General features: G+C 45.4%; 2 protein-coding genes across 2 annotated transcripts; one reads left to right on the top strand and one right to left on the bottom strand.

The window, feature by feature from the left end:
- Nucleotides 1-151,321: 151,321 nt before the first annotated feature.
- ENKUR (enkurin, TRPC channel interacting protein) lies at nucleotides 151,322-219,979 on the bottom strand. The gene is made up of 5 exons (XM_086941660.1): nucleotides 219,736-219,979; nucleotides 208,895-209,040; nucleotides 187,951-188,204; nucleotides 178,728-178,874; nucleotides 151,322-151,969 (listed from the first exon to the last, which is right to left on the bottom strand). Exons 1-5 carry the CDS (start codon nucleotides 219,810-219,812, stop codon nucleotides 151,799-151,801), a joined length of 795 nt encoding a protein of 264 aa, XP_086797786.1. The 5' UTR covers nucleotides 219,813-219,979; the 3' UTR covers nucleotides 151,322-151,798.
- Nucleotides 219,980-220,597: 618 nt separating this feature from the next.
- On the top strand, nucleotides 220,598-272,604 carry THNSL1 (threonine synthase like 1). Its single transcript, XM_086941659.1, has 2 exons — nucleotides 220,598-220,727; nucleotides 269,959-272,604. The coding sequence occupies exons 1-2, from the start codon at nucleotides 220,691-220,693 to the stop codon at nucleotides 272,205-272,207; spliced, it is 2,286 nt and encodes a 761-aa protein (XP_086797785.1). The 5' UTR covers nucleotides 220,598-220,690; the 3' UTR covers nucleotides 272,208-272,604.
- The last annotated feature ends 15,754 nt before the right edge of the window (nucleotides 272,605-288,358 follow it).

Here is a 288,358-nt window from a genome sequence, read left to right as displayed (position 1 = left end):
TCACAGCCAATCAGGAGAAGGACATTCCAAATAACTGTGAAAGCTAAAAAATAAAAGGAATAACAAAAAATGATAATGATCACTAGTGAACATATACAACTATACTTAGTTCTACCATTTGTGCACTCCTCCACACTTACTTATTGGATAGCACTGGCATGTCTTTGTAGGAATGGTCTCTTGAAAGTAAAAGTTGAAGAAATCCTCCTTCTGAATATCGAAAAAAGCAAAAATTAGAATGAGCGCTGGTAATTACAGTTCATACTCTGTAGAGACATAAAATGTCCAGGCAAACAAAGAAAGTTCTTGCGCTCCTGCGCTTGGTTTGTGGGAAGAGGAATGCGGGCCAGAAGAAAAACAAAACAGACTCGAAAACCCGAGCCTACGCGCAGACGCGCATTTGAAATGGCCAAAAATTAATGCCACAACCGGGCTTAGGGAAAAGATGACCTGGAATACTCCCAAAAAGCAGAGTTGGACCCAGGAAGGCGGGGCGTCCCCCGCTGATTGTAGGCTACCGTTACAGCAAAAAGTAGAGGAAGAACCGCTAACACAGCTGGCAGCCGCGTACAAAAAACAAACTCACACATACTCCAAATGCGTGACCTCGCTGCTGACAAACGGCGAGAAAATTGCCGAATATAGCCATGTGTCCCACACACGCTACGAGGGAGGCTGTCGGGGAAATGATTCAGAAAAGGGGGTGGTGATGGACAGAGTATCTGAATTAAACAGAATACTACTACCCAGCCAACAGATCAGGGCTTGATCCATCACCGTTTTTTAGCTCACTGCACCATCCCAGCTCAGAACCTGGTTACATGCAAATTAGTCTGTCCCTGGTCCAGTGCATCATGGGAACAGGGCAGACCAAACTACCAAGCCAATTCTTTTACTCAAAAGGAAACAAGCTTCCGTGGACCGGTTTCTGGCATTACAGCCGTCTTCGGCCCGGCTTGCTTGAATCCTGATGGTGCAGTGAGCAAGGGACTCACATCTGAGCATACCCTTCCACGCTTATGGTGGACAAAACGATTCAGAAAAGGGGGTGGTGATGGACAGAGTATCTGAATTAAACAGAATACTACTACCCAGTCAACAGATCAGGGCTTGATCCATCACCGTTTTTTAGCTCACTGCACCATCCCAGCTCAGAACCTGGCTACATGCAAATTAGTCTATCCCTGGCCCAGTGCATCATGGGAACAGGGCAGACCAAACTACCAAGCCAATTCTTTTACTGGAAAGGAAACAAGCTTCCGGGGACCGGTTTCTGGCATTACAGCCGTCTTCGGCCCGGCTTGCTTGAATCCTGATGGTGCAGTGAGCAAGGGACTCACATCTGAGCATACCCTTCCACTTCACTTTTTCGATGGCAGCTTGTGATGCAAGTGGTTTCAGCCCGCCGCACAAGCTCCAATCGAAAAATTATGTTTGCGACTGCACCATGTGTGGTTGCATCCTAATGGGGTTGTCGAAACCCCTGACCTAAGGTTGGGTGGTTCCTTCATTGAAACGGTGTCAGTTGGAGGCAACTCCGACTGACATTGTAATTAGGCCTAAAGTTACCAAGTTTATAGATTATAGATTATTCAAAACCTGCCATGTTTTGTTAACCAATTTGTTCAACAAGTATTCAAATGATATTGTATCCACTTGCTCGAAACACAGATCAGAACAAGACTTCAGCAGGCTGTCAGAATGGACCATAAAAGATGTATTGCAGGCCCTGAATGACGTGCTTGCTCAAGTTTGCCAAACTCAAGTTTGTTTGCCAATCATGACAAGCTGTTTGCTCTAATCTCCAGGGACGCGATTTAGAGGATAGACTAGAAATATGACCTACCAATTAGGCCGCCAGATCACAACAGGAGTTGAGATGGACAGACCTGAAAGCCAAAGAAACAGAAGCAGATCATACAGGAGAGATGATGAACTCTAATTAACAAGCATAAACCAAAAAAAGGTTTGGCTTATCTGCAGTAAGGCCAAGCCTTAGAATTTAAGAAACAACAACCGGATGCCAGTACTGCAAATTACTTCTGTCAAAATGTTATCATGAAGAGCAGACTTAAACTAGTTCTTCAAAAGAAATTGTTCATTTGAATCAATCCATTTATTTCCAATTATAAATCAAAAACACATTTCTTAAACATCAAATTCTTCTTTTTAGCAAAGATTCACATTAGATATACAGGAGAGAGAACAAAAGGGGTGAAGAATCCTACCTAAAACATTTGCGTTTTCTTGTGTCACACGTTCTTGCACTCATTTATTCATGTGCCCGCATTCATACTCATGTATTCAATTACCAAGCATCATAGAAAAAGTGTCTGGGAAGAGGAAAAAAGAGAGGGGGGAGAAAGAACAATCACAAAAAGTCAATAGCTTGATTCTGCTAATTAATATCAAGCAAATCATATCATTAGAATCATATTATCAGGAGAAACATTTACAGTTTTGAACAATAGGCCATCTAAATCACTACACACAATTCAAGATTTGTTTGTTTTGAATTTAAAATGATTGGCCTAACACAATGATGGTCGACACGTTTCGAGTTCCTTGTGTGAGGAACTCTCTTCAGGACCTCAGATGGTTCTCAGCACATTCTCATGTGTGTGGTATCCTCAATAGTGACATTCATTCACTAGAACATTTTTTGAATGGTCTCTCCTGTTTCACAGGGTTTTTTTTTTTGCTGTTCTATAGGCTGGTCCCAGGTAAAGCCTAGGAAGGCGTTCTTCCTCGAGTGCTTTTCCAATTTAGTGTTCAATTTTTGAAATTAATCATTCCTGGTACATAGAGTGTGTTTCTTCTCAAGAGCTCGAGAATGTTTTAACTTTCCTTGAAATAATCCTTTTTGTTGTGGTTCTATAAATTTAAACCTTCTTTTTTCTGTTCATGCTTCAATCACTTGGTGGCCCAGAACTTCAACAGGACCCAGGCACTGGAACACCTGACAGTCATATTATATTTTATTCTTCCGAGGGTGGCAGCCACGCTGCACAGCTTGGTCATCCCAGAATACCAGTGCCAGACGGTCAGTGGCCCCCTCTCCCGGGGGTGGCCTCTCAGTAGATGCGGGTCAGCGAATAGAAGCTGCTTCAAGGCGCTAGAGTGCAGAGCCCCCGGACACCACGGTGGTAAGACCGGAGTCAAGTGCACTGCTTCCCAAGCATTTTAGAACAACAACCCAATTTTTTGAATTACAAACTTTCACGACCCACCTAGCTTTAATGATAGTGAGGCTGGGACGATTGTTTAATGTAATAGCCGACATGCTTTCAAAATGCTGTGAATTACCAGCATAACATACTCTTTATCATTTGTGTGTTCCTCTCCAAAAGCAATTGTTTGTAAATGTCACAACCTTGACCGCGCCCTTCGAACTATCTTCTTCAACTGTGGCCAAGATATTGTTCTGCCTATAAAAGTGGCAGATGATGAACTAAACTGAAGCACATTTCAGAGTGGGATACTGGCCTGTGGCATCTGTTCACTAAAATCACACTGCTACTGAAAATTCATGGTTTTAATACCAAGGATTTCAGAAAGGAAGGCAAAAACCTGGAGCAGATTATGGGGTTAGTCTTCAAATGCATTTTTGTGTTGGTCAGATTAATTTTATTTTAAGCATGGGAGACTAAGTGGTTGTCCCAGAGCCAAAGCTATAAATCGAACCTGGTTCACCAGGTCCAAAATTGGCAGCTTAGCTGTTTAGCCACATCCATATTTCTTGATTTATGTGTCAAAGTCATACACCAGTGGAATGATTACGTATACTGAGCATATTCTTGGTTGAATTGGCTTAGTGAAGTAACAAAAGAGCAGCAAAACATTCTGGAAAGTTTGAATACTTGCAACAGTTTGTTGTAAAATTGGACTTAGGGACAAAGTTAAACACTTTTGCACAAATGGTGCTGGAACAATTTTCAGAGTGAGAGTCCTGACATCAATGTTATATCACTGACGTTATAGGGACGGTGAAAAATCCGAGCTTCACACAGAAGTGTTGCAAATGTATTCACCAGATGAGTGGTCAGGGTGTGGTATCTTGCTGGTGGTGCATTTTGGAGCACACTGCCCCATATATATTACTAAAGGATCGTGTGGTAGCGTACTGTCATTTACAGGCAGCACTTTTCCCAATGAAATGGCCTCTAAATTTGAACTAATATACAGTTTTGCTGTTAAAACTATAGCACACAAATGCTAATGTGGTGAAATAAGTTTTCTGTGGATAGTTATCATTGGATCATCCCAAAGTGTCTTGATTTGTTTTGATTCTATTACAATCTGTGTTTCCACAACAAACGGGTTTACAAAAAATGTGCTTCATTTTTGCTTTTGTAACAGCTAATATATTCTGAAACAAGTACAGGTCATTTACAGGTATTTAAATGTTGTTGTATGTTACAAAAAACATGACGTCTTGCAGCCTTTCCTTTCACTCTCCATGTAACTCAGCAAGATTGTCTGATGGTTCACTTTAAAAGGGATGACACTGTATTGCTTATATTCATGCTGAAGGAGGAATACGGAGTGGGGATTGGGTACCATATGGTATTTAGTCAGGCATCAAAAAATCATAAAAATGTTATCAGACCTGCAGGTCTAGTGACTTCAATGATCTACTCGACCTAACTGTAATGCTCTTGACCCATAAACTGATCTCAAATTGTGAGATCCTGAGCAAATATTTATTTCACTGAGCAGTCTTTTCCTTCATTATCACTTATGAGAGCACCTTCAAATATGTGAGTTCAGCATGTCTGTGTACAATTTCCATAAAAATAAAGAAGCAGGATAGGCTTAAAAGGAAGTTTATTCATATCCAAAGGATCCCATCCAACAGCTGTCAGAGCCAGTTACAAAAGGAACAGCATTCTTCAATCCTGCATGACCTCATCACACTCTAGACTACTGTCAGCATGGAACATGAGCATGGAACATGAATACATTACAGTCTAAGAGATGCAGAATACCACACATCTCCCTCCTATATAAACTATGTACAAAGCTAAAAAGCATTATTACAGATACCACATTAAATAACATTATGAATAATCTTTCAAATGGGATGGACGTTTTGGAACCCTCGATGATCGACGAAGAAGATCACCCTCCTTTCTGCCCAAACTACAGTCTTCCTTCCCATTCACCAAATTATCATGGTCACTAATTACCTTGTTGTTGTTGCAACTTGATCTTACTACAACCACTCTATTAAGATTCTATATTCTGTGATCCAGAGTTTTCACAGCATTGTTAAAAACGTTTGTAACCAGCATAGGTTTGAGGAACCTAGAATTCCCACCACCAAACAAACCAGGTTGTTTAATGGCCACCTAGTCTCCTACTTTAACTACAATCTTCTTCACTGATTTTTTGCTGTCAAAGTTACTTTCCTTTGCTGTGCTTTATGTTCTTCTCTGTCATCGAATTCCTTTCCATCAATGTACTCACTTTTACCTTTCATCCTACAATAATCATTAACCCAGAAAGGCTTCAAACACGTGTTGGCAAATCTACCACAAAATAGAAAGAAAGGAGACTTCCCAGTAGTAGAATGCGGAGTTAACCTGTATTCCTCAACTTTCTTACGAACTTCACTCTTCCAATCAAGATACATGGACTTAGCAAGAACAATAGTTTCTTTCAACACCCTGTTATACCTCTCAATCATGCTGTTTCCTTCAGGATGATATAACGCACACGTTTTATGTGCAATAGCCTTTTTCCCTAGAAAATCTTCCATTTCTCTGGAAATCAATTCCACTCCATTATCCGTCAAAATTGATTTAGGATTACCTTCTCTAGCAAATAATTCTTTTAGACACGTTATAACATTACATGACTCCACACAAGACAGAAAGAAAACCTCAGGCCACCTAGAAAACATGTCCATGATGACCAAAAGAAAAGTTTGAGAACCATTACCATGGATTGATCCTCAGATATCCAAAGCAATATCTTCCCAGGCACCTTTGGGCCGTCTTCTCACCACCTTAGGTTGGACATGAGGATTTTTAGATTTGTCACTAAGACTACAAGGAATGCAATCTCGAATTTCTCTCTCAATGAATTTATTCATTGCTGGCCACCAATACGAACTTCGTAATCTTTCTTTAGTTGTAGTAATACCAGAATGTGAAACATGAGCCATGTCAAGTAACTCTTTTCTAATGCTGACAGGAGGAACTAACCTCGCACCACGAAACAGAATCCCTCTACTGACTGACAATTCATGTCTCACATACCAAAATGGACTAGTGCCAACTGAACCAACCTTCGCACTACACCAATTGCAACCCAGAAATGATAATACCTCCATCAAAGTACTGTCCTGAGACACTTCTCTAACCCATCTATCTTCGGATATACTTGTTATATCTGATGCACAAACAAATTCTTCCTCAAACTCCTTCTCTTCATCCCCCAAACCATCATCATCACAATAAACCAATCAGGAGAGAACATCAACAATTTTATTTTCCGCTCCTGGAATATATCTAATACGAAATGAATATTCCTGCAAACCCATTATCCATTTGGTGATGCGGCCTGAAAACAAATCCAACCATTTATTCTCAGAAATCTCCTCTAAGGGCTTGTGATCAGCCCTGACCTCAAATTCCGTACCCCAAAGAAACTTTTTCAACTTCTTGATCGCCCAAAATACCCCCAAAGCTTCTCTTTCTACCACAGAGTACCTAGACTCCCGATCATGTAAACTTTTAGACAAGAACATTATAGTTTTCAAACCTGATAGACTATACTGCTGTAAAACCGCTCCCAACCCCTTCTCACTAGCATCAGTTGTGAGAATTGGTTTGAGAGAAGTATCATAACTTTGTAATGAAGGAGCATTTCTTATACTCTCTTTAGCTCTTGCAAATTCTGCATCACATTCAGACGACCAATTGTAACTAACTCCTTTCCTCAATAAACATCTCATGTTAGCAGTTGCATCTGTGAAGTAGTGTGGCTCACTGGTTAGAGGCGGCAGACCCGAGAGCAGAGGACGGCCCGGGACCAGGGTTCGATTCCCGGCGCGGCAGGTTTCTGGACCAGGGTCAGCGGACTCGATAATTCTCTCGCCTCGGTGCCCACTCTGATCAGTGATCACACTCGGCAACTCTGGGCATTAGCTTGCCTCATCTTCACTAACGGCCCCACCAGACCGCCGGGGATGCCTGGTCTCACCCTGGAGATACCCATTAAGGGACCATCTCTCAGGGAAGCCAGGAAGGGTTTCGCAGCGGTCGAAGCGCCTTGGGACCCTACGGGTAAGTAGTGCGCTATATAAATGCCTATACATTTACATTTACATGCCTATACATTACATCTGCAAAGTTCTTAACAAACTTCGCATAATATTCCACCATGCCTAATAACTTCATCAATTCTTCCTTGTTATTGGGAGGACTCATTTTTTGTATGGTACACACCATGTCTTCCTTAGGCCTCACCCCATGTGCATCAATCATGTGACCAAGATAATTTATAGAGTTTGCTCGAAATTTATATTTCTCTTTCTTCACAGTAAGATTATGTTCACTCAACCTACTCAAAACAGCTTTCAATCTCACATCATGTTCATCCATATTATCCGCAAAAGTTAAGATGTCATCTTGATTGATGCATACCGCAGGTAACCCTTTTAATACATTTTCCATGACTCTTTGGAATACGGAAGAGGCAGAGACAAGGCCAAATGGCATCCTCTTAAACCTAAAAGTACCAAAAGGCGTAATGAACGCAGTTAGATCTCTGATACTCTGCTCCAGCTCAATCTGATGGTACGCAGATGTTAAATTGATGGTACTAAAATTTTTGCACCACCCAACAGGACCAGCATTTCATTTATTTTGGGTAAGGGATATTTGTCAATAATCACATTCTTATTAAGCTGGCGTAAATCAATGCATAAGCGAAGATCGCCATTGCGTTTTCTTGCGGCCACCACCAGAGCCAACCACTCCGTCCCTTCAACCTCTTCAATTATTCCACCTTCTTTCAATTTCTCCAACTCCATTTGCATATCTTCCCGCACCGCCAATGGAACATTTCTGACTTTACAACACACTGGTATGGATTTATTCTTCAACTTAATGTTATGTTGATACCCCTTTAAGCATCCTAGTTCATGCTTGAACACACTGGGAAATTCTCTAATGAGAGATTTCAAATATTCATTCCCATCACACTTCATCTCATCAGGGCCAACATCCTTCTTCTTGTCTAAGACCAACACATTACAATTCTTACATCTAGAAGGAGAATTAGTTTCCTGAATAGTGCAAACCCTCTCTTTGATTTGAATGGGGGGATCAGCATTAGGATCTAAATACAGTCCTAAGTCCCCTTTGTGTAACCAACTAATCAAACTGTCACCCTTCTTGGATATGTATATTTTCCCTGCTACCATTCTACTCTTGTACTCAATAACGCCCTTAAAGTAACCAAGATGTTTTATGGGTTTACCCCATAGGCTAATGGTATAATATCTGGCTTAAAAAGTTTAATTTTATTCTTGAGCTTTAGATTATAAAACTCATTCGACACAATTGTGATGGTAATGGTTCTCAAACTTTTCTTTTGGTCATCATGGACATGTTTTCTAGGTGGCCTGAGGTTTTCTTTCTGTCTAGTGTGGAGTCATGTAATGTTATAAGGTGTCTAAAATAATTATTTGCTAGAGAAGGTAATCCTAAATCAATTTTGACGGATAACGGAGTGCAATTGATTTCCAGAGAAATGGAAGATTTTCTTGGGAAAAAGGCTATTGCACTCAAAAATAGTACATATGAAGCGTGCAAATCGCTATAGATGTCTTTAAAACGATCTGCAACCCTCAAAGAACATTGAAAAAGCTATACACAATTTCAAGCTTAATGTTGCAAATGTTTTGAAATTCACTGAATGTTACAGTGACTTGGAGGTGAACTCGTAATAAACATTTTAGTCCCAGCAGGAAAGAAACACCAGGAGGTTGCACTCACTGAATGTTGTTGTCATAGGCAGATGAACTTGAAATTAAGAGTATGCCCATGCACGAAGAGAAAACACCAGGATATAGCACAGACGATCTCCTTAAAATTCAGTAACTAAGCAACCAATAAACAAAATGGCCGCTGAGACGTCATCACGTATAACGCGTCATTGCGTAATACGTGAACGTGTGTATTGACGTTGCCGCTCCACGGAAGTTAACGTGCGTACTGACTTTGCCACTTCACAGACATCCACGGATGAATGACAAGAAATGGCCTCCAACGACGTATGCACTCTCGTGAATGCAGTGCATCTTTCAAATGCTGCACGCGAAAGACAGTTTTCCTAAGGACGCGGTGAGCAATTGTTTATTTTTAAAAGTATACAGAGATGCGATGTAAATCCAGCAGATTCCACAATGAAAAGAGAATTTCAAAGCAACTTGAAGAGCAAAAATGGCACAATCCCATAAATAACTTCAAAAACACATATTCAAAATTTTTGAAAGCTGCAATTTTCAGAATTTTGAGTGTGAATAACGCTGGAGAGTCAAGTACCTTGCACCAAAGGTGAAATCCAGGTTCAAAAAGTAAATATCATACAGGTTAGATTAAATTCCCAAAGGGTAATTGTAGACGATGTATAGATCTAGGATGAGCCCACATCGATTTGCTACATATATTATACATTTATATATGACTAGCAGTATGTGGCGAAGCTCTAATCCCACTAGACCCTCATATCTTGAACTCCAAAGCACAGCATGTAGAAGAATAAAGTTATATATATGGTGAAACCTAACCTCAAGTGAATCCACAAATTTGAAGATGGTGAGAATAAAATAAAAATTAAGACAGAATCTGAGTTGAGATCCTTTGAAGCTGCCGACTACGGCAGTGTAGAATTTCCATAAAAATGAAGAAGCAGGATAGGCTTGAAAGGAAGTTTATTCATATCCAAAGGATCCCATCCAACAGCTGTCAGAGCCAGTTACAAAATGAACAGCATTCTTCAATCCCGCATGACCTCATCACACTCTAGACTACTGTCAGCATGGAACATGAGCATGGAACATGAATACATTACAGTCTAAGAGATGCAGAATACCACAGTATGCTAACAAAACACTCCATTGTTTATTAGACTAAACCCCTGCTCCATGTATGATGAATTCAGCCCACATATAAAGATGCACCCAACCTCTGACTTGCTTCCTAATTCACTAACACCCTTGTCATCTGGGTGAGGGTAGAAATATTTCTCAGTTCATGTTTAAAAAACCTCACTTTTAATAACTATATTACTAAAGCATATTGTGGTAGCACACTGTCATTTATAGACAGCACATTTTCCATTGAAATGGCCACACAATTTCCCATTGACATGCAGATTTACTGATGAAACTAAATAGCATACAATTGATAAATCGGATTGCAGCAAACATTTATCAATTGCACATCATCAAGTTTCTGATTTGTTTTGGTTCTATTTAAAAACTCCTCGTACTTTGCAGTCAGAGAAAGAAAAGTAAACACCAGGCCTCCTGTTAAAAGAATAAGCAGCAACTTGTCAGAAGACATAGCCTGACATTTGAATTCTGTCTGTGAAGCACAGTAAATGTGACTATATAAATACAAAATGTAATTACATCTTTATTTATTGGTCTTTTGAGAAACACAGTTTGGGAAACGCTAGTGGTATTCTAGGCCTATGACATCCAGAAGTCAACTATTCTATTAAGATTGAACTCGTCTAGTGTTATTGAATTACAGAGCAATAGATTCAGAACCGTACCTACCAGACTTTCCACTTCTTCACTTAACAGAAGACCAGGTGGTGGCGTTGGGGGTGCCGTTAGAGGAAGACAAAATCAAATTAGCAACTAAAAGCCTAAAAGCTAACATAGAACCAGGTCCAGGCAGCTTCACTGCCAAATTTCGGGATACAGGGTCACCCCTTTCATAGAAGAAGCCTCTATTGTGGTCATATCAAAACTGCGTAAACAGCACACCAGCCATACAGCATACAGGGTAATAACACTCCTCAGTCTTGATGTCAAAATTTATATGAAGGAACTGGAGATGTGATAGACACTACTGCTCCTAATCTTGATACACGAAGATCATCCATAGAGTAGACAAGCTTGTCGAAAAGGTGATAAAAAAATGTTGAAACCATGCTGGTGGCTAGGGATGCAGAAAAAGCCTGTGACAGGGTGGACTTGGATGTTTATGAATGCGTGATGACAAGATTCGGACTGGAGTATATCTGGATAGTGATGGCGAGTTGCTAGGGGCCTTGAGCACAGGTGACAATAGATGATGCGAGGTCGGGTTCTCTGAATTTGTCTAATCTTACGAGGCAGTGAAGCCTACTGTTGTCTCTGTTATCTGCGATGTTAATAGAGCCACTACCAACAAAAATGCAATGTGAAAAGCCTAGAGGGGTATTCAGTCAGAGCGGTGGAACACAACATATTGTTTTTTGCTGATGGTGCACTTTTGTCATTGTGCTTCCTGAAAAATTGCTCCAGACACTAACAGAGGTACTGAATGAGTACAGCAGGGTATCTGGATATAAAATCAATAGCAACAAAACTGAAATACTACCCTCAGGGCTGCAAGGAGGAGATGTGCAGGAGATACTGCAACAAACTGTCCAGTGAGATCCGGAGAGACTTGTGTCAATTGCCGAACCACTATATTCCTGGTTGGGCCAAATTGCCCCAATAAAAACAATTGTGATACCATGACTTCTGTACTCCTTACAAGCATTCCCTCTCCAAATAGCGAAAGAGTTGTTCAGGGATATGCCTGCATCCCTGTTGAAATTTGTGTCGCAGGGGAGGCACCCTCAAGTTTCAACAAAAATTCTAATGGTCTTGAGAAACAGAGAATGATTTGGCGTTTCTTGTGCCATGACATACTCTAGGGCAGACCAGCTACAGATACTGGGGAATGGTCAAGGTGTCAATCAGATAAATATTGGGTCCACATGGACAGAGCAGTAGTGGGGAAGACCTTATGGGACCTAGTATGGATACCTAGAAACCTTAGACCCCATAATGTGTATTGCAGCCACATCACATACTTATTGGTAATATGAGCACCCACCCCTCTTTCACAACCCCACGTTTACGCCAGTGAGAGAGCATATTAACTTTTCCAAGTAGAGGAACAATGAATGTCAGATGATATCAGATATGTTTACCCTAATGCAGATAATGATGTTCTTTGACTATTGAAAGAAAACCTATGGCGTACCAGAGGCAGAAAGGTTCCACTACAACCAAATCACAAACTGGGTGCTACAGCCTGGAGTAAATGAGTAAGCAACAAGACAGTGACTAAAGGGGAGGAAACCTCTCACATTATATCAAGAAAGTAGAGTGGGTGTCCACCCTCTACACATTTCTGAGCTGCCCAAGATTAGATGACAAGTGTCGATATGTCTAATTGGGACATATACCTCCAGTGTGAGGTCACGCAACACAGGTGGAACACACTCTGAAGGCACATTTGTATGAATAGCATGCATGTCAACACCGAGAACCTGTGCTGAATATAAGAACAGGATGGTATAGGAGTCCAGGTAGGCTATACCAAATGTTCCCTGGGATGACTGATGGATGTTAGAGGGGATGCAGGGACTCCTTTAGATGTTTGATGCTCAAAGACAAATAGGTCCTGGAAGGAAGTGTTAGCTACTATTAGAGAAATGGTGGGGTAGCCAGTACCCGAGACCTTGTGGTTACAGTGTTGGACATGCACTGGTCTGGAAGGGAGTGGGAGAAGGACATTGGAAACTGATAACTGATATATCAACTCTTTTCGATAGCTGGTCTAACAATAGCCAGATTTTCAATGCAATTTACTGTCCAACACGGCCAACATGGTGCTGGAGGTTATGGGAATCTATGGCAGTGTAAAGATTATCATTGCACATCAGCACTTCCAAAGGGACTTATATATGGACATGGCAGACGGCGCAGGACTAAATGGGGAAGGAACATTGCGAGACAACATGTCTTCCCTGGCTCATGTCTCTCGAGTTATTTGACTGACAGGCTAAGGGGGGTGAAACCGATTTGGAAGTGGAAGCTTTGTAAGCGGTAGGAGACAAAATAGGTACAATCGTCAATCTAAGTTACCGTGGAGGGCAGAAAGAATTGCTTTAGAGCAATAGGTTTACTGTTTAGAGGGTAATGAAAGAGTTAAGTGAAATGTATAAAATGGGATTCAATAGAAGATAAACTAGTATCGGGAATGGACCTGCTGTGGGCTCAGGCCCAATTAACAATGTAATGTGTATTGCTAATAAAAAGTATTTTGAATAAAAAGCTGACCAACATGCTGACATCCCTCTAAAGGACCTACCAAGAACACCAACTTCCAAGGGCATCTCTTCATCTTGTATGATAAAGCAACAATCTGCTTCACCCATCTAGGCTTAGTTGAAATTGATGGTTTTATACCTTTCCCTAGGATACCAAATATCACAAATAAACATTGAAGCTTCCTGAATTCCACTGTCCAGAAAAAATAGATTGACAGTACCCTGCATAGATCAAAGAGGTACATTGTTTTTCGTCTTCTGAAGTAGGAGTAGGAACAATACCAGAAGGACCTTTTCTTCCTGCAAATGATATGATGACAACATGTTAGGAAAGAATGTCCAGTCCTGGGAACAGCCATTTCTGGAAAGAATTTAATAAAGGGATTGTGAACCGTTTGAGCCTCAATCTTTCCCTATCATTTGCTAGATGTTATAACCACTAAGGGCTAGATTTACGTAATCGTGAAATACTGATTCCTTAATACCGAATGTTACTAATTCGGTATTAAGGAATCGGAATCTCCGATGTACATAAAGATTAATTAAAAATTACCGAATCGGCATTAATCGGTAAAAAATTGCGATTCAGAATGGATCGGTAAAAAAAAAAAAAAAAACCCCAATCCCGAATCGTAAATACTGAATCGTAAATACCAATTCGGTAATTAAAAAATTCGGAAATTGTGGAATCAACCAATCCCGTGCATCCCAATTACCTCCCAAACAGGAAGTGGCCACACCCGGGCAGCTGCACTGAACCTGGATCTGACTGTGAGGAAGGTAGCTGAGCAGAGGAGCCAGGAGCAACACAGCCTCTTTTTGCAAAAAAAACCTAGCAAAATGGCAAACCAGGAGAGAGAGAAAGAGGGAGCAGAAAGGAAAAGAAATCAGAAGTTCAGCGAGAGGGAGCTGGAGGTCCTCATTTAACACATCATTAAGGACTATGAGAAGTTGTTCGGCAAGCAGTCCCTGCATGTGCCGGAATCGCAGAAGAAACAGATCTGGCTTACTATTCAGAGCAAGATCAATGCCATCGGAGTCACCCAGCGCTCCATAGAGGACATTAATAAAAGATGATATGACCTGAGGAAGACTGCGAAGGAGAGGATGGCGGAGAGGTAGAAGTAGGCCAGCAAAACTGGTGGAGGGAGGAGCAGAGCACCTGCACCAACAGCCCTGGAGCTCATGGTTGAATCCACCCTCCAGTCAGAGAGTGTGAGTGGCATTGGCGACGCAGACAGCTCAGCCAGGGCTGCCACCAAACAAGGTAAGATGCATGCACAGCATGCTGTGCACCCCCCTCCCCAACCCCAATCCCCAGAGAGGCATAGGGACTCCCACTCCAGTCCATGTTTTACTCATAACCTGCAATGCATTATGGGAGATGTAGTTAGAAGTAACACATGTTCAGAACAGTCAGTCTAGCAAACCCATAGGCATGTGACAGCAATTAGCAAGCAGAGGACAGTCAGTGTGATTGGCAGGCATAATGTTTATTACAATGCAAATGCTGCCAGATAAGTGAGCATATCTACATACAGTCTTTACAGGCGAGACATCTCGCAGTGCAGCAGAGGGGAGCAGAAGGAAGGCACCCATGCCAGAGGGTAGACAACAGGAGGAGGACCAGTCGCCTACAGGGCACACAACCCCACCAACGCCACCACCACCACCATCACCACAGCTCCAGACAACGCCACCACCATCACCACAGCTCCAGACAATTCCACCATCACCACCATCACCATCACCACTGCCACAATCAACGCCACCACCAATGTCACCCAGGAGGCATGCTGTGGCCACCCTCCAGCAGATGGAGGTGTCCTAGGAGGACAGCACAGGAGGCCAACAGTCGACAGTGGCTTAGGACGGCAACAGGGAGAGATCACAGTCCCCATCAGAGCGTGCCCACACAACCTCCAGATGCCGCAGGGCAGGGGCAAATTAATTAAACAACAGGGGGTGGTGATGGACAGAGTTTCTGAATTAAGCAGAATACTCTCACCCAGTCAAGAGATCAGGGCTTAATCCAACACCGTTTTTTAGCTCACTGCACCATCCCAGCTCAGAACCTTTTTTTTTAATCCTGATGGTGCAATGAGCAAGGGACTCACGTCTGAGTATACCCTTCCACGCTTATGGGGGACAAAATAATTAAACAACAGGGGGTGGTGATGGACAAGGGCAGCCAGTCCTCACATCCAGGGGCAAAGATGGCAGTGTGTTCGCTGGGCTTGAAGGCAACATGCTGAAGGTCCAGTGCCTGCAGGGGAGAGCGATTAGGTCAGTGCAGCGGGAGATGGCACACATGAATGCACAAATGCATCACATAGAAAAGGGCATCAGTGCCATTAATACCACCAAGGCTGAGGGCATGAGTGACGTGGCGTCAGCTGTGAGGCAGCTCTGAAGCAAGTCGGAGGAGGACCGCCTGTCTAGGCGCAGGGAGAGGCAGAGACTGGATGCTTACACCAACGCGGTGAACCACCTGTCCACTTCTACCTCCTACCGCAGACGCTCAAAAGCCATGCAGGAGGAGATGGCACACTGTTGTCGGGATGTGGCTAGGGGGATGGTCACAGTGACCTCAGCACTTGAACTGCTGCAAACAGACAAGGTGGCCACTACAGCAGATGGGGGGGAAAGTGAGGAAGCTACTAGCCGTAGTAGCATTATGCCCTCTCCCACCGAGACCAGGAGGCTCAGCAAATGCCACAGCGCTGGCCCAGGACAAACTGCCAGTGCAGACAGTGGGGCAAAGGAACGTGGCAGTGCAGCGCCTGGGCGCAAGAAATAGAGCCAGCCATGGTTGTACAGAAATGGGTGATGTAACCCATGGGTGTATGGACACTGCTTCTGATCTTGGTGGTGTGCACTGGTCATTAAACACCATCACTCAAATACAGTAACCGGCTATGTCTCCTTACTCACTCAGAAATAAGTTGCATGTTATCTCAGCCCGTCTGTGTCTCCCATCCGGTGTTGCTGCCACACCAGCTGCGCTGTGCTCTGGCTGTAGATTGTCCTCACCCTCGTCCTCAGAGTCAGTTAGTTCCACTGCTGTTCCTTTCTTTGTGGTAAGGTTATGCAGCATTGCACATGTTGCTATTATTTTGCAGCAGATGATGGGGCAGTACTGACGTGCACCTCCACTTTTGTGGAGGCAACGGAACCTGCTTTTTAGTAGTCCAAAGTTGCACTCCACAACGTTGCGTGTGCTTTTATGTGCCACATTGTATCTCCTCGCCCTTGGGGTGGATGGGTTGAGGTATGGAGTTAGTATTAATGACCGGACGGCATATGCGCTGTCACCTAAATGGGAAAGAAAGTGCCATTAATTTGGGTCACCAATACGTTCATCCAAGGTATACATCAGGGTGTGTCACATTGATTTACCTAGAAGGTATCCTTCTCCAAATTCATCAGCAGCCAGACATGTATAGATCCCACTGTTCCTGAATATGTAGGAGTCATGGGTACTCCCTGGGAATTTGGCCACAATGTCAGTAATGATGAAGTCTGCATCACATATCACCTGCACGTTGATGGAGTGAGTGGATTTGCGGTTGCGGTATATGTATTCTGTTGCAGCAGGTGGGCAGATTGGTATGTGGGTCCCATCGATGCAGCCTATTACATGTGGGAACTGTGCCTTTTGGTAGAAATCCAGCTTTGTCTTCTGCAGCTCCGCCTGTGTGCTGGGGAAGCATTTGTAGTGATGCATTCTCTGCATCATGGCGTCCAGAAAGGAGTTGAAGAAATGGGACAGGCAGCTCTGTGACACACCGCCTGCTGCAGCTATCATACTCTGGTAACTTCCTGATGCCAGGAGGTGCAGGCAACAGAGTACCTGTACATGGGTGGGTATTGCGTGCGCCCTTGGTTTTGATGCTCCAGGTATGGTTGCAGGTCCCGTATCAGGTCATGGATGGTGTGTGGGTGTAGCCTGTACCTGTCATGTATTTCTGGCTCAGTCATTTGCAACAGTGTGACATGCAGTCTGTACCCACGCTCTTCCCGTCTCCAAACCCTCAGTCTTTCTGCTTGCAAACGTAGCCGCCTTGCTATGACGTAGAGGGCCGCCATTGTGTTCACACTGTTGCATTTTGGGGCTGTTTTTATGTTCTGCACCTGGTTACCACCTGCTCTGGGTCAGTGGTAATTACCGATTCTTAAATACCGAATTTGGACATTACCGTTTTTTTACCGATTCCTTATTTACCGAATCAGTATTTTGGGGTTTCGGTGTCCACCGCTTGGTAAATAAGGACATTCGGTAATACCTAAATTGCACGCTGAAATGTACCAAATTTTGGCCTTACCGACCGGTATTTGGCCACATACATCTAGCCCCAAGAAAATTACCTTCAATGTTTGAAATGTAAGGAGGATCGAAACAAGGGGATCAAAAGGAGGACCCTGTAATGATCCTAAAACGTGGCAAATCCCAACCTCGAACCACCGAACGGACTGCGTTTTTTTTTTAAATGAAAGACTTTTCAGAAACATAGATGCTAAATGGTCTAAATCCTGAGATTTCCTGCCTCTAAAGGCCTTAATCGCAGCCCAGTGATTTTGAAGGGTAGAGATCAACAAACCTAACAATAAACGTACAAAAATCAAAGGTTAACATTGGAAGACAGAAATCAGGAAGCAAACCTTTAGATGAGGACCAATTGACATAATGGGCCTCATTACGATACCGGACGGATCAACTGTCTGCCCACCGTGGCCGCGATCCGAATCTGACCAACGAGGCCGCAAACTAATCGTCACTGCAGTACGTGCATGCATCCAACTGCGGCAAATGGAAAGTCATCTGCATTGGAGCATGGGGGTCTGCAAGCTATTGGTATTGAGTGTGGCTGTCGGAAATTACTGGGCATATATTACGGAGGTCAGAATGATGTGGGCATAGATTGTGGAGTTCTCAAATTTTCCGGCATTGTGAACGGCGGTCACCGAACACCTGGAAAGGAGTGCAGTGGTTGGTAAGCTCTGCCCATAGACCACGGCGGCTCTAAAGCATGCCCATTGACTGATTTTAAATAAAACACTGCTGATAGCTATTTTCGAAGTGGACACACAATTCAAAGTTCAAAGCACACCCCATCCCAGACCATGATGCTTTGCCACTACACTCCAGCACAGAAAGATACCATTTGTTGAGAAGGCATCCTTTAGCACAATTCCATCACACACTCCACACACGTTTCATACACATCACTTTGACATTCCTTGGTCTGATCACATTGTTTGTTTCCTTCACTGTCACACACCTTATTGATTGTTTTTTTTTGCACAATCTCACCAGTCAAAAATCCACGTTTTTCAGACAACGAGTTGACAGTGCTGGTGGATGAAATCATTATTGATAACAAGAAGATTCATCAATCAGCCACTTGAATAAATCATGGTCCATTTGAGTTATTTTGTTCATTTTTTTTTATTTATTGCTGTATAAAAATAATATCTGCTATTCTAATGTTCAGCCAAAATGCACTTTTGTAGATTGTATTTTCCTTTTCTGTCTTTTTTTGTGAAGTACGTTGTGATGTCTGGGTTTAGAATTGTATGTTTGTGGATTTATTTAATCACTCCCCATGATAATATTAAATACATTTGTATATTAAAATGAAGTTTTAATGAAATTAAGTGTACACTGAGTCTCTAATATCATGTCTGTGTCTTGATTAAGTCTCATATATGCTTAGACCAATTGTTGCCTTGGGGTTTTCTCTTCCATTAGAGCAGAGGCACAAATCTTTGGATTCCAATTCTAACACACTTCTCTCAATATAAGAAATTAAATGTGGGTCCGGCTAGTCAGTATGGTGAATGCTGTTGGTACCTCCATTCACACAAAGGAGGACATCAGGAAGAGGTGACACGACCTGAAGACGAAGGTCACGAGACTGGCCTCCAGGCACCACCTTGACCTCAAGACTGGCAGTGGTCCTCCGGGACCACCATTGTATCTAACAACCTGGGAGGAGAAGGTGCACACCATCCTGCATTCAGAGGGCTTGATCTGAATACCTGGAAGATTGGAGACTGATAAATAACATCTCAACAACTGTCACAACATATCTATGTTTAAATGCACACATCGTAGCTCTTGCCATAGTAATGTTCATCTGCCGTACAAGCATGGATCATTTCCTGTTGTTTGACCACTAAACAACCTGTGATAGTGCTGCTTGTCCATACCCACTTGTCAGCCATCCTGCAGCTGAAGTGTAGCTCACATGTAGGTTGCTTGTTGCTCAAGTCTGGGGAATAGGACTGAAGTCACTATATCTACCATGAGGCCTATTGTTTCAACACCAAACAAGTTGTGCTACTGCTGTTCGCCCGTACCCACTTGTCAGCCATCTTGCAGCTGAAGTGTTGGTCACATGCATATAGACATTACTCAAGTCTGGGGATGGGAGAGTGAAGTCACTATATCTACAATGAGGCCCTGTTTGACCCCTGAACAAGATGTCTATACCTACTTGTCAGCCATCTTTCCGCAAAAGTGTAGCTCACATGCAGGTAGCCATTGCTCTAGTATTGGGGATGGGAGACTGAAGTCATTACATCTTCCACAAGGCCCTGTTGTTTCACCACTAAACAAGATGTACTGCTGCTGTTTGTCCATAACCACTTGTCAGCTATGTCTCAATTGTTCACCAGGGGAGAGCTCACAATGTTAGCCTACACCCCTAATGTTCTTCACAGCTTCAAACCCAATGTGTCAATGATTATATGGATGTACAAAACACACCCACAACAATGACAATGTACTCTCTCTCTGAACAGGTGGATCGGCACAACATCTGCCCAGAGTCAAGACACTACCCAGACTCCATCTCCAACCCATGATCAAGCCTTCAGTGATGCTGGATTTCCTAGAGAAGTTGATGTGGAGCACCGCCTTAGCCCATATGGTGGGCCCGGGCAGACAGCTACAGTAAGTCTTGCCATGCCCATAACCACATCTCTCCCCCCAGCTGCAACATCTGTGCTGACCTCTGCCCCAACAACCAGTGCTCCTAGCACAGCCGCCAACATCTCCTGCCTCCAAATCCAACCTCAAGAGATGAGGAATAACAACCCTCCCACTGAGGACGTAGGAGGCAGTGGGAGGGTACAGGCGGTGTCAAGGACACAGACCCGTGGGGGCAGGGGTGGTGGGAGGGTAACAGTGGGTGACCTAAGTGAGGCCACTGTTGCTAATGAAGCAACGGCCAACCTTAAGAGACTCATGGGTGTCTATGAGGTCAACCAAGCAGTGATGGGCCAGATAGTAGAGGACCTTCGGGAGATGAAGCAGCAACAGAAGTCCATAGATCAGCGGCTCGAAACACACAATGAAAACACTGTCGAGCTGATCGGGGTGCTGAGGAAATAAGTATCTTGCGCTTCAACATCTGCGACTGCCACACGAAGGGAGGCCTTGTCCGAAGTTGAGTCCTCTGATGCCCCTGACCCTGTAGCAGCGGATCCACCCACCCATCGCAGGCCAGAGCATCAAAGGAAAACTCCAGGAGGTTTGGGTGGCGAGGAACCAACCACTGCCAGTAAGAGGCGTCACACCTAATGTCCCACTTTGTGTGCCACACCTTCACTTTGTTGACTCTCCATGCACACATTCCCATTTCTTGATTGGAGGATTTGATGGACTTTGGAATAGAGCCAATGTGGCTTCTACTATAATGTTTTCCTCTACCAACACTGACAACTACACTCATTTACCCTCACTATTTTAATGTTCCATCCTAATGTTTTGTTATATCACTATGTACACTGCAATAAATCCAGTGCTCACAATCTCTCTGATTCCTGTAGCAGCATTGACATCCATCAAGGTATCATGTACTTACTATGTGAAAAAAACTATTGTAACTAGAACCAATGTGTGTAAACATCAACATGCGGCTTTCCTACTAGGTATGAGATCAAACACTAGTAAATATGTGTTTCTCAAAAATCGTTTTTCAACTTGTGCTCATGCATTATACAATATGTGAACATCCATTCTAAGTAGTCATGCTATTACATTATCTCTTTATAACCAAGCGAACTAGCAATTCAAAAGTCAAATAGTTATTTATATAGTGATTGTGCCCTATACATGCCATCAAGTGTGGTATAGTGTATCCAACGTGTGTGTTACATTACATGTACCAATGCCAAAATAAACCAAAATGATGAAGAATAAACATACCCTCCAGACGGGTGTGTAGTCTGTTAATCAGACCTCTGACAAAAACGACTAAATCTGAAAGCAAGACAGGACTCATGTAAGTATGCACCTACACTGTCGCCATAATGTCTAAAACAACCCTTGCAAATACGTCACTTACTTCCTTATTACTCCGTTAGGCTCGATACATCCGTATGCACTGTTTGACCTGTAAAACAAATTAACCGCCCTTACTTCCTGCACTGTTTAGAATCTGCGATACCCAGTTCTCGCATCTGCACAAAAACCGAAAAGAAACAGTCCCAGATTCCTACCTTCAGCTTCCTACGGACCGCTGACACCGGCTCTCCGTTTCATTTCCGTGTACTGAAACACGCGATATCTCAAAGTTGCGTGCTGAAAAGTCTCATAGCGTCCAACATCAACAACGGACTAATGTCCCTAACCCCTATTATTTCTACTTCGACAAACTGGTAATGCCGAGCTGATTGTAATGAAAGCAACTGCGAAAATAAACGTATTGAAAAAATAAATAAAAAATGAAATCTGTACTACCACCAACCAATATTATCGACATCAATAGTGATTTCTAAATCATCAAAATCAACAACGGACTACCGCTTTTCAATGGTCACAGATTTAACCTCCTCTCAATAGTAATGGAAGACAGACTATCGCTTTTCTTGAGCATCTGTTGGTGTTAATTACGTATCTATTGAGCCTCATATCTGATGGTCAGAAGTCGCCACTAACTAAACTTCTAAGTGTGCTGGTGTTCAGCCAGGGGAATAACATAAGTAAAAATAAGTAAAAATAAAAATCAATAAAAAAGTGTTTTTCATCATACATGTATGTTTGCACAGAAGTTGGTAACACTTTATCAGAACTTGATCCTGTATTCACACCTCATTAAGCACCACAATCACATGAGTATAGATTCGTCATAAATAACAATTCATCATAAATAACACGCAAATCCAATTTTGTCATTCAGCCCTCCCGGTTTAACGGTATTCAAGTACCTCATCCAGAATGTCTCTCTTTGGGCTATCCGTATTTTGGGATCCACATGGGGCTCAACCAACACCTGCTCCAGTACAGTATATCTTAATTGAGGGATAGTATGTTGCCTCTCCTTCCAATGTTGCGCTAGACTTGATTTTTCATTCCCTAGTCTTATATTAGATTTATGCTCTGTGAGCCTGACCTTGATCTTCCTAGTTGTTCGACCTACATAAACTAGACCACATGGACACTTAATAGCGTATATCACTGAACTTATGTTACAATCCGAAGTGTGCCTAAGTTTTATCTGTTTCCCTGTGTGAGGATGCGTGAATGTGTCTCCTAATAGTACGTTGCCGCAGTGCCCGCAGTTGAAACACTTGCGCATACCTTTTGTCCTCTCCTGTGGGATCTTTGTTTCTTTTAGTTTCAAAAGTTCTTTTAAGTTTTTTGATCTTGACAGTGCAAAAATAGGTTTGTCTGTGAAGACTGATCTAAAGTCTTCTTCTTGTTCAATGAGTGCCCATCTTCGTAATATGCACTTCTTAATCTTGGGTGTCAACGTAGATTGTTTCAACACGCATATTTCCCTTCTTGTCGGATTTCTCTCTACTTTCTTCAATAGAACCTCCCGAGGTTTTGATAAAGCTTTCTGTTTTGCTTCAGTTAGTATCTTGTCTGGGTATCCTCTGCTACTGTATTGTTGCGCCATTTCTTCTATGTCCAGCAAAGCCTGTGTTTCATCGCTGCTAATCCTCTTGATTCTAATAAATTGCGAGAATGGCAAGTGGTTCTTCAGAGTCTGGGAATGAAAACCTGAGTAATGCAATGCATTGTTTCTATCCGTCGGTTTCTTGAATGTCTTGGTTGTGATCAAGTTGTCCTGTTTTGTTATGGTGATATCTAGAAAGTTTATGGTTTTCTGGTCAATGTGATTGGTAAATGTAATCATAGGATGACACTGATTTAGAATTTCAATGGCTTTTTCCAATTGTATCCTGGTTCCTTGCCAAATTACCAAAATGTCGTCTATATAACGAACAAAAAGTTTTAGATGTTCTGTCCAATGCAAATTTTCCAAAATGTGAGTGTGTTCGAACTTGGCCATGAAGATATTTGGGTACGCGGGCGCCCCCGTGAAACCCATGGAAGTTCCTGTCTTCTGTAAATAGAATTTAGATTGCCATGTGAAATATCCGTGATAGAGACAAAATTGTAAAATCTCTAACAGCAAGATGTTCAATGATTCCTCATATTCACTTCTTAACAGCATCCATTCCACTGCCTCTATACCCTCCCCGTGGGGGATTGACGTATACAGTGCGGTCACGTCGATTGTGGCCATTCATATTTCATTCTCACTGTGTATCGTTAGGTTTGCTAGTTTATTTATACAGTCCGTAGTGCCTTGGATATATGTTATCCACTTCTGCACCAGTGGTTGTAGGTAGTAATCAAGAAATTTTCCAATCGGTTCATGTAGAGAACCGCATCCTGCCACAATAGGACGGAAAGGAGGGTCTTGAGGATCTTTATGCACTTTGGTAGCATGTAAATATGAGGTCTTTTCGGATACTCAGTGATTAGAAACCTGAAAGTTTTGTCATTAATCCATCCTAGATCTTTTGCTTTCCTAAGAATCTCCAACAGAATCGTTTGAAACATAACAGTAGGATCTGCGTCTAGAGCAGAGGTCTTCAAACATTTGGATGCCGAGACCCCCCTGTCAAAATGTCCCCGTGTGAGGACCCCCTCCTGATTCGCACACTCAACAGATACTTAAATGGTCACCGAAAATAATTTTGATAGCAAACCTAATAGATCACCTCTCAGCTATCTTCTCTAACCCTTTAACAGTAGCCCTCCTCTCTGCCCTCACCCCTCCTCTTGTGTTTCCGCACTTCCTTCGCCACTTCACAATTCTCCTCATCCCTGACCCCTTAAATCGAATTTTCACCCTCCCTTGCTGCCCTCGCCACCTCTCTTGTCTGTCTCCTCTCACCCTCTCACTCTTTCACGTCTCTCACCTTGCGTCTGCTCACTTCACTCACATCATCCACCCCTTCTCTCTAGTCCCCTCTAATACCCGCATCCTGCCTCTCACTCCGCACCTCTATCCTTGCCTTCCAGTCGGTCTCGCATGGACCCATCTCCCATTCCCATTCATAACATATTTTGGTACGCGTTGTGCACCAATATTTCTTCTGTATGTATAGGCACAGTATGTTTGGTTTTCTATTTTAGCTGTCTGTTTATTCCCATTTCTTCGTTATACATCATCCTCCATGTATTTGCCCTTATTTTTCTCTTGCTCGTTATGCAAAGTTTGAGGGGCACTTCACAAGTTTGGGGTAAAGTAACCCTTTAATCCAGATTGTTCTCAAGCTTTTTTGTTGTTATGGTTCATAGGACACAATATATGCAAAAAAGCAGAATAGAAATTACAAAGTCTGGCTCCATGTTTACCTCTGTGTGTATCCTCGTGCAGCACTTTGACACTCTTTGGAGCCTTAACTGCACTTCAAAAACCATGCAAAATAATATGAGAGGCCTTAAAATTTAGCAACCAAAACAGACCCGCGGCTAATATACACATGCCTTATTAAAACAGCCCTTTTTTCCTGGCCCACTAAATATTCTACGGTATAAAAAAAAAAAGAGAGAATCTTCAAGGAGGAATAAGGTATTGTGGGTAACAGTTTCAGGCAGGAAAATTCTTATAGATAAATGTGTGTGCGGGGGGGGGAGTCAGGGCATGGTGGTTGAGGCTGCTTACCTAAAAGTTCTACGAAGCTTCGGTTGTCTTGGCAACATGGGAACAGCTTAGAGAGGATTGCAAAGGCAGCCACGAGGAAGAAGCACGAAAAGGACACCAGCTGAAAAAACAGCAGCAGCAATGAGATAGCCGGGAAAGGCAACAGGACGGAGTGAAATGAAGCTGGACAAAATAATATCGCACTCCAGAGCATTCCACAGCGGCATATTTATGGCCTCAGTTCCCGGGCCGGTGCTGGTACACCTGTATTTCCTGATGTTCATCCTGCAGTCTCTCGGATTGGAGGACAGTCGTGGATGACGTTGTATTCATTTACGATCTCCTCCAATCAGAGAGCACATTGAGAGACACTAGACTGAATCCAAAAACGAAGAGCAAACGTTTTGGATTCCGGATCCAGGCAGTTCCATGCAGGAGTGCGAGCGGGAATGCGCGACCCCCTTTGTATGTCTCCACGCCCCCCCTGGGGGTCGCGCCCCACAGATTGAAGACCCCTGGTCTAGAGCAATATAGGTGTTGGTGTCCTCCACATGTGATAAAACTTTCTGGTTGTAGTAGGTGGTGTCCATCACCACAAGAGCGCCCCCCTTGTCTGCAGCTTGAAATGTTAAGTCCGCATTGTTGCTCAGTGCCCTTAGAGTTATCCATTCTTTTTTGGTCAAATTTGTACTTCTACTTGTTTGTTTATGTGTGTTCACCAAATCTTTCTTTACCAATAGCTCAAATAAATCCAAAGTTTTATGAGATGTAGGAGGAATAAAAGTACTTTTATGGTTTGAACACCTTCTCTGATGTATCGATATCCGGCATTTGTGGTGTTTGATGAAAAAACCATCTTAAGCGTAGCTTCCTCATGAATTTGTATAGAGCTATTTCTGTCTCTAGTGGTTTGGTATTGTATGTGGGTACAAAAGACATTCCTTTATTAAGGACCCTTAGTTGGCTGTCCGTAAGTTCCGTGTTCGAGATATTCACCACCAGGTCTCCTAGCGGTTTCTCCCTTTCGCCTTGGGCTTTTTTTGTTGTTGAGCCTTGTCCCCTTCTGACCCGTTTTCCTTGTCCCCTTCTTGTGGAGGATGGTCGCTCCTCTGGCCTGCCTCTAAAAAAGGCTCCCTAGTGGTTCCACTGGTGGATGCTCCCTGTCCAGCAGTTGGTAATGTGCTCGTAGTTGATACGGGCAGTCTGTTCGGGAGAGTATCTTGTTCGGTAGCCACGCTTTCCTCTGACGAGGCCAGTGTTCTTTTGAATGGGCGTTTCTGGGCATAGACTTCAGCCCAAGTATAAACTTCATCCAGTTTATAATCTATCGTATCTCTACGAAACTTTCTCAACTTCCTCTCATGTACCTCCTTTTCATGTGCCTCTATTGTTTCGTTGATCTCTTTAAGTGCTAGATCCAACTCTTCTTTAGTCATACGCGATTCCAAGTTGGTTTTCCGATCCTGAATTTCCGTAGCTAATTCTTTGAGTATGTCTGATAACTCCTCAATAATTAGGAGTATAAGGTCGAGCGAGCACTTATTCAAGATCGAGTATCATTTGACCATGAAAGTTCCTGTCTTCTGTAAATAGAATTTAGATTGCCATGTGAAATATCCCTGATAGAGACAAAATTGTAAAATCTCTAAGAGCAAGATGTTCAATGATTCCTCATATTCACTTCTTAACAGCATCCATTCCACTGCCTCTATACCCTCCCCGTGGGGGATTGACGTATACAGTGCGGTCACGTCGATTGTGGCCAGCCATATTTCATTCTCACTGTGTATCGTTAGGTTTGCTAGTTTATTTAGACAGTCTGTAGTGTCTTGGATATATGTTATCCACTTCTGCACCAGTGGTTGTAGGTAGTAATCAAGAAATTTTCCAATCAGTTCATGTAGAGAACTGCATCCTGCCACAATAGGGCGGAAAGAAGGGTGTTGAGGATCTTTATGCAACTTTGGTAGCATGTAAATATGAGGTCTTTTCGGATACTCAGTGATTAGAAACCTGAAAGTTTTGTCATTAATCCATCCTAGATCTTTTGCTTTCCTAAGAATCTCCAACAGAATCGTTTGAAACATAACAGTAGGATCTGCGTCTAGGGCAATATAGGTGTTGGTGTCCTCCACATGTGATGAAACTTTCTGGTTGTAGTAGGTGGTGTCCATCACCACAAGAGCGCCCCCCTTGTCTGCAGCTTGAAATGTTAAGTCCGCATAGACTTCAGCCCAAGTATAAACTTCGTCCAGTTTATAATCTATCGTATCTCTACGAAACTTTCTCAACTTCCTCTCATGTACCTCCTTTTCATGTGCTTCTATTGTTTCGTTGATCTCCATGAACTTTGAGGATATATCACACTTAACGGCCAATCAAGCTGAAGTAAAAGGATACACAGATGAGGAAGCAACAAGCATATACTCTCTGATCAAAGAAACTAGGGCTTTTCAAGCGGCCCCAGGCACAACCAGCAAAACTCTGAAGCAACCACAATATACCTTAAGGAAAGAGGTGAATCAAAGGCTACACGCCTCAACGCTTATTCAGTACCACCGGGTGAAACGGATCCCACGAGGATTAAGAATTGCCTTGAAACCAATGCTTTTTAAATTTAATAAACCGTTCATGGTCAAATGGTACTCAATCTTGAATAAGTGCTCGCTCGACCTTATACTCCTAATTATTGAGGAGTTATCAGACATACTCAAAGAATTAGCTACGGAAATTCAGGATGTGAAAACCAACTTGGAATCGTGTATGACTAAGGAAGAGTTGGATCTATCACTTAAAGAGATCAACAAAACAATAGAGGCACATGAAAAGGAGGTACATGAGAGGAAGTTGAGAAAGTTTCGTAGAGATAAGATAGATTATAAACTGGACGAAGTTTATACTTGGGCTGAAGTCTATGCCCAGAAACGCCCATTCAAAAGAACACAGGCCTCGTCAGAGGAAAGCGTGGCAAGATACTCTCCCGAACAGACCGCCCGTATCAACCAGGAGCACATTACCAACTGCTGGAGAGGGAGCATCCACCAGTGGAACCACTAGGGAGCCTTTTTTAGAGGCAGGCCAGAGGAGGGACCATCCTCCACAAGAAGGGGACAAGGAAAACGGGTCAGAAGGGGACAAGGCTCAACAACAAAAAAAGCCCAAGGCGAAAGGGAGAAACCGCTAGGAGACCTGGTGGTGAATATCTTGAACAGGGAACTTACGGACAGCCAACTAAGGATCCTTAATAAAGGAATGTCTTTTGTACCCACATACAATACCAAACCACTAGAGACAGAAATAGCTCTATACAAATTCATGAGGAAGCTACGCTTAAGATGGTTTTTTCATCAAACACCACAAATGCCGGATATTGATACATCAGAGAAGGTGTTCAAACCAAAAAGTACTTTTATTCCTCCTACATCTCATAAAACTTTGGATTTATTTGAGCTATTGGTAAAGAAAGATTTGGTGAACACACAGAAAAAAACAAGTAGAAGTACAAATTTGACCAAAAAAGAATGGATAACTCTAAGGGCACTGAGCAACAATGCGGTCTTAACATTTCAAGCTGCAGACAAGTGGGGCGCTCTTGTGGTGATGGACAGCACCTACTACAACCAGAAAGTTTCATCACATGTGGAGGACACCAACACCGATATTGCTCTAGACGCAGATCCTACTGTTATGTTTCAAACGATTCTGTTGGAGATTCTTAGAAAAACAAAAGATCTAGGATGGATTAATGACAAAACTTTCAGGTTTCTAATCACTGAGTATCCGAAAAGACCTCATATTTACATGCTACCAAAGTTGCATAAAGATCCTCAAGACCCTCCTTTCCGCCCTATTGTGGCAGGATGCGGTTCTCTACATGAACCAATTGGAAAATTTCTTGATTACTACCTACAACCACTGGTGCAGAAGTGGATAACATATATCCAAGTCACTACGGACTGTCTAAATAAACTAGCAAACCTAAAGATACACAGTGAGAATGAAATATGGCTGGCCACAATCGACGTGACCGCACTGTATACGTCAATCCCCCACGGGGAGGGTATAGAGGCAGTGGAATGGATGCTGTTAAGAAGTGAATATGAGGAATCATTGAACATCTTGCTCTTAGAGATTTTACAATTTTGTCTCTATCACGAATATTTCACATGGCAATCTAAATTCTATTTACAGAAGACAGGAACTTCCATGGGTTTCACAGGGGCGCCCGCGTACGCAAATATCTTCATGGCCAAGTTCGAACACACTCACATTTTGGAAAATTTGCATTGGACAGAACATCTAAAACTTTTTGTTCCTTATATAGACGACATTTTGGTAATTTGGCAAGGAACCAGGATACAATTGGAAAAAGCCATTGAAATTCTAAATCAGTGTCATCCTATGATTAAATTTACCAATCACATTGACCAGAAAACCATAAACTTTCTAGATATCACCATAACCAAACAGGACAACTTGATCACAACCAAGACATTCAAGAAACCGACGGATAGAAACAATGCATTGCATTACTCAAGTTTTCATTCCCAGACTCTGAAGAACCACTTACCATTCTCGCAATTTATTAGAATCAAGAGGATTAGCAGCGATGAAACACAGGCTTTGGTGGACATAGAAGAAATGGCGCAACAATACATTAGCAGAGGATACCCAGACAAGATACTAACTGAAGCAAAATGGAAAGCTTTATCAAAACCTCAGGATGTTCTATTAAAGAAAGTAGAGAGAAATCCGACAAAAAGGGAAATATGCGTGTTGAAACAATCTACGTTGACACCCAAGATTAAGAAGTGCATATTACGAAGATGGGAACTCATTGAACAAGAAGAAGACTTTAGATCAGTCTTCACAGACAAACCTATGTTTGCACTGTCAAGATCAAAAAACTTAAAAGAACTTTTGAAACTAAAAGAAACAAAGATCCCACAGCAGAGGACAAAAGGTATGCGCAAGTGTTTCAACTGCGGGCACTGCGGCAACGTACTATTAGGAGACACATTCACGCATCCTAACACAGGGAAACAGATAAAACTTAGGCACACTTCGGATTGTAACACAAGTTCAGTGATATACGCTATTAAGTGTCCATGTGGCCTAGTTTATGTAGGTCAAACAACTAGGAAGATCAAGGTCAGGCTCACAGAGCATAAATCTAATATAAGACTAGGAAATGAAAAATCAAGTCTAGCGCAACATTGGAAGGAGAGGCAACATACTATCCCTCAATTAAGATATACTGTACTGGAGCAGGTGTTGGTTGAGCCCCATGTGGATCCCAATATACGGATAGCCCAAAGAGAGACATTCTGGATGAGGTACTTGAATACCGTTAAACCGGGAGGGCTGAATGATAAAATTGAATTTGCGTGTTATTTATGATGAATTGTTATTTATGATGAATCTATACTCATGTGATTGTGGTGCTTAATGAGGTGTGAATACAGGATCAAGTTCTGATAAAGTGTTACCAACTTCTGTGCAAACATACATGTATGATGAAAAACACTTTTTTATTGATTTTTATTTTTACTTATTTTTACTTATGTTATTCCCCTGGCTGAACACCAGCACACTTAGAAGTTTAGTTAGTGTCGACTTCTGACCTTCAGATATGAGGCTCAATAGATACGTAATTAACCCCAACAGATGCTCAAGAAAAGCGATAGTCTGTCTTCCATTACTATTGTGAGGAGGTTAAATCTGTGACCATTGAAAAGCGGTAGTCCGTTGTTGATTTTGATGATTTAGAAATCACTATTGATGTCGATAATATTGGTTGGTGGTAGTACAGATTTCATTTTTTATTTATTTTTTCAATACGTTTATTTTCGCAGTTGCTTTCATTACAATCAGCTCGGCATTACCAGTTTGTCGAAGTAGAAATAATAGGGGTTAGGGACATTAGTCCGTTGTTGATGTTGGACGCTATAAGACGTTTCAGCACGCAACTTTGAGATATATCGTGTTTCAGTACACGGAAATGAAACGGAGAGCCGGTGTCAGCGGTCCGTAGGAAGCTGAAGGTAGGAATCTGGGACTGTTTCTTTTCGGTTTTTGTGCAGATGCGAGAACTGGGTATCGCAGATTCTAAACAGTGCAGGAAGTAAGGGCGGTTAATTTGTTTTACAGGTCAAACAGTGCATACGGATGTATCGAGCCTAACGGAGTAATAAGGAAGTAAGTGAAGTATTTGCAAGGGTTGTTTTAGACATTATGGCGACAGTGTAGGTGCATACTTACATGAGTCCTGTCTTGCTTTCAGATTTAGTCGTTTTTGTCAGAGGTCTGATTAACAGACTGCACACCCGTCTGGAGGGTATGTTTATTATTCATCATTTTGGTTTATTTTGGCACTGGTACATGTAATGTAACACACACGTTGGATACACTATACCACACTTGATGGCATGTATAGGGCACAATCACTATATAAATAACTATTTGACTTTTGAATTGCTGGTTCGCTTGGTTATAAAGAGATAATGTAATAGCATGACTACTTAGAATGGATGTTCACATATTGTATAATGCATGAGCACAAGTTGAAAAACGATTTTTGAGAAACACATATTTACTAGTGTTTGATCTCATATGCTGATATTTTTTTATTTAGCATTTCCCCTGACGAAGATACTGAAGCATCGAAATGCATTGGGAGTCATTGCGAGTTCTGATGAAATTACTTTATTACACTAGTATGAGTTTGGCACTTGTTAGAAAAAGTAAATCATATTTTCAATGAAGATGAATTATGAATATGTTGATGAATAACTGAAAAAGTTGAAATATAAAGACATTTTTTGAAAACTAACAGTAAATAATCAATGAATTATAATTGAGTTGGTTACTTTCGTTTTGAAAAGGAGACATAATATTGATTAACGCATGCACTACATGTTACTTTGAAATGTTTAAAATAATGTTGAAATATTTTTTAAAAAATTAAGTAAATGAAGAAAAATTAATGTTGCACCTGTGCAATTTCGAACAGTGCATTCCTGCAATAGACATAGTTGTGTCTGCAAGTACAGTTCTTTGAAAGACCTGACTGGGGCTAGTCAGGTAGCGGGTCTGCACCGATTTGTTTAAAATCAAGTAACACTAAGGTTGAAAAACGAAGGGGTGTGCCGGTTAAACTCTTATCTTGTTTCCTACTAGGTACACATGAGTATCACAAACATTTTTGGTCACCAACACAGACAAAAACGTGTTTAGGCTCATCCCAAGTTCATTACAGAGTACCAACCTTAGGCTGGCATAATATCAGTAACAGAGCCAAAATTATACAACAGTGAAATGATCAGTCTCATGCACCTCAAAGGTCATGTCGCGAACAAAACAGAATGGTAGGAGGGAATGCAATTTGGTCATGTTTCAGCTGAGGCCATAGTTACTAATAGTTAGACCTGGTATTTTTAGCTTGCTTATCTATAGACCTTTTGCTTTTTGACCTCCTGTTGACCCATTTGTCATTGGCTTTAGGACTCTGGGCACTTTATCACTGTTAATCAGTGCTAAAGTGCATGTACTGTCTGTGTAAATTGAGATTCTGATTGGCTATCCATGATTGGCATATTTGATGTACTGGTAAGCCTTAGTAAAGGGCACTGATGTGCCAGGGCCTGTAAATCAAATGCTTGCAGTACTGGTTGTCCCATCCACATGTGTAGCCCTGTAACTGTGTCTCAGACCTGCCACTGGATTGTCTGCGCGCACAGATTTAAACTGCCCTGTCGACCTGGCCAGTGCACCCACTTGCCAGGCCGTAACATTCCCTTATCGTCCATGTAATTCACCCCTCAGGTAGGCCCGAGGTACCCCCAGGGACAGGGTGCATTGTATGTGAAAGGTAGGACATATGCTGATATATTTTGCCTGTCCTGATAGTGAAATACTGTGCATTTTGTTTTTTACTATTGAAAGGCTGTCTGTCCCATAGGTTAACATGGGAGCTGCTTTGTAACATCTTACAAGTGTAACTTCCATTGGTACAAAATTTCTAATCGCCGTAGAATCTAGTATAAAAAAACAAACTGATTGCCTGGGAGGCGTCATTGTAGCTGCAGCAGGGCTGAACTTGGTACCCTGACCCATTTCGCACAAGACTCAGACTGCATTTCCACTCTACTGAGAGCCTTAGTACAGGCAAGTCCTGGTACATCACACACTTTAAATGGAACAACAAACTCTGAACTGTCGAGGGGGCAGCCCACCCACAATCCTCCAAAACAGCAACCGGGCCAGGAGCTTTATGCTGTGGAACGCTAGCACTGAATTTTCAAATCAGTTGTTTGGACCCCATTGCTTCATAGAAGCCACTTCTATTTTGCACAATCAGTCTTTTCCATCCTTTTATTGGTTTTAAATGAGCGTACTTGTTTTACCCTAGTGAATGGGTTTTAGTCAACTATGCACTGAAATAAAGAAGATAGCTTAATGTACTCTCAAAGCTAACATTAGACACAAAAGTGGGTCAACCTTGGTCGCCCTGTACTCGGTCATTAAGTTGTTCTTACACTCTGCACTTTACCCTGCACACTTTTGCACCTGCATTGTGCTGCTCTACTCACTCTGCTGCTAAGTATCCTACTAAGGAGGTTAATTTGTCCTGCTTTGCTGCTAATCTTTCGTATATAAAAATTGTCTGTCTGCATTTTTGTCCATTGAGGTTTTAGGGGGCCTATTTTAATGTGTTTTTTTCAAAGGTGCCCACACTTTGTTTTAAATTGTTGTCCTGAAAATATGATATGAGATGTATGTTTGTAAAGGTTTTAATTAACTGTACAATAAAGAAATAATACTTACATTGGGACAAACAAGTTGGCAGGTCGGGTTGGACTGTTTCCATGGGGAGCAGGGTCAAGACTGATTTGCATATGGCTAGGTTCACACTGGGGTAATGTGGCGAGCAAAATAATGATGGATTAAACCAAGATCTGTGACTGGGGGTGAGTGTTTGAAAAGTTTCAACACTCCGTCCATCATTTTATTTTTTGAAGTTTTTTGTGCACACTAAGTGGCTAAAGGTATGCCCAGATGTGGGTCCCTTAATCGCTGCACCACTGGATTCAAGCTAGCCTGGCTGTCAAGCCAGAGTTTCCAGGCAGCCGTCAGCAAGATATATTACGCTTGCGGCCACTGACCTCACAAGGGAGATTTGCAACCCCAGTCCGCAGTGACTACTGTACCCGGACCTTGTTTATTCCACACCGTGGGAACCTGTACCCATGGACCCAGGATTGTGCAGAACGGCTTCGCTGACACCATAGGAGGGCCCAATCATAGAGCTTCCTACAAGTGCTCCTCAACACCTTCTGTCCTGATGAAGACCCCAACACGAGGATATACCAGCCCGTAACTATCAAGGGGTCGAAATGTAGACTGCTACAGATCATCAAACACGTGGGACCTAAATCAATGAACTATACTTGTCCTATGTACTATGATAATAAGGAGTATTTGTGGATCTTTCTGAGACCGTAAAGGTTTTATTGTAAATACTTGCTATTGTGCCTATCACAACACCTTTATCCTTTCCCTCACCGATCCAACCACTCCCATTCCTCCTACCAAACCTTCCTTTCTAATCACTGCGAGCACTGTTCAATATAACACAAAGAAAAAAGCCAAATGTTTTGAGTACAAAAGCATGTAACGAATACATTAATGACCAATGTGGAGTAAACACATGATTTCTCATTTATGTTTTCGATCAGAAAACTTCTGACGAATGTGTTACTTATTAAATATATTTTTTGTTGGACTCAACAAGTAATTCTATTGTGGTGGATTCTATATTATAATTGTTAAAAACGCGAACTACCTCAACCGTTTTCTTTAACGTAATGAATGACTAGAGCGGCTGATAAGGCTGGATTACTCAGGATTTGGCAGTGTGGAGACAGAGCCCGCTAAGAACGAGTCCTGTCCACCATCTCCGTTGCCCCCACTCACCCCCCCCCCCTCCCCCCGGCCGAGATAATTATTAGTAGTGGTAGCATACTGATGTTGTGTAAATCAGTTATACTTGGCCTTTTTTTCTCTGTTACGGAGAGCAGTGTCTTCAAACCTCTTTCATGTAATGTTCCACTGTTATGTGAATCCCCAGAACCTTGCCATAGCATTCTATGTGTGTGTTGAGTGCTTGTATGTGCAGTGACTGTGTAGTACAAGTATTGTAGTAAGACTCTGTATGTGGTATGAGGCTGAGTACCGGGACCAATTTGATCCCATAGGGGTGCCCCTTCATTAGCATGGCACAAAGTGAAGATGACAACAGCTTCCCCAGACAGTGGAAGTGTATTGCTTGAATTATTTCAGATGGAGACCCAGACACTGAAGTGAAGGAGGATAGAGACAGAGCTGTCTTTAGATATCCCATGAGGGCCATGTTAGCAAAATACTTCTTTCTTAGCCCTGCCATTTGGTAGATGGCAGGGGTGAGGGGAAGGACTTCAGTTTCTATTGTTCCAGGCAATGAAGTTTCTAGGCAGGGGCTGCCAATTTGTCTGTCTCTAATTGCTGCTCAGGAAGGCTAATGACAGCCAGGTGCAGACAACGTATACTTCATTGTGCCCTTGTTTTTGATACTCATGGTCACTGCTACCTTCTGTGAAAGCCATCACTTTGCACAAAGACTGTGCCTGAGGAATAGCCAGAAATGTACATTTGCAAGAGAACCAGGCTAAATTGAATCTGACGCCTTAAGCAGTGGATGGAAAAGAAACAACAAAAGTGACCACAAGATAAAACAGCATGCTAACTATTACAGTAAAACCATATTAGAAGAAAAAAATAATTTGTAAGGCTACCACTTTGACAAGGTTAATAGTCATTATGAAATGTTCAGACTAGTTTCCACTGTCACAGATCCATCTTACTGTTAACCTTTGAGTGGGATGTTCTATTGATATATGCAACAATTTCAATGCATTGTTCAGTGACAAAATTAATAGTATAAGACACATATGGACACAATTGCTAAATGGTCACCCTTGCCAGATACACTGTCCTCTGAGGGAAAATCCACTCACCATCTCTTAAGAAAACTTCAAACAGATGCTTTTGTTAAAATCTTGCTGAGCCTCAGACTGACAGATTCTTCATTGAATCAGCCCATGCCAAGATTCAGAAAGACTATAACAATCGTTTAAGTTCCACATTTCACAAATTAAGCAGTGCAATGCAGACATCTTAGAGGCTATGTTCCCAAGTGTTTTAAAAACTGTTTTGTGGTATCCTTCCTAAACAAATAAAATATACCTGTTTCTTCTGCCCAAGGATTAAATACAAGATTTTTAAATGCTTATCAGTGTCTCATTTGCATACTGTGGATTAAGGGCAAAAACATGCAACAAACTGCACCCTTTATTTAGGATGATGCTATACGATAGAGAGATGAGGGGGCAATTAAGCATCTGGATATGTTAAGACATCTCTGAAGCATTTAATATGGTGGACTACAAAATTCTGCTCTATAAGTAATTCATGGACACCCGTGCAACCCTGTCGACAATTAGGTCCTTCCAGCCTTTCTGGGCCCCTTGGAATCAACATGTTAGTGTGAGTTGTTTTCTTTCTGAGAAAGTCTCACCTTTGTTGCAATTTTTTGTTTGCCATGCTCAATTTAATGACTCTTGCCTCAGTTTTAAGTTTAACATACTTATACCTACTGTCATCATAATGAAAGGTAGCAATATAGTCAGAACTCAATCATTGTCCCTATTGTCTGTCCTCTGTTGCTATGCCAACCCATTCTCACTCACTGAATTATGACCAGCCACAGCAAGACATCACATAAAAAACAATGGACCTCTTTCCTTTTCTGTCTGTTAACATATATGGGTGCCCATGATATATCAAAGCTCACAGAAGCCATGTCTACATATACCTGAAGTAGGTTAAAATACACAAGAGGGGCGTTGACTACCTGCTTAAAGTGCAATTCTTCTTGCCCTATAATGCTGTAGGCCCGTCTACTCCTTGTTTCTCTTCATTTGTATATCATCTAAAAATGGCTTCCACATCCCCACAAAATGCTTCATCTGTATCTTGAATATGATAGGACACTTTTTAATGTATTAATATGTGCCACTGTGTGGGGAGGGAAAAGTCCCCTGCTTGTTGATGGATGTGCACTCCTATCCTGGATGTCCCATCTGCATGTATAGCTACACCCTGGTATTGTTTTTTAGTCATGGCCAAACACGTATCCTGTGTGTGTGCCATGGCCTAGGCCTGTGTCAAGGTAATGTGGTCTTTTTAAACCAAAAGGGTGCTCCAAGAGGTTTATTCACTGAATAATATTTGATAACATGTTGGTGATCACTGAAATAGATAAATTGTGTATTTTAAAGTTAATGAGAATGATAAACAGTGTATGTATACACATTTGTTTATTTAAAAGTCTGTTCGATTGTTGTTTACAGTTACCCATGACGAAGGACCCGTGGGGTCTGAAATGCATTGGGTTATAATAAACTGCACTCAATGAACTTTGCTTCAGTACGTGTTATTGGGAAAAGGTTCGGATGGCCCGCCTTAACATGAGAAACCCGGGAAATTGCACTACCTTGCAGGAGGAGTTGAATGTTTGAAAATAGAAAATGCAGGATGGATTACAAAAGGATTGCAAAAGAGGTTGAAAAGAAAAATGGTTTGAGAATAGACGCAAAAGCAGATAATTTTAAAAAAATGGCTGTCGCCACTGGTTTGGGGCTAAAAAGTAGCCCCAAGTTTTGATGTTGTTTGGTTCAACACGTGCTGTTTGGGCTTGGCACGTCAACAGTGAGCACGCAATGAGACTAAACTACAAGATTATCAGATAGATTCATCAAGCATTTTTGCGAGCGCAAACGGTGCGAATCGCAAAAATCGTCCGTTTGCGCCCGCAAAAATTGCATTTGGGATTCATCAATGGTTCATGCTCTCGCAATATAAGAATTCGCAAATAATTGCGAATTCTCAAATTGCGATAGCATATAAGGAATCGCAATTTGCGATTCCTTCCAACCCGGAGACCAACCCACCCAACCTTCCGCAGGACCTTCACCCCCCTTGAACATCCTTAACGACTGGAACCCAATCTCCACCGAGGACACCATCCGCCTGATGAACTCCATCCACTCAGGATCCCCAAATGAGACCCATGCCCTCACCATATCTTCAACAAAGCAGACTCCATCATAGCACCACACCTCCGAGATGTCATCAACTGCTCCCTCAACTCTGCCACCTTCCCGGAAAGCTGGAAACACGCAGAACTCAGCGCCCTTCTGAAAAAACCCACAGCTGACCCCACCGAACTCAAAAACTACCGCCCCATCTCGCTTCTTCCATTCCCGGCCAAAGTCATCGAGAAAGCTGTCAATATCCAGCTCGCCACCTTTCTCGAAACCAACAAATCCCTCGACCCCTCACAGTCCGGCTTCCGAGCCAAACACAGCACTGAGACCGCACTTATCGCAGCAACAGACGACATTCGAACTCTACTGGACAATGGAGACACAGTCGCCCTCATCCTCCTCGACCTCTCCGCTGCCTTCGACACAGTCTGTCATAGCACCCTTCTACAGCGCCTCAGAAACGTCGGAATCCAAGGAAAAGCATTGGAATGGATCACCTCGTTCCTCACCGGAAGAACCCAGAGAGTCCGCCTCCCACCATTCAAGTCAGAGGCCTCTGAAGTCATCTGCGGCGTGCCACAAGGATCGTCACTCAGCCCCACCCTCTTCAACGTATACATGAGCCCCCTTGCGGCCATCGCTCGCCAACACAATCTCAACATCATCTCCTACGCTGACGACACTCAACTGATCCTCTCACTCACCAAAGACCCTAACACCGCCAAAACCAACTTACACGAAGGAATGAAAGAAGTAGCTGAGTGGATGAAGCACAGCCGTCTGAAACTGAATTCAGACAAAACAGAAGTCCTCATCTTAGGCACCTCCCCCTCCGCCTGGGATGACTCTTGGTGGCCAGAGGCCCTCGGAAAAGCACCCATCCCGACGGACCACGCACGGAACCTGGGCGTCATCCTGGACTCCTCACTCTCGATGACCAAACAAGTCAACGCCGTTTCATCTTCTTGCTTCAACATTCTTCGCATGCTCAAAAAAACATTTCGCTGGATCCCCACTGAAACTAGAAAAACGGTCACCCACGCACTGGTCACGAGCCGCCTGGACTACGGAAACACCCTATACGCCGGTACCACCGCTAAACTCCAGAAAAAACTCCAACGCATCCAGAACGCCTCAGCCAGGCTCATACTAGACATCCCGCGTAAAGAACACATCTCTGGTCACCTGAAAAACCTCCACTGGCTCCCCGTAAATAAGAGGATAACGTTCCGCCTCCTCACCCACGCACACAAAGCACTCTACGAACTTGGACCCGAATGCCTCAACACACGACTGTCCTTCTACACCCCCACCCGTCAGCTACGATCCTCCAACCAAGCCCTGGCCACTGTACCTCACATCAACAAAACCACCATGGGAGGTAGATCCTTCTCCTACCTGGCAGCTAAAACCTGGAACTCACTTCCCACTCACCTTCGCCTTACTCAGAACCACCTAGCATTCAGAAAGCAACTCAAAACTTGGATATTCGACAAGTAATTCCCCACCCTTCCTCAAGCGCCTTGAGACCCTATGGGTATGTAGCGCGCTATATAAATCTCTTGACTTGACTTGACTTATATGCAATGCATGAACCATTTTAAAAATGCGATTTCGCAATCCGGGGCCGCTATTTACCGCGAAGTAAAACCTCGTGGTAAAAAGCGAAAACTTAGAAAAATGCACTTAAGTGCATTTTTCTAAGTTGTATGTTACACACACACACACGTGTTCTTGGGACATGTGTGTGCGTAACACCAGCATCCCATATCATTTCAGGGGTGCAACAGGGTGTCCTTTGGACACCCCTGCACCCTTGAAATCGCAAAATCAAAATGCGAATCGCTAATAGCGATTCGCACATTGATATGTCTTCCCATTTATTCCTATGGGCCTTTAGGCCCATAGGAATTAATGGGGAGTTATTCCTTATTTGAGATTAGCAATTAGCTAATCGCAAATAAGGAAGCTGTAGGAATCGCAATAAATATTTTGATTTCTACATGAATCCCGTTTTGCGAGTCTGTAATAGCAATTCCTTAATAATCGCTATTACAGACTCGCAAAACATGCCGATGATGAATCTACCTGTAAATTTGGAAGAATTTATGGAGAGAATCAGTGTGCAACCCGCCCAGAAATGATGATGTCGAAAGTTTGCCCTATCGGGTTAGCACCCACAGAGACTAAGAGTTTTGTGAAAATGGAAAAAAAAGATTTTGCTGTCTCCATGCAAGGCGTAAGATTCTGGTTCATTTAGCATGTTTATTTTCAAGAGAGTCAGATGGACATTAAACAGCAACGTGAAATTTCAGACATATCACTTGTTATAAATTTATGTTGAAATTATATTTACACAATGCACTTGTTAACAAAAACACAGGCGAATTAGTTGCACAGATTAACTCACAATATTATTAGGTATATTATAGTGCAGCATGGGAGTTGCAGTGTCCCAGGTATGCGTTAGGTGGCTTAGGCGGGATTGGTGGAGGAGGGAACAGGAAATGAAGGTGGAAGGTGCGGTTTAAAACACGGGTGGTAGCATAGAAGGAGAAGACCTTGGTTGTGTGAGAGGAGAATGAGGACGATGTTGCAGGTAGGCGGTGGGTTAACTGAGAGGGGGACTGAGGGAAGGGGAAGGAGTTTAACGAACAAAGAAGTATTCAGCTGGTTAGATGGGGGAGAGGGGGTGAGATAATTGAAAGGGAATCAAGTCAAGTGGTAGAACGGGGGTGCTGTGGGGGTGAACAGCATCGAAAAGAGGGAGACTGTGGTTAGAAATAAGAGGTTAGTAGGGAGGCCGTAGAGGAGGAGTTGATAAACAGTTGAAAAAGAAGGATGTAGTGACAGAGCAAGAGTGACAATAGAAAGTGAGGAGAGAGTGGGGTAAGATTGTAGCCACCTAAGAAAAGAGGTTTATTCACTGAAAATATTTGATAACATGTTGGTGATCACTGAAATAGATAAATTGTGTATTTTAAAGTTAATGAGAATGATAAACAGTGTATGTATACACATTTGTTTATTTGTAAGTCTGTTCGATTGTTGTTTAACCTCATAGATGCTAATAAACATCCCTCCCTAGTGCTGCGCTGTCCATTGGAACTAGTGCTGAATGGACGTCCAATGGTCGTGCGCAGCACTCTTGAGGTAGTGATGCCGTCGGCCAATGCACCGACGCAGCACTTAAGGGGTTACAGTTACCCCTGACGAAGGACCCGTGGGGTCTGAAATGCATTGGGTTATAATAAACTGCACTCAATGAACTTTGCTTCAGAACGTGTTAATGGGAAGAGGTTCGGATGGCCCGCCATAACATGAGAATCCAGGGAAATTGCACTACCTTGCAGGAGGAGTTGAATGTTTGAAAATAGAAAATGCAGGATGGATTACAAAAGGATTGCAAAAGAGGTTGAAAAGAAAAATGCTTTCAGAATAGACACAAAAGTAGATAATTTTTAAAAAATGGCTGTCGCCACTGGTTTGGGGCTAAAAAGTAGCCCCAAGTTATGATGTCGTTTGGTTCAACACGTGCTGTTTGGGCTTGGCACGTCAACAGTGAGCACGCAATGAGACTAAACTACAAGATTATATTTAGAAGAATTTATGGAGAGAATCGGTGTGCAACCCGCCCAGAAATGATGATGACCCGGGAAGAGTCATATTGGTGTGATGGAAATGACTACTGCTATAACATTTCTGTCTATGACATTCTATTGCTCTTTACTTTGGAACTTCCTTGTGGACTCTGCTGGCTGGCGCCTACGCTGTGGGTACTAGTCCTCGACTGCTTTCCCTATTCTGGGAGAGTGCCTTTGAACTCTCATGGTTCTTGTTCCATCCTGAGCTTTCCTGGGCTTTGGTAATGAATGACCAACCAGAAATCGATTTGCCTAATTGCACCTTTAGATCTTAAATGCTGATATTGATGTAATTACTTCTTTAATGATTATGATAAAACTAACCATCCTCAATCCTGTTTCAGTCTCTCCATGATTTGGCTCCAAATTTGATTGCGCATTCCCATTGGGTTATTAATGGTCGGAGGTAATTCTAATAGATGGATCTATGGACAGCAGATACTAATGTTATTGTTCTATAGCTTTACCTGAGTTATTGATTTGTATGATACTAGTTAGACTGCATTTCAACAGGTGATTTGTTTTAACAGTGATAATACTTTACTTATATAGCCTGGTTTAGAGGATTATATATATCAATCTAACTACGAGTTTGTAGGCAAGTTACAAAATACCTGGTCTTCATCCGTTAACTGGAGTTACATCCCCTATGTCCAACCCCTCTCGTCACGATTCAAGATCCATCGTGGGACCAAATGAATGAGACCAATGTGTGTGATACATGCTAAAAATGAGTGACGAATATGGCCTAGTAGCGCTACTGCAGAGGTGAGGACTGCAGGCCCAGACAGGGGTTGTGGAATGTTTACATCCCTCAGGGCTGGGTTGGGAACACATACACTGGAGGAAGGGAGCAGAGCATCTTCTGTGCACATCAAAGGTCTCTTTGACTCAGAACAAATTACTGGTCAGTGGGGCCTGAGCTTCTTATCAGGGTCAAGGGAGATGGTGGGTCTGATATGGTCAGCACTGTAGGATAAGGGAATCATAATAGATGGCAGAGCTTAGGGCTTTGCACCTCCTGCTCCAAGAAACCTTGGACTGCTTGAACTGTACTATCACTGAGAGTCACCTTCATCACCCACTGGAGTCTGCACTGTCCTTCGGAATGCTGCCACTATTTTCATAGGGGCCAAGAGCAGTATAGAGATGAGTTGTCTTCCATTATGTGGGAAATGGTCATCTTCCTTCAAGCCTATGGGGTCATATTTATATGGGTTTATCGCCACCATAACATCACAAGGCTTAGTTAAGCCACTTAATGTGGCATAACGTTGCCTTGGAAATAAGTCCCCTTTTCACGCAGCACTTAGCGGGAAAGGGGCGGGCAATGGGTGTTGCGATGGGAGTTCTGCGCTACACCCATTGCTTTTGACGCTGCACCCTGTTTATAAGGGTGGCATAAATATGGGGCAGTGCCATAAATAAGACGAGGGAAAACCTGGTCTTAACCTGGCGAAACAAAGTCAAATGATTGATTTCTCCTCTTTTTTGTTGTTTCTATGTATGCCTCATTGTGCTGCACACATAGAAACAGCAAATCGTCATGAATGATTGTTCATGTGCAGGAATGTTTCCCTCCTGCACATAAACAATCATTTAAAAATGACAAGTTGCAACTTCTATGTGTGCTGCATAAAGCAGCACATATAGAAGTTACTCATTGCCATTATGGTTTATGTTCAGGAAGGGACACCTTCCTGCACATGAACAATCCTTCCTTGCAACGCAGACACCCTTGCACTATGGTGCAAGAGTGCCTACGTTGCCGGTACGCAGCTAGATTCAACGCCAGCGCTAGGACAAACACTGGGGTGAGCCGCATTCTTGTGAATACTGCGCATTCCGTCGTTTTTAAACTGATGGAGCTCGGCGTTAGCAACTTTGGGGCTACACCGCGCTCTGCCACTTTATTGGAAATATGTCTGCCTGTTTTTATGCTAATCTAGAAACTCACTAGTTTCAGGCATGATCATCCTAGCATGTGCCAAAAAAGGAACCCTGGCTGTATTCACACTGATGACAAACACTTTTCTCCTAATGAGTAATTCACCTAACTTTCACTTCATCTACCATAATACAATGTGAGACCTGGTGTTGACTTGCTGGCATTGGGCTCCCTCCCCCTTGATTGTTGAGCTCCTCTGAGAGTCATTTGGCAAATGCACCAAGGGATGCACCTGCATAATTTGGAATGGTGCCCTTTACTTGATGTACCACAAGTGGCATTTCTGCACCTCCAAACCCACCCGCCGCTACTTTCTGCTGAAGGTGGGCAAGAACCCAAAAACACACAGTAGCAAGCACTGGCCCCGTCCACAGCAGTGGCAAACACTTTTCTACTTGCAATTCAAAAACAAAAAAGGCAAAGACGTGAATATGTGCAAGAATGAGAAGGAGAAACAATGAAAACCAGTGAGAAAGGGAGAAATCAGGGATGAAAAAGGCCATGCAATAGTGAGATTGAGGCGCAGGGAGTTTGTGGTGGTGTATAAAACAGCCATGAGGCCTGATACTCATTAACACTGGGCCCGGCACATATTCGTTGACAAATTAAGCAATGGTTAAATGAATTAGACAGAGCGTGCAGCCCGCCATTACCCTGTTCTCCCATTTGCAACAAAACACGTATTCACATTTGTTCCCTCTCTGGCCTTGCACGTGGCTGCATTGAAGAGGGGGCTTGTTATTGGCAGCCACTCATTTCCTGCGCACATATGTGCAGTTTGTTCAGCTTCCTGGAATACTTTGAAGGATATGAATGTTTCCCTTGTATTCTTGTTTTCGAATTCTTGAGTGGAATGTATCCTTTTAATAAACCTTGAGTTTTTTTTGCAAAAGATAATGAATTCCCAAAGCTGCGCGTCTTCCTCCAGCTCTGAATGTCGGTTAGAAAGGCCTGTCTGTGAGAGGCCTGCATTAGCCTGTCATGATGTGTCGAAATTCACCTTCCCAGGCTGAGGTGCCGACTGGTATCGAATGTTTCTTGCTCCCTCTGTTTTTATAAATTTAACTGGAAAGTACGTGCCCCCTTGGATTGATGAAAATGTTCTTTGCCTCAGAAGAATCGTGTTGTTTTAGGAGTAACTACTGGGTGTGTGATGATCATGAGATGTTTTTGGCAAAGAAAAATCTGTACTCATGACTCAAGCCAGAGAGCATGGGAACTTTGCTATGACCTAGTGTCAGGGTTGGGTCTGTGAAATACTTAAACCAGGGAAAGCAGGAGAAAGAAAGTGAGCAATGTTAACAAGCTAGAGGCATACCAGCACTCTAGAACAATTAAGGTTAGTATCCCAGCCCAAATGACCAACATTTTATGTTTCACTAAGATCCCTTATTAGTGTCCAGAGTTCAGGATGACCCAGAGATTGTATGAGGGATTTTCAGGAGAATCTACTGGTTAACATTGGAGAAGTGTAATCTTGATCCCACATGAAATACCATAGGAGTGCATCATAATCATACGTAGTCAGCACTCAAATATATTCTGTGTGATTAATGCAGTGCTTTATTTGTAAAATATGAAGTGCAGGGGCTCACAGTCTTTAACAAGGCCACACCTTCTTCCTGAGCTCGGCCCACTCCCTCCAGTGGCCCCACCCACTTCCCTTTATTGGCTCCACGCACATTCACTCAACACATCGGAGTCACCTTCTCCCTTATTGAGTTCCGTAAGAAGATCAAGGGCTGGATCTTCACAAAAGCAACTCAGGCACCTCACACATACACACCTGCCCAAATCCCTGGATATCCTCCTGGGTGATTAGTGCGCTATACAAATCAATATAACATATTGGAAGCCTATGACAAAAACTTAAAAGTGAACTCAAATTAGAGAAAGGTCATTTGAGGACTTGAGGCAGCTTTGCAAACAAAAGAAAATGTGCTTGCACTGCGCTGTTTAACCCCTTCCATGCTGATGCCGGCCCCGGTCCGTCATGCAACACGGTGGGCGTGTGCTGATGACGGCTGGGGGCCGTCATGATCCCGCCCACTCTTCAGAAGTGCCGTACAGGCGCAGAATCGTGGCCGCGCCCAAGGGGTTAAAAGAATGAAGGAAGGAATACATTAAAGAAGGCAGTAACAAATGCAGGCAAGAAGAGGAGCACTGGAGTAAGGAAATAAATAAGTAATGGATGAAAGAAGGAGGAAATAAGAAAATAATGTGAAAGGAAGAAATTAAGGGCTAGAGGGAGAAACATACCATGTATGTTTGTAAAGCACATATTCACTAGAGGGGGCCTTGACACCAAATTAAAATTGTTGTTATCCAGCTCAATTGCAATAATTTTATCTAAAGATGAAAGATTGAGTGGCCACACCAAGATTTCGATTTATGACCCTGAGATAGGACACAGATTCATGGAGTAGATATAAACTTATGTGCAAGAAGGAAACAATTAAAAGGGAGAATTCAAAAGGCAAAGATAGATGCAGTAGACAATGTGAAGAGAAATGTGGAAAGCAGAGTTTGGAATTGCAAGATTGGAGTGGAACGTGATGAAAAAAAAAATTGAAAAGAGGAGAACGGCAAAGGAAGAAAAGCGAACAGTGGGGAGTGTATGAGAGTAGAGTGAAAGGGAAAGATGGAAAGGTGAACAATGAAAAGGATGTAATGAGGGGGTTGGCGATTAAGAGAAAACGCAGATGTAGGGCAGAAAGTGAAGTAAGATTGGAGAGAAGTGAAGGTGTGGGGTGAGAAGGGGAGGAAGAAAAGCAGATACTGAGATAGAGAAAGCAAAGAGTACACCTCTGCTTTATTAAATATACAGTCATTAATTATCTAAAGTTGAGAGGTGACAGGAGTGTATCATTCTTGGCCTATCTCATCAATGCACAGCAGTGTTGTCCAAGACACACAATAGCGATTCTTTAACTGTGTTAAGTTTTATGCCATAAAAAGATGTTTTGTTATGTCACAATAGGTATTCCTGATAAAACATAATAAAGTGTCAGTTATACCATTGGGATTACGCCTTGATGGAGAACCACACTCTCATGCTTCAAACAAATAGTTCTATTACATGATCAGACTATAAGTCGCGAAATCCCACTGTGACCTATTTTCAAATGAAGTCAGACATTCAACTCCATTCAGACAAGCTTCCACACATACATTTTAACTAATAAAGCACAAAATTCAACTGAGTCTGCCACGTGTGCTATATTAGGATTGTAATTCATGATCAGCGAGTAACAAAAGGACGTCTGTGACAAAAAACAGAAATCCACTAAGCTATCCACATAATATAGCTCTGTCATCTGCATGGTACATGTTCTACATTACCCCTCTGTGCTACAGTCGAAACTTCAACTAGACAAAACTCTGATCTCTCTCCAACAGGGACATAAGGCTGTAAGTATGCAACAGGGTTTTACGGGACATGGGTCTTTGGAGGTGAAGAGAAGGTGCGGGGCGATAGATCTCAACAGGCTTGTGGGGTTGGGGGTAGGTACAGAGCGCCCAACATAGCCTAGCCCCTCTGATAGCATGTTTTGAATCAATGCTATTTTTCTCCAGGTCAAAGCTGAGAAATTCCCTGTGTATCCTCTCTCTGGTTAGGGGGTAATTGGGAAAACCTCCTGGTTTGAGTTGGCAAGACTGAGAAGGGCTTCGCGGTCTCACTTGCGAACTCAAAGAATGGGTACTCAGGGCCCAGTGCATGCTTTAATACAAAGCGATGGTGGGGTGGGGTGCTCTGAGAGTGAGGGAGGGAGCCAAGGGGTACTGTAACAGGAGTGAGAGAGTGTTGTTGCAGGGAGGGGCATTGTGATACAGAGGGGAAGGAGACTGTAAGCAGAGGGGCACTGAGATACAGGTGAGAAAGGCACTGTGAAGAGAGGGGCACTGTCGAAGGTAGCGGTGGGGCACAGTCACTGTGGCAGGGATGGGAGGTGTTCTTTAAGGTGCTTGTGGCTGCAACAGTGCCCATTGCAGAAGGGAGAGGACGGGTCTGATAGAGATGAGATGGTACTGGGACAGGTAGGAGCGTGGTACTAATGCACTGACTGGCAGGAAGAAATGTTTTCACTTTCGGACCAACCTCAGCTGCTTCCCGTATTTTGTTATTACGCTGCAAGGCCTTGTCTGGGCTCCTGAGGCAGGCAGCTACTAGGCAGTTTCCTGTGGGTGCCACTGTGCAGGAATTCATTGATGGTGTCCCATGGCCAAGCACTTTTCTGTCACCTGTAGGATAACAGTTGTGTGTAAAATAACGCACACACAACTCACCTAACCTTTGAGCTTTGGCTACACTGGAAAGTGCAGACTGCTTGGTAGCGCAGCTGAAATTATGCTCCCAGTTCATAGTTTGTGCAGTTTATACTGCGCATTACACAACACACCTGCCCTTCCCCCACCCTGAGGACCAGGCACTGGTGCGCACCAAAGCAAGCACACTAGCAGCATGCACCAAATCTGAACGTACAGCTGCACAAGCCTCCCTCGAGGCTGGGACTTTTTAATGGCCTGTGCACAGTGCTGGCTGTGCATGGGAGAAAAATTCAATAGACCAGGCCCTGAGAAATAGGTGCCGGTGCTCAGCACCTGCACAAATTAAGCACTGGATTAATGTTACAAAGGAGAGTGGAGTATTTCAAATTTAAAGTGCTCTATATGTAAAGTTTGTATATAGAATGTGATTCATTCAGGTCTATGTAACATTTATATATTAAGGTGACAGGAGACGTTAACAAAATGTGTTCCATTGTGAGCTTAATAAATTAGAATGTGAATGTGTAAACAAACCTTTTACATGTATATGTGTAACAAGAATTATTTTCAAGCAGGTGCTTTTAGAATCAAATCTTCATAATTCTTTACAATTTATAAATGTATTAAGAAGCTTCATTTATTGTATTTGTAGAAATGTGCATGTATTCTGTAGTCTGGCGCACTGTTAAAATTAACTAGAGTGGACCTCGAGAACAGTGTAGTCTATGCTCATGTTTAAATCATGTAGTTCGGATTTAACCTTCAATGCAAAATGAATTTTCTTGAATATTGTTTCCACTGCAGGTATGGATAAGATCTCATCAGCATAGAAGGGTTTTGTTTTCATTAGACAGCAAGGTATGAGAAGAAGAAGTTGGCATAGAGAAGCGCGGTAACGAGCAAGGATGAGAGTTCTCATGGGAGAAGAGAGGAATGACAAAGAATGAGCAACATTGCAGCTTATCGATGTGGGAAACATGGTGGAAGTCTCCAGTTGTGCTGGAGCCATGGAAATTCACTAGCAAGGATCACGTGGGATTATCTACCATGAATGCAACTGATATTTTATGCTAAATGTAGCGAAGGACAGAGGAGTCATTTTATGATTTTACAGAGAGCAGATCTATGTTTCTGTTTGTGTGGCTTTATGGTTACCTACCCATTGTTGGAGACCTTCTACTGGAGACTCCGACAGGTGGCACCTTTCTGATTTCACCTTTACTAAATGTTTCTTTGCTTAGGGTTTCTCCATTTAAGGTAGTGTAGGAGAGAGATAGCTTGCTCATGCTTACTTTGGAAAATCATCTGATGCAGTTTACATTTTTTCCTGACCATCTGTATCGTCATAGATTTATAATTAGTGTGGTGAACCGTTTTGCTCAGAAGGGGAGCTATATTAAGTGATTCCTTGCTGGTCGAGGTTTCATTTGTGAATGTGAATTCTTTGGGTGATTGATTCTTTTGATTTAGTTTAGTTTAGCTTAGCAGACAATTGTTAGTTGTTCTTTTAGTATACACAAAAGTGAACGAGAGAGAGAGAGAGTATGGGAAAGATTGTCAAGGAGGTTGAACTGGGAGGTGTGAGAGTGACATCAGAGTGTGCCATGCTGGGATAGGTCGGTTGGTGTACCCCGTGCTGGGATTGATTGAAATTGTCCTTTGGATGCTGACCTGTCATTGGTCATCGTATTGCAGTGGAACTTTAAACTTGTTTAATTTGGCTTTGAATTGAAAGTATTGATATAAAAGATTGAAAATTAGATATTTTAAAGCAATAAGAGATATGATACGAGGAGATGTCGGTGTGCATACTAGAATTTGCGAGGAAGTGCCACTGGAGGATACGGTAGCTCATTATATGCCAACAGAAGTAGGGTGCCATACTTTTATTTGGCTTAAGAATTGGCAAAAGGTCACCGAGAAAGGAGGTGCATTAATATTTCCATGCTACGGTACTTTCTATTTGAGAATAGTTGACAATTTGAGAGGGATATTGTTCTCAATGAAACAATTACCTAGACCTACACAGTTCAAAGCGTTTAATGCATGGGAACATGCAGCACATGTAAAACAAAGAGACCAATATCAAGGGAGGATGAAGAAAACAATGAGGGCATAATCACATGTGATATTGGGTGACCAACAGAAGAGGTGGAGATTAGGCATGATTGAGGGAGCAATATTATACCCTTGAGCATCCCCTTATTATTTCTTCTAATTCCATCTTCTATCGGGATACATTTAAAGGTTTCTCCTTTTCCATATCTTGTTTTCTACCATCTCAGTGCTGTCTGTCTCTAATCCCTGATGCTTCCTCTAACTATATTGGTATATTCCCCTCTGCAGAAGCATTTATGTTGCTGAGGCAACAGAGCTGTGTGAGCTAAGGTCCCTCCATCTATCAGTGCTTGTACTGTCTATGGGGGTCTCCACATGCCGATCTGAGAATGTTGTAAGGTTGGAACCTACCCTATGATAGGCAAACCTCCAACGGCTTGAGGAGCGTCTGTCCTTAAATCTACATTTGGATGAGCAGTCACAATAAATCTGGGCATATCAGGCCATTCACAGCCCTTATTTGGGCTGTAGTATGTGTCCCATTCATATTGGTCACAGTCGGAGCTGCAACCTGTGTTCGAGCCAGAGCTGGTGGGATAATTTGGAGTATCTGTACTGGTCTTTCAATCTGGGCTAAACTTGGATCTATAGGAGAGGTTGCCTTTGGGACACATGCATCAGCACTAGAGTCGTCTATGTTGGAGGTCTTGAAGCTAACATTTGTTCTAAAATTCTGTCCCATGAATCTGTATCTGACTCATTCCTGTTTTTCTTTTGGTGATCTTTCTCACTTCCCTGTTTAGCTGGTTGGGTAGTAATAGCTGGATATAATCTGGTTCCCTCTATGATAGCCTTTCTCCATCTACGCTGTTCTTCACCCCATTGAGCATTCGCATCATTTTGCATAATTTCGCAACACTTGCTTTGTCCATCTCTGGTATTTTTCTCTCTCCCTTTCCCTCACAACCTTCTCCCAGGCATGAAATGCTTTATGTTGAGTAGGTCTAGGTGGTGGCTTCATCTCATGCAATTTTCCTTTCAAATTGTCAAGGATATTAGTATTAAATGTCCCATATCTAGGAAAGCTCAATGCACCTTATTTTTCAGTGACTCTGCTCCATTGGCAAAGCCAAGAAAAAGTGTGTAACCCATGATCAATTAACATAAAATGTGTATGCATACCCTGAGGAGGTGCCTCTTCACCTTTCAAAACTGGAATTGTAACATCCCCTCTTACTAAACACTTAAATTATCTAAAACATTTACATTTTGCAATACGAAAGACAAGAAATTTCTATCCAAATCTTATCATTTTGTTCCATATAGGTCAATTCTCAATAAACCAATCCAATTTAGGCTTATAGTTTACCAAACTTCATTGTGGAAACCAAATACGTTATTCATTTCTAGCAATCCAATCCCAGTGTAACACTCTCACGTTACCATCAAAGGCCCAGCGTGAAAGCACATCAACTGACCGATCTAAGTGCAAAACAATATGACATACTATATCTCTCCTTACAGCAGTTCACCTTGCTTTACAATTTTAGCGCCATGAAACCGCTGGTGTACGTGCGCTCTATAAATATTTTTAAATGGAAATGGAATTTTCCTCACATTCACACAGCTTCGACAATACACATCTAGGGCCAGATGTAGGTAGGCATTTACCGGTCGGTAACGGCCGAATTCGGCCGTTACCGACCGGTAAATGCAATTTGAGATGTAGGGCCCTGTATTTTACAGAATCGGTAAATTTACCGATCGGTAAATTTACCGATTCTGTAAAATACTGAATCGGTATTTTTTCCGAATCGGTAAAATTGATATGTAGGTGGGACTCTTCTGAGTCCCACAAGCATTACAGAATCGGTATTTTACCATCAAATACTATTTGATGGTAAAATACCGATTCTGGTGTGCATGCACATGTGTGCATGCACACCTGTGCCATATGACAGGCAGACCTGCCCCTAGGGCTTGTATGCCTGCCACATGGCACCCAATCCTGTTTAGGGGGAGCCAGGGGGTGTCAAAGTGACACCCCCTGCACCCTTGTGAAATTCGGTATTTACCGATTCGGTAAATACCGAATCGGTAAAGCCTATTGATTTCTATGGGCTTTGAAGCCCATAGGAATCAATAGGCTTTACCGATTCGGTATTTACCGAATCGGTAAATACCGAATTTTACCGATTCGGTAAAAGGGAACATCTGGATTCCCTACATACCAACCCCTCACATTTACCGAATCTTAATTACCGAATCGGTCAAATTCGGTAATTTTCGGTAATTAAGATTCGGTAAATGTTACTTACCTACATCTGGCCCCTAAACTCCTACTTGTTTGCTTCTACTGTAGAAATAACAGTTTCTCATTCACTCAAGAATATTTTCCACAACCACAAGTAAAATCTCAATCAGTGCGAAATCACCCAAATCAATGCAGCTTCACCCGTTGTTAATAAATCACAATAATACTTAGTCTCCCTGTGTCAATGGTATAGATCATGGTAACTCACACGCTACACCTTATCCTGCAAATAAGTCTTCTTATTTAATTTATGTATGTCTTTCTACTTCAATTGAGCCTGAATTCTTCAACCACTTATCTTCAACAGCTTCTTATTTTCATTCATGTTTGACAATGACAATGACAATGACAGATCTTCAAGTTCTGGACACTGTATTTGGGAATCAGGAAATTTATTCTGACTTTGAAAATTATTTTATAGCTCCATTCAGGGTGTGAACTATATATCTGCTTCCAAAAACTGCTGGTGCGGAAATACTTTCTTAATAAAATCAGTTCAACCTGTAACTTACAAACGTGGCCTCCAACTCTATCCTTGTTCTTCTTCAGGTTGACTGGATCTTTGCCACCATTTTAGAATGGAGTATAAGTCAATATCATCTTAATAAACACTATCTTTATTCAAAATTAAATGAATCCTTTTACAGAAATATAAAGAAAAATGAATGGTTAGAGACAAGCAATGATATTACAGTGTCATCTGTTAAAGGAAATAATTAAATAAGTCCCTATTCTACTCCAGCGGATCCTAACATACCAGAAACCAATAAAGAGTCCTTTCAAAAAAGAGTGAGGATTTCAAGAAATGGAATCAGATTTTAGTTGAACTCCTCATAAAGAGTAGTTCTGGAAACTCATCCGAGTCTCAAAATCACCGTCAGCTGTGAGGTCACAGAACAAATAGCCTGGACTTGTCTGGGCAGCATGAAGGTCTCAGAGCATACTCTAAAGAAAAGGCGATGGAAGAGCTCTCTCCAGAATCTAACCAGGAACATGTATATTAAACACAAAAACACATGTATCCATCCACGCTTGTGTTAGGTCATCTGAAACCAAAAGAAAATGGTAGTCCGATGGTGTGCTGCTTTTTTCATTTCCATGGTAAACATAGGAAGTCAGAAAGGTATTTATCTACAGAATGTCTACTTAGTTGCTAACATTCATGTGTGTTAAATTCACTCTGGGTTCCCACGAGAAACCCTGCAGTCTAAATTACTTTTACAGAAATTAAGTAATGCGCATCACATTCGCCTGCATACACCATTGTTTTAATATACTATTTAGTATTCATTACTGTTGATCTGTGGCAGCTAAAATCTTAACTAAGTAGAATGAGAACATGTAGCTTAGGAAGAAAGAAATACATTTTTAAAGTCGGCCCATTCTTCACAGTTGACTTGTTTAATGAAGCAAAACATTAATTATTTATTTGAGACAGCACTGTGCAGCGTCTGCTAAAGGCATTTATTTATTTGAGATAGAAGTTAAAAGAATGGCAAGACAAAGGTAGAAAAAATAAATGAGGCCTAGTCTGCCTAGAGAACATAATTACGATCTAAATGAGCGCTTACTACACAAACAATCATGCTAAACGTTAATATGCACTATTGAGAAAAGGCACGTTTTCTATTATTTCATTCTTTAGGCATTCTCAGATTAATATTTGCACAAATTAAGGCACTTATTTTAAGCAAATTGTTCCTGCTCTATCAACGCTATGTCGGGGATGTGCCACAGTAGAAGATAACTGAGTGTAGACACGCAGTTGGGCCCTACTAGATTCCATAGGGGATGACTGTTCTCGGCCACCGAAGCCCCAGCTGGCCTCCATATTGCTGCTGATCTATCCCTCTGGAGGGACCAGAACCATGGGCATTAGACCAAAACTTTCAGGGCTGACTTGTGGCACAACGCCGGTGAGGACCCTCATTGGCTGTGACCCCCTTTCCTTCCATAGATGCCAGACCACTCTGCAAATACGTGGGTCTGATGTGTACCTCTCTTAGCGTGGTTTTTAAGCCTACTCCACAGTAACTCGGGAGACCATCCCAACAAGCCCAATACTCACCTGCGTTGCTGCTATGCTGCAGCCTCTGTAGCGATATTGGCAATAATGGGAAAAACTGATCATAAACAGAGCAAGCTCCACTTTGAACAACTGTGACATAGAGGCGCACGTTCCAGGCTTCCCTTCCCAGTGCCTGATTCCCCGACAGAATTGCCAGCACAGCCAGATTCGGACATAAAATCAATCCTCCTGAAAATGAAATCCAGCCTTAAAGAGATCAGAGTTAATATTGACTCTCTGAATACACGCAGGGATCTTATGAAAGGCAGACTAGACAAGCAGGGAGACCACCTGGGGGACGCTGAGGCCAGGATTTCAGCACTGGAAGATGTTGTCTCGGACACTAAGGCCAAGCTAAGTCACCTTGAGTATGATCTATTCAAAGTGATGGCTAAGACCTAGCTTGGCAGTTTGGACTGGACTGTTCTCATGAAGAACAAGGTCATGACTGATTTGCATATGGCTGGGTCTGAACTGGGGAGGCGAAGAGAGCTGGAAAGCAATGATGGTATCAATCCAGATCTGTGACTGGGGGTGAGTGTCTGAAAAGTTTCAGCGCTCCATCCCTCATCTTCTTGTGTCAGCTATGTTCGCCCTAAATTGGCAGGATATGCCCAGATGGGGTCTTTTGCTCACTTTGCCACTGGATTCAAGCTAGGCTGGCTGATGAGGGGGTGTTACCCCAAAACCGGTCCCAGGATGCTTGTTTCCAGTCCAGGGACAACCTGGCTTGGCTGTTCGGGCTGGACTGTTCCCATGGATGGGAACAGAGTTAAGACTGATTTGCATATGGCTGGGTTTGAACTGAGGTGGTGAAGTGAGCTAGAGAACGATGGTGGATTCAACCGAGATCTGTGACTGCTGGTGAGTGTCTGAAAGGTTTCAGCGCTCCCTCCTTCATCTCCTTGTGTTGACTAAGAAGAAAGACCTGGAATCCCGCTCACACGGAAATAACATCAGCATATTAGGTCTCACAGAAGCCACTAATATGGGCAAGCCGTAGCTGTTTGTTAAGTCCCTGCTGGTGGAGCTCTTTGGCAGGAGAAATGTTTTAAAACTCCTCATGGTTGAGAGAGCCCATAGATCTTTAGGTTCTAGGCCCTCGGTCAAGGCCCCCTAGACCGATTGTTGCATGACTCCTGAACTACTAAGACAGAGACACTGCCCTGCAGCTGGCTAGAGAGCAGGGCTGCTTGGAATACCAAGGGTCAGATATTTCAATCTTTCCAGATTTCATCTTCGTGGTGCAGGAGGAATGAAGGGTATTCACAGAGGTGAGGAAAATCCTACATGCAAAATAGATCAAAACATAATGCTCTACCCAGCCCAACTCCACATACAGACGGACAACAACATGTAACAACATGTAAATCTATACCAATCCCAAGGAGGCACCAACATTTGCTAAAAAAGAGAGTAGACCTAAGCCAGATCGGTCGACGAGTTCAGGCACGAGTAGCCCACAGCAATCTGCCTTCACGCACTGTTGCCACTGAAGTGATACAGTGGACAGTGACTCACTTGAAGCACACTTAAACACTGACCCATAACACATGATCTGTTGCCAAAGGTGTCAGCTCCTGGAGGGTGAAGCACATCACTAACCTGACAGCTTCTGTGTCATGTCCTAGCAATATGACACCATAGTTAATGTCTGTCTCGGATGCTTACTAACAAAGTATATGTTTATCTAAGAAATGTGAGAACTGATTGTTGTAGAGCTAGGGAGGGTTGGCAGTAGCCCCTCTCTTGAGCACTGTGCATAATATTTTGTTATTGGGATGTTTGCAAAATCTATGGGGGTGTGCTGATAGTTGGGGTATTCAGTGTGGACGGGTGAGGATGGGAGGCTGGAGGTTGGTGTTATTGTTTTTGTTGAGATTAATCCACCACAACTGGCATAAACACTAAAGGTAGATTACATTATCAGAAACGTCATTTGCCCCATGCTCAGGATCTTAGAGTGGTAAATGTCAAAGAAATCACATGGCATATACATGGCCTAGGGAACCCCAAAAAGAAATACCAAATTTTGGCATAAATTGGAATGCACAATATTGAGATTGGATTCTCAATGGAAATAACATCTTGGGTCAACTGACCTTACAGTGTTTGCACTCACTTGGGGGTAACATAACTACTATGTTTCCTATAGTGCCTATGCTGGAGCATAGCTATACTCATCAAAACAATCCTAGTGATTCAACCTGTTATTTCAGCAAAGTGACCCAAAGGGGCAGTATATCTTTGTAAAAGTCATACTAAACAGAACACATCTCACCTCGATAAAACATAGATAGCCCTGAGGCTGTGATGTCATCGCTTTGACAGCACATGGCACACAATATAAGTGGGGAGACTTCAATTTACCCCTGTGCCCTGATATTAATAGCAGTAACTCCTCCCATACTAAGCACCCAAGAGCCACTGGACTGCTACGTCAAATGATTGCCATGGACGGGCTGATAGATGTATAGAGAGAGAAATATGGACAGGACAAAATGTTTTTGTGTTAGTTTGCAGTTCATGACAACACAAATTAAGGAGAGGAGAAGGGTATGACACCGTACGTCCATTCATTGTCTTAGCATAAGCACACAAATTAGTACAGTGGCGATTTTGGAGGAAACTGTGAAGTGTACTTCCTATATGTATTTGGTTAGTACAATACACGTTTACAAATTTTCCTTAAGTGTAAAATGAAACTTTCGTTTTAAAGCTAGGAAAGGTCATCCTTAACAGAAGAGGAAACTTCACACGCTTAATAGTGTCATGCTTCTTCATAGGGATCCTTTCCCCAACCCGGTAGGGCCATACCACCGAGATGGACTCGATCTCCTCGAAGACTGTAGCAGAAGGAGGGAGTTCTTAAATAAATCTTGCTAGACAACACCAACAGGGAACGGGATCCAGATTGAAATTGAAAATAATTATACCTTAGTGTTCCCACTACAATACCATTCTTTGACGGCACAATAGGTAACATTAAAACCTGAAATGAATGGGTATATGGAGATCAACGGCTCACACCCATGACCTATCTGCTAACATCTTTCTGCCCATCTATGTGAGCCCATGTGGTCTGAGGCAGTCAAGAGGGCATATGGATCCCTAGTGGTCATTTAAAAAAATACATTGTTTATGTGTTCCTTACTATCATTGGATGTTCTTGAATGGAAGTCTGATTTAGTAATACACTCAGGTGGGTCCTACCTGGTAATTGATGAGTAAGAACTTGATACCTAAATTGGAGAAATTATAAGACAAAAGAAGAAATAAAAAGGAAATTTAGAATACAAAGAGGACCTTTCCAAAAGTAAGATCCATCAAATTATATGGATCTATTTGTGGCACACCTAGGCTGTGAACATGCAAGTGGTGTTATTTGCCAGTCTCCTAACTAGGCAAAGCTGCATGTGAACACTAGTGGTAGGACCGATGGGCCTACTTTGGGCCTATATAATTGGCTATATCATTAAATATTTACAAGAGTTCACTGGAAGATAGTTCCATAGTTTCTTACCCTAGGTTTTAGTCACACACTATTGGGGGAGGGGTACTCAAACTTTGACGCCTTTGTATTATAATCGCGTTGTTAGACTTCTGAGTGTTTTTTTGGACTAAGCACATATTTGAGTTTCTGTGGTTCATGCCACGCACTCCCACTTTGACCTCTAGCTTAGCACTGTAGAGGTGCTTCCATGGATTAAAAGTGCCACTCACTTACCTTGTACACTCTCTGACCATTCCCAATTGTGCTTAAACTTGGGCCCCTGGAAGACGGCCCATCAGTCCGCCTCTAGTGATTTCCCAAATGGATCCTTAGAGATATGACCTTGTTAGACAACCAGTTGGGCCAGAGTGGAGCTCTCTATGAACAACATTGGCTTTGTAGTAAGCTTTGCCATGGTGTGGGAGGCATTCAATGTTTATATAAGGGGTGTTACACTGAGCAAATATGTTGGGGTCCTAAAGTTGTCCGGACCCATCTGAGGCTACCAGAGGTCCAATTGAAGCACTTAGAGGAAACATATGAGCTAGCACATAGTACACAAATGCTGTCGGACCTGAACAAGACTGCATTGAAGGTTGGGGCTTGATGGATAGCGAAATAAAATACCTAGCTAAAGTTGCTGATGGCTTTGGATACAGGGAAGGTGACTGCCTGAGAAAAACCCTTTCATGGCTACTGAACACAATACACTCCCTTAAACTGGGCACAGGGTAAATACTAGGGGATAGAACTGCTATAACCTGTTAGTTTCAGACATACTACTACACACTGTACACAAGCTGTCTAATGACAGCGGTGGTGATCTGCAGCGCTATCTAGATGACATTGCTCTAGCCTGGATCAACGGGGCATCCAGAGACTTTCTCCTTGAACCCATTGATGCACAGGGAATCATTTTTGCCATAAACAGGCTGGCAAGTGGGAAGTTTCCAGGCTCGGGCGGCCTCACGGCTGAGTTTTATAAAACTTTCAAACAAATATTAGCACCGCACCTGACTACTCTTTACCAGGAGGATGTAGATACTAGAGAACTGCCTCCTACCACAATATGGGAATACTCATCACAATCTTGAAATCCGGCAAGGATGGGGAACTCTGTCACACCTATATATCATTGTCGCTTTTGAATGCAGACACGAGGATTTAGTGTGGATAATTGAAAACAGATTGGCTCCTTTGATGACCAGCCTAGTCCTGCCTGAGCAATCAGGATTTAATCTGGTAATGGCCCACTATGCAATTTGTGCACCTTCTTTGTCGTTATGCCGCAGATCTATCCGGAGGTGAAGGCCTTAGCCATACTCCTGGATGCCGAAAAGGCATTTGATTCCCTTGAATAGCCTTTTCTATTTGCTGTGCTCTGCAAACTAGGTATCCCCTTCAAAATGCTGAACCTAGTCCAGCTGGTATACACCAACACCTTAGTCAAAATACGCATGAGTGGCTGCATTTCAGATCCATTCCCAATCAACAGTGGAATGGGGAAGGAATGCACCCTCTCACCACTGCAATTTGCTCTCGCCATGGAGCTAACATGCATCATGGGCTCACGTTCCCAAACAAGAACATACTATTGTCACCCTATGCTGAAGACATACTCCTGTTTGTAAAAAGCTCAAATAGGGTGGTTTGACATCATGTATGAGGTGTTCATAAATTAGTCTACATCTGAAATGTTCCAGCTAACTACTACAGCCCAAATGCCGGCATAGACTACCCCTTACAATGATGCGACAGCGTGGTCCAATATCTGGGGATTATACAGTGATAGACAGCAAATAATATTGGAACACTATGGCCCTGTGCATGCTATACTAACTGAAGTAAGCGTGAGATGGATCACTCTCCCACTATCAATGGCGGGTTGATTTGCATCAACAAAAATGTTGGTGCTCCTCAAGTTCTTATACTTTTTCTAGAACATTCCAATACCGTTCAACCAAGCCTTCTTTGCCAGATTAAGGACGGCTTTAACCCGGTTGGTGCAGTAGTGTCAGAATCCGTGGTTGCGATGGAAGACATTTACCCTACCATATAATCAAGGAGGATTGGCAGCGCCAGATCTGGAAAGATACTACCATGCTGCGCAATCACAGCAGGCATACTAGTATCGCCTAAAAAACATGATGCCCCTCATGCACCCATAGAACAAACTCAGGTGCTGCCAGAGACCCTATGGACTTGCGTGGCACCAAGAACTCCAAGACCAATCTGGGGCGATCCAAACAGATCAATGTGCCACCTGGTTTATCTGGCATATGGCGGAGAGGGCCCACGTCGAGCACCTCTATTCCCCACTCCCTGGATAAACCCTGCTTCCCTCTGCCCATGGATGGGGGGGGAGGATCAGACTGCCGGGGCTGGACTGCTGAGGGTGGGACAGTTATTTGTGGACAGTGCACACCTTGCTCTTGACCAGTTCCGGGTGGAAAGGGGCACTTCGCTTCTTGACGTTTTTGACTACAGGCGTTTACAAAATGCAGCATCTTCTGCCTGGCCAACCTTAGGTAAGGAGGCTCCCAAGTTCCTTCCACTTACTCAGTTCCTTTAGGACCCGGTCCGAAGAGGCGGGGTCTCCGGCTGTACACAATGTACACAGAGACGTGCACACATATCAACCTCAGAAAAATGGAAGACGGCTTGGTTCAAGATATAAGCTTAGAATTTTGGAAAAATTCATGCACTCAAATCAAATGTATCTCTATTAACTACAAACACCAACTGCTCCACCTCAAGTTCTCTAATAGATTATATGGCTCCCCACAGACTGTGCACAGTAGACTAGAACCAGAGAAACCTTCGCAATGTCCCCATTGCCCATGTGACCCGCTGGTTTTTTTCACCCGGCATGGGCGTTCCCACCTGCAGGACACTACCAGGAGGAGGTTTTTCACACTATTGCAGCCATAGCAGAGACCTCAGTTGACTGCACCCCACTTAGTTCCCTGCTATGGTACACCAAACACACCCTAAGCTCGGTCAGCAGTCTAGTGGGTTTGATGCCCCTACTGGCCAAGAAACAACTGGCCTATTGCTGGATGAGAACATCCCAACCCCCAAAAATATTCTAATTTGGCAAAAAGACGTGGCCATCTCCAGAGAACGAGCTGAAAACTACGCAGAGTTACAACATCCTCAAGCTCATCCATGAGGTACATGGGAACCCCTCAGGTCACACCGAGCTCTGAACACTGATCATGACAATGGCTGATAAGCCCTACTCACTACAACTACTGAGTCCAGTTTGCTGTAACTGTACCTTCCACTCTTTATTTGACCACTTGATCTGCTGTTTTATGCCCAAAGGACTCCAGTTCCATGACGTCCCCCTCTTTAGGGCGGAAACATACCATTGCTCACTTTCTGATGTCTTGTATAGAAAAGATATGGAATTCATAGAATATGGTTTAATGTGTACGGCTTCTTATGGCCAATGTTGAACGATGGAATCAATAAAGTTAATTTAAAAAAAAGATGGCTCCCGTAGGAAGGGTTGCAGGTGTAGCCATCCAATGTGCAGGTGCTGAATCTTGCAACAAGATAATTTGTTGTTGAAGGTAACCGTTCTACACGAGCCTCAAATGGAAGACTGTGTGATCTCGTGGATTTCCAGAGCCCTGGACCCAGGCTAGAGGTGTTGGGCCCAGTCAGGTTTGGCTCAGTTGCTAGGCCTGCAATTCAAATGTTTCACATTGGGATATCAATGATGGGAAACAGAGATTGTTTATTCCAGAATGTCAGTTGTTTGTTTCAGGCTGAATTTGGCTGCTTTTCACTGTTATTGGCCCAGCCCACAGAACGTTAGGCTTGCACGAGTCATGAGTGGGTAAGTCAGCCATCTTGCTCTCCATCGGTACTGATGTGGCATTGTAATCTTCTCAAGTCTACAACCATTCCACACAATTTGGAGAGGCAGAGATCAAATAGGCTCAAAAGCATGCCATCATGAATGGACTGCAGCGTGTTGACAGATGGCCTCTTTCTATGGAACTGACCACATGCGGGCGTAGAGGCAAAGAGATTCTCTCATTGCATGGGGGCACGCCACCATGCAAATTAGGAAGCACCCTTTCATGACAGTGCTGGCTCAATGTGTACATCAGTATTACAGAAGCGGATGCACAAGCGTCTACTGCCCATTCTGTTTTACCATTGTGCCCTGGGGGTGCACGAAGCGGGTGCAGACACCCTTTGCACTCCCAGGGCACAATTTATAATACGTCCCCTAGTAAATAAATAAGTGGGTGAAGTCTCTGAGCGGCAGTGGTTCCTTCTGCAGCAAAAGAATCTATGCAACCTAACATAAAAAACAAGTATTACTAAAAATCAGTATTCACAATATAAACAGGAGAATATGTAATTGTTTATGATGGCGGATGTTTTTCAGTCAAAACAGATGGAAGAGTTTTAATGCTGTTTCTTAAGAAAACACTTCTGGGAGTAGTTATCAATCAACAAGTGCTCAGACCTCGCAGAGGCTTGTAGCCTTAAAATCCCTGTCCAGGCCGTGAAGAGGTCTGGTTTGAGGAATGGCCCAGCCACATCTGAGCCGATGCTCCAGGCTGGGAATGCAATGTGTCTGCATGCGGCATATGGTGTGTGGAAGGACTGGCTGGAGGTCTGCCTGCACACTGAATTACATTTTGCAGAGAGTCAGCTCTGCAGTGTCCTCTGGCTCTGTTGTGAGAATAGGGAGCCATTTTAAATTAGGCTAAAGTCTATTGAATGGGGTATATATGGCAACGTGCTGTTCCCTCTCTCTATGCAGGGGCCTTACTGCTGTTCCTAGCCTCACACAACAGCTCCCGATAGCAAGTGCTGGTGGCTGAGGGTGGACTTTGTCTCTCTTCGGACTCAGATGTAATAGAGAACATCCTCATGATGTCTGACAACTGGAACACCAGGTGCTTCGCTTTTAGACTGAGCCAAATGTGAATGATACTACTAAGAAAGCCAGTGGCTTAAGAGGAGGTGGCCCATTGCCCACTTTATATATTCTAATTCTAGGTTCAAGCAAAAAGTGAATGCCACTTCAACTAAGCAATAACTCAAGGGCATGACAGCATTATGTATTCATATTGTTTTTGTGCTCCAATGCCTCTGTCGCTTAGTTGCATGCGCCGGGCGAGATGACACTGCTACTGCACAGGAGCCCTGATCTGTGGCTAAGGTGCAGCAGCTGGTCAACCCAGTGGCATGATCTGATCGGATCACTGAAATAATATCGAGGGACAAAATATCGACTTGCCAAAATATCGTGGACAAAATATCGACAGTCAAAATATCGAGTTTGTATCTACAAACAGGTAAGTACAAAAATATTGAGTACAAAATATCGTTAACAATAATATAGATGTAAAAAATATCGGCTTTATTAAAAACAGTGTTAAATTAAATTAATATTAAATTTTAATTACTAACATATACTTAAAAATACTTAAATTAAATTATAATAATTAAATAATAAATGAAAATAATAAAAATAATTTTTTACAATCTTATTTGTTGACCCTGAACCCTAAAATATACCCCTTTACCCAAAAACCCAAAACTGACCCTGAACCCTAAAAATACCCCTTTACCCAAAAACTAAAAACTGACCCTGAACCCTAAAAATGGCCCTTTACCCAAAAACTGAAAACTGACCCTGAACCCTAAAAATGCCCCTTTACCCAAAAACTGAAAACTGACCTTGAACCCTAAAAATGCCCCTTTACCCAAAAACTGAAAACTGACCCTGAACCCTAAAAATGCCCCTTTAACCAAAAACTAAAAACTGACCCTGAACCCTAAAAATGACCCTTTACCCAAAAACTGAAAACTGACCCTGAACCCTAAAAATGCCCCTTTACCCAAAAACTAAAAACTGACCCTGAACCCTAAAAATACCCCTTTACCCTAAAACTTAAAACTGACCCAAAACCCTAAAAATACCCCTTTACCCAAGAACTGAAAACTGACCCTGAACCCTAAACATACCCCTTTACCCAAAATTTATCAATATTATTTAATTACCAAATAATTATTAATTAACAATAACAATAAAGTAAATATATTAACACATTAGCTGTAATTATTTTAATAATTAATATTATTTTTTCCCAATTAATTACTTAACAATAACACAAAATTATATATATTAAAATGTACTCTAATTAATGTAATTAACTAATTACAATTAATTAATTACCAATTAATTACTAATACAAAATATGTACAAAATTATATTAATTAATTAACTAATTATTATTAATTAATTATCAATTAATTATTAATTATAAATATTTACAAACATATATTAATTAATTAATTATTATTAAATTACTTCCCACCCTATTCCCCTATAAACCCACAACCCGCTACAGAATTACATTACGCAATTATTAAAAAAACAAAATTCATTTAATAAAATATTTTATAACATTAATACACACTTTTCACACATATTGTTACATAAAAATACACTATAAAATATTATATATTATTAAAAATTCGATATTTTTGCTATCTATATTTTATACAGTCGATATTACTTCACTTACCTGAAAAACGATATTTTTGTAGTCGATATTATGTCCAGTCGATATTTTGTCCAGTCTATATTTAAAACTCGATATTATGTCCAGTCGATATTTTGGAGTCGATATTTTGTCTGTGCACCGATCTGATCATCTCCCTTCCCCCAATTGCTGTGAATCCCCTTTACATGTGATCAGTGGGCGCAGCGCCTCATTACCTCAACCCACCTGTAGGCTCCTGATGTCCCTTTACTTTCTCATCAGCAAGCTGCACATGACTTGGCATTCCTTAACCGCGCTAGGCCGACACCCTTGGTGACTTGTTCCACGAAGGGTCCCTGCTTGCATTTTAGGAGCTTCAAGACCAATACAATATGCCTCAGGAATTTATTAATGCTTGCATGTTGACACTTTGTTCCTTGATTTTGTTTAACTGTATTGTAGCTCGTTTTACATATATATAGTGTTTATTTATTATTATATTTGCATAAAAAACGAATAAAGAAAATTTGACTGAATGACCTCAGGGACATTTTCTGACTTACAATGCACTCATTTTTTAATTTGAATCAGTTTTTATTGATTTTCAGTAAAAATACAGACATACACAGTGTAAACCACATTCTGTATCGGCCATTCTTGGTGTTACTTTAGCAGACGGTATATATTAGTACAAATGCAACCAGGGCGCATCTGCGTCTCTGGCGACCACAATCACGTGTTCATACTAAAGTTATGTAAGCTTCACATTTTGACCTCTGGTGTGATCTGCAATCACTTAGTATCCAAGTGCATCCTATTTGCTATCTCAGTAAGTGCTGACTGTGTGGTAGTCTGCTAACAGGGGAGGCGGGTAATAATGCATTGGGACAAAGTAAACACATAACAGGTAGTTTTGTGTCTAACTGATGCGCTTCCTGGTCCCCCATGTCAATGTATCTCCTCTGCTTTAGTTTGTTAGAATATTGTATGCCCTGAACCCGCATCAGGCGATGCGTGAGCGTGCTCACCAGCCATGGACCCTCAACTACATGCTGTCAGGGCCTATATACCTCCCTAGTGCCCGCTTAGAGGTGTTATTGTTGTTTGTTGACTTACAATGCACTCATTCGCACATAGCGTCGAGAGAGCTGCCATGAATGAGGTTGTTCCAACGCTGTAGACCATGGGCACTGACCACCATCATATCAAATGGCTGAACAAGGCTTTAGATATACACACAAATTCCCCTTTGACGCCCTGCGGTCGAGGTGGGAGCGGAGGACGATCTGGGCAAACAGTACAATAACTCGTAGTGGGATGGCGCCCTCTACACTCCTTCACAATGTCCCAGAATGGCAGATTTAAACTCATTCAGTTTAATTTATATCATACCAGAGCATACCTGACTCCAGAAATCAATAATGCCTTTTTCCTGGCTGCTGACTCTCTGGTTTTCCAATGCCACTTACATGGGGAAGATATGCACCACATGTTCTGGGGGTACCCAGCACTGTGGTATTATTGGATAGCAATGATTGGTCATCGTTACTGTCTCTTGGAGTGCAATGACCTTCATAGATGGGAGGTAGGTCTGTGCCTTTAGCTGGTTTTCCAACTGTAAGTGAAGCAAGGCCCTATCCAGCTTTTTGGATATGGCCCTCCTGCTGGCATTGCTGTCCATAGCGCCTCTGGAAGGACTGAACTTCTCCAGCAGTGTTCTCTTGTAATCCAATGGTTCTTCTTTGGGCTTACTCAGAGAGGGTGCTACTTCGTTGAGAGGAGACTATAGGCTTCAGGAAATACCCCCCTTCATTGAGCTGGGATTAGTTCTCTCAACCTTTCGTGGCCAAGTCAAGGATGACACCCTTCCCCCATAAGAGCACTGTACCAGAGTTATCCCATCCAGTTATGTTATACTGATTTGTACAGTGCACTAATCACCCGAAAGGGTATCCAGGCACTTGGGCAGGTGTGTAGGTTTATGGGCCTCAGGTACTTATAGGAAGAGTCAGGTCTTCAGCTTCTTGCAGAACTCATGAAGTGAGGAAGAGGCTCTGATGTTAGGTGTGATGTAGGAGAATGAGAAACCCCCAGTTGTGATTTTGTGTAAGCGGAGAATGTGTACAAAACAGAGTGAGGCACAGCATAGGTGTCTGGTGGGTAGGTGAAAGTGTATGCGGCTGTTCAGATATTCCAGCCCTGTGTTGTGTAGGGCTTTGTATGTGTGTGTGAGAAGATTTGAATTGGCTGCGCTTGTGAATGGGGAGCCAGTAAACCTCTCTGAGGTGCGGTGTGATGCAGGTGCGGAGTGGGACGGCGAGTATTGCAGTGGTGTTCTGGGTATTCTGGAGTCTGTGTAGGAGCTGTTTGGAGATTCCAGCTCTGAGAGAATTGCCATAGTCTAGCCTGCTGGCGATGAGTGCTTGTGTGACCATACGTCCGGTGGGGGGATCTTGTTTCCGAAGACCTGTACTTCCTGGGGCGCATACCTTGCGCTGCCCCTGCCCTCCATCCCATCGGCCCTTGGGGTGGGGAGGCGGGCAGGATGCTCTGTTACATGAGGTGTGCTGTGGAATGGCTGATGCTCATTGTCTGGACTCTGCCCCATAGGCTGCCATTGTTCTTATCTGACGCCTCAGCTTCCAGACATACATGTGCTTCAGCCCCTTACGACTATCCTGTGTTTCGAAACATCTGCCTTTACACTGATGTAATTGCAGCCCATGCTTGCCTCAGTCAAATTTACCCTTCGTTAATTGTTTATTTTTATCATGTTCCCCTTCATACCATATATGCCTCTAGACTGGGAGACGGTGATGCAGATGGGGTCATGCATTCCCCCCACCTCCCTTTTTTCTGTATTGCAAAGTGTCTCACCATAATCCTTGTCAGGTGTTTTCTCCTGTGTCCAAATACGCTTTCTGTCAGGGAATTACATGCTTTGCATTCATTCTCTACCTATGTAAGTATTTCACGTGTTATTATATATCTCAGTACGAAAGTGCCGAATGAACACAGTTTGAAAAATCCAATATATTATTTGTGTGCATTTATTTTTGCATTTTCGGGAAGTCTTGCAGACAACAATTTAGCCCTTGAGCAAGACCTAAAACGTCTTCTTTTACTTTGACTGAATTGCCATACTGTACACATGACTATGTGCTTATGATTTCTCATGTGCATGACCATGTCTACCCTACATCAGATCTGGTAGCTGCATGGGAAGCTAATAGCCCCTCTCAGGTTACAGAGAGTGCATGCTCTCCCTACAACTTGAATCATTTTTTAGAGCTCCAACATTGCTGATGTCCTCTCCTCCTATTATGTTGCAGGGATTGCTCTCCAGCATCAGAAGCTGAGCATTTTATTATCTGTTTTCTCGATCAAGGTAATCACAACTGTCTGTGCTATGGGCCTCAATTTTCTTTATTACCTATGCACAAACCAATATACAATCAGATGCAATGAGCAAGTATCACCAATACAACAAATAGTAATAAACCATCAAGTTTACCCATCACAGTACCAGATGCGAATAGATAATGTCAAGATTACATCAGACAGATCTCTTCATGAACCACTAAGAAGAGGTGATGGTTAAGTATAATCGAGGATAGCTTGCTCACTGCAGATTTAGGACTGAGCTAGAAGGCCAATTGTCTTTCTGAAACTTGTTCCTGTTGCTGGAGCCCTGAAATACCTCCTCCTCAAAGCAAATAGCAACTCGGCGTTCCCACTACGGCCTACATCCTACTCACCCCACATCTTTATTCACCTTAATGCGTGCCACAAACGCACTGCTGCTTCATCTTGGGAGTACATGTAAATCTTTTTACCATTTTAAAGTCTGATCTTTGACGTCTATGGATCAAGGCCCAAACAACAACAATGCAATTTTCAAAACTCTTTTCTTGATTTGAGAATCTCTATACTCAGGTCCAGAAGTAGAAGGATTTTATAATCCACCTGGCACTTGAGAGCCTCTCAAACCCTGTGTAAAAGGCCATCCCTAATTTACTTGTTAAAGGCAAAATGTGGCGTCTCTAGTCCTCTGCATTTAAAACATGATAACCCAGCTGGTATACAGCGGTTAGCACGCATTTTTTACAACGCGGTGCTGTTACCACGCTACTTTTACCATGCAAGTCGTTACAACGAATTGCGCTGGAGGGCGCTCCAGGATAGTAAATAATTTAATTTACTATCCAACTCCTTCCCTAGAGTCCACGGGGACTGGAGTTGGAATAGTAAATTAAAAAATTTACTATCCAGTGCCCCTCCATGCAAGTCGTTGTAACGACTTGCGTGGTAAAAGTAGCGTTGTAACGGTACGCGTTGTAAAAGTACGCGTGGTACCGTCATATATCCGAAAGACAGCTCACAAAGCGTAATTACAGCTTCTGTTTAACTGGCAAAATGTGAACTCCCTTTTTCTTCTTCTGATATGTTTTTCTCAAATTAAAAGAATGCAGCAGAAAGGAGATATTTATGGCAACATGTGTATAAGTTGTTTCCAACCTGTAAGTCACTACAGGAAAGAAAAGCTCTCTGCACGTTTCATCACTGCATTTTTTAAATCTAACTTACATGAAACTGATCCCGATATCTCTTGGCAAGAATTACTAACTGCTTTTTGGTGTGTTCAATTTCTCAGGACAGATTCTGCTTTTATTCTTGGTATCTGCAATGAACATGAAAGAGCAAGACACTAAGGGCCTGATTTAGACTTTGGTGAATGGAATTTACTCCAAAGCGATGGCCAAGGACCAGCCGCGGTCCATGCAGGTAACAGCGGTGGGGCAATGGGGCCGTGTAAGGGGGGATTCCGAAGGACGATGCAAAGGGAAAATGTATTATTTATTTAATTTTCCCTCTGCATCTTCCCTCGAAATCTCCCCTTACATGGCCCCACCGCTCCACCACTGTTACCTGAACGGACCACGGCTGCTATGGACATTACCTCTAACATCGCGAGGGACCTCCTCCCATCAAATTTTAAGATGTTCACCAGCATCTTTCTACATTGACAGGAAGTGCTATCATGGCGGTGTAACCTATAGTACCATCAGACATGAAGGCTGGACGTCATACTTTTAAAAAAGAAAATTGATTTTCAGAAATGAAATCACTTGCAACTGGATAAGAAAATGGGGTATAAAATTCCTCCTCGAAATCCTCAAAATGTGTACCTGAAATCCGTGAGGGCATCTTTTAGCAAATCTTAGTGTACCCTATTCTTCCTTGGGTTTGTCACAGTTAACTTATTGCATCAATTTCCCAAAACGCATTTTTGGAAGAAGGTTGATATATCAGCTACTCAATCAATTTGCACAGTCAGTCCATCGATTGATCCAGTTAATCTATTTATTTATTTATTTTTAAGATTTGTAGAGCGCAGCGTATGCCCGTAGGCGTCTTGGCACTATGACTCAACTAGTGCCTCAGAGGGAGCAGTATGACATTTTTAAAAGGTGATGAGGAGGTGAGAAGATCTACTGGTCAATCAGCCAGATTTTCAACAGTTTCCTAAATTGAAACAGTGTGGGTGTAGATCTAATCACCAATGGAAGCGTGTTCCAAAGTCTGGCTGCGGTGTTGGTGACGCATCTGTCTCCCCAGTTGACTGTCTTGGTCCTTGGCACCACTAGTTGGTGTGAATTTATGAATCTTAATTGTCGGGTAGGGCGGTACAGAGTGAGTCTATTTACACCACTTGATCTCCAATTGATCTTTCGCACTACACAGTCCTTTACAGTACAGTTTTGATAATGATACAGTGTGAGGCATTGTAGGATATAGTTAAATAGATAAGAACGCTTCTTGGCTATAGGCCTTAGCAGTCCGGAAAAATTAAAATTACCTATCCACAATATCCACAATGCACCTCCTCCCCCCTATCACTTTCTTGGCCCTGTCATCTCCTGCCGCCTGTACTAACAGCACAGTCCCAGAGCAGATTTTCTCAATGTTTGTCAGTGTGTCTCCATCCATTTACTTCTTCTGTAAATCAAAATTAAAAAGACCCCAAAAAGTTCTCCAAAAAAAAGAGCAAAGTGGTTAACAAAGTTAACTAGCCCCCACAATCCAGGCACATGCTGACTTACATTTTGAGATTTACAATCAGAGGGATAACCAACTAACCAGCCAATCCCAATACGGCATCAACCCAACAGGTATCGGTCCCCCAAACCTGCAGCATTTTAAATCCACCAGCTCCCTGGCAGGGTGGGGAGGGTTCTTTGAAAAGGAACACAAGAAGCAGCCAGAGACAGCCACACTGGCCAAAAACAAAAACAGTGCAAATTAGTGGTTATCGATCAATCCGTCTATGTAGGTGAAACACAGGCCTCAGCTTTAGCCAGTTGGGGGCATGGTCTGCTGTTTCTGGGCAGGCACGAACATCCGCACCACTTGACGCAAGGTCAAGGGTGGAGTGCCTGTACACTGAATTCCTGGAAGTCACTATTTGCGAGGCAGATTTGCATCAGGTTTGGCCTTGCAAAACTCGGTGAGACAAAAAACCCCAGGGTACCCAATGTGCACCCGGGATATCATATCGAGTTTGCGGAAAACAACAGACTATGTACGATTTGGTATTTACCTCCATCAGAATTGAGGTTTTAGTAAATGAGCTTTTGAACTTTCAAAGTGTCCCCGCTTTGACTATTATGAAGACTGAAATAACCATATCACCCCCTCTGATACAGAGCCTATATTGCTCCCTTTCCTTGCCTGCATCTCTTGTTTCTCTAGTCACTCAACATGGTACCTATGTGCATAGACAGTGCCACACTCTGGATGTTAGAGCTTAAGTTGGAGATACAGAATACCAAAGAAAGAGAAAACAGAGCAACAAATGATGCAGAAGTAGAAAGGTCATCGATAGAAGAAATTGGTCTTGCTACTACCTCGAAGCTGAAGAAGCTTGAGTTAGAGACTGCAAAGGCAGTACCTCAGGAAATGTGGCCCACTGCTTCAAAACGTTTTAAAGTGCAAAGAAATCAGCAAATGTGAATTGGGACGCACTTATGCTTGGCATACCAAAGAACTTGAGTGGATAATTTACGCTGAAGACGGTGCTATTTAATCTGCTCTTCATGGAACAAATTTTAGGTGTTTGCCTATTGGTGGTCCTTCAGGATTTGGGAGATTTGCAGATCACTGATTCAAACCAGCTGGTGGCACATGATAAGAAGAGGATAGAGAACCTAGAAGGCCTGAAGGGTCAGGGAAAGTCAATGGAGAAAGGAACCCACTGCAGAAGGCCCAACATTAAAAGGATGGCCACTGGGATTCCAGAAACCCCATCGGGGTGGTGGCGAGGGTGGAGGTTCGCAGGACAACACACATTCTAAGTATCATAGCTTCTTCTTTGAGTGTTGCAATAATGTGAGTGGTGTAAGTAGAACAGAAGCTCCTGAGACCAAAACCACACGTGAAGTATGGCTCTGTGCCACCAGGGCACATCGAAATGTAACTTCCCAAGCAATCCTCCAGTCCCAATGATTTCCAGCCTTTTTCATTTAAATGAGGACTGCTCGTGAAAGGCTGAGCAGTAGTGCTAGTGTGTATTAATGACTGGCAAAGGAAGCACATTATCAAACCTCAAATTCTTCCCAACAGCTAGGATTACATGGAGCCCATCCATGTTCATGGCACCAAATTGACTGGGATACAGGATACTGATGTGAGTCAAATAATTGTGGAAACACAAGTATTAAACCCACCAAAGGATTTGTGGAATCTATTACTAAGTAGCTGCTGCAAGCTGAAACAGGTATGAATTTAGATAACCATCATGCATTTTGAGTTAAAGTTAGATGATGAGTCCAGGAAAGTTGTGGGTTGTCAAGGGATAGTCAGGGGTCTATGTGGTATCTCTGAACTGGATGATAACCCACACTCTGAACCATGCAGCGGAACCAACGTCTATGTGAGTCAGGTCAATAGTGACCCACTGGTAACGGGAACATTGGGAGTGCAGAGAGAGACAAGCCCAGATGTTAGCATTTGGAGATGGTACAGCAACCTGTCTCAAATGCTATATTCTGGAGTGATAGCACTAGAATATTTTAAAGTAGATTAGGTGTTATAGGGATGGTGCTTACTGCTGGCTTCATAGAGGACCATGTGACTAGCTTCCCCTACTACCTGGAAACTGCTAAAACGATGTGTGTCATCTTGCTGCTGACATCCAAACGCCAGGGTTTCAAGCCCAACCAATAGGAAACTGCAGAGAGGAAGAACAGAGAGGGGAGAGCCACTGCAGCTGTCCAATACTTGGGGAAATGTAGATAGGAGGACAATAAAGAAGGTCCAGGCACCCATTTGATACTACACTCAACTGGAGGGGAACCTTTCAATCACTGTTGGCAACCACAGCAGTGGTTATTGCAGCACCAGATGCAACACTTCTGAATAATGGTAAGGCAAGAAGACAGCCAGAGGTGAAAGGACCACCAGTTATAACTCCCTCACTCAAAGGACAGAGGATAATTAGTTTAGGACCACAGACTGTAAAGTAGAAGGAACAAGGCACGTATAATATACTTTGAGTGCAACAGATTTCTAAAAAAATGCTTTTCATTCAAAATACCATATGCATACATATGACAGGGGAGTTCACAAGCTGCAAAATGCAATAAAGCGACACACAAAACCATATATTGTTTTTAGAAGGGAAAAATACCACGGATACAGCACTGATAATAAGACCATCAATTAACTTAAATTAATTAGTCTTTAGCAGCATCTGCTTTATAATCTGTTCTTGTTGTAACAGTAAGAGAGGCTGAGTTGTGGTGCGGGGGGGGGGGGGTTGTCGTTCTACATTTTATTCAAAAGGATGTCTCTTTAATCGACTTGTAACTAATTAATTGCATAACACTTTAATAACAACATTCTTGACATTTCAAAGCACTGCTTATTGCGGCAGATATGGAAACCGAAGCAAGTGGGAATTAGACTTCCTGCCCAGAATAACAGAACGTCATCAGAGGGGAGGGCTGGGATGAGAAAGAGTTTCTCCTAGATCCAAAAACGAAAACCTAGTCACTAGGCAACAACTCCCCTTTATAATTCACCCTACTGTTCAGTGTAGAAGTGCGACCGTAATCCACTGAGGAAGAGGGAAATAAATAATTCATATTGGTCCACATAATCTTACTTCCATACATTACCCAGATCATTGTTTTTGTACCTTCTCCTTCCCGTGTAGGTGCCATCCACAACATTCCTAGCTCCTGTATTTTTAGGGAAATGAGTGCCATGGGTGGGCTATTCTGATTCTAATTTGATCCTCGTGCTCCAACGTCCACCCAACCCTTAAACGTTTAAGGGCCTTAATTTGAATTTGGCCGTCCGCGGACTTCCGTCCTGGCTATCCGATGGCGGTGGTCTGCCCTCCATATTACGAGTTGTATGCTTTGGCTTTGCGAAATCCACTGCCGAACCGCCGACTCCACCAGCAGACTGCCGAGCTCGCAGTCGGTGGAAGGCAGTAGAGAGGCCCAACACGCCGTCCATATTATGAGTTGGCTTTCCCACAAGCCGACCGCGGTGGTCGGACTGCCACCCATAGGTCCGCAGTGATGAAGGATTTGGGGTGAATACTGACCCCTTTCCTGTTCTTCACAGCAGATTTCGAGGTGGATCCCTCTCTCCAGGTCCTCCCTACGTAGCAGCATTCTTTACTGCAACGCAACAGCCATTAGCAGAGGGGGATTACGATTCAAAACAGGAATTAGTTCCCATAATACACATTCCTTGGTTCTCTTCCTCTCAGGCAGCCTATAGCATTATGTTAAGCACATTATACACTAAAACTCCCATAAATGTAGCAATGATAGAAGTTGATTTTCCATCCAATAAGCACACTTTTATTCTGTACAGCATTGCTTACACAAATAGTTCTATTGCTACTTAATAAACAATCTTGCTTTTGTATTTAATTTACTGCATGTCGATGGCTATCATGCCCAAGGTCCGCCATGTACTCTGGCGCACCCTGAAAATTACTTGGGGCAGCAAAATCTTTTTATATAAAGAAACTGCTTCACACCAGCTTAACTACTTTTTTGCCTGGTTGCCTGTTTCTCAAAGAAAATTTAGAAGTGATTAGCTTGAGAACAGCCGCTACTGAGAGAAATATCTGCGTATCAGCTTTAGTTGAGCAATGCTTGTATGTTTTGTAAAAAAGATGATGATTTTTGTACTATTCTTCACTCCTAACACACACTATTTCATTTATAACAAGCTTGTCAAAGCTTGTTTTGGTTTTACGATGATGTATGGCAAAAAACATTGTAATATGGCGAGCACATGCACACAGTCAGGCAACCATCTTGGAATGTTTTTCACAAAGCATTAAAAAAAGCATTGCAAGATGGCCACATGCATGTGGTCATGGCTGAAAAATCATTCAAAGAAGGCCACCTGACGCTGTTTTTGGAGAGAGTGATGTGGCTCTGGGCATCAGCGGGCACTTGGGGAGAGAGGAGTCTTTAATAAACAGGGTGGTGTTGAGAAAGGGGAGAGCAGGGAGCGAAATGAAACAGAGAGTAAAATAATCCTGAATGCAGTGTAATTTAAGGTATTGATACCAGCAATGGGAAGATACAATTCATCCAATGTAGGCACAGCAAGACTTAAATGCCCTGCAAGTTGAGACAAGCACAAGAAGAGGGAGGACAACTATTGAACACAGTACTTTGCAGATGGTAAACAGATAAGAGAAACACACACCGAAAAACAGGAAATAGAATGCCTACAACCATTAGAAATGAGGAAAAGTAAAGTAACAAGCACAAGGACCAATAAGAAGTGAAGGCGAGATGTAAGTCCCTTTTAAGATACATTTAATAAATAGATTTCACAATTCACAAATTTCTGATAATGAAGCTAGATTATGAATCTATTAAAGTACAAGTAATGAGGCTGTATATGATTAGTTAGCTCTACCATCTCAGACACCCACATTTTATGATAAGATTAAATTTATTGATGGCTTAAGGAAGGTAAACCGGTATCTGTGCACTTCCCTGGCTCTTCTAAGAAGGGCCCTTGACTTGACTTCCAAACTCGACAAATGTTTTTTAAAAATCATCACACTGGCAGATTCTCAAGAAACATTAGAGGCTGCCAGAGAAAGCTAGAATACACTTTAAATTAGCCTACAACACCATATGAATCCATCCCTTCCCAGTTTATTGACCATATACATTGGTGCCAGGAAAGTAAGAACGAAAGATTCTTTATAGTGAAGGTCCCCAGAGCAAAGAATCAAACATAAGGTCAGCCCTCTCAAGTTGCTATAATTTGGCCCTCTTTGCCCTTCAGACTTTGCTGTACTTTTTCTTTACACCGGCAAACCTAAAAATCCTTTCTTATTTATAAACACCACAATATCTGGTGCTACGGTTGCCCTATTTGCAGGTCGTTCTGCATTCCTTCAGCTTTTGTCTCTTACTTCTTTTCTTTATGTTTGCTTTTAAGATACTTCCCCTGGAATGTTGTCTATAAATGTTTGCTTATAAGGTAGTCTGCAATGCTATGTAAAACAACTACATGAAAATACTTTCACTTAGCAGGTTTTTTTAGAATTGTAAACTTAATTTGTCTTCTGCATTACATCTGATCTATCGGGCGCTTGTGCTGCAATTCATCAGTAGGCTCCCATATTAGTAATTTCTAATGTTCTAGACAACTTCCATCTGTTAATCAAAGGAAAAGTGAATCATGAAGTTAAGACCTGTGCATGTCTTAGATGAAAGACCGTACATAGATGGGCAAATCCATCCAAGCTCGGTTACATGTGTTACCACTTTCCGGACTTGTATAATTCAACATTGGAAAGGATTTGTGTAGCATCGTTTTGTGATGGTGATGACAGTTCTAAGAGAGCAATCATATATGATTATATCAAAATGTTTTCTTTGCAGAACAATAGTCCAACAGCAAGTGAATAAGCACAGCCCGCATCACTTTTTTTAGGTCTTGCTCTCGAGACCTATTGTCGTCGAGATGCCTCTCAAGGGAGACAGACCGGGGCACGCGCGACGATTCTGGTTTGTGGACGCGCACGTGAGACGCGCCTGCCACAAAGCGTGCACAGCTGACTCGAGTCAACAGTGTGAACGCGCAAAATTGCAGTGCAGCATGAAACCAAACAGGCCTTCGCGTTTAGAGCTTTGTGGCCTACCTGGTGCTGTGTTGTGTAACACGCCCCAGCCACACATCATGTGTCAGGCTGTGTGGTCAGTCTAGTCACATTATATAATCACACCACCCAGACCACCACCAAACCCATCCTTCACTCTCCCTTACAGCTACGCACATTTATATTGACAATAATAAACTATAAGCGAGCGAGCCTGCTGACAGGCCACGCCCACTTCATCAGGCCACGCCCACGTCACCAGGCCACGGCCCCCCCGACTACTTAAGGAGCTGACTCTCAGCTTTCCTCAGATCCTGTACTCCTGAGGCACAGCCGGGAGCTTTGTTCGAAAACTGTATTTTTTAAAAATTGTGTGTTTAATTGATTTTTATAATTGCGCACCTCTCCCTCACCTGCTAGTCCGGTTGGGGCACTTATTCCTTATTCCTACCTCTTACACCCGTGCAGCCGATCTGAACGCTGCAACGGGATAGGAAATCGCCATTACCGCCATCAGCGAGCGAGCCTGCTGACAGGCCACGCCCACTTCATCAGGCCACGCCCCTCTTCCTGCATAAAATCATGTGCAGCACTCGGACACGCAGCGGACGGGCGCCAGTGGGCGCGCCGTCAGCGCGCCGAAGGCGCGCCAAAGGCAAGCCCGTCTGGGCCCGTCCAGGCCCGGACGGTCCCAGGCCCAGCCACTATGCCCATTTCTCACAAGAAATACCCTGCCTATACCCGAGATATGCTTCTGGCCCTGAACACACAAAAACAACCCACCTGCAATTACACCCATATGGGCGATAACCCATTCACCGGATGCAGTCTCTGCAACCCACCCTGCGCAGAAACTGAACGCGGTGGCCTACAATTAGGCCTACTCAACTGCAGGTCGCTTGTTAAACACGCCCACGAAGTAAACCTCTTGATCTCAAACCACGCCATGGACATTCTGTTTCTCACGGAAACATGGCTCACTCCCAACAACGGCCCTGACATTGTCAACGCACTCCCTCAGGGCTACCAAATTTGCTCACTGAATAGACCGCGTGGCAGAGGAGGCGGTCTAGCCATAATATTCAAAGACTCCCCCACCTGCAGAATCTTGGATGGCAACATCAAAGACTGCGAAAGCTGCCTCTTCACCATTCAAATCTCTCCAGTAACATCTCTGTCAGGGCTGCTTGTATATTGCCCCCCCGGCCAACTCGCCGAGTTCCCCAGCAAGCTCATTGACCATGTCACTCTCGAGTCTACGACTTCCTCTAACTACCTCTTATTAGGGGATCTCAATCTTCACTTTCTGGACCCAGTCGAAACTCCTGCAGCCGAACTTCTACTGGACATCTCCTCCATTGGTCTCTGCTTAAAGAACCCACAGGCCACCCACGACAAAGGACAGTTACTAGATCCAATCTTTACAAACATTCAAGACCTTAATACCCGCGTGCACCTCCCTCTCCCCTGGACTGACCACTTCCTGATCCCCTTCGAATGGCACATCAATACTCCCCCACCCCAACCGCCCAAAATCAGAACCCTTATCAGGCGCTGGCACAAACTGGTCCCTGAAAAATGGGCAGCCAAACTTAGGGAAGACACCCCCCCCCACTCAAAACCCCATTCCTGCTGACACTGAATTTAATACATGGCTCACCCAATCACTGGATTGCCTCCTACCGAGATCCAGCACCCTTAAACGTACCAAGAGAGTTAACCCCTCCCCCTGGTACACCCCCGAACTGAATCTCTTACGGAAGGAATGCAAGAGAAATGAACGCACATGGAGGAAAGACAAGACAGCAGACAAGAAAGACATGTTTCGGGCTTCCATAAAAACTTACAAATGCGCACTCCATAAAACCAAGAGCTCATTCTACGAAGATAGAATTAAAAACTCGTCCTGCTCTGCTCAGGAAACCTTCTCCATTCTTTAAGAACTTCTTCATGCCCCAGATCCCTCTGCGAAACCCCTGGACCCCAAAGCCGCGGAAAGTAAATGTATTAAACTGGCCACTTTTTTCGACGAGAAAATTCAAAAAATTCTCGCATCCCTACCCCCCTTCGACGCCGGTCGCACAGACGGGGACCCTTCCAACTCTCCCCATAGCCACAGTCATTCCCCCGATGCCCCCACACCCCTTCTCGATACTTTCGGCTCAGCATCCACGGAAGAGGAAGCCGCAACGCTGGCCACAATTAAAAGTGGTTCCCCCAGCGACCCGGCTCCGCTACGCTTCCTGAAAAAAGTGTCCTCCACTATTATTCCTCCTCTCACGTCCCTCATCAATGCCTCTCTTACACAGGGAGTAGTACCTCCCAGCTAGAAAGCGGCGGTGGTCAAAGGTCCTTTGAAAAAACCTTCACTGGACCCTCAGGACCTAGCCAACTATAGGCCAATCTCCCTCCTCCCAGGAAACAGTAAAATCACGGAGAAGCTAGTGAATAAAAAACTATCACTATTCCTAGAAAGTAACAACCTACTTAGAAACTCCCAGACAGGCTTCCGCCCAGGCCAGGGCACTGACACCGCCCTCCTGGCGGCAGTGGAGAAGGCCAGAAGCATTCTGGACACAGGAGGATCAGTGGCAGTGATCCTCCTGGACCTCAGTGCGGCCTTCGACACTGTCAATCACCAGGTTTTAATCCAGCGCCTGAGAGACTTTGGAGTAAGGGGCACGGCCCTGAAGTGGCTCATGTCTTTTCTCTATGGCCGCTCCTTCCAAGTCTGGGAGAATGACAGCCACTCCCCCGCGATCCCCCTCCGCTGTGGAGTACCGCAGGGCTCATCTCTTAGCCCGACGTTATTCAACGTTTACATGTCTCCGTTGGAGGAATTGGTCACCCCATTCGGCGTGACGATCATCAATTACGCCGACGACACCCAGCTGGTGGTGACCCTCTCACACCCTCACCAAGATCCCTCCGATCTACACAGCTGTCTCACTGAAATCTACAGCTTGATGAACACCTCAGCGCTGAAACTGAATGGGTCCAAGATCGAAATCCTGCTGCTTGGACATAAAGGGCCCTCCTTGCCGCCTAACATCTGGCCCGACTGCTTAGGTGACCCCCCTGCCCCCAAGGAGGAGGTTAAGAGCCTGGGCGTATGGCTCGAAAAGGATCTGAGCTTTAGAACTCAGGCCAAAAAGACGGCAGGAATATGCTTCGGACTTCTCAGGGCATGCAGGAAGGTCTTTCCCCTGCTTCCCGCCACCTCCCGGAAACTACTGATCCAGGGCCTCATCTTGGCGAGGCTAGATTACAGCAATGCAATCTACCTGGGTGCCCCGGAAGCCACATTCAATACCCTGCAGAGAATCCAAAATGCCGCGGCCCGACTACTCACTCACACCCCGGCCAGAGCTTCGGCCAAGCCAGCTTTGAAGCTTCTTCACAGGCTCCCAGTCAGAGAGAGGGTTGCTTTCAAGGCCCTCTGTCTGGCTCATAAACTTCTCCATAACAAAGGCCCACCCATTCTCAATAATTTTATCATTCCCTACAAAGCTACAAGAGCTCTACGATCAAGCAACAAGAACGTTATTACTGTTCCCAGAGTAAAAAAAGCTCGGTCTGGAGGCCGCCGCTTTTCGGTACACACTGCTAAACGTTGGAACAGTCTCCCCTGGAGACTAAGAACCGAACCAAACCTCCTCCAGTTTAGGAAGGCACTGAAAACTCTTCTCTTCCCCTGATTCTTCGTCCCTCCCGCTGCTGTTCCCTCCTGAATTCAGGTCAAGCGCTGGGATGCTCAAGGGTTACTACGCGCTCTACAAAAACCTTAAATAAATAAAATAAATAAATAAATAAATATAACGCCCGTCTGACTGCCCCATCCTCACCCTTTAACTGGCTGGTACTGAAAAAATGACTGTACATACAAATTATATATTTTTAGATGATTGCATTTTTCTCTCCTTTTTAAGTTACTATGAATTATATATACTCGTCGCCTAACCCGTGAGATATACAAATGCTTTCCTGTGTAAAGCACTTAAACATGCCTTGGGATGATGTCCACTCTATGCAAGACAATTGACTAAATACTGCTCTGTTATTCTGTGCATGACACCTGTCATACGTGTCGTGTGTCCCTATACACTTTAACACAATTTCCGAATATTTACTCCAACCCCAGCAGCTTGATAATAGGCAGCCCTCCACCCCGGGTGCTTCTCACCTTCCACCCCTGCCCCAGTCCCCCCCCCAGCCATGGCCCTCCCCGGGCAGTGCTGCCTCTGCCCCAGGCATGCACTCAACTGCGTAGGTCTGCGCTGCGCCGTTGCCCCAGGGCGCAGCTGCACCTGCACCTGCTCTTGCACGCGGGCGTTCTTCAGCTGCTCGCGGTCCCGCTGGTCCAGCTGGTGGTCGGAGGGCAGCGCCAGGGAAGAGGTGTCCACGTTGGGCTGCAGAGCGGACATGAGGAAGGTACCGCCGAGCTGCGCAGCACCCACCGACCGGAGCACGGTAAAGCCTGCAGGCGCCGCCACGGGGCACGAGCCGGAGACCACGGCAATGTGCACGCCCACAATGCGTGCGCGTCTCTCCCACCCCTCCCCATTCAAGCAGCAAGCTGCCCATTGTATTTTTTTATTTATGCGTTTTAATAAAGCGTGGACTGTACCCGAAGGTGTCAGAGTGTTTTACTAAAGGAACAGAACTGATATAGGAGAACAATACAAGTTAACAAATTGCAAAAGTTACATTACATGAGGCAAAAGTGACAATCGTGAGTGAACAAAGTACAAGTGAGCGAACGGTGTATTACAGGAGGAAAAAGTGACATGTGTGCAGGTAACAAAAGTGTACAAAGTACAAGTAGAGGTATAATACTGCAATAAATGGAGGACACTCAAACACAAGAACAAACGTTACATAGGCAATGGTGGCACTTGTGCAAGTATCAAGAGCAAACAAAAAGTAAGAGGTAGCAAACTGTGTGAGCCGGTACGAACAAAAAGGCACACCACTTCACCTGCATGGAAGTGTGCACACAAATATGGCTTGTTGTGATACCTTCCAAGTAATGCAGACCATTGCGCAAGCAGACTTTGGTCTGTGAACGCGCTTCCCACGAGCAGGTCTGTGAACGTGCTTCACATGAACAGCTTTTGCGCGTTCATTCAATTTGAGTGCTCCTCTCCGGAAGACCTGCTGCGTTAATTATAGGTCCTTTCCGGGAGAGGTGCTATTATTTAGCAGCAAGGGGCGCCTGTCGGCATGCTGTTTTAATGACTTTCTTTTTATTGGAATGCAGCCTGTTTCTCTTGCTCTTTTTTAAGATAAATGGAATGCTCCGAAATAGTTCTTAAATTGTTCCTTTTCCTTTAAATGGCATCACAGAAAACCTTTCAGTTTCATCAACGCCAGGGTTTTTTGAAAAGGACAATGCTTTCTTTTTCACAGAAATGTCTTTGTTCTCACTGCATTAGGTGTCTACTACGTAAAGTCACATGGTGTAGCCATATGCTTCCTAAAATGTAGCTCAAATTGCCTCCAACCAACTTCCTGTTCTGATGTGCGTTTTTTTCGCCCCTTGCTGCGCTCGTCCGCTCGGTAAACTTCCTCCCTGCACCAACCAATGAACAGGACTGGCAAGCAACTACCTCAAAGGGTGCACCCACATCGGAACTTTTTATTTAAACAAAAACTTTATTGAAAATATCTTCAATGGTCAAAACCATGGAAGAAGGACTCATGCGTACACTAGTTTATCACAATAATAGACAAACATGAAGGTCCCTTGCAGTCTGCCAACTAGGGCTCAGCACTCACCATGGATGTGCTGTCAGAACTTCACCTGCCGCCGACTGATTCGTCGTCATTAGTTTTTTTTTGTTTTTCCTCTGGCTTGTTCCAGCATGTCAGCCATATAAGCCCCGCCATCTTGCTTGCCGTCGTCTCTTTTGATTTACTCAGTCGTCATCTCGATGCTTCTGGTGAGTCTATTTCCAACCTCGATTGCCCTTTTGATTTATGCATAGGCCTCAGTTAATTTTTCCTGCTAGGCCTCCATAGTGCTTATGGTTTTGGCAATCTGCTACGTCCCCTCACCTCCCAGTATTTTGCCAAGCTGTTCTCGAGCTCCGCACTCCCACCTTAATTTGCCTGGGGTCACACCGCGAGATTACAAACACAACACAGCATTAGTACTTACATTCACAAGGCCCATTGACTAAGTTTTGATTTTTTTAAACTGCTCTCTTCCCTGCTCTTTCTGCTATGCTTAATTGTGTCCTGCGTACCAATTGGTATTGGTCTTGGCCTTGAAGGCTCATTATTCCTGTAACCCCACATGCATTCAGTGCTTTTCTCTTTTCACTACACACAGACCCAACGTTGCATGGTCGTGGTACACGCCGTACTTACGTGGGCTTATGATGTTTTGTACCTCCTCACAAAATTAATGTCTCTTATTCACAGAAATCCACCTGTACACGGTTGTGCTTCACACAGTGTTTATACAGGATTCCTTTAAATTACCCTATTCACTAGCGTTTCTCTGGTATTTTATCACCTTCAGGGGGTCTGACATTCAGGGCGCATGGTTTTGATAACATTAATAATGCGTTTTCCAACCCAGTTACCAAAGCCTCCCCTTTCTTTTAAGGCTTCCGCCCATTCTGGTTATTTCTCCTCTCACTCACAAGGGCCTGTGTGTTTATTCAATCCTCCAAATAACACTCTGCACCCATCTGCTGTTTTCGTGTGCCTCTGTTGCCTGCTTGTGATCGGGTTTCCGTGCGCCTCTGTTGCCTGCTTGTGATCGGGTTTTCATGTGCCACTGTTGCCTGCTTGTGATCGGGTTTTCGTGTGCCTCTGTTGCCTGCTTGTGATCGGCTTTTCGTGTGCCTCTGTTGCCTGCTTGTCACCCGCTTTTCGTGTGCCTCTGTTGCCTGCTTGTGATCCGCTTTTCGTGTGCCTCTGTTGCTTGCTTGTGATCCGCTTTTGGTGTGCCTCTGTTGCCTGCTTGTGATCCGCTTTTGGTGTGCCTCTGTTGCCTGCTTGTGATCCGCTTTTGGTGTGCCTCAGTTGCCTGCTTGTGATCCGGTTTTGTGTGGCTCCAAATGCAATAGGTGTCGCATTTTCGATAGATTAGGCTATTGGCATTGTAAATGACAATGCCATTTATTTATCTGTTTTCAAACCCAACACATAAATAAAAATGGCGAGACCGTTGCATTGCAAATGCTTGTCTTTCACAGGTGCTGATATCTTGAAGAGTTGACTGCTGGCTCCTATTTGTCACTCACACTCAGGCCCTTATTATGGGTACGGTGGTCCAAAGGACCGCTGTACTCACAGTGGCGGTCTGACCACCGCCACACTGAGGCACCACCCGCAGTATTGCATATGTGCAAGTGTAGTGACCCCTCGATATGCACCCCCAGTTCCTTCACAGTAGATGTATGCCACACTGTGCAAGAAGGTGCAGTCAGCTGTGGTCTGCATGTTAGGCTCTTCTATGAGCTTAACGGATCGCCACTGTCAGGCCACGGCTGGAATGCCCATTTCCCCATTTCAACACATAGGCCACAATTATAAGTCAGATGGAGTAGTATCTCAGTAGCAGGAGTGGCCCGAGCAGATAGGAGCGGTGGGCCGGGTGGGGGGGTGGGGGGTGCCGATTCACCAGACGACGATGAGGGAAAGTTAATATTTATTTAATTTTCCCTCGTTGTCTGTCAAGTCCTCACCCCAACCCGACCCCACCACTCTTACCTGGGCGGGCCGCTCCTCCCCAGTAGTATCCCAGTGTCCTCGCACCCAGATCACTGGGGGACAATTTTATCATCCGGAAAATCCGGTCCGTGTAGTTGCAGGAGTATTAGGCAGTGTCTGGGGGCACAAGTGCAGGCTAACATGGAAGACTTCACCTTGCCTTGCTGCAGCCGTCTACCCTGCACTGAACCCCTTCCTCACCAACATACCCAACCCCAACATTATTCTGATTTAAACAGGAATTTGTATGCAAATATTTATCTTGTAAAAACTGATCGTGCATGGTATTTACTGGGTGGAACAGGTCACAATAGCTCGATTTAGATGTATGAATACCATCTGGAAATTTTATTACCAGGCACAATATTTCCCTGCACCTAAGTTAGGCTCACACGAAATCAAGACCAGATAATGCTTTGTCTTTGAGACATTCTATTTAAAGATACTTCATAAATGAACAATACTGTATACAGTGAAATTTCCATTTGAATTAGGCCTATATGTAACATGTAATTTTGTTTCAGGGAATTTCACTAAATTCACTGATAATTATGCATAACTATGGATAAAATCTTGAAATTTGTTGCTGGTACCACAGGTCAAAACATTGGATATGAGGATGCACTTTCTATTATGAACAATCTTCTGATATCAGTGCGATGTGTGATGTGCAATAGACAGTTATTTGACTAGGGAGTGGCATTAAACTCTAGAATTTACCCATTAAAGTCATTGTTTTGTGTGATTTCTTCCCATTTATTTTTATTTTTCCTCGTCCCTCACATCTTCTGTCTTCTTTGCTGAGTTGTCTAATTACGTTCTTTTTTTTATTTTCACTTTATGTCCGATTTATTTGTTGACATTGCAGGAGGACAGCTCGTTGGCTGTAGCAGCGCAATATTAATTGCAATTTGCTATGCATTTGCATGACAACGCAAAGGTGAGAAAGCAGTGTTTTGTATGGGACTTTCACTCGAGGGATATCATTTAGTTTACCATCTATTACATAATTGTCGAGGTCAAAAATATTGCAATACAAAAAAAGTGCAGAATATTGTGGACAAAAATATTGTGTTTATATACTTCAATGTGAAAGACAAAAATTGATAAGTACAAAAATATAGCTGACACAAATATTGACAAATAAAGGCAAGAATGGATATATTTTGAAGTATTTAATATTAAAATAACTTATAAAAATGACTAATGAAAACATATCTTATAAAACATATAAAATACATGTAATACTTTAAAAAAACTAAAAAAAAATATAATTTTAAAAAATACATTCAAACAAATACAAATTTAAACATAATCCATCCATAAAATTATTTCATGAATATATAATGAAATAAAATAAACAACAAAAATAAAGTTATAAGTAAATATAAAAAGAATATAAAAACACTATAAAATACAAGCTATAGAAATATCTAAAAAACAAAAAAGAAAAAGTTTCATTAAAATAAAAAATAACAAATATTCAAAAATATTAATATAAAAATTTCTACAAACATTAATTAAAATGGATGCAACTTAAAAACAGAAAAATATTTACAACTCTACCTTAAAACTAATAAACAAAAAATATTGAAATAAATAACATATAAACTGTACTAAAACAAAAATAAAATACAAAATTAACAATCAGACTTCAACACAAACTTTCTAAATAGTGTTAGAATTTGGAGGAGGGAGTAAGATGTATTATTCCTACTCCAACCTAAGCAAAAGTAGGGAAGCATTTGACTTTGAAAGGGTCAGATTTACTAGTTTTGCTTTAAACTAAGAAATAGTAGGAAAAGTGTTGGACTATAGAGAGGTCAGATTTGCTGTTCCCCATCCTGAATAAAAAATCTAACTACTTCAATATATGTAAAAAGAAAGTACATAAATATTGTTTCAACTAATATATTAAAAAAAAATATTTTAATAAAAAAACATATAAACATTAATACCATTTTGAAAAGTTAATTCACAACATAAAAATATTTAAAATATAAATTAACAATACGAGCAATATTAAAATCATATGAAAAAAAATATATCAACCACATGAAAATATTGAAACATAATATACAAAATCTCAATATTTATGAATTAAGCAATTAGTAAGTATTAAATTAAAAATTAATACAACTATACTTGAAGGAATTACCTTCATACCCCCCTACAAACCAAACAACCCAACAAAAATAAAGGTTTATATCATTAATAACATGTAATAAACATAGCAATACGCAATATTATTAAAAATATAGAAGAGCATTTTTTCTAAACAACCATATAGTAATAAAAAATGTAGTTATTGAAGAAACAAAATAACCAATTACAAAGTACATGTGTAAAACACTTCCCACCCTACTCCCCTACGAACCCAATAAACCACAACAAAAATTCAACATAGCTCTTTGGTCCTTCTTCTTTGTACTGATGCCTATAGATAATGTTTATTGATTGATTATTTAAAATCTTTACCAAAAGAGAATACACAATATAACAATTCAATTATAATAATACAGTAAAAGGGCGATGACTTTTTTTTTTAAAAAAAAGTACGCGATAATTTCATAAGATTAAACATTTGGAAATGTAAACAGTATAATAGTTTTATTTTTATTTTTTATAAAGACCTTTATTAGCAACAATACCAGCGTCGTTACAAATACAATAGCAAGCATACAGTTCGTGGCTACCGGATCCAAACAAGTCCTTAGGCAAAGATGTTACACAGCCATGATTGCCGGCATCCCGGGGGCCCGGCGGCGATATTTAGTGGACTCAACTCAGCTGTAGGGATAGTAGCTTCCCCATCAAGACAGCACTCATCGCAGCACGACTACTGATTATTCATTAACAACAACTCGAAGGGAAGGTCTCGCGTGTGCAAGGTCAATAGTAGAACTAGAATGCCCATAAACCTACCCTAACCCCAACCCCCAACTCTACCCACCCACCCCAGTGTGTTCCGTGGAACGCCCAGTCAGTCAGATTCAGAGTAAACTTGTCGTGTAAACGTGTCGTGTAAAAACCATGTCCCGTGCTACTTCCCAACCCATGCCTTCAATGGTCAAACCCTCTGGTGACCCCCCCTGTTAAGCCCTCCCACGTAGGTGACTACTTGTGTGTCCCAGCGCCCCCCCCCCGGCAACCTCCCCACTTTCCTACCCGTAGGGGAACCCCCCGTCCGCCCAGCCCATTATTCCGAAACTTGGTCCTGGAGATCCACCACCTCAGATGTGTCAGAATCACCTTCCTCCCCCTTCCGTAAGTACTCCTTGTAGAGGTCCCAGAAGTTTTTTGGCCTACTCCTAGGTGGCAACAGTTCACTGTACAGCTCAGTTTGGGTACAGCAAAAGCGCAGATCCCTCTTCCACCTCGCCACAGTGGGCAGCGGTCCGCGCATCCAGCAGGATGCAACTACTCTCCTGGCGAGCAACAACGCCATATCAGCTAGTCGGCGAAGTGATGGTGGGAGGGGCTTAGAAAAGCCCAGCAAAGCCAGCGCCGGTGTCTTGGGGAGCGTTTCTTCTAGCATTTGATCAAGTTCCGCAAACACCGCATTCCAGAATGCTTGCACACCGGGGCAGAGCCACGCCATGTGGAAGAAGTCGGCAACCTGGGTGCGACAGCGCTCACATTCCGCCGAGGGCCGTAGGCCATAGCGGTGCAGTCGCTCTGGGGTATAGTACACCCTTTGGAGGAACTTAAAGTGCACCAGCCTGTGCCTACCATTGAGTGAGATCTTGCGGGTGCTGGAGCAGCAATATCTCCACATGGCATCATCTATGGGTGATTGCAGATCCTCCTGCCATGCCTCTCTGGCTTTAGACTGCGTTAGTTTCTGGTGTGTTACGCCTAACTTGTTGACCGACGAGAGCAGTTTAGCCGGGGACTTAGTTTTAATAATATAGGACAACTCTGGGATCTCCTCAGGTTCTTCCATAGTCGGGCCCATCTCGTCTCGGTAAGCCGATCGCAGTCTGTGGAACTGAAACTGTTGAAGCAGTGTGGGGCTCGCAGTCCTCAGAGCTAGCTGACCCCAAGTTTTAAGTGTGCCCTCCTCGAACAGATCCTCCATCCTCTCCAGGCCCAAAGAGCGAAGGGACTCTACAACGCCCTTTTCTCTCAGGGGGCTCAACCACAGCGCCCATTCGAACGGCATCAGGGGTGAATACAATCGATCGCAATCACGGGCGCGCACCAGTGCATGCCATGCATGGTTAGTCGCCTTAAGGGAGTCAAGGCGCCCGACCGATCGATCAAGTGGAAGACTAATCGTTGCTGGCAGAGGGAGTGGGTCTGCGAACAGTCGCTCCAGGAGCAAGTGCGGTGTACGCGCCTCTCCGTGAACCCAGGAGTGCAAGTGGGCAGCCTGTGCCACGCGATAGTATCGTTCCATGTCAGGGGCCCCCAGGCCCCCCATTTCGCAGGGGAGAATGAGTGTCGCCCACCGTATCCTGGGCTGTTTGCCAGCCCATGCCAGCCGAATGAGAACCTGCATGAGTTGTTTAAAGAAGGCCCTCGAGAGCACCACTGGTAGATTCGTGAATAAGAACAGAAACCGGGGTAGGACAATCATCTTCATTATAGCTATTCTGCCCAATAAGGACAGTGGGAGCCTGCACCAAGCGTCCACATCCTCCACCAGTTTGGCGAAGGCCACGCCGTAGTTATCACGGACAAGAATTTCTGGGTCGGTGTGTAAGTGGATGCCCAGGTATCTCACCGAGTCCGTCGTCCACTTTAGTGGGTACTCCATAGGGAAGGGCTGCGTCACAGGTGTGAGGGGGAATGCGATAGACTTGTCCCAGTTCACACGTAGTCCTGAGAGCGAGCCGAAGCGGACCACCTCTCTGAGGACTGATGTCAGGTTAGCCTCTGGGTCACGGACGTATAGTAAGGTGTCGTCTGCGTACGTAGATATGCCTATCTTATAGCAGGGGAAGCTGATCCCCTCCAAGCTGTGGTACTCCCTGATGGCACAAGCAAGCGGTTCCGCCACCAGCGCATAAAGAAGAGGCGATAGGGGGCAGCCTTGCCGCGTCCCTCTGCCGATATGGATCGGTGCTGACACCCTGTCCCCCAGTTTCAGTCTGGCCGACGGTCGGTGATACAGCGCGCCAACCCTTTGCAGAAATGGCTCACCCAGACCTAGCTTCCGAAGCACCCGGACCATGAACGGCCATTCGATAGAGTCGAATGCCTTCTCCATATCCAGGAAAATTGCCAGTGCTCTATTCTCCTGTCGCACATGTTGCATGGTACCCAGGACTGTGCGTATATTGTACGTCAGATTTCTACACGGTACGAACCCAGACTGCTCAGGCGCAACCAGTTCCGGGACTAGGAGGGCTAGCCGATTGGCCAGTACCTTCGCGTATATTTTAGCATCCACATTTAGCAGACTGAGGGGCCTGTAGGAACTGCACATGTTCAGTGGCTTCCCCGGCTTCGGGATTGTGACAAGCAGTGCCTCTCGCATAGTGAGGGGCATTTCCCCATCCTCACAAATCTCATCGAAGAGAGTGATCAAATGAGGAAGTAAGATCCCAGCATAGGCTTTATAGAAGCCCACCGTGAGCCCGTCAGAACCCGGAGCACTGCCCGCCCTCATGCCCGCCAAGGCTTCCAGTATTTCGTCCTCATGAAAGGGGGCCATAAGGAACTCTCACTCAGAATTCCGCAAAAGTGGCATAGCTATATGCCCAAGGTAGTCGTCTATGGCATCCTCCACGCCCAGGGACCTGGATTGATAGAGGTCCGCATAATATCGACGGAAAGTGGTTAGGATTTGCTCCTCATCCGTGACCACGTCTCCCTCGGGGGTGGTCAGTTCTTCTACTACTAGCGGTTTGCGTGAATTCCGTACCATGCGGGCCAGAAGTGCACCTGGCCTGTCCCCTTCACCGTAGGCGCGAGCCGTAGCATATTTCCCCATAAAGAGGACCTCCCTATCCGCCAGCTCCTGGTATTCTGTTAACAGAGGAGCGAATCTCGAGTCAGCATCAGGGCCAGGGTCTCTGAGCAGTTTATCCTCCAAGTACTAGTGTGGCCTCCATCGCGGTCAACTCCCTTCTAATAGAGCGCAGTGTACTGGAGTGTTTGGACATAGCCATGCCTCTGGTGAAGACCTTAAACGACTCCCAGACCGTAGAGAAGTGATCTACTGAGCCCAGATTCGCAGCAAAGAACCCCTCAATATCCTCCGCCAGTTCACCCCTGAACGCCTCGTCTAGCAGGGCAAAGGGGGGGAACCTCCAGGTAAATGCTGGGATACCTTTCCTGGCAGTGGTGATATGTAACATCACTGGAGAGTGGTCAGAGAGGGTGCGTGGCAGCACCTCGCATTTGCCGATACTCCGCTGGACCGAAGACGACTCCAACCAGTAGTCTATATGTGTGTGGACATTATGGAAGGCCGAGTAGTGGGTGAAGCCACCGAGCGAGGGGTGCTTCTCCCTCCAGACATCGACCAAGTCTAGTTTGAGCAATTCGGCTTTCATATAGGCGGCTGAGGCCACCGGCCTTCGGGCTGGTCCTGAGGAACGGTCTTTCTCGGGGTCAAAGATAAAGTTAAAATCACCTCCCCATAACAACCCTGGTTGAGTGTGCTTCCTACATAGTGCAGACAGGGCTGCATAGAAGTCAGAGTTGTCATAGTTAGGGCCGTAAACATTAACAAGCATGAGATCAAGCCCTTTGCCTACACATCTGGCCAGGACATACCGCCCCTCAGTGTCTATCTCCACCGGTAACAGTTTCAGTTGTGAGGACGGGTTAACCCAGGTCAGCACCCCTCTAGAGTGTGTCGTAAAGCCAGACGCCACTATGTGTCCCGCCAACCCTTGTGTCTGTAGCATCCTGCTATGAATGGGTAGATGAGTTTCCTGCAACAGGGCTATGTCCACCTTATGACGATGTAGGTAACTAATGACCTTCCTCAGTTTGCGGTGATCATTTAGGCCCCGTACATTTCACGTCATCAGTTTGAGAGTGTGCGGGGCATGCGTGCGATCAATCAGGGCGGCATTCGACATTGCAAATTCAACTGTTCAATCATTAGACCACGGGCAGCATGGGTAGTCTTTCCCACCATAATGGTAACCACCAAAGGCATCCGATAAGCAGCAACACACAGCGTTACACATTGCGTCCCCCCGAACCATGTACACTCCTTGTCATGAGCGTTTCCACAACTCTGAACACACAAAAACCCTCCCCTAACACCACCCACATACGTCCCACACAACAGACCCAACAGGTGAACCAGAGAACAGCCACCCACCCACCCACAGCCGACCATCCCCAACCCGGTCAGACAGGACTCATCACCACCCGCCATCCCCCCCTACTCAACAATGAATTCTACTGAACCCCAAGTAGCCCCCAAAGGAGCTAAAAGCCAAAAGTGCAGGGGCAGAGGAGTCTAGCCAGCCAACGACTCAGCAGGGAGACCAGAGCTAGTAACCACAAGCGTGCTCCCGTCCCGCCCCCCGCCCGGTGGCTTTGAGCCCTGCCAGCTCCAGTCTTCGCAGTTTGTTAAGTCCAGACCCTTATGTGAAGCGGACTACCCCGCAGCTGACCCCCAGCCAGCCAGGCAGCCCCCCACCCAGACCACAGCGCAGATAAACCATCCCGGTAAGAACCAGGTAGATCTCACCCCAAAGTCACATCTCAACGGGACCGCAGTGACTGAGTGCCATTCCCAGCTCCGCACGGCGCCTTCAGTTCAGCAGCGACGCTCTCGTGTCCGGCTACTCCTGTTCATCCAAGTGGGATGTGGCTTCCAAGTCCTCTCGCTGACTCCTCTGGCTATTGCAGTTGTCCTTCTCCCATTCCTTTAAGGATTTCTTAAGTTCAGCGGGGTCGGTGAAGAAGTGGGAGTGACCCTGCCTGTTGATGCGAAGCCTCGCAGGATACAGCATGGCGTAGTCGAGGCCTAGGTCTTTCAGCTGCTTCTTGTAGGGGGCAAATCGCTTTCTTTCCTCCTGTACTCTCGCCGTGAAGTCTGGGAATAGTGAGATGTTCATGCCCTCGAACTGTAGCTTCCCCTTCTGTCTGGCCAGTCGCAGCGCCAAGTCCCTGTCCCGGTAATTTAATAGTTTCGCTATAATTGGTCGCGGGGGGAGGCCCGGTTGTGGTTTCGGCCCCAGAGTGCGGTGGGCCCTCTCAATAATGAACATAGGGGAGAAGACATCTTCCCCCAACAGGGTCTGAAGGAGCTTCTCCACAAACAGCTCCATTTTACCGGTGCTTGTGGATTCCGCTACTCCCGTAATGCGTAGATTGGAGCGCCTCGAGCGCGCCTCCAAATCCTCCGTCTTATCTTGTATTACCTGGAGCAGTCGGCCAAACTGTCTGCGGTCCTTATCCCACTCCGTTTGAGCCTCTTCCGCCTCTGTAAGTCGTCTCTCCGCCATGTCCAGCCTCTCCGCATGCTTGTCTACCCTCTCGGACATGCGGTCCATCCGGTACGTCAGCGCATCAATTTTGGTGCTGATCTCTGATATGCTGCCTTGCAGGCCTTTTTCCATGCTCCCCAGCATGTCCCGGATCTCCATGCACAGAGAGTTCTCAGATGCTGCCGGGCGTGGAGGGGTGGTTGATGCTGTCCCCTCGGCCCCCTTCGCCTTCCTCTGGTCGAAAGAGAGCTTGGGCTGCGATCTGTCCCCCTTCCCCATGGTATTTCTAGTGGACATAAAGACGTCTGGCCAGAGGTGTGAGGTCCACTACACGTGATTAGTGGTCAGCCTCTGCGGTGGGCGAAGCGTCGGGGGATCCCCACGACCAGGGTGGTATTCAGCAGGACCGGTGCCCAAGATGGCGGTCGCACGTACCGGAATGCAGATTTCAGCCGCTTCGTGGACCTCACCCCCGTGCAGCGCCCCTTGCGGACTGCTCCTCCAGAGGGTGGCCGAACTGCTCCGGTTCTTGGGAGTGAGCCACTCACCGTCCCTCCAATGGCCCTTTACAACGTGGTGTTAGCGAGCTGTGCGTCCCGCCTTCGGGGATGCCCGGCTCTTCAGGGTCTTTCCCACAGCCAACGTGCGCTCCGCACTCCGTGTGCCCCTTCACACCGTGGATACCGGGTCAGGCCGGTCCTCTTTGTTGCCTCTAGCACCGGCCGTGTGTGCGCCGACCAACCAGTTGTCTTTGCAGTCGGCCGGGACCGCCTCGATCACTCACGCCGCACGTACTGCGACGTAACCCGGGCAGCTCTGCAATGTAGGTCGGGGATCGCGGCCTGGGCTGTTGCTGCTCTGTCCGCTTCGGCGCCAAGTCTCACCGCACCCGTTCTCCGCTGGACAAAGGGGTCGCCGTCCTACCGGGGCTTTGAGCTGAGGTCCGCCACTGTTTTGAACGCCGGCAGGGTAGTTTAGGATGAATTTGCAGGAGTTTGGCGGGTTATCGGCGAGGAGCTCCGCGCTCGCGCGTCTTACATGGACGCCGGCTGTAAACAGTATAATAGTTAATGTTATAAAAATTCAAGTTTTTTTCATGCACTTATTAAGAATTTTGAGAGGGCAGAGTTAATATGTATATCTTCCAGGCAAAGACACTGGATTAGTGCTTGTCTACATGTCCTTATTGATCTTTTATTGAAGTGCCTTTTTAAAAGTGTTAATCTTTCATTTTTTAGTTCTGGGCAGAGGCACAGTAAATGTGTAATATTTTCCCTTCCTGTGTTACACAGCCGACATGATATATTATTTTCCAGCTTTTTCCATGGCAGTGCATGAGATTCTCCGGGCAGGATTCTGAATCGAGCTTTCATGAATATATTTGTATATTTCCAAGTACAAGCTGTATTCAAATATTGTTGCAGACTCTTTTTTTTGTAACCGTTTATTATAGACCAAGCATGTTTCCTTTTAACCAAGGACTCTTTGTCACTTATCACAGATAAGATATCAGTTGTCTTATTTACAATGTTTTAAAAAGATTCCTGAGGAATAGTGGTCATCCAAGTCTCCTTAAGCCCAAATTCGTCCAAAGCCTTTTCGAGGTACTTCCAAACAGAAAATGTATTATTGCCCTCTACTTCTTTCCATAAAAGCTCTGAGATTGAATTGTCCTTGTCATTTTTTACCCTGTACCATACTTTAATTGCGTTACCCATCCGTGCATGCAGTTGGTTGTTCAAGCCGAATTCTAGTCTAATTTGGGACTGTGAGGCATTTTTAGGTAAACAGAAAAGGGATCGAAAAGTTTTCGAGATTTCTTTGTTTATTGTTATTGCGTCCTTTCCGTTTAATGCCTCACTGCCATAGGTTAGGGAGGGTAACAGTTTTCCAGATATGACTTTGAGTAGTGGCTGGTAGGTTAAGTTGCTGGTGGACTTTTTTATCATACCAAATGCACCTGTTAGGGAGTTCGCCTTCCGGGCGATGTCCAATTTCTGGGCTTTAAAGCTACCGTTGTCATCCAAAACCAGTCCTAGGTATCTATAGGTTTTAGTTTGCTCCAGTTTTTCCTTACCTAAGAACCATTTCATGTTGTATTTCCTTTTTGGATTTTTTGAGACAACCATAACTTTAGATTTGGATTCATTTATTACCATTTTATTTTTTATTGCGTACTCCTGTGTACATGTAATTAACCTTTGCAGGCCTACCTTTGTTCTGCTTAAAAGAATAACATCATCTGCATATAGCAAATTAGATATGTGCTTATCTGCAAGTTTCGGTGGGTGGGCATTTATCTCGTTCAATTCTTCAGTTAGATCAGTTAAAAACAGATTAAATAATAAAGGTGCCAATACGCAGCCTTGCTTTACACCGCCAAGCGTTGGTATTTCTTCAGTTAATGATCTGCCATTCCCAATGCGAACTTTGGCCCAAGTTTTTGTATACAGTAGTCTGTAGGACATCGAACCTGAGGAATAAGGTTCAGGGGAGCCCTTAAAAACTAAATTTACGGGCATTACTGAGGTTGGGGGCAGTAGCCAATGGCTACTGTCCCCTAGGGTTACTAAACCCTTTGGGTGCCCCCTCCCATTGGGTAGAGGGGCACATCTCTATTCCTATTGGGCCTAATTCTCCAAACCAAGATGGACAATTCACAAGGGAGGGGTTCACCTCAGCTCCTGGCCACCCTAGAGGTGTGCCAAGCCAAGGTGGACACGCCTACTCTGCTTACTAATTTTCCACCAGTTGGAGCTGCCCAAATCATCAAACACAATGTGTGAGCCTTTGCATCTCACTGCTGAGTGCTGCTGTTTCTGCAAGGGGGAGGTGTGAAGCACCTCCACCCAGACCAAGCTATGTGTCTGACCTCCGAGAGCAGAAATTAGGTCAGAAACCTTTCTGGTGGTGACTGCTGGCAGGGACCGGTCCGCCAATACACTAGAAGTTGGTCGTTTTTCAGGGGGCATCCCTAAGATGCCCTCTGAGTGCATTTTATAATAAATGTATCACTGGCATCAGTGTGGATTTAATATGCTGAGAAGTTTGATACCAAAATTCTCAGTCTTCAGTATAGCCTTCATGGAGCTGTGGAGTTCATGTTGACAACCTCCCAGCCCATGTACTCAAAATGGCTTCACTGCACTTACAGTGTCCAAGAATGGACTAATACACTGTAGGGGCATAATGCTCATGCAGCTATGCCCTCACTTGGGATTGGTGTCAGTACAACGCGTTATTTTACAACGTATTCCGTTACAACGCGATTTTTACATCGCAAAAACCATTACAATGCATGCCATTACAACGCATGGCATTACATAGCAGATACTTTTACAACGCATGCCATTACATCGTAAGTATAGGTAAGTATATCTTTTTAAAAAAAAAATGTAATAAAGTTAATTAAATTAATTTAAATTAATAAAAATAATATAACATTTTTAAAACAGTAATTAATTTAATTATAGTAATTTAATTAATATTAAAATTGATATTAATTTAATATATTTAAAAAAATATAATTAATGAAATATAAAAAATTTATAAATAGTAAATAATATAATGTAATTAATTACAATAAATATAATTATAATTTAATTAAATTATAAATAATACATAATATAATTATATTTAATATATTTAAAAGAATTTAATTAATTAAACATTTTTAAATAATGTAATTTAAATATAATCGTTTATTAATACAATTAAATTAATAATTGTAAATATAGTTATTAATGTAATTAAATTAAATAAAATTAATTTAATTTATTTAATTTATATAAAGTCGTAATACCCCTGTACCCCAAAACCCAAACCCTACCCTAAAACCTAAAAACACCCCTGTACCCCAAAAGCCAAACCCTGCCCTAAAACCTAAAAACACCCCTGTACCCCAAAACCCAAACCCTGCCCTAAAACCTAAAAACACCCCTGTACCCCAAAACCCAAACCCTGCCCTAAAACCTAAAAACACCCCTGTACCCCAAAACCCAAACCCTGCCCTAAAACCTAAAAACACCCCTGTACCCCAAAACCCAACCCCTGCCCTAAAACATAAAAACACCCCTGTACCCCAAAACCCAAACCCTGCCCTAAAACCTAAAAACACCCCTGTACCCCAAAACCCAAACCCTGCCCTAAAACCTAAAAACACCCCTGTACCCCAAAACCCAAACCCTGCCCTAAAACCTAAAAACACCCCTGTACCCCAAAACCCAAACCCTGCCCTAAAACTTAAAAACACCCCTGTACCCCAAAACCCAAACCCTGCCCTAAAACCTAAAAACACCCCTGTACCCCAAAACCCAAACCCTGCCCTAAAACCTAAAAACACCCCTGTACCCCAAAACCCAAACCCTGCCCTAAAACCTAAAAACACCCCTGTACCCCAAAACCCAAACCCTGCCCTAAAACCTAAAAACACCCCTGTACCCCAAAACCCAAACCCTGCCCTAAAACCTAAAAACACCCCTGTACCCCAAAACCCAAACCCTGCCCTAAAACCTAAAAACACCCCTGTACCCCAAAACCCAAACCCTGCCCTAAAACCTAAAAACACCCCTGTACCCCAAAACCCAAACCCTGCCCTAAAACCTAAAAACACCCCTGTACCCCAAAACCCAAACCCTACCCTAAAACCTAAAAACACCCCTGTACCCCAAAACCCAAACCCTGCCCTAAAACCTAAAAACACCCCTGTACCCCAAAACCCAAACCCTGCCCTAAAACCTAAAAATACCCAAACACCCCAAAACCTATACATCAGTACCCCAAAACATATACTCCTATACTCATACTTATTTAAAAAATTACTTAAAATAATATATTTAATTTATAATATTTAAAAACGAAATAAATATTTTTTTATAATTAATAATAATTAAATCAATTATAAAATATTAAATAAAATTAAAAAAAAAATTAAATACTTACCAATACTTACGATGTAATGGTATGCGTTGTATTAGCATCTGCTATGTAATGCCATGCGTTGTAATGGCATGCATTGTAATGGTATTTGCGATGTAATAGCTGCGTTGTAACAGCATTACGTTGTAAAAGATGCGTTGTAGCAGTAACACACCCCTCACTTGTGGTATGGTGCACCCTGCCTTAGGGCTGTAAGGCTTGCCAGAGGAGTGACTTACCTATGCCACAGTCAGTGGTGTGTATGCATGTCACCCAGGATGGTGTGCCATGTCGACTCTTTTAGTTTAGCCACACCACAACACATAACCTGCAATGGCAGTGTGTATGTGTTAGGTGTGGGGTCCTTTAGGGTGGCACAATATATGCTACAGCCCTAAGGGACCATCATTGGTCACAAGGCCCTTGGTACTACTGGTACCTATTACAACAGACTTATAAGTAGGCCAGAGATGTGCCAATTTTGGGAGCAATGGCACAGTTTTGGTAAAGAACACAGGGCCTGGGAACCTGATTGGCAGGGACCCAGGGCACAATGAGTCAGAGTGCGTCAGATAGCAGCAAAAAAGTTAGGGGTTGACCAGGCAAAAAGGGGCCCTTTCCTACAACTATTAATAATCAGGGCTGCATGACTACCATGTGAGGTTAGATGCTGTTCCCTGCAAACACATATGCAATGTGCCTGGTTCAAAGCAAACGCCAACCAAGACAAACTTTGCCTATAGAAAATTAACAGATTATACAAGTCAGCAAAGAAAAATACTATTCAGACAAAATTCAAAATGGTAAATGTGGAAATAAAGAATGCTATAAAATTCTCAATGAATTTCGTAAACCAAATTGCCTAGAAGCAGCTCATCCCATCTCTCAAGAGTTCACACAGAAACTGGAAAAGCATTACACGGACAAAGCAGACATGTTGGACTCATACCTAAAACAGAGCCAAAGCATCAGCACTAACCCTTTTACAATGCTAAAATCCAAGAATACTCTAACCCAGCCTCTCCATTCCTTCCAAGACATTTCACACAATGAATTTATGGACCTGGTCAAAGTAAGCAGGCCTGCCGGCAGCCCTTCTAACTTGTATCAACCGCAAACCTTCAAGAAAATTATTTTAACAACCTCTGCTGCCACTCCAGTAAGGAGAATTATCAACAAATCCTTAACTACCGGAATATTTCCAGAAGAACTCAAAAAGTCATACATACGCCCATTATTGAAGAAAACAAACTTGTCCTGCTGAACTCTGACAACTACAGACTGATTTCAAATGGACCTTTCCTGGGCAAACTGATAGAAAGAGCAGCTTTCGCCCAGATGTCACAATTCATTAAAGGGAATGCCATACTTTCAGACTTACAAACGGGATACCGTCTTGGAAGAGGCACAGAGTCTGCCCTCCTTGCCATCTGGGATGACCTGAAGAACACAGTTGACTGCAGCGGGTTTGCTGTGCTACTTCTCTTGGACCTCTAAGCTGCCTTTGACATGGTTTGAACATGACACTCTGATACAGAGACTCTATGAAGCCGGCATAGAGGGGACTGCTCTAGACTTGATCACGTCCTACTTTTGCAACAGAAATAATGTCAAACATACCTCACTCTTCTCGTCCAAACCGTACTTCACAAAAGCAGGGGTCTCTCAGGGCTCTATTATCTCACCCATGCGTTTTAACATCTACATGAAGTCATATCCGCACTGATCAATCAGTTTCACCTCATGTGCTATAACTATGTAGATGACATGCAAATACTCCTTCAACTGCAATGTCCCAAAGACACTGGAAACTCATCAATTTTCAGTTGTCTAAGAGCTGTGGATTAATGGATGACGTGGAGCCATCTCAAAATGAATGCTTCCAAAGTGGAAATACTCACATTTGGCGATTGGAAACATTATGACCCGCTTGCCACGTCTGGGATCACTGCCTAAAATATCGAAGGAAGTAAGAAACCTCGGACTGACCATGGACTCCAAGCTATTGATGAATGCCCAAGTGGACAAACTAACAAGATCAAGCTTTAGTACTATAAAAACTTCCCCCATTTGGGATTTCCACACAAGGTCCAGGGTACCATCTCCCTTGTTTTGTCCAAACTCGATTACCCCAACAGCCTCTACCATGGATCACCTTTGACGACCATGAAAAGACTACAATGGATTCAGAACTCGGCTGTCAGACTACTCTTACCCATAAATCCGCCTTGAAAGCCCTGCATTGGTTACCGGTTGCCAGAAGATCCACGTTCAAGCTGCTTTGTATCACCCACAAAGCGATACATGGAATGGGACCACTGTTCATCAGGAATAAATCACCAAACACATTCATCAAAGGAACCTCCACCCTAGAGTGGCACCTCCCCTCAAAATGCCAAGATTCAAGAAATGAACAATGGGTGGCACATAATTCTCTGTTCAAGCAGCCAAACAATGGAACTCTTTACCCCCAACATAAGATCCACGGAAAACCACCTTATCCTCGGAAAACGACTCAAGAATTAGCTCTCTCCCACATACCCACCATACTCAAACAGATAGAAAAATACAGCATATCTCTCTGTATAAGCATTTATTTGTACTATGGATATGTACCTACATATGTGTACTGCTTTGTATAAATGTGTAGAACACCTATGTTTAAAAAAAACCCCATATATATATATACATATGTATGGCACGGGTCAAGACTGGCTCACCCGACGACATCTGCCCACCCCACATTTTCACAGAGATAGGGCACTCCATCCCTCATGGGATCCTTTCTCTGCTTAGTGACTCACTTGATCAGGGAAAGTACCTGCAGGGTTTAAACATGCTCTACTGATTCCCTTGATCAAAAAACCCGGTCTTGATCCTCACGATCCATCTAACTATCGCCCGATATCCCTGTTGCCATTCCTTTAAAAAATTCTGGAGGCACACGTCGCTAGCTGTCTCCCTAGCTTCGTTGAAACCACTGGATACCTGGAGCCCAATCAAGCAGGGTTTCAACCGGGGCATTCTACTGAGATGGTGACACTGGCGGTCCAGAATGTACTAAGATGCAATGCAGACAAGGACATTCACCAAGCACTGGTACTTCTTGACCTGTCGGCCGCATTCGACAAGGTCGACCATACCATCTTGGTCGACCGAGTCGAACAGGGAGGCCTGAGAGGCTCGGCACTTAGATGGCTGAAGTCATTTATCTCGGAACGCACCCAGGCAGTGAGATTAGGAACCTTTACAGCCCCCAAAATCAAAAACGAATGCGGAGTCCCTCAGGGCTCGTCCCTGTCCCCACTTTTATTTAATTTGTACTTACGACCCCTGCTATTTTCATTAAAAAAGTTTAGAGCCTTAATTTTCAATTATGCAGATGATCTGCAACTGATCTTCTGTTTGGACTCCCCTGGCGCGGCCACCGAATTTCGGGAGGCCATGGTCCACATTCAGAGATGGATGGGCCTAAATCACCTGAAACTCAACCCAGGCAAAACTGAATTGATTTTGCCTGGGAAGAGTGAACTGTACTGGGGGCCACACTTTTGGCCTCCAGAAATGGGAAACCCCCCAGCTAAGTCCCAAACAGTTAAAAGGAATCACTTTCAACCAAGATCTTTCGCTCAAAAGTCAGGTATGGACCGTGGTATCTGCAAGTTTCTTCCAACTTCGTAAGATTAAGAAGATCGCCCACCTTTTAACCCACCCTGCTCTGATTCAGGTCATCATTGCTCTTGTGCTATCCCGTCTGGACTATTCCAATAGCTTGCATTTGGGTCTTCCAGCGGGGCAGCTCAAGAGACTTCAACTGGTCCAGAACCAAGCAGCCAGGTTGATTTGTAAGATTCCTAAGTGGCAGTCCATCAGACCGGGACTGGCCAGTCTCCACTGGCTGCCAGTAGCGCAGAGAGCAGCATTTAAAGCGGGATGCATTATCTTCAGGGCTCTACAAGGCAAGGGCCCTGGATTCATTAGCAGCCTGCTTGTCAGTTACACTCCCTCTCGTGCTCTCCGCTCTGGTCAAAAGAACTTGTTAATGGTGCCTCGGATCAGGAAACAACGCCAAGGAGGCGGATCTTTCCACTTCTTGGCCTCCTCCCTGTGGAACTCTCTGCCACTGACGCTAAGGCTTCATGAAGATCTGTTAGCCTTTAGACAGGCTTTTAAAACTTGGCTCTTTAAGCAACCTTACCCTTAGTTAACTCCGTTTCTTTCTGTTACATGTTATGTTTTGCCAGTCTTCCACAGCGCCATGAAGCCTACGGGCGTACGTGCGCTTAATAAATTTAATTTAACATAACATAACATATAGATATTCATTAGTTCTGCTTAACAAATGTACATATTACTGATAGTTACATTATTCCATGTTTTTAACATGTATATAAGTGATTGCATAAAGAAGTAAATCTTTTTATCATAACTATTTATCTACAATTGCTTCACTATTGATCTACAAAAAATGTATATATCAATAAATAAAACTAATTTAAAGTACAACAACACTTGAAAGTTTATTTAATGCATCTTTAATCTACATATACTACCATCCTTTATGCATCTAGATACCTTCCATGTACTTATGGATCTATATCTTTATTACTTTTGGATGTATATATTTATTATGTTTACTTATTTATTACTTTTCTCCCAATTCAGTATATCTACTACCTTATTTTTCACCCTATACTGCTCTCAATATATCCTCTAGCTCAACTCTCTGACTCATCTCAAACCTCTTTCTACTACTCTTTCCAATGCACTAGCCTATTTCTCACCCTATATCTCTATCAATATAGCCATCACCTTCACTCTCATTCATCCCAAACCCATACCACTTCTATGATCCCCCAAATCACCCATTTGAGACTCTTCCCTGCTCCACCCCTCCTTGCATCATCTCCTACCTCTTTTTACTATTCCGAGTCCTGAAAACAAACCTTTCTACACCCTCCTTCTGACTCTTCCCCCTACACCTCCCTTTTACTCATCCACCTCCACCTCCCTTTTACTCATCCCAAAGCCTCCGCCTACTGCTATGAGCTCTAAAACAAACAAACAAATCTACATACTTCTCTTCTATCCCCCCATTATCCTATACAATCCATATAACAGACTAACATGTCCACCACTCAAATTAATTTCATATTTCACTATACTAATTCACCACTAATCCTTTATGGGTTCTGGAGTAGCGCGCTCCTCGCTGAAAAAGCACTTCAACACTCCATCAGGGGTAGCAAGCGCTACATAAACGCAAACCTTTTTCCCTTCTCTATCCCTCCACTATCCTTCTCAAACTAAATAACTGACTAACATAGCCACCACTCAAATTACTTTCATATTTCACTATACTAATTCACCACTAACACTGTATGGGTTTCAGGGTAGTGTGCTACTCGCCGAAAAAGCACTTCAAAACCCCATCAGGGGTAGCAATACTATATAAATGCAAACCTTTTTCTCTTCTCTATCCCTCCACTATCCTTCTCAATCAAAATAACTGACTCACATATCCACCACTCAAATGACTTTCATATTTTCACTATACTAATTCACCCCTAATCCTTTATGAGTTCCGAATTAGCATGCTACTCTCCGAAAAAGCGCTTCAACACCCCATCGAGGGTAGCAAGCCCTATATATAAATGCAAACCTTTTTCCCTCTTCTATCCCTCCACTGTCCTTCTCATTCCAAATAACTGACTAACATATCAACCACTCAAATTGCTTTTATATTTTCACTATACTAATTCACCACTAATCGTTTATGGGTTCCAGAGTAGCGTGCTACTCACCGAAAAGGCGCTTTGACGACTCGTCAGGGTTAGTAAGCGCTATATAAATGCAATTACAATTCAGGACAATACAATACTTTAAAAAAATCATAATAAATAACAAAATATAATAATAAACAAAATATTTAACAATAACAAAAACATGATGAATTCAAATGGATTAACAAATGAATCCAAACAATAATCCAATCAATAATCCAAACAATTAAATATATAAATTAAATAATGTAATAATCTAATTCACTAATTAGAATTTAAATGAAAACAAATTATTAAAACATGATTTTATATATATATATATATATATATATATATATATATATATATATATATATATATATATATATATATATATATATATATATATATATTACCTACTGGCGATAGCCAGTAGGTATATATAGTTAGGACCTAGCTACCATAGGAAATCCGCAACATTCTATTGGGAATAACTTTGGCGCCGGTTGAGGAATTTGCGTGTAATTTTCCAAAATTTAGGCCAGCTCCGCTCCGCTCCTTCCCTGGAAGTTTTGGGGGGATTCGTCAAGCGGGGGCCGAGAAAAAAGGGGGTCCCAAAACATGTTTTTTCCCTGTTAATTTCCTTAGGATGTATAGACAAGGCTACAGCCCGAACCGCTGAACGGAATTACACCAAACTTTGCAAAATTGTAGGGACTGGTACGCAGAAGCGCCTTTTCTATATTTGGTGAAAATTGCTCCAGTGGTTTTTACGAAAATTAGGTTCAAAAACACATATATATCTATATGCGCGCTTCCAGCGCTTACCGGTACGCGTACCGGGGAGCGCACCCGGCACGACACGGAAGTGAGCGAGCGGAAAGCTGATTGGCTCTTGGGTGTCTGTGAACATTCCAAACGGTCTGGAGAGTCCACCATCTTGTGTCTCGGTAGAACCGAGACACAAGAGGTGAAAAACAAAAGGGGAAAACTATAAAAGGGGGCAGGGTAGAGACCCCCTGACCCCCTAGGTTTTATCAGGAGGGCCTAGGAGGACCTCGAAGGTCAAAAAAACGAATATATATTTTTTTTTAAATTTCACGCAGTACGCGCTGGGTGCGATGCCATGTACGCGTACCCTGAGCGTACCATGGGGAAAAACAAAAAACATATTTATATTTTTTGCCCCCTGAGCAGGCCTAGGGGGTCAGGGTGCTTCTACCCTGCCCCCTTTGCGTGTTTTGCACCTTTGTTTCACTGCTTTCTTGTGCCTTGGTTCTACCGAGGCGCAAGATGGCTGCCAACACTTCCTGGTTTGGAGTGTTGACAGACAGTGGCAGCCAATCAGCATGCCTTTCGCAGGAAAGCAGCATGCTCATTGGCTGTCAACACTTCTAACCAGGAAGTGTTGGCATTCATCTTGTGCTAGGTAGACCGAGGCACAAAAGAAGCAGAAAAACAATCGTGTAGAATGCAAAAAGGGGGCAGGATAGAAACAACCTGACCACCTAGGGCTGCTCAGGTGGTCCCACAAGGATATTAACATATTTAAACGTTATCCGCTAATAGAATTAGAATTTAAAAAACCTTGCGAATTCACTGAAATTTTTTTAGGTTTCAGGCCTTATATAGTTAGGCATTAGCATTTAAAAAACCTTGGAAATTCACTTAAAAAACCATAAGTTTCAGGCCTTATATAGTTAGGAATTAGCATTTAAAAACCATGGAAATTCACTTAAAAAACCATAGATTTCAGGCCTTATATAGTTAGGAATTAGCATTAAAAAAACCTTGAAAATTCACAGAAAAAACCATAGGTTTCAGGCCTTATATAGTTAGGAATTAGCATTTAAAAAACCTTTGAAATTCACTGAAAAAACCATAGGTTTCAGGCCATTTCAGTGATGTCATTTGAGATGTCATCAGTGATGTCACTGACCATGTCATCAGTGATCTAATATGTGACATCATCAGCAGTGCATTGCGGGTGCGCGAAATATAGTTAGTACAACTAACTATATAGGAGCAATTTCAATGGTTTTGTATGAGTGAAATGTCCAGCTAACTGTAACACCCCTAAAACTTATAGGTTTTTGAGTGAATTTCAAAGGTTTTTTAAAAGCTAATTCCTAACTATATAAGGCCTGAATCCTATGTTTTTTTCAGTGAATTTCAAAGGTTTTTTAAATGCTAATTCCTAACTATATAAGGCCTGAAACCTATCTTTTTTTCAGTGAATTTGCAAGGTTTTTTTAATGCTAATTCCTAACTATATAAGGCCTGAACCCTATGGTTTTTTAAGTGAATATATATATATATATATATATATATATATATATATATATATATATATATATATATATATATATATATATAAACACTTCCCTCCCTCCTACTAACCCAACAACCAGCCAATAAAGAAAGAATATAATAGTATCAAAGTAATCATAAGCAAAAATAATAAACTCTACAAAAAAATCATTTAAAGTAATTAAGAACTAAATAATAACTTATAACCCACAAACTAATGAAACACTTCAAAATCCTATTAAGTTTTTGAAATTATATAAATGTTGTTCACCTCAGTTTCTACAGACAGATGTCCACCCATAGATGAACTGTATAATCTATTTAATTTTACACGTTTTTGGTAGGAAAATCACGCAGTTCTCCTTGTACCTTTTGTTTGCGCAAACTTTTATTTAGTGCTAGGATTTTACTTAAAGACAGGTTGTTTTATATTAGTAGATCTGGGTTAGTATGGAGTTCTGGTAGTGCATGCAATGGTCTTGCCTTCTTAACAACCCCTCTGCACTGATGTATGGGGTCTGGCCCACTATATACCACTGAAGGTGAGCCCTGCAGTAAACAAAAAAAGACTTAAATTCCTTCAGTCATTCATCAATTAAGGTATTCTTAAATAACTGAACACCTGGACTTTATTCTGGCGCTGGTTTAGTTCAGGCGTCAGACAAGACCTTTTGATTTCAATAAAATTCAATATATAATTTCCTTACTCAAAGGGACTTTCTGACAGCTCTCGTCATTTATTGGTCTGTCGCTGTGTTATTCACATTTTGTTCTGTTCGCCAAAGCATACAGTATGGAGCACAAGGTCAGCCAAATTCAGCCATTGTTTTGCCTCTCTGAGAGTGACGACATTTCTATTGCACAATGTGCACTTGCACCGAAAAAGGAGTCCCCTTGTACACTTTTACAAAAACATTTCATAAAAATTGGCAGGCATACCAGGCCTTTTGACTATGCGGATGCCTCTGTATTTGTTTGCATTAATTATTTCTTTCTTTGTTCTGTATAACAGTGTATTCCTAGTATTTATTTTTTGTGCTAATTTCATTTGCTACTATTTTTCATCTTTATTTACCGCCTCCACCCAAGTGACCATACACATGTATTTGAGAGAGACATATAGCACTATTTAGTAAAAAAACAAAAAATAAACAATTAAAGAATTAAAAAGAGCACATGACTTTACAACAATAATATGTCTTCCCTTCAAATGCTGATATGTAGTAATTCTGCGCTCCTATATATTACTTAAGGTAAATACTTAAGGTGTAATGAATAGAGTCCTTCTCAGGGTAAAGGATTAAACTCCCTCCTATTCGGGTAGGGTTATAGTTAGAATATTAGTCCTGTATATGTCAAAGTCCTTATTTTATTTTTTCTGCTGCTCATTATACTTATCGATGCTGTGTGTTTTAACATCCATGTCGGAACTAAGGGGCTCATAGCATGGCAGTCTGAAAACCACCCCAACCGCCAGGGTAGTGGAAAACAACCACCAGCCGGTACCGCAGAAAAACTGGCGGTACAATTAGGATCAATCGCCCAAAAAATACGAGCGCGGCGGAACAAGGCAAAGAAAAAAACGCCCATAGCAGGCGGAGAAGGCTAAAAACCATCCACGGTGGTCGGATTCATGGCGGAAAAACACCAAACGGCTGCCAGGACAGCGGAGACTCTGCACGGAAAATTAGGATATCCCCGATGTAACCGTGGTACGTTCTGCTGTTTCTGACCGCCGCGATCGCAAACAGTGATGAATGGGAGAGCCGGTGGAAGAGCTGCAGCATAGCCACCGCTGTGGAAGCTCTGTGACAAATATGGCGGTCGACAGAAAAAACTCACATCAAGGCCACAAAGTGCACACAACAAACTAGCCTTGCCCCCAAAAACACCTAACACACCCCAATGACACACCCACATGACAATTACAAAATTACAAATCCCAAGACAACCCACACAACACACCTGACAGCAATACTCCATCTTGACACACCCACATAGCTGAGAATAAAACTAGCCCCTTTGCGGACCAGAATCCTTTGCAATACCCCACAACTGGAGGGACAAACACCACAGCAGAAAGGAGAGGCAAATCAACACACCATCACTACTCGCACCACACGCAGCACCACCACCACTTCCACACCAGCACCTCCAACCCCTTTGCACATCATACCTCATACACATCACCACCACCCCCACCACTTACACCCCTGAACCTATAACCCCTTTGCACATCACACACCATGGCACCACAGAAAATTCCCAAATTCACAGAGAGTGAGCTGACAGTCATGGTAGATGAGATCATCAGAGTAGAACCACAACTGTTTGGGAACCTGGTCCAACAGACACCATTATCCACAAGAGCACAAATGTGGGCAAGGATAGTCGACAAGGTCAATGCAGTAGGAAGCACCCCGTGCAACAGACAGGAAATTATGAAGCAGTGGCATGACCTGAAGAGTGTTGTGAAAAAGAAGAGGAACAAGAACCGTGAGCTGGCTCAGGGGAAAGGCGGTGGCCCTTCCATTCCACCAAGAACATTCACTGCATGGGAGGAGAAGGTGCTTGCCATACTGCATCCAGAGAGTCTCACAGGAATAGCCGGGGGAGTGCAGGCTGGTAAGTACAAACAAATGTAGACCATTACACAGCTATGTACGGTCCAGCACAACTACAACGCTACATCTCAGAGGCACAAGTATATCCATATGCACCACAATATCCAACACATGTCCCACAGATGTAACATTCACTCCATCTGAATCAGCCCAAAGGTAGTCAACAATTTTCATGGTTGTATGTGTCCAGGCAAACAGTTCTACAACTCCTACCATACCCCTCTGTCCCACCCCGAGCAGGATGGAGCACTCCACACCAACCCTGAAGCAGTAGGCAGCCATGGTATGATACACCCTCACCTAACAGGTAGGTAGCCATCTTCCCTGGGAGGGCTGTTTGGGGTGGGAGGCGTACACTACTACTCCCAGCATGCCCCCTTGCTCACCAGCTCATCAAGATGGAGCACTCCCTCCCACCCAGATGCATGTGTCAGCCATTGCATTGTACACTCACAAATAACAGGTAGGTAGCCATCTTCAGAGGGAGGGGGTTTGGGGGTGGAAATACTGCACTACTACTCCCACCATTCCCCCTGTCCCACACCTGAGCAGGATGGAGCACTCCCCACCCAGAAGCAGTTGGAAGCCACTGTATGGTTCACCCTCACCTAACAGGTAGGTAGCCATCTTCCCTGGGAGGGCTGTTTGGGGGTGGGAGGCCTGCACAATAACTCCCACCAGGCCCCTTGACCCACCTATGAGAAGGATGTAGCACTCCCCCACCCAGAAGCATGTGGCATCCATTGTATGGTTCACCCTCACCTAACAGGTAGGTAGCCATCTTTCCTGGGAGGGCTGTTTGGGGGTGGGAAGACTGCACCACAACTCCCAACTTGCCCCCAGGTACACACCTGAGCAGGATATAGCACTCCAAACCCAAAAGCAGTTGGAAGCCATTGTCTCACTACAAATAAACTAACAGGTAGGTAGCCATCTTCACAGGGAAGGGTGTATGTGGGTGGGACACTGCACTACAACTTCTACAATGCCCCCCTTTTCCCCAGCTCATCAAGATGGAGCACTCCCTCCCACCCAGATGCATGTGTCAGCCATTGCATTGTTCACTTCAAAACTAATAGGTAGGGAGCCATTTACCAAGGTTGTTCTGTTCGTGGGTGGGAGGCCTGCACTACAACCCCCACCATTACATTACCCTCATCCAACCAACAGGTAGATAGACATATTATGCCCCCTTGTCCCACCCCTGAGCAGGATAGAAGACTCCACCATACACACACACAGATGTGTCACAAATCCAAGCCAAATGTGGAAACAGAACAGGTAAGTAGCCAGTGCATGCACCCAGCTATTCCTCTCAAAAAGCATGGTGCCATATGACAACACCAGCCCTCTCATCACACAAAAATACACACAGATCCTATTGTCACTCACAGTGTGCAGACAGCTAAGCAAATGTAACTGTCACAGCAAGCAAAGAGTGACACAACAAATCACATGTAGAAGAAAGCCTGGGCACAATCTTGCACAACACTGAATGCCATGTGTAAGTGCCATGTTGGTAGAGCAGCAAGGACCACATGAAAACAAAAAAAGCATGGTTGGTGGTACAAATTGAAATTTGCACATGACATGACAAAGATATGCATGATATGACAATGGCCAATTCATGCCCAGATGTAACGTCTGCCAGGGCAGAGTAATCAACAAAGAGGCATCACAGAAAAGCTTTGTTACGCTAGTCCCTAGATGGCAACATGTCCCTGTAACCACAAAACATGCAAGTGGCGCATGGTATGTTTTGACACCCCGCACCATGGACAAGTAATGGACTAGTAATGCATGCATGTACCTCAACATCATCTCAGGAGGCACAGTCGGACTCATATTAACAATGTGACGATTTATCAACTGTGAGGTGTACTAACAGTGAATAATACACAGCTAACACAAAGATTGCGGGGTGCACTACAATGACCATTTCCCATCTGTCCCACAGGTGACCAAGAACTGACTGCAGAGGACAACACCAGCATCATGCAGAGCCAGTCTCCCCTCCCCACCCCCCCCCCCCCCCCGGAAATTGGACTCTCAGATGTTGACTCCCGGGATTCTTTGGACAAGGAGCTCGAAGCCGGACCATCTGGTGGGCCGGGGCGCAACAGGTCCCAGGACCCCATCATCCCCCGCCACATCTGCTGCAACACCAACCTCTCTGCAGACCCCTGCTGTTACGGCATGTGCGTCCTCCACCATCAACACCACCACCACCAGTGCTGCCTGCAACACTCTCCCTGTCCCGGAGGATGACGACCCCACACCCCCAACTGAGGAGGGCCCACAGTGGTGAGGCAACAGGTCCGTGGCAGCAGGGCAGGTGGGAGGGGCAGGGTGGGGCACAGACAACCAGAGCCTGGGACCGAAGCCCTGGACAACATAAACAGAGCCCTGGGGGCATATGAATGGGCCCAGGGACGAACAGGCCGGGCAGAAGAAGATTCCCTTGAGCTCCTTCTGCTGAAGGGGTCCATGGACACCCGCATGGGACAAATTGTGGACCTCTTGGGCCAGCTAGTTGCGGTACTGAGGGACAGGCCTGCGCCACAACCCACATCACTGCCACCCCCCTGCTGGGCCGCAGTATGACAGTTCAACATCCTCCCCTGTGGCCACAGAGAGGGTTGAGTCCTCAGATCCCACTGGCCCTACAGCAGAGGACCCCCCTAACAAGCGACAAAGGGGCTGTCTCAAGAAATCCCTGGGAGTATCCCGTGGCAAAGCACCTGCCAAACGTCAGACACAGAGCCAGCCATGATGGCAACACTCTTCACCACTGCATTGACTGTCTGAGACTGTCCTTACCCACACTGTCTTGTGAATGGCATCTGTCTGTTGAACTGGGTCACCATCTCAATGTGGTGACTACTTGATTCTCTCATTTAACATAACTGGCAACTCACTGCTTCACTAATCACCCCAATGTAAATGTACCCCACCCCTCACATGTCACCATTGTAAATAAATACCCCTTACACACATGTTGTTGTTTCTGCTCCGTCTTTATTCCAGGATGTGCAGTCTTCACCATGATCACAATGTACAAGGAGTATTGAATGTATGTAGGCAAGGAGAGCCCGAAGGGACCTAGGAAAACACAACAGAAAAACATTCACTAATCTGGGTGTGACATCACAGACATCACACAACACTTACCATCAAGCTAATCGAATATGCACACATCACAGTGAGTCAAGTGCCAACATAGTCATATTGTAGAAGTTCCAAACTACCATGTCCCAGAAACATTGTCAGCCACCACTGAGTCAACAACCAGCTGCAGTCACAAAGCTCACATACACCTAAACAACAACAGCAATATCATCAGACAATGGGTCCGTTGTACATTGTCACTTACCTTCAAGTGAAGTAGCAGTTGATGAGCTGTTGACGCAGGTCAACACCTTCCTCCTCTCCACTGTCCTCATCACTGGACACAGGTTGGTTTGCAGCTGGGGGCCTTGGCTGCTCGTCAGCATCCAGGAGCAGGGGGATCTCCTTGTGAGTGGCTAGGTTGTGGAGCATGCAGCATGCCACTACAATCTGACACACCTTCCTGGGGGAGTACATCAGTGCACCTCCGGTCTTGTCCAGGCAGCAAAACTGTGACTTCAGGAGACCAAAGGTACGCTCCACCACACGATTTGTCCTCCCATGGGCCTCCTAGCTGGACTGCGATAATCAACGCCTCTCTCCGGCCGGGATCAATCCCTGATGCTCTGAAAGCGGGCCAAGTACTTCCCATTCTGAAAAAGCAGTCGCTGGATCCAGCCTCCCCAAGCAATTTCAGACCGATTTCCAACATTCCTCTCTTGGCTAAAGTGCTGGAGAAGTGTGTGCAACTGCAGCTAAGTCCCCACATCAACAACTTCTACCTACTCGATGTGGGTCAAGTGAATCAGGTAACTTCTGCCTGTTTCATGGTCCTCAGGATAATTAAAAAAATCAAGCTCTTCTTCTCAGATAGCAACCTTAGGACGGTTGTCACAGCTTTAATTCAGTCCCGCCTGGACTATTGCAACAGCCTTTGTCTTAATGTACAGAAACAACACTTGTACAAGTTGCAACTTGTCCAGAATGCGACAGTCAGACTACTGTCGGACACCGCCAGGTTTGCTTATGTTAGAGGAGAGCTGAGGAAATTACATTGGCTCCCAATCCCACTTAGATCACGGTTTAAGGCTCTCTGTGTGGTCTTTAAGGCAGTGAACGGGATTGGGCTGGAGTTTCTTAGACATAGGCTCAGCTGGTATGTCCCCTGCAGAACCCTGCGCTCCTCCGGATCTAGGCTAGTTCGAACTCCAATGTTTTAGATAACTAACTGGGGAGGCCGAAGTTTCTTTCACTGCGCCTCCAAAGCTTGGAACGAGCTCCCATTCCATCTCAGAGATGCATCAGATCTTACTTCCTTTTGGAAGGGTTTGAAAACCTGGCTTTTCTCCTAATAATCAGTTCACTCTCTTCCCCAGGCAACTAGGACTCAGCGCCAGGACACCCCAGGGTAGCAGTGCGCTTTATAAGTTCTAATAACATAACATAACATAACATAACATAACATAACATAACATAACATAACATAACATAACATGCTCCACATCGTCAATGATGCCCTACAAGCCCTTGACCAAGACAAAACCTGTCTCCTAATCCTCCTAGATCTATCCTCGGCCTTCGATACTGTCAATCACGGGATGCTACTTGAACGCCTCAAATTTAGGATGGGATTAAATGGCCCTTTCCTTGACTGGTTTAGGTCCTTCCCCCAAAACTGATCTCAGAGATTCCTAATCAAAGGTAACCTGGCACACCACTTGCACATTTATGGAGTGGAAATGTTTACGATTCATGTAGATGTCAGGCCAACATGGGTGCAGTCAATGGCTCCAACAACATGGGGGATGGGTCCAAGGGCATAAAAATCTCCCTTCACAGCCGTCAACTTAGGCCCCTGGGGAAATGAATATATCTGTCCTTGTAGAGCATCATAGCGGACAGGACATCACGCAGCACCATGCTGAACATGGGTTGCGACATCCCGCCTGCGCTGGACACCGTGTACCGGAATGATCCCGAAGCAAAAAAATGCAGGGCCGCCATTACCTTCGAAATTGGTGTGAAAGCACCCGGATATCTCCTGCGAGGCTGCAGATGGGGCTCCAAAATAGCACATAGGTCTTTGAGGGTGTCTCTATCCAGACGGAATTTCGGTATAACATCCCCATCCTCCATGCCTGCCAGCACTGTGAAGGCAGATGCACATTTGGTCTCCTCCTAGGTGAGATGAGAGAGGACACATGTCAATGCAATCCACCAGGAGATGTGTCTTACATCTTATGTTTTGACTGACACAATGGAAACAATGACTGGCATCATAGTTGAGCTTACAGCACACCTTGCATGTAGGGACACCTTCAGCTACACTACTCGTACACTTTTCCACCTTTCACACAGCAAGCACCTCAAAAACAGTATCAGACTATGAGAATGCCAAAAGGGATATGGCCACACCTTGCATGAGCAGCCCTGAGAGTACCTCACACAGCATATGTGTGAAACAGCAACACGGCTGTCACATACCTAGCTGCAGTGCCTGCCACACCCTCAGGCGCAAGTCAGACAGGGCACACATCAACAACACAATGAGCACAGTCTGTGTAAAATACACAGGTGTGTGCATGAGACAGGAAAAGTAGACACTCAAGTCAGCACATTGTTCAGTGAGGCAATCATCACTGTGAGTTGCTCAGCACTGACACACATTGCCATGTCTACTCACTGGAGGGTCCATCACAACACTGTTCTGCGGGCATGCCCAGCAAGATCACAAGTGACATGTGAGGGAGTACATGCCAATGTTCCAAAGCATAGACACAAACGTTGCATCTGTAGTCAGCAGTGAGGTAAATGTGACATTTGCATTGTGTGCACAATCACTTGCCATTGGTCATGTGGCCACTGTGCACTGTTGAGAACTGCGCATTGGCCTTTCACACGTGTCCATAGGTGCTGTCAAAGTGCTCTGCCACCCAAATCATGGTCAGACATAGCAATATATGGTACAAATATCGCAGTAGCCATCGCCTGGCCCCTGCGGTGTGTCACCGCCAATGTCCAAAACCCAATTGCGGTAGTGATAAGCATATACACATGGTCAAATGGCAGTTGGCATGCTCCGCCACCCAAATCACGGTCAGACATAGCAATATATGGCACACATATGGCGGTAGCCACCGCCTGGCCCCTGCGGTGTGTCACCACCAATGCCCGAAACCCAATTGCAGTAGTGATAGGCATATACACATGGTCAAATGGTGGTTGGCATGTTCAGCCACCCAAATCACGGTCAGACATAGCAATGTATGGCACCCAAATCATGGTAGCTACCGCTTGGCACCAGCTGTGTGTCACCGCCAATGCCCAAAACCCAATTGTGGTAGTGATAGGCATACATGTATTGCCAAATGGCGGTTGGCATGCTCCACCACCCAAATCTCGGTCACTTATGTCAATGTATGGCACCCAAGTCGCGGTAGCTACCACCTGGCACAAGCTGTGTGTCACCACCAATGCCCAAGACGCAATTGCGGTAGTAATAAGTATACATGTATTGCCAAATGGTGGCTGGCATGCTATGCCACCCAAACCCAGTCACTCATGTCAATGTATGGCACCCAAATTGCGGTAGCTACCGCCTGGCACCAGCGGTGTGTCACCACCAATGCCCAAGACACAATTGCGGTAGTGATAGGTATACATGTATTGCCAAATGGCAGTTGGCGTGCTCCGCCAGCCAAATCCCGGCAACTCATGTCATTGTATGGGACCCAAATCGCAGTAGCTACCGCCTGGCCCCTGCTGTGTGTCATCGTCATGGACCATGCCCTTACAGCCAATGGGAAACGCAATCGCGGTAGCATGATGCAATTTTGAAAATCGCGGTAGGCGTGCACCGCTACCGCGGGCCGGTCATTGGATGCAATAGAAAGATGCACCACCACGGTAGCGCCTGCCTGGCCCCTGCGGTGTGTCACCGCCATGGAACATGCCCTTACAGCCAATGGGAACCGCAATCGCGGTAGCATAATGCAATTTTGATAATAGCGGTAGGCGTGCTCCACCACCGCGTCATTGGATGCATTTGAAAAAGGCAGACATGGAACAACAATTGCTGCAGCTTAGAACCACTGAAACGGCCCCGGGGGCTATATATGTGTGGGGGAGAGCCTCACATTTCCACTACTCCCAGAGCCTGCTGCCTGAGACCCCTCATCTGCTGCTGCCTCCAGGGACTGCTGCCTGAGACCCCTCACCTGCTGCTGCCTCCAGGGACTGCTGCCTGAGACCCCTCACCATCTGCTGCCTCCAGGGACTGCTGTCTGGGACCCCTCACCTGCTAGTAACTCCAGGGACAGCTGCCTGAGACCCCTCACCTGCTGCTGCCTCCAGGGACTGCTGCCTGAGAACCCTCACCTGTTGCTGCCTCCAGGGACTGCTGCCTGAGACCCCTCACCACCCACTGCTGCAGTTGCTGCCTCCATGGACTGCTGCCTGAGACCCCTCACCACCCACTGCCGCTGCTGCTGTCACCTGGTCACAGTGATGGCGAGGACTGAGACGATCCAAGCCAGTCCCTTCACCAGCGAGGAGCTGGAGGTCCAGGTGGACGAGGTGCTCACACATTAACCGAGGTTATATGGTGCTCCAAATGTCATGGTAAGTCTTCCAGAGTGGGAGTGAGAATGCTGTGGGGGGTGTGGGCACACATGAAGTTGATCTGCTGCACTATGTGCCTGAGGGTGTGGAGTTGTGTCATGCACTGCCTAACATGCTGTCTCCAGGGGTAAGGGGTGTGTTGCCTATTTCCCACTTTTCCCTGCCTGCACATCATGATTTGAGGGACATGTATTGTCTTGTCAGCCATACAGTGACGCAGCAAGTTGGTAATGCAGGAGTCAGGACAGTGATTGCCTGTGTGAATGGCTGTGTGGGTCCCTGTTGTCCCTCTCAGTGTGAGCCCACCTGGCCTGCACAGTCACCGCTCAAAATGACAAGGACACATCACTGAATGTACAGAGTGTTGCTTGTGTCTTTTTCATTAATCTCCATCAATGAGCCCTGCAGATTGCACACAACAGGCCTTGTGAGAAGGGTGTGGGTATGTGAGATAATGTCCCTCAATGTGACATCCAAGACACAGTGAGCCATTCACAGACCAAGGACATTGAGGGCTGCGCAGTGTGGGACACAGTGAGCCTACCCCCAAACATATGTTGATAAGTAATGTATGTCTTGCTGTCCCTGAAATGGACAGTAGATGTGGGCAGACTACACATAGCTTTCTGTGCTGGCATCCTGCATGTGTATCAAGTCAAGTCAAGTTAAAATTTGTATAGCGCACTACTCACCCAGAGGGTCTCAAGGCGCTTGAGGGAGGGGGGGTACGTTATTTATCAAATATCCAAGTTTTGAGTTGTTTTCTGAAGGAGAGGTGGTTCTGTGTAAAGCGGAGGTGGGTGGGGAGAGTATTCCAGGTTTTGGCCGCTAAGTAGGAGAAAGATCTTCCTCCCATGGTGGATCTTTGGATGAGTGGAATCGCGGCGAGGGCTTGATTGGACGATCGTAATTGGCGGGTGGGGGTGTAAAAGGTCAGGCGCGTGTTGAGGTATTTGGGTCCTAGGTCGTAGAGGGCTTTGTGTGCATGGGTGAGGAGATGGAACGTTATTCTCTTGTTGACGGGGAGCCAGTGGAGGTCTCTTAGGTGACCGGATATGTGATTGTGGCGGGGGATGTCAAGGATGAGTCTGGCGGAGGCGTTCTGAATGCGTTGGAGTTTTTTCTGTAATTTGGCTGTGGTTCCGGCATAGAGGGTGTTCCGTAGTCCAGTCGGCTTGTGACAAGTGCTTGGGTGACCATCTTCCTTGTTTGGGTGGGGATCCAACGGAAGATCTTTTTGAGCATACGTAGGATGTTAAAGCATGATGATGAGATGGCGTTGACTTGTCTGGTCATCGAGAGGGAGGAGTCCAGGATGAAGCCCAGTTTGCGTGCTTGGTCCGTTGGTTTCGGTGCGCTACCCAGGGCCGGTGGCCACCATGAGTCGTCCCATGCAGAGGGGCATGATCCTAGGATGAGGACTTCCGTCTTGTCTGAATTTAGTTTTAAACGGCTGTTCTTCATCCACTCGGCTACGTCTTTCATCCCTTCGTGTATGTTGGTTTTGGCGGTGTTTGGGTCTTTGGTGAGGGAGAGGATCAGCTGTGTGTCGTCAGCGTAGGAGATGATGTTGTGTTGGTGCGCGATGGATGCAAGGGGGCTCATGTAGACGTTGAAGAGGGTTGGGCTGAGCGATGATCCTTGTGGTACGCCACAGATTACTTCAGTGGCCTCTGATCTGAAAGGGGGGAGGCGGACTCTCTGGGTTCTTCCGGTGAGGAACGAGATGATCCAGTCCAATGCTTTTCCTTGTATCCCGACGTTGCTGAGGCGTTTTATGAGGGTGCTATGACAGACCGTGTCGAACACTGCGGAAAGGTCCAGTAGGATGAGGGCAGCTGTTTCTCCATTGTCAAGTAGTGTTCGAATGTCGTCTGTGGCTGCGATGAGGGCGGTCTCGGTGCTGTGTTTGGCTCGGAAGTCGGACTGTGATGGGTCGAGGGAGCCCTTAGACTCGAGGAAGGCGGCGAGCTGACTGTTGACGGTTTTCTCAATGACTTTGGCAGGGAATGGGAGGAGCGAAATGGGGCGGTAGTTCTTAAGTTCGGTGGGGTCTGCTGGGGGTTTCTTCAGGAGGGCGCTGAGTTCGGCATGTTTCCAGCTTTCCGGGAAGGTGGCGGTGTTGAGGGAGCAGTTGATGATATCTCGGAGATGGGGTGCGATGATGGAGTCGGCTTTGTTGAAGATGTGGTGGGGGCATGGGTCGGTTGGCGATCCGGAGTGGATGGAGTGCATCAAGCCGATGGTGTCTTCAGTGCTGATTGGGTTCCAGGCGCAAAGGTTGGTGGTGGGGGGCTTCGGTTCGGAGGTAGGGGGGGTGGACTGGTCGCCGAAGCTGTTATGTATGTCAGTGATTTTGCTGTGGAAGAACGAGGCTAGAGAGTCGCAGAGGTCTTGAGAGGGAGTGATGTCGTTGGTGCCGGCGCTGGGATTGGTAAACTCTTTGACGATGTTGAAGAGTTCCTTGCTGTTGTGGGCGTTGTTGTCGAGTCGATCCTTAAATGCTGATTTCTTGGTGGATCTGATCAGCTGATGGTGTTTGCGGGTGGCGTTCTTGAGGGCGGTCATGTTGTCTGTGGTTGGGTTTTTTCGCCAGGCTTTCTCGAGGGTGCGGCAGATCTTTTTGGATTTCTTAAGGTCGTCATTGAACCAGGGGGCTTTTTTGCTACCTGGCTTGTTTTGATGGTTTTTCAAGGGTGCTAATTCGTCAGCGCCGTGGGTGATCGATTGTGTGAGGTTGATGGCTGCTTGATTTGGGTCCAATGATTTGGCGGGAGGGTTTTGGTATAGCGATGTGGTGAGCTGGTCGGTGGTAATTTTGTTCCAGTTTCTACGGGGGATCTGTTGTGGGTGGTGGTGGGTCGTGGTCTTTCTGTAGTTGAAGTGGACGCAGCAGTGGTCCGTCCAATGGAGTCCTGTGGCGTGATTGAAGGAGATGTGCTTGCTGGAGGAGAAGATTGGGTCGAGCGTGTGTCCGGCGTAGTGGGTGGGGGTGTTTACCAGTTGTTTGAGTCCGAGATTGGCGAGGTTGTCCAGAAGGGTGGTGGTGTTGCTGTTGTTGTTCTTTTCCAGGTGGAAGTTGAGGTCCCCTAGTAGAATGTAGTCCTCGGAGGGGAGGGCGTGTGGGCTGATGAAGTCGGTGATGTCTTCGCTGAATTGTGTGCGGGGTCCTGGTGGTCTGTAGATGAGGGTGCCTCTGAGTGTGGTCTTAGGGTCGGTGTGAATCTGGAAGTGAAGGTGTTCGGCGGCTGCGAGGTTGTCGTCGGAACTGGTTGGGATGCGGATGGTGTTCTTATGGACGATGGCTATGCCTCCTCCTGTTTGGTTGATGCGGTCCTTTCGAATGATCTTGTAACCGTCCGGGATGGCTATGGCGATGTCGGGTGCAGATGAGGCGTTCATCCAGGTTTCTGTAAGAAAGGCGACGTCCGGCGTTGTGGTGTCTAGCAGGTTCCATACTTCAGTGGCGTGTTTGTGGACCGAGCGGGTGTTGAGCAGGATGCAGTTCAGGTGGTTAGTGTCGGAGCTCTGTTTGGCGTTAGTGGATTTAGTGTGGGTCCTGATGCAGTCGAACTTGCAGGAGTGGCAGGTGAAGGGTCCATGGGTGTGTCCGGGGGCAGCTTGGTGGCAGGCTGGGAGACGGCCGGAGTTGAGTGCAGAGAGGGTTGCGGCGTCGTACGTTATGCGGGTGGAGTGGACTTTGCGGGGACCAGGGGGCCTGGCGCTGGGCGCAGTCCAGGGGCGGACGGGCGTAGACGAGCTTACCTTTGGCGCGCCTTCGGCGCGCATAGGGCGCGTATGCTGCGCGTGAATGCTGCGCGTATGTTGCTCGGACATAAGTGGATAGTGAAGGGGGCGGGGCGAGGGAGGAGCAGCTGGGAGGCGGGAGCGGGGTGGAGAGACGGGCTAGAAGGCACAACAACAAGATGGCAGCAAAAACAAAAGCGAAACAGGACGAGATTGGGGCACAATCTGGAATATCGCTATGATATGGGCAGTGGCACCGGCACAATCAGGCACAAATAATTTTTACAGGCAATGCACGCAATGCACACTTAATTATAAGCAGCAGTGAGCAGTATAGCGCTACGATACAAGCAGTGCGAGCAATGCACAATTAAATATTAGCAGCAGTGAGCAGTATAGCGCTACGATACAAGCAATGCGAGCAATGCACAATTAATTATTAGCAGCAGTGAGCAGTATAGCGCTACGATACCAAGTTGACCAGGGAGCGTGAGGAGCGACCGCTTCTGAACAAGTCAGGACGGTCACAGCGCTTAGCCAAACGGGTCGATCCTTAACTTTCAGTGGGAGGGAGGAGCAGCTGGGAGGCGGGAGCGGGGTGGAGAGACGGGCAAGGAGGCACGACAACAAGATGGCAGCAAAAACAAAAGCGAAACAGGACGAGATTGGGGCACAATCTGGAATATCGCTATGATATAGGCAGTGGCACCAGCACAATCAGGCACAAATAATTTTTACAGGCAATGCGAGCAATGCACAATTAAATATTAGCAGCAGTGAGCAGTATAGCGTTACGATCCAAGCAATGCGAGCAATGCACAATTAATTTTTAGCAGCAGTGAGCAGTATAGCGCTACGATACCAAGTTGACCAGGGAGCGTGAGGAGCGACCACTTCTGAACAAGTCAGGACGGTGGGTGGGCAGGTACTGTGTTCACCCTCACACCTGCATGCATTTACGTGTGGCTCTCCCATGATGATGTCCCATGTGAGATGCATTATTGTATATGTCAGACATATCTGTGGATTTTGGATGAGTCAGTCTCATGCTACTGTACTGAAAGATTTTGGTACATTACACTGTGTCACTGATGTTTGCCCCCTCTTGTATCCCATGCCTGCAGCTCAAAGTACACCAGCATAAGGCTGTTGGGAGAGCCATTGCATGCAAGGTGCGGGCTCTTGGTATCTCCAACCGACGGCGCGCCCACGGTCACAAGAGGTGGGATAACATCTGCTGGCTGAGCAACAACGTGGTGGAGATGACACTGGGGCTGCTCCCTCGCACTGGCAGGTTGGCATGGCACAGCATGACACCACTAGTTGCCCGCATCTTGGTGGTGACACAGCCTGAGTTGGATGCAGGATTGAAGGAGCATCAGCAGCAAACTAAGGGTGAGTATTCTGGGAAGGGTGACTTTGACTGTGAGTGGCTGCATGTGTTCACAGTGTGGGCCAGCGCTGGGCCATGTGATGTTGGTAATGTGATGCAGTGGCTTGTAAGTGGCCTCTGTGCTGGATGCAGCTATCATGCATTAGCTCTACCTGTACTTCCTAATTTAAGATGAGTACTAGGCATTTTTATAGCATTCTGAGTCGTGGTCTTCAGGTTTCGTCTGCTTTGGGGTAGTCTGGGAAATCACATGGGAGGGAACAGCAGTGTGCCCAATCTGGGTGTGTTTTCATCAATGCATGCATTACCTGACCTCAGATTCGTGAGGCTTAGACATCTGCCGCCAATGTGCAACAATAGTTGTGCCCCAAAGTACAACATGGTTGATGGTATGGGCTGATGGCCATTGTGGGATGTCATGTTGGAGTCTGTATCTGTGTTGTCCCCTTCTGCTCCATCCAGATCTGACAGTAGCAACATGTTGTAGGGTCCATCCTTGCCCCATCAGGGCCCTAGGTGTGCTCTGAGCTATTTGTGTATCAGTTTGAACTGAGCCACCGGCAGGATATTGTGTTGTGTGGTCATCACATGGCTCACTTATGCTTGGTTTTCCTGTTTACACACACACTGTTCGAGTTACAAATTGAGGTTGCACAATGTTACTGCACAGGGTGGTGTGCAACATGTAGATCTCTTCATCTTCAGTGATGCTTTGCTTGAATATGTTTGTCTTGTTGCTGCCACTGAACTGACCCTACATCTCTCTCTCTCATGCAGCATCTCCCGTGGGCACGGAGGAACAGGAGACGGACACCAGTGGTGAGGCATCAAGCACAACCGCTGCACAGGAGCCCAGTGACACAGATGTGTCAGCACCTCGGAGGGGGACAGGAGTTTGCTGGAGAAATCACAGCCAGAGACACAAAGCTCAACATCATCTGATGCCAGCTGTGACGCATCCATGTTAGCGGGCACAGGAAATGAGGACTCTGCCTCCTCATCCACCACACAGCGTCCAGTGCCTACCTTCCCATCTACTTCCACTGTTGCTGCCCGTGTTCGCACCAGTAAGAAGGGGAGACACCGCTGCCCCTGATCCTGTCCCCCCTGCTGCCATCAGTGCTGAGTCTGTGGACCTTTTGCGCCAGCTGTGTGGGGGCCAGACAGATCTCCTCAATGCCTTCATAGACCACGACAAAAAGTTGCCACAGGTGGTTGCTTTCATGGAGGGCATACATTCAGACGTGGGTGGGCTACACCGGACTGTCCAGTCTTTGTCCTCCGCAGTGACAGCAGCCCTTCAACTGGCACAATGTCGGAGTCCAGCTTCAGTCCCTTTGTCCACCCCCCTGCCAGTGGCCACATCTGATGATAGTGACCATGCACAACAGACCTCAAGGACAAGATACAGCACATGCAGCACACAGCAACAACAACCCAAGCGGTCCAGGGCACAGATACCATCCCAACAGAAAACCACCCCAGAGCCCAAAGACAAAAGCCCATCAGTTGACACCAAGGGCCACAAAGCCAAGAAGAATACCTCATGGTCACATGCCTCAGAGGCGTCCCCAGCCAAGGACTCTCCTGTCTGAAAAGCGTCTCTCAACGACAAGCAGACAGTTTCCGTGCCCACTGAGAAGGTTGTGTCTGCTGAGAGTACAGATAAGAACAACTCCACGACACATTCACCCACAACCTCGACTCCCATCCAATGCCCAGTGAAGCAGGGACAGGAGGGCACTGTAGGGGGTACACCTGGTAAACAGGGAATAAAGGGGCAAAGGCAAGGCCAGGCCAAGTGCACCTCTGGATCTAGCATGTCCCCAGAGGGAGGGCCACTGGCTGTACCTGATGCAGCTTTGGTGGAGAGTGTGCCTGTTGTGGCCAACCCACTTATCACTCCTCCCAAGACAGGGAAGCCATTTTGAATCCCAAAAAAGTGGAAAGGCACCCCTCCGCAATCTTCCAGCCACACTGTGTCTCAGGGCAGCATGATTCCATCTCCACGTGCCACTACATCACCTGGTCCAAGCAGCCCTCTGGCTTCCCAAGCCACTCATGCCTCTATCTCAGCTGGGCCTCTCTCTCCCCAGTTAAGTCCTCCAACTGTCCGCAACACACAGCCAGCTCCCAGTCCGACAGCTAGCCAATCCTGGCTGGTTGTCCCCCTCAAACACCTGTCTCTCCCACAGCGGTGCCTATACTGCCCACTGTTACCGCCCGACTGTGTTGCTGACCATGGCAGGCTACAGTCACACACATTCCCTGTGCAGCTTCTCGTGTACATACTCTGCACATTGGACTGGCCACTGCCCTTGTTGTTCCCTGATGTTTGCCCCTTGCCTGTGCAGCTTCTCATGGACTTACTCTGCACATTGGACTGGCCACTGGCCTTGTTGTTCCCTGATGTTTGCCCCTTGCCTGTGCAACTTCTCATGGACTTACTCTGCACATTGGACTGGCCACTTTCCTGTGCAGCTTCTTATGCACATACTCTGCAGTGTGTGCTGGCCACTGGCCTTGTTGTTCCCTGATGTTTGCCCCTTGCCTGTGCAGATTCTAATGGACTTACTCTGCACATTGGACTGGCCTCTGGCCTTGTTGTTCCCTGATGTTTGCCACTTGCCTGTGCAGCTTCTCATGTACATACTCTGCAGTTTCTGCTGGCCATTGGCCTTGCTCTTGTCTGATATTGTTACCTATCTGTGCAGTGTGTAAATAAAGACAGTTGCTCCTGTTGCCTGTTTTATCAGGGTCCTTACTGAATAACGTTTTTTCTGTGTGTATATGGTTTACTGTGTCACATTCTCTGTATGCCACTTCAACATTGCCAATGGCTTGTATAACCTTTTCTAGTTTTTACAGGGTTGAGAGGGACTTGACTCTGATACTTGTTGGTGCAATGATGCTGCTTTTAAATGAAATACTGTCGTCATTATCATTCTTTGTTCATGTTTGCTATATTGCACTGTTAGATTTGGGGGTCTCTAATTGGCAGAGGTAGGTACCTTAGACCAAGTAGGGACCCTTGCGTCTAGTCATGGTAAGGGGGTAATCAATCAATCAATCAATCAGGGCATTAATATAGTGCGCTACTCACCCGGAGGGTCTCAAGGCGCTAGGGGAGGGGGGTCAGCTACTGCTCGAACAGCCATGTCCTGAGCTGCTTCCTGAAGGCGAGGTGGTCCTAGGTCAGGCGGAGGTGGGTCGGGAGGGATTTTCAAGTCTTGTCGGTGAGGTAGGAGAAGGACCTTCCCCCTGTGGTGGCTCTTCGGATGCGGGGGACGGCGGCGAGGTCATGGCCGGTCGATCGAAGCTGTCGTTTGGGAGCGTAGAAGTTGAGGCGGCTGTTGAGGTATCCTGGGCCTTGGTTGTGTAGGGCTTTGTGTGCGTGGGTGAGGAGACGGAAGGTGATTCTCTTGTTGACCGGGAGCCAGTGCAGGTCTCTCAGGTGTCCGGAGATGTGGTTGCCATGGGGGATGTCCAGGATGAGTCGTGCTGAGGCGTTCTGGATCCGCTGGAGCCTCTTCTGGAGTTTGGCGGTGGTTCCGGCATAGAGGGAGTTGCCGTAGTCCAGGCGGCTGGTGATGAGGGCCTGGGTGACCGTCTTCCTGGTCTCGGTGGGGATCCACCGGAAGATCTTTCATAGCATGCGCAGGATGTTGAAGCACGTCGAGGAGACGGCGTTGACTTGTCTGGTCATAGAAAGGGAGGAGTCCAGGATGACGCCCAGGTTGCGTGCGTGGTCTGTCGGTTTGGGTGCGCTGCCTAGGGCGGGGGGCCACCAGGAGTCGTCCCAGGCGGAGGGTGAAGATCCCAGAATGAGGACTTCCGTCTTGTCCGAGTTCAGTTTCAGGCGGCTGTTCTTCATCCATTCGGCTACCTCTTTCATCCCTTCGTGTAGGTTGGCTCTGGCGGTGGCGGGGTCGTTGGTGAGGGAGAGGATCAGCTGGGTGTCGTCGGCGTAGGAGATGATGTTGAGGATGTGCTGGCGTGCGATGGCTGCGAGGGGGCTCATGTAGACGTTGAAGAGGGTAGGGCTGAGCGAGGAGCCTTGAGGAACGCCACAGATGACTTTGGTGGCTTCTGATCTGAACGGGGGGAGGTGGACTCTCTGTGTCCTTCCGGCGAGGAAGGAGATGATCCACTCCAGTGCCTTCTCCTGGATTCCGACGTAGCTGAGGCGCTGTACTAGGGTACGGTGGCAGACAGTGTCGAAGGCAGCAGAGAGGTCTAGGAGGATGAGGGCCGCTGTTTCTCCGTTGTCGAGCAGGGTTCGGATGTCATCGTACACTCCTAAATTAACCCCTGCTCACCCCCTTGGTAGCTTGGCACGAGCAGACAGGCTTATCTCAGAGGCAGTGTGTAAAGCATTTGTGAACACATACAGTAACCCAGTGACAACACTACAGAAGGACACCACACAAGTTGTAGTATAAAAGTAAGTATTTTTATATAGACTTAACAAAAGACCACAACTGACAAAAATCCACAATACTGTACTTCGAAAATGGTAGAAATAGCTTAGTTCTCTTTAGATGTAAAATGCGACACTTTAAGTTCAATGTACCTTTGAATGCAGAACGCTATACAACGAAAGTGTTGCAGGGAAGGTGATGCGCCGGTTCCTTACACGCAAGAACAGTGATACGTCGTGTCCCTACTGCTGCGTAGGGGATGCGTTGGTTCTTCTCAACGTGGGGAGGTGATGCGTCAGTTTCATACTGCGCTTCCGTGGCGATGCGGCCCACAACTCCGTTATGCGATGAAGATCAGGTGCAATGAAACAAAATGGCGTCTTCTTCTTGCTGCGACATGATGCGTGCACGCCCGATGGCCGCACAGCGACTCAACGATTCTTCTGAACTGTGACAGGCCCTGTGACACGCTTCTCCGGTGATGCGACAGTGTCTGCTGCGACGGCGACACTCTTCTACTGTGATGCGAGGCGCTTTGGGTGATGCGATGGCGGCAGCGGCGGCACGCTTCTCCAGTGATGCAACGGCATCTGCTGCAGTGGCGACACGCTTCTTCATCTTGAGTCGCACTTCCAGCTCCCAGCGACCTGCAGTCTATCAGAAGGCCCAGCTCAACAGCAGGCACTTGAATTCCCAAAAAGGAAAGGCAGGGAAGCTGGTTGGTTAAGTCTGTTGTCCCTGAGACTTCCTAAAGAACAACACAACTGCCAGTACTGGGCATCACTTGACTATTTTATGGCGACCTATATGAAGTAAACATAACGGTCCGTTTTTTGATTTGCGTCACTAGTATATTCATTCATTTTTGCACTAGTGGACCAAAGTTATTTTCATAAACAAACAAACAATTTTTATGTGCATGTACAAATATACAATATGACATTACATATGGATCTTAATATATAATACAATTTACAAATTTACAACACATCCACACTTTCACTCTGGCCAAAACTTTCATCCATCTACTGTCACTGAAAGAGCGACTGGACAACAACGCCCACGACAGCATCGTCAAGGAGTTCTCCAACCCCAGCACCGGCAACAACGACATCGCCCCCTCACAAGATCTCTGCAACTCCCTCGCCTCGTTCTTCCACCGCAAGATTGCCGACATCCACAACAGCTTCGGCACACCATCCTCGCACCCAACCGCCACCCTCCGCACCTGGACTGCTGTGACCACCGAAGACACAGCCCGCACGATGCACAGCATCCACTCCGGATCTCTGACTGACCCCTGCCCCCACCACGTCTTCAACAAGGCCGACTCCACCATCGCACCCCAACTCCGAGATGTCATCAACACCTCCTTCGACACCGCCACCTTCCCGGAGAGCTGGAAGCATGCCGAGCTCAGCGCCCTACTGAAGAAACCAACAGCGGACCCCACCGACCTCAAGAACTTCCGCCCCATCTCGCTCCTCCCTTTTCCTGCCAAAGTCATCGAGAAGATCGCCAACAGACAGCTTGCCGCCTTCCTCGAGACGAATGGATCCCTCGACCCCTCGCAGTCCGGTTTCAGAGCCAACCACAGCACTGAGACCGCCTTCATCGCAGCCACCGACGACATCCGAGCCCTTCTCGACAACGGGGAAACAGCGGCACTCATCCTCCTGGACCTCTCCGCCGCGTTCGACACTGTCTGCCACCGCACCCTAGTCCAACGCCTCAGCAACACCGGCATCCAAGAGAAGGCATTGAAGTGGATCATCTCGTTCCTCGCTGGAAGAACACAGAGAGTCCGTCTCCCCCCGTTTCGTTCCGAGGCCACCGAAGTCATCTGCGGCGTCCCGCAAGGATCATCACTCAGCCCCACCCTCTTCAACATCTACATGAGACCCCTCGCAGCCATCGCACGCCAACACAACCTCAACATCATCTCCTACGCTGACGACACCCAGCTGATCCTCTCCCTCAGAAGAGATCCCGACACCGCCAGAACCAGCCTCCACGAAGGGATGAAAGACGTTGCCGAGTGGATGAAGAACAGCCGCTTGAAACTGAACTCAGACAAGACGGAAGTCCTCATCCTTGGGCCATCACCCACCGCCTGGGACGACTCCTGGTGGCCCCCAGCCCTGGGCACCGCCCCCAAGCCGACAGACCACGCACGCAACCTGGGCTTCATCCTGGACTCCTCCCTCTCGATGACCAGACAAGTCAACGCCGTGTCCTCCTCATGCTTTCACACCCTCCCCATGCTCCGCAAGATCTTCCAATGGATCCCGATCGAAACCAGGAAGACGGTCACCCAGGCCCTTGTCACCAGCCGGCTGGACTACGGAAACACCCTCTACGCCGGAACCACAGTCAAGCTACAGAAAAGACTACAACGCATCCAGAACGCCTCAGCCCGACTCATCCTAGACATCCCTCGACACAGCCACATCTCAGGCGACCTGAGGAACCTGCACTGGCTCCCCGTCAACAAGAGGATCACGTTCAGGCTCCTCACCCACGCACACAAGTCTCTCCACAACCTGAGCCCCAAGTACCTCAATGACCGCCTGACCTTCCACACGCCAGCTACGATCCGCTAGCCTCTCCCTCGTCGCCATACCACGCATCCGAAAAGCCGCCGCCGGAGGCAGATCCTTCTCCTACCTGGCGGCCAAGACATGGAACTTCCTCCCCATCCACCTTCGGCTGACCCAGGACCACCTCGCCTTCAGGAGACAACTCAAGACCTGGCTGTTCGAGCAGTAGCGCCCCCCTTCCCCAAGCGCCTTGAGACCCTTCCGGGTGAGTAGCGCGCTACACAAGTGTTATGATTGATTGATTGATTGATCATACCACAAAGAAAAATACTTAGGACCTAATGTCAAAAAATAGGTTCTTTATACATATAAATGATTTCACATCCTAGGAATGAGCTCAGTGTGATGAACACAGTTTTAGAGGTATTAATCCTACTTAATGAACACTATTCATGATATAATTCAACTTTGACAGAAGGAACCGAAGACAGGTCGACGCGTTTTGAACTCCCAAGTGCGGAGTTCTCCTCAGGACCAACAATCTACATAACACAAACAAACACTCATTTAAATATTTGGTCCAAAAACCAAGTTTCCTTACTACCAGTAACACCGCCTGTCAACAACCTCTATCTATACCTTATTGTAGTGAACAAAGCAATCCTCGAGTAGATAGCGTTCAGATGATAGACAACTCTAAATAGAGAGGACATGACAGACATTTTAGAATTAGACACCGACATACCCAATTTTCACATTTAGTCTCCATTGTACATTCATTCCTCATTTCTAGGCACTTACCTATTTAAGTGCTGTTGTCTCCTTTTCTGGGGGAAAAAAAAGATATATATATATATGAGGTGTTGTGGACCTAACTTAAATGCAACGTAGTTTTTAATAAATAGAAACAGCGTGGCCGACGAACGACATTGCTGGCAGCTTACCGCGTATTTGCAGGTTTGATAATTTGAAACGTAATTAGGTGTTCCGGAGGCCGCGTGTTTGTTTTCGCTGGCGTCCTGTGAATGAAAGTAACCGCAAGTTTAGACAAGGGTACAACCGCGTTTAGATTGTGTTCATAGCAGCGCGGTTGAATTGGCCCCTTACCTTCAAGACCGTATTCTCTCATCTGTAACAAGCGTGAGGGAACCTCATTACCGCTCCGATGTGTAACGTGCTGTATTATTGGCAACGCGGTCTGTCACATGGTCTAGAGCCCCGTAGTGCGGCAAAAATTTTAAAGCAACAGTGTGACCATGCTTGATGTTTATCAAACTTTATTGCCCACGGACATTTGCACATGAAGATATTTATAACGGAAAACCAAACATCGTGACAAGATCTAAAGTCGAGTATTCCCAAGGACCAAATTCCACTATATTACATTCACGTGCTGTTAGATGTGTTTACTCGTAAGGTGCTAGGACATATAATCCTTTCCGGACAATACTGCACTTCTCAATATAGCACTCAGTGACGGAATGTTTGCGGGGCCAGAAATTGATGATGGTATTAGCATAACTGATTTGCAGATATTACTCAACATAATTAAACAGTTTTTTCAAATAAAAATAATTTGTTTTAAAAAAACTCGATGTTACTGCTGTCTACAATCGAATTGATTGGGCCAATTTGCAATCATGTTTGTTCAGGTCATGAAGGATAGAATGTGAGTTGCTAGAAAGCTTAGCCTGCTCAATGTACGTCAGAACAATGGGCATTCCCCTATGAAACTGAGAATGTAGAGTGTGTTTTAATCATATAACTTCACGTGTTCATCTTCAAGATCTCTGAAATTTCATTAAGCCCTGTGGTCGCAGTGTTAAATTTCATTATCAGTAGTGCCTCACACTGATTTAGTTTCCCTTCAAGGTCACCTCCCCGGGGGTACTTCTCAATTTTAGAAATGACGGTCCACCGTAGGTCATCTTCTTTATGTTGGTGTGAAATCCAGTGATGTACTAAGGGCGCGTTCGGTGTCTCTTTTCTGATTCTGGACTTATGTTGTGTAATCTGGTGTCGGGCCTCCTGAGTGGTTTTCCCTATATATAATTTCGGGCATGGACATGTGACCCCATAAACCACATTTTTGGTCAGGCAGTTTGTAAATGCGTCATGTTTCCAGTATATTCCATTGAATATAAAGACTGATCCTTCATTTGTCTGTGCACAACAAGAACAATTACCGCACTTATGTTGACCCAATATTGGAGGGAGACCCAACATGCATCTAAGGGATGTTTTGGCAACTTGAGGCAATGATGCTCTGACGATATGTTGCGCTACCCTTTTTCCTTTTTTAAAAGCGAAGAGCGGTGGTTCATTGAACTCACTGTGTAGATCTTTGACCAAATGCCAATTTTGAGTCACCATCTTCCGTAGTTGGTTGGCATGGGGACAAAATGTGGTAACACATACAATTCTTTTTTGTTCTGGGCGTACTTTCTTTTGAAGCAAAGTTTCACGTGGTATCCACCACACGCGCTTTAGTGTATGCTTCAAAAGTTTCTTTGGATAACCTCTTGCTGACAGTCTCTGGATTAGTTCATTGGCATGTAAAAAATATTCCTCCTTATTTGAACAATTTCTTCTAATTCGAAGAAACTGCCCAAAAGGGAGATTTTCTTTTAGGCTTCTGGGGTGATGGCTTGTGTAATGTAATGCCTTGTTCCGGTCCGTTGTTTTCCTGAATAATGTGGTCCCTAGCAAGCCTTCCGATGCATAAACTTTTACATCCAAAAAGGTGATAGTTTTATTGGATGCACAATGGCTGAACTTAATATCTTCCATCCTGTGATTAATCCAAATCATGAATTCTTCCAATTTCTCTTGCGTACTGGTCCAGATGATAAATACATCATCAATGTATCGAAGATACTTTGTGATGTATTCGGCGTATGGGTTATTATAGATGAATTTATTTTCGTACAAACCCATGAATAATACTGCTAGTTCCGGAGCAAAGGGGCAGCCCATAGCCACCCCTTTGATCTGGAAGTAGAAGTCCTTGTCAAACATAAAATAGTTTTTTTGTAGTGAAAATTTGGCTAGCTGCACAATGAACGATGTAGGGACTTGTGTTGGTTATTCCCTTTGGTCTAAAAAATAAGTAAGAGTTTCCAGAGCTTGTTCTTGAGGTATTTGAGTATATAATGAGGCCACATCCATAGTTACCAATAACTGCCTTGATTCCTCAAAAGGGATCGATGTTATCTGGTTTAAAAAATCTGTGGTATCCCTTAGATGTGCCGGAATACCTGCAACAAGGGGTTTCCGAAAGAAATCTATGTATTTCGAGACTGGCTCAATGAGCGACGCACATCCCGAAATTATCGGGCGGCCAGGTGGGTTGTTTTGGTCCTTATGTAGTTTAGGAAGGACATAGAACAACAGTGTTCTCGGATGTTTGTTTTGGAGAAATGAGAATTCCTTAGGTCCAAGGATACCCAAGTCAAAGCCTTCCTGGAGAATAGAAAAAAGTTCCTTTTGCAAGTCATCCGTAGGGTTTTTATTGATCACCTTGGTCCTGATCTCGGGCTGAGTGGTCGCTCCCAGTGTCCCTTGAAGACATTTGGTATCGTTGTGCTGCATTGCTAGCTAAAATTGCCAATTTGTATTGCCTGCTGTCTGCCTGGTTGCCGCTTTGCTTCATTTGCACTTTTATTATTTAATTCTGTTGTTTTAACTCTGTTTGCGCGTTTGCCCCTAGCGCTCCGCTGTGCTCCCCCCTCCGCCTCCATTTTGTTTGTTGTTGTCGTCGTCCTGGTGAGCCCGCCCCGCCTCCCAGCTGAGCCGCCCTCGCCCCTCCCCCTCCACTATCCATATATGACAGTTGCTCCCGCCCGCAGCGTTCACGCGCAGCGACCGCGCCCCATCCGCGCCGAAGGTGCGCCAAAGGTAAGCCCGTCTACGCCCGTCCGCGCCTGGACCGCGCCCAGCGCCAGACCCCCTGGCCCTCACATTGCCCATCCCTCCCGCATTACCTACGATGCCTCCACCCTCCTAGCCCTTAATCCCGGCCGCTCCACCAACTGCGTCCAAGCCGCTCCTGGACACACCCATGGACCTTTCTCATGCTACTCCTGCAAATTCATCGGTACCGTCATCAACTCCGCTACGATCACACCACAGAGTCCCGACCCCAACCACTTACAATGCATCCTGCTCAACACCCGATCGGTCCACAGGCACGCCATTGACCTATGGAATCTACTAGACACCATCTCTCCGGACGTCGCCTTCCTAACAGAAACATGGATGAACGCTTCCTCCGCCCCAGACATCACCATTGCCATCCCAGAAGATTATAAGATCATACGCAAGGACCGTACCGGCCACACAGGAGGAGGAATCGCTATCGTCCATAAAAAATCCATCCACATCTCAACCAGCTCTGACGTCAATCTCGCCAACTCTGAACACCTTCACTTCCAGATCCACATCGACCCCAAGACCACACTCAGAGGCACCCTCCTTTACAGGCCACCAGGACCCCGCGCACAATTCAGTGAAGACATCACGGACTTCATCACTCCACACGCGCTCCCCTCCAAAGATTACATCCTTCTGGGAGACCTCAATTTTCACCTTGAAAAGAACAACGACCGCAACTCCACCACCCTTTTGGACAACCTCGCCAACCTCGGACTTAAACAACTGGTCACTTCCCCCACCCACATCGCAGGTCACACTCTCGATCCTATCTTCACCTCCAGCAATCATGTCTCCTTCAGCCACACTACGGCTCTCCTCTGGACTGACCACAGCTGCGTTCACTTTACCTACAACAAGCCCAAACCCATCAACCACCCCCAACCAACTCTGCAAAGATACTGGAACAAAATAACCATCGACCAGATCTCCTCATCGCTCCTTCTAAACACCCCCAGCCCACTCTTTAAACCCCGACCAAGCAGCCACCAACCTCACCCTATGGTTATCCAACAGCGCCGACATCCTAGCACCACTGAAAAAACGACAAAACAAATTTGGCAGCAAGAAAGCCTCATGGTTCAACGATGATCTTAAGAAGTCCAAGAAACTCTGCCGCTCCCTTGAGAAAGCCTGGAAAAAAGACCCAACCACCAGCACCAAGGACGCCTTCAAAAACGCCACCCGCAGACACCACCAACTAATCCGAAAGGCCAAGAAAACCGCCTTCAAGGATCGACTAGATAACAACGCCCACAACAGCAAGGAACTTTTCAACATCGTCAAGGAATTTACCAATCCCTCAGCCAACTCCAACGACATCACCCCCTCGCAAGCCCTCTGCGACTCCCTAGCTTCATTCTTCCACAACAAAATTGCAGACATCCACAATAGCTTCGACAACTAACCCGGAGACCAACCCACCCAACCATCTGCTGAACCTTCACCCCCCTTGAACATCCTTAATGACTGGAACCCAATCTCCACTGAGGACACCATCCGCCTGATGAACTCCATCCACTCAGGATCCCCCACAGACCCATGCCCTCACCACATCTTCAACAAAGCAGACTCCATCATAGCACCGCACCTCCGAGACGTCATCAACTGCTCCTTCAACTCCGCCACCTTCCCGGAAAGCTGGAAACACGCTGAACTCAGCGCCCTTCTGAAAAAACCCACAGCGGACCCCACCGAACTCAAAAATTACCGCCCCATCTCGCTCCTTCCATTCCCGGCCAAAGTCATCGAGAAAGCTGTCAACAACCAGCTCGCCGCCTTCCTCGAAGCCAACAAATCCCTCGACTCCTCACAGTCCGGCTTCCGAGCAAAACACAGCACTGAGACCGCCCTCATCGCAGCAACAGACGACATTCGAACTCTACTGGACAAGGGAGACACAGTCGCCCTCATCCTCCTTGACCTCTCCGCAGCCTTCGACACAGTTTGCCATAGCACCCTTCTACAGCGCCTCAGAAACATCGGAATCCAAGGAAAAGCACTAGAATGGATCACCTCTTTCCTCACCGGAAGAACCCAGAGAGTCAGCCTTCCACCATTCAAGTCAGAGGCCACGGAAGTCATCTGCGGTGTACCACAAGGATCCTCACTCAGCCCCACCCTCTTCAACGTATACATGAGCCCCCTCGCGGCCATCGCCCGCCAACACAACCTCAACATCATCTCCTACGCGGATGACACTCAACTGATCCTATCTCTCACCAATGACCCTAGCACCGCCAAAACTAACCTACACGAAGGAATGAAAGAAGTTGCCGAATGGATGAAACACAGCCGTCGGAAACTGAACTCAGATAAAACAGAAGTCCTCATCTTAGGTACATCCCCCTCCGCATGGGACGACTCTTGGTGGCCTGAAGCCCTTGGAAAAGCACCCATCCCGACAGACCACGCACGGAACCTAGGCGTCATCCTGGATTCCTCACTTTCAATGAACAGACAAGTCAACGCCGTCTCCTCATCCTGCTTCAACATTCTGCGCATGCTCAAAAAAACATTTCGTTGGATCCCCACCGAAACTAGGAAAACGGTCACCCACGCTCTGGTCACGAGCCGTCTGGACTATGGAAACACCCTCTACGCCGGTACTACCGCTAAACTCCAGAAAAAACTCCAACGAATCCAAAACGCCTCAGCCAGGATCATATGAACATCCCGCGTAAAGAACACATCTCTGGTCACCTGAAAAACCTCCACTGGCTTCCCGTCAATAAAAGGATCACTTTCCGCCTCCTAACCCACGCACACAAAGCACTCTACGAAATCAGACCAGAATGCCTCAACACACGACTAGCCTTCTACACCCCCCCGTCAACTACGATCTTCCAACCAAGCCCTCGCCACTGTACCTCGCATCAACAAAACCACCATGGGAGGTAGATCCTTCTCCTACCTGGCAGCTAAAACCTGGAACTCACTTCCCACTTACCTTCGCCTCACCCAGAACCACCTAGCATTCAGAAAGCAACTTAAAACGTGGATATTTGGCAAGTAATCCCCCACCCCTCCCTAAGCGCCTTGAGACCCTCTGGGTATGTAGTGCGCTATATAAATTCTCTGACTTGACTTGACTTGACTAGCATCTCGGATCATTCAATTGACGTTTCACTTCCTCCTTGTATTTATTTATATCCCAGAGGACTATAGCTCCACCTTTATCCGCCTCTTTTATCACCAGTGAACTGTCATTTTTTTAATGAAAAAATTGCATTTTTTTCTTCTCTAGATATGTTGTAGTTGACATACTGTTTTTTGTTCTCTAAGGAAGCTATCCCTGATTGTAATGTCTTTTCAAACGTAATCACTTTCTTAGGGATTTTGAATCCAGGTGTATTGAAAGAAGATTTATTCCGGAGGCCGGTTACTTCTGTAGATGTTTGAACGGTAATGTCATTAAAAAATGTTTTTAACCAGATTTTTCTACAAAAGTCCAAGGCTTCTAGTTTCATTTTGACGAAGTCAGTAGGTCGCACCGGGACATAAGATAATTCTTTCTTTAGGATAGATATTTCGGATGTTGTGAGAATCCGATCTGATAAATTAAATACAGGTGATTGATCTAAGTCCTGTAGTACTGATGTCTCGTCCACATTTCCCATGGCTGGTAATTTGGGCGGGTCCGGCCTCTGCCTCTCCGCTGGCCTCTGGATAAAAAAGGTTGAGATGTTTGTGATTGATTCTGTTGATTTCCTCTGGAGTTTTGATTTTGGTTGCCCCTTGTATCGTTCGTATCCGACTCTCCTCCTGACGAGGATGATGATGTGTCGGAGAACGTCAAAAACTTATTCCGAGATCTACCCTGGTTTTCCTGAAAGAACCAGCAGTGGTTAGGTCTTGAGTAAAAGTCTGTTTGTAAATACGGGTAGACCGCTTCCAATGAAAAGTTTTTTTGATCTAGATCAAATTTACTTCCTTTTTGGGTCACTGTATAGTCTTTAAACTCCAATAGTTCTTTTTCTATTTTTTCTAACAGTCCTTTGGCATCAGTAATTAACTGGTTGGTTTGAATTGCCGCTTCTAAAGCTGAGATCTCAGCTAGCTCTTTTACAGAAAGCCTATGTGCAGTTTCGATGGTGAGAACCATCAAATCTCTGCTACATTTAGTCTCAATTCCACTGAATCCCTTCTTATACTCTGGGTCATCAGTGAAAACCATCGGGGTGTTCCTAATTTGTAAACCAGAGGGTATTGTCCCTGCTTGTAAATGTAAGAGTAGAAAATGACTATGAAGGTCTATCCTGATTTGTTTTTTTCTCAATCTGATCAATTTATCAGATTCATTCTGGGTTTTTGCTGTTACAATTAACGTAGTAGAGGAGAAGACAGGGGTGAACTAATTAGTTTTTGGATGTAATCCTCGCTATACGAGAATGTATCTCTTTCAGACATACCAGCCAAACAACAATGCAGAAACTAACTGACACAAAACTTAAGACAATGTTAGTGAACATACACAAGAACAGACAGAACAAACTATTAGAAGATAACTCCTAACATGGGAAAAGGTAACTTAAACCTCTTGCTACCTCGCGAACCAGTGTCCGCACCAAAACTAGGAAAAACGACACAGGGTCGTGACTCTGAACCAGTAAGGCTGAGCCCAAACTATCTAAAGAACAACACAACTGCCAGTACTTAATGAAATTTCAGAGATCATGAAGATGAACACGTGAAATTATATGATTAAAACACACTCTACATTCTCATTTTCATAGGGGAATGCCCATTGTTCTGACGTACAATGAGCAGGCTAAGCTTTCTAGCAACTCACATTCTATCCTTCATGACCTGAACAAACATGATTGCAAATGGGCCCAATCAATTAGATTGTAGACAGCAGTAACATCGAGTTTTTTTAAAACAAATTATTTTTATTTGAAAAAACTGTTTAATTATATTGAGTAATATCTGCAAATCAGTTATGCTAATACCATCATCAATTTCTGGCCCGCAAACATTCCGTCACTGAGTGCTATATCGAGAAGTACAGTATTGTCCGGAAATGATTATATGTCCTAGCGCCTCACGAGTAAACACATCTAACAGCACGTGAATGTAATATAGTGGAATTTGGTCCTTGGGAATACTCGACTTTAGATCTTGTCACGATGTTTGGTTTTCCGCTATAAATATCTTCATGTACAAATGTCCGTGGGCAATAAAGTTTGATAAACATCAAGCATGGTCACACTGTTGCTTTAAATTTCGTGCCGCACTACGGGGCTCTAGACCATGTGACAGACCGCGTTGCCAATAATACAGTACGTTACACATCGGAGCGGTAATGAGGTTCCCGCACGCTTGTTACAGATTTACAGATAAGAGAATACGGTCTTCAAGGTAAGGGGCCAATTCAACCGCGCTGCTATGAACACAATCTAAACGCGGTTTTACCCTTGTCTAAACTCGCGGTTACTTTCATTCACAGGACGCCAGCAAAAACAAACACGCGGCCTCCGGAACACCTAATTACGTTTCAAATGATCAAACCTGCAAATACGCAGTAAGCTGCCAGCAATGTCGTTCGTCGGCCACGCTGTTTCTTTTTATTAAAAACGGCGTTGCATTTAAGTTAGGTCCACAACACCTCATATCTCAAAGAAAACCCTGGCTGAGTCTATAAAATATTACAACTTAGAAGAGGTCCTTCGATCAGCCAGGTCTTCTAGTCTCACTGACAGCTTTCTGGATTTTAAAAATGTCTACAGCTTCGAGAAAGAATTAGACATTATAGAACCTGTCTTAGCAAAAAAACTGTATCTACAGTTTAGATATGGCACACTACCCCTCCACTCTTACACTGATAAATGGAAAGCGGGTCCAGTTCGCCCCTGCCCAGGTTGCAATGATCCAAATGAATCCCTAATCCATGTGATTTTGTTTTGTCCTGCTTATTCTGTTAGCAGGAAAAAATGGATTATACAGCTGTGTGTGAACCTAGGAGTCAGGAACCATGTAGAGTTTTTTAGAATTTTAAAAACTGATACTAATACACTAATAGTTACTGCTATTGCTAAATTCTTGTTTTCAATGTGGTTAATTAGACGGAGATTGATTCGGTAGTACTAAGCTACTCTATTCAGTAATACTATGCTTCCACTGTGTTCTGAATATTTAATCAATGTATTTTCTTGCTTTAGTGTTTTTTTCATCACCCTATAAACCACATGCTAACTGCTTTTATTGCAAAAATTCAAAATGAGATTCAACTGTGTATTATTTTACTATTGTTAATGTATTTTTCTACTTGATGTACTTTTATGGTTCTTAAACAAACCGAAATAAAGTTAAATTGATGATGATATATATATATATATATATATATATATATATATATATATATATATATTTTTTCCCCCCAGAAAAGGCGACAACTGCACTTAAATAGGTAAGTGCCTAGAAATGAGGAATGAATGTACAATGGAGACTAAATGTGAAAATTGGGTATGTCGGTGTCTAATTCTAAAATGTCTGTCATGTCCTCTCTATTTAGAGTTGTCTATCATCTGAACGCTATCTACTTGAGGATTGCTTTGTTCACTACAATAAGGTATGGATAGAAGTTGTTGACAGGCGGTGTTACTGGTAGTAAGGAAACTTGGTTTTTGGACCGAATATTTAAATGAGTGTTTGTTTGTGTTTTGTAGATTGTTGGTCCTGAGGAGAACTCCGCACCTGGGAGTTCGAAACGCGTCGACCTGTCTTTGGTTCCTTCTGTCAAAGTTGAATTATATCATGAATAGTGTTCATTAAGTAGGATTAATACCTCTAAAACTGTGTTCATCACACTGAGCACATTCCTAGGATGTGACATCATTTATATGTATAAAGAACCTATTTTTCGACATTAGGTCCTAAGTATTTTTCTTTGTGGTATGATAGTAGATGGATGAAAGTTTTGGCCAGAGTGAAAGTGTGGATGTGTTGTAAATTTGTAAATTGTATTATATATTAAGATCCATATGTAATGTCATATTGTATATTTGTACATGCACATAAAAATTGTTTGTTTGTTTATGAAAATAACATTGGTCCACTAGTGCAAAAATGAATGAATAAACTAGTGACGCAAATCAAAAAACGGATCGTTATGTTTACTTCATATAGGTCGCCAAAAAATAGTCAAGTGATGTCCAGTACTGGCAGTTGTGTTGTTCTTTAGATAGTTTGGGCTCAGCCTTACTGGTTCAGAGTCACGACCCTGTGTCGTTTTTCCTAGTCCCTGAGACTTCAGCAGGAGGCAAGCTCTATCTCAAGCCCTTGGAGATCCTATACAAGTTGATTTGAAAGTAGCACAAAGTCCTTTCTTCTTTCTTTGGCAGTCAGGCAACCACTGCAGGCCAATCCCCCAAACAGCACTCAGCTTACGGATATTCTCCACCTCAGATTCTTTGGTTCCTCTCCTTAGGAAAGGTTCTTTTGTTTCCCAAAAGTGATCTAAAGTTCTTGGGTCTGGGTTCCAATATTTATACTAGCAAATCCTTTGTCCTCTGAAGGCAGAGGGTCCTGTACCCAGTCCAAACCAGTTCTGTGCAGTCCTGGAGCACTTTGTTGACAAGACTCCTTTTTGCCTTTGACAGTGTGGTCCAGGGACATCAGGCGCACCACAGGAGGTGGAGCCAGCATTGTGGCAGGCAGGCACAGCCCTATTCAGGTCCCAGGTGCAACTCCTTCCACCCATCTACATGCAGATAGCTCTGTTCAGGCATGTGCTGACTCACCCTGTCTCCTGGAATCCCCAGCCCCTGTCACTCAAACTCCTGACAAGGAATACACAACCTAGCAGAGGCAGGCTTGGATAGTTAGGCAAGAAAATACCTTCTTTCGAAAAGTGGTATTTTCAAACACAGAATGTTAAAACCAACTTCACTAAAAGATGTATTTTATCCTTCTGAGTTCAGGCATACTAAACTTGAATTTCTACCTAGTTCCCTGAGTCAGTTAGGATTATAAAATGTTGTAACCAAAACTGCCCATTCTGGCCTATGGGGAACATGTTGCCTTGCAATAGTGAAAAACGAAAATGGCTGTAATTCACTATAAGGACATGCCACACACATCAGGGCATGTCTTACCTTTTACCTACAATGCACCCTGTCCTTCGGCCTACCGTAGGGGTGATTAATATGCAGAAAAGGGAAGCTTTAGGGACTGGCAAGTGGGTGCACTTGCCCAGTCAACATGGCAGTACCAGACTGCACACAGGCTCTGCAATGGCAGACCTGAGACATACTTTACAGGCTGCTTCTGTGGGTGGCACAACCAGTGCTGCAAGTTCACCAGCAGCATTTGATTTACAAGCCCTGAGCACACCCAGTGTACTGTACTAAGGTCTGAAAAGTAAACTAAACAAGCCAATCATGGAGTCACTAATCCATAAATCAATTTAACATAGAGAGGATATGCACTTTAGCACTGATCAGCAGTGGAAAAGTGCCCAGAGTACTAAAACAGCTAACAGGTCAGTAAAAATACAGGAGGAAGGCAAAAAGGTCAGGGATGACCCTGCAAAAAGGGCCAAGTCCAACATGCACACGTCAGGTTTAGGGGCACTGCAAGCACAGAGTGGGATTCTATCCACAGGATTAAAGGCAGGCTGGCCAGGGTCATCATGTATGAGTCTTTTTACTGTATGTGTGCCCAGCAGTGTAGGTGTACAGTCATCTTGTGGGGTCAGTCATCCTAGTCACTTGGCTTGCTTTCAATGTGTGCACTTGGGTGGTCAAGAAGTGTGCAGTATGAAAGGGGTTAATTAGTCGGGAGTGTAGATGTGTGTGTGCCACTGCAATGTCAATTACACACATGTGTTACCCTGGAGTGAAGTGCCTGTTTATATGATTGTTCAACCCTGTGATTGTGATTGTGTGCACGTGTGTGTGTGTTGTGCACTATGTTTGTGTGTCCTTGCAGTTCTGGCTGACTCCTACTTGTTGTTTGTGGCAATTGTGAGTACGCAGAGTATGAGACTGGCAAGGCAGTGTTGTGCTTTGTTGATCATCCATGTATCTTGATACTGTTTGTGGTGACTGTGCAGACCTGATCAGCCACACTGACATTGTGGGTGTTTTTTCTCATGCATTGCTGTCACATGGGGCTTTATTGCCTCCTGTATGGCATGTGGTGTCATGCCATCCCCTACCTGTGCTTCAGATGACTACCCATTGTGAGTCTGCACTTAATCTATTTGTGTATGGTACACTCTTGCCATGCTCACTACTGACGTACACATCACTTCACTTTCATGTCAGCTGTCCCCTTGTGTTGCCTGTGTGTGCACCTCCCCATCACTTCATTTGGGACACTGTGTTTTGTAGTGCAAATCTTTGCACATGAGCAATGTGCCACTCAGGACATTTTCCCAATTGGTTATATGGGATTTCCTTGAACTGTTCATCAGTCATGGTTGCTCATATGCAGTTCAACTGTTTGTGCTGCACAATCCTTCCTCTGTTCAGGTTGTTTCCACTTTGGTGTCCCAGACTTGTGCACCTGTGTGTGTTGGGTTAGGTGTATGCGTGTTCGCTGAGGTACTGCTTCACTTCCTGAGTGTGATGTTGTCAGTGAGTTGTTTTGATTGTTGTCGTGGGTGTTCATGGTGTGTCACTCATATCTGTGTGGAACTGGTATGTTTGGTGTGCACACATTGCTTGTTGTGCATGCAGTGATGTGGGTGTATGTTGCCTTGTCCTTGCCCTGTGTGCATCCCATGATGTCCTGCTGTGTTTGCTATGTGATTTATTGGCATGTGCATCTGTTGTGTGTTTGATGTGGCTGTGTGCAGTGTTTGGGCTGTGTGGTCTCTTGCAGCTGACAGGTGCTCTGTGTCGGTGTTCTATTTCCATGTCAGTGTGTGTGTTTTATTGTTGTGGTGTGGTTCATTCAGATGTGTGTTGCCAGTGTGTTGTGCCTTACTTTTGTGTCTTATACTTCAGGTTTGAATGAACAATCGCACTCCTTGGGTCGGTTTGTGTTGTAAATCCAGGTACTTATGTGGATAAGTGCGGCTGGGTAGCCCCTCCTGAGTTTGAGGGTGATGAGTAACTCTGTAAATGCGTTATCCCAACAGTGGGCAACGTCACCTAGCTGCACTCTAGGATACTTTTCAATGCTGTCAGTCTAATTCAAAAAAATAAATGAAGTAATAAAATAAGAACAAAATAAAAAAGCATATCTTGAACTTATTTTGAATTGGACTAACCTCATTGAAAAGTATCCTAGAGTGCAGCTAGGTGACGTTGCCCACTGTTGGGTTAACACATTTACAGGGTTACTTGTGTGTCTGTCACATGAACGTAGGTCTATTCTAGTTACTGTGCTTGTTGTTAGGTGTGTCATTGGTGTTTTCCCCTCTCATATTTGACCTGTCACTTGTCAGGATCGTGCATGTGCAAGCATGTGGTACACTATGACACCATGTTGGCTTGATGGGTGGTGTGGTATGTCTGTCTGTGTTTTCTTATCGGCCCATTGCTCCCAGTTTGTGTCCATGATTGTTTTGTGATGATGCACTTATTGTCTGTGTTGTGGTATGTTGTGTGTGCATTGTTCCTGACTGATGGTGTTGTGTACTCCTGTTCTGTCTGTGCTCCCATTGCCTTTCCACAGTTTTGCTGCACAGGTCATGCCTGGTCTTGTAGTTCTGTGTGTGTTTATCTTGCGTTATGTGTTTGGCTGTTGTTTTTGTGCGAACATTGGTTCAGGCATCCCTGAGTGTGTGTGATGTTTGTGGATACCCCCCAGGGAGTGTGATTGTTTGTCAGTGTTTTAACCGGAAATTATTGGCACCCTTCTGTGTGTTTGACATTGGTGTTGTGTGCTGCAGGTGTGAGGGGAGTGGGGTATGTGTAAAGGTTCCTACTTGTGGTTGAAAGTCATGGAGTGTGTCAATGTGCCCTGTGTGTAGTGCTGCTGACATACGCCTGTCAAGTAGTTGGATGCCGATGTATGGCTGTTCACTGACTTCAGAGCCTTCCTTTCATCCCTGTGCCTATACATGGGTTTCCTTGCTGTCTCCCTGAGTTGTTGCACTGAGGCGACTGTGGTTTGACTTCACTCACTGTGCCAGCCGTGTGTGATTTGATGGGCTGAGGGTGTTGTTATATGTTCCTTCTCATGCATGCGATGTACACATGCTTGGTGGCTATCTACTTGGCCTTCCATTTGTGTGCACCTCACTTTAGTTTTCCTATTTGTTGTCCTCCATTGCTTTTGGCATGTGGTCTGTGTATGTGGTTGTGTGTCATTGTGGGGTTTGTCTGTGTGACTTGGCAGGCTGTGTGTCCAGTGGAATGATTGTTCATTATCTGTACGTATGTTTATTTTGTGCTTGGACTCAGTTTTCGTGCCATGTGTGTGGTTTTGTGGTGGTGTGGGGTGCCCTGGGCCTGTGCTTCTGTGCTGTGTGTTCCTCTGCAGCCACTCCTGCTGTGGCTGCTTCCCTAGTTGTTTGGTGTGTGTTGCAGGGTGTGGATTCACCTGGCTTGTTGTTGTGCATGGGGGTGGGGACAGGAGGAGCACATGGCATGTCCCTTCATCTTGGGGGGGGGGGGGTGCCTAGTGTGTGGAGGGTGGAGGTGTGGCCCTTTCGTCTTTATGGCCTGCTCATGCCTGAAGCTGGCCCTGCCTTCTGCATTGTGCGCATGTTTTCCCTTATCTTCACCGCTGCGTGACGTGACCGGGACATTGCTTCAAGTTTGCGGAAATGGGTGAGCTGGATGCAGAGGTGTGACTTGGTGACAGGTAGGACATGTGTGGGTACACTTGTGGATGTGTTCCCATCCCCACCAGGGTGTCTGGTGTGGACAGGAACCGTATATCAGCCCTGGAATTGTGTGGTGTGATTGTGTGCGGAGATTTGTGTTTTCATACCTGCGGTGTCCGCGACGGTCCATGAGTTGCTGATAATGTATCAGGTACAGCACCGGGAAGACGTATAGAACTGGATCCATTGTGGTCGTGACCGGGAGGAGGGGACCGGGACTCTGGTTTGGCGCTCTGCGGTCGTGCTTCCGCCGTCTCTGGTTAGGCGGTTTCTCTGCTGCGCTGCGACTGGCTGTTTGGGCCATCCTGATTTGTACAGCGGACGGGATGTCATTCCGCACGGCAGTGAGTCTCCATTGGCTCCTACCGCCGCGGTGGCGGACGCACTTTGATGGCGGTTCGCGTTGCACTGCGGCAGACGGGAAATGGGATATGTTTGGCCATACTCATATGGCGGACGTGAGGACTGCTGCTGGCGTGCAGAAAAAAGCATTTTCCGCCAGCACCGCGGTGGTCCCTCCACCCGCCATACTAATAGACCACTAAGTTTTTGTGGAGGTCTTCTTCAGAGCAAGTAATCTAGGGAAAATTGGACCTTGAAGATAACAAATTATTAAGAGATTCGATTTTGGTAAATGTAAACTTGTGGGACTACATGTAAAAAAAGAATAAATAAGTTGGGAAACTTAACAGTTTATGTTTATCAAACTGTATCTCAGAAAAAAGAGAGAGAAAACATCTTCCTTTAGTTTTCGGTCCCGAATTGTAGTGAGGATACACACATATCTAACACCCTTTGTGGTCCCTATTGTTCTTACCTTCAGGGATCAAGTGATTAGTGATTATACCTAAAAAGAAAGTTAAAAATACACATTTTCATAACCTTCGCACTTGCACCCACCACCCTTCTTTGCATCCATACACCATCATACTGCGCTCCCTTCATGCCAACCCCATATTAACCACAGACACATATTCTCTTTTGTTGTGGTCATTTGTTGGCCGCAGTTTTATTTTTATGGGATACAAACAGTAAAAATTTTAGACATCATTTCGGTGTTTACTTGCATCAGTCTCTTTGACCCTTGGGGGTCGTTCATTTGCTTGCCTTTGGTTGGATTTGTGTTCCCCTTGAAAGGGGGAGAGGGGTAGCGTCAGTCCCCGGAGTTAGGCCCTAACTCGCTACCTTCTGGTTCCGATTGTGCCCTGCCATCCGGCAGGGGCTGGGCTGCGAGCGCCGTCTCCGTTTTGCTACCCCCCTTTTCCGGTAAGCCACCTCACCCAGCCGTGCGGCATCTGAAGGTGAGTGGTCTTACCCTCTGGCCCTTCTAGCCAGATCTCCTAGCCGTGAGGCATCCCAAGGTTAGTGTTCTTTTCCTGGCACACCGCCCTCCGGTGTGCATGATTACCAACCCTAATCCGCGTAGTTTTCCGCCACGCTTATCCCTATGCTACAGCCTGCAACAATGCTGTCCCTTTGGTGTGGGTGGGTGGGAATTTCCGGTCTGCTGCTGCTCCCCCGCTCAGCCGTGGACATGACGCTGACCTGGGGGAGCAGCCTTATATCTCCCTTTCGTCCCCATGTCCCTCAAGGTGCCACATCCTATTGGGGGATTCAAAACGCGCTACCCCCTCCTATTGGCCTGCTGACCCTCCTCTCCTACTGCTTGGCACAAGGGGGGGGGGAGGTGACTACCTGGGGGGTTCCAGCCCTGTGTTGGTAGCACGCCCAATTTTGGCGCGCTACTTGCCTTGCCTTTGTGGGGTGAGAGGGCATGGCGACCGTTATGGCGCCGGCTCTTGAGCCCACCCTTCGTGGGGACAGCCTCTGCTCTAACCTTCGCACTTGCCCCCACCACTCTTCTTTGAATCCATACACCATCATACTGCGCTCCCTTCATGCCAACCCCATATTAACCACAGACACATATTCTCTTTTGTTGTGGTCATTTGTTGGCCGCAGTTTTATTTTTATGGGATACAAACAGTAAAAATTTTAGACATCATTTCGGTGTTTACTTGTTTCAGTCTCTTCGACCCTTGGGGGCCGTTCAGTTGCTTGCCTTTGGTTGGATTTGTGTTCCCCTTGAAAGGGGGAGAGGGGTAGCGTCAGTCCCCGGAGTTAGGCCCTAACTCGCTACCTTCTGATTCCGATTGTGCCCTGCCATCCGGCAGGGGCTGGGCTGCGAGCGCCGTCTCCGTTTTGCTACCCCCCTTTTCCGGTAAGCCACCTCACCCAGCTGTGCGGCATCTGAAGGTGAGTGGTCTTACCCTCTGGCCCTTCTAGCCAGATCTCTCAGCCGTGAGGCATCCCAAGGTTAGTGTTCTTTTCCTGGCACACCGCCCTCCGGTGTGCATGATTACCAACCCTAATCCGCGTAGTTCTCCGCCACGCCGAATGGGAGGCTCCCGTCTCCCTTCGGCTCCACCTTCGACTACGCCGTGAACTCTCTACTTGCACCCGGCTAGCACCATCGCTCCGCAGAGATTACTCCAAACAGGCCCATTCCCTCGCCCGACAGGTGTACCCCGTCTTTGGTGAATAGCTCGGGGCGGCCGGTGTGAATGAGCCCATGCCTGACGAACGCCAGGCCGTTTATCCTGAAATATTTACTCACTGCCATGTTCAATTTCTTGCGGGAGTTGTCTACCGCTTTCTGTGACTCTGCCCCGCGCCAGACTTGCCGGCCGATCACTTCCAACCACACGATTGTTGATCCCCGGAATGCCCTGGCTACCTCTGTCAGGTCTCTCTGCACACTGTGGAGGAGTGCCCGCCTCCCTAGCTGTGCCAAGTCATTGCCTCCCAGGTGTATTATCAGGACGTCCGGGTGCCAGGCCGCGTCGGCCCTGAGCCCCTCGAGCGCCGCCATGAGCTGTTCACATCTCATTCCCGGCCTGCCGAACCACTGAATGCACGTGTCCGCCGGTGCCCCTTTCGCCTTGCATCCCCCGTCCCGCCACCAGTCCTGCATCCGGGAGATGAATGAGTGCCCCACCACCCATACCAGGCGCGGTCTCCGTCCTGCCAAAGGAAGGAAACAGTGTCACTCGTTTTGCGGCCCGGGCATGGTCGCTTGTTCCTGGTCATAGCAACTGTGGCCTCGCATATGTCCTGTAGGCCCGTGACCTCCATCGTCCTACTTCCTTGATGCCTGCTTCGGGCATCCCGAGCATTGCCGCCGTTGTGGCTGCCCCTATCCGGAATAAGTGGGACCCTAAGGCCGCCGGGCGCAGCCCTGCTTTGCCCAGTGCCTTGCGCATGACAGACGTGAATTGGAACCTACTTAGCTGCGTGCCGTCCCTGTGCCTGAATAAGGGGCCTCCCCCTGCCAGGCGTACTGCCATAAAAGCCATCAAGCAGCAAACTGCGCAGCAACCCTGGTCCTTGATGCACTGTAATTTAATCTTGGTACCTTTGCCCGTTTGGTCGGTCTTTGACCATCTTAGCACGATCTCCACCCCGTTATCTGTGGGCGTTACATCCCTTGCCTGTATGCATCTGTCTGCTGTCCCCCACTTCGTGGGGGCCACTACCTCGCTGATGCGGAAGGCCCCAAAGAAAGCAGTGGCGAAGGCCGCCCGAAACAGCACCAGCTCGAATTGGTCGTAGACTGCCCCCCCCAGGGCGCCGAACAGTACTCGCAATCATGTAAAGTCAATGGGGTGCCTCGCGTCCTTCCTCGGGCCTTCCTTCCTCTTCCACCCCTTCATAGCTGCCTTGATGTAATGGGACGCCACGGGGTTCTGGCCCGTCTCTATCCTTGCGAAATGTGCCACCGCCGCTAAGTGCGCCTGAGCCCATGACCTAGATTTTCCCACCCGGAATGCCCATTGGATGAAGTGTTCCGCTGCCTTGCGTGTTGCGCCCCCGTCCTCTAGGGATGTGATCTCACCCACGCGCATGACTGTTTCCAAGTACCTCTTGTATCTCTTGGCCGCTGTGGGAGTGAGTGCCTGCTGTACCAATTCCCTCAGGTCCGCCCTGCCAGTTTCCAAAGGTGCTCTGGAAACGGGGTCATGTGCTGCTCCGCCCCGGGTGCCAGCTTCCTTTCCCCCACGCCGAACCCCGCAGACAGGTGCTGCCGCCGAGCGCTGCAACCAGGCAGCTTCGTGCCCCATATAGTTTTAGCGCTGCGTGCGCGCCGTCCCACTGTTGATGGCCTGGGTGGTGGGGAGTGTGCCGGCTGACTGCGTTCGGTTGCAGCCCCGACCGGCACAAACTTTTTGGGCGCGTCGCCTCCACTTGCGCACCCGGGCCGTACTAGCCCCGCCTCCCGCTTCCTGCTCCTGTCCGGCGCTTCCAGTCGAGTTCCCCCGGCCACCTTAAGGATTTCGCGCCTCCTCAGACTCCTGGGCCCGCTTCCTGAAACCGAGGTCGCTCGGGGTGGGGGATGCTTCTGAGGCTTTGTCGCTGCCGGGTGGGCTCCGGCGCTGTCGTCCTTCGGTCGGCGGTCACGCTCTGCCCCGGCGCACCCTGGATGCTGGCCTCGTGCTTCTCGTCCCTCTGTCCCCAAGCCTGATCGGGGTGAGCCCTGCCGGTAGCCGGATGCCGGTTTCTTCTCTTGCCGTTCCTGGCTTGGACCGTGTAGTCCCGGTCGCCGCGCTTCTGGGCTTCTGCTCCGCTTCTTGCTCCGTAAGATAAGAGTTTCCGGTCAATTTCCGGTCTGCTGCTGCTCCCCCGCTCAGCCGTGGACATGACGCTGACCTGGGGGAGCAGCCTTATATCCCCCTTTCGTCCCCATGTCCCTAAGGTGCCTCATCCTATTGGGGGATTCAAAACGCGCTACCCCCTCCTATTGGCCTGCTGACCCTCCTCTCCTACTGCTTGGCACAAGGGGGGGAGGTGACTACCTGGGGGGTTCCCGCCCTGTGTTGGTAGCGCGCCCAAATTTGGCGCGCTACTTGCCTTGCCTTTGTGGGGTGAGAGGGCATGGCGACCGTTATGGCGCCGGCTCTTGAGCCCCCCCTTCGTGGGGACAGCCTCTGCTCAATCCCCTTTCTATTGTCAAATTGTGGTGAAAATGATGGACCCTACACTTGGGGCTTAACTTGTGGTGACGCAACAGCATTTTACATCACCGGGAACTTCTGGATTGTTTCTTTCAAAGGCTTGTCTGCCAGAGCACTTATTTGAAACATGCCACTCCGATTGCCTCCTCTGTGCTACTACAATTCAAAAAGGATTCTTCCTGGTGGAGTGTGATCGCTGTTCATCTACTTCCACTGACATTCACTGTTGGTGATGGCAGTCTGGTAAATGTAGTTTTGCGCACTTGCCACCTGTGGTTCACAACTACAATTATAATCCATACATTTAAAATATTGTTCTTGGTTATCGTCGGTTTCTTCAGACAATTTCTTATTTTTGGTATTGACAGTGCTTGTAGTGGTTCCGACAGAATTCTTAGGAATTTAATTTTTCACATTGGCTTTATTCAGTTCACACCCCTCATTGAATTGAATTTCTTTTCACAAATGTTTAGGTCGTTGTCTTCGATCCCACCTGTTTTCCGTTGTATCTTTCAAACTTGTACTGCTAATAATGGCTTCCAGTTTGTACGAAGACACCCTTCTCTGCATATATTTAGAGGGGTTTGCCATTGTGCGAGGCAACGCCCTTCTGTGGTTCACCTGTGTTCACATTTCAGCATAAAAATCTCATGTACACAAAAGTCATTCAGTGCTGCTGCTTGAGCTGCTTTGTGTTGTGTGAGCATCCCAAAAAGAATAGTAAATGTAGGCCCCTAGAGCCTTTTATTTTACCTGCATGTATCATGACTAAGGCTGCGAAAGAAACCTTGTTAGTTTCTTCGCTCAAAAATGTGTTTGGAGAGCTGATTTTAAGAAGCAATAGTAAGCAAATACTCGATTATAGTGTGCCAGCAGCAACAGCTAAACCCAGTCTTTTTTGAGGAAAAACATTCACATTTTCAGCCTCATCATTTTAATGAATTTCCATGTAGGCAGGCTGGCTTGAGGAGAACAAAAAGCATTAGTTGCAAAACGTGTTTACTTGTGAACTCGCTTAACTGGTTCTCTGTTTGTACTGGCGACCTGAACATTTATTGCTGCTATTCTAGGTTGAAGCCACCGTTTAGTTTGTCAAATACTAAGGCCTGGGAGAATTTAGAGGGAACTGAATATCCTTCAATTTCTGGAAAAAAATAATATTATAGAGCAGTGTTTCCCAAACTGTGGGTGGGTCGTGAGCCAGTTTTGGTGGGCTGCGAATGCCCAAACAATACATAAAGATGACTTTAAATTCTGTATGTATCTTGTCACAGCTGCTCCACTTCAGGATGAAGACAGAGGTCAAATGTCAGGCTATGTCTTCTGACAAACTGCTGCTTATCTTTTTTAACATGTGGATTGGTGTTCTACAAACTTCTCTCACTCTTCAGTCAGAGAAAAAAAAGTTAACTGAATTATGTGACAGTCTTGCTGGGGTACAGGGATTGTAAAAGGAATTCTAAAGTATGATGGAAACTAAGGTTTTAGTAGGAGCAATACAAATCAAGACACTTTACTTGGTGATGTACAAATGATAAATATTCACTGAAACCCAATTTACACACATTGTCATTCATGTGCAATATAGTTTTATCAGTAAAACTGTATATTTGTGCAAATGTTGTGGCCATTTCAATGGAAAATATGCTGTCTGTAAATGACTGTGTGCTACCACGATGCTTTAGTTACATAAAAAAAATCACCCCCCCCCCCCTCATTTCCACTAAAGTCGCAAACGATTATCTTTTTTTTAAAATGGATTGCGGTTCTAAAAGGTTTGGGAAGCACTGGTGTAGAAGAAATTCAGCCTGTGCCTCTACATTCTATTCAGAGTTTACTCCTGAAATTGGAGTTCCCCCTAAATTCTCAATGAAGTCCTTAATTCTTTCAACCCCTTCAATCTCAAATCATTGCAGTTCTTGTGTAGACTGACTTGCTAACTTAAAATTTGCTGCTGAGATATGCTGTGAATCATACGTCACAAGTTTGAAACCCAGCAAGGCCGACTCATCTTTCTGTCATTTCAAAGTCACTAAACTGAGTACCATAATATTGGGTTAACAGTATCACTTATTATTGACAGTGCTTAAGCAAAAACGAGTTAGGATCATTAGGTTCATTACAGTGCTACTCAACACTCTTTTTTTATTTATAATATATTTATTAGAATCATTCACTGTTACATGATGTTAATACAATTAATGTTCCTCATAAGGATCAGACACAGACTATATTTTGGAAATATACCATATGGCTTAATGCCCCTTTACCATGCTAAGCCCCAAATATTGAAAACGCTGACTTTTGTTGCTTATCCTAACTACCCCAACGTTTCTTTACATGGAGAGGTAAAAATGTAATTTAGTAGTATAGGAAATGTTTTTCCTTCATTCTAAGGCATACACAGAAATAAACCACTCACATTTTCCAGTGCCAAGGAAAGCCTCAGCAGTTTATGTCTGCCACTGTTACCGAGAAACTCTTTCTTTTTAAGGACAATATAAATATAGCGTTGCTTTTTATTAACTTGGCATGTCCTCCTGCCTCCCTCTTATATTACAACCACAGAAGAAAAGACATTTGAGCAGGACAGGCGTCAGTTTGCAATATAGATGATTCTGTGCCTCTCAATCAGTTCAATATCTCGCTCCAGTTGTCTCATCTGAGTTTCCAGCCTTTCTTTGTGAATCTTCTTCGGGGGAGTGTCAATCATCACAGACAGGCCTTGGTACTCATGATGCAGTTCATCCCAGTTCTTTTTCAGCCCCTACGATTGGAAAATCAAAAAGGAAATGGATCAGAAAACATGACATTTAATCCCACATTCGTTTGAATTAATTAGAAAAACATGTCATAACATAATTTTACATGATTCATCTCGAAATAAATTTCATTATGTGGCTAAGAACTGATGATTTTGTTTCTTGAAAATACATTTGTTCACAAAGTAAACACAAAAGGATGCTTATTTTTGAGTGGACCAATTGAAATAGTAAGACCATACAAATTATTCTGAATGCTGCTACAAAACGAATCACAGTTGCACAATTCCCTAAAGTGGAAAACTTTAATATCCAAATTACACCTGCCAGCAAGTTGTACCTAGGACTAACCGGCATGTTTTGTCATTCGTAACACTTAACGTATCCAACAACTGTTACGAACTCACCACAGATGATTTTACTACCATCAGCAACACGCAAATGGCTCATTTAATTGATCTTTTAGAAAAAAACTAATTTTTACTAGAAATCGTATTGGTGAGGCTGCATGTAGATGTAATAAAGAAGGCAAAACCCAGAAAATAATGACCATGGTGTATTTATGAATGAAAATATTTAAAATTTACAGAGCATGAGGCAGAGATGAGATTGAATATAAAAAGAAAGCGCAGTCCAAATTCTATGAGGAAAAAATCACTCAGGCTTTGAACTCCCCAAAATAACTATTCAGAGTGGTTAAACCCGTATCCACTCCACTTGATAGTAACACCATTCCCCAAGCCACAAACGAAAGATGCAATGATATAGCATCTTTCTTCCACAAAAAAGTGACTGCTATTTATGATCAGTTCCAGATCAATCCCGAACCTGAGCTAGGGGAGGTAACTAAGGGGAGGGATCTGCCACCACCCCCAATTGTAGCAAAATTCTCAACGCTTTACAGAGACAAACCCTGATCTTATAAAGGCAACCAAATCCGGATCTCCATTAGATCCTGCTACCCCACATACCTTATCCAAAGTGGCTGAGGTCATATTAATGTCACTTATGGAGCTTCTTAATCTCTCACTAGAGGCGGGCTTGGTCCCTAAGCTATGAAAGCATGCAGGAATTAGGGCACTATTGAAAAAAGTGCAGCTAGATCCAGAAATCCTTGCCAACTTATTATTCATTTCATTACTCCCTTTTCTAAGAAAAGTACTAGAGAAACATGTCAATCGGACATTAGCAAACTTTCTGGAAAATAACAATATTCTTCATCCAACCCAGATTGGCTTCTGTACCAAACATAGCACGGAAGCAGCACTTCTGGTGGTCACAAAGGAGCTCAAAGCTGTACTGGATAAAGGAGTCTCAGCCGCCATCATACTTCTGGATTTAAGTGCAGCATTAGACACTGGAACACAAGATCCTAAAAGATAGACTTTGCGAGGTGGGAATTCAGGGCAGAGCTTTAGATTGGTTCACCTCGTATATGGAAAACTGATCCTACCAAGTCATGGGCAAAGACTGCCTCTTTGACAGCTTTCCAACGATTTGCGATTTCCCTCAGGGATCATCTCTCAGCCCCACGTTGTTCAGTATATATGTGCGTCAGCTTGCCACCTTAGTGCAGGACTTTAATCTGTCAGCGGTCTCCTATGCGGATGACACCCACCTGGTTGTTTCTCTTACAGAAGGCCCTAACCCAGGAAATAAACATTTGGCACCCTGTTTGGATAAACTGTGCCGCTAAATGGTGATAAGAGGGAATTAATGATTCTTGGAAACCAGGCCATACACAGACCTCTGATCAGCTGGCCTGCTGACATGGGCCCACAACCCCTGTTCCATAAACCGGTGACAACAAATTTGGGAATCTGGTTGGACAATTTGCTAGCAATGGGCCACCAAACAAATAAATTGCCTGGCATCTATTTCTCTTTACTCCGAATGCTCAGGAAGATACTGGTATTTATCCCAGAGCATCTAAGGAAAACCGTCATTCAATCCCTCAGTTTCCCATCTGTATTATGGCAACTCACTTTATGTGGGTGCACCCAAATACATGATAAAGAGACTTCCGACTGTGCAAAATACGGAAACAAGGCTCCTTCTAAAGGTTCCTAGCTATGTCTCCACAAGAGAACCCCTCAAACAGCTGCATTGACTCCCAATTGAGGCAAAGATTAGGTTTAAATTCCTCTGTATTGCTCATAGGGCCATAAATAGCAAGGGTCTAGTAAAGCTCAGAGAGTTGGTAACCTTTCATGTTCCAACTAGATACCGAAGATCCTCGCATCTTCCTTTCCTCAGTACAACCAGGGTAAAAAGGATGAGATGGGGACGAAGATCATTTTCACACGTAGTACCAAAGTTGTGGAACGATCTTCCACCCAGTCTCAGAGCACTGGAAAATTAACTTTCCTTCAGGAAGAAACTTAAGACATGGCTGTTTCCCTGTTAATATACCAGAGGCCCTACTCTCAGCACAGTACTCACCAGCGCGGGGAAGCCTTCGGGTAGCCATGCGCTATCAAAACATAAACATAATACACTTCAGAGTGTTATAAACAATGCAATTTAAAGTAACTGTTGAGGCAAAAGACATCTCCACTACACACTTTTCTCTCAACCTGAGGGGTATAATCTATTTACCTTTTGATGTGCTCGGAAGAAGCAATCCCATCAATGTTGCAACATTAGCCCTCGTATGCAGAGTGACTTCCGAGCTCCAGGGGGCCCCCTCCGGCACTGTGCAGGGGCTGCGACCCTTGAACTGAGAGCTCCTGACTGGGTCTGGGGATCATGGGGGGCAGGGGCTGGCTCTATGTACATTGCAGGGCGGTCTCATCACGTTTCATTACGTCACTGCATCCCAGGACCTCTGACACCGACAGCAGGTCAGAACTACAATTACGGGCTTCATAAAGAGAACTGCAATCAGCTGCCTAGCGATGTCTTTGCAAAAAAAACACAAGTGGGCACCATAATGCAACAAAATGTATTAATAATTGCCCCGTTCCTAAGGATGGAGGGACACACACACACAAAATATATTACAATTTTGACTCCAGCTTTGAAAATCTCTGCGCTGGAGCTGTGTGGGGGAGGGAAATGAATGGTCCACTTTGTATATTTTGCATTAGTTCCCCATTATTTGGCTTTAGTCTACTGCTTTAAGCCTCCTTAGAAGCTCTTTATTGTGGTCTAAGTCCTTTAAAGTTCTTGTGCTAAAGGAGCGCAATTATATTTTAAAAATAGGTGAAATAAATGTCCCAATTTACTTGTCACAAAAATCAGCTCCAGAGCCCATCCATCCTAGTATGAACTAAAAAATTATTTGCTTTCTCTGGTTTTATTTTTTTCTCTATGCAGACCCTCAATCCCAGCCAGGCCAAACACTCTGTACAAGCGAAATTTTACCTTGATTAAGGTTCGTCTATCATGTGAACCCACAGCCCCTCCCAGCAATATGTTTCTTTTACAAGCAGGGACCAGGTTGTCTCTCCCTCCTTTACTTTGATTGCCTTTGTGTGGATCTCACACACCGGCAGTCCACACGAGTGACTCGATCCCCCATTGCTGATTCTGTTCACTGAGGTCTCATTTGCTGCCCGCGATCTACTCGTTATTGCTTATACAGGCTTGATATTCAAAATTCTTCACTGGCCTCGAGCCAATTGGTGCCCGAATGGAACCATACCTACTCTTCCCGACCTCAGATGGCCGTCGGAACGGGCACGCATCCCTTTTTATTACCAGCCGGCAGTTCGCCCCCAGGTACCTTTCCACCGTTGGATTCCCCGAGGGCTCACTCGACCAACCCCTCCAGCAACTTACCAGGCACTTGTTTATAACTTAGTCCTGATGAGATCCCTCTACACATATTGGGATCGAAACTTCGTCGACACATACATCTTCAACTCTATACTGTAATCTGTATCTAATTGTGGAGTATGAGATGTAACCCTGATTGTGACTTTTTGTTTATTTACATTTTTCACAAATTGAAAAGTCACTTTTTAAGTCACTTGCCTGTGGTAAGGAAATCAGCGGATTTCCCATTACCTCTTCACGGTTGGCTCACTCACCTTTTTGTATATTATCCTTGCGTTAAACTTAACTGTTTATTAAGCTCCTTGTTTTTCATTGATACATTCATAAACCCACTTTTGATTGCTTAATTGTGGTATTGTACTTATTTAAATTGTATGGGACCACTGTTTTCCTTAGCATTTGTGTGGATGGGAGCAGCTCCCTTTCCCTCTGCCAACATGGCTGTTGGTAGTCAATGTATATTAAAGCGGCGTACATGCACCTGCTTCTTTACTGTTCAGATACCACTGGGTTACAACTAGCTCTACAGCATTTGCTCTGCAAGCCAGCCATCTTTCTGCAAACAGGTCCCTTTCAACTGCCTGCTCAAGAACTGAACAAAGACCAACTTCAATTCTCTTGGTTGTGCCAGAGTTTCTGATGAGAACTATTTCTGTTGTGATAGGCACAAGTATTTCCCAAGCATCTAGGCTTTGTTCTGGACAAACAATATTTTTGATATTACCATATGTGTTTCTCTTAGAGAGATGATCTCCTTTCCTCTGGAATGCAATAAATAAATCTACTGAATCTACCATACATATGGAGAGTTCATGAGCTTTCCTTCCCTACTAAATATTTTAAAATCTTCATTAATAAGCACTGTTTGGTTCTAAAATATTATTGGTGGGGAGAAAGAAGGTATTTTGAGTTTGTGTCGTTGTAAACAAATTATTAAAACGTGACTAAAATAAGAATATTTTTGAGGTTGAACTTCACTGAGTTCCATGATGGAAGCTCGACTATGAATCTCCAGTACTATTCATTTCTGTGAATCATGTTTGGCAGCCTGCCTCAGGGCCTGAAGAGACCCATTTTTCTAGAGGATCCTAGAAGCATCACTGCACCACTATATCTGGTCTTGAATTTTCTCCTTGTTGTTTGGACACAGGAGCGCACCAAGTAGTGGACAGCCCGCTTGACCACAGTTTTTGCATCTTCTAGGATGGTGCTCCCATTCATGCCTGGTGCCTCAGTGGGACCTGGTGGTACTGTAGCATAGGTGCTACATAGTTCAGCTTTTGGTATTAATATAGAGGTTGTTATTTTCTAGGGCCCGGCAACAAATGCCTGCAACCACTTCGGACTACATCATTGAACTAGCAAATGGCTACAACATGTGATATTGGGCTTAGCGAAAATCTGCAACGATAATCGCCTCATTGTAAACAATGTCAATTCAAAGATGTTCGTTTTTGGCAGAGTGATAATGAAGAAAGGAAAATGAGTGGCGAAGAGAATACAAAGGCTTCATTGCAATTGTTGTGTGATTTTGGTACATAATAGCTTCCTATTACATCTAACGTCGCTGAAACCTATATCAAACTCATTAGTATATGCCTTGATACCCCTGGCAAAAAACTAAAAGGGCCTGCCATAAAACCCTTTTTAAATGTTATTCTAGCAAATGTCATGCTATTGTTAATGTATGGATGAACAGACTTTAATGGCATGGTCATATAATGTTTGGAGTTAGCACAATGTTATCTGTTTACAAGGTTGGTTAATCCCTAATCATCAATCTGGCATGCTCGCATTTATTCTTATTTAAACAAATACATAGTTCAAGTTCAAGTTCAGGAATTTGTATAGCGCACTACTCACCCAGAGGGTCTCAAGGCGCTTGTGGGATGGGGTGCATTATTTATCGAATAGCCAGGTTTTAAGTTCCTTTCTGAAGGAAATGTGGTTCTGTGTGAGGCGGAGGTGAGTGGGGAGAGAATTCCAGGTCTTGGCCGCCAGGTAGGAGAAAGATCTTCCTCCCATGGTGGATATGTGGATGCGCGGAACTGCGGCGAGGGCTTGATTGGAGGATCTTAGTTGGCGGGTGGGTGTGTAGAAGGACAGTCGTGTGTTGAGGCAATCGGGTCCTAGTTTGTAGAGGGCCTTGTGTGCGTGAGTGAGGAGACGGAACGTTATTCTCTTGTTGACGGGAAGCCAGTGGAGGTCTTTCAGGTGGCCGGTGATGTGAGCTTGGCGAGGGATGTCCAATATGAGTCTGGCTGATGCATTTTGGATGCGTTGGAGTTTTTTCTGTAATTTGGCTGTGGTTCCGGCGTAGAGGGTGTTACCATAGTCCAGTCGGCTAGTGACCAGTGCGTGGGTGACAGTCTTTCTTGTTTCTGTGGGGATCCAACTGAAGATTTTTTTGAGCATATGGAGTACGTTGAAGCAAGAGGATGAGACGGCGTTGACTTGTCTGGTCATCGAGAGGGAGGAGTCTAGGATGAAGCCTAGGTTACGTGCGTGGTCTGTGGGTATGGGTGCTGTGCCCAGGGCCGATGGCCAGCATGAGTCGTCCCAGGCAGAGGGGGATGACCCTAGGATGAGGACTTCCGTTTTGTCTGAGTTAGGTTTCAGGCGGCTGTTTTTCATCCATTCGGCTACTTCTTTCATGCCTTCATGAAGATTGGTTTTGGCGGTGTTTGGGTCTTTGGTGAGGGAGAGGATCAGCTGGGTGTCGTCAGCGTAGGAGATGATGTTGAGGTTGTGTTGTCGCGCGATGGATGCGAGGGGGCTCATGTAAACGTTGAAGAGGGTGGGACTGAGTGATGATCCTTGTGGTACTCCGCAGATGACTTTGGTGGCCTCTGATTTGAATGGGGGGAGTTGGACTCTCTGGGTTCTCCCGGCGAGGAATGAAATGATCCAGTCCAAGGCTTTTCCTTGTATTCCGACGTTGCTGAGGCGTTGTATGAGGGTGCTATGACAGACTGTGTCGAAGGCGGCGGAGAGGTCGAGTAGGATGAGGGCAACTGTTTCTCCGTTGTCCAGTAGCGATCGGATGTCGTCTGTCGCTGCAATGAGGGCGGTTTCGGTGCTGTGTTTGGCTCGAAATCCGGACTGTGAGGAGTCGAGGGAGTTGTTGGATTCGAGGAAGGCGGCGAGCTGGCTATTGACGGCTTTCTCAATGACTTTGGCAGGGAATGGGAGGAGGGAAATGGGGCGGTAGTTCTTAAGTTCAGAGGGGTCTGCTGTGGGTTTCTTCAGGAGGGCGCTGAGTTCGGCATGTTTCCAGCTTTCTGGGAAGGTAGCGGAGTTGAAGGAGCAGTTAATGACATCCCGGAGATGGGGTGCGATGATGGAGTCTGCTTTGTTGAAGATGTGGTGGGGACAGGGGTCGGTTGGCGAACCTGAATGGATGGAGTTCATTAGGCGGATGGTGTCTTCAGTGGTGATTCGGTTCCAGGCGCTAAGGTTGCTAGAGAGCGGTTTAGGTTCGGAGGTGGGTGGAGTGGGCTGTTCTTTGGAAATGTTCTTAAAGCTGTTATGTATGTCGGCGATTTTGTTGTAGAAGAAAGAGGATAACGAATCGCAGAGGTCTTGGGAGGGAGTAATGTCGTTTGCGTGTGGATCTGGAAGTGGAGGTGTTCGGCGGTTGCAAGGTTATCGTCGGTGCTGGTCGTGATCCTGATGGTGTTCTTATGGACGATGGCGATGCCTCCTCCTGTTTGGTTGGTGCGGTCTTTTCGGATGATCTTGTAAGCTTCCGGGATGGCTATGGCGATGTTGGGTGCTGATGATGCGTTCATCCAGGTTTCTGTAAGGAAGGCGATGTCCGGTGACGCAGTGTCGAGTAGGTCCCAGAGTTCTGTGGCGTGTCTGTGGACCGAGCGGGTGCTCAGCAGGATGCACTTCAGGTGGTTTAAGTCGGAGCTGTGTTTGGAGGTCATGAATTTGGTGTGGGTCTTGATGCAGGCGAACTTGCAGGAGTGGCAGGCGAAGGGACCGTGGGTACGTCCTGGGGCAGCTTCGTAGCATTGTGGTGTGCGTCCGGGGTTAAGGGCTAAGAGGGTGGCGGCGTCATACGTTATGCGGGAGGAGTGCGGTTTGCGGGGACCAGGGGGTCTGGCGCTGGGCGCGGTCCAGGCGTAGACGGGCTTACCTTTGGCGCACCTTCGGCGCGCATGGGGCGTGAATGCTGCGCGCGAATGCATCTGTCATATATGGATAGTGGAAGGGGAGGGGCGAGGGAGGAGCAGCTGGGAGGCGGGTGCGTGGTGGAGAGGGCGGGCTCCGGGCACAACAACAACAAGAATGGCGGCAGAAACGAAACCGGAAACCGGTTGGGGGAATTAAATAAATAAATTACGCTGTGGGCAGAGAGGCACTAACGAAATGGGGCACAAGTAATTAAGACAATCAGGTAATGCGAGCGCTATGATTTCCAGGCAATAAAGGCACTCTACACATTCAATGCGAGCAGGCACAGTGAAGCGTTATCAATTTCAGGGCAGCAGAGCAGCGCTACGCTACATCAATTACGTTGTAAAACTTTTGAATCTGGCTTTAAAACTTGTTCAACATTGAGACATGCTGGATTAGTTTTAAAGCCTTTCAAGCATAAGTACAGCAACTATATCTTCTTGAGCAAATGTCCATAAAAAAATAAGAGCGAATATAGTAAATTGTGCTTTAGTCTACTCGAGATTGGCGCAACTGAACGACAATGGAGTTGTAGTTGGACCAATAGTGGTTGCATGTTCTGTGGGTACAGGCCTGAAAGTCCAGCACATACTGTACTGCTGAATACGTTTCACCGTGGTAAAGCCTAAGGGCCAGATGTACTAAACACTGGTTGCAAAATACTGGTCACAATTTACAACCAGTATTTTTGAGACCAGTTTGAAATGTTGTGAACCAACCTCTGTATTAATAGGTCGGTTCACAAAATAAACACTTTGTAGTGGGTCACAATTCGACCTTCCTCGTGAATATAATTGAAGTAAGTCTCAAATGGCTACCCATTATGATTCATTGACGTTACCGCAATGGTGGCTGCTGGGGTCAGCAGAGCACCATGTCTGTGATTGCTTTTAAAGAAAGCAAACGTATATATATATATATATATATATATATATATATATATATATATATATATATATATATATATTGCATACCACTTCCTCCTCTGCTTAAGGAAAACGGAGTCGCACTTCACTGGGCTGAGGTAATTTGCTTTATTGATTTTGCAGGTTTGGCAGTCCTGACGCGTTTTGTCGAATCACTCGACTTTTTCAAAGGTGTGCCGCTCTGTTTGAATCCGGTTTCTGCAGTGACAGCCTTTTTAATTGGTGATGCTTAGCTGCATTTTTTTCATCCCTCAGGTGGGCATGCTGGTCACTGTAGTTCTCCCGTAATTTCTCAGTTCCTCCGGTGGTCAAATCGCCTAGTGCCCCGCTTCTGCCCCTCTTCAGGCGAAACAAGAGTCATGCTGGAGCCGGTCTCCAGCGGCAGCCAATTTCCCTTTTGTTCCGCTACCACGGAAGTTCAGCTTTGGTCCTTGTCAGGGAAATGGTTGGCGCTCTGGCTGACTGTGCGGCGCTCCCACGGCTGAACCACGCCGTATTAAATTGCATACCACTTCCTCCTCTGCTTAAGGAAAACGGAGTCGCACTTCACTGGGCTGAGGTAATTTGCTTTATTGATCTTGCAGGTTTGGCAGTCCTGACGCGTTTCGTCGAATCACTCGACTTTTTCAAAGGTGTGCCGCTCTGTTTGAATCCGGTTTCTGCAGTGACAGCCTTTTTAATTGGTGATGCTTAGCTGCATTTTTTTCATCCCTCAGGTGGGCATGCTGGTCACTGTAGTTCTCCCGTAATTTCTCAGTTCCTCCGGTGGTCAAATCGCCTAGTGCCCCGCTTCTGCCCCTCTTCAGGCGAAACAAGAGTCATGCTGGAGCCGGTCTCCAGCGGCAGCCAATTTCCCTTTTGTTCCGCTACCACGGAAGTTCAGCTTTGGTCCTTGTCAGGGAAATGGTTGGCGCTCTGGCTGACTGTGCGGCGCTCCCACGGCTGAACCACGCCGTATTAAATTGCATACCACTTCCTCCTCTGCTTAAGGAAAACGGAGTCGCACTTCACTGGGCTGAGGTAATTTGCTTTCTTGATTTTGCAGGTTTGGCAGTCCTGACGCGTTTCGTCGAATCACTCGACTTTTTCAAAGGTGTGCCGCTCTGTTTGAATCCGGTTTCTGCTGTGACAGCCTTTTTAATTGGTGATGCTTAGCTGCATTTTTTTCATCCCTCAGGCGGGCATGCTGGTCACTGTAGTTCTCCCGTAATTTCTCAGTTTCTCCGGTGGTCAAATCGCCTAGTGCCCCGCTTCTGCCTATATATATATATATATATATATATATATATATATATATATATATATATTATGCAGCCGTTTTTCTTACAGGAAACGGGTCTGTACTAAAAAAATTGCATTTTTCGTTTCTCTAAGAAAAGCAATTAACTGTTTTGTTACATTCATAAAGGGGGAGAGGTCCCAAATGGATTACAAAGGATTACAATCTCCTTTGAGGTGTCGGTAAAAATATCAAAGTTTTGGTACCAGATTACAATTTGCCGTTTCCAAATACTGAATCGGTATCCATTTCTAAACACATTTACGTTGTTTTATAAGAGTGGCAGCTGTTATTTGGAGCATATTTTGGTCATCAAAAGCATTGTGTTCTGGTTTGACAGCTGGTCAATAGTGCAAGTGCGGAACAAGCATTCTGTAAGAAGCTCACACATCCTGAGGTTGCTCAGTGTTTTGAATATTACATACATGGCAGGGTCGGTGGATGGAAACAAACCTGACATTGCTGGTTTTCTTTCTCACATAAATGTAAGGCTTTCATACCTGATTCTCTTTCTCACGTTAAAGGAAAAGTTTTCAGAAGACTGCAACCCAGTGCTTTAAATGGGCCGGTACTGTCCAGTACGGAGTACAAGCAATTTTTCATTTTGAGAGGGAGAGCACCGGCACTTCTCAAGAGAAATGCTATACTTTTAATTGGAGAGTACCGGCACTTCTCAGAAACAAGCAGGTACTCTTTTACAAAGTAGCTGCACATATATTTTTCCATTTCAAGCACGGCAGCAACCTAAGGAACAGGCAAGTGTCTGATACCTTTTCAGCAAGGTCCTTAGAGAGTTGGATACCGGCAGGGCACAAGTCGTAAAAAAAGTATTGGGGGGACGCGGTCACCGGAAGTGACGTCACGACAGGAAGTGATGTCATGAAAGGTGCCGAGCTCCTCGTCCCAGAGAGGCCAAAGCGTTAAGTTCAGCTGTTTGGCAGGGGGGACGGCGTCCCTCCGGTAAAATAAGTGGGGGGACGCCGTCCACCCGCGTGTTACCATGACTCGAGCCCTGGATACCGGGGTCAATATGCTAGTGTTGAGAACATTATCACAAGGGACACTTAAGTATCAGGTGGGCTCCAAGGTCATCAAGATGTTGTACAGAACCGTGTATAAAGGAATGGTGCATGGGCTGTCTAGCAGCCCATCTGTGGAATTTGTATTGTGACCAGGGCAGAAACGAAATTTGAAATCTTGGGTGGAATTAAGTGTGTATGCATTAGCATTTGCAGCGAAAATGACAGAAAAGAGAGTAGTTGTTGACTGGTTTCAAGATGAAGATATGAACGGGGGGAGTAGGTTAAAAGGAACACTAGGCTACTTTTCACGAGGAGGGTGAGGGTGAATCCGAATCCAGCTGAAGCAGCCACTAGAGACTAAAACAAGCATTTACAATGCAATGGTTTTGCCTTTGTTAAAGTTAGAGCTATTGGCATTTCTCTTGACATTATTTTTATTAATGTTTTTTTAACATAAATAAATGGCATTGTCATTTACAATGCCACTAGCTTTATCTCCCGCAAATGACACACACAGAGCCACCCCCCACACACACACAGAGCCCCCCACACACACAGCCACACAGAGCCCCCCCACACACACAGCCACACAAAGCCCCCCACACACACAGCCACACAAAGCTTCCTACACACAGAGCCACACAAAGCTTCCCACACACACAGCCACACAGAGCCCTCCACACACACCCACACAGCACAAGCAGGCAACAGGGGCACACGGAGGCACAAGCAGGCAACAGGGGCACACGGAGGCACAAGCAGGCAACAGGGGCACACGGAGGCACAAGCAGGCAACAGGGGCACACAGAGGCACAAGCAGGCAACAGGGGCACACAGAGGCACAAGCAGGCAACTGGGGCACACGGAGGCACAAGCAGAGTCCATACAAAAAACTGCTTTTATTTTGAATGTGGTAGTAGGCCTTATGGGTGTGCACTAATTTCGCTTCCAGCACTGACATTACCTCTTTCACCAGTTGTTACTGAGTCTATACGCCAAAATATTGTTGATTCTGTCTTATTAGCTCAAACCTGGAAATTCTCTATGCTGTCTTCCTAATTCTTTACCAATGGGTATTTACATTTTGTCTTCGCCTATTGCTTAACCACTGGAAATACAGACAACCCAATTACACAGAGACAACCACACTACACAGATGCACCCACCCCTGCACAGTACCACACAGCCCTCCCTACAGAGGCACATCACAGTGCAGACACACTAATGGCGAAACTATCATGCACAGACGTTCGCATGTACAGACACACAGATCCCCTTTAGACAGAAGTACATACTCCCAGTAGGCTGACACACACACACACTCACCTTGAAGACAAAGATACCCAGATTTCAAAGCACACACATACCCTGCTGCACATGCATACACGCACCCCTGAAGTATACTTTCAAATGTCAATACTGGGCATTTATACACATACCCTGCTAGAAAGCCAAGGCAGGATGTAGTAGCCAAAGATAGACGTTTTCACATTCTCAAATACAGTGCGACACTGGAGTGGTCCACATCGCTCTCCAGAGGTTTTAGCTGGCTACAAAGCCTTTATGGGGGACCGTGGCAATGCCAGCAGCTGAGACAGCCACATAATGCGAAGGACTGAGTTCAGCACCTTCCCTATAAGCGCAGCATGGGAGGAATGCAGAGGTGAAGGTAAAGAGGGTGGACAAGAAACGTCAAAGTCCTGGAAGGGGTGAGCCTCAATTCAGGCACGCACCGGAAATGTAAAAATGTGATCAGCGATTCTGCAGCAGCAAAAACAGCTTAACACGTTCTCTTTACTGAGGCGTGTGCTGAACTGCCACGGGACAGAAGAAAGCGAGTGGAGGGATAACGAATCGTTTTAATGACAATCTGTAAAATGAAGAAAAAAACAGACACACAAGGGCAAGTAGTATGAGGAGGGGCAAATTGGGGAGGATGATCGATTAATTAAATTGATAGTGTAGTAGCATTCGAACGAAGTGTAAATATGTACATGAAAGCACATATGTTACATAAACATACATACGAGAACAACCTAAAGAAACCACAGAGTTACGGGTAAATTAAACTTTATACTGAAAGAAGAGCACGGACTGAATTTTCGTGAGGGTCTATTTCCTATTCATCCTCCAACAGGAATTTCTAACCAAGCACCCAGCAAAACCTGTTAGATGGATTTACTCAAAGTGTGGAGCAGAAAATCGTTGTTTGCTTTAACTTAGTTTCCGAGTTCAGAAAATAGTGATATCTAGTTAGATTTGGAAACTAGCTTGCATGTTTAAATTCGAATTAAAATCAAATCTGATTTGTTGAGATGCCTTTTCCCACCTCAGCCATTTTGTGCTTCGTGAACTTTCATTTCCTGTTCGTGAACCTTACTAGGATTTAATCTCCAAATTTAGGGGGCCAAAGTTGCAAAGAATCACAAAAGAAGTGATGCAGCTTATGAGTAAGTAAGAGGAAAAAAAAAGTCGCAGAGGGGGAAAATCCATGTGGGCATGTCGATTCTGGGGACAGGTGCATGCTGAAAGTGTAATGGCCTCTGCACTACGCTCCATGTCTATGAGGACATGTACTGTTAATGAGTGCATTTGCAAAATCCTAAAGGATCCATGTACAAAGGTGACACTGAGGGTGACATCATCAATCACATGACCACCCACATCCCCCATTACATTATTAAAGGCCAAACAATTCTTCTTTTTCATGTTTACATGTTTATAGTGGACATGCTAACTTGTTCCTGGTGTTTCCTTTGCAAGGTCTCCTGTAGGTAAGCAGTGGCACTGCAGCCTTAAACTACAAGTATTGTGCTGGAAGGTATGCACTGACAGTGAGTGTGCCTCCAGTAGCTTTTGGTTTCTTCTCTTGTTTACAAGTTTATGACAGTACTAACTCCGCCCTTTCAAATACTGTGATGTCACTGGTGATAGGATCTGATGTCATTACTGATGTAATTTGTGTCGACTGGGATGTCTTTTGTGACGTGTGGGGTTACGAGCAGCATATTGAGAGGACTTAATTTGAGCAGGTGGTTTCCACACCGGCACTTAATTGTCAACACTAGCACTTATGACAGGCTGCCAAATGGTGGCGTTATTTGTCTAATTTAGAGCCAAACACAACAACAGTTGTTTATTAATTCAATATACATGAAAACTGACTAATTCCTGCTGCCAAAGCCATTCTTATAGCTTTGGGGGTCTAGAATCGTCAGAATGGTCAAACTTGTAGGAGTGTGAGGGTTAGTAGTTATGTCAAAACTGTAATTGGCAGCGCTGGCAGGGGCAATCAGTAATGCAAGTGGAAGTGGACTCCTGACAGGGCTGAGGCATTTTTTTTTTTTTTACAAAGTAAGCATTGGCTATGGTTGCATAGCTCACAATAAATAACTGGTCAATTTAAACAGCTTCCAGGTGTAGTATCATGGACTCTGCTGTCTCTCCGCAGAGCTAAGCACCTGTTTTTATGAGCCTTCAGTGCATAAAGTCAATTCATTTAACTCAATATCTCTCTGAGTTACAACTTCATTTTCAGACGACTGCTGGGAAACTGTAAGCAAGCATTGCCTCTTTCATTCTCTATTGTGTGCTGTCTAAAATAAGGCACTCACTCGGGGAAACATTGGTTTAAATTAATTGACTTTACGCCCCGCAGGTGCTTAAAACAGGGGTCCTGTTCTGCTCTGAGCCAGAGGAGCCCATCACGACACATCCTCAGGTTTTGAAATGTAATACTAAAACCCTTCCAAGAATTTTTTTTTAATTTTATTTTAAAGATGAGTTTATCTGTTTTTATAATACAATTACATGTGTGGTTTTACTACTTAACAATAAAGTTCATTATCATAGTTTGTTTTCACTGAAACACCTATAAACAAGGAAATAAATCATGGGGATCACTGAATACAATTTACATTTCCCTGGGTGTGTCAAGGCTACACCTTCAAACGCTTCCCACATTGAACACAATGTTTTGTTCTTTTTTTTATTATATCCCTGGTCCCTTTCCTAACAGGCGCACCCGTGACACGTAAAGGCACTAAACAAGCACTGGACCTTATTGTGCCTAATTTTGTCCCTGTCTGCACTCATTACTCGACGCCCGGTTGTGTGATGCAAACACTCGCCAGCTTCCAGAGTAACACAGGGGCCCGCAGTATCTGCCCGAGGCCTATTCCTCGGAGGCTCCGATGTCTCCGGTGTAGGAAGAGGCGGGGCCGTGTTAGGCACGGCAATTGGGCTGACATGTAAATGCGCGCGCCTTTCCGCAACACGCCTAATTGCCCATAAATGTCATTAGGCCTAGAAATGTTTTCCACCAAATTAGCTTTGACTCTTGGATGTCTAATTAGCAGGAGAAGCCGCGAGATAACAACTTATCAGTTAGCGGTTTAGAAAACAACATGTTTAAACAGTTGACTTTTTGTTCACAGCGGCGCTGAACCAGGAATTCAGTCTGTCACTTGCACGGTGATCACATCAATTAGGCCTAACGCCCTTTAAAAGCTCCCACATCAATTTACAGAAGCGCCGGCACTTGTGCGCTTACCGTTTAAGATTTTGCAAGGCGGGGTTTTAAATTAAGACTGCAGGTGTGCGTTGAATACACCTGTAATAGACAAGGATATGAGAAGCAGTGTCTAAAAGCCCTTAAATATTGCAAATTATTTTATTAGAATTTGCATGGTATTAGCATACTCCGTTATCTGAAAGGGTCTTTTCAAAATTGATCACGTGACTTTGAATCGCGACAGGTTCACTCAGCCATCTATCCCTCGGAGGTCGATGAAATAAATACCGGCGAACCTAAAAACGAAAGATTCATATTCATGAATACGAACTGCTGATTTAAACCAGTCCTTGCCGTGCTTGCAGGTGGTGAGCAGCACCACATCTCGTCCTCGTCCTTGTGCTCCGCTTCTGAGGGCGGTACTGCACAGTGCCGACAGTGAGCACGTTTGCCCCACTCACCTGGTCTGGCGGCTGCTGGAGAAGGAGAGCTCCCGCTCCTCTGGACTCTCCGGGGCCGCGGCGGGACTTGCTCTTTTCCCGGGGCTCCTCCTTCGCTCGGGAGCCTCGGGACAGACGCAGGCTGCTTCCTGCTCTCCACTCCTCCTCCGGATGACGTGGCGGAGGCTCGGCCGGCTGGGCCAATCCCAGCGCGGCCCTGGCTGGAGGCACACGGCTGCTTCCTTCGGGCCGGATCTCGCTGCGGGCAGCATCTCTGGTCTCCCTCACAACACGGGAGACCGGCAAGGCAGGAAATGGCTTCCCCAAGGAAGGGGGAAGCGGAAACCACGTCCTCCCGGCCCCGCCCACAACCAGGCGGCGGGCCGGACATCTTCTTCCGGTGTTTCCAATGCCGGCCCAGATTCGGGGGCGTTCCCGAGAACAGGCTTTCGGCTGACGTCGCCAAAAGCCAAAAATTCTCGGGAACGCCCCCGAATCTGGTCCTGCATTGACGGACAAACGTGTCTTCCAATGGCTAGCCTCCATTTATGGAGCTAGCCAATGGAAGACGGGGCGGATTCCAACCCCTATACTATACTCATTAGGTTTTTTCTAGCGCATGCGTACTTCGTACGCATTGGCTAGGCAAAACCTAAAAATGTCCTCGGGCAACCTTGTGGCAGACGCCTGGTGAATTTCAGACACCTTCAGATGTTATAACATGTAAATAATCAAATATAGGCTAGGCTACTCGCCGTTTAAATTTGAACAAAGGTTGCAGCCTTTGATTTTCTCCTGATTATAAAGATTTTATGTGATGATAAAATCATTGCTTAAAAAGAGGCATATAAATGAGTGGAGGCCTCAGGTAGCTGGCTGCCTGCCTCACAGCACAATTCAGGAAACAGGAGTTACTTGTTTGCTGGTCTCCATGATCCTGAATTCCTGCGAAGAGGGAAGCTGTCCAAGGGGCTCTGATTAATTTACCGAGATCTGTCAGGTTTGGTGAATCTCTCTTCACGCCTGTTCTTGTCTCCCCTGCACACTTTTTACCGGTTTTGACCTTATCTTGAAAATCCAGCCTGGTTAGCGACTGTGTTTGAAACTGTGGTAGATAACATTGTTTACACAAACAAGCACCTGAAATGCGATATCTTGTTCTAAGCGGCCAAGATTACTTTCTTTTTGATGAACATGTCTTATTAAAAAAAAAGTCACTTGCTTTTACTACAAACTCCAAGGTTTGTAATACCAGCATTAAAAAGATTTGAAACGCGTCTCTGCAAATGTTTCTATAACGCAATTGTCATAAAACATGTGCTGACACTAACATTCACTTTACTCAGAGAACATCTCAAATCGCCGATTTATTTTTGTAACATTTCGAAACCATATTGTCATGGCAATGAAAGGTGAACAATTGAAAGCTTGTGCAAAGAAACCGAGAAGGCGTCGCTCGAAGAGGATATTATGGCAGCGCTGCAAACACGAAGGCGACTCGAAAACCCTCTCAGATTTCTTTGCCTTTTCCCAAAATAAATACAGTTCTCTACATTCTGGGGCCATGTTGGGACAAGCCACCTAGCAACAAGAACGTGTAAGGTTGTATAAACCCCGCATACTATTTACATAATACGAGAGAATAGCTTGCACGGTTTGAAGTCCTTCAAAGCTATTAATGTTCTTCGCAGTTTACCAAGTTCTTTTTAAAAGTACGACACAGCGACATCTAGCGAGCAGGATTCAAAAGAACAGTTTTTCTGCCTGTGGTACACTTTTATTAGCAACTGAGGGGAAACAGCCACTGCCTGCATTCAATGTCACACCTGTGGACCTTGAACCCACTTTGAATTAACATAATGTAATTCTAAAAATAGGATTCAAAAGAACAGTTTTTCTGCCAGTGGTACACTTTTATTAGCAACTGAAGGGAAACAGCCACCGCCTGCATTCAATGTCACACCTGTGGACCTTGAACATACTTTGAAGTAACATAATACAATTCTAAAAATTACCAAGAGCTGAGTAATTTCTATTTAGAAAGTGCATCATAGTTGAGGACATGTTGGACACAAAATGGGAACGGAGGTTTGTGCAAAGATCTTGCTCTAACCCTATAAAAAAAATTTTTTGTATATCTTTTATTGCTTGTATCATTATTTTCACTGGCACATTGCATTTCTGAGAAACAATCTCAAAGAAAAATTTACAACATTACATCTCAGAGTCAATCATCAACATTCAATAGAAACAACAGGTTGCCATAATATCACGCATGGTCCATATTACCCAAGTTATAGACATGCTCGAGAGCGCGTTACAGGAGAAATTGACTGCTATGCAATGGCTAAGTCATATAGGGAAGGAGCGCGTGGCGGTGATCAATGCACCGCAACCACGACCAAGGCACAGTGGAAATGAAAGAGTACGTGGTGCAAGTAAAAAGTAATGAGCAGATAGTCTCTGAACCATAATAACCATGCGTTACGAACTTCAGTAATGTGTCATCAGGGATTTAGTCCAGTTCTCGTGTCTCCGGTGTTCTGCAACCTTAAATAGTCCCATAACAACTATTGGCTTGTGGAATTAAGCATGAAACAGTTCGCATATAAATCGATATTCTCAACATTATAACAACTGCTAAGAATTGAAATCAGACTGAAATACAAATGGGAAATCCGAAAAGAAAAGAAAAGAAAAACAAAAACAATATCCAATGGAAAAGTGAATAAACTAGACAGACAAGAAAATCATAAGTGCGTGTCTGCTGGTATCTGAGTGCGTTCGTTAGGGAAAGCATGTGTGGGGTCAGGGAGCATGCCTCTGCTACGTATCGGGTTCGTCGAGAGTGGGGATGTTCAGGAGCGCATGTATCATTTGCACCAGGCCACGGGCACCTCAAGAATAAAAGCGTCTGTGTCCAGGTTGGCTATACTGCAATGCAGTGCATCAGGCGTGCTACGTGAGGGGGGGGGGGGGGGGGGGGGGAATAGAAGAAGGCATTAGACAGCATTTGCCCCAAGCCTTGACGCCGACACTCCCCGTGCAAGGCCCAGTACAGTGCAACTATGGGGTCCCCACACGAAGACATGCTTGAAGAAAGGTCTTCAGGGTGGCGTCCCAGTATTGCGCGATCGTGTATTTGCGCAACCCTACCGTTTCCTCTCTATGTAGGGATGTGCTTTCCGCTCTAGCCCAGTTGTCAAATGAGTCGCGCCAGTGTGTCGCCTGTGGGGGTTCGCTGCTCTTCCAGCGTTTAGACTTTTTGCCGTAATGAGCCCTAGATCCCAAAACCTGGAGAGGACTTTAGTGTGTTTTGTCCGCTTATATATACCTAATATACATGTCTCCCATGTATGATGCATTTCCTTGCCTACCCCTTCCGCAAGGGAAGTCGTCACAAATTGCCAATATGTCTGTAGTGAGGGGCATGACCATAACGTGTAAGAGATCTGCGTTTACTAGTGCGCACCTTGGGCATGCAGATATCGCAGTTCGGAAATAGCGATTGAGTTTATCAGGCGACAGGTCTTCTCGATGAATAATGTAGAGTTGCATAAGTTTGAAGCGGGAGTTACGTGGAATAGTTGTGGCACCAGCAAGCACCCTCTCCCACTCTTTATCCGTCCAGTCTCGCCCCCTGTCTGCCGCCCATTTGTCTTGCAGTCTCTGGGTGGGGCCAAGCGTGTGGATGAGTAACGCCTGTGCCAGCCAGTGAACCGCATGGGAACCATTTCCCATTACGTGTAGGCATTGCATCAGCAAGTGTGTTGGCAATTCACTAGAAACGTCGCCCCAGGACCGTGTTAACGTACGTATTATTGATGCATGCAGAAGGAAATGGCCCGCCGGGAGCCCCGTGTCCATTGCCAGAGTCCCAAAAGGAACCAGCTCGCCCTCTGTGTACAGATCTCCCACAGTGTCTATCCCTGCTTGTATCCAGCGTTCCAACACCAACTCCGTAATGACGTTTCCATCCCGGGGCATCCCCAATAGTGGGAGCACTGAGGCATATGGTACTGTTGCACCAGTGAGTTTCAAGCTTCGTGCATAACATTTTCGAGTGACGGCTAAATGTATCTGTGGCGGGCAGGGAGTCCTGGTCAATGGATGGAACAGCATATGAACTTGCGTACATGTCCAGACCGTGGAGTTCGTCGCATTATCACCCAAGTTCTTCCCGCTCAGCCAGCCAGCCACCCATTGCAGTTGCGCTGCCAAATAATAGAGTTCTTGGTTAGGGACCGCCAAGCCTCCAGCGTCAGGAGGCGCATAGAGTTTTTTCAGCTCTACTCGGGGCCTTCCCGCTCACGGAATATGCGCTTTGGGACATACACCTGGGCAATACTATCATCTTTGTCAGCGTGACACGGCTGGGCACGTTGAGGGGGAGGGTCTTCCAAAAGGTCATTTGCGCTCGTAATGAGGAGATGGCTCGCACCAAATTTCCCTCCAACACGTCAATTGGGATTCTATATATATATATATATATGTGTATGTATCCCAAGATAGCGAAACCCAGTGGGGTACCAGGTGAGTCGTCCCCTGTTAATAGTAACCTCACACTCCTGCGTGTCCTCACTGAAAGGATACACCCCGGATTTGACCCAATTGACCTTAAGTCCCGACATAGCCTCAAAATTGCAGAAAATGACGGATAGGGTCGGCGGCAAGCAGGTCAGGTCTCTGACGTATAAAAGCAAGTCATCGGCGTATAGGGACACTACGTGTATTCCATCCGCCAGGGGGATACCCCAGTCCACACCTCGCGTTCTCAATCGCTCCGCCAATGGCTCCATCACTAATGAAAAGAGTAGCGGAGGCAGGGGGCATCCCTGCCTGGTGCCCCTTCTAATGAGAATGGCCTCAGACAGTAGCCCTCCGGTGCGAACCCGTACCGTGGGTGTTTGGTATAGGAGGCCCACTATCTGGATATAGTCATTGCCCAGGTCGTATTTCCTCAGCACCGCCACAAGGAAAGACCACTCCACCGAGTCAAATGCCTTCTCGAGATCCAGCACCAGGAACATTGATTGAGGCCATTGTGCCGTGGCATAGCTTTGCACACGGAACAGGCAACGGATGTTAAGTGAGGTGCTACGGTTGGGCACAAATCCATTCCGATCACCATGCAGAAGTGTAGGCACTAGTGGGGCTAGGCGTTGAGCCAATGTAGAGGCTAGGATTTTATAGTCGGTGTTTAGGAGGGCTAATGGGCAATAAGAGCCCAGGAGTGTGCTGTCTCTTCCTGGTTTTGGGAGTGAGGTTAAATTAGCCTCGTTCAAGGAGGGCGGAAGGGAGGAGTCAGAAATGGCCGCCGCATACATTCTAAGAAGTTCCGGGATCAAAATGTCAGAGTAGGCTTTATAGAACTCAGCAGGGATCCCATCAGGGCCCGGGGATTTGCCATTAGATAGTGAAAAAATGACAGTGCGCAGTTCGTCTGGTGTAAAAGGGGCTTTTAACTCGCCACGCTGCATGTCGTCTAAGGTAGGCAGCATTAAGTCTGAAAGGTAGTTGGTTATAGTATCTGCACTAACTTTCAGTCTGGAGCGGTATAGTTCTGAGTAGTGGTCTACAAAGGCTGTATCTATGGACAGGGAGCTCAGAACGTGCCTCGGTTGTCATCACCACTTCGCCCTCCGAACTGGTCATCTCCAGGTCTACAGATAGAGCAAGAGCTTCTGGTGGCAGTGAAATAAATCCCAGCAGTGGGCTAATGTAGTCATTGAAGCAAATCAGCTGTTTGTGGTGTGACAACTGGCTGTTCAGTTGACATTTAAGAGTCCGGCAGTCCATATATGTATTCATCGTCACTAGGTGCTTCCCGTGGGCTGGCATACGGGGCCGCACTTGTACTTGGGGAACCACTAAGCTCCGCCACTATACAGAGGGCATCTTGTTGCTCAGTGTAAATTAGCGCCGTGGGCGGGCCCACCTCCGTCACCTCTTGTGGTCTCCTCTCTGGGGGGGATCTATTCCTGCGCCTGCATCGGGGTCCTCTGGTTCGTGGCCTGTGTGTCGGCACCGATGTTTCCCGGGTCTCCGTGGCCATACCAGCGTCTAGACAGGCCTCCACCTCCTCCGGAGTGGCAAAGAAGTGTGTCTTATCTCGTGCCACCACTCTCAAGCGTGCCGGGAATAGTAGGGAATACTTTAGATCCAATTGCCGGAGCTGTTGTTTGACCACCAGAAATGAGTGTCTTTGAAGCTGGACTTGGATCGTATAATCAGGGAAAAACATTATTCGAGCGTTGTCAATTCGAATCTCCTGCATTTTCCTAGTTTCCCGCAGGATAGAGTCACGGTCTCGATAGTTCAGTACTCTGAGGAGCATAGGCCTTGGATTAGCCCCTGTTGGGAGTGGCCGGGTTGGTGCTCGGTGTGCTCGCTTTATGACGAAGTGCAGCGACAGCGCGACAGCCGGTAGCAGATTTTGCAGCCAGTCTTCCACATGTGTCTCCCTCCCAGCGCTCCGGCACACCCACTAGGCGCACGTTGTTTCTCCGCGCCCTTCCCTTCGCATCCTCAGCGCGATCCTCCAGGAACTCCACTCTATTGAGGAAGTCTTGCACTTGTTTGTCAGTCTGGGCGACCCTGGGCCCAAGATCCGTCATCGTACCCTCCAAGGTGGTGGTTCGGTCTACCAGTTTTTTGTGATCGGCCCTCAGACGCGTTAAGTCAATTGCCACCCCGTCTATCTTGGTCTCTAGGGAAGTGCGGGTCAGTTGGATCGATTCCTCCAGCCAGTCCTTGGCTGTAGTTTGGACGTTGTCTGGTCCGAGTCCGCTGGCTGGGTTTTCTTGTCCATTTTCACCTTAGTTTGCGTACTACCAGCTCCAGTCCTCATCCTAGTACCCCCAGACACGAGAAGCGCAGTAGGCAGCAGTTCCTTGGCCTGTGCTCCAGTAGTTAGTGGTCTACGAGGTGGGAGTCGGCACCTGTTTCAGTAGGGGGGGCCGCGGGCATAAAACTTGCATCCCCGAATCTGCATTTCCGCCAATTGGAGTATGCAAAGCACTTCTCGGTGGAAGGGGGGGCAGTCAGTGTTGCATTCCAGGTCGGCTTTAATTCCCAACAGGGGCTCCACAGTCCCAAAGCAACAGACGTAGATCAGCGTTGTAATGTAGTCGCCAGGCAAGGGGGGCATAGACAATGTCTCTTAAAGGTTAGCATTCCTGCGCCGGCTGTGCCGCCACTGTGCACAGTTCCGCGCGGCCACCACACCGCTCAGATCGCCACTGCAACTCGTAGTATGCCCCGTCTCTGCCCTCACTCAGGCACCTAGCTGCGCAGTCTGGGGGAACCACTCACCACCGGTTGTCCCGACAAGCTGAAGAGGGAGTAGGGCGTCCCAGGCAGCACCCCCAGGCGTCGTCGCAGCCGGTATCCCCTCTTGGCCCTGCAATCTTGTGGTTTATACCGCACTCCGGCCAACGAGTCTCAGCGTCAAGGCCTCACAGGTAGGGTCGATCCACAGCCTCTCATAGGCACAGGCGCGGCCGCAGGATAGTGAGCAGCAACACACAACACCTCCGGCCGTAGCTGTCCCGGTCTCATTGGGGCATTGGCCAACTTCTCCCCGTAGCGCCTCTGCCGCTCGCGGCCAATTTCAGCGATGTTCGGTAGGCCGCAACCTCGGGGCCTTATGGGCGGGGCCAGACCACGGCGTCGCGTGCGTGTCCCTGCCGAGCAGGGAGTAGTGCGGGCGGCAGTCTACCCCACGATCCCCCCTGTGCGGCCAGCAACGTCGCAGCCAGCCCAGACTTGGTGGGCGGCTACCGACCACCTCCCACAGCTCCGCCACTGGAAAGGCTGAATCTGGAGAATTGTACCGGAGCTATGGCCTGTGAGAGGGGAGCTCAGAGCGGAGCTCTACCCCAGCACGTCTGTCATCATTGCGTGCGTAGCCACGCCCCCCTTGCTCTAACCCAATCATATTGATATTTTAGAACCACAAGAACTGCACCGAACATAATTTGAGACCTATAAAGTTTAATGGGTGGCAGGGTGCATTCGATATTCGTAATTATTTTTTTATGATCATTGCATCATCAAAGATGGCCTGGTTACTAATACATTTTAGAGTTAAGAACGTTTTAAGATGACAGGCCCTGAGTAACACACCAGCTCGCTACGAATTCTTCTTTCTAACGTAGCAGACATCGCACTCAGATCAACCCTCATGCTTTGAGAAAGCCTTAAGACCGTCTTAATTCTGGAAAACACCTTACTAAATCGGGCCCAAGGTATTTGGTTGCTCCAAAGTAACAATTCTTGCCAGTCGATGCAGTTCACAGAAGTTGACTCTTTCTGAAGGCTTAATCTTATTAGCAAATTAATCAATATATACTATCCTATCGGACGTTTTGTCTGAACGGATGTATGACATGGCTCTGATAGCTGGTTAATGTGACCCTAGTATTCTCCGTGGCTCTCATGGGTCTGCCATGATCTTCTTAGCAAGCCATGTTTTCGATAATCATGGGAATTAATTTTGAAAGGTCACAATGGATGAGAGCATTCAGGCTCTTGCTAGGATGCAGAACCAGCTAATTAGGGTGTGCATTAAATAATCACTGAAGGTTTTCATATCTCGTTGAGAGGTTTTACAACCCAATAGGAAAGGCTGTAAAGTAGCCAGCTGTTCTCATACAGAGACGAGTTTGACAACTATCAAACCAGAATTTCACGTTTCCATTTTGTAAGTATTTAAGTATATATCGTCTGTCACCTTTTTTTGGTTTCTTCCCTTCCCATGTTTAATTGGGGTATTATGATCCCTGCCAGCATAGTTTTTGAGTACTACACATGTAATGTCAAGAAGGCTCTTGCTATCTTTCAGTTTGTTAACTTGCCATTTGCAAGTTTGTGTCTTTTGACCACTTTTTTACTGCAGAAATATACTTCTTTTAATATCACCCAGCAGTGCTTTTCGATTTAGAATTATTACAAACTCCGATAAATGGATTCTTAATCACTATAACCGAGACCATGCACCACCCATTTTGCACTTTTTCTGGCTTTATGATTTTGCATTTATGTAGGTTATTCACAAACAATTTCCACCATCCCATATGACTAGTATCTCTCTCTCCTGCGCTCAGAGTGTGTGAAGTATTTATTACTTATGAAATTATATCTATTGTCACTTCTGTAATACTTGCAGCTTTGATGAAGTCCCTGAACCAGTGACTGAACATGCGTCAGCTGTTTATACCTCAAGAAGATGAGTGCATCTTATTTCCCTATTTTAGGCCAGGGATTATAGATATGCTATTTCTCATGACTTGGATTTATTGATAACAAATTCATGGGCCACGTAGTATAGTGGTTTGATTTGATATGTTTGCTGGTATATTAGTGCAAGATTTAAATTGATTAGCTAATCACCACACCTATAAGCAGGTGTGAAGGGCTGTTCGTGGCTTATTTACACTCTTGGGTGGCAGGTTATGTGTTTAGGTTAAGCAGCTAAATGTGTTATTACACATAGCTCAATCACGTATATTAACTGGGACTGTTTTGGGTGTGTATCCCGGTCTGGTCAGCAGTGCAGGGATGAAACAACAGGTTTCTGCCCAGGACCATACCAAGACGTCTCCTTAGGTAGGGAGGACTATGATGTGATCGCACCTGGGGTGTGGGTTACTGGCTCTACTGTGGCAGTACTGGCAGGATGTGCTAGCACTGTCATACCTGCTCACGAGCTTTCTATGCTCTAGCAGCACGCTAAGCCAAGTAATATATAATCAGGTGGAATATGGCACCGCAGCGATGGTATTTGCCATTGTTTTTCTCTGCTGGCATCCTATCATGAAAACATATTTGTCTGGCAAGTAATAGAATAGTCTAATGTACTTTGTTTGCGTAGCAGAAACATGTTTTGGGTATATTATTACGATGTTCCCAGGAGCTAAATATGACATATCATGAGGATTTCGGCCCAATAGCCTATCAGGAATATTAAAAAAAAGGAAAATGTTAAATATGTTCCAAGTTCCCTAGGCACAGAATAACAGCTTTGTAATAACTCCCATGGGTACATGTTTGTTTATATAGATGCAAAGACCCTTGTCTCCATGGGGAAATTACCCTGCCCCTTTACTTTTCAAATCAGACTGCTGGGGGAAGGAGGGGTTTATGGTAGCAGGACCACAGGAAATCCAAGATGCATCATAAGTTTCAACTGGCTCTTTATAACCTGTGTGCCTACTCTCCAGGACCTGTGCAGGCCCTCTCCAGAACTTCACCAATTCTACAGGATGGCCCAAAATCCTTTGAAGGGGAATTCCCTTTTAAACCTCCATTTTAAAGCGGAAAGAGGGGTAGCTCGGTCAAGGCAAACAACAGGGTTGATTTTATTAAAAATACATATAAAAGCAAATAAAAGAAATGCCTAAAAACCTTAGAAAACAAAAATTCAAAACTGAAAATCAGCTGTCCAGTTGAAGACATATTTTCATGACCATTTGACAGACTAACCTACTGAGCAGCAGGGTTCCCAACAAGTTACCAAACAGCAAGAACCACATGAAAAATCAGGAATGTTATTCATTTGCAGGTTTACTTTCCCTTCTAAGATATTTATTAAATTCATCAAAATCAGTGAGTGTACCTCTAAGACGCTTGTTCTTTCTTCCTCTGAGAGCTGTTTCATAGCACCTTGCCTGAGGCGCTCCCGGACATAGTTATCGTACTCTTCTTGGGCCCTTATCACTTCCTCCTTACGCTTGCAAATGTATTCAGGAGTAACACCGTAGTCCTGGCAAAAAACAATGAAAAGTAACATGTAACATTTAAGCTATAGTATTCTGTTTTACAATACAAAAATCCTAGAATGGATAAAGCGCTTTAAAATGAATTCTCCAACAGTGTTCCATCACAGGTGAGCAAAATGAGAAGCACCACATTAATTTTCAGACACAAGGATATCCTGAAAGGGGACAACTCTAGTTGAATTAAGGCAAGTCATTACCTCTCCCTTACGGTTCTTCTAGTCTTGGCAGAGGTTGTGCTAATTCTCAGTCATCATTGACTTACAGATCTTTGCATATGTTGGTGCAGGCACTGATTTCTCCTATGCAGTGGTCTTATACATTTTTTCTGGTTAAACACACAGCTTAATTGGAATATCGTCCTCATTCTCCCAAAAGCTGGCCCATTTCCCAAATTAAATATGCCTGCAATTAGCTAAGGAGTAGATTGTTGTGTAAGGTAATGTTAGCAATCCTTGGATAGCAGCTGCCAAAACTGGCTATCCGCAAACAACGTATAGCTTACTAGATGGATCTCTGTATGGCGAGGAGCTCTGAGGGCATGTTAATGTCGACGACTTAGTGCTGATGGAAAATCGTTTCCACAGATTCCTCCCTAATCTTTCCCCTAGCACTCCACTAGCGCCACTTCGCTTAGACCTTGGCATTCGTCCACTTACCTACAAAATAAAACTCAGACCTTTGATGTACTTGAGGAGTATCTGGTCCTCAGCAGACTTACTATTCTATCGGCTGGCTTGGAAGAGATCACAAAACTTCCAGGGCCACCAGAATTCCATGGTTAGAGTACATTAAGAAATCACTCAAGAGATTGAGTGCTGTGAAGCACACGTTACTTACCTTCGGGAACTATATATCTGTAAGAAACATTAGTTAGTTAGATTCCTTACCTTAGAATAACCCCTAGGCGTCAGACTGGATCCAGAAAGTTTTCGTCAGCAGTACCCCTGCGCGTCGGTAGGTGTCGTCTGCGGCTCCGTGTCCGTTGTTGGCGTCGTGATCACCGGGATGACGTCGTCAGAGTACTTAGACACAGCCCTTGTGCGCTGATGTCAGTTCTGTACATAGCTTTCCCCACCCATGAACGCAGAGCCATGCAAGAAACCGACACTGGTGCCATAAAACTAGGGCCCTGAAAGGGATGACCGTAACCATAGATATCGGTTCGCAGAACGAGGAGGATGGGTGGGGCAGTAAGGAATCTAACTAACTAATGTTTCTTGCAGATATATCGTTACCGAAGGTAAGTAACTTGTGCATCTGAAAGAAACAAGTTAGTTAGATTCCTTACCTTAGAATAGATATCCCAGCAATACCAACCCCGGTGGTGGGTCTGCGAACCAAGATCACACCAGGAAGTCCTGGAGAAACGAACGGCCAAAGAAGCCATCCCTCCGGACTTGGCGGTCGAGACAGTAGTGCTTGGCAAATGTGTGCAGCAAGGCCCACGTAGCTGCCTGACAAATGTCCTGCAAAAGGACTCCGCGTCCCAGGGCGGGAGTAGCCGCCATGGCTCGAGTGGAATGGGCGTGCAGGAAGATCCTTTTTAGCCAAGGCATAACAGACCTTGATGCACAAAACGACCCACCGAGAGATGGTCCGTTTGTGCACCGCCAGTCCCTTCTTAGCGCACATGTAGCCAACAAAAAGTTGGCAGTCCACCCGGAACTGTTGTGTGCGGTTCAGGTAAAAAGAAAGCGCATGTTTTGGGACCAGACGGTGGAGCCTCTCTTCCTCCTTCGAAGGATGCGGAGGCGGATAGAAGGTGGGCAAGGTAATGGTCTGGCCGATGTGAAAGGCAGTAACCGCCTTGGGTAGAAAAGAAGGACTAGTCCTCAGAACAACTTTGTCCTGATGGATAGAGAGGAAAGGAGGCTTAGAGGAAAGAGCCTGGAGCTCACTCACTCTTCTGGCAGAGGTGATGGCAACCAGGAAAGCAGTTTTGAGAGTCAGAAGACGAAGAGGACAGTTGTGGAGTGGCCAAACGGAGCACACATCAGATAGGTTATTACCAGATTCAAGTCCCACTGAGGCATTAAGAAAGGAACAGGAGGGAACATGTGAGTAATGCCTTTCAAGAACCTCTTTACAACAGGAAACTTAAAGAGAGAAGGCTGATCAGGAAGCCTCAAGAAGGCTGAAACAGTTGAAAGATATCCCTTGATAGTGCCCAGAGCAGAGCCCTGCTGGGCCAGGGAAAGAAGGAAGAGGAGAACCTCAGAAAGAAAATCTTTTTGGAATTTAAAGACACTTATCTCTTGCAAAGGTATATGGACACAATTGAGCCTCCTGGTGCTAGGACACTCTACATTAAGTTCCGTATTGGGACTTTGCCACTTCGATCATTTACTGCGAAGTGGTGGCACACCCTTATTGATGTTGAACCTGACCTAAGCTGCTCATTTTGCCTATAGGTCATGAAAACTGTAGATCATGTCCTGTACTTTTGTCTGCCGTATCATGCACACAGGAGGACATTTATTCTTCTGTTATGTTGTATCTTGGGCATTAGGGACTACACATTTTCAGCTAGGGTATTCAGGGCAGACACAGCTCAATGAATTTTCTCCCAGTTTCTTGTGTATATGTGGAGACACAGACAGAACAAGCATTTGCAATGCAATAGGTCTCGCATTAATTACGTTTGAGCTATTGGCATTGCTAAATATTGCAACACCAAATGCAACAAAAGTCTATAAATTGAAGGCCATAAAAATGTGTATTTATTATCGTAGCAATGGTGGCATGCTGCACTTTAGATGAATATGTTTAAAAGTAAAGTAACAATTGATGTGTGTACTGATGGGTGGTGGTGTGTGTGCCTGTAGAAATTGTGCAGTGATGGCTGGTGGTGTGTATGGCTGGGGGAAGTGTGCACTGACGGCTGGTGGTGTGTGTGCCTGGTGAAAGCGTGCACTGACGGCTGGTGGTGTGCGTGTGTCTCTGGTGAAAGCGTGCACTGACTGCTGGTGGTGTGTGTGTGTTTCTGGTGAAAGCATGCACTGACTGCTGGTGGTGTGTGTGTGTGTCTGGTGAAAGCATGCACTGACTGCTGGTGGTGTGTGTGTGTGTGTCTGGTGAAAGCATGCACTGACTGCTGGTGGTGTGTGCGTGTCTGGTGAAAGCATGCACTGACTGCTGGTGGTGTGTGTGTGTCTGGTGAAAGCATGCACTGACTGCTGGTGGTGTGTGTGTGTGTGTGTGTGTGTGTGTGTGTGTGTGTGTGTGTCTGGTGAAAGCATGCACTGACTGCTGGTATATGTGTGCCTGGTGAAAGTGTGCACTGACGGCTGGTGGCGTTTGTGCCCGGTGAAAGCGTGCATTGACGACTGATGGTGTCTGTGCCTGGTGAAAGTGTGCACCGAGGGTGTGGTTGTGTGTGTGTGGTTGTATGGTTGTGTGTGTGGTTGTGTGTGTGGTTGTGTGTGAGGCAAAGTACAAAGGCTTCAGAAAGACTGCACGGACACGAGCCAGCTGGGTTTTAGGACTCAGTCTTTGCATTACTCATCACAGTCGTCCCTTCAGGGACCCATATGTCACTCCCCATTAGGGGTCGAGAAATGCAAATGTCCAGATGACGTTTTTATCTGCGTCCACTGCAATCTCCTAACTACATCGGGCATTGATAACAGAGTAATGGGCAATGCACAGATTAAGAACAAAAAAATTACAGAACTGCACCCTTGAACAACAAAATGCAACAAACCACTGGCAAACAGCATGAATGCCTGAGCACCAACAACGGATATCAAGTTAGAAGAGTTCATTAAGTAGTCACTTAACCAGATACTGATCAGAATGTTCTTCCAGCAACCAACTGCACTTGGCTATTGTCTGCATCAGCAATTAGATTGGGATTAATTCCACAACAAGGCAGCAATCACATACATCGCATGGTCATTGCTGACCTATTGCCTGTAAATTAACTCTAAGATAACACAGTAAACGAGCCATTGGGTGCCATGTTGTGCTGTCACTTCAGAAAGGAAGAACTATGAAGAATTCTCACTAGTCATTTTAAACAAATACTAAACATCCATTTCAATTCCTCTATGTTGTCCCTTGAGGACTTTGCACACACTGTGCAATTTTATAACAAATGCAGCCCATGAACAAACTCCAACAGATGCACACACACGTGACCCTGCACAAGCTCGGTCATTAATGCGATAAGTCCACACATCCCATTACACTCAACTAACAGGATAGCTGTCCTGACCACCATCAAGGTCCTTCATGCTCCATGCAATCAACAAAAAATGAGCGTACCCTTTTTATTCTGCAACTTCTACATGCAGATCATAGACATTCTAGGACATGGCCCTGCACTTACAGGACTGCATTCGGGTGGATTCCCTGCCCAACTATAAATGACTCATACCCTCTGCGTGGCAGTGCCGTCCTCTAGCTAACCTACACAAAAAGATCGCTATACTCTGTACTGTGCCTCTACTAATGAGCATCCTACTTACCTTTGCCTGCCGTGTCTTCGTTCTGTACTGGTCCTCTATTCCCTTGTCGGTCATGAATTCACTCTACACATTACCCACACAATGCTCCAGAAGCATCCAATGCGTACAGACCTGACCCACGTCTCTGCCTCCATAGGGTGGCCTCTCCATCGCTCTCAACATCCCTCCATAATCCACCCTCAGCATGCCCCGATCGCAGCCTCACCTTCTCCAGCTCATCAAGCTGAAACACAGCAGCTTCTAGCCCAGGTCGGCGGCAGTGTGCCGAAAGTGGTCGATGCGGGGCAAGGCATCAACGGTGTGGTGTCCGAAGGTACGTATACAGTAGGTGTTTGTGTGCGTGTCATAGTAGTAGTGATGCTGCCCGCCCAAGTGATGGATGCCGGCCTCGCTCCGCGCCGTGTCCCAGTTCTGAAAGCTTACCCCACCATGGCCTCATCGTCCCGGGCCTTCGGGGCTCCCCACTCCGTCACCGGGTCCACCTGGAAATGGCTCTGGCTGGGCGTGGGTCCGAGGGGCAGGTTGGGCCCGTCGCCGGCGCCTACGGCAAGCAGTTCCTCCTCGCCTGGGGCCAGCGGGGTCTGCGCGCAGCCCGGCTCCTCCATGCTGCTGGTGCGACAGCTGCTCCGGAGCTCTGAGGTGCTGTGTGCCTCTCCCCGTCCTACCCTTGCTGCAGGTATACAGCTACGCCTCCTGCTGCACACCTGAGCTGGCTCAGCGCGTTTCCTGAGGGAGCATCCCTGCGCTCAGAGCACAGGCGGGGAAGAGCAAGAGCTGTGCCGGTAGATGCTCAGACACAAAGACGCTCTCCGCACCTATAGACCGGGATGAGGGGCAGAAAGCGTATTTTGTTTGCTCTTGATACCTGCACAAGTGTCACCTTTGCCTCATATAATGTAACGTTTGCTTTTGTAACATGCCCACTTGTAATGTTCTCCTCATGTATCATTAACGTTCCTATTGTGAAGCCTCGGACACCTTCGGGTAAAGTCCGCGCGAGAGAAAAACGCATCAAATAAATTAATAAATAAATACAAAATGTGCTTCGTGCAGGTGGAGTGGCTCCTTTCAATTGGTTGTTGCTGCATTAAAGTACGAGAACGATACTACTGAGAAGGAACCTTTGTGAGTCGGAACTCCCGTTTATTTCTCTATTTTTATTCCCGTCTTGTTGCTGTCGTGAAATGTGCGCGATGATGACAAGCGTTGCCAGAGATCCAGGCCCATCATTCTTGTTTTCGCGGTAGAAGTGAATGAGCCGGTCAGGAGGGCGTGTCCACCCGTGGTCTTTGTTTGTCCCGGAAGCTGTGTGTCACGCGCACGAACCGCTGCTGTCCTAGCATTTGCACGACTACTGCGATTCTTCCCTCAAATGTGTGCGGTGCTCTGATTGGTCGCTCTCTCCACCCATCAGAAGGCGGATGTTGTATTGAATTCCGGTACAGCCACCGCCGCCATGGTACCTCCACTCCTCATCTCGCTTTTCCTCTGCCTCTCGGTGCTGCGCGGGGAGGCGCTAGGTGAGTCTCGCGGTCCCGGACCCTGGCTGGGGGATTCAGGGTGCGCAGCCCGGTCTGAAGGGAGGCGGGACGCTCCACAACCCGTGAACGCGGCTTCAAATGCATGGCTAGAGCCGGGGGGCGGGGCGCAGCTTCATAGGACAGGGCGGGTCAGAGGATGATACACATTGACTTCTATATCACGAACAGCAACTATGACAAACACATAAGAACTAGTGCTGTGTTCCGGCCTGCAGGGCGGCGTCCGACGGGGGACTCCGTGTGTGCATGTGTCTGCCTGCCTGCTTGCCTGCGCGCGTGTGTCTGTGGCAGGGGACGTGCACGGCGTCGGGCTGGGCGTGCGCGCTCACGAGGTAGAATCTCCGGCAGGAGACGCTCGTGACAGTCTGCTGTCCTCATTCCCCTGAAAGTGATTACATAAGTTGTCGACCTAGACAGCAAAGCTTTGCTTTGCTTTCGTCTAGGCTCGACCTAAAAAGATTGCCGCTCAGGATCTAACAACTAAGAATCTTGTGTGTCCGAGTTGTACTCCGCTGTCTTCTATGATGTGTTTCTTTGACACTTCACCTGACACTGGCTTTCTCTCTCCTCCTTACGTGGCTACGGAGGAGGGAGCTACTTATGCTGTGGTGCTGCGCAAGATAACCAGTATAGGAGTTGTTAGATGTAATTCACACTCATCATAAAATCGTTGTGATGTTCCCCCTTTATGCTTCTAGTCTTAATTGCTGACATGATAAATATTTTAACTATTTTATATTTTACACGTTATGTTCCCCCTATATGCTGCTAGCCTTAACTGTGGGTTTTATAAATATTTTAAGTATTTTTTACCTTATATGTTATGTTTTCATGCATGACTTTATAGTATTAAGTTATTGTGTTTGCTTTTATGGCAATTGCCGAAATACAGTTTTATGATGTTGATGATGGATAATACAAAATGTAAAAATACAAAAAAGGAGACATATTACAAACTTAAAGATAGAGTACAAACAATGTAGTTTGTGACCTATCGCTTTAGAAGTATCTCATGCTTTGTACATCCTGTCACTTTCTATCCCTGGAGAGGGATAGGATTCCTCTAGTGCTTACCTATTCATATTCACTTGTATCCAAGAAACCTAGGTTGTGTCCAGGTCTTCAAACCACCCACCTCTGGTATGGCCTAGTGGAATGATTTGGAGCTATTGTGTTCACTCTCTGGGCACACAAAGTATGAGAAAATGTTTGACCCTTTCAAACCAAGACATCAACATACTGAAACACAGTCAAATCAATTATTTATTTTCTTTGTTGGTGACTTTACACCAGAAACAAGGATTTCCTTTTTACACTGAAATAACATCCCTCTTTTGAGCACCAGGATAAAACATCAAATGACCATGCTTCAATTAATACCTGCCAGACGAGATGCGATTAAATACAATATTTCAAAGGAGTCTGCAGGTGCCAATTTTGAAGAAGAAGAAAGACAAGCGTGCATTAGCCCGAAAGGGATACGGCAGCCAATGGGGTACAGGGTCATGCGTTATATCACGTGACAATAACATCACACCAACTATGTTAGCCTAACCACAATATCACAGTGTAAGTGTAAATAATCAGATGTAGAGTAAGAATAATACAAATATACTAATCCTTCAATGCAGTGAGTAAGTCAATACACAGGATGCACTATTATTTTAGGTCGACTATCAAACCACCAGACAGCAATTTTCAACCCGCCTCACTTCAGGCTAGATCATGACAGTCATCAGCCCTCTAGGCAGGCTGGCTTGCAGCCTTCTGTGAAATAACAGAACTTCAGTTTGGCCAGTCCAGCTCTGTGTATTATCAGTGATATAATTCATCAGAAAAGGAGAGTAGAGATAATGGGTGCACTATGGATTTCCGGATGCTTTTTGTAAATAATAATGGAAAATCTACAACTGATAGGACCATATCTCTATAAATGATATTTAAAACACAATATTTATGCCAGATAATGTGCTGACAACACAGTCAGCTCAAATAAGTGCATTTAATGAGGGCAGGCTACTGATGTCAGCAGTAGTGGTTCTTCCACCAAGGCAGAGGAGCTTCACCCCACTAAACTAACTATTATCATTATCATGTCATTTTTCCTATAGCTGTCAGTGGCTCTCGGGTGGGGTGGGGCTGGCTAGAGCAGGAGAGGAGTGGTGTGCACTCTCAAAGTACGCATGAACTGTTTGGCCAGCCCTCTTGGGCCAACCAAACAGTTCATGCGCAATTTGCATGTTTCTACCAGGCTGCATTACACAGCCTGCTCAGGAACATGCACAGGCTGAGTGCAGATCCATGGTGCACAGACCAATCACAACGCTGCATTGTAGCATTGTGATTGGTTCAGGGGAGCCTGTGTGCCGGGTGCTTCCTGCTGCTGGCTTGGAGTCTGCAGGAAGATGACGGAGGAGGCAGGAGAGGCATCAGCCGCCGTTCCAGGTAACTGTTTTTTTTCCATTCTTCGCCCCTCCCCGGCCCCACCACCCAGGTCCGATAGCAGCCACTACTGGATGTCAGTGGTTCTCCTACTGTGCACTTGGGTCACTCATTGGAGCACACTGACATCGACAGGCACTAAGGGCCAGAACATATTATTGCACATTGGATCCCCTAAATTATGGCTGGCACTAGGCCACTCTGGGTTTTCATGAGCAGTAGAGAACTATGTGTGCAATGCAGACAAAGGACATTACAACTTCTTGCATTGGGCCCTTGTCTGTAACAATCGCGAGCTAGGGCAGGACTGGCGTAGAGAAATCTTAGTTGCATCTGATGCAGGATGTAGATTTCAGTGCATTCATGGGTGAATGAGAGACATGCAAAGGAATTTGCGCCTGCCAAACCTGTTGGCACAGCCCTGAGCTAAAACGGATAATTAGCAGAAAATTGGCACAAAAAATAATGTATTAATAAAAATGGACTAGTTAACAGCATTACATATGAAAAAGATAGCTACAACCTTAAAAGGGAAATGCACATGAACGTTTACACCCCAAAAGCATTATTGAATATAGATTGTTCAAGAACATTTTAGAATTATATACCTTTCGCTTGATGTACTTCGGAACAAGTCCAGAGCTTTCGAGGGGATGTTTGTCTCCTTTTTGACTATCAACAAAAATGTGCTCGGGTTTCTTTGGCACACCCATAATAGCTTCGGTTGCATTGGTGGTTATGAAGTTTTTTTTCGTTTGTACTCCCATGATTGGCTGTTCTGTCCTACGCGGAACGGGTGGCTTTCTTTTTCCATCAACTACGCATCTGTCCGTTTTTTCTGAAAAATCAAAGAGAGCACTTCCTTGGCGCCCCAAGAAAGTCATGCGGGGCATTTAGTGTCTTTGATCTGTGCACAAACACCCAACAACAAAGTAGTTATTTAGCAGTGCATTTTACGTTATGTGATTTGGGGTAACCTTTCGGGATTAGGTAGTTGTGTTACATTAACGTTAGATCACGAGAAAGGCTTCCAAATTCATAACTTCTAGCAGGGGCGGCTCGAGGCTCATGTCGGCCCTGGGCAGGGAGCGTAGTTAGGGGGCCCCTGAAGAGTGGGTCCGGGTGGGGCGGAGTGCGGAGGCCAGTGAAGAGGGGGGAGGTCAGGGTGTTTGGAAGTGGAACAGAGCCGGAGGCCGCCAAATTCCTGCCAGGGGCCGCCACGCTAATATGTATCCATCCTCAGAGGATTATTATATTAAGGATATACATTGGCATGGTGGCCCCTGGGGTTTGGTGGCCCTGTGCAGGTGCACAGCTTGCACATGCCTAAGGCCGCCCCTGCTTCTAGATAAGTGCCGCAGATAGTTTCTAAGTTAGTCAAAGAGGAAAGCAAACATGCTTATACATGGCTCAGTCCCATTGAAACCATGCCTTCAACCACCCGCATCCTCCACCACCTGCACAGAAGTATATATTTGTTTCCATCAAATGTCTAAACTGCCAACATCTTTTGTCTTTTTCTGATTCCCAAATGTAATTGTTCATCCATTAAACGTATAAGTGAAAAACGCAGTAAGCAACAGACGTGACATGAACACTGAATTAGTTAAATCTTTGTTTTCACTAATGAACTTTTTGGAAAACACTGCCTCCGAAAACTTACTGTTTGTATTACAGAGTTCAACGTTTTAATGTATCTGTTATTTCTACTAATAAACTAAGTTAAACAAGCAGGTATTATTTGTATGCAAGCTATGGTCGATCGTCCAGTCACACTTCAATGTGGGATAAACAGAGTAGCAAACCGAAAACACCCTGCTCTGCTACCCTGCTCCAGGTGCCTGCTCAATAGACACACAAAACTTCTCTGGGATCCTTGGCACACAACTACTACTGCCTGGCATTCCAAAGCAGCCTATTGAGGGAGAGGTGTGGTGCAGTGGCCAGAACGGCTGACTCCGGAGCATGGGGCTCACAATTCGATCCCTGGCAGCAGCTCAGCTCAGCATCATGTGACTCTGGGCGATAGCTCACTCAATCTCCCTAGCGCCTTGAGACCCCTAGGGGTGATTAGTTTGGGCTCACAAATACTGGATACATACATACATATTGATTGGGAAATACTGTGGTCGATAAAGTAGACTGAACTACCAGATGTCTTATAAGCACAGATGTGGTACGTGTCACCCGGAACCATCAGCAAAAATTAAGCACTGCATGCAGGTGTGGTAGCAATAAGGGGTGAAGCCAAAAGAATGAGACGTTCAAATGAAAGCTTTAGTCAGTTGGAAGAGGAAATGGGGAAGAAATGCCATTTTGGAAGTACAGCAAATTGTGAAGAAGTGGGTTTGAGGTCTTTGTTGAATTGCAACAATGATGAAGAATGGCTGTGGACTGGTATTTTATATGCGGCAGGCAAGGGTTTTAATTAGAAAGTAATGGAAGCTGAAACCAAACTGTCTGTGCTTGTTTCTTGATGTGGTCCTTGATGGTAGATTGTGCAAGACAGCAGGAGAAGTGTTAGACATGTCAGTCTTGGCGTGGCCTTCCCCCAAACTTTTTGCCTTCATCCCTCCTAGTTTTTTTCTGAATTCATTTTAGTTGGCATTAGGACAGTGCACGTTAACATTGCTAACCAGTGCTTTTGCTCACTCCCTAAACATGGTAAAATTGGCTTAAACCCAATTGGCACATTTACTTATAAGTCCCTAGTAAAGTGGTACTAAATATACCCAGGGCCAGTATATTAACTGTTGCTAGTAGTCCTGCAGCTCCTATTGTGCTACCCACTTAAGTAGCCTTTTTAAACATGTCTCATGTCTACCATTGCAGCTTTTGGCAGTTTTAAACTGTTCAATTCAACTTTGAAAAGTAACCCTCTTGCCAAGCCTTAAACTCCCTTTTTATTACATATATGTCACCACTAAGGAAGGTCCTACACCAGCCCTCTCCAAGGAGTAGCTTGTGAGCTACTGGTGGCACTCCAGATACCGATGAGCAGCTCACATCAGTCTCCTGTGTGCAGATCAGCCTACTAAACTTGAAGATTGTGTTTGGTTGAATTAATATATGTATACCAAAATTAAAAAGTCTGGATATGGGAAGAAAATGTCTGTATTTTCAGAGCACATTAGATGTTTGATATAAAATGGTTGAATTTCCAAAATGTATTTAAAGCTGATATTTAAATGTAAGTAATAAATCATGTGGGTATGGAGAGGCTTATTACTAACAGTATTAACTTGGTGCCAGGGTCATTGCAACAATGGCTTCGTGTTACCTACATAAGGGCATTCCAAATTGACAAACCTTTTTTTTACATTACTGCTGGCAACCCTGCTGATGCACGGAGGTGAACACTGCAAGAAATCTGCACATGGTGGCCACTAAGGTAATCTTGTCTGATATGGTCACTCTTACAACACTAATAGTAGCGAAGGATGATTTTCATTAAACAAAGGTAGCTCCGATTTCAGAAAAGGTTGGAGACCCCTACCCTATACAATCAGTAGGGCAGGGTTCATTGTAATTAAAAAGTTAGACATGCACTTATAAGTTTTAGATGTCCTGGTAGTGAAAAACTCACACATTGGTTTTTCACTCCTGTGAGGCCTACTTCGCCCAAAGGATAACATTGGGTTACCTTACTGCATTTAATCAGTGGTGTAACGAAACATGAGGGGGCCCCTCTGCAGGGTACGTGGATGGCCCCCCTCCGGACTCAATCTGGACCTCTGAGGCCGACCGAAGTGCGGTGCTGAGGGGACCCCCTGGAGGTTGGGGGCCCCCCTCCACCGTGGGGGCTGCGGGGGCCTGTGATACGCCCCTGCATTAAATAAGTGATAACTCTTGATTAAGAGCATGCTCGAAAGTCATGTTTGATGTCTGATGAATTGTAATTGAAACCCCTCTTTAATGGTAAATTCAGACTGTAAGTCACAATTCTGAAAATTACACTTTTAGAAAGCTGGCTTTTTCTTGTCCCTACCTTTGGTGCCTGCAGTCTGTTCATGTGTCACATGGCTAAGGGCCTTATTAAGTATTCGGTCCGAGCGTGGAGAGCTCGGCGTTCCAATGGCTGTATTCTAGTTGGGCAGATTGGCTTTAGGAAGATTGCTGCTGGACCGCCAAGACTACCAGCAAACCACTGACTGTCGGGCTTGCGATCGGGGAAAGGCAGCTACCATAGATGGTACGGGAAAGCTGCACTGTTGTGCGTATTAAGAGTTGCCTGATCCATGAGCGGACTACAGTAGTGGCGGTGACGAGGGATTGGGGTGCATACTCACCCCTTTCTTCTTCTTCCAGGTAGAGTCCAACGTGGATCCCTGTCTCCAGGTCCCCCTTCTCAGCAGGATCTTCACCTGAGGATTACGACCCTCTGTGCGGCGATATACAGGTGATTCTTTTCCATACCATATACCCATTGCCAGAACTGCCCAGATTTGGGCTGAACTTCGGTAACATGTATATGGTATTTATCCACATAATTCATGCATATGTGGCATTCCGACACATATGCAGTCGATATACAATGCACACAGATCCCTGCCTCCACACCGCTGGCCCCGTGGTCAACTCGTAACAAGGCGGTCTTTGAACCATCAAAGCTGTGGGCTGCTGACAGGAGCGGATGCGCTCTAATGGCGGTCAGACCGCCAAACTCCTAATAAGGCCCTAAATTAAGTTATCAGTTGGCCTTTATGTATTCCTCCCAGACAGTTTCACAATAGAGGGTCTCGGTGTTGCCAGGATGGGCCATTTCAGACTTGATGTGATGGCAGAGCTGTCACCTACCACATTTGCACTTTAAATGCACTGGCCCAGCACACACCAAGGAATTCACTTGAAACTATTGTGCCCTCAGAGAGACTGAGACCAGCACATAAATGCAGGAAAATCCAGACACCTCTTTAGGGGGAAACGACTGAAGCTTCTCCCATTTAAAAGTAGGCACCAGGTATAAAAAGGGGACCCTCAGATCCACTCTTCAGATCATTTCTGTACACAGTGGAAGACTCAGGATAACGACTGCTGTCCTGCCCTGCTGCTCTGCTGCAGGAAGAACTGCCCAGATGCTGTGCTCCTCTACTGCCCTGCTGCCCTTCCTGCAAGAAGTACTGCTCTGCGGCCTTGCAACCTGAGGAAGAAGGGTTGGACCTGCACCTTGAACCCAGAACAACCAAAGTAATTCCAAAGGCTAGTTGACTGGCCTCCTGTTCTGAGCCACAGGGACACAACCAGCTCCAAAACACTTGACCCCTAAACCTGGACTCTGCCTGCGGTGAGTCCTAACACCCCCAAGTGGTGCCTGCCAAGTCCTGGACCCTTGGAAGTGAGGATAAATGTGCTTTCCCCGCCCAGCAGTGGTCCCCATTGGAACCGATGCAACATGGAGCAACTCTATGCGGACTACGCATCACAGCTCCTCTCTATAATGGACTCCCGGTGACTCAACTCGACAGGGACCTGGCATGACAGCCCTGGCAGCTCCTTATCAGAATTGATGCAGCAACACAACTTGACGCAGGACCCCGCACCAGTCATCGGAACCAACATTGTTAGACGCATCTTGATGCAGTCCGCGCATGGCTCCTCGGAACCATCTCTGCGTGGCAAAACACCCCACATCGAGGAAATAAGGTACAATTCTCAGTGGGCCTAACCTGTTCCCTGTACCTGTCCTACACTCCATTGAGGAGGACCTGAACTTGTGACTTTGTCCCAGTCAGGCACAACCAGATAACCAGAGGGTTAAGCACAGGGTAGTTTAGTGACTTGTTGTGGTTCACCTTAGCAAGGATTGTGCTGTTGCTTGAGTAACATTTCATCCCCTCAACCAACAACCCAATTTCTCACAAGTAGCCATTGAAGCCCATAAAGTTAAGCCGTTGCTGGATGCAAAGCTCGATGATTTTTCTATTTATAGCGTTAAACTCAGACTTTATTGGGTTGTGCTTGAGCTAAACTGAAGGCATTCCGATTTAAAGGAGGTAAGGACGTTCAGGCAGCGTCTGAGTGTGATGAAGATTATTATTATTATTATTGAATTTTGTACCGCGCACGGTTACCCTGGGGCATCCCAGCGCTTATAGAAACCAAGAGCAGGCTACTAATAGAAAACAGAGGAGCTACAGTTATTCTGGAAAAAGATACGTTTTCAGATGTTTCCGGAATCTGAGAAGGTTTGGTTCGGACCGCAGCGAGAATGGGAGGGAGTTCCAGGCGCGCGCTGTATGGATGGAAAAACTCCTGCCCCCTGAGCGGGCTCTCCTGATTCTCTTAGTCTGAAGGAAATGTTTATTGTCCGAGCGTAAGGCTCTTGTGGGCTTATAGGGGCGAATCATGTCCTTCAGAATAGCTGGTCCTTTCCCCTGTATGCTCTTGTGGGCGATGCACAGGGCCTTGAAGGTAACTCTCTCTTTGACAGGGAGCCAATGGAGTGCTTTTAAAGCAGGCCTGGCTGACTGCCTGGCCGGAACATTCCGCAGCAGTCTTGCTGCTGCGTTCTGCACTTGTTGCAGGATTTTAAACGTTGACTCTGGCGCTCCAAGAAAGAGCGCGTTACTGTAGTCCAGGCGTGAGATGATTAAGCCTTGGACTAACAGCTTCCGGGAGAGTTCTGGTAACAGGGGGAGAACCTTACGGGCCGACCGGAGCATTCCATAACAAACGCCCGCTATCTTCTTGGCGTGTGTCCTAAAGGACAAGTCCGGTTCCAGCCAGACCCCCAGGCTCTTCATCTCCTTTTTTGGGTCGGGCGGGGTGCCCATGCAGTTGGGCCAGCTGCTTGGCGAGAGGGCAAAACTTGACTGGCCCAAGATCATCAGCTCAGTTTTTGATCCGTTCAGTTTGAGCGATGACCTGGACATCCAATCAAACACATCTCTCAAGCATGCATGGAGTGTCTCAGGCTGTTTCTTCAGCTGTGTAAGACTCACCACTAGCTGGGTGTCATCCGCATAGCTTATGGTCTTAAAGCCAAACGGAGACACCACACCCTCCAGGGGTGCCATATACACGTTAAATAACGTGGGGCTAAGGGATGAGCCCTGTGGCACCCCGCAGTGAAGTGGGAGGGGAGGGGATTTAGCATTTCCTTCCCAAACCTCGAAGGTACGCCCCTCCAAAAAGGAGGCCAACCATTCCAGGGTCACTCCTGTGACACCCGACTCCGCTAGACGTTGTATCAGCACCCCATGGTTGACGGTATCGAAGGCCGCACTGAGGTCCAGGAGGATCACTGCCACTGATCCCCCTGCATCCAAAGTGCTTCTGGCCTCCTCTACCACTGCTAGCAGAGCCGTGTCCGTTCCATGGCCTGGTCGAAATCCCGTCTGGGAGTCCCTCAACCGGCCATTTTCCTCAAGAAAGTTTGATAACCGATGGTTCGCCAGCCTCTCGGCAATCTTACTAACTCCTGGTAATAAGGAGATGGGCCTGAAATTGGCCAAGTTCTGCGGGTCCAAGCCCGGCTTCTTCAGAAGCGCTTTGACGACCGCACTTTTCCAGTCAGGCGGCACTGTCCCCTGAGTGAACGAGAGATTGATCAGATCGGTCAAGGGCTCTCCTATCGCCCGGGCGGCCTGCTTTAGGTACCGCATCGGGACTGGGTCCCGAGGTGAGCCACTTTTCATGCTCCCGAGGACCTTCAGTACTTCACCTGTGGATACAGGACCAAATGACGTCAGTCGATTTTCTGACATGCTGAAGTCCTCAGAAGGGGGCGATGTTCCCAAGACCGAGGGGAGGGAACTAATAATAATGTCAATTTTGTTATTGAAGTAGGTGGCTAATTCCAGACATTTTTCCTGTGGTCTATCGTAGACAGGAGTAGGCTCAGGTGGTTTAAGGAGCTCCTTCATCACTAGGAAGGCTTCCCTGGATGAGGACGCAGCGTGATTTACTCTCTCCCCATAGAAGGAGGCCTTAGCAGTACGTCTAGCACGTTTGTATATTCTAAGTTCCATGCGATATTTTTCCCTGCTATCTATCTCCGGGCACCTTCTCCATAATCTCTCCGCGCGTTTGCAGTTCTGTCTCAGGGTTCTGAGCTCTGGGGTATACCAAGGGGCAGACCCATTCTCTTGTCCCTAATAAGCATCTTCTTGAGGGGAAGCACATGGTCCACTGCATTGGTCAACCAGTTCCTCACTATAGCATCTGCAGTCACCGGGTCACAGCCCTTCTCAGGCTGAGTGTCCTCCAGACGGGCATTCCAAGTTTCTACCGGGAGCCCTGACCATGCCCTATCTATTCTAAATTCCCTGAGTGGGAGCGTGTCATCACACTTGACCTCCCAGTTAGCCATGATCAGTGAGTGGTCGGACCAAGGAAGAGCGAGGGGAGGCATAGCGGATATACCCGTCATGTTCGAAAAGATGGGGTCAAGAAGATGACCTTTGACATGAGTGGCCCCAGTATTTATCAGTTTCATCTGCAGGGCGCTCAGCTCGATCAACTAATTAGTAGCCCTAGGGTCAATTTCTTCATCGAAATGGCAATTGAGATCTCCTAGCAAGATGAAGTTGGATGCGGCCGCAGCCAACAGAGTAGTAGTTTCCATTAGTGACGATGTGAAATCACCCATGTTTCCAGGGGGCCGGTAGACTAGGAGGCCTGTCAACGTGTAGGTAGGGGAAAATTGAAGTGAGAATTGGCAGCTCTCACAGTCCTTGACCCCTGCCTCACGTGCCTTACAACTCAGTGACTCCCTGTATAAAATGGCCAAACCCCCCCCCCCTCTCCCTGTGCCTCTGTCAAGATGGTAGATCAGATATCCCGGCGCCAGCGCTATTACCGCATCCGGACCCGAGGTGTCAGATAGCCAAGTCTCAGTGAGAAACAAGGCATCAACCTTGTGGTCCAGTAGTAGGGAGTTAATCTCTGTAGCGTGGCAGGGGAGTGATCTGCAGTTAAGCAGGGCAAGCCGACACAAGGTAGTGGGGATGGCTTCTTCTACATCCAGTTGGCAAACTCTACATCCCCTAAAGCGCTTTCCATTTTTGGCAATATAGCAGCATTTATCGTATTTCGGTATTCGGTAGGATAGGAGCTCATCCTTCGTGTACCTGATCGTGATGGACTGCTGGGGACTCGCATCGGGCATAGCCACTGGCCCCGGACCCGGTTGGGCCCGGACGGGCACAGACGGGCTTAACTCTGGCGAAACTCTGGCGCTAGTCCGGCGCGTCCGCTGCGCGGAGCCATAAGGGACTATTTATATAGGGCGACTAGACCGCTCGGCGAATGTGCCCCCACCTAAGATGGCCGCCAAAACGGGATGCCAACTGACAACACTTTAACACATAAACAGGTGTATGAAAGTGAAAATAAAGCCTTATGGAGCTCCACATGGGATTGAACTTGGTGGAGATCTGGTGTAATATAACATCACAAATTGTATTCTGCCTGAGAGGTATAAAGTGAAATATTTTATTACAGTGTTAGTGATGCCCATGTGTGACTGGAGAGTGTCATCTAATTCCTGACAGTATCAACACTAAGCAGCACAAACAGAAATGAATCACCACTGTCTGTGATTGATAGCATGGCGTCTACTGCATGAGTAATGTTGGCCTCTGTACTACTGCATGGGCAAAATCCTGACTTGTGGGTTTGGAAGAGGAATTTCATCTGTTCTTGAAACTAGTTAGCTACCACTCTTCCAATGATATTTCCAATGAAGGAAAGGCATATAATTGGGTAGTAGTTGCAGAGTTATTTTCTGTCAATTTTGGGTAACAGAAGGATTTCATCAGTCTTTATGGGTGAAGGAAACAGACACACATGGCTCAATATAACCCATTAAAGACATTCCAAAGTTTTAACCTCCAGAGAGTGCTGTTTTTATTTTATCTAGGTCTGAACCTTTTTTCCTTTAAATCTATTGTCTTCTTAAGTATGGGCAAACAATAATATATAGCTATACACTTAAATTGTTTGTCCTGCCTCAAGCTCCCCCTTGTGGTGGTTAAATATTGTCATAATGCTACTTCAGCTTAAATTACCAGGCTTCCAGGGCAACTGGAAGAACTGTTGATTGAACAACTTGGTGATATTTATATCAAGCAATTGGGATCACTGATCCCACGGAATTCGACATTGAAATAAAAATATAAGACTGATATAAAAATGTATGTGTTTACTAGATGCAGATCAAAAGAATGCAATTGATAATGTGATAAAAGATTATCAATACAGATATACATTATTTTAAAGTAGTGTGGTATGTGATAACAAACATAAATAAAGGCATTCATTGATATAATGACAAAATGACCAGGGCTTGGCAGAAGTGAGGTTGCATTCTACTACTTTATTTATTATTTTATTTGTAACGTTTTATATAGCGTGAACTTGACCCAACAGGCTATCAGAGCGCTTTACATTTAGGATCGTAGCGTTACAAGTTACATCAGATACAAGAGCATAGTGAGGTATAGTACACATAAACAATAAATTCAATAATTTGAAGGAGGGAGAGGAGGAAGGAGAAGTAGCGGGGAGACGAGAAGGAACAATGCCCAATATCCGGCTGGGTAGGTGATGGACAAGGGGGAAAACCAGAGCCAATCTTCTCATTAGCTATCAAGCAGCTCCACCGGTCATCGGCCATGTTGCTCAGGTCTCAGGGTTCAGGAAAAAACAGTTTTTAGTTTATTTGATTTACGAAGGTTATATAGCGCTATCTCGACCCAGAGGTATCAGAGCGCATAACCAGGGGAACCTTGTATTAGAAGGTACATCAAAAGGATTATAGAGCGCTGGCTAGACCCGTACGTATCAGAGCGCTATAACAGAGGAACATTGCGTTACAAATTAGATCAGTTACAAAAGCGTAGTAAGGTACAGTAAACAAACAACGAGGTTGAGAGAATTTATAGGAAAGGAGGGGAGGAAGGAGCCATAGCAGAACGACGAGGAGGAACTGTGTCCAATGTCCGGAGAGACAAATAGAGAGGGAAAGGGGAAAGGAGGAATGAGAAGGGAGAGTACGAGGGGGAGGACGGAAAAGAGATAAAGGGAAAGTCAACCCAAGGACTGAGTGGGTAGGTGACGGCCAAGGAGATAATCCAAAGCCAGTCTCCTCTATAGCTCTCTAGGAAGTTCCAACGGGCATCAGACCAAAAGCTGGAAAGAAAGGCGACGAGGAGAAAGCAGAGCGCCAGAAATATGAGGAGGGGGTGGGCGAGACAGGCAGAAGGAGAGAAACTGTGCCCAAGGTCCGGCTTGGCGGGTAACGGTCAAGGGATGAGCCAAGCCGATCTCCTCATTAGCTGAACAAAGCAGCTCCACCGGGCATCGGACAAAATGATCAGACTCCGCTGTCAGAGCAGAGATCAGGTGTACTCCGGGCGAGACAAGTAGAGAGGGAAAAGAGGAGAGGGAGAGTGAGAAGGGAGTGGACGAGGGGGAAGATGGAATAAGAGATAAAGGGAAAGTCGGCCCAAAGACCGGAAGGGTAGGTGACGGCCAGGGAGAAAATCCAAAGCCAGTCTCCTCTATAGCTATCTGGTAAGCTCCCACAGGCATTGGTCAGAAAGATGGAAAGAAAGGAGACAAGGCAAAGGCAGACCTGCAGACATGTGCAGGGGGCAAAGGGCGAGATAGGGAGAAGGGGAGAAACTGTGTCCAGTGTCCGGCTGGGCAGGTGACGGTCAGACCGATCTCCTCAATTAGCTGAACAGAGCAGCTCCACCGGGCATCGGACAAAATGCTCGAACTCCGCTGTCTGGGTAGGGGTCAAGTGTACTCAGGGGAATGTCAGAATAGTACGGGCGGGGGGAGCCATGGTCTGAGAAAATTTGAGAAGTCCTCACGAGGTCAGGCACAGTCCTGGCCGGGTTTTGGAAGTAAGAGTAAAAGATCATCAAGGGGGAGAAAAAAATAAAAGTCAACACTGTTGGCCATGTTGGGGTCGGGTATCTGGGCTCCTTTTCCACACAGTGAGTGTGCCTAGAATGACAGAGGTCAACAGGGAAGGAAGGGCCAGACTCCCAATAGCTCTTAAAAAGGACACTAGATCTCACCATTGCCCTCCACGGGGGTGGAAGGGGGTCTGATGAGGTTTCCCTGCACCCATTTTAGTTGTGGCCTGATTTTGAAAACAACAGACAGTTGTCAGGAGAATGAGTGGCTTCTCGCTGTTGAATTTGAGGTAATATGTCACGAGGAGTCACCATTTTAGTGTCAGGCATCCAAGGTTACGTGACCGTGTCTCGGTAGTAAGTACAGTTGCTCGCTCAATTATGCACTAGCCAGACACATGATGCATTTTCAATTCAGTTTTTCAATATTCAAATTGAATTGCTATTTGCAAAACCACAGGGTTTGCGGACGCAAATCTCTTTTTCCAATGTACAAAAGCCCTGAAAAGTCTCATACATTGGCTTTTGAAAATAGGAAAATGTGTCTGAAGGATGCATCCCTCCTCTTTGCAAAGTCTGTATCAATGCTTTGAAACTGGAGCTGTGGCTGTCAACCAACCCTGAGTTGGGGGCGAGGGGTGGGTAACTGATTCATAAAGGGAATCACTGTGTGAAGCCTCAAAGGGAGCAGCCACTGGTCCCAAGGACCACTGCCTGCTTCCCCCCAAGTATCTTCCTTAAACACCATCAGCTTTTTAAAAAAAAGAAAAGTGTTGACATCCAGGGATGGAGAATGTGAAAAGGTCTGCTGTATCTTCCAGGTGTCAATTCCAGCGTTCACAGCCAATTGTATGGGGTTGCTAATTGCATCCTACTTCATTAATATAAATCACGCAGGAAGTTTTGAATATCCCTTTTGCGATGTGACTTATTAGTTCATTAATCACCTCACAATTTCCTCACCTCACCTGTCCAATAGTACACGATGACCTATATTTCTTGATGATTTGTATTCCTAACCGTAAAAATGGGCCAATCAAATGTTTAATTGATCAGTGTAGCATTTTTGTGACTGTAATTATGATTTAGAATGTAATTACATTTGATGTCTTCTTTTGGGTGTGATTCAATTGAATATAGTTATATGCCAATCGAACTGTGTAAAGTATGTTATAATAAAACAACATTACATTTGGGCTTTTAAGAGACCCTGGAACCCTTGCCTTTGCAGCAGAGCCTTATCTATTGCTCATTATTGCTCTCGTTTCCTTCCTGTTGAATTTTACATGCCACATTCTGCGGCTACCAAGGATCAGGCCCATAGGGATGTAGCATCTCTATCTGAGGAATCCACTATAATCTTCATGGGTTCAAAATCAGTCACGTTTAAAGTGAAATTGGGGTTGTGTTTAAGGGACAGGATGTAAATCCCAGAGTCAGCTCTGTGCATTGTTTGCGCCATTTCTATTACACTCAGTTGCCTCACACAATTTGTTAGTGTTGTTTGTGGTATGCAACTCCCTTTGGGGCACTTTATTTTATTCAGTCAAAGGTCCTTGAAGAGAATCCAGTTCCTACAGTCCTAAACCTACCACCCAAAACAGGCAGGTGACAGTGCCTAGATTAGAATAGAGCGGGGCATAATGAGGCAGGTCACAGACTGACACAATAGTTGGTGGTCTGTACTGACGTATCAACCCATCTCCACCGCAGGTCGACCATTATGGACAATATTTCAGAGTTTGCAATTAGTATAATTAAGATGACCACCTTTTTTTGGATATGAAACCTATTTTTTAAAACACCGCCGCTCGGTAAGCAACTTCTTCAAAATGTATCTGTGCATGTAACTAAGAAAAACAGAAAAACCTTTCGTTTATTTTCTATACTAACAGAAATAGTATAATTTCTTTTTGTAGCCGAAATACAATCATTACATTCCATGCTGCGCCTCCAAATCCATAAATTATGTTATGGATTTTATGGCACTGCATTGCATTCACTCCTTCCTTAATCGAACTACCGCCCAGCTGCAGTCGATGCGCATCACACAGGGGGATAGTTATGTGATGGATACAAAGCTGTTCATCTCCTCGGTAACAGCCTCCTTTGCTTTCTGCTCTTCAGACTGGAAAGAGCCTTTATCTTTTCATCCGAGAAGCTCTTAACTTAAACATTGGTAGCCTTATACATTCTTATGGTTCTGGAATTCGTTTTTTTTGGCTCATGTATTACTCATTATAATGTTCTTCTCATTTAGGGCTAGATGTATGTAATTCCCATTTACAGACTCTTAAATACCGAATTTTACCGAATCGGTATTTAAGAGTCTGTAAATGGGAAGGGGGCAGATTTAGGTAATTCCGAATTTAGGAATACCAAGGGCCAGATGTAGGTGAAATAGATTTACCGATTTTTAATTACCGAATTTTACCGATTCGGTAATTAAAAATCGGTAAATCTAAGGGGTGGATATGTAGGTATTCCAGATGTGCTGGAATACCGATTCGGAAGAATTCGGTATTTACCGATTCGGTAAATACCGAATCGGAAATGCCCATTCATTCCTATGGGCTTTGATGCCCATAGGAATGAATGGGCATTACCGAATCGGTATACCGAATTTCACAAGGGTGCAGGGGGTGTCACTTTGACATCCTCTGGCACCCCCAAAACAGGCTCTAAGGGCAGGTCTGCCTGTCACATGGCATAGGTGTGCATGCACACATGTGCATGCACACCGGAATCGGTATTTTACCATCAAATTGGATTTGATGGTAAAATACCGATTGGGTAAGGCCTCTGGGACTCTGAAGAGTCCCACCTACATCTGGGTGCCTCAGAATCGGTAAAATTACCGAATTTTTATTTTACCGAATCGGTAATTTTACCGATTCTGTAAAATAATGCCCCCTACATACCTGTCAACCATTTACCGATCGGTAACGGCCAAAATCGGCTGTTACCGCTTGGTAAATGGCCTCAAACGGCCACCTACATCTGGCCCCAAATCTGTAAGATTCGGTATTTACCGATTCGGTAAATACTGAATCGGTATTGCCCATTGATTCCTATGGGCCTTGAAGCCCATAGGAATCAATGGTAAATACCGAATCCTGCAAGGGTGCAGGGGGTGTCACTTTGACACCCTCTAGCACACCAAGTACAGGCTTGTGTGACATGTGGCACACATACATGCCCTAAGGGCATGTCTGTGTGTCACATGGCACAGGTGTGCATGCACAGATGTGCATGCACACCTGAATTCGGTATTTTACCACACAATAGGATTGTGTGGTAAAATACCGACTCTTAAGGGCCTGTGGCACTCTTAGGAGTGTCAGCTACATATGGATTTACCGATTCGGTAAATATACCGATTCGGTGTTTTACCGAAGCAGTATATTTACCGAATCGGTAAAATTACCGAATCGGTAAAATTACTCATTCGGTAGGCCCCCTACATCTGAAAAGCCTAATACCAGTCGAAAACGGACGAAATCGGCCGTTTACGACCGGTATTAGGGCTCCTACATCTGGCCCTTAGTGTAGTTTTTCTTTATTTGTTTTGTGCCATACTTATTATACTGTAATTGCTTGGCTTGGAGAATTAGTGGTGGCAGAGGAATTATAGATCAGGCATGCAGGTCTAACTTTTAGGGATAAAGGATAGACCTGCATGCTTGGGCTATGTTGGTAGAGTTCATAGAAGCTCTGTGTGAATAACTGCATAACATGGTGGTTCTCCTGAAGACTAACTCTGTACATGGTGGAAACTACAGCATGCACTTACATGTGCTAAGCAACATTTACCACACATAACTGAATTCGGGGGTGCTGGAGAAAGCAATAGGTGGGCTTCCGCAAGGAAGGAAGAAGGATATTGGCGAACAGCAAAAATAGATTTTGCCCGAAAACATGAGAGAACCAGTGCTTGCCAACTGCTTAGAAATATGTCTCATGTTAAGAGAGACAAACAGAAACCACTACATCTATTATAAACAATCTTACGGTGCACCCAAAAGAGGCAACTACCCAGTGTTTAATTTGAGACCGTGGTCTTCAGTGCTCCGCACCGGCACTTAATTGTCAACATCACCACATATGATGTTTGGCTAGCGCTAGCAGTGGCAATTGGTGGTGCAAGCTGTAGTGCCCTTCTGACGAGGGCCCCGGAACTTAACTGTAAACACATAAAGGGTTTATACCAGCTCCTATTCACAAAAAGTACCCTTCCTGCCACTGCGCCCGAAATGCGCCCCACCAGCTTCGCGTCCCGAGGAGAACTCATACACTATATTCTGTTTGATGCATTTCCACTGCTTCTAGGACTCAATCTGAGGATACTAACTTAATTTTAGCCTCTGGTTTCAAATTCCTTCATATTTCCAGAACGTTTTAAAAGTTTCAATTGTACATTGTGTTTCTCATTTATATACATTTTATTAATTTGTTGATATCATTTAATTTTTTTTCAAACAGTCTGGGACCCCCTTAGTATGCTTGGTAGACCTACGGGTGTCCCCTGACCACAGGTTGAGAACCACTGGCCTAGACAAAATTTTACGTTTCTTGAACAATCTGGCTTTATTTATCTGCAATAGCCATCTTTGATAATACACCTGTGATTAATACAGAATTGGATTTTATCAAATCAAAGTAAAAATGAAAACTCTTCATCTTGAGTTCCTCCTACACCAAGTGAAGTTTCATGAAGATGAATTGAAGTATTTGAAATTGGTTTTGCAGAAGTATGGATTTCAACCAAAGACAACTTTTATATTTTTGACAAATGTAATTAGTCCTTTTACCAAGGTTAAAGCTAGTGGATCACACTCATGGGCAATCACTTTAACATGAGAACCAACACAGAGTTTTGCTCTATTGTCCCTGGAGTAATCACATTCTAGCACACTTTGCCCAGAAAAAAATCTGGTGAATAAATGTCATAAAGGGATACAGCATTAAGCATGAACACAACGCCTGCACCGTAATGATATCAACAGTTTAGGACAATACACACAACTCTATTTGCAGTAAACCTTGAAGCTTTTTTAGCCAGGTGTGAGGCTTCTGGGTTAGTTTTGTAAATTGTAAGCTTGAACGTGCCACGGACAGTCTATTAAAAGGGACTTTTGAACGTAAAACTGGGTAAAAATATCAATGAATCATTACAAAACAGTGGTTTACACAGATTTGATCAGAATCATAAAAAGAACTGGAATTATGGGACTATTGGACGCATCATAGGCAGGGAAAAATAGGATTCTAATGATGAACTTTCTAGCAAGATACACATGTGGTCTGAGAGCGCTTTTAATTTCAGTTGCCAATGAATTTGTTAATCAAATTCAATCAAATATACTTCTCTTTGTGTGAGACAAATTAATGTCAAAGGACATTAGAAAGGTTTTTAATTCCCTTTACTCCTCTCCGGTAGAGAGAACCTATTCAGATCTCTGGAGTGTGACATTTCAGACTTCATATAAATAAGCAAATGACAGCCAGTGAGCTGATTAGCGTTGCACTGTGCACTGCTCGCTAGGACTGCATTCCTCCAGCAGGCTCTTCCTGCATTAAAGGTTGTTCTCGCTAGAGTGGGAGAGGTCAAAAGGTGCCCTAGGCAGCAATAAACCTGTCCACATGACAACATTTTACGGACTGCAATCACATGCTGGTTTACAAATCTTTTAAGCTGCAAAATCCATGTTAAACCTTAAAAAGATTCTTTACAAAAATCAGTACCTTGTTTCACATAAATCTTTATGAGCTTTATGTTAGCGGTTGCACCTCTGTGTTGAACTATTTGAAAGTCTACAGATCTGTCTTTTTTCTTAATAAAGATAGTTTAATGGCAGGATCTAACATCTTTTACTTTTTTAAATCACGGATGGTTGTATAATTGCACTAATAGAGCACTCTTCACTACTAATGAATATTGCTATTGTTGCATGCATTATGACGCGGATTTTGAACATAAATCCCCTTGGGTTCGGGAACATTAACCTGTATTGACACAATCATGTCTGCTGATTCTCAGTTTGCCTCATAGGTATATACTTTCTGCCTTCCAGGCATGTACAGATCTATTTTTCGAATGTTTATATTTTTAACACACGTGTGCTGGGTCTATATACGATTGTGAAATATGTTTATGAAGTTCTTGTATATAAGAAAAATCACATCTGCTCCCTTACCTAAAATTATGTAGGACTTACCTTGCATTAATTGACAATGCCCCAAATATTTATTAAGTCTTGCCTTTCTCTCACTAGATGGAGCGATTTCCGCACCTTTAGGCTACAATCATACGAGCCATGACATCTAAAGCTCACTCTTATAGGCATAACTGAAAACTGTGTTATGTAAAGTCCTGTAAACAACAATGTCAAAATGGCTAACTGGCCGAGCGTCTATGAGAGTTTTAAAAACTGACAGGGAAGTCTGAACCTTTCATCTTTCTTATGTTGCTAAACTGAATACGATTAAGTTGGTTAATAAAAGAACCTAATGTTCAAGTACCCATAGACAGCACAGTTTGTTTGCCTGCCCTACCTAAATCATTATTGCATTAAAATTAAATTCTATTCCAAATTAATTTAATGTTCAATAGAAATGGTCTTATCTTCACTTTATCTTTCTAGGGCCCAACAACCTCAAGGTCACGCACTGGGAGCTAGTTTGTGTAAAATAGGATGGTTTGCGTGCCTTTTCAGTGTAGCATTTTCTACGATATTTATTTATAAATGCTGGTTACTAACCTTTATGGTTGGCTAATACCTTAAAATATAACATATGCACTTTGCTGACTGGATCAGCCCTGAAGTGTTCCCAACGGGAAAGTCTAGTAGGACAGGTAACACTTGGTTAGAACTAGTTCAAACATAAATTGATGTTCCTTTAAAAAACACTTGCCATGCTTTGTAATAAGATGAGGTAACAACAAACAAGTGCAGAAGTAGCAATAGTAAGGTACAAGGAAAGAGCTAAAAAATATTTCAACATTGTTATTAATTTAGGAAAGTTATTCCATGCACCAAAACGAATTTGTAACATAGATATAAGCCTTGTTACGTCATTACACAATTTACCTCATCTTTTGCATACAGGTTGACCTCAGAATGTACAGTTAGGAGAAGTACATAACGAACTTCCCACATACCATTTTCAGCAATTTGTACGAAGTTTCCTTCATAATTTGCTCATCTGTGGCTTAGCTTTGATTTTCTGCCTCCCTGTTTTCTCTTTATCATGTGCGTGAAAGGGTGACCCGTGATCCTCTCTGTTATCCCTCAGAATTTTTCGTTCGGTACCTTGCTTCCCTGATAAGTTATGGGACACTTCCACTCTGCCTGCTTTGTAGGAAGACTTTAGTCCAGTCTAGGCAGGCAAGTACCACAATGCTTGGTTATGGTCCTCCAGCAGTTAGTTCTAAACCAAGACTTGACGTCTGAACGCAGAATATGAAGAGCCTGGGAGGAGAGAGGCTAGCCTGGGCTTCTGTAGCAGTCTCATACCAAGTCAGACCTTAGTGCTGGTGGGTTCACTTGTGTAGACAGTAATTGATCTTTGAGTTCTGATTCTTTGCCTCAGAGCAAACTTGATATATTTCTCCCATGGGGGCGGTGAAGTGCAAGGGGTGCCATACTCAGGGCATGCTTTTCCAGAGTGTCTTTTCTGCCCTGAGCCCACCTCCACCAAAGATGCTGCCATATCCCTCTGTACCTATGAACTGTCTCAGTGGATAGCATTAGTTTGCTTCTATAGGTTTTTGACAGAAGCTCTCAAGTGGCATCCGGCTGCCCAATAGCTTTCACCTGATCTCCTAAGTCAATTCTTCTTTCGAGCATTTTTCACTGTTGCTGGCTTCTGATAACTCAGCCTGAGCTCTGCAGCATTGGTGTCATTTACATCGTGTTTCCCCACACATGCCTACTCTGTCACTTGGATCCTCATTGCCGTCTTTGCCTGCAAGTCTCCAATGTTTCTGTTAACCCTTTTTGTCGCAGACAACTTTTACCACCTTTGCATGCTTCTGGGTGGGCTTGGTGTTCATTTAAAGGCAGTAGTCAGAAGATTTGCAGCAATTCACAGCAAGTTATCATGAATAAATATATATGGATATAATATTATACAGTGGCAGTTACCATTATGTAGTTATACTTGAGTCAGAGTTTTCATAGGAAGAGCGTTTTCTGTTTTGCTATTAACTTTTGTGCCATTTGACGAATCTTGACAACACTTTCCAAACAGGTCATCCACCTCAACTCCTTCCTGAGAAGTTTCAGGTGTTCCATAAATCAGGGGCAGAGAAAACGGGGAGGTGGCATCGCAAAACACTTTTCCCTATGCTTTTTTCCATTGGGAAACATTTGACAAGACTTCACCACTTTGGGATCCTGGCAAACAGCCTCAGATGGATCTCATCCTTCCTCAAAGGACAAACCCATAGAATCCGCCTACCACCTTTCACCTCAAAACCAAAGAGCACCATCAGCGGTTTTTCTCAAGGTTCATCGCTCATCCCCACCCTCTTCAACACGTACATAACGCCCCTGGCATACATCATCAGAACCCACAATTTCAACATCATATCCTATTCTGATAGCTCCCAGCTCATCCTCTCTCTCTCTCATCAGACCCCTCAATCACAAAACCAACTTCCACAACTGCACGACTAACATCGCCGACTGGATGAAGACCAACTGTCTGACGCGCAACAATGACAAGACCGAAATGCTGATCTTTGGAAACAACGCCTCTCTATGGAATAACACCTGGTGGCCCGCCCAACTTGAAACCACTCCCACTCCGACAGACCATGTCCGCAATCTTGGCATCATCCTGGAGAGAAAACTCACCATTAAATTACAGATCAGCGTAGTCTCTGTCGCCTGCTTCCACATCCTACGAATGCTCTGAAAGATCTCCAAATGGCTCCCCATTAGTATGAGAAAAAACGTAACCGAAGTCCTGGTTACCATCTGCCTGAACTACCGCGACACATTACGCAGGAACCACCACCCAACTCATGAAGACAGTCCAGACGATACAGAACATACAGAACTCAGCTGCCAGACTCATCCTCAACCTACCCAGACGGACCCACATCACCCCCTCACCTCAAGAACCTCCACCGGCTCCCCATCCAGGAAAAATGCCAATGCAAGATGCTAATACACGCCTACAAAGCCCTTCACAACCAAGGACCAGCATACATCAACCACCGCCTGAATTTCCTCCAACCCCTCAGAGTCTCAGGTTTTAGCAAGTTCTCGTGATAACAAAGGCAATTTCATGTGATATTCTGAAACTTTGTGGAGATGATTACACAACACTACAGTTTCTGGTGTGAGCTCAAACGCTCCTAGACCAGATCCATGCCAGAGTTTCAGGATAACAACTGTTCATGTAAATAGGTTCCAGTTAGACTATTTGAGTGTGGGTTTCTTTACGTGCATCTCCCTGGTATCTGGCATGGACTCGGGTCCCCAGGACCGGCGTTCCCCACTAAGGCGTTCACCAGTACTACGTTAAGATAATGCATGGGTTCCCATTCATAGCTTGTTAAAAAAATGAACAACAATGACAAAGCTCTGAAACAGGACGCATCTGTGCTGTACTCTCCTAAACAAACAGCCCCAAGAGCGACATATCTAGAAAAAAACTGTCCTGAACTTACTTTCTTGTAGTTTTATTTCTTTTGAATGTTTTTGAAGAAAGTCTTTAGGGCAGGGTGCTTCCACTTTCGGTGGTCCCATTGTTTTGTTTGGGCATTTGTTTTTCTGAGCCTCCTGCTTTACTTGTCCCCTGAACGTTGATGTATACCTTAAGAAATAGAAAATACAAACAAAATGGGAGTGCAAGACATAAATATGAACTTACATTTTTAAACCAGATTAATTATTAGCCTCATTCAGTATTTGGCAGAGCTTCAATCCAGCCAAACGTGCAGCCCCCCCCCCCCCCCCCCCCCCCATAACCCCACCCCTTCGTCTAGAGTCAGGTAAAAAGCTAGGGTTTCTAGTTGTAATGCCACAGGGCTTCCAGGTCACATTACAGATAGCTCTGGCCTATTCACTGTGGGGCAACTACCACTGTTTTTCTTGCCTTCTTCCACCATGCAAGGCATACTCGTAGAAAACTTTGTGTGTATATGGCCCAACCATTTTTGTCTTTTTGTTTTTAGGAAACAAACTTCTGCCTTGGGAGTTTGCATCCGAAAAACAAACAATGAATGTCTTTGGTAACAAAAATGGTGTCAGCTGAGCATTCCTCTGTGTTTTGAGTGCATTTGCCGCACCACCGAATCTAGTGAAGGCGTGGAGAACTCCCCCAGGCAGATGGGCTCTTTAAACATGGCGGACTGTCTACCAGGGCAGGAAGAAGCATTGGCCTTGGTTGTTGTTGCAAAATAGCAGGCCGCCTGCCAAACACCGAATAAGACTGCACATGACTTATTTTAGCTCTTTTACATTCTTGTGTGGTAGTGCAACAAATTCCTATCCTGGAATTAAGTGTTACTACATATATGTGCGTGTGTGTTTCAGTGAGGAAAAAACAATGCCAGCTTTGTACTTCTTGTTTCGATGGCTGTGCTCGGCCCAGTGCCCTTCTACCACTGATGCCTGAAAATAGAACTTTCCGTGCCAATAGGCTGCTGGAGGGCACTGTGCCCTCGTTTCAAGACAAACACAGCGCTTGCTAAGTACTGTGGCTCTAAGAAAAGCCCTGGGCTCTATTCAAAGAGGCCAAACGCCACTCCCAGCATAGGAGGTCTAGATGGAGTACAGCTCTGCTTCCAGCTTGCTGAATGTAATATGATTTCCTAATAAATAGCAGAATGGGTGACAACAGCCTATAGTGACCCATTCCAGTCTTTCTAGCTAGCATTGCCTCTCTAAATATAGGTCTTTTTTGTCACTATAGCCTTCCTTTTGCATGGGTCCTCTAAAACAATACAAAGCCTTCCCAAGAGACTATGCCTTATCCATTAGTGTCTTCAATAACCCGGTATCTTCCCTCACAGAAAATCCTCAGAAGACTCCAGACCATACAGAACGCTGCAGCCCGACTCATCCAGGACCTCCCCAAATGGCTTAGCTAAGTTACAGACAGGGTTATAGTTATTGGATATGTGACTCTGATGTTTAAGGTGGGCAGGCATACCCAACAGTGTTGTTCCCTGCCTCCATTACTGTTTGCCCTGGATATAGAACCCCAGGATTTCAGACTCTGCGAGAAGCACATACAAAGGTGACTGCATTTTCCTGACGCACAGGTTGCTATCATCTCTCTACACAGACAACATAATACTATTTGTGAGCGATCAGGGGGGGAAACGTGGCCTGATATTTCAGGATATTATTTATTTCTAAGAATACACAGGTCTGTGCCCTAATTGGTACAAATCTGACATCTTCCCTCTTACAGATGACACTTTGTGAATCACCTTAGATTTCCCACTAACATGCAGAAAAAACTCGGTACAATATCTAGGTATAAAAATCAATACAACTACTGATGCGATTCTTTGGGACAATAAAAGCAACTCGAGGCAAGTTGAACGTTGGACCAGTCGCTCCCTCACCCTTGCTGGCAGGCTCGCTCTAGGAGGATGAGTGTTCTCTCTACATTCTTATACCTCTTCATAGATAATTCTATTCCCCGGGAAAACAAATGTTTACTTGGCTTTGACCCCTTGTTATGGGATTCATCTGGGATGTGAGGCTTCCTTGAGTGAGCTGAGTGAGACTCGCACAGGCATATGGGGTTGCTTTCCCAGACCCTGTGCCAGTGGTGTAACACAGGCCCCCACAGCCCCTGCGGTGCCGGGGGCGGGCAGAGCTGCAAGGGGCTCCCTCAGCACAGTACTCTGGCCTGAGAGCTCCGGATTAAATCCAGAGAGGGGGCACCTCTGTGTACCCTGCCGGGGGACTCCCTCAACTTTCGTTACGCCACTGCCCTGAGCTCCACATTCTTGCAGCACAGAGACATTATACTATATACTGGATGAGCCTGAAATTCCTCTCACTACATCTCCCAATCGAGAGATACCCATTAGAGCTGGGCAGACTAGTTATGGCACTAGCCATTAAAAATCCAAGACCCGGTAATATAATAATAATAATCCACATTTGTAAAGCGCGAACAATCACCTGTAAGGGTCTCTAGGCGCTGGGGGCCGTCAGGAAGATTAAGTAAGCTATTGCTCAGAGTCACATGGTGCTGGGCTAACCTGCCGCCGGAGCCGAGGATCGAACAGTGATCCCCAGATTCCAGCGTCAGTCACCCTGGCCGCGGCGCCACACCTCTACCTACATATATGAAAACAGTTTGGTGTACTAATTGGGTGATGTGAACAATGGACATTCCTCAGCAAAGCCATTCTCTGTAAACCCTGCCCTACTCCCCACACTGGATAATTCAGCATGCACTACATGGTCACGATAGGTCGTTACAAGACAACTTTTGCTTATATAGACCAAGACTGCCTTTTCCTTACACTCGACCAATTTTGGACATTAGGCAACCTCAATTCACTTGACCCTTTTGCCTACCCTATGCTGCTGCAACATATTAGAGTGGTTTCCTTCTGAATCTACCGATGTTCACCCCACTCACACAGATGTATCGTTCCTCGACCACAAGGGGCTGGATCTAGGGACGATATACAATGACTGAGTGCCTTCTTCCTCCTGCCACCTCAAACACTGTTAGGGAGCGATGGGAGTCCGACCTGCGGCTGCCCCCATCTAAGAAGATATGTAGTTACTGTTGTCAGCAGATAAAACGGTTTTCTCTTAATTAAAGGCATAGATTAATCTATTTTAATGTTAATAATCATGTGCATTACACCCAGCTCTGATTACATCAGATGGACAAATCCTGGACTCCTGAAAGTCCATTGTGCTCCATTGACCCTATTGATTTCATGCACCTGACTTGGGCTTCTCCTCCAATTGCTTTTTGATCAGAGGTTGCTCGGGTGATTGGGGAAACAACTATTCCCACGCCCATGCTGTTGATAACTCTTGCCCAAAGAGGAAAGTGATTGCCCGGCTTCAAGTGCTTGCCATGTGCAGGGTTTACGGCGCATGGCTGAAGGGCCCTGTTCCCATGCTTGGTGACCGGTTGAAGGATACCACATTCTGTAATAAACAGGTTGCAACGTATACATCGTGTCAGTTCCAAGAGTGAGACCTAGAGCTACATGGGGTCCATACTGGGAATATATGCTACAAGCAATTGGTATTGGAGAGAGGCCTCAGGCTCCGTCTTGAGCTCAGCTTCCTCCCTTGAGCAGGGGCCCAGCTCGTGGCATGACGGGCCACTTCCTGGTTCCCTGACTGCAACTTGGGGCTGTGCCTTGGCCTGGTGTGTATTGCTGAGTTGGGGTTTACCCTAGCTAAAGTTTTTTGTATCCATCATTGCCATGTTTTTCCTTTTATAATTTTTAGGTCGAGCCTGGGCAGTGCATGTGCTGCTCTGTGAGCCATGCTGTATTAGAGCATGTACTTGAAGCCCCGCCCACTCTATGCCCACATTTGTCATGGGCTTGTGTCATAGTCCTTCTTAAATGCCGATTTCTGATTTGATATTAGACTTGTTACTCCCTCCTTAGTACCGCCTTGTCTTGATTTGTAACCTCACATGAGGACTGCCCCTTTTACTTTGGTTGTTACATGGTACGTCTTCTTTAGTTCGTAAGCAGACTCTTACTCTTACTGCAGGAGGGCAGAAGGGTTTCTTGTGAGCATTTGTTGGAACCGGCTTGTTTATTTAACTCGTAGCAAACGGGGAGCTCTAGAGGGGCCATGGGAGACAGAAGGGGCAGCTCATCGATACCTTCAAGCATTTGGAATGAAATAGGTCTCGTATATGCGAACGTTTAAGCTATTGGCCGTGTAAATGACAATGCCTTTAATGTATGTTTTAAAAACCGAATCATAAATAAAAGACATTGTCATTTACAATGTCAATGGCTCAAACTCACAAAAATGCGGGACCTATTGCATTGCAGATGCTTGTTTTTCCTAGGCTCAGTTCCATTAATAATCATGTCCTTCCTTTGTTTTTCCTTTTTTGTATATTATTATGCCGAAATCATATATTATCTTTATACCTTTTTTAAAACTCAATAAGAAGATTATAAATAAATCAAATCATCCAATGGACCAAGACAAGTGTGGACGATGCTAGGTAATGAGAACATGTATCATCAGATGTTCAAAACGGTCACTGGTTGATTGTAGTTTGCAGAATGCTCACAAGACTGTGTCAAGACAAATGGGGAGCTTCTACTGTTAATAAAGCTGATCTCCTTTAGTGAACTGAAAATGGTTCTAATGGTCTTGATGTATATGATCGTGTTTTGCTAGTCCATTGTACACAACTACTTGTTAACACAGACCAAAGTCAGCCAATGTTAGCATTTCAAACTTCTCAAGTGATTGAAACGATTGCAGGTCAAAGAGATCTAATGTTAGGTAGAATCCATTCACTTTTCTGATGACAATAACATTAATAGAAGTAAATGCTCCTCCTCTTCTTGAATGCAGCACATTTCCTAAGAGCATTAACAGAACATGTGTCTGCCATAGCTGTTGGAGATGCTAAATGAGGAGCATGATTTTAGACATCGGCAGTTGCCTCACTTGTAGTTAACTGTGGGCTTCTGCAAGTCTCCGGGTATTCTTAGTGCCATGTGACCAACAGTGGTAGTCAATAGAAAGCCTTCCACTGACTGATTTTGGGTTCACCTCCAGAAGTGAAAGACTGGACAGCGCCTAACCCCAAGTGAAGCCAGTGGGGTTATGGCCTCGGTCATGGCTAGAGTGGTAAGGCGTGATCTCCTTCTCATCGGTCTACTTGTCACAAACGAAGCAAAGGAAGAGTTGCCAAAGTAATGCTTGGGGCAAAAGAAAGAACCTGTCTGCAACAGAAACCTCGACTTGCCTATTATATTGTTGTATGTATAGTCAATTTATACATACGTTCTCAAATATGTTTATTTAGTGCAGCTATTAAAATGTGTGTCGAGTGAAGTGTGGTCACATCACAAAGACATTTGCAAGAATCTGGCTTACACGTAATCATTTTTTCACTCTTGGGGAGTCTGACTAGTGATTCTTTAATGTGTATTGCTCTCTGTAGGGCCTTTCTATTGTAGGATCTTTGAATGCCCCTCTGTGTATTACATACTTTTCATATTGCAAGACATAGCGGATATCCATCTGGTAATCCACATTATGTTATTCAATTGTGTACTAATTTAAATGAGATGGTCTTATTAAGTGTAATAATCTATGCAGGTATCTTGCAGCAAGCACCAGCTTGCTGACCGACGTCTCTTAGAACTTTCTCACACATCCTATTCCACTAGCATCATCACAGGGACATCATAATCAAGAACTCTGTGCAGGAAGAAATCTAAGTAGTATGCCATCCTTCAAGCTTCTAATTTAAATTCTAGAGAGCATAACGGAACAGGAGAGATTATAAATGTATAATGTCATTCAACTATATTACAGAATTTTAGAATATTCTTATAGAGTGCTCCATATTTGCATTACATGTGTGTTTTGGTAGTTTTTGTTATGTTTCAAAGAAAATTAACTGCCTCAGTGAGTCAGTTTTCAGTTTTAGCTATAAGGTTAGGAAGAGCCCACATCATGTATATGAATACTTGATGGTCTAAATGTAATTTCCTTTGTTCACATCTGTCTCCCTAATAATAATAACGCTATTTGGATTCATTGTTTTCATGCCAATGTATGTATGTATCTATTTAGAAGGTTTATAGGGTGAAACCCCTTGGTGCAAAAAAAAAAACCTGAATGCTAAAAAGGAATGGTTACAAAATTGGTTACCATTAGTACAGGGAAGAGGGTTATAAGGGATAGTTTAGAGCATGGGTACTCACAAACTTTCTCTCGGGGGCCAAATTTACAGTTTGGTTTGTGTCCGAGGGCCACATCGTTGGGGGGGCAGGGTCAGTGGGGGAGGGGGAGGGGCTAGAGCAACAACATAAAACTGACCATGAGGTTGATCATAGGTCCCTGCAGCGGACGCCTTCGTCCACTGAGCCGTCCCGGCATACACACATCTCTCTCGGTCTCCCTCCCTCTCTCTAGCTCTCTCTCCCTCTCACCCTCCCTCTCTCCTGTCTTCCTCTGTCTCACTCCGACTGTCTCACTCCCTCTCTCTCACTCCCTCTCTCTCACTCCCTCTCCGTCCCCCTCCCTTTCCCTCCCTCTCACTCACTCTCTGTCTCACCCCCTTTCCCTCCCTTTCCCTCCCTCTCCGTCTCCTTCCCTTTCCCTCCCTCTCACTCCCTCCCTCTCTGTCTCCTTCCCTTTCCCTCCCTCTCACTCCCTCCCTCTCTGTCTCCATCTCACTCCCTCTCCCTCCCTGTCCGTCTCACTCCCTCTCCGTCTCACTCACTCCCTCTCCCTCCCTCTCCCACTCATTCACTCTCACTCTCTCCCTCTCTCTCACTCGCTCACTCCCTCCCTCTCACTCCCTCTCCGTCCCCCTCCCTTTCCCTCCCTCTCACTCACTCTCTGTCTCACCCCCTTTCCCTCCCTCTCCTTCCCTTTCCCTCCCTCTCACTCCCTCCCTCCCTCTTACTCCCTCTCACTCACTCACTCCCTCTCATTCACTATCTCCCTCACTCCCTCTCTCTCTCTCCATCCCTCCCTCCCTCTCTCCCACTCCCTCCCTCTCACTCACTCCCTCCCTCCCTCTCACTCCCTCTCACTCACTCACTCCCTCTCATTCACTCCCTTTCCGTCTCACTCACTCACTCCCTCTCCCTCCCTCCCCCACTCATTCACTCTCACTCTCTCCCTCTCTCTCACTCGCTCACTCCCTCCCTCTCACTCCCTCCCATTATCTCTCTCCCTCTCACTCTCACTCACTCTCACTCACTCCCTCCCTCTCACTCACTCACTCACTCCCACTCACTCACTCACTCACTCCCACCATCCCTCCCACTCCCTCCCTCTCACTCACTCCCTCTCACTCACTGACTCCATCCCTCTCACTTACTCCATCCCTCTCACTTACTCCATCCCTCTCACTTACTCCATCCCTCTCACTCACATCCATCCCTCTCACTCACTCCCTCCCTCTCACTCACTCTCTCATTCACTCCCTCCATCTCACTCACTCCCTCCCACTCACTCCCTCTCACTCCCTCTCACTTACTCCCTCCCACTCACCCCCTCTCCCTCACTCACTCCCTCCCTCTCAACCCCTCTCTCTCTCCCTCTCACACTCTCCCTCTCACTCACTCCCACTCACTCACTCCCACTCACTCACTCCCACTCACTCACTCCCACTCATTTACTCATTCTTTCTCACTCCCTCTGTCACTCACTCCCTCTCAGTCACTCACTCCCTCTCAGTCACTCACTTCCTCTCCCTCACTCCCTCTCCCTCCCTCACTCACTCCCTCTCACTCTCACTCCCTCTCACTCCCTCTCTCTCACTCCTTCCCTCCTTCCCTCTCACTCACTCACTCCCTCTCACTCTCTCTCTCCCTCTCACTCTCTCTCTCCCTCTCCGTCTCCCTCCCCTTCCCTCCCACTCCCTCTTTCACCTCACCCTGCCTGTGCGCCAGCCGGGGCACACACACACAGCCGCACCCGAGCACTTCACAGGTCATTAAAAGACCATTTGCATGTTAATGATGCCTTTTTATTTCACCTCTCCTTAGGCTCCTGCAGCTTTACTCTGGCCATTACTAGGATCGCAGGCCGTCAGCTCCCACAGAGCAGCAGAGTCTCTCGCGCTGCTGCAGACACTTTAAAAAAAAAACTCGGGAAACACAGTTATGATGTCTCGGGGGTCCGCAGGCCGCCAGGAAAGGCTTGCCGGGCCGCCACTGGCCCGCGGGCCGTACTATGAGTACCCCTGGTTTAGAGGATTTCGGAGTGAAGGGGTGTTATATTGTGCTTTGCTTTCCTTTTTAGTTGCCCTATGAGGCCATCATAGACTGTCCTCTCAGTTTCTAATTCTGGCTTGCTGTGAAGACTATTGATGGAGAGTGCAGTGGTTGCTACACATCTGCTGTGCCTTACAAGGAGTGGCAGTGACTAGTCCGGTGCTGATAATCATTTGTTCAGATTTCTTCTAACTAGCTGTGGCAAGCGATTTTGCCATTTTAGCAGTGGGCATGTGGAATCTTACTACACCACAGGCATTCTTACCACTGACAGAGAACTGATAATGAAGTTGTAGTATGCATGTATTGTACTGTTTAAGTAATTACTAGGTTGCTTTAAGGAATGTCTCAGTTATGTTCTATCTGATGTTCTTAGAATTGTATGATGTGATGTTATTCTCATTCTGAGCCTGTACTCTCAAGTTACTGGTCGTGGGTTATTTACTCTTGGATTAAATTCTAAACTTAAACATATTTATTCTTGTCTACTTGGATTTATTCATATGAAGAACCTTACTACAGAAGTGGGAAGAATGAAGGGAGCATTAAAAACATTATATATCTACATTTGAGGATGTGGAGTTAAATCCGGAAAAGAAGAAAACATTTTTTTGCACTGCCTAGGTCCTAGTGAACTACAAGGGTTTAAGTGTATTGAAAAGGAGAAAAGACAACCAGGGCAGGGAATGTTTTTACAAACTTGGAGGCGTGTTCCTCCCCATATGTATTAGTAGCACCTAATCATCATAATGTTTCCATAGAAAACAGGGTAAAGAAGAGTGCTGAAGATTATGTGGCTGCCCCTAAGAAGTGGAGAAGTGGGCGGTGACATGCTTATTTGGTACCTTGCATGTCTGATAGGTCAGGGACCGGAGGCGTAAATCAGTGAGATTCAGAGGGTGTGAATCTCAAATTTATCAACTAAAAAAACAGTAAGCCACAAGGTGAATGGGTCAGATGACCGAGGTTCGGGATGAACTGTTCGTGAGGAGCAGGGTCAGTACTGGTTTGCATTAGTAGGGCTCTGGGCTGATTTAGAGTTTGGCTGACAGGAACTCCATTGCAACTGCAAAAAAGTACCCTGCCTGCAAAACTCAATTTTGAGTCGGAGGAATGCAAGTTTTCATTGGTGGAGTAAAATGTACTCCATCGGTGCAAAGGTTCTTCTGATGGTCAAATGAAGTAGGGTTGTCAGAGGTAAGCCATCTGACCATCTCCTCTATTTAGAAAGGATGGTCAGATGGCTTTTTTGTACTGTCTATCCTGGTGACGGGAGACGGTAAAAAAAGAAAAACTGACCACCATACACTGGGAGAAATTTCCCATTTTGTTGGGAGGCATTTGTTTTTTTATTTTTCAAAAACAAGCTCCCGCTTTGGTTTTTGCTTTTTCAAAAATATAAATCTTTGGAAAGGTTTGAAATCTGGCTACCATGTTTGAAGGAGCAGTCAGCCAAACTTTTGCTACATTGACAGGAATCATTCCCATTACAGTGTTTCCTGTCAATGTATAGAGATATTTGTGGGGAATGCAGAAATGTCTAAATTTGATGGGTGATGTAAAGGCAGGGTGGCAGATGTATAGTCCTCCGCCACCCGGGCTGTCTTTCCTCAGTCTGCCAAACCCTAAACCAGGCGCTCTCTCTAGTGTGACACTGTGGCTGAAAAATGATGGTTTGGAATGCCACCCTGACTGATTGCCTGTTGTTTGACAATATGAAAGCATTGGTCCTATTCCCTTTTGGGTGTTTGAGTGTTAATAGTATACTTAGAAATCTTAGAATGGAGCAGCTTTCAAACCTACTACTGAAATGATTGTGAATTCCAAAAAGTAGTAAATTTGTATACATTTAAGGAGTACTTGTATGAGTGAAGATTTGCTACTTTTTTGGTAAACCGGACACTATAAATATTCAAGTTCCTTATCCAAAGAATTAACAAGCTAAAACCTCTTAGTGAACTCATGACAACACGAAAACCCAACACTGACATAGCAGACACGACGCAGGGCCTCCAGACCAAACTACAAAGCCAAGAAAGCATTTATTTGGAGGATTTCACACCCCAAACTCACCCCCTGAAGCCATGCACCTGGGACCAAATCGTCATAAACACAGCTAATCCTAATATTCAGGACGAGTTATGGGCGAAAGCGGAGTCAATGGTGGAGGTGCGCCATGGCTGTTCTAGTAAAAATGAAAAAGGAAGATGTATTTCCGAAAGCCAGGAGCAATAGGAATGGTTATCGCGATCAGACCAACAATTGAAAATGAAACCGAGTTTTTGTTTAGGGTGCCATTTGTCGATATGTGCATTTTAAACATGGCCCTTTGCAAAATGTCATGCTTCAATGTGCAATTCTAAGAGAATTGTATCTTATACTTCCTTCAACATTTCTGAGAGGAAACTGTTGGTACGAGAGAATTAGACTAATGTTTGGCTGCTGTTCATTTTGGTTAGTAATACTTTCTGACGCGTTTAAGGAACATATCAGCTAAGAATCCAACATTACAACTATGCATAGAAAAGAAGACTGACTTTAATGATACATACACCTCACTTCTTAATACGTACCTAACCACCTTTGGTACTGCCCCCTCTTCTCGCGGTATGAGGTTATAGATATTCTCTGAGGGGCAAAAATCAGTCATTTTAGCGAGTCGATGAGTGTCAATGCTAGTGGAAATGATTCCCCTCTACTGTGCTTCTCTTTTCCTGCTTTCCTCTTAGGTGCCCTCGCTGGTCCCTAGGCTCATCAGTCCAGAGTACACGGGAAAGGAATGAGCACCACGCTAGTCCCATTTGTTACCTTCTCTATGGATACCGTTTCCGGGCAACGCTTTTGTTGCCTTGGTGAAGCGTTCCATATGCGGAAGTTCCACTGGAACGTCACTTCCTGAGCAGCTTCCATTGCACAGCACATAAAGTAAGATGATAATCATAAACAGCCCCCAAATACCTTGAGCCAATAATTCAAATTATGTTTGTTTTCAAATATGATTTCCCTAAGCGTGGATGAAATTGTGTAAAGCGTACAAGGCGGATTTGCTATTTCTATATCTGCTTTGTTACTTCACCAGATTATAAAACGTTATGAAACAACTTCCTCGTCTATATATACACAATATTGTTTAGTTAAGACAAACTTAAAAATGCCCCTGCCCGAGTTACGCGCGGTGTGGTCTGAATAATAGACATTGCAACTCAAACATGGCCGCTCTAGTTACATGATGGGATAGGTTGCTCTACTTTTCAGATCAGTGAACGTTATATGGGAATTTAAGGCCATATTCTATGTAACAACCACCCCCCGTCATTCTATCATTTCGTCGATTGCTGTTCCTCTTCAAGAGCCTGCGGCTTATTCGATGTGCGGTCTAGTGCTTAACGCGTCTAGCCGTACTGGCGACTTCAGTACGTGTTTTGACACGTTGTTATCGCATAATATTTTCGTCAGTCTGCCAGCTGGTGAAACCTCGAGGCAGTTCAGGTTCATGTGCAGGAGAGATCTGCAACCACGTCTAACGCTATGGCAAGTGCGGGAATGCTCGAGGTCGCCTCTTGCTGTAAGTTTGTGCAAATGGGAAGTGAATGCTCCCATTTTCAACATTTGTAGAGGATCCAAGTGAACAGGGCTAGTAATCTCTGCTGGGGGCTGCAATCCGAATTTTGCTGAAAGGGTAATCGTTAACGCCTTTCACCTATAAATTAGTAGCGTTACCCAGTACCCAAAATTACTCAAAATTTTGCTAAGGTGGGGATCAATGGACGAATGAGAAATACGGATGGCATAAAGTGATTTCGACCAATAGGCTTGGCGTCTTCTTCTTCACTATTGTTTCTAGTAGTTATTTATCTGAAACTTTTTTTCTATTTGACATTTGACATATATGACTGTAAGGGTGCAGGTTTCTCTTGTGGGGGTGACAGGCACTCTCGGTTCAGGGTTAGGGGTTGATAGGCGCAGATACGGCGGAATACAATTAGGGACACAGACTCGAGGTATGCTCTGTTGGACCGGAAGTCCTGTGCGACCTCCGTCCGTTTATTTATAGCCTTCTGGCCAGAAGGTGTTACAAAGTGTGGTAGTGCTTCCGGGGCTCTGCCTTGGGTTTGGCCTTAGGCTGTAGCGCCACTTTCCTCTCGAAGGAGTGCGTCCTTGATCGCCTATTTGTGGTGACGGAGGTGTTGCCACTGAGGTGCTTGTAGGAGATGGAGGGGCAACATCTTCGGATCTATCTTCTGCCTCCACTCTAACCATGGGTTCAACAGGGGGTTCCCTATGTTCTTGGACAGATGGTATGCGTTTGAACCACAAGACATTTCTGGTTACTTCTTCACCATTTCGGTGTACTGTTATCGCTGTGCCATTAGTCTCCTTAATCACCCATGGTTCAGGCTCATATGGCGTACGGAACTTGCCTCCTGGTCTTCGGGTTCGAATAAGCAATGAGTCTCCGGGAGTCAGTTCCCTCACTCAAGCTCGCCTTTTCTGACTTGCTCTGTCATTGGTTTTCCGTCTTCGCTCTTGGGTGGCTGCTGGCATGTACGGGGCAGGCACCCAGTTTTCCGCCATGGGAGTAGATCTCTTCTTAGTCCGGCCAGCATTAGAGACCAAGGAGGCCTTTGTGTGGTACTATGTGGGGTGCTCCTATACTCTCTGAAAAAGTGTTGGAGCGCTTCCTCCGGATCCTTTCCGTCCACCGCGGCTATTTGTAGAATCTTGTTAATGGTCCTCATAAACCTCTCCACCTATCCATTGGCCTGAGGCCACTGCGGCATGATCCGATGGTGCTTTACGCCTATGCTCTGCAAGAATTCTCTGAACTCACTCCCTTGTAAAGGAGGGCCGTTGTCTGTCTTGAGCACAAGTGGAATGCCGAACATGGCAAAGGATTTGTTGAGAATCGGTTGGATGTGTGCGAAGCTGGTTGATGACGCCAGATCCATAATCGGATACTTGGTGTAGCTGTCGATTAGCACCACCGTGACTCTTCCATCCGGGAAGCTACCAAAGTCTAAGCTGACCCACGACCACGGAGATGGAGCGGGGTCTTCTGTTATTACTGGAGCTGGGGCGTCAAGCGTGCTAGTTATCAGGCATGCTCTGCAGTTCCGCACTACGGTGTCGACGCAGTCTTCGAGGTTGGGGAACCATACTTTTTCCCGCATTCGGGGCTTCATTTTTCGAGTTCCTTGGTGTCCCTCATGCACCAAAATTGTTGCTTGCTCTTGCAGGGCAATAGGGATTCCCACTCAGGACCCTCTCAGTATGAGCCCATTGACCGCACTGCTGAGCTCATTATGAATCTTCCAGAACTGGGTTAATCGTAGGCGGTCCGCCTCATTCCATCCACTGACGTTTCACAGGAAGTTTTCCCAGGATCCTGTCTGTATCGCTTCCTTTACTCGTTGAATAACTGCATCATTGGTGTATTGAGCCATGATGACATCAGCTGTGAGCGCTCGGGGGCAGGCCCATTGAGACATCATGTTCACAAATTCTTCCGTCTGCGCCTCATGGTCTGTTTTGGGAACCTCGTCAGTTGATGGATGTCGCAACAGGAAATCCGCAGGGTTTTTCGCCCCTGGCCGGTACACAAGGTCCATTTGGTATTGTTGTACTTGGATTGCCCATTGTTCGATTCGAGGCGGAGGGTGAGGGGCGGTGCCCCTGAATAGTGGTATCAATGGCTGGTGGTCAGTTACCATCCGAAAGGGGTGCCCGGAGATGTATAGGTGAAAGTGATTACAGGCCCATTTCACAGCTAGGGCTTCTCTCTCTATTTGGGAATATCTGGACTCTGTCGCAGTGAGAGCTTTGCTTGTAAATGACAAAGGAGCCCATACTCCGGGTTCTGTTTCTTGTGTGAGTAGAGCTCCGAGGCCAACTGGGCTTGCGTCCACCAATATCTCTGTAGGTTTAGCCGTATCAAAATATGCCATGGTGGTTCCGTCTAATAGCGCGGCCTTAACTTAGTTGAATGCTTCTTCCTCGATGTTGGTCCATCTCCACGGGCTTTCCTTCTTTGTTAAGTTTCTAAGAGGTTCAGCAATCGTGGCTAGGTTTGGGATGAATCTGGTAGAGTACTGTGCCATGCCAAGGAAACTTCTCACCTCCGATGCCGTTGTGGGTGCCGGAGCATGTCTGATGGCTTGAGACTTTCTTGGGTCTACTTTGACTCCTTCGGAATCAAACATGTAACCAAAGAACTCTATGGATTTCTTGAAAAATTGGCACTTTTCTTTGTGTAATGTCACTCCATGCTCGGCTAGCCTCTGAAGCGTAGCTCTCAGCCTCTGATGATGTTCTTCGCTTGTCTTGGCATGTATTAGGATGTCATCACTGACATTTAGCACCCCTTGTAGCCCTGACAGAATCTCCTTGATGGTATTTTGAAATATTTCTGCAGCGGATGATATTCCAAAATTTAGTCTCTTATATCTCCTTAGGCCCAGATGCGTTGAAAACGTTGTTATGTATCAGCTTTCTTCTGCCAATCTTAGTTAATGGTACCCCGCGTTGAGGTCCAGTTTTGAAGACCACTGGGCTCCATTGAGGTCTGTCAGAAGTCATCTACCGTGGGTGTGAGGTGCCTTTCTCTTTTTATGGCCTTGTTAGGCATCCTCATGTCTATACAGATCCTTATTCTTCCTGGCTGCCGGGGTTAATCTGCTATCACCATGGGTTATACCCATGGGGTCGGGCCAGTCACCTTCTTTATGACTCCTTGGTCTTCTAGCTGGGCCAGTTCATGTTCTACAGCCGCTCGGAGGTGGAATGGAATTCTCCGGTGCCTCAACGCAACAGGCTGTATGGCGTTGTCGATATGGAGCTTTACTGGCTGTCTTTTAATTGTCCCAAGACCTTTGAACAGCGATGGGAACATCCGCAGGATGGCGTTGGCAAAGGCAATGAGTCGGAGGTCCTCTGCTGTGTTACTCCCAACAAGCAGGTCAGCTTCTTTGTCAATTACGTGAAATGTTGTCATCACTTCCTGGTCTTCCGCCTTGACCTGCTCTAGCATTTTTCCTCGCAGCAGAAGCGGCTCTTGGCTGCCATACATCAGGATTCGAGCTTTGGAGGGTACTAGTCGTGGTCTTGGTTTTAAAGACTCATAGTGCTGTATGCCCATCACATTTACAGTGGCTCCCGTATCAATGACTCCGGTCACTGGTGATCCATCGATCTGTATCTGACACTTGGGCTGTGGTCGTCACCTTCTCTTTAACTCACTGATGAATGGCACGTAGTAGTATTCGTCATCATCCTCGGTGGAGGAGTCATCACGCCGTGGTTAACAGTGTTGTTGTGTTCTGGGAGATCGCGATGGTGGGGTGTCATCTAGGGAAAGTTGCCTGACGGCGCCGGCGGTTGTCCTTCTTCCTGAGAAGTTTCGCCCGCGAAAACCACCTCTCTATACGCTCGCGAAATGGTTCTGCACCCCACATTTGGAGCCTCGTGCTGGGCAGCCATCTTGATTATGTTCGTCACGTCCAAATTATCCGCATGGTGCTCGGCGTTGTGTTCTGGTCGGCCATCTTCCTCGTCCCCCTCAACTGACATTACGGGCTGCATCTACTTTCTCGATCTTTACAACAGCTCCGGTGTCTGTCTGTGGATTGAAAGCGGCTTCCATCGCCGTGGCGCGGGCATCTGATAGCTCGTGCGACCGGGCAAGGATTAGTATTTCTTCGAGTGTGATACGGGGTTGACGCAGTATTAGGGTCCCTAAGTGTTTGTTACGACACCCTTGAATTAATTGCGCAGTTACTTCTTTCGTCTGGTCATCATCTGGGCAGGTGTTTATGAGATCTCTCAGGCGTGCATGAAACACATCCATCGTTTCTCCTTTTTGTTTTGACTGTCTAAATTTGAAGCGTTCGTAGTGTGGGTTTAATTGAGGATCGAAATGTGCATTTAGTGCTCGGACGGCAGCATCATAATCGGTGTCTGCTCCTGTGTTTGGCCGGTGTTTGAATAATTTGTATAACTCTGTTCCTCCAAAGTGCAGGAGCAATGATCTTTTGACCTCATTGTCTTTTTCTCTGGTGGCGGTGAAATATTTATTGAGCTGTCCCAACCAGACTGTCCATCTTGGCGCTGCTGTACCTGGATCAATTAACTCACTAAATGGCAGCAAGGCTTGAATTTGTGAGTGAGCTGAAAGAGCCGGGGGTTGTGCCGGGGGTCCTACTACCGGTGCTGGTGGCGCTGCTTGCTGTGCTCCTCCTGCTGCAGCATTTGGCTGGATGGACATTTCTGCATGATTTGCTCTCCTTGCTTCTTCCTATTGTATTTGCCACTGCTTGTTTATTTGGGGGCTGTTTTCTCTTTCCTTGCAATGTGTGGCCTGATTTGCTCTCCTTGCTTCTTCCTATTGTATTTGCCACTGCTTGTTTATTTGCGGGCTGTTTACTCTTTCCCCGCAATGTGTAGCCCCTCGTTGGTTAATTTTTGACTTCTGCTGGTCTGGGGTAGAGCTCTCCCTTCCTGTAAATTCCCTGGCTTTGCCGGTGCTTTTGTCTGTGATGGGGTGCTTAAACGCCGTCTCTGGGCCTCCTCGAGCGCTTCGCGCTTCTCTTGGTTGCTGCCTCGTTCTGGGCTGGGCCTGGCTTTTCCTGCGCATGCGTGCGCTTCTGGGCCTGCCGATCGGGCTGTTTCTGCTCGGCGCTGCAAATGCTGCTGTTCTCGCGGTCAGGCGCTTCTTCCTACCGGTGCCCCACGCAGCTCCTTGCATACGCTGCTTACCGGTGAGTGCTGGTTCTTCTGTGGCAGGTCCCGGCGTCACTGATTATAACGCCTGCGTCAGACCGGTTGTAGCATGGGGTAGCATGGGTTATCCTGCGATCAGGGCGAACGGTGTAATACCACCCTCGTCGCCAGTGTAAGGGTGCAGGTTTCTCTTGTGGGGGTGACAGGCACTCTCGGTTTAGGGTTATGGGTTGATAGGCCTTCGGCGCAGATACGGCGGAATACAATTAGGGACACAGACTCTGGGTATGCTCTGTTGGACTGGAAGTCCCGTGCGACCTCCGTCCGTTTATTTATAGCCTTTTGGCCACGCCTGGCCAGAAGGTGTTACAAAGTGTGATAGCGCTTCCAGGGCTCCGTGGAGACCCTCGGAGCACTAGAGCGCTACAATGACATAGTGTACGCAAGCGCTTCACCCCACCCAAATAGGGAATGTTAATGGTATATAAATGTTGCAATAGAATACAAAGCAGTGTTCACCTGTTTTCCTTTAAGGAGAATGGAGGCTAACGTTAACGCGACTCTGCACGCATACGCTCTTGGATGATTATATTCACCTAGTAGAATGATCGAGTGAAGGTTGATCCACTGCTAGGTTTGCTTTCAGTGTCATTAAGTGGAGTTCTTAAAAGGGGCATAGCCTAAGAAGCGTAATTAGGACTCCTGGTCACGAGGCGTGGCCTCTATAATTAAGGGAAGGGCTTAAAACATGTAAACTTAAGTTGAAAATGTTTCAAACTAGAAATATGACACTTGTAAATTAAACAAGACTTAGGTCTCTGGAACGGGCAGTTGTTTTCAGAGAGTCTCAGTCACTTCATTTATTCCCTTCACGCCACTTTGTTCTCCAGTTAGACACATACTCCTTTTCACCCCTCCTCTTTGATATTTTCCAGATGCACCTCGCACCTCATCTCTTCCTTGTTCAGCACCCTCTTTTCACTCTCTTGCACATGCTTCCTGCATCTCCTTCACTTCACCATCCTCCCCAAAACAGACAACACACCCACTCACCTATAAGCAATGCACTTTCTTTTACTTCCACCATGTCAATATTTTGGGATGTATGACGATACCACGCGTACTTGTACAACGCGTACCGTTACAACGCTACTTTTACCACGCAAGTCGTTACAACGACTTGCGTGGAGGGGCGCTGGATAGTAAATTATTTAATTTACTATTCCAACTCCAGTCCCCGTGGACTCTAGGGAAAGGAGTTGGATAGTAAATTAAAGTATTTACTATCCTGGAGCGCCCCCCAGCGCATTTCGTTGTAACGACCTGCGTGGTAAAAGTATCGTTGTAACGGTACTGCGTTGTAAAATATGCGTGGTAACCGTTGCATACCAATATTTTGAGAGCAGTTTACCTCTTTCACACTGTTCACACTAGAATTACAATTCTAATTAGCACAGATCTGTGTGTTTTGCAGAGGCCAAGTAATGGATGATCATGTATCATGAATGTCTTTATGACCTACTCGCAAGGCAATGTGATAAACTCAGATTGCTTTTAACTTCAACACCAGAGCTCTCAATTGTGGCTTATTATAAAAACCCACCCAGAACCTGAAGTCACACCCTAGAGGCAACTCTGTTCATAGTACACACTAAACAAGTTTTATATGCTGCAGAAAAAAAATAGAGAAACTGAATATTCTGAAAAAGCAGACACACCTAGGGAATGCAAGATAAGTAAAACATGTGCAATGTAAAGAGGGAGTACATCACTGACATCAATCAATCAATCAATCAATCAGGTGACTGTAAAGTGCTACTGCTCACCCGTATGGGTCTCAAGGCGTTGGGGCAGGGTTGGCGTGAGGGGTGGCTGCAGATCTTCTGAAGGCACTGTGGTTCAGTCGAAGAGCCAGGTCTTGAGGTCCTTCCTGTATTGAGGCAGTGACGGTGATTGCCTGAGATGGAGAGGCAGGGTGTGTCTGGTTTTTGCTGCGAGGTAGGAGAAGGACCTTCCTCCAGCCATGGTCATGCAGATATGTGGGACTGTAGCCTAGGCCAGATGGATGGAGCGGAGGTCTCTGGTGGGTGCGTGGAATGAGAGGCTGGTTATGGTACTTAAGTTCTGCGTCATGTATGGTTTTGTAGGCATGTGTGAGAAGCTTGAAGGTTATTCTTTTGTTTACTGGGAGCCAGTGGAGGTCTTTCAGGTGGCTGGTAATGTGGCAGGGAAGAGTGAGGCGGAGGTGTTCTGAATGTTCTGCAGTTTCTTGAGTAGTTTCTGGGTGATGTTTCTATTACTCACGGAGGAAAAACCGGATGTATTATACCTGACAGAAACCTGGTTAACCTAGGACTCCCTACCTGATATTCTGGCCATTCTCCCTGGCGACTACTATATTTTTGCTGTGAACCGCCCCTCAGGCAAGAGAGGTGGCGGAGTTGCCGCCATTTTTAAGAACTCCCTTAAACCCCTACTGTTACCCTCACTTGAATTGCCAGGCATTGAAAACCTTGTCACTTAAAGCACTGTGCTAGGTAACCAATTTTTTCTTATGAATTTTGTGTGTGTGACTTGGAGGTATTGCATTCAGCATATAGTCAACAAGAACAGAGTTACACAGGATTACTTGGTGTTGTACAGGATACATAAATGCCAGGTTAAACAGAAATCTAAGTTTCCACCAGCACGAAAAAGAAACTGTAAGAAAAAGTTTTCTTAGCTGAAAGGGAGCGGATGTGGCCTAACGGCTAGGGTGGTCGACCTCGTAACTGGGGAACTGGGTTTGAGTCGTGGGGAGACACTCAACATCTTGTGATTCTGGGCAAATCATATAATCTCCCCGTGCCTAAAAAAACCTGAATGTGTTCGTCTGTAAGGCAACTGGTGGTCATGTAAAGCGATCTGATCTTTGGGTATAGTTCGTGCTATAGACCCCCCCCAACCCTCACCCTCCCCCCAACCCAAAAAATGGGGTGGAAGCCTCATTCCGATAATAAACACAGTCCTTGTCAGGGTGAGCCACAAAAGTCACTACATTAACCTTTGCTTAAACCTCTGGTAGCTTGACACAAAAGCAGCCAGGCTTAACGTAAAGGCAATATGTGAAATACTTATGAAAGCAAAAAGAACAAATGATGGACGAAATGCTGATTAATGCAAACATTCAGCCCCAGTCACTTAGATCTGAGTGTAATCCATCATTTTTTTGCTCACCACAACACCCCAGTTTGGACCCAGCAATATGCAAATCAGTATTGACCCTGCGCCTCATGGCAACCTTCCAGCCCGAACTCCCAGGCCAGAAACAAGCATCCTGGGACCAGTTTCAGGCTATCACCCCTCACCTGCCATGCTAGCTTGACTCCAGGGACATGGTGAGCATGGGACCCACGTCTGGGCATATCCTTCCCACTTAGGACGACAAATGCAGTCCTGGAGGAATGGAATGAACATGGTGGCTGCTATGCCGTGATCCTGGGAGAATGGAAAGGGAAACGGATCGCGATTGCCTTGTGGTATTTCCCACCCGGCCTACCGGGGTAATGATGACGAGGGGGGAGGCTGGCTCAACTCCGATTCCACACACAACCACAATAGTGGTGGGAATACTTTAACCTGGTACTAGACACAGTAGATACGATTAAGCATGGTCAGAGACTGCTAGTCAAGGATGTACGGTTGAAGACATTTCCCGAGTTGATGGGGTTAATAGATTTGTGGCATGGCACAAGGCCTACTGATTTTTAATATTCGCATGCGAGTGGGACAGCGGATACCATGTCCCTGCTTGACCATCTCTCGGTCCCTCAGGCATGGGGGTGATATAAATGCACTAAATACTTACCCAGGGGCATTCCGATCCTCTCTACTATTCACAACTCTGGGTGACATCCTCGGATAGACTGGAAGACCTGGAGGCTAGATCTGTGGGTATTGAGAAACTGGGACATGAGGAAACTCCGGACTTCTGTTACAGAACTCTATTTCAAAGAGAATGTCATCTTGGTCCCCTCTGACATTATGATATGGGAGGTCTGCTAGACATTAATGAGGGGCGAGCTGATTGCTCACATAACTGTGAAAAAGAGAGAGGCTCAAAAACAGGTCACTGCACTAGAAAAACATCTAACAAAACAAGAGTCCGACTCGGAGGGTTCCCCTACACTTGATTAACTGCAGTAATCATCCCTAAAGATGGAAAAGTATCATAGTTGGTGGAAGGAGAAGCAAAGGCCCAATATCGATCCAAACAACATTAACTTTACAAAGTGGGTAATAAGGCAAGGAAACTTAATAGCATGGTTGGCGCGATGAGAGGAGGGGAGGAGATGGATGTGTGATGGTCTCCTTAGTCTCATACACTGATAATACTTCACTTATTGTTTCCTTCTTTGCGGATGCCTCTCAAGACCTCATTAAGTTTCAGTAATGTATACTGGTAGTGTCCAGCATATTGTTTCTTTCTCTGCTGATGCCTTTCAAGACATCATTAATTTCAGGAATGTATGCCAGAAGTGGCCGGCTGTATAGATGATAATTGCCTGAATCTTAACTGTAATAAAACTGAGTTCCTGTTGTTCGGAAAGCACACCCAGATTTGGGGAGATCACTCGTGGCCAGAGGGTTTAGGGGCCTGCTCCTTCACCCAAATCATCCATAAAAATGTAGGTATCTGGCTAGATGATTCCCTCTCCTTTGAGACACTAGTGAGAACTCTAGCAGGTACATGTTTTGGCCTCCTGACAACCCTCAAACCTATTGTCCGTCCCCACATTCGACAGTTGATCATTCAATCTCTCATCCAGTCACACATCGACTACTGCAACATCTTGTATCTGGGTTGCAAGAAATCAATTTTGAAGAGATCGCAATTAGTCCAAAGCGCTGCAGCCCTTCCTAATTCCTGCTCCTCCTCTGGGCTCCTTCAGAAGCTTCATTGGCTGCCCATTGAGAATCACATTCAATGTAAAGTTCTTAGAACTGTTCAGAAGATCATGTATGCTACAGGAGCCCCCATTCTCTCAGAACTCATGCAGCCCTATCTTCCTGCCACAACACTTCGCTTTGCAGAAATTAATCTAGCAGTAATCGCTCAGTTAAAAAGAATGCGACTGAGAGGTCTCTCTTTCTACGTTCTTGCTCCTGCCCTTTGGAACAGCATAGCCTCCGATCTAAAGAATACTCCGAGTAAACTCTGTGTCAGAAAAAAAACCTTAAACCTGGCTGGTGGCTACCTAGGCCTCTCTGTAGCCTCCCCACCTCTCTTGATTCATAATTCCAGACTACTGTGGTCAGCGCTGGGAAGCTCCATTTCTGGGGCAGCCATGCGCTTTACAAATCATATTAACATAGCATACACAATCTGGTGGACAGCCGAGGGGGAGGGAGGCTACACACAGCACACAACATTTCAGGGACTGTAGAGACACACCTGACCGATCTTTACAGCCCCGGAGTGAACGCCCTGCATCTGACCTCCTGGCCTTTGTTGAGGACATCCCCACCCTGATGTTGTCCCCAGCTGACTCGGAGGCCTTAGATAGGGAGATCAAGGTGGAAGAGATTAGTGAGGCCACACTGCAGCTCAAGGGAGGAAGGACCCCAGAATCTAATTAATTCTTTAAATCGGTAGATGGGACCACACAAATCCTACTGAGGGAAGGTGGGACCACCTCATTGCGCTGTCAACCCTGACTAGCCGTCCATATGATTGGGGTGGGGGTGAGGGGGTTGTGGGGGGGGAGAATGGGGGAGGGTCGGCCTACCGGATATTTGGCTATATTACTGTGCCGCAAAATTACAAATGGTCAATGACTGGACATTTGCCTCAAAGAACTGAGCCCTCTTTGAACACAGACCGGAGTTGGATGTCCCCAGGGATATCTATAGTACCTGTACGTTGACCACAGGCCCCTTTATACACCCCTTCCCCAGGCACACTTGGTGATCAAAATGTATTAAACAACAACAAGATTGAAGGGGTGGTGGCGGAAACTCTAGTTGGAGACACCTTTGTGGGTTTGGCTACCCTGGGGGTCCTTCAGGGGCTGGATTGGGGAAATCAGTGGGACTTGATACAAATCTAAAAATTAGGAGATATGTGGGGCCCAGGGCGTCCACTCCCCTTCTTGGAGCTGCAGACCCATTAGGAGCTGACCACTTCTCAACATTAGAACTATATACAGGTCCGACATGCACTCTGGGAACACCAAGATAAATGAAGTGACATCCCTGAAGAGTCGCCGAGAGAATACCATCTTTCACAGTCCTGCGATTGCTCTCATATACAGGCCATTGATAGCCAACCCATTCTTGACAAACTAAGGGGATGCTGGGAGGAGGACCTGGGTGTGCTAATGGATGAGGAATGGGGAGGTGTTGTGAAATGGTTATGAAAGCATGGTATCGGCTGATACAATTGAAAATCTTGCATTGTGTATAGATTACTAGTACCCGACTTATTCGAATGGGCAGGGTGGATCCCTGACAGGAATTTAATAAGTGGCGAAGTAGCATAGGGATCTTGTTTGTCTTGATGAATGCTGGTTAAAGAATCGGAACCCGGCAGAAACATGTGGACCTCTATGCAAAACGGAGGGGTGGTGAGTACATAAGTCACTCACACCACCACCCCCACCATCCAAGTGTATTTTCATACCCTTTTTATATCTGACTAGGGAATTGAGGAATTAAACTATTATGACGATATCTCTTAGTCAGTTTTAATCACTTTCTATCTGCACCTATGTAGGATCCTTTTCTTTACCTGTCTCTAATTGCTTGTATTGTCTACCCCTCCTTATTGCTCCACCTCTAGCGTTGGTATGCGCTGAGGCGTTCAGTAGCAGTCCTATGATGAAGCATGCCACAACTAGTTGTGGATGAGGGTGTTGCAGGGATTCTGCTCAGACACAGAACTGTGCAAAGAGACTCAGGACCTCTGTGAATTAGGGTGTGCCAAAAACTCACCTTAGTACCCAAAATTTATTTTAACGCTGTGATCTCAGGTGCAGCATCTTAGCTAATATAAGCAGACATATTACAAGAAATAAGATTGTCAGCATAGTTACTATTCAATAAAATACAAAGGGAGAAAGCATGTTATAATGCTAAATGCATAGGCAACCCCATACCTCAAAGGTTAGCAGGAGTGAATCACATTGAGTTCTGCACAAGCTCTCAGCATACAAATGTTCTCCAAGTGTGTTCAATCATGCCCACACTGTGCATTGTTAAAGGCGCCAGTATCGGAGTTCGCCACAGCTGCATACATGTTATGGCTAGAACCTGCGCTGATCAGTTCGAACAACAGCTACAGTGTTGAGATAACCTTGAAGGCCTCAGCACTCACTGTTCAGACTAAGCTTACAAAGCAAGTCTAGCAATGTAGAAAAACAAGTTATTCTCATTTGAAGCAAAACACTCAGCCTAACTCTAAACAATAGCTAACGTGTGTGCTCTATGCAAAAGAAAGCAAAAGGTAAAATGGCGTTCAAAATTCTAATACGCTCATGCTAACTTAACACTGTATGAATGCAAGGCTCAGCCCTGCTACAAGGGCAGTTTTTATAAAGTACTTGTGCTCCTTTCGCAACCACATATATTTGTTAAAAAAATATGCGACTGATATTCACTTTACCTACTTTTGTGTAGATCTATCGTCTATGAGGAGGATGAGGTAAGGTTCAGTCCTTCTCCCCCTTCCTCCAATGCACACTATATTTAGCACGGCCGCTGAGCCGTAGGGGATTTTAGTCCTCTGGTGTCCTGTTGGGCACCACACGTATTAGTGGAAAACATAGTGTGTGTGCTATTTTTGAACACTTCCGTAGCTTATCATGGCATTGGACCAAGGCCGCGCATTCGATGAGGCAGTTTTGGAGATCCTGGCAGGACCCTCATTGTTAGGAGAGACATCTATTAACCAAGTCCTCTCCCAAGGGGAAGGGTGGGACACTCTAATTGAACTTCGAAAAACACATGTTAAGGCCATCCTACATGGTACCATCTTACGGAATGCTGCCCGAGGGGTTTATAAAAACCAACGAACCCCTCGTCTTAAAGGAATAGCCCTCTTTTAGGAAAGACTGGTCATTGGTTGCATGGAAATGCACCAGAGATTGGTTAGTTTTAATTATAACCAAAGCATAGAAGATTGCAGACACCCTGCTTATCCAGAAACAGAGCAGTGAGCAGGGGCTGAAAGCAAGTTTGGTCTTGATCACATAAAAAAAGTAACTTGAGGACACTAATAAAGAGATCAGGTAGTATAAGGATTATCTTATGCAATCCAAGATCTTTAAGTTACAGAATGACTTGAAGAAGTTCTCAAAAGACCAGATTTATCCATATACCACAGACTAATTTGTAGAAAGAAAAATGGAAGAAGCAAAGAAAGGGCAACAGAGAGGACGTAGAAGTTCTGACTCTATTTGCTCAAACAGTGATGGAAGTGAGTTTAATAACAGACCAAGGAGAAGGGGGAGAGGCAGAGGACAGTATCAAGGCCCTGGATTCCACTATAACCCAGTGTACCAGAATTACCCAGGACAAGGATTTGGGTGGCCACTTATGTACCAACCACACCCACCCATGCAGGGTCCCAATAACAACCCACTTTTTCTGCAGACACCAAGTCCCCCCTTTTTTAGGCAGAGGCAGAGGCAGAGGCATGGAAAAGTAAAGGACACAGGGGGTGTCCAGTGGGAAGACCTGAACCATAGGGTGACCAGGAGCATGGCACAGGATCCCTCACCAGGGAGGAAATCTAGTGACAAATCACACGGAGACCAACTGACAACTCCTCAACAGACATTGCTAAATAAGGGACTGGGGTTTATCCCTACTAACACCTTGGACAATTTCAGATTGCGTCAGAGGCTTTCAGACTTCTTTAGGTCTGTGAGACGGAAAGTCTTTTTTGAGGGCTGTAAAGAAAGATTTGAGAATAGAGGTGACACCAATTTTCACCCGATATCAAACTTCACCCCAATGGGCTCCACACTCCCACTAGAAGTCATCCTGTTTGAGAAAGCAGTCATTCATGACATTGAATAGCTGGGTAAAACACAGACCCATCCCTTTAGGAACATCACAAAGCAGAGAAAGGGGCCCTGGATGAACTCAAAAAGAATCCTGAGTTGGTCATCAAGCCTGCTGATAAGGGTGGGGCAATAGTTATCCACACTAGAACAGCGTATGATCAGGAATGCCAGAGACTATTGGGGGATGAAAGGAACTATAAGGTCCGCCCGAGAGATCCTACACCTGATTTAAGAAGAGGAATTTCCACCTTAATAGAGGAAGCATTGAGCAATGACTGGATCGCGGAACATGAGGCCAGTTTTTTGCAGCAAAAAGATCCTATCACACCTGCATTCTACATATTAACCAAAGTACATAAGGCCACGCGACCAACTCCAGGTGGACCAATTGTTGCTGGCATTGGTTCTATCTTGAATCTTTGTCACAATTTTGTGACTTCTTTTTCAAACCTTTAGTTCAGAGTAGAATTGCTTACTTCAAAGACAGCACTGAGGTTCATAACCCTCTAAGTGATATGGACTTCAACCCTGATGAGGAATATTTGGTGGGATTAGACATAGAATCCCTGTATACCAATATTCCTTAACTAGAAACTTTATGGGTGGTAGAAGAGTTACTCTGTGAACAGGGCTGGAAATACCAGATCACCAGGCCCTTTATTTTACATCTGGTGGAGATAGCACTCATGAAAAACGTTTTTGAGTACATGGGAACACACTACTTACAAATCCATGGTACTTCAATGGGGAGTGCGTATGCGCCGTGCTTGGCGGGGCTGTATGTTGCTGCTTTTGAGCAGAAACGCATTTTTGATGCAGGGAACCCATGGACACACAACATCTGTGTCTAAAACGTTTTATAGATGATGTCCTCCTCATATGGAGAGGTAATGACGAGTCTATAACAGAGTTCATGCAATGGCTCAACAGTCGTAACACTTTATTGCATTTTACTACTGCTATCACCAAGGAGGGCTTTCCTTTTTTGGACGTAGTAATTTTCCTGCGTGGAGGGTAACTATCTAGAAAAGTCCACCACAAACCTACAGATAAAAATGGTCTGCTCCAGTTTGGGAGTTTCCACCCAAAATCCCTCAGGAAAAATCACCCAGTGGGCCTGTACCTGCGTCTTCGCAGAAACTGCTCAGAACCAGAGAATTTCAGGGAAGAAGCTGCCCTTCTCTCTGAAAAACTTAATAACAGAGGTTACCCTAGGCAAGTGGTACATAGGGCACAGAAGAGGGCATGGACCTGCCATAGAGATGCCCTGTTAGAGAAAGTAGAGGCCTGAGAAGAAAAACACCATCTGCGCCACAACATTTAACACAGCCTCTACTGCAATAACACGTATCATCTTGAAACATTGGCAGATACTGAACTCCAGTGGCCTCCACCTTGAGAAACCATTGTTCTCCTTCACGAGAGGTTTGAACATCAGGGATCATTTGGTCCACTCTAGAGTACAAAACAGCCCCCGGAGGGATCCTCTGGGAGCCTGGGATCTCCCACCAGTCACAGGTCACACAAGCTGTGGCTGATGTGACGTATGTAGGTTGACCACCAACAGTAAGAATGTTGATCTGGGCCTTAGTCATCTGTGGGAACAGCGAGTGCACACCAATCGCAACTCCACTAATGTCATCTATATAATCAGGTGTCCCTGTGGCCTGATTTATGTGGGTATGACGTGTAAAAAGGTCAAAGTGAGAATAATGGAGCACCGGAGCAGCATTCGCTGTGCTAGGACCACTACACGTCTCACATTACACTATGTGGAGAAGGGCCATACGGTTGAGGACATCTATTGGACGGTGTTGGATAAACCTTTTATCTCGCCCAACACGAGGGACCCCTCACGTACCCTGTTCATATGTGAACAGAAGTGGGTCTACAGAATTTGCAGTTTTGAAACAGGGCTCAATGATGACATCCCATGGACAACTCTGGGGAGGTCATAGGTCTTTCTTCACTACCCTGCAGCTCAACCTGCTAAATTGCTCTTCTATTACATCTTGAGGGCTCATGGTTCCACCATTTCCAACTTATTCTAAGTCTCCCAATACGTGTCCCCGGATAGTTGAATCATTCTGTATTCACGGAGGATTTGCGTTCTGGCATCGTAGTGCATCATTTAAACCCCACACTCACCTTGGGCCTTGCTGATACCACTAGGTCCGATTTGACATTGATGCCGGAGGCCTTGTCCACGCTGCCTCTTTGTAGACATGTCCCTGAAATAATGAAAACATTTTTTTTATTTCTTATCTTGCCCGTTTCGCCATTCTTAATCCTTATCCCATCGGGGTGTAGGATTTCTTTGGATTTACTTGGCTTGACGCTACTTTCTAGCACCTTGTGACACGTAGATCAGTGCTCTAGTTGTTTCTTCACTACATGCCATGGGGTGCATGACGTAACACAAAGCGCCCACGTGACGGAAAGTGGTTGTACTTCTATGGACACCGGTCCTCCACAAATCTGTGTATTTTCAGGGCACTTGGAGAGACCGACGAGGTGGAGGCTGACCACCCTTGATGTAGTCAGGAGAAATGGGGGGTGGTGGTCTTTTAAAACAGAGGCAGTTGGGTGCTTTTGTACCAGGATGGGGTACATGAGAAGTCTATCGCTCTTGCGCTGACGTGATGGCTGATACTTTGTACTACTTAGCCACAGCACCTCTGAATACTGACATCATTTTGGATAATAGTGTCCCAGAATATTATATATACTCTGTAGGTATGAACACTTACTCGACAACCATTTCACCTCACAGTGTGACTACAGTGGTTCGCCTTCTACTCCCATGCCAGTTCTAGCGCTGATCATAATAAACTCGGTAAGTTGTGCCGAGTGAAGGGACATGTATGACACAGGGAGACCACTTTTAATGATATGCCTAAAGCTAGGAGTACGATTTGGGGCACGGTGCCACCACATCTTGTTGTGTACGAATGTGTTCTTTTTCTAGCATGGATATTGAAGCACATTATATTTTGGACGTATGTCACTCACAATTTGTGATCTTGATATATATTCTAGAGAGACCCATTGTTGGCCCATTGTTAAGGGTGTGTTATTTGTGATTTATAAAACACCCCAGTCGCACCTAATGGATTCTTTTTATGTAGTTCAGCACTGTGAGCACAAACTTTGCACTTCATTTTTTATATATACTGATGTATCACTGTACAGATTGCTTTCACTGTTTTTATTCTTTCCATTTACAGTTACCATCTGATGATTAGTGTACTAGAATGCTCCAGACTTACAGGTGGAGTAATACTTAGTACAGTGTTTATACTAAAGGAGATTTTAATAGCAGGAGAAGTAGCATGGGGATCCTGTTTGTCCTGACGAAAGCCTGTTAAAGAATCGGAACCCGGCAGAAACATGTTGACCTCTATGCAGAACGGAGGGGTGGTGAGTACATAATTCACTCACACCAGCACCATCCGAGGGTATTTTCATACCCTTTTTTATATCTGACTAGGGAATCGAGGAATAAAACTATTATGACGCTATCTCTTAGTTTTAATCACTTTATATCTGCACATATGTAGGATCCTTTTTATTTCTTGTCTCTAACTGTTTGTATTGTCTACCCCTCCCTATTGCTCTGCCTCTAGCATTGGTATGCGCAGAGGCATTCAGTAGCAGCCATATGATGAAGCATGCCACAACTTGTTGTGGGTGAGGGCAGTTTTTATAAAGTGCTTGTGCTCCTTTCGCATACTACATATATTCGTAAAAAAACAAATTTGACAGATATTTACCTTACCTCGTTTTGTGTATATCCATGTCTGAGGCCAAAGTTCCACCTTTGTACAAACTTTCTGGGACCGCTCTGAAAACAGGTGGAGTGCTGGCTCCGGTTGTGGAGATCCCAGTGAAACTGACTAGACTCCTAGCCACCCTGGAAACATGAGGAGGACCAAACATTGCCAAGATACACACTACAGCACAAGAAACCATAGGTAATGGATCGTGGGAACCTAGCCATAAAAAGTCTTATAGGCTTATCCACTACTCTTCTGCAGTGCTGCACTGATCACAGCAAGACGAGACATTGCTCGGGCCTGGGTTGCGGAGACGCACCTTCCGTTTCTCAATGGGAGAAAGGTATGGACTGGTGTATGCAGGTGGAATGCATGGTATCTGATGGCAGAGGTTATTCCAGGAAATTTGCTAAAGGATGCAGTCCCTGGGAAGAATACAGGCGCCTTGGTGGCTGACCGACAGCAAATTGAAACAGGTGATTGTGCTAGAGAACCACACTGTATTTTAATATCGATACTGTATGATGTCACTGTCAGACGTTTCTTTTATGTTACTACAGAAAACAATAAAAAGATTTAAAAAACAGTAAAGGTTAGTTTGTTGTTATGGAGAGTCAATTATACCTTTTATTCAGAATTGATGATCTTTTTATTTATCTACCTACTATTTTATCTCCTGTCTAACCTGCTGTGCTTGATTTATTGATTTCTGTTTTAAGAACTTTTAAAGATATGGGTTAAAGCAAAGGATTAGTGACAAGTCGGGTTCAGTGACATAGCATGGATTTCACATCCCTTAATCTCAAAGTCATCACCTAATTCAGTGGTACAAGTATAATTCCTACTAATTACCATTCAGATCTTTTATATCATATGTGGTGATTAAATAGTTTTAATTGTTTGCAGTGATTCAAATGAAACACTGAAAGGACCCGATTCTCATTTAATGCTTGAACCTAAAGTTAAACTATGGGAGTATATTTCAATGTCAATTTCTGACTTAAGGGGCATTTATATTCTATTGATTTCCCAGTACTAGTTTCAGTTTCCCGAAGGACTACTTCTGAAATACTTTTGTGAATTATAAAGTCTTTCTGTGACAGAATATTTGTCTGTATAGTTGTGACAAATATATCATTTACACCTACTTTAGGTTAAGAAGGGAAATTATTGCAGATGTTTGAGACTAGCTGCATGTCAAAACAGAGACTGAAAAAAATCTAACATATTATCATAAACCTAAAATAGACTTAAAACCTCTATGACCAAACAACTACCTTCTGGGAAGTCTCCATACAGAAACTTCGACCAGTGTTAAACTCCAGCCATATTCACTCCCCATTTATTGTGTAGCCTAGTTAATTAACTATTTTAAATCCATAGAATATGTGGGGGGAATTGATTGTCTATGAGCTTAGATGTAGGTACATAGTTTTGTCAGGAGAGTTTTATGTATGTGTTGGACATGGGGTTTCCAAGTCACATAGGGTAGCTTGGCACAAGTAGGAAGGTCAAACTCGAGGGCAAAACAATGTTAAGGTTGCGTCACACCCTCACAGTAACGCAGCATCCATCCACTCAAAAAGGACATTACACCGTGATTTTATAAAAATAGAAAAGCTTTATATTCTCTCTTGTTGCTAGTTTCTTGTTTTGTGCTCAGATGCAAAACCAGTACCACATTTACAGTGAATTCAGTGCATTTACGTTTCTTGTTTCTGTAAACTTTCCTACTCCTTTTGTTCTAAGTTACTTCTGCATTTCCGGTTTTACATTAATTAATTCTCCAACAAACAATTCATAGTACACTTTTACTTAACTCCCTGGGAACACCCCGGCATCATAAATTGGCTTGGTACCTTAATACACAAAGAGTGACACTTTCCAACGAACAGGTGAGTAACTACAGGGTTTCAGGTGAAAGATTAAATACTTCAATCAGCTTAATTAGGTCTGACTCAGATGACTGATAAAAGCAAGGCCAGAGTTTTCTTCCCCTTCCACCACTGAAAGAAAAAGGTTAAGCCACAAACTCCATCTGTATCAACCTTAAGAGGGTTCAATTAACTCCTTCTATTCAGTCGCTCTCCTTTGCTTTACTTGTTCCTTTTATCCCTAATTCTGGCGACTTCCTAGTCTCAGTCTCCCCAATCCTGCCAGAACTGAGCTTCCGGTTATCAAAAATGGGGGTAAAGAAAGATCTCCCTTCTGGGATCTTGTTTTAGTATTTCTCAGTCACACAACAGCCCCCAGCTTCCACCTTACTTGAGGCCAGCAGAATACTGTGCAGTTGTAGCTAACCGGCACTCGCCACCAGACTTCCTCTTCCGGCAGCGCCTCCCTCGTGGGCTGGGCCAAGTGTTCTCCAAACCGGCACCGAGGGGAGGCCTGCCTGGGTTAGCGGCGTTGCGGGCTCCTCGAGTCGTCTCCTCCGACCCTCTGATGACAGCGTCGCTGGGCAGGCGCGGGAGAGCAGTGTCTCAGCTAGACGCCGCCTCCCCTTCTTTCTTCAGGCAGTCGGGAATTCACCTTTGGGCCTGCGCACTGGTTGACGCTTCTCCTCTTTCCTCAGGCAGTCGGGAATTCGCCTTTGGGCCTGCGCACTGGTTGACGCTTCTCTGTCAACACTCTGCCCCCTTCTCTGGAGGATGGATCACCACAACAGACCTGCACAGTGTCGCGGCACCTCTGCCGACGCTTCTCTCCCCACCAGAGTCTCTCCGGGCTGAGTAGGACACTTCACCCACACCAGACCCGCGCTTCCAGGTGCCGATAATAGTGATCGTAGAGGGCCTGTCACAAACAGCAGGCGGTGTCCTATAAAGCGGGGGCAAGGGGGGAAAGCAGGAAATTCAAGGTCACTTCCCTCAGGGATCACTTTAGGAGCTTTGGCAAATAATGACAATGAACCAACGTCCGGGCTCGGTCAAAGGCTAGGGGGGGGACGTCCTCAGGAAGAGGCTGCCGACTTTAGAGGTGAACTAACCACTGCTAGCGCGCCCACCTCCCCAGGCCACTGCCTCACTCCTCAAGCTCTCTGGTCATTACAAAATGGCTACCCTGTCCCTGGCCTTATATAGGCTTGGCTTAGATCTCTAGAACCAGCTGGAAGGTTCTAGAGTCCCACTATGATACCCTATGGGCCCCTTCCCCTGAAGTGTCAGTTATGGCAGTTACTGACCACCATTTTGTGGGTCTTGTGAATCCAGTCAGAAAGGCACCTGGGCCTCAGGAGAGAGACTATGAGGGCAAAGAGCACCTAACCCCTAGGTCAACACCTGAAAAATCCAGTGGACATCAAAAATAAAGAGATTGAGGGGCAAAAAGGGGACAAAAATCAATTAATAAATAGGAGGGACTACCCAAAGGGCTGACAGGTCTAACACGCGTCCCCCCTAGCTGAAAGTGGGGAGAGCTACCCAACCCCTTGGGAGTCCTCATCACTAAGGCGGAAATACCTAGAGAGACCGTCTGCATTGGCGTGGTGCACTCCAGGCCGATGTTCCACCCGGAAGTCCATTCCCTTTAGGGAGATGGACCATCTCAACAACTTGGAATTCTCCCCCTTCATTTGCATCAGCCAACGAAGGGGTCGGTGGTCAGTCTGAACCAGGAAGTGCGAGCTAAACAGGTATGGCCGCAACTTCTTCAGAGCCCATACCACCGCAAAGGCTTCTCGCTCTATTGCACTCCACTTCTGTTCCCGGGGAAGAAGTCTTCTTGATAGGAAGACAACTGGTTGATCCAGACCCTCTTCATTGAGTTGCGATAACACCGCCCGAATGCCATGCTCTGATGCATCTGTCTGGACAATGAACTCCTTGGAGAAATCCGGGGCCCTCAGGACCGGTGCTGCACACATGGCTTGTTTCAGCTTCTCAAAGGCTTGCTGACAAGCCTCTGTCCAGACTACCCGTCGAGGTTGTTTCTTGGAGGTGAGCTCAGTGAGGGGCGCAACAATAGTGCTATACCCCTTCACAAAGCGACGGTAGTAACCTGTGATGCCCAGGAAAGCTCGGACCTCAGTTTGGGTCATGGGGGGCTCCCAGGCCATGATTGCCTCAATCTTTGCCTGGAGGGGCTGCACTGTTCCCCTACCCACCAAGTGGCCTAGGTACACAACCGACCCCTGCCCAATCTGACATTTACTGGCCTTGATTGTCAAGCCAGCCTGTTTCAGGGCCTGGAGAACAGCTTGCAAGTGACCCAAATGGTCCTCCCAACTGCTGCTGAAGATGGCAATGTCATCCAGATGAGCAGCGGAGAAAGCCTCCATTCCAGAGAGGACCTGGTTCACCAGCCACTGAAAAGTGGCAGGGGCGTTCTTGAGCCCAAAGGGCATCACACAGAACTGGTAGTGGCCCTCAGGCGTGGAGAAGGCTGACCTTTCCTTTGCCCCATCTGTAAGGGAGATCTGCCAGTACCCTGAAGTGAGGTCAAAGGTACTCAGATATTGAACAGCTCCCAGCCGGTCAATAAGTTCATCCGCCTTAGGGATCGGATGTGCATCAGTCTTGGTCACTGAGTTCAGTCCCCGGTAATCCACACAGAACCTCAGTTCTGGAGTGGTGCCCGGTGGGGTAGCTTTTGGTACTAGAACCACCGGACTGGACCAGGGGCTACTGGAAGGTTCAATGACTCCTAGCTCCAGCATCTTGGTAACCTCACAGTGGATGCTGACCTTCACCTTGTTTGACAGCCGGTAGGTCTTAGACTTCACTGGTGGGCTTTCTCCTGTGTCCACATCATGGGTACACAGGTGGGTTCTTCCCGGGACAAGGGAGAACAACGAGGAGTACTACTCCAAGACCTGGCGGCAGTCCTCTCGTTGCTCAGGAGTTAGGGATGGGGAGAGAATCACTCCCTCCACCTACCCATCCTTTTCCTGAGACGAAAAAAGATCAGGGAGAGGCTCGCTTTCTGCTTCCTCTGCACCATCAGTCACCATCATCAGGATGACCTTGGGCCTCTCATGGTGGGGTTTGAGGCGATTGGCATGCAGCACCCGTAGGGGCTGTCGAGGGGTCTTAAGATCCACCAGGTAGGTGGCCTTACCCTTCTTCTCCAACACCTCACAGGGGCCTGTCCAGCGATCTTGGAGGGCACTTAGCTCTCCAGGTTCCATCACCCACACTTTCTGGCCAGGCTCCAACTCCACAGGGTGAGCGTTGTGGTCATACCACTCTTTCATTACTGCTTGGCTGTCTTCCAAGTTGTCAGAAGCTTGCTTCCACAACTTTGCCATTTGGCTCCGGAAAGCCAGCATGTAGCTCACCAAATCCTGGGGAAGCTTTCTGGGAGATTTTTCCCATCCGTCCTTCACCAGGCTGAGAGGTTCACGCACAGGGTGCCCATACAGAAGCTCGAAGGGGCTGAAGCCCACTCCTTTCTGTGGCACTTCCCTGTAGGAAAATAGCAAACAGGGTAGGAGGATGTCCCATTTCCTCTGCAGGCTCTCAGGCAGACTTCTTATCATGCTTTTCAATGTCTTGTTGAACCTTTCCACCAGACCATTGGTCTGTGGGTGTTAAAGAGTGGTAAACCGGTAGGTAACTCCACACTCCTTCCACATAGCCCGCATGTACGCTGACATAAAGTTGGTCCCCCTGTCGGACACAACTTCCTCGGGGAATCCCACTCAGGTAAAGATCCCCATCAGGGCCCTAGCCACTACAGGTGCAGTGACAGTCCTCAGAGGAATTGCCTCTGGGTACCGCGTGGCGTGATCCACCAGAACCAGGATAAACCTGTGACCAGCTGTAGTTGGTGGATCCAATGGCCCCACAATGTTGATGCCCACCCTTTCAAAGGGGGTGCTAACGACAGGAAGTGGTTCCAGGGGAGCCTTCAGCTTCACCCCTGTCTTCCCACTGGCTTGACAGGATACACACGTCCGACAGTATGTGTCGGATGCCACTTTCATCTGAGGCCAGTAAAAGTGGGGGACAAGCCTGGCAAAGGTTTTGTCCTGTCCTATGTGTCCTGCCAAAGGAATTTCATGAGCCAATTCTAGAAGAAAGGCTCGGTATCGTTGAGGGACTACCAAGACCTGTGATGAACCGGGCAAAGGTACCTTTGGTTCACTGTAGAGGAGTTCGTCCTCCCAGTAAATATGGTAGTGCCCTGCAACGTTCCCTGCTGCCTGGGCTTCGGCCTGTCGCCTCAGTCCCTCAAGGGTAGGGCACTCCTTCTGGCCCTTACACAACTCCTCCCTGGTAGGCCCTCCTTCCACATGCCACTCAGCAGGGATAAGTAAGTCCTCCAGGGAGACTACTTCCCCCTCCACGGACTCCTGGCCCACCACCGGAGGTGGCCGATCTGTCTCATGGGGCGTGGAAGCCGAAGCAGGCTTCTCCTGTCTTCGGGTCTTTCCCTTTTTGGCAGCGGGCTGGGCCATTGTTCCAGGCTCCAGCCCAGGCGAACTCCCTCTCCGGGTAGTCGCAGACCTTGTGCTTGCACAGGCCCAGTCAGGTGTACCCAGCATCTCCGAATGAGTCCGGTATTCCACCTCCTTCCAAGCATTGTGCTCCAAGTCATTTACCAACAGACAATCGACTGGCAAGGCAGGGCTTACGGCAACTCGAAGTGAACCTGCAACCCCTTCCCACTCAAAGGGAACCTCGGCCACAGGGTAGTGGCCTAATCTGCTGTCAGCCATCGCGGCGGGGTGGAGTACATGTTGAATCACCTGCTCTGGAGACAACAGTTGACTCCTTACCATAGTCATACTGGCTCCTGTGTCTCTCAGAGCCTCCCCTCTTTGGCCATTGATGGTGACCCATTGCTCATACTTTGTAGTATTTGAGGGCACCTGGATCTTAGGAACCATCTCCCGATCTCCCAGGGACACTAAGGTGACACCCACCCACTCACCCTCCTTATCTAAGGGCAACTCCTCCCCGAGCACTACACTAGCTACTCCCAGGGCTTTTCCTCCAGTGGGAGGGGGTGGTCTCTTTGGGCACTTGACATCTCCCTTATAATGTCCAACACCACCACACTCAAAGCAGTGGACAACCCTTGGCTGCTGACTTTGGCCAGGATGAGGGTTTCTGGGCGGGTTAGCCTTAGGGGTGAATCCTGTTCCCTTTCCCTGGAAACTGTTTTGGGGGCCTTTGGAGAACTCTCTCTTTTTATCCCCCCCCCCCTCTTTTTTCTGGGGGGCGCCCTGTCCGGTCCTTTGAGAGTCCCCTCCAGTCCCCTTTGAGGACACCCGGGTACGATGTTCGCCTCCTCTGCAAGCTTCCGGGGGTTGGTCAGCTTGCTGTCCACCAGATGTTGACGCAGCTCGGGAAAACATTTCTCGAGTAGGTGCTCCTTGAGTAGAAGGTCATACAACCCCTCATAGTCCCCCCACCTTGCTGCCTTGCACCCAGCCCTCTAATGCCTTCTTTGCGTAGTCCAGGAAATCCACCCAATTCTGTGTGCCTAGTTTGTGACTACCCCTAAACTTTTGACGGTATTTCTCTGGAGTCAGTCCAAACTTTCTGATTAGCGCCACTTCATGGTGGGGTAGTGTGTTTGCTCCCCCTGCTCCAGGGCTAAGAGTGTGTCCCTCCCTGCAGGAGGCATGTACTTATACAAGCCACCCCCCCATTGTTTCTCCAGAATCCCATGGGCTCTTAAGGAGACCTCATAGGCAGCTAGCTACTTAGCAATATCATCACCTGCGCTGTAGCTAGCGACTACATCCTTGGGTAAATAGGGTCTGGGTTCCCTGGTTATCTCTTTGGTTTCACTACCACCATTATTAGGATTGGGAGTCCCTATTTGCAGGGCCTTGAGATCCAGCTCCTTTTTTTTTGTGTTCAAAGTTTTTTATTAGGAGCTTCAGAGAAATACATCTGGACAAAAGTAATTATTTGCAGTGAAATTAAATAAAATAAAACAAACAAAATTTCACATGTATTAACCAGCATATAGTCAAAGGAGAGTTGCATCCAATGTTACATGACGGACTGTATACCAAGACCTGGAATGATAGTGTCACCACCTCAATAAAACAGAAGCATCGTAAGTCATACATTTGCGTGAAACATATATATAATACATAGGAGAGTTGGAATTGATAAACTTTGACGATGAGCGTACAGAGTCTTAGAATGGTAGCTGTACAGAGGCACAGAAAGGTAACACTACCCCCCCAACCGGCGATATAGGTAGGCAAAAATACGATATGGGCGCGAAGTGACCAAGTTTCAAGGAGGTTTGTATAAGTCAAAGTGATCGTCTAGCGAGGACCAGATTTTCTTGAGTGGCAGACGCCATGGGGTAGTAGCTAAGGCTATGTTGTCAGCTCCTCTTAAGTTGGTGACCAGTTCAACCAGTGGGGGAAAGAAGCTTTGTTCGTGCTTTTCCAGTTATTAAGTATGATTTTAACCGCAGCCGTCAGCAGTAGGTCGAGTAGGGCTTTGTCTTCATCATTGAGTGTGACGGCTTTGGCAAAACCTAGAACGAGCGTTGAAAATTCTCTTGGGAGGGTGATATGGAGGACTTTTGTTATAAAATCAAAGATTCTGCCCCAATAGGAGGTTACACAGGGGCATCTGAAAATTAGGTGTTCCAGGTCTTCTCCCTCACCTGTACAGTTCCAGCATGTGTCGTCGGTCTTGATTTTGTGGAGAAACAGCCTCCTAGGTGTCCAGAAGGCCTTATGTAGTAGCCAGAACTTGGTTTGTGAGAGTGTAGGGCATATTTTGTGGCGAGTGGTGGACTCCCAAGTACTGGCCCAGTCTATGTCTGAGGTAGGTGTGGATGAGAATGACTCCCAGTAGCGTTGGAGAGGTTCATTTAAGGAGGACGATTGTGGGCGCATAAGTTTATACATTCTAGAGACTTGGTGGCCCAATTTGTTAAGGGAGGTGAGCAAGCCGGGGATGGAGGGGGTGACATCCTTCAGGTTAGCTTTCGCTAGTGCTACTTTAATGTGTAAGAAGTTATAAAATTCAACATTGTGTAGAAGGAATCTATTCTGTATTTCCCTAAAGGTAAGTGGAAGCGAATTTTCGGTGAGTTGGTGGGGGAATAGTATACCTCTATCCAGAAGGAGTAATTTTGAGTTTTCCCTTTGTATGTCACGGCGGCATTGTGCCATAGCGACTCCCAATTTGAGTGTCGGAATTGTTGTGGCAGGTGTTTACTAACTTGGAGAAGAGCCATTTTAGTATTCTTGAAAATAGGGCCCGAGCCTAAGGTGGGACGGAGTTTAATGGTGAGTAGGGCACAGGGGTTGAGGCCATTCAATATTGACCTTTCTACAGAGAGCCACACAGGGGTATAATCAGTCTGTGAGGTTATCCAGTACGAACCCTGTTTTGCTAAAAAGGCTACTTGGTAAATTTTGAAATCTGCCAGGTTGACTCCTCCTAATTTTTTGTCTAAGCGTAATTTCTTTAAACTGATTCTGGCTTTCTTGCCCTGCCATAGAAAGGACGAGATGAGTTTATCCAATTTATTATGAAACTCTTTGGAGAGCATGAGTGGGAGCATAGTGATGAGGTAGTTAACCAGGGGGGATATCATAATTTTTATGGTTTCAATACGGCCCCACCAGGTGATGAAACGGGGTGACCAACCGTCTAGCAGTCTTTTGATTTTGTCCAGGGTTTTGTTTTCATTATGTCTAAGGGTACTTAGAAGGTCATTGGTAAAGTCTATCCCCAAATATTTAATCACGTCAGTTTGCCAGATTAGGCCGGAGTCGCCCAGTACTTCTCTAGGGGTGTGGACATTTAGAGGTTTTACTTCGGATTTATCTCTATTTAATTTGTAGCCGGATAGGGAGGAGTATTTGTCTATTGAGGTCATAAGCCCAGCGATGGAGTTAGCAGGGTCTTCCGTAGTGATTAGGATGTCGTCCCCATTCGCTGCTAACTTGACTCGCGTGTCCCCAACGGAGATACCCGCAATGTCTCCGTTATTTTTGATGTCTGTAAGGAGGGGCTCAAGGGCTAGTAGAAAGAGAGCTGGGGAGAGAGGTCAGCCTTATCTGGTTCCTTGGTATAGACGGAACGGGTCGGATAGGGTGCCGTTCATAGCTATCCTGGCAGATGGGGCAGAGTAGAGGGCCATCACCATCTTGGTAAAGGAGTCGCTAAGGTTGAAAGAATGCATGCACTGTCGTAGGAAGGACCACGAGACCTTGTCAAAGGCCTTTTCCGCGTCCAAGGTTATCGCTACCATTGGGGAGGAAGAGGTATTTGCTTTTTCTAGAAGGTGACATAATAGTCTCATGTTGTCATTTGACATCCGGTGTTTTAGGAAGCCAACCTGCGAGGGGCTAATTAATTTGTGGAGGATGGAATTTAGTCTGGTCGCCAAAATGTTTGCATAAATTTTGCAATCAAGATTTATCAAAGAGATGGGGCGGTAATTTTTAGTGAGTAGGGGGTCCTTCCCTTCCTTGGGTATTACTATAATCATGGCCTCACTCATCGATGGGGAAACACCGCCACTGGCCGCAGTAGAGTTATAAAGTTTAAGGAGCGGAGGGCTAAGTTGATCTGTAAAGGCCTTATAGAAGGGCGCAGTGAAGCCGTCCGGACCGGGGGCCTTATTAATCTTCAGGGTGTTGATTGCTGCTCTGATTTCTGTGCTAGAGATTGGGGAGCCCAGGTGAGACTTATCTGTTTCAGAAAGTTTGGGAAGGTGGAGTGAATTGAGGTAGTCCGAGCATGCTGATTCGTCTAGTAGTTTGTCATTTTTGTATAGGTCTTCGTAGAATGTTTTGAAAGTGTCAAGGATAGTAGATTGTTTAGTATGTGTGATGTTTCTGGAATCTTTAATGGACGATATGGTGGTCAGTTTCTGTTTATGTTTGAGGTAGGAGGCTAACCGCTTCCCAGCTTTGTTGCCCTCGCACAGTTTTAGGGCCTTGAAACAATTGATCCATACACCCGCCCGCTTGCTGGTGATGGTGTTGTATTCGTACTTTTTTTTGGTTAGTGTATCTAGCACTATATTATCTAACGGGTTGGATTTGTGTTGGGCTTCTAGTGCACCAATCTGATGTTCCAGAGTCTCTAGTTCTTTATTTAGCGCCTTGTTTGTCTTGGCCCTGATGGTGATGATGACCCCGCGAATTGTGGCTTTCAGAGCATCCAACAGGGTGTTGGGTGTAGTGTCGGGGTGTCATTTATGGTTAGGTATTCCTCAATGGCATTAGTTATTAGTAATTTGTTCGTGGGATCTGAAAGTGTCTCATCGTTAAAGCGCCATCTCTTGGGTGGGAGAATCGATTTAGAGCCAGCCAGCTTGGTGCGGATACAGGCGTGGTCGGAGACCAATTTAGGGGCTATTTCTGTCTCCTCTATAAGATGTGTAAAGGGGCTTGAGATCAAGATGAAGTCGATACGTGAATAAGAGTTGTGTGGTGCGGAGTAAAATGTATAATCCCTACCGTCCGGGTTTTGGAGGCGCCAGGAATCCTTCAGATTGTATCTATCACAGAGGCAAAGGAGGGCGTCATGCGAGCGGGAGGGGTGGAAGGCACATTTGGATTGCCTATCAAGAATCGGGTCAAGGGGGAGATTAAAGTCTCCTCCCACTATCATCAGGTCCTCTGAAGGGATGGGTTCTAATGAGCGGGAGACAGAGTCCCAAAATTCCGGGTCGTCAGCATTTGGGCCGTAGATATTGACTACATGAATGGGGTTGTCTTCCCTTAGAAGGTTTGTAATGGAACGTCTACCTACTTCGTCGTGCGAGTGCGAGACTAGTGTTAGGTTAGCTTTTTTCGCTAAAAGGGTGATTACCCCCCCCTTTTTTATGAATTGCTGGTGAAGTCAGAATGTGTGACGCCCAATGGATGTTCAGAAAGCGTAGATCATCCTCGGACAATTTGGTTTCTTGAAGTAATATAATGTCCCCCTTAGATTTGGTAAGATACTCGAGAACTTTCCTCCTTTTTACCGGATGGTTGAGGAACCTTAACATTAAGAGAGACTATCGTGAGATCATCGGCTAGTGATTTTGCATTAGCCATTGGAGATGGGGAACATCACTGGGAAATTGCGTTGTAATCTAAGGATATCAGTGAATAGCCCCGCGAGCTGCTCAGCACGGACAGCATGTGGGCCATTGTGTGGAGATACATTGGACTGCAACGAAATACACATGTCATATGTGAAATAGGTAAACATAAGTAAAATACAGTACAAAACAGAAAAAAAGACTAAGAATCTTTGAACTCTTTTAGCTCCATTTTCTCCCCCCCCCCTGTCCCCACCCTCCACCAACCCCCTCTCCCTCTCTCCCCTCCCCCCAATACGTACATCGGGAGTGGGACGGCAGTCCCGTGCAAGGCGGAGTCAAGGATACACAGATGATAGCTAGTAGCTTCCCTAGACCTTGAGATTTTAGTGGTAGTAATGAACTCGAAACCCTTTACACAGTTCAGACTGCAATGCGGCTGAAAAAAGACCTATTAAGTATAACAGTAAACATTGGGCGAGACTAGAGAGCGAAGGCATTTCGCGTTAAGGCGTAACGATTATAACGATAGCATTTGGAAACTACCAGTACCAACAGGCAATAAAGAGCAACAATAGTACAACACTATATTGAGGCACAAGGCCTGCTTACATTAAAGCTGCGGCAACTACATCCGCAGAGAGGCAAACTTTAAAGGAAAACAGTGACCTTAGAAAGTACCATATATCACGAGCAATAGAGAGCAACAATAGTACGATAATATATTGGGGCTCGAGGCCTACTTACAGTAAAGTTGTGGGTACCTGCATCCGTAGGAAAGCAAGCAGTAAAGGAAACACTGGCACCCTGTTAAGAACAAATAGGCTCACTATACAGGAAAGCGAACATTGAGGTGAAGGGCTTCAATTACAAAGCTAGGATATTAATGCTAGAATTAAAGCTAGAATGACAATGTCAGGATCATAACCGTAAACAGTGTGATGAGCTAATTGGAGGATGAGTTCACGTTTTCCTTTTGTTCGAGTGGCCGGACGCTAGGTCCATTTCTTGTTCGCGACGGTCTTCCAGAAGATCAGCAAGGGCTCTGGGGTCCGTGAAGTATCTCGGGTGGCCAATGAGCTACAACCCTGAATTTCGCCGGACCAGCAAAGGAGAAAGTAATGTTTTTGGATCTTAGCTTGTCTCTGAGCTCCAGGAAACCTTTGCGGATTGCCACCGTGTCTTTTGAGTAGTCTTGCGTGAAGATGATTCTATGACCTTCCCATGAGATGTTTCTTCTTGCGAATTGAAGGATCATCTCAACGTGCTGAAATCTGAGCGGTTTGCAGATCAATGGTCTGGGGCCATTGGAGCTCCTGGTAGCGAAAGTGGGGATCCTGTGCGCCCTATCCAGTTCTAGGCCATGTGGAAAGTCTAATATGGTGATCATGGGAATCCACGATTCAAGGAAGGCCACGCAGGAATCAGCATCTTTTTCGGAATTCTCCGGAACGCCAAAGATCCTGATGTTACCTCTTCTGTTCCTATCCTCCAACTCCGCGTTGTGGCGTTTAAGTTCTTCCGTGGATTTTTCTAGACGTTGGATCTTGGAAGCTGATTGTTTTGTAAGGTCCTCCACGTCGCTTATACGTTGTTCAGCCGCACCCAGGCCCGTGTTTATTACATTTATATCAGCTCTGATCGCAGTGAGTTCTAGTTGCATAGAGTCGGTATTCGATTTAGTGGATTTTGAGAGTTCGTGTAGGTCTGCCAGTTTCCTGAGAATCATTTCCATATTGGCTGCCATATCTGATTTACTTTTGATGGGTGAGTCCAAAAGTGAGTCCGATTTCACCTTTTTAGTATTGTTTCTGTCCTCCCTATTCGCCATTGCTGCCTGATGTGTGTTCGCTTTTGCTGGGAGCTGGGTAGACCTTAAAATGCTGTAGGAGGACACTGCTGGCTGGCGAGACTGGGCACCCACGCAAAAACAATCGGCTGCAGAACTACTGTTGCGCCTGGGGTCTCGTAAATGGTCAGGGCCAGGCTCCAAGGGTGGAAGGACACTGGCTACAGGCTTATGGAAGAGTAGGGAGCGCACAGAGAAGTGAGTAGGCGCTGTGACTGAGTGTTACTTAGCAGATGGGTTACGCTGCTCACTTAGGTTAGGGGTGAGTTTCTCCGCTTAAGGTGATACTTCGGCAATGAGGCAGGCCTTGATTACCGCTTGGTAGGCAGCACCGGCATATGGCACATGGCACGAGTAGTCACTTCCAAGGATGGTGTGGCAGGGTGGGGCTGCACAGATCCATAAGAAATTCACTTGGGTGGTGGACTTGGCAATAGATGGCAATGGATGGGCTTAAGAAGGGCATATAAGCTCACCATGAGTCGAGGCATTGAATCTTCGCGGGGATCGCCGCCGCCGCCATTTTGGGGTCAGGCACGTCGAGCCGGTCGATGTCTGTCGGGACGTCTAGATACCAATCTCCAACATCAGCGACACTTGAGGGGTGGTTTCTCGTTGATTGTGGCGCCTTTTCTGCCCGTGGTGGTCTTGTGTTGGCAGTAGGAGCGCTGTATGCGCTCGCGGGGTCAGGCATTGCAGCCGCGACCGGGTGCCGCCATTTTAGGCAAAGCCCGGGTCGGAGAATGCACGGCCGCCAAAGTCCAGAGAAGACCGTAAAAAATGGTTCCAGGCAGTTTTCAGGTCATCGGTGGGTGCAGCAAGGGTCTCAGTGCCGGCACCTTGATCCTGGGACGAGTTGCGGCTCTGGAAGCAGGGGGGGCTGAGAGCTCGCTCTCCCTTTCCGCGGAGCACTCGGTTCAGGCGGCCATTCCTCCTGCCGTCCAGCTCCTTAAGAGTTACGTCATGAACTAGTCTCCTTTCCTCCTTTTCCAACTCCAATCTAGCTAACTCCCACCTTAGCTTCCTCTCTTCCCTCCTGTCCGTCAGTTCAGCTTCGGTCAGACTCCTCCCCGAGACACTGCTGCCCTCCCTTGAAAGTGTCCTGGGAGCTGTCAGTAGGTTCCCCCCTTCAGTTTGGTACAACAGCTCTGCTCCAATGACAGTGTCTCTATCAACCTCTTCCTTTTCCAGTTCCTCCTCCAAATGAGCTTCCACCCATGCCCTCAAGCTTGTTTGCAGCTCACTTTTCTTGGCACCCTTTTTGTAGAATACCCCATTCCTTTGACAGAAATCCCTGAGTTGGGCCGCAGTATAGGTCTCCATCTCCTCAAGGTTTAATTCCATTATGTGATAGGGTATTAAATGGTACTCAGGAGAGAACAAGGAAGTATGTGATTTGAGGACAACCTCTACCCACCACCAGGAGTAAATTTGGAAACACAAAATGTTAATCAGGGAGTCCGCTTGGAGAAAACTCCAGGTGTAGGCCTATGGAGTACACTAGGCTACTATAGAGTGGACGCAAGCACAGTTCTCATCCCACCGCTAGACACCAATTATGTTGGACCTGGGGTTTCCAAGTCACATAGGGTAGCTTGGCACAAGTAGGAAGGTCAAACTCGAGGGCAAAACAATGTTAAGGTTGCGTCACACCCTCACAGTAACGCAGCATCCATCCACTCAAAAAGGACATTACACCGTGATTTTATAAAAATAGAAAAGCTTTATATTCTCTCTTATTGCTAGTTTCTTGTTTTGTGCTCAGATGCAAAACCAGTACCACATTTACAGTGAATTCAGTGCATTTACGTTTCTTGTTTCTGTAAACTTTCCTACTCCTTTTGTTCTAAGTTACTTCTGCATTTCCGGTTTTACATTAATTAATTCTCCATCAAACAATTCATAGTACACTTTTACTTAACTCCCTGGGAACACCCCGGCATCATAAATTGGCTTGGTACCTTAGTACACAAAGAGTGACACTTTCCCACGAACAGGTGAGTAACTACAGGGTTTCAAGTGAAAGATTAAATACTTCAATCAGCTTAATTAGGTCTGACTCAGATGACTGATAAAAGCAAGGCCAGAGTTTTCTTCCCCTTCCACCACTGAAAGAAAAAGGTTAAGCCACAAACTCCATCTGTATCAACCTTAAGAGGGTTCAATTAACTCCTTCTATTCAGTCGCTCTCCTTTGCTTTACTTGTTCCTTTTATCCCTAATTCTGGCGACTTCCTAGTCTCAGTCTCCCCAATCCTGCCAGAACTGAGCTTCTGGTTATCAAAAATGGGGGGAAAGAAAGATCTCCCTTCTGGGACCTTGTTTTAGCATTTCTCAGTCACACAACAGCCCCCAGCTTCCACCTTACTTGAAGCCAGCAGAATACTGTGCAGTTGTAGCTAACCGGCACTTGCCACCAGACTTCCTCTCCCGGCAGCGCCTCCCTCGTGGGCCGGGCCAAGTGATCTCCAAACCGGCACCGAGGGGAGGCCTGCCTGGGTTAGCGGCGTTGCGGGCTCCTCGAGTCGTCTCCTCCGACCCTCTGATGACCGCGTCGCTGGGCAGGCGCGGGAGAGCAGTGTCTCAGCTAGACGCCGCCTCCCCTTCTTTCTTCAGGCAGTCGGGAATTCACCTTTAGGCCTGCGCACTGGTTGACGCTTCTTCTCTTTCCTCAGGCAGTCGGGAATTCGCCTTTGGGCCTGAGCACTGGTTGACGATTCTCTGTCAACACTCCGCCCCCTTCTCTGGAGAATGGATCCCCACAACAGACCTGCACAGTGTTGCGGCACCTCCGCAGACGCTTCTCTCCCCACCAGAGTCTCTCCGGGCTGAGTAGGACACTTCGCCCACACCAGACCCGCGCTTCCAGGTGCCGGTAAGAGTGATCGTAGAGGGCCTGTCTCAAACAGCAGGTGGTGTCCTAGAAAGCGGGGGGAAGGGGGGAAAGCAGGAAATTCAAGGTCGCTTCCCTCAGGGATCACTTTAGGAGCTTTGGCAAATAATGACAATTAACCAACGTCAGGGCTCGGTCAAAGGCTAGGGGGGGACGTCCTCAGGAAGAGGCTGTTGACTTTAGAGGTGAACTAACCACTGCTAGCGCGCCCACCTCCCCAGGCCACTGCCTCACTCCTCAAGCTCTCTGGTCATTACAAAATGGCTACCCTGTCCCTGGCTTTATATAGGCTTGCCTTAGATCTCTAGAACCAGCTGGAAGGTTCTAGAGTCCCACTATGATACCCTATAGGCCTCTTCCCCTGAAGTGTCAGTTATGACAGTTACTGACCACCATTTTGTGGGTCTTGTAAATCCAGTCAGAAAGGCACCTAGGCCTCAGGAGAGAGACTATGAGGGCAAAGAGCACCTAACCCCTAGGTCAACACCTGAAAAATCCAGTGGACATCAAAAATAAAGAGATTGAGGGGCAAAAAGGGGACAAAAATCAATAAATAAATAGGAGGGACCACCCAAAGGGCTGACAGGTCTAACAGTATGATGATAAATACTCGTGATTCAGAAGATATAGTCTATTATTCAGCCATAGTCTTCAGAAGCTTTCTTTCAGAATAACCAAAGTGTTACAATGCTGTAAGTGTTCCCAATATTTGCAATGGCGTTTCTGCAAATTTTCCCCTGTTGTAACTGAAAAGAAATGACATTCAATCTCAATAATACAATGAACATTTGGTACTTGTTCAAAGGGTGGCAAAAGCTTTGTAAATCATTCTTTTAGTTAGAGACTGCAGGTTGCCTGGCTCCAATATGGCTGCGGGTCCCTAAATCTCCTTCGACCCAGCTTATTATCCTGCAAAATCCTTTGCCCATCGCTTAATTCCTGATCCCCTTTTTCCAGGGTTTATCCTTTGGAGCCCCGCTGGACCTAGTGAGGCTGTGGCGTTGGCTGAGAATGGACGGATTGGCTTGCTATTGAGGAAGCGGCCTGTAGAGTGTGAGCTGTGGCTGGCTCCCGGAAGACGTGACTGGGCTGAGGGCTGTGGCCAGCCAGTGGAGGCGAGCACAGCCAAAGAGCGAGTAGGAGGACCCAGCTGAGCAGGGTGGCGTGATGGTCAGTTTGAGAGACCATGACCCCGCCTGCCTGAGAGGCGTATAGTAGTGTTGGTCTCTCTTAGCCAGTCCACTGTCGTCCAGTCCGGACATGCAGAGGATGGGTGGCTGGGCCTGGCGTAGCCCTGTCGCGTGGACCGGTCGGCTGAAAGCGTGACCTGTAGGGCCTGGAGTGGCTTTCCCGAAGGGCTTGCTGGGAAGTGCCCTCTTGCGTGATGCTGCAGACATCTATTTGCTTTCGCCGGTCGTACCCATCCTTGCGGTAGAATGCGCCAGAAGAGATTGGGAGCTCCCGCAAAGCATTTCTTCAACCTTGGCCAGCACCGCTGGCAGCCCTACACCTTGGAAATTACTTTGCAAAAACACTGACTGATGACAGTTTGCCTGCAATCGGGTGAATCTTAGTAAGCCATAGAGCCTATATATTGCTACGCTGGGGCATTCCCATCATTGTTGGCGGGGAATTCTGATTTGTACTTGGAGCAGCACGCTGGTATATGACATACACCTTGTTTTATAGCTGTGCTAGATTTTGAGCATATGGTGTTATAGTCCACTGGTGCCAAGAACGTCGCAGAGGTGTTGGCAGAGCCTGACCTTGCTACTCATTATAGTGGAGCTTGATGGTGAGCAAGATGGACAAATCCCAACCAATGCTCCAGTTTGAGCCATGATAAACTCCTAGCACAGAGAAATGGACCCTAGTGCTTTCGAATCTGGTTCGGAGCCCAGTGACTCGACCCTGGTGCTTTCGAATCTGGTTCGGAGCCCAGTAACTCCACAGTGGACTCTGACCTGAAGCAAATATTGGCAGCGATGCAGTGGAGCTTGTCCAAGATTGACGGTAAAATTGATGCCCTCTCCTTCCGTATAGACAGAATGATGGACAGGCTCGATAAACACACTGCGTGACTTGATACCGTAGAAAAATAGAGTATTGGATGCAGAAGATGTATTACTTCTGAATCGAGTGCTTGCACCAAAATGGATAGGCTGCTCCACAATCTTCAGGTTAAATCGGAGGACTTGGAAGCCTTCTCCAGGCAAAATAATGTGAGGATCACAAGTATTGCAGAAAATACTACTATCAGTAGCATGGAGCAATACGTCGAGCAATTCTTGATCGTGCTACTGGGCAGATCAACCTTCTCTTTTATCTTCACTAGAGCCTAGGCCCATCCCGGGAGCCGTCCCACGACCAGTCATTGCTCGCCTTCTGAACAACAGGGACCGGGGCGCTGCACTGCAAAAGGCCGGAGAACGGAAATGGCTACGTTATGAGGACATGGAGCTGTCCCTTTACCCCGATTTTACTCTGGTGCAGGAAGCTTGCAGGCAATTCATCCCAATCAAGAGGAAACTTCAGGAGCTGCAACTAGATTATTTCATGATGTATCATGCCAAGCTGCATATCATATTCAAAGGAAAGTCAATTTTCTTCACTGACTCGAAAAGGGCTCTTCAGTTCATCAAACAGAAGGAGAATGCCTGCCCTCGTAAGGGATCTCCTGGATCATCTAACAGAGTGGAGGATGACATTTTGGACGCTGAGGAGGAATTGGCTTGTGCGTCTCCTTTCATCGGTGATTGAAGTAGGTTACTTACAGCTCACATGCAATGGGAACCCTGTGCCTTTGCTGTTGGGTTGAGGATCTCCAGGTTCCTGCTTCTATCCATGAGTATGGCCTGCTCTGGCATGGATGGCTTGGGGATGCTTTGAGTGAGCGCTTTAGTATGATTTATGCCATGTGACTTCGGTAAGACTGTATTTGTCTCGTGGTCTGTTGGACTTCAACCTGGGATCATTTCTTTACTACAGGGAATCCTGGTTTTGATTCAGCATGATATATTCTGTAATTTCACAAGTTGGCGTTTCATAACCGTGTATTGGGCATGTTAGTCATAAGGGGGAAAATGTGCAACTAACAATTCTTCAGAGCGATGGGTGCACTGTTGTAGTACACATGTTATTTTCCTAGCTGGGTGTAAGATGCAGTTGATAACCGGCAACATCCTCCCCAATGTGGTCTCCACACCTTGCAGAATCTATTGTTATTTTGTTCTATTTTCTTGGGTTTGGTAGTCTTAGGAGGGGGTGGGCTGGAAATCTACTATGACATTATTTTAATCACACTCGCCATCTGAACACTGGTTTGCACTCACCCTGCGTAGCGCTGCCTCCCCCAGATGGTCCAGCCGATTTCAGGGCTGTTCGACCTGGTGGCACGGGCGGAACTATTGCGGCGGCCATCTTGGGTAGGGCTATCCTCCCTTAGGGGCGAGAGTCACCGGTATAAAAATAGACAGTCATGACTCCGCGCAGCGGACGCGATCAGCGGACGCGCCGGACTCGCGCCGGATTCAAGCCAGAGTCCAGCCCGTCTGCGCCCGTCTGCGCACGGGCCGGGCATAGGGCTAAGAACATTGCTGGGACCACTAAAGGGAGTTACAGTAGGCAGGAAATACTGCGGATGTGACCTGCACAAATTAGATCCCTCGAACTGGACAGGCCCGGTGAGTTGCCATAACTGCCACTGCACATTCACGTGGTCTCAGGTCTCCGCCCTTATCACATCTAATTATACCCTAAAGGCTGGCTTAATCAATGCTAGATCTCTGCCAAAACTTGCCCAGCATATACAGGATCTTTTAATCGACGACAACTTAGACTGTCTCTTTATTACAGAGACTTGGCTTAAACCTTGGTGTACTCCTGATCTGGTGCATGCCCTACCTCCAGGGTATGGCATTCAAAGGGTTGACAGAGGCAATGAACAACGGGGGGGGGGTGGCCATCATACATAGAGATACATTTGGTTGTTCGGTGACAGAACTCCATGAATTAAAGGATGTGGAACGGATGGGTTTCTGTCTTAAAATTCACGACAACTTCTCTTTTGCCGGGGCACTGATTTATCGCCCTCCTGGATCATGTACAGGTTTTCTAGGGAGTATTGGAGAGGTGCTAAATCCATTGAAACTTAGATACCTCAATTTTACTATGTTGGGGGATATGAACATCTACCTAGAGTCCACAACGGAAGCATCCACTGCCTCCTTTAGGGAAACCATGGATGTACTGGGTCTCACAATTTGTGATACCCAAGCCACCCATGAGGCTGGACACACGATAGACTGCATTGCCACTAACTTAGATAAATTAACAACAGACCACCTGAAACCCCAAACATGGACGGATCACGTACTAATACCTTTTACGCTTACACTGGAGACTAATGCTAAAAATAAGCATGCAGTTGAACGCAACCAGGCCAGACAAGATGACTGGAAAGCTACTATGAACCATCCAGAATTAATTACAATAGCTAGAGAATGCAGATCTAAGCTAGCAGGATCTCCAAACCTAAATACTTTTAGGACTTGGATGATTGAACTAAAAAGTATGACGGGACAGGGAAGACTCAAATCTAGACCCGGGAAAAAGAAGAGATCCGCCCCTTGGTTTGACCGAGAGCTTAAAAACAAACAGGGGGAGCTACGACGTGCTGAACGCAGCTGGCGGAAAAATTACCACAGCATAGAACGTGGTAAATACAAAAAGATTAAGAGAGCGTATCACGCACTAATCAAACAGGCAAAAACGAAGTATTTCACGTCCGCAATAGTAACAGCCAATAGCAAACATAAAGCGATTTTTAAAATTGTGAACGATTTTAATAAACCTAAATGTCTAATGCAGGACATTCCGCCCTCACAAATGCTTTGTGACTCTATCGCAGATTTCTTTGAAGAAAAGGTTCAGGGTCTGACGAAAGATTTTGAGGTCCCTATTACTGGTTCAAGGTATGAGGACGATAGCACAAGGCAGGAGGCTACCCAGTTTACAGCCTTTCGTACAATCAGTCTGGAGGAGACAAAACGTGCCATCCTGGCAACTAAATCGGGATCACCATTTGACCCATGCCCTATAGGACTCCTGCATCTCATTGCAGATATTGTCAACCCAGACATAAATGACATCGTCAATAACTCACTGTCTACGGCCAACGTCCCCTTAGAGTGGAAACTGGCAGCAGTGAAACCTCTACAAAAAAACAGCTTCCTGACCCCACTACACTATCAAATCTACGTCCCATCTCACTACTCCCGGCACTGTGTAAAATCACGGAGTCGATAGTAAATAAACAGCTCACACGCTTTTTGGAAGATAATGAAGCATGGCACCCCAACCAAGCTGGTTTCAGGACTCAACATTCCACCAAATCAGCTCTCCTGTTCACTACTGAAACTATCCGCTCAGCTCTAGATCAAGGCAAGAAGGCCGTCCTGATATTATTAGATCTGTCGGCGGCCTTCGACACGGTCTCACATGTTATCTTAATAGACCGGCTAATAACATCTGGCATTAAAGGCACTTTCTCAGTGACAGGAGACAAGTGGTGACCTTGGGGGAATTCCGTTCCAGTGAGAAACCACTGTCGACAGGAGTACCTCAAGGTTCCAGCTTGAGTCCGACATTATTTAATGTCTATACCGCACCCCTGATAAAGTTGATATCGTCCTTTGGCATAAAGGTAATAGCATATGCCGACGATACACAACTGATCCTGGTAATGGACAAAGATAACCAGGTCTGGGAGGAAAAACTCAAATGTTGCCTAACGGCCACCTTTGATTGGATGCGGAGAAACCATCTAAAATGCAACACAGGCAAAACCGAGATCATGCCGATAGGCCCAAAAAATGAATTAATCCCCAGACTATGGTGGCCCGAGAAGGCAGAAATACCACCCCATATCACCTCCTCGGCCCGTAACCTTGGGGTACACTTCGACGCCGATTCATCTTTTAAACATCAGGCGTCAAAAGTGGCAGGCACTTGTTTTGGGGTGATAAAAGGGCTCAGGAAGTTCTTTGACTTGCTGCCCCTCGAAGCAAGGAAAACAGTCACGGTTGCATTAGTTACATCACGCATCGACTATTGTAACAGCTTGTATGCTGGTACCAATAAGGCGTTCACCCATAAACTCCAGATGGTACAGCACGCGGCAGCAAGGCTGGTTTTAAAATGGCCTAGAAAATCCTCAGCAACCAAAGCCCTTAATGTACTACACTGGCTGCCCATAACAAAAAGGGTCCTGTACAAAGTGCTGATAATTACCTTTCGAGCTGTCCACGATCTAGGCCCTCTATACCTAAGAAAAAAATATGTAAGATACTGTCCAACTCGAGCACTACAGTCCTCAAATGCCAACCTACTGACCGTCCCAGGGTTTAGACTTAAAACCCGTGGGGGTAAATCCCTGGCGGTGCTAGGTGCAAAAGCATGGAATGCCCTCCCCCCACACTTAAGAGCACTGGACAAGGAATCAGAATTCCGCAAACAATTAAAAACTTGGATTTACAATGTTCCAGATATAACCACCAGAGCACTAGTGTGATTCCGGTCCTGGTCTCTTCAAGCAGTAAGGCAACTTTAACATCAGGTTGACCATATATTGGCGCTGAGATGCTCCTTGGAGCGATTGTTAGCGCGGTATAAATGGGCCATTACATTTACATTTACATTTAGTTAGGGTCGGTGGATGGATTAATAGTTGAGGGTAATGTTTCCTTGTTTAGCTTACAAAAAGAATATATAGCTTGGTTAGTTCGTCTGCTTGCATTTCTGATTACAGGAAGAGTGTCCTGGGTGACGTAGAGCGAAATGGTGGAAAACTGGATGACTGCTCTCATACTAGGTTCCTCACATGGAATGTAAGTGTTTTAAATGATCATAGGAAAATCTGCAAGGTAGTGGCGTATCTCAGGCAATTTAAAGTGGATATCTCCATTTTGCAGGAAACCCACTTGGCGCCAAACAGTGGGCTGCTGTCAGCATGGGTTACACTGCAGAGGTCTTCAAACTTTTTTACCGTGAGCCCCCCTCCCAAAATATTGTCAAAATCGGGTCCCCTTCCAAAATTTTATGAAAAGACTGTAGAAAGCAGAAAGAGCTGAGCACGGGGGTGGTATGTATGATATCATTTCATGGGCAGTTTTTTAGTATCTCATAAGCCACACTAAATGTAAGACTTATGAGAAAATATACTACAAAACCTGAAATAGAAGAAAAAACTACTCCCTTATTTGGGGTTTTGTGAACCCCTCCCATTCCTGGGCCCCAATGGAACTGCACCTTCTGCACTAATCATAGCTGCAGCCCTGAGTAGCAGGGTATCTTCTCTGACTCTTTCACCCCCTTCAAGCCAAGCATGGCCCTCAGCCCAATTTTGAAACACTGTCTCTTTCAGAACAAATTAGTTCCCATGTGTTTCTCGCCTCTTTGCAGCAATGGTGCCCTCAGCCCTAATGCTATCCAGAATGCTTCTATTCTAAAGTAAGACTGTCATAATTGTGAACAGGGGGACCTTCACACTCTTGTGCAGGGCACCACAGCATCTGCCTCACTAAAAAGAGCTAATGCCTTGTGCAGCAGGACGTCTCCTCTGCCCCTTGTTAACCCACCACCCGCCTTTCTATCTCTGAGCCCTTAGCTAAGGTATCTCCTCTGCTTCAATGTTCTTCTCTCTGGTGCCATTAGTTCAATGCTCAAAGCAACATTGGCACAAGGGAGCATTGAGCCCTAATATAAGACAGGAATGATGTAGAACAGCCATAATAGGGGCTTAGTTGGCACCTCACACCCTTGGGACCTTGTGACACTGCACCTGCAGGAGCAATTGTACCTATTCCTCTGCCCACACTACTAGGCTATTTCTGCTAGACCTGAGGCCTAAAGCAGGCTGTCTGCTCTTTTCTGTAAAACAAAAAGGGAAAGTCCCACATTTCTTCCCCTCTGTTGCTTGGGACACGTTCTATGTGCAGCATGGGGGACTTGGGCCCCAATGCCAGCCAGGAAAATGGCTCCCTTCTCCCCCTTTTCTGCAAGTGACATAGCCTTAATTGGGGTGTAATGACTCCTCACACCAAAGCCCCAGTGCCAATGATGAGAAACATTTATAACTTTTTTGAAAGATAATGTAAGGATGCCGATTTTTGAAAAGTGTCTTTTAATGGACTTATAAAAATGTCTACACTAGGTTAGCTATTATGAAAATGTATTCTTGGGAACTATGTGTTTTCATAATATATACCAAATTATTGTGTGCCAGCCTATTTTATGCTGTTACAACTTAAAAAGAATTACTTAAATATTTTCAGTTACTTGTTAGGACCTCAGACCACTACAAATACATGTCAGTATTCTGCACTGTGGCAAGTTGAATTCAGTTCTCTGACTCTAATCTCACAAAAAGACATCTGCAGTGACAGCATTAACCAATAAATGTTTCATAACTGAAAGAGTGCATTTGCCAACAATTAATTTAATTTACACTGATTTTTTTTTATATAAGGAGTAATTCAAGAGCATGTGCAGTTTCTTTATGCAGTTGCCCTGAATTTAAAAAAAGTAACAAAATACTTCTCAATCACAGGACTCGGGAACACAATTGCTGGCAAGACTCATAATTTAATGTCATGCAAAAATTTGAAAAATCACAGACAACTGGTATTTCGTTCTGTTATTAACACATACTTTAAATAGAAAATGGTAAAAGGAAACACTTTTAAATGTGTTCTACTGTTGCCCTAATGACCTCTGAATTATAACGAAAGTAGCTAGACAGAAAAGCCATGTTAAGAATGAATGCCATGTCCAGGCCTTTGCAGAATCTTGACACGTGAACAGATGTCAGGCATTCACTGTGAACGATGGCAATTCCATCCTCAACCGCTTCATGTAAATGAAGACGGCCTGGAAACATGATAAACAAATAAAGCCGTGCTTTCAGGCCATCATCATCATTATTTACAAGTACTTTGTGAAGCATTTGCGCTCTCCTGGGAATGCCTCCATGGACCCCCAGGGGGGCGCGCCCCACAGTTTGAAGACCTCTGGGTTACAGGGTCACTTTTGTTCTGCAAGCTTCACTTCACATACCCGGGTTTTTACTTATATGGTTAAACAATAGACCAGGAATTACATTGCAAGAAGTGTGTATTGACCCACAGGGCAGGTTTGTTATCTCCCGCTGCCATCACAGTGGGTTGGCAATGCTGATGGTGGGTGTATATGATAATCCACAATTGCATCATTCCCTTGAATCTAGTCTCTTCCAGTGGGGTGGCTTGCCTCAGATCTGGTGGGTGCGGGGGGGATTTCAGTAGCGTTTTGGATCCAGAGCATGATTGTTCTAAAGGTTCACCTAACCGCTCCTCTGCCACCGCTAAGGCGATCTTGGGCATAATGGAGCAATTGGGCTTACTCCACATATGGAGGCATAGGTTCCCAGATGGTACAGGGTTTACATATTATTCAGCTACTTACACTCGCTAATAATCAGGTTAGCCTGGTCCGGTAAACAACCTAGGGTCAAGTGGGACATTCTTACTCTGCCTATAGATATGGGGGAGTTGAATGCCCCAGAGCTGGAGCTAATCTATAGAGCAGCCCAAAGTTTGCATGCACACTTTCCGCTTCACAGATCGCATAATTTGCTGCATCTGTACATAGAGAGGAACGTGACCTCCCCTTTCCCTCCCTTAAACTCTGTTCTGCGACCCTGTAAGACAGTGCCCCCGATACACTCAACAATTCATGCCTGGCACCTGTTGTACTCCCCTTATGTGCGGTTTGAATGGTGCTCGTAGTTCCTGGTCGGCAGGGAGGAAGGTGTGGTACGGGCATTACATGCTCTGGGAATGGATGCAAGGGTGATCTCTTTCATGATGGGGTGGCATGCTGCTGTGAAGCTGTCTTGGGGGGAACTCAGTCACCATCTCCCCTCACTTTTTTCCAATACCAAAGAGTCCCTCATGCACTGCGAGATGTATTGGGAGAGGACTTGCAGGAGCCCTTAGAAATGCTAGCACTCTCCTCTTTAATACAATCAACTACTCCTTTGAAATTGGTTTCTACATCTAAGCTTTCACGCAGGAGGCCTGCTCTGACTAACACATGACTCGAATGGCAGATGGATATTGGCAGGAAGATCGATGATAAGTGCTGGCAATACTGTTGCCTCGTCCACTTTAAATATGTTCGTGTATTTTACGCTCCTCAGCGACTATATTGATATGGCTTGCAAGACTCTTTGGAATGTCAGCGTTGTCGTGCACAGGATGCTGACTTTATATACACGGCATGGTACTGCTCAGCTTTCCTGACTTTTTGAGGAACTTTTTTCCATGAACTAGGGACCGTTACTGGCTTTTCCTTGGATCCTGACCCCTTGCTTGCATTTTTGGGATTTGATAAAGTCGTAAACAGAAGAGGAAGGAAACTGTGGCCATGGGCTACTCTTTGCTAAGCGCCGAGTGGCAATGTGCAGGGCACGGGGCCTGTCCCCACACTGCAAGATTGGCACGCAGGCATGGGCTACTGTAATCCTCAACAAATGTGTATGGGGATTTGTTAGCCCCGCAGACTCTCCCCAAGAGTTTTTGGGGCCCGTATCAAATGTACTTGGTGAGCAAGGAGATGGATGAAACAACAGTAGGGGCAAGCTAACAATCCCCCTCGAACCTGTATTTGTTGAGATATTTACTGATTCTAATCCAGGGTACAACCTGTGATTTAGGAAAGTATATGTGAGTGGTGACCGCTCAGTCCTTTATTATATGTACCTAGTGCATACCTTGCCCTCTATTGTGGGACCTAATGGATATTTGTGAATACCTCACCAGTCCTTGTCACTCTATAAATATGTATTATTAACACTGCTATAAATGATGTAAGCAGCCTTATGATGATGTTTGTATAATTCGACTCAATAAATAAAAAATAAAAAATACAAATCATTCTTTTAGTTCTTTAATCCTTTTGCATAGTTGGCAGAATTTGTTACCAGAAGAATTAATAAGATTGGAATCACAAGAATCTAGTGACAAGAAACCCACATTTCTCCACTTTCTTACACAGTAAGGAACTTCTTAACAATACAAATTGCAATACTATAATGGAGTAGATAGATATAGAGATTAACAGTCTTCTGCCATGTGTCGGCATGCCCTGAGGAGAATATGTAGCTATTCTTCTAGTCCAAGTGGGCATTGACATGAAGTAAATTCGGTACAAGGCACAAAATATACGTTTGTTGTGACAATTGTTCGTAAAACTTTCTAAAACTCTAAAGACAGTTACATAATAAAACTTCCTAAAAAACCTAAAGTACACACAAATGTAACCCCGACTTAATCTAAACCATCTTTAAAACACTGCCTAACAAAAAAACATGAATTGTGCAATTCCTACTACTAACATCCATAAAACGCATTTAAGACAGTAACCCCAGTGTGCCCAACCTGAAGTATGTTTGATATTTTAAAAATAGGGGTTTTAAAAACTTAATATGGGCAGACTTATAGAAAATGCAAACCTTAAGAACACGACACAAAGAAAATGTGTAAATTTTGGGGACACGTACAGAAACCATTTATCGTTCTATAAATCCTAGTACCCTTTGAAACTTGAGAAAATTGGCTTACACTCCAGTCTCATTCCATAGCCTGGGGCCAGGTACAGGAGCCCAATAGGGAAAAACCGTGTGGCAGCCAAGAAACTTTAGTATCAAGCTAATGGAAGGCTTCTTCCTCAAGTATGCTATACCCAATATACAACCAACCTTTTTCTCGACTGAACTGCAGAACCAACCCCACCCCCCACACAGCACCGTGAGACCCTAACAGGTGATTAGCCGCACTCTATAAGAATCTTGATTGATTGATTGATCCTGGGATAGTTTGGTGGCGAAAGGCATAGTCCTGCTGTCAGAAACCAGTGCAGGATAAGTTTTCTGTCCGCCAAGAGCAGGATATTAACCAGCTGAGTCAAATGTTGATATGCCAATTGTGAGGGATGGCTCTGGTGCCCTAGGCATGTGATGAATACCTTTGACTTTGTTGACTGTGGCAAGTGTAAGCTAGCTCTGCTGTGTCAATATCACTACTTCTTCATTATATCACTGTACCTGCTGCATACACTTTGTACCTGATGTAGGCATTACGCCCGTATCATGTACCCCTCGGCAGGCAGTACCAAACTTTTACCATTGCCTTTATATTTGTGGCAGCTAATATTGATTTCATAAGTAAGCAAAATAAGGCTGCTCACAGATGGCCACAAATTATGGAGTAATGTAACCCCAATTAGGACCAGTATGCAAATGAAAAAAGTAACATCCGGATCCATACTCTTATCAAGGCACACTGCCTTTCGCCCTGGCTTCTCTAACCTCTTCGCTGCTGATGACGAGCTCAGCTCGTCATCAGCTACGGTGGTCGTGTGCTGATGACGAGCTGAGCTCGTCATGTAACGCGGCTTTTTGAAATTTGCTGCACACAGCGGGAAAAGCCGTCACAGCGATGCGGCTATTGAATAGAACGCCTTGTTGACTTGCAATATTCTTGTGCGTAGGTCGTGGGCACATGATCTCATATTTAATAGGCTTGACTGAACCCAAAGAATATGTACGCTGCTCCCGGGCTGGTTTTAAACCAAGATTGACTAAAAGAACTGCATAGTGATAACTTGCTGCATAACGATAACAAAGGCCACCTGCTGCACTCACTCAGCTAGCTTTTGAGGTAGAAGGTGTACTTGATGTGACACTTCATCTGGAGTCGCATAAATCTGTTCCCTGCTTTTGTACTGTAGACCAGGTAGCTGAATACTGTGGAAAGTAAATTAGGCCTTACATTCTTCTTAAACTCCATTCAGTTTCCTGAGTAAAAAGTATTTGAAAAACAAACCACTGTATTTATAAAAATTGAAAACACTAAATTCAATGTGCAGTTTGAGTTACCATGAAATGTGTTTGCTTTTCCTTCAATATTTTGATTTTTTTTTTCTTTTACTTGTTTTAAACCATACTTTACAGGCAAACATGGGCAAAGCCGGTAGCTTTCACTTGCATTATAAAGGCGACATCTGTTGACTTTTGCAGCAATTTCTTTTTGGTTAGTGCTGTATCGTTAAGTTCATCTCACAGTTAAAATGCTTGTTTACATGTTCACTGGCTCGCTCTGTGTCCAGAGCACCTATCTTGTTGTTCATTGGCTTACACCTGCGTTCTAATTCTAGAACTTTGACTGTGGTTACAGTTGAAGCCTAGGACCAGTTTCCACAGAATGTCTGCAAGTGGGCTTATTTGTTAACCTGAAATAAATCACTGGTAATTTCAATTGGTGCCCCTGTTTAGTTATTTTCAGAGCACCACCGAACACAACAGTTTGGCCTTCAAGGCGAGTGCATGTGCTTTTCATTTCTCTCCCTCATTTGTTTCTCTCCAGCAAAATTACGGCTTCCTTCTCCTGTAATCGTGTTCCCCTCATGCTGCTTTTTTTGGTCGAGCCTAGAGTCAGCGTGCAAGCACTGCTCTGGTGAAGATCTGCTGTAGATCACTACGTGAGGGAAGGGTCTGCCCATTTTTTCATTGGCTTGTGTCTTTGCCCTTCGTAAATGCTGTCTTCTGATTGACTATGAGGCTTGTTAGTCCCTCCTTATTATGGCATTGTCGTCATCTGTACCCTCCCATGGCTACTGGCCCCTTTACTTCGAGTGTTACACTGTATGGTATGGTACACTGTATGGTACCTGTTATTTAGACTGTGAGCTCTCTCTTTTTATGTGTCTTCTCCCCTCCTCTCCAGCCTCCGCTCCTCTATCATCCCCCCCCCTCCGCCCTGCGATCATGCTTTACGTTTATTTTGGTCTTTTGCTGATTTTTTTTTTTTTAATCTACCGATCTAAGTGGCATCCACTATCTAGGATCGGTATATCACAATAATAATATTAAAAAGTAAAATGGCACCCACATCATGCATGACCATGCATGCGCACACCTACAGAATGATGCGACTGGCAACAGCAGTTGCATCATGGTGCCTTTTCTTATTCTTTTTGTTTATAACAATGTACAACATCAGCAAACTACACAGCAGTGGCTAGCTGCGTAGGCAAAGCCAATTGGATCGAAACCTTTTGACTTTGCCAAAGCTTATTTATTCCCGTGAATGTGTGCATGAGGTACACAGCCACACGCTTGATATGACTTACATGTGTGATTAGCCTTACGTAGCGCATGTGTAAAGTATTCTGTTTAACATGCATCAGCAAACCAAAATCCTTCACACCGGTTTACATTTCTTTTTTCCCTTTCTGTTAGAATAAAAAGTTCTTGTAAGTTTCTTACCTGAACTGCACAGTTATCTTGGCCATCCCGGGTTTTTCCAATCAGTTCCGAAATTATTATTTTGAAGAATTAAATTTCGTATAGCACGGTTGGACAAAAAAGGCACAATCTGTGGGTTTTTTTTGTACAACAATAAAATTATACACGTATTTTGTAGTAAAACCTCTTTCTCTTTTTTTCAGTGATCAAAAAGGGGCAGCATCAGTTACGTCATGTTGTCCAGGGTCCGCTTCTGAAGCAGACAGCATGGAATTCTCCTGCGGAGTCCAGGCTTTTCAAGTCGACCTTCCCGAGCCCCTCAGCACATCCTTCCATGATGAAGTCATGGCGCTCAATCCATCACTCTGTTATTGGAGACCGGAACCTCGTTCTTATGGGACCGCCTGGTGCAGGGAAAACAACAATAGGAAGACTCCTTGGCCAGAGACTGGGCCTTCCGGTGATAGACGTGGACGATGATGTCCTTGAAAAGGATTGGAATATGAGTGTTTCGAAAAAATTGCAGGATGTTGGTAATGAGCAATTTTTGGAGGAGGAAGGAAAAGCCCTTTTGAAATTGTCAGCATCTGGAAGTGTCATTTCTCTTTCTGGGTCGAATCCAATGCACTCTGCTAGCATGGAGCACTTGAAGAAAAACAGCATTGTTGTTTATCTCGATGTCCATGCTGGAGAGATAGTTGACCGACTGGAAGTCATGAAAGTCAATCGCATTATTGGACAGATTTCGGGGACTTCAATGGGAGACATCCTTCAGCGCCGGAAGCAGTTCTATAAAAAATGGCATGATTTCCGTGTCCTTTGCGAAGGTGGTGAAGCTCCAGATGCAATAGCAGAAAAGGTTCTCGATGGAATTAAGAGATACGAAAACTCAGCATCAGAAACATTCACTTCAACGCGGAGCATTTGTCGTGAAGAACGCAAGACAGATTCTGCCAAGACTTTCAGCGAGGTTATTGTGGATGGGTTAGCCTCTGATGGTGGGCTCTTTGTCCCCGATCGAGGAGTGCCAAAATTAACTAAGGGAGAGTGGATGCGGTTAAGGGGGGTAGATTACAGTGAAAGGGCACAAGTTATTTTTGAAAGGTGCATATCTCCTCTTGACATACCAGCAGTCAAGCTTGGAGAAATGATTGAGCAAGCATATGGGAAAAACTTTGCTTGTAGTCAAATTGCACCGGTTAGGCATTTGATGGGGAACCAATTTCTCCTTGAGCTATTCCATGGACCAACCGCGTCATTCAAGGATTTAGCACTGCAGATATTGCCACAGATGTTTGCTTATTGTGTCCCAAGAACATGTAACTCTCTGATCCTCACTGCAACCTCTGGAGACACAGGCAGTGCTGTCTTGGATGGCTTTAATCGTCTCAATGACATTGACAAGCAGAGGATTGCCGTGATTTCACTGTTTCCTGAAAATGGAGTCAGCCCGATTCAAAAGTCCCAGCTTATAGGCTGTCAGAGTGATAATGGGTTTTCAGTAGGTGTCAAATCAGATTTTGATTTTTGCCAGAAAACTCTAAAACACATGTTAACAAATTCAAATTACATTGGTTTCTTAGCAGCAGAATATGGAACTGCGTTAAGTACAGCAAATTCTATTAACTGGGCGCGGCTGATTCCCCAGGTGGTCTACCATGCATCTGCCTACCTTGATCTTGTTAACCAGGGATTCATTAATTTTGGAAATCCTATAGATGTTTGCATTCCAACAGGAAACTTTGGTAACATATTATCTGCTATGTACGCCAAACTGATGGGAATTCCTATCCGAAAATTTATTTGTGCTTCCAATCAGAACAATGTTCTGACGGAGTTCATTAAAACAGGGCATTATGATTTAAGGAACAGAAAACTAATACTTACATCTTCCCCTGCAATAGACATTCTCAAGTCTTCGAATCTTGAAAGATACGTGCACTTAATTTCCAACGGAGATGGACCACTTGTCAAGCAGTTATATAGTCAGCTTGATAGTCAAGGCCACTTTCAGTTACCAAATGATTTGCTTGCAAGGCTTCAGAAGGATATAGTAGCTGATTGGTGCTCCGAGGAGGACTGTTTGGCTGCTATCCGTTCTGTGTATGCCAGTTCAGGCTATATATTGGACACACACACTGCTGTGGCTAAAGCTGTTGCCGATCGACTGCAGGACAAGACGTGTCCTCTTGTTATAGCAAGCACAGCCCATTATTCTAAGTTTGCACCTACTATTTTGAAAGCACTGCGCATTTCGGAGATAAATCAAAATCCATTAAGCCAGCTTCACTTATTGCATTCTTTGAAAGCACTGCCTCCCGCACATGCCACCTTGTTAAACACATTGAAAAAGGCAGAGGACCATAAACATCAGGTATTCGCTGCTGATCAGAACATCCTGATGGATCACATTGAAACAACCATACACAATCTATTCTGTAGAGTTCGCTGAGTCCGGCGGAGGCAATTTGTGCTCTTGTGGTTTCCACTTGCAACTGTACCATTTCAGGATTGATATATTTTGCATAGTTCTGGTTTCTAAATGTTCCTTACTTTCAGCACTCTTTTCTCTTCCTTCATAGATTGAAATCAGCTTTTGAAAATGAACCATAATGAAGGGTAGAATGTTGGCCGTGGTTAATAACAGCCAGCATACCAGGGTAGCCTGATAGATATGTTTCTGTTGTAATGCAACATGTGTAGGAAGCTGCATAATTTGGATAATATCTGTGATGTTTGTTCAATGTTTATAAAGTGAAAACCATACATAATCAAGTCATAGATTTTATGATTCAAATATTCTTAACTCTTCTAATGCTTGTTAATATAGAAACCATTACCTTCGAAAAGGCCATTGTACCTTTTTAAGTTACTCTTCAAAGCAATGTCTCCTACTCTTTACTAGTGTTTGCCATTGTTGCCCAGTTCTTATTTATTCACAATTTGTTAATATAATTATACCTCGAGGTGAAGGTCACTTATTACCTTTGTAGTGTATACAATAGAGAGTCACTTGTGGATGGGACACACTAAACATGATGTGCATGCCGCATTGTATTCACTCATCCTCAGCATTTTAAGTGACCCAGCTGCCTCCTTACCATAGACAGCGCCTCCACACCATGCCTATTGATGTTGCCACATTGCCTATACTTTGTAGTATTTGAGTGCACATGGATCTTAGGAACCATCTCACTGTCACCCAGTGATACTAGGGTAACCCCACTTAACCCCCTTCCCCGATTAGCTGGGACAAATTCCTCCCCCAGCACTACACTACCCACCTCTGGAATCTTTCCTCTAGAGGAAGGTGGTGCTCTTTTTGGACACTTAGGAACCTCTCTGTAGTGTCCATACTCAAAGCACTCCTAGCTCAAAGCACTCATAGCTCCCGGGAGTCTTGAGTCAGAGTAATTTTTCTTCTGGTGGCCAGATTGGGAATGAGAACTAGAACCTTTCCCCTGCGCTTTTTTTGGGCCCCTTAGAGAACTCTGCCTTTTTACCCCCCTCCCCCCCTCATCTTATTGTAGGAACCCTGACCACCCTTTTGGTAGTCTTCCCGATACCTTCATGGACACTGACCCAGATGCCTGCCTCCTCAGCAAGTTTCATAGGTTCAGTTAACCTGCTATCAACCAGGTGTTGATGCTGCTCTAGAAAACAAGTATCAAGCATTTGCTCCTTTAAAATTAAGTTGTACAGCCCTAAATAATCAACAACCTTGCTGCACCTCACCCAGCCCTTCAGTGACCTGCTGGCATAATCCAGGAAATCCACCCATGTTTTTGATGAGATCTTGAGGCTGCCTTTTACTCTGAGGCTATACCTCTGAGGGGTCAGCCCAAACTTACTACCTAGGTTTGCCTTCATAGCAGTGTAGCATGTCTGGTCCTCTACCACTAGTATTCTGTGTGTGTCCCTTCCCACTGTTGGCATATTCCTTCATAAACTACCACACCCTCTGGGACCTTGTGCACTCGCAGAGCCTCTGCTTAGGCTGCAAACCATTTGTCGGTCATCCCTTACCACATAACTGGGCACCAAATACTTGGGTATCCGGAATTTGGACTCACCAGCGGACACTGCAGGTATGCTGCCACCATTGCTGTTGCTGGACTTCACTCGGTGTGCTCTGATATCCAGCTCTATGGGGTGTAGCTGCTGGATTAGTTTTCTCTCCCCCCAAATCCAACCTCCTCTCAATTTTCAGTTTGGCAAGTTACTCTGTCTGCTCTAACTTCAATATGGTAAGCTGCAGGTTTAATTTTCTTTCCTCACTCCTGTCTGCCAGCTCTTCTAGGAACATTATCCTAGAGTAGACACTGCTCCCTGCTCTGGGAATCACCACGGCCTTCAGTACATAGTTGGCCCCCTCCACAGAAAGTTCCAGAGCCACATCAGACTCTAGAATCAGGTCATCCTCCTCAACTGGAATTTCCTGCTTGTTCTCCTCTAGATTGTCATCCCCTGCAACCTGGGTCTCTGCCAGGCCATTAAGGCTTTCCGCAGCTCCACCTTCCTGGTGAAGCCTCTTGTAGAAGCTTGAAAATACTTGCAGAAATCTCTCAGCGGCGGCACAGTGTAGACCTCTAACATGGCCAGCTCAAAATCAATTCCTGCAGGTGCTGCTTCTCCAGAGTGAGACACAATTTAGCAGAAAAAAATCAAAATGCCAATCGGGGCGAGTTGAAACAAATTTTAAATGGTCTTAGTATAGAGTTGTAGCCAACAATTAGTTACTATATGGTATTACACAAACACAAGTCCTAGCCTCACTGCTGATCACCAGTTTTAGAAATTGAGTTTCTGGTTGTCGGAGTATGCAGAAAATGTTCCCTGTACAGGCAGGAACCACCACTGTAGTCCATGTAAGCTAGATAAACACTAAAAGATAACCTGTGCCCACCCAGCAGTCAGGCTCATCTAAAGGCAAAATCTGTAAAGTATTAGACAGACACACACACAGTTACACCCACAGGCACACACACTGACACACTTTTCTCTCTCTCTCTCTCTCTCTCTCTCTCTCTCTTTCTCTCTCTCTCTCTCTCTCTCTCTCTCCCTCTCCCTCTCTCCCCCTCTCTCACTGTCTCACTCTGAAGTGTGTAATTACTATTCTAACTCCACGTGCACTTTGATAGTAGGGTAGGTTATAAAGTGCACCAAAGCAAGTCTAACTGCACTTTTAGGCTTTTGATGCACTTGCTCGAAAGAACCTAAACACACTACCTGGACCGGTCCTCATAACTCCTTGGTGGTGGAAGCTTGCAAGCACTTTAATGAAAATGGTTCAGAAGCTGATCATTGAAGAACCTTACGATAAAAAGATGAGGTTTTTTGTTGTTGGTTAAGACCGCCTCCAAATTCAACCAGACTGTGGAACACAGAGTTGAGGTAACACTTTGAACAGTGTTGAAAATAATGTTTTTTAATATTCCTGGGGCCATGACCATGGATATATTGTGTAGTATGATAGTGGAATACTCATGCCGATTTACAAAAGTGGATGTCATTTATAAAGGCATTGTTAGGAAAGATCTGAGAGGCTCAATAGAACGGAGTATTTTATTTTTGTAAATAGGAGGTGGTTTGATTTCGGGCCTCTTGCAGTTACTGTACAGTTGGTATCCTCTGTGTTGCAGATAGCAATTTACCCCTACAAGTTTGGAGCCTGTCTTAATTTTTGTGACGCTGACACGTTCATTTTAGGACAGTGTGTACTATTAGAGGATAGTAGAAAGGTTCCAGAAGTATATTCGACTCCTTTTAGTTGGAGCATTTGTGAAGGCTGATCTTTAGAGGCTGCCATGTACAGACACCCAGCCGACCTTCACATGTGTATATATATATACTCATAGCCTAGAGAGCAAAACAATAAAACACAATTGAAAGATCACACAGGAGATTAACTAAGAGCATAGGAGCATGAATGTTATGTTCCAAGCACATGTTCTATTACACATATGCTTGAATCTGTAAATCGATGCCTGATGGGATTAAGGCAATGATGTGTGCTCGTTTCTTGAAACTAAACACAAGCTATAGAGAATTCCTTAAGCCTTCGAGAAGCAACTGCATGTAACCACCTAGCTGTAAGGAAGAGCTGGAAGCATACAATGTTGTATTTTATTTGCTTTTCACTTAGAAAGTCTAAACCCTCAACTGACCATGAATCTCCACATTACCAATAGTTGGCACAACAAACTGCCTTGTGAACCCTAAGAGTATCAGGTTTTTACCGGTTTCCCATATTTTTCAAAATTATAACAATTTTCTGGAAATTAATTTTGTCTAACTTGTCTAAGATATTCGTATTTTCTCTGCAGGGTTGCCTTCATTCTGCAGCAAGACTGACTTAAGGGACCTTGAGATATGACCAAAATCACACCAGTGTTACACAGTCTTTATTGGATCTCATTGCCTTCACCATCCAAATCACTAATTTCATTGAACAAAAGTGAGAGAGGAGGGTGGGAGTGACCAAAGAAGGCAGGAGAAGGCTTTAGGGTCTATCGTCTTATGGGGTTGACGCACGAAGGAAGCACATATGATGTTTTAGTCAGGCAGATAGGTGGTAATTTGGGGTAGATCAGGAAAGCATGTGCTTTATAAAAGCCTCAAATTGAACTTCTTGATTCCAGTAGGTGCTTATAACTCAAAAATGCACTTGTTGTGGGTAGAGCTGTGTTGGTTTCTAGGGGGCTAGGATATGTTCCCCAAGGGCCACCTTCTTGTGAGGTCCCAGGATTCAGTCAGACAGACGCTGTTGGCGTTCTTTTAACTTATGGATTCGACTGCTGTCTGCTGCTCTCTTTGGTTGGATCAACTGATTTGCTTGATAACTCAGGAGAACTGGCCCTCCTTCTCCGCCATCACCTTTTGTTGTTCGCATCCCTTCTCTGTGTGCCCAGTGAATAGAGCTCATTCCTCAATGAGGTCTATTCCATTGCCCCTCTAAGGCATAATCTTCCATACTGGGTAACCCTAGATGTGTTTCTGATTTGACCTTAGATGTTTGTGGGGGATACCTCTATATGCTGTAGATGGTGACTTTTATGTCTGATGGCTTTCGATTTTTGTACCCCACTTATCACTTCCACCTCCATCTTTGATGACTCCGCTTCAGTGTGTGCGTAGGAGGGAGGCAGGGCTTCCTCTTCAGCTGCACTGCTTCAGAATCAGTCTCACCTCAAATGGGGATTAGCAGGTCATTTCTCATTGCTCCTCAGTCTTTTTCTTCTTTGTCGCTCGACCGTTCATGGAGCCCCCACACATGTATTCTTATGTATTGCCATTTTCAATTGGAACCAGAACCTTTTCGGGAAAAGGATACCGCTCCTGTATCAAGCTGTTGCAAACCCACTTAGGTCGTCCGTAAAACGGTTTCAGAGAGTAGTGAGCGTTTTTTTTTGTTGAACACATTAAATTATGCAACATAAGTGAAAAGGATTTTGTGTTTGTACTTCTCTTGTAACTTGTGAAAAATGTGTAAATCATTCGGATAAGATTGTTGAAGAGTTGATGCTTTATAAAACCATTTCATAAGAACAAATAAGACCAGTCGTTCAATGGCCTGTTAGAATGACTGTGTGAGTGTTTTCTAATATTTTCTATTTACATGTTAGCCAAGAAAGATGATTCTTTACATTCTGTACCTAGAAGGAGGGCTCTGGTAACATATGCCAAGGAACATGCCTCAGATGTCTGTGACCTCTGCAAGGGGTCACTAGGTCTATTTGACCTGACCCCTGCTTAGGACTGGGCCTCACAGCAGATGAGCAGAAGATTAATAGCTGACAATAGAAGTAACATGACCTGGAAGTGACCTTGTCTTTCATCCTTGACAATGAAATTTCTTTTTGCTGGTGAAAGAGAACCCAGTTTGGAGACCCTTCTCTGCAGAATGTGCAGTTTGCAAGGTACACTTCAATGCGTGACTGAACTACCATACGGTGCCTTGTGTGCAACGTGTGCAAAGACTGCTCCCTTAGCCTGATTCCTGGCAAACCCCAGAAGGAAGAGGTGGATTAAGTAGTTGCAAGGCATGCGATCAGAGAAGACCTGAGACAAATGGCTCTGCAGGCAAGAACCCTGGATGGACGGGCAGTTTAATAACTAAAGAGAAAGTATTACAAAATGATTGTTGATTACGTGAGGGACTAGTGTGTGTCCGCTCTGAATTTACGTGCATTTGCCCTGCTGTGTGAGGGTCTCTGCTCTTGAATTGCAAGAGTGCTTACAGATGAGGATTGAAGCCCTTTAGCAAATGGGCAGTCTTGTGTTTTAATGTTGGTATAACAAGGGGTGCTGCTGCTCCAGATTAAGAGCTCTGACAGTGTGCGTATCCAAGCACTAAAGGGACCGGGGTCTTGCAGGTCATGGTGTGCTGTCTTTTCTGGGCAGTGTTTGAGCCAAACTACAGAAATATAATGTCCAGGAGTGATGCACGTTAAACTTGCGTTAAATCAGCAATGTTGTAGGTGGTCACAGATCTGGTGGTTCATCAAGGATACGTTTGGGGTGCACTAACCTTGAGGGTGCAGTTGGAAGCTATGGGTCACTGGGACAGAAGAGGTCAGGTATGGCAGCTGCCTTGCGGCTCCCCCTGGTATGGAATGAAGGGGATACCAAATTGCAACAAATTACTTAATGGGGGAGGTATGGCCAGGGAAGGAAATAGCTGAAGAATAAAAGTACTAATTTTAAATCAATTGGGGGATGCACCCTATGACCTGTACAAAATGTGTTGTGAGTGGCCCCACCAAATATATTTACAGTAGTCCTCACAAACCTCTGTGACAGCCTGAGGGGTACCTGTGTTCACTGTCTGCTGAAGTTATATAGTAATGAATCGAAGCACTCTATACCATCTGCTGCTACGACTGGAGAGTTGTTGGAAGAAATGGAGCTTACAAAGTCAGAAGGCACTTGGAGGTTTTTTCTCCTGTCTCGTTATGGCTTCTTTGTGTTTCATTTACAAGAGCTGGGTTACAGCACTCTCCCATCTCTTTTTCTAGGTGGACCCCTAGTGTGCTGCTCGCTCTGTGAGGCATGCTATATTAGGGTATGCACTAGCAGCCCCTCCCACTCTCCGCCCATATTTGTCATTGTCTTTGTGTCATTCATAAAGGCTGGCTTCTGATTCATTATGAATGAATGAATGAAGAGATTCTTATTGTGCGCAAACTTTGCCCAATGGGCGTCAAGGCGCCTACATCAAAAATAACAGCTCGTCACCACATGTAGCATTCTATCATTGGTAGGCCCTCCTGAAGAACCAAGTTTTAAGTTCCTTTTTAAACAGATCAATTGAGGGTAGCGTTTTTATCTCAATTGGGATGGAGTTTCAAAGCTGCGGGGCAACAACTGAAAAGACCCTGGCTCCCATCTAGTCAGCCTAAAGCGGGGCACGACAAGTTGGAAAAGTCCAGCGGACCGAAGACCTCTTGTTGGAACGTAGCGAGTGAGTAAGGAACTAATCGCACTCGTTGATCCCTCCGCCAGTGCTCTATACGCCAAGCAGAGAATTTTAAAAGAAATTCTGTGCTGCACAGGAAGCCAATGAAGGTCTTTCCTGGCCTTGGTGGCAGATGATGTCTTAGGAAGAGCCAAAACAAAGCGTGCAGCAGCATTCTGCACAATTTGCAGTTGATGTATAAGGCTCTTATTAGACTCCATATACAAAGAGTTGCAATAGTCTAACCTGGAGCCAACAAGAGCGACTGCAACCTGTTTGCGCGCCTAGGGGGAGAGATAGCCACGGATTCTGTTAAGTATCCTAATCACGCCCCAGCACGTGGCCACGGTCCTGTTAACTTGTAGGGACAGAGAGAGTGAGGTGTCGAATATCACACCAAGATTTCTGGCTGATTGGGATGGAGTGGGGCAGGTGCCAAGAGAAGAAGGCCACCACTCACTCGACCAAACATCCTGGTCATTCCCAAAGACCAGTACCTCTGTCTTTTCGCCGTTAAGCTTAAGGGAATTGATAGTCATCCAGTCTGCCACATACTGCATGCATACCCTAAAGCTGGAGGCGGATGTCATGACAGAGGAGTGAGCCAGAGACACCATGATCTGGGTGTCATCGGCGTAGGACACCACCTCCATCCCCTGCGATCTTACTAGTCTAGCAAGGGTGGCCACATAGATGTTAAACAGGGTCGGGCTCAATGCCGACCCCTGTGGCACCCCACATTGCAAAGACTTGGCAGGGGAGCGGTAGTTCCCAAGCATTACTCTCTGCTCCCTTTTAAGGCTTGTTAGTCCTTCCTTAGTACTGCCTTGTCTCCATTTGTTACTTCCCATAAGGACTGGACCTTTTACTTGGCTTGTTACATGGTCGGCTTTATCTAGTAGGTGAGCACTATTTTGATAATGGACACTGATGGGAACAATGGCGGCTGCTTTTTTTTTTGTATATTTATGCGGAATGCTGCACCCGCTTTAGGGACGCCGTGCTCAGTTTAAATGTTTTTTTTTAAGTTGAGCGTGGTGCCCCTTCAGGGACAGCACGCTCTATTTATTTTTAATTTAATCCTGAGCACAGCACCCGCTTCAGTGACACTGCGCTCAGTTTCATTATTTTTTTTTGTGTGTAGCTTTAGTAATGAGCGAGGAGCCTGCTTCAAGGACACTGTGCTCTTTTTTATTTTTTTTTGTACTTTAACAATGAGAGCAGTGCCTGCTTCACGGACACCGGACTCTTCAATGCGAAGGCTTGAGCTGTTGGTTGTAAATGACAATGCCTCTTAATTTTTTATAAAAGGCATTGCCATTTAAGGTGCCAATGGCACAACCACTCGCGATTGCAAGACCTACTGCATTGTAAATGCTTGCTTCCTCTCCTCCGGGGTTCCTTAGTCTGACAAGGCAGAACATTCTGTACTATTTTCTCAAGTCTGTGCAGTCATTGGCCTGAGACCCGATGAATGAAAGATGTGGATTCCCTCTGGAGCCATTGCCGATCTATGACGCCCTAAATGCATCGCTCCAGTCATGAATCTGCTTGCGATGTCTCTGAAGTGTGGTCTTTACATCACCTAGCATTGGTGATTTTTTATGTGCATTTCAGAGTGTTAAAGGCTGGGTGAAACTCTGGCATGGGTTTGCTATTTCCATATTGACTCGATTATGGAAGCTGCGTAAGGGACATCTCCTTGTGGGTATTAGGAACAGGGTCTACCCATACGAGAGAATATATTGTTTGTTGCTCCCACTATGATGAGGAATACCCTGTGTATTCATCTTTCTAACTTTAAGTATAAAGGGGTTGTTTAGGAAGTGGGTGATATCCGTTGCTAGCTCACCATTTTAAACCTACAGCAAGATAGAGGCACTTCTTTGGTTTTGTATGGAAATACATTTTATGTCTGGGACACCCCCTTAACCCCTTCCATGCTGATGACGAACCCCAGCCGTCATGCACTACAGTGCTCGTGTGCTGATGACGGCTGGGGTTCGTCATGGAAACGGGCCAGCAGTGAAGGGGTTAATAATGGGAGCACATCCCACATATAAGGATCAGATGGCCTCAACTCCTTGAACAAAGGGATTCAGAGCCCCTCATGTTCGCACATGGCACCTTACTTAACAAAAGTGGAAAACTGGGAAATGTTGTGGTCTGGTCCATTTTCGAGTTCCAGATCTTACAAATAAATTAATGCTTTTGTTCTTCCACTAGCAATAAAAATCTGGTGACCCAAACACTTTTAGTCCATGCTAACCTTTTTTATGATTTTTGACATATTTATGTATCACCAGGTACGTTGTGGTACTACTTCCTTTCTACAGATTATTAATTCCTTTGAAATTTTTTTATAGCCTGTCAGCTTCCAACATTCTAAACCTTGAGGTGATGTTCATATCTGACTGAGCATGTGTAGCTCAGTGTTTTTTTAACCCAAAGAACAACAAAAAACACACTCCTTGAAAAAACCAAGTGTTCTGTTTGTTTTGTTAACAATCAAGATGATGATCACCCCAATGATCAACTACCTGGTGAGCATGCTTCCCCTGATACTTAGGGATGACTTCCTCTGCAGAGTGGACAAACTAATCAATAACTTCCTATGGTGAGGGAAAAAGGCACGCATAGCATTAAAAAACTCAGACTAGACAAGACACTGGGAGGGATAAACCTAGCAGACTTCAGATCCTACCAAACGGCATTCTTAGCAAAGCAAGGTTTTGCTTGGCTAACACCTCCACAATCCTATTCGCCAGCATGGCTACTAATAGAGCGAGCCATACTGAACAACCTCAACCCGCTGGTGCTCCTGACAACAAATAAGCTCACACATGACTCCAGCCCTATCTTCAAGAATACAAAAACCACCCTGCTAAAGATAGATAACAAAATGGAGAATAGGGTAAGGAACTCGAAATGTGAATCCCTATGGGCCAACCCTATACTTTTGAAACACTTATAGGGATCCACAACATCCCGACAATAGAGCTCTTCAACTTTTTTATAATCAAGACAGCCCTTTCAAAAGCCAAACTCTCGCCACACATCCCCTCAATCATTTAGTACACCGGTAATCTTAATAAAATAGGCCATCAGGTAACTCACCTATATAAGCTACAACGCCCAAAGACCACCAAACTCAACGACAAAACTACTAATTACTGGGTAAAGCAGACTGTGACCCCACTCACCGAGCAAGAGCTAGCTCTCATTTGGTCTTCGCCATCACATAACAAAATTACACCAGCGCTGTCACAAACACAATTCTGGCTCCTCCACAAAACCTTCTGGACACCAGCCTGGTTGGCCTCACTAGGACTCAGAGACGACAACCTATGCTGGAACTGCGCCAGGGAGGTCTAGCACATCCTATATACTACTGCCCCAAACTCAAAAAGTTCTGGGAATAAATATTTGACTTCATAAAAAATGCATTGGGATGCACACTAACCCTGGTTTTCTACTCCCTCACCACATCTTTCATAACTGCACATCTCCCCACACAACAGGACTGAGACCTCCTAGGCCTTCTTCTGACTGCAGCAGTCCTGGTCCTGGCCAACTGGGAAGATACCGCTAAAACATCATAAAGGTGCTGGTTTAGCTGGGTTACATACATCAGAGGAGCAGATAGCAGGGCCCTGCAAAACTCACCCTGGAAACCATCATCTAGGGGGATGTGGACATCACTGGACATCTTCCTCAAAACATATGACCCACCCTGAATCCACCAGGGCTCCCTCCAGTGCAGCAGATCACCCAAACGCTGACACCAACCCAGCCTAGGCTCAGAGCGAAAGACCACTTCTTGCACACTATCTCTCTCTTCTTCTATTTTCTTCCTACACTATTCTATCCCTAATCTACCCCCGACTGTCAATACAGAGGGATCCAGATGGCTGATCTTAAAAGAGCAATTTGCACTGTTTGTAACACCAACTAAGCTTTTATGTAATTATTGTTTTGTATTTTTGCAACAACATGTAACGATCACCTGGAACTCTTAATTGCAAAACGAATGTACATGTTTTGAAGAAAAACAATAAAAAAATACCTTGAAATTAAAAAAAAGTGATTCTTTTTTGATAAGCAAATGTGGCTGTGTTATTGGTCAGAAGTGGGTGAACGAGCCAATGGTTGAATACATATAAGAGTGAATGGGTGGGTTCATGGTTAATTGGGTGAATAAATGAGGGAATGAAAAAATGCATCAATCGTACAGGTTGAGGCTACAAACAGTAGTACCAATAATGTAAAAAACAATACCAGGAATTATCAATCTTCTGCCCGGGCAAGTATTAAGCCTGTGTGTGGTGCCAATCTGCCATCAGTGCCCACATTACATCTAGAATCACCGCCAGCATCTGAAAGCTTTACACTAATGGTGGGAATCCGCGTTCCAATAGAGCCTTGGAGTTTGTCAAGAGTTGCCCCTATTAATCCTTGGTACATCTTCACATCTGCACCATCTATCCCCACCTGCCAACACTCTTAGCAGGAAAAGATTACAAAAGGACAAGCCTTCCCTTCCACAACTGAAAGGACCTCAGTCTGACTTTACCGCCTGACGTGACGTGCACCTTCTCAGATGAACAGAACTTTGCATCAACGATTCAGTGCTTATATGCTTATAGGAACGTGGTGTATCAGGACAGATCTCCAATGGAAAAACAAATGGACCTGTTGTAGTTGGTAAGGTACCTTCATGTCGCCCATACTTTCTCAAGGGAAAAGTTAAAGCAGTCCATCTTGTGACTTGCAGGCAAGTTGCATACCACTGATACGTCTTTGAGGGAAGGCAGATGGTCACCAATCCTAACAGCTGTTCCATGCTGGAAAAATAATACTCCATTTCTAGATGGCTGCTTCATTTAGGATGCTTTGCAGCATCCACAGGTGGTGCGGGGAGATGCTGAGGCTGTAAGATGTGAAGTGCCCTCCAACCACTTGTACCACAAATCTGGCGATGTGTCAGACACAGCAGTGCATCTCGCTCATAGTAAACAGACTGTCCTTTGGTTACATGGCAACCAGGCACGTCTCAGGCACGTCTCAGCTACATCACACCCCACCTGAAAGACCTGCACTGGCTCCCCATCAACAAGAGGATAACCTTCAAGCTCCTCACCCACGCACACCAGGAACTCCACGACATCGGACCAGCGTACCTCAACAGATGACTCGGCCTCTACACCCCCGCTCCGCTCCACAGACTACGCCCTCGCCACCGTCCCCCACATCTGAAGAGTGACCGCTGGCGGCAGATCCTTCTCCTACCTCGCCGCCAAGACGTGGAACACCCTCCCCATCCACATACGGCAGTCCGAAGACCGTCTAACCTTCAGGAGACTCCTCAAGACCTGGCTCTTCGAACAGTAGCAGCACCCCCCATAACCCCCCCCCCCCCCCCCAGCGCCTTGAGACCCACACGGGTATGTAGTGCGCTTAACAAATGCTATGATTGATTGATTGATTAGGGAAGCAGGGCAAGTTAGGGAGAAACACATTGGCAGAAGACGGGCTGGTGGAGAATGTTCATGAGTCTGCCTCTTACAGGCTGTGGGCAAGTCACAGCAACGACACGAAAAAGCATACTGAAAAGGTGGCATTCCACAAGAAAGTAAACATGCGTGCATATAAAACAAACGCTATACTTTAATCATGCTGTAGATTTGGAAGTAAACACATGATAATATTTGTTTGTGATAGATTTGGGCATAAAATAATTTTTTTGCATTTAGCGTTTTTGCGCACAGAAAATTATTTTTGAAAGATAAGACTTATTGTTGAAAGATAAGACTAACATTCTGAAATGTATCTAGATAATTTCTTTTTTTTTTTTTAGAGTTTTATATAGGGCAAACTAGACCCGAGGCATCCGGTATCAGAGCGCTTTACCTGAGTACCAGTTTTGTTACAGATAGATACATTCGTTTTTGTTAGGCATGGGCAGATGAAGCAATTTGCCCAGAATCACAGGATGTTGAGTGTTGTTGCCGAGACTCGAACCCGGGTCCCCAGCTTCGAGGTCCACCACTCTAGCCGTAAGGCTACATCCTGTCCCTAATTATTACAACAAGCATTTGGTTAACATGCATAATGTGTTGTTTTTAGTAGTGAATGATTTTTTTTTTAAATGGCTTCTTTGCTCAGCAAAAAGCCACTGCCACTGCTGCAGCTTTTGAAACAAAGCACCTTGTACATTGCAATGTAGTTTTCCCTAGGAACCAGAATGAGGCACCCAGTAGCAATTAGCATTATGGTGAGGCAGAAATACTTTTCTGGCTTCATCCAGTGGCTGAAAGAGACTGACCAAGCAAGCCAATGGTGGACGGGGCTGACCAAAACCCACTCTCTTTGTATTGTGCACAAAATGTCTTTGCCAAAACTAACGAGCGCAAGCAAAGCCAATAGGTATCACCTATGCGAGAGCTATTGGCTTTGCCAATGTATTTTAGTCATCATGTTGTATTTTAGTATGGCTGCTGCTCAGCATGGCTAAATGTTAGTGGAGTGGTGTGGAGTAGAGAGGCCTGGATTAGAGAAGAGTGCAGTGGCATAGAATGGAGTGGCATGGAGTATAGTGGCACAGGGCGGGGTAAATTGGCATAGTGTAGAGTGGCATAGAATGGGGTGGTTTAGAGTAGAGTGGCATGTAGTGGCTTGGAGTATAGTTGTATCAAGTGGAGTGGTGTAGACTTGAGTGGAGTAGAGTGGCATAGAATAGAAAGGAGTGGGGTAGAGTGGAGTGGTGCAGAGTGGAGGGTAGAGTTGAGTGGCATGGAGTAGCGTAGAATGAGAGTGGAGTAGCATCGAGTGACAGAGTGTAGTGGAATAGAGTAGAATGGAGTGGTGTAGAGCAGATTGGCTTAGAATGGAGTGGCATAGAAGGGCCTAGAATCGAGTGGGGTGGCATAGAGTGGCAAGGAGTGGTATAGGTTGAAGTGGCATAGAGTGAAGTGGCATAGGATAGAGTATTGTTTAGTAGCATGGAATAGAGTGGAGTGCCATTGTGGGTGTGATGTGGCATTGTGTGGTATGCAAAGTTGTCTGAATTGTCATATAGCGCTTCAAAGCCTGGTCAGGGCTAGAAAGTGCTATATAAATGCAATTATAATGCAGTACAATAGATTACCATTTATCTCGACCTTCGATCATGTGATGCCTTTGTCCAATGCAGAAGCCTGTTAGTATGTGTAACACTTCCGGGAGAACTGGTTTGTTTACAAATAAATGTGTTTTAAACAGAGAGGGGCTAGTTGACGAAGTACCAACTTATTTCATTCCGTGTGGGGATAAAGGAGATGTACCAAGGCTGTGGCAGTGAAAGAAACAGTACCTCAATCACAGGGCGAGCAGCAGGTGGACACTAGGTTGAATCGATCTGTGCTTGGCCCATGCTCCATGCTCCAAAGAGAGAAGAAGAAGTGACGCACAGCATGCACTGATTAATTAGAAGGCCACATTGAATAGTGACAATGAAACGAACGAATGGTAAGAAATGGGTATACACCAAGCCCTTTATTGTAAACAGTACCCTTCAAAAGTGCAGCGCATGCGCTGTGCAGGTGAGACCTAAAAAGATGTATCATTTTTTTTCTCCATATCGGTAGATTACTGTTATATATTGTGACTCATATTACAAGAGACTTTAATACTCAGAGGGCATTTTATGCCCTGCTCTGTCTTGATGCTAGTGCTGCTGGTTGTACATCCTCAAATAGGACCATTCTATACTTGAAGTGCCTAGTGAAACTTTATTCTCTGCATTGCCTGGGCACACTAGGCCTCACACTTGAAGTCAGCCATCCCAAACAGGGCACCGACTAAATCAGTGGGGGTGGGGGCACCATTGTAAGGGAGAAGCCTGCTTATGAGGAATACTTTAAATTTGGGAGCGCGTTTTGAGTGACAGGTAATCAGCACACTAGTTCAATAAGATAAGTATTGCCAATTAATGACTTGTTGGGTATTTTCAAGACTGTGGTAGAAAAGCAAAGTATGTTGACGACCTTGCATACCAGACTATTTTTTAGGTCTATGCAGTGTATAAAATCACCCTCAAGAACCTGAAACTTATTTGTAAATTAGCATTAATTTCTGATATTTAACATGAATCCTTTACTCAATTCACAATACAGTATCACTCGTTATTGTATATGCGAGTCAAAGAAATGCCACATTTAAGCAAGGCCACAAGACTTCTCCAACAATGAAGGACCAAGATATGTAGCAAGAAAACGCGAATTAGGCTGGGGTGGCTCATCCATTAGAACATAGGGGCGTTGACCCCCTACTGAAAGCCACTAAACCCCAGTCAGACTCCTTACACCAATTTGCTCATTCCTTTAGGGTGGGAGCTGGGCTGCATCGCTCTCTCTTTCCTAGCGACAATTGAATGGGAGGATGTGTTAAGTGAACTACGCAGGTTAGGCTGCCTGGCTTTTTTCATATGACCAATCTGACATGCGCTATTCAGTTTTCCTTAATGAACACTACATGGAAGCTGGAAGAGCAGAGACCAAGCCCGATCGGTCTCTGATGGGGAGTTATGCCTCACTGACCCTGCTAAACCTGGCATTGCTTTTATGCTGTTTGGTATTAAAAGCAGCATGACAGCAGTGCTTGGATGCCATTTTCTAGCATGCATAACTTTGCCAGGCTGCGCAAGGATCATAAATGTAAATGTCAAGGTATTTGTAGAGCGCACCAAGCGGTTTCCTGGCGCTATTACGCATACTGCTTTGGAACCCTTCCTGGCTTTCCCTGTGAAGTATCCACACCTGGGCACCCCCAGGGTGTAGCCAGGCATCCTAGCGCTGCTGGGGCCGGTGTGGAGGTTAAGCAAGCTATTGCCCAGAGTTGCAGCGTGGGGCCCATGATTAGAGTAGGCGCCGAGACGAGAATTGTCAGGTCCAAGGAAATTGAGCCCAAGACCCGCAGAGGCGGGAATTGAACCCTGGTCCCGGGCCAGACCTCTGCATCGGGGTCTGCCGCTCTAACCATTGAGCCACACTCCTCCAGGATCATGTATACTGAAGGTAAGCATACATTTATTATTAAGTTTATTTACTTTACACAGCAGTGTTTTCAATATGCTGCAATATTACAGTTGTATTGCAGAGGTGATGGAG

The sequence above is a fragment of the Lissotriton vulgaris genome, chromosome 10 (assembly GCF_964263255.1).
Source record: "Lissotriton vulgaris chromosome 10, aLisVul1.2, whole genome shotgun sequence".
NCBI lineage: Eukaryota > Metazoa > Chordata > Amphibia > Caudata > Salamandridae > Lissotriton > Lissotriton vulgaris.
The sequence above is the reverse complement of the archived record's forward strand: the minus strand, read 5'-3'. Positions and strand labels throughout refer to the sequence as shown.

Coding starts and splice junctions, on each gene's coding strand:
- ENKUR (XM_086941660.1), bottom strand. CDS start 219,812: ATGACTGATTTTTGCCCCTCAGAGAATATCTATAACCTCATACCGCGA. Junction 188,205..208,894: donor AGAAATAAAACTACAAGAAA/GTAAGTTCAGGA, acceptor TGGGGCGCCAAG/GAAGTGCTCTCTTTGATTTT. Junction 151,970..178,727: donor AAAGAACAAGCGTCTTAGAG/GTACACTCACTG, acceptor TTCCAATCGTAG/GGGCTGAAAAAGAACTGGGA.
- THNSL1 (XM_086941659.1), top strand. CDS start 220,691: ATGGCAAGTGCGGGAATGCTCGAGGTCGCCTCTTGCT. Junction 220,728..269,958: donor GCTCGAGGTCGCCTCTTGCT/GTAAGTTTGTGC, acceptor TCTTTTTTTCAG/TGATCAAAAAGGGGCAGCAT.